Source organism: Rhinolophus ferrumequinum, chromosome 10 (assembly GCF_004115265.2).
Source record: "Rhinolophus ferrumequinum isolate MPI-CBG mRhiFer1 chromosome 10, mRhiFer1_v1.p, whole genome shotgun sequence".
NCBI classification, from domain to species: Eukaryota; Metazoa; Chordata; class Mammalia; order Chiroptera; family Rhinolophidae; genus Rhinolophus; species Rhinolophus ferrumequinum.
This window is the reverse complement of record NC_046293.1, coordinates 11004887-11293244: the sequence shown is the minus strand read 5'-3', so window position 1 is coordinate 11293244 and position 288358 is coordinate 11004887. Positions and strand designations below refer to the sequence as shown.

The following is a 288358-nucleotide window of genomic DNA, read 5'->3' as shown; positions in this document are numbered from 1 at the left end:
CCAGCCACGAAAGAAACGAGGTCAAGGAGAACACCAGAATGTGTCGTGAAACCTTTCTTACTCGTCTACTACGTATCAGGAGACATGCTAGAAAAGTTGGCATTTATTAATTCACTTAACTCTGTGAGGAAGAACTTACTAGCCAGTTTTGGGGGGTTTTTTAACCAACAAGAAAACAAGCTCAAAGCTGATGGTCAGGTCTGGCCATGTGGGCGCCGTCACAACGGGCCTGGGCTTGGTTTCGTGATCTGCTGCGGATGTTAGCAAATTCTTAACTTTTGAACAAGAACCCCGCACTTTCCCTTTTACACGGGGTCCTGCGAATTATGTATTGGGTCCTCCCAATGACCCCGGTGGCGTTTCCACAGGTCCACATCCTCCTCATGCATCTCCAGAGGCAAGAGAACCCATCCCTGCGGCTCCTACTCTGTCTCCTGTATCAGATACAGGCTTGCGGTGAGGATGAAGGGAGATGACGCATTGACATTGACCGCCTGGTGGTTTACAGTAGGGCGGGCACTCAGGAGGGGCTCTCGACCAAGGTTACAGCCCACATGCCAAATCGGGCTCGCTGCCTGAGGTTTACAACCCACAAGCTAAGAATGCGCTTTACCACTTTAAACAATCGAGGGCAAAAGAATTAACAATATTGTGTGGCACGTGAACACGATCTGCACTTCAAAACCCAGTGTCCATAAAGGAAGTTTATGGGACTTTCTTACCGAGACCCAGCCGTGCCTGCTTGTTTACATATTTTCTGCCTCCACTACGACAGGTTGAGTAGTTGCAACAGCGACCAAATGGCCCAAAGGCCTCCATATTTATTATCTTACCCTGTATAGAAAAAGTTTGTCAGCCCGTGCTCCAGATGTTTGATGAGTGAATGAATGAATGAATGAACAAATGGTTTTAGAATATGACTGTTCGTATCATAGAATGCCAGCACAACTTAATAAAAAATCCGTAAGTCAGTAATAGCACCCAATGCCTCAGAATTACCCGATTGTTTTAGAAAGCATAACATTTAAATTCCAGATCTCTTCACTTTCCCATCTATGGTTGATCGACTGCAGATAGAGCCTCCATTTTCTCTCTCTCCACATCTGTGCCCCTGGCCGTGTGACTTTGCAGCTCCTCCCACTAAGAGGTGGAGTCTATTTCCCTACCCTCTAAATCTGGGCTGGACTTCTGACTTCCTTTAACCGACAGAAGTGGCAGAAGGGATGGGGTTCCAGTCTTGAGCCTAAACTGCAAGAAGCCTCGTGGACTTCCACTTGCCCTCTTGGGACCCTGTTTGAAAAGGCTCCTTGAAGACCGGGCTGGGCTCGCCTGCTGTAGAATGAGAGGCCACATGGAACAGAGAAGAGGCAGCTCAGCTGTCCCTGTTGGGCCCCAGACAGTGAGAGCCCACCAACATCATCGGCCTGTGGTGGAGCACAGACATGGACGTGAGCCCCGCCCAGGTCTGCAGAAACTCCGAGTCAATCCATAGACCCATGAGCAAAAGTAAGTGTTTCCTGCAGAATGCTACTGTGGCTTCAGGACTGTGTGTTATGCAGCATTATTGTGGCAGGACGTGACTGATACACCATCCCTCTTCTGTCCACCTACATGCATTTCCCTTCTCCACTATCGTCTGCAGAAGACCAGTAGCAATCAACATTTATCAAACCATATTAATAATGGCAGTAAGAAGAACCGCCTGGGACCTATACTGTGCACCAGAAGTTTGTTCTGAATCTTCTCATTTAATCCCCACATCAGTCTTGGGAGTTCTGTATGGTAGGCAGCTCTAAGATGGCTCCCAGTGGTGTCTGCTTCATGCCTTTACGTAAACCCCACCTCTGGAGTGTCAGCCAGCCCCTGTGACTGCAAAGATAAGGGGATGTCACTTATGACATTAGGTTACAAAAAGACTAAGACTTCCATCTCACTTACCTTCTCCAGATCTCCCTAGCTCACTCTGATGGAAGCAGCTGCCATGTTTTGAGCTTCCCTATGGAGAATCCCACATGGGAAGGAAGTGAGGGAGGCCTCCAACCAACAGCCAGTGGGAAACTGAGGCTTTCCATCCAACAACTCATGAGAAACTGAATCCTACCGACACCAGTTGAGTGAGCGAATAAGTGGATCCTCCCTCGGTCCAGTCTTGAGATGGCTGCAACCTCTGCTGACACCTTAATTACAACCTTTTTTTTTTTCATGAGAAATTCTGAGACAAAGGACCCTTCAAAACCATGCCCAGATCCCTGACTCATAGAAACTGCAAAATAGGAAATGTTTGTTGTTTCAACTCTAAATTTGGGTATAAATTGGGTATAATTTGTTACACAGCCATAGATAACTAACCCATGACAAGAATGCCATTTTTACAGATGAGAAAGCTAAAGCTCAGAGAAATTAAGCAAACCTACCTACATTACACAGCTGACTCCAGCGGCCACATTCATGCCCACTATGGGCTGCCCGCTGCTTCCAGAGACCTGAATTCTATTTCCCCTTTCCTTCACCAGCCCTTACGCCACTCACCCTCACTTCCTGTTCTTCAGGCTGTTGGCCTCACTGCTCTTCCTGGTCTCATTCCTTCTCTGGCCCCTGTTTTCTTTTTTTTTGTTCATTTGCTTTTTGTCTTCAGTGGGGTCCTTGCCTCAGCCTTTTCCTTCTCTCATCCTTTCCTCCCTTGCCTTCCTTTTTCCAGACCCTTATAACCTAAAGCACGGTGTTTACAGAAAAGACAACCTCCACTAAGGCTTTCCATTGCTGATGCTCAAAAACCTCAACCTAGGATGACAACTAAATGGCAGCTTAGAAGTAACCTGGCCAAGCGCCCTCTTCTCCGCAGTTCACCTGGGGAAACACTCTTGCTACCTGATGTTATATCATTTTGTTATTTATTAACTTTTGCCCCCAATATCTGTAAGCTCCAAGAAGGTAAAGACCTTGACTTGCTCACCACTCCTTTCTCCAGGCCTAAAATAGATCTCCCCCCATATTAGGCAGGAAAAACGATTTTCTGAATGAATGAATATTAAATGAGAAAGAGGAGGAAAGATAAAGAGGGAGAAAAAATGGTTACAATTTAATGAATACCTTCTGTGTGCCCAGTATGTCACCAACACGACCTTATATAACATCATAACCACTTTATAATTTCCCATTTTGTAGGTGAGAAAAATGGAGGCTCAGAGAAGTAAATTAGTTTACCCAAAGTACCTCAGCTAATAAATGACAGAAGAAGGATTTGAACCCAGGTGTAACTGGCCTCAGAGCCTGTTCTCTTTGCTCCACATCCCACTGCTGTCGCCCGATGGCTTTGGAGATGGCACCTCAGACCCTCACCCTAGAATCTATATCTCCTATACCTGGGTTCTCAGCGAGTGGCCTGAGTGGCCAGAATTCGCACCTTGGTCCTTGCCCAACACCTTTGGTGGCATGGGTAAGAGATTGTAACCCTTGGCAGCACCTCTCGTTGATAACAAACAAGAAAATCTTATGGGGATATAGGAGAGAGATCAAGGAGTTCTAGGAACTGGCGTGGAATCCAGCTACTAAGTATATGAACTTGAACAAGTTACCTGACGTTTCCATGCCTCCATTTCTTCATGCGGAAAGTAGGGGTGATACACACACTTAAACTTACAGAGTTGCTGTGAGAATTAAAGGAGCTAATACCCATGAAATGCCCCAAAGAGGCTGACACATAGTAAGTGCTCAATAAAATTAAGCCACAAGAATTATTCTAGTTGATCTTTGAACACCAGCCTCACGATCCAGTTAAGTGTGTGCCCTTTTTAAGGATCTACAAGCTGTCTCAGAAAACGCAGGTGATTCACCCGGATTATACAACAAATCCAGAAGAAATGAAACACCACACCCCCCACCCCATTCTGTCCTGCTCATCCCAGACCCCGCATGGTTCCTCCAACAGCTCTTGCCACCCCCCTGAACTCGTCCCATGTCTCTGACCTAACAATGTAGTCTCACATTCCCAAGCTATACTGAGCCATCCTCAAGGTCACAGCCAAGAGTTTTTATGGGTTGCTCAGTCTTCACTTCAGAAATGAGGCTTTCTCTCAGAGAGGGGAGTGGCAACCAGAAGATGGACCCCCGATGAAGGGGGGGACCTGAGCAGGAGGCAAAAGAAAAACAATAAGAGGGCTTCACGCAGGGCCCCTGTCCGTCTCTGTGACGCTCCGCACACCCATTCCCCAGCAAGAGACTTATTAGCTGCAGAACGGAATGGGGAGCCCACAGTAACGAGTCTTTAATTACGAAACTCTTTTACCTTATTGCTTTTGTGTGGCCCCAATGAAAATGAGCAGTGGCAGTTTCTATTAGAAATGTTAATTACTTTCCTGGGTAATTAGACTCGCTGGGTACCGTGAGCACCTGACCTTACTTCATAACAGCAGAGATGGGAGGATGGGAAAAAAATTGGCTGGGGGTGAGGGGGTGGGTAGAAGAGAAAAGGAGAGCATTTATAAATGCTGAGAGAAACAAAATCATCCAAATTAGTTGAATGGAAAATGAAGCTACAGAGGCCCCCGAGGAAGGCTGGGGAAAGAGGGGAGGTGCTAGGAGGGGGCTTTCGAACACTGGGGACCTGTCAAGATGATGGAAACTGTAACAAACTCCTCTGGAAATGATGGGCCCCTGGAGGGATTCCCACTGGGCCTCCTCTTAATATCAGGCAACTGAGGCCCAGCTGCTCACAGACATTGCGAGGTCACACAGCAGGCAGAGGCCGGGCTGGGACCAGGACGGGAGAGCACTTCCTCCTTCGTTCTTTAAGGAAGCAGTCATTGACCACGTGCCCAGGGTTCCTTTGGCACCTGAACAACAGAACTGATATAGTTCCAGTTCTCAAGGAGTTTAGGGCCTGGGGTGTAGACAGATCATAGCGCTATTGCTGTGAGGGAAGCATGTGGGAAGCTTGATAAAGAATCATTGAACAAGAGGCCGTTGGTGTCGATGGAGTGATCAGGGAGGGCTTCTCTGGGGAGGTGGCTTATTCCCTGGGACCTGAAGTTTGGGAAGAGTCCTGCTATTTGGAGAGTTGGGGTGAAAGTGTGTATTGCCTGTTGTGGGTTGAATGGTGTGCCCCAAAATTCATGTCTACCCAGAACCTCAGAATGTGACCTTATTTGGAAATCAAGTTCTTTGCAGATGTAATTAGTTAAAATGAGGTCATCCTGAAGCAGGGTGGGCCCTGCATCCAATACAACTGGTGTCCTTATAAGAAGAGAGACACAGAGACGCAGATACACAGGGAAGAAGGCCATGTAACACAGAGGCAGAGATCGTGGCGATGCTGCCACAAGCCAAGGAAGACCAAGAATTGCCAGCGACCACCAGAAGCTGGAAGAGACAGAGGGAGTGTGGTCCTGCTGATTTTGAACTTCTTGATTTTGAACTGCTTGATTTTGAACTTCTAGAACTCAGAGGATAAACTTCTGTTGTTTAAGCCACCAAGTTTGTTATAGCAGTCCTAGGAAACGAACATACCTGGCTACTATAATCCCATATCTCTGGCACTAGAGACTAAATTTCCAACATAAGATAGGATGAGGTCATGGAAAAAGCATAGGACGAGGAGCCCGGCTGTGCTGCAAACCCACCTTGTGAATTTGGGGAAGTCACTCCCCACTTCGGCCTCATCTAAGTGAGAAAGAACTTGCGGTTCCCATACACATGGTCAGGGATAAGTTGAATTAGGATCACCGTGGGGAGGCCTATTTAACAGGCCTCTGTTAAGCCTGGACACCTCCCCCAGGCTTACAGAACCAGCATCTCTGGGTGGGGCTCCCCAGGAGAGGGATCCTGACGTGCCACCCAATTTTTACAATCTCTGGGTTTAAATATGCACCCTAAGGGCCCTTGGAGAGCAGTGTGTGTGTGTTACTCTAAGGACTGTCCACTCTGGCCTTGGCCGTGAGATACACCTACTCATCCTCACTGACCTAACGCACTGCGGATGTCTGTTAGAAAACCCAGATAGCCAAGATTCTGGGAGATGCTCGCGCCAAAGGGGCGAAGCAGGCTTGGTCCTCAGAGTCATTAAAGAAGCTGTTTACAGAACCCTGCTCCTCTTTTAATTTGTTTGTTTTTTCGATTGTGTAATTGAATCTCAGCCACCGGGCTCAGTGGAGCCTTGCCAGGGAAAGCAGAAAGCCATCAATAGCCAGGAGTGACGGACAGTCGTTTCCGAGGCGACAGGCTATGAGGGAGGTAGAAAGGCTTAAATCCTGACATGTTTCTGAGGTCAGGCAGTGCGGTGCAGGGGAAGGCGTCTGAATTTTGCCAATCAAACAAACCAGGGATAGGATCCCAGCTCTGCCATGAGCCAGCTGTGTAACCTGGACAAATTTCTAAACCCCTCTGTTCCTCAAATTCTGCAACTGTGAACCCAGGAGTAACACACCCACTTGGCAGGATTGCTGGGAGAACGACAAGAACAATGTCCATGGAGACCCCAGCACATTGTGGTGCCTAGTAAACTATAAATTATTATTATTACTATTGAGCTCTAGAAGGTTTGCACAGGAGAATGCTGGCCCATTTGGCAGGGGGCTGGTACACAACTGTAGCAGCGATAAAAGGCAAATGGAGGGGGCTGTCTAGTGACATGAAAAAAGCCAGAATATGGAATCAGCATTTCTAATTGTGAATCCCAGCTCTGCTACAGTCCCTCCACATGGCCTTGGGTGAGTCACTTAAACCTCTACGCACCGATGTCCCCATCTGCCAAGGGGAGCCCAGAATCCATATCCCACCCACCTCTCCTTGTAACGATCAAGTAAAACAACATATGTGAAATTGGGTAAACTCCCCATCTCTTTACAAACCCAAGAAAGAAATTGCTATCATCCAGCCCACTGCTCATAAGCCTGGCTGCACATTGGGATCCCCAGGGAGCTTCTAGAAACTACCAGTGCCCACACTTCTGCCCAAACCAAATGGATGGCATCTCTGGGGCTGGAGCTCAGGAAGCTGGCGGCAGCCACTAGAGAGCCACTGATCTAGTCCAACGCTCCCATTCCATTCCACAGGGGAGGAAACAAAGGCCCAGAGAGGGGAGGAGTCTTGTCCAAGTTCACAGAGCAGGTTATTTCCTTTCTAGGTGTCTCTCACCCCAAGCCTGCCTCCTCCCAGCATAACATCCCACGGGCAGCTTCTCAGGGGCCAATGAGAACGGCCCTTTGTGTTGGGTAGCCTGCTTGGGACACCAGGAGGCACACAGTAGGTGTTCGGCGGGAGGGCTCGGCCCGGAAGCTCCTCAATGGTGGGCACTGACCTAGCAGAGGTGCTTCTATTTCTGGGTGATCGAGAAAGCCTGGGACCTAAGAACTGCTGAGATTTCCAGTCAAGATGGTGGCGTAAATAACACTATGCTCACTTCCTCTCAGGACCACATCAATTACAACTCAACTACAGAACAACCATCATTGAGAATCACCTGAAATCTTGCTGAACTGAAGCCCTACAACTATGGACATACAGAAGAAACCACCTTGAGACTGGTAGGAGGGACAGGGATGCAGAACAGGCTGGTCCCACACCGGCATGTGACCATTAAAAATCAGTAGGGATATCTTGGCTGTAGAGGTCCTCCCTGGAAGAGTGAGGGATCTCAGCCCAGTGTTTCAGTGCCAGGGAGAGAGATCCCCATAACTTCTGGCTGTGAAAACCAGCAGAGATTGTGGCTGAGACAGAGGGCAGCTGAACTCCCAGGAGCACCTTTTAAAGGGATCATGCACGGACTTACTCACCCGTGGAATCACAGGCTCTGAGCTCCAGCACTGGAGCAGCAGCTCAAAATGCACCAGGGACATATGGGGAGGAACTGAATTGTCTAATTTCAGGGTGAGGGCTGAAGGGTTAGCTGTCTCCCAGATGGAGGAGCTGGTGGGAAGCATTGTTTCTTGTTGAGCCCTCCCCCTCCCTGCGTGCAGACGCAGGCAGATGCCACATCTGAGTCTCCATCAAACTAGCTATCACCTTTCCTTTTTTGTTTTTTAATTAAAGTTTACTGGGACCCTCCCAGGAGGCCCTGGGGCTGGCACACCTGGTGGCCAGCTTTGGACCCAGCCAGAGCATCCCCCACCCACTTCCAGCATTATTTACAATAGACAACACACCCAAAGGGCAGACGGGGCAGACACCAGAGCCCTGCTAAAGTGAATCCTGCTCCATAGGGTCAGGCCCTGCACAACAGCTCCTCTACTGTAGTCACAGCCAGTCCTCGCAACCAATCAGCCTGTGGGTCAATCCGTCCCATTGATGTACAAACAGCAACCAAGGCTCAACTACAACAGGAGGACACACACAACCCAAACAAGGGACATACCTAGAGCACCCAGCTCTGGTTACCAGGGAGACTTCACCACTGGGTCCCACTGGACCCTACAACATAAGGCCACTCTGCTAAGACAGAGAGGCATAACAGCTCTAGTTAATACATAGAAACAAACACAGGGAGGAAGCCAAAGTAGGGAGACAAAGAAACATTTCCCAAATAAAAGATCAGAACAAAACTCCAGAAAAATAACTAAAAAAAACGAAGACAGACAATCTACCAGACGCAGAGTTCCAACACTGGTTATAAGAATGCTCAATGATCTCAGGGAGAACTCTACCAAAGAGATATGAAACATAAAAATGGAGACAGAAAACATGAAAAAAAAGAACCAGTCAGAAGTAAAGAATATAATAACTGATATGAAGAATACATTGGAGGGAGTCAACAGTTAGATTAGATGAAACAGAGGATCGAAACAACAATTTAGAAGATAAAGTAGCTGAAAACACCCAATCAGAACAGCAAAAAGAAAAGACAATCCAAAAAAATGAGGATAGTCTAAGGGGACTCTGGGACATCAAGCATACCAAGAACATTCGCATCATAGGGGTACCAGAAAGAAAAGAGAGCAAGGAATTGAAAACCTATTTGAAGATATAATGACAGAAAACTTTTCTAACCTGGTGAAGGAAATAGATCTACAAGTTCAGAAAGCACAGGGAGTCCCAAATAAGATGAACCCAAACAGGCCCACACCAAGACACACCATAATTAAAGTGCCAAAGGTTAAAGACAGAGAGAGACTCCTAAAAGCAGCAAGAGAAAAGCAGTTGGTTACCTACAAGGGAGGTCCCATAAGACTGTCAGCTGATTTCTCAACAGAAACTTTGCAGGCCAGAAGGGATTGGCAGGAAATATTTAAAACCATGAAAAACAAGGCTCTACAATGAAGATTACTCTACCCAGCAAAACTATCAAGGGACAGATAAAGAGCTTCCCAGATAAAGGAGTTCATCACCACCAAACCAGTATTACAAGGAATCTTAGAGGGACTTTTTTAAGACAAAAAGGTGAAAAAAAGATTTAAAAATATGAACAATAAAATGGCAATAACTACATATCTATCAACAATTACTTTAAATGTAAATGGATTAAATCCCTCAATCAAAAGATAGGGTGGCTGAATGGATAAGAAAGCAAGACCTTTACATATGCTGCCTACAAGAGACTCACTTCAGATCAAAGGACACACAGAGACTGAAAGTAAAGGAATGGGGAAGGTATTTCATAAAAATGGAAACAATAAAAAAAGCTGAAGTAACAATACTTATACCAGACAAAATAGACTTTAAAACAAAGGCTATAACAAGAGACAAAGAAGGACCCAGCAATCACACTTCTGGGTATTTATCTGAAGAAATCCAAAATGCTACTTTGAGGGGACATGTGCATCCACATGTTCATTGCAGCACTGTTTACAATGGCCAAGACGTGGAGGCGGCCTGGGTGTCTGTCAATGGAACAATGGACAAAGAGGAGGTGGTACATATATATACAAGGGAATATTGCTCAGCTATGGAAGGGAATGAGTTCTTGCCGTTTGCAGCAGCACGGATGGACCTGGAGGGTGTTGTGCTGAGTGGTGTGTGTCAGACGGAGAAAGACAGATGTCATGTGATTGTGCTTATATGTGGAACTTAAAGAACAAAGTAAACAAACACAGAAAATAGAAACAAACTCATAGATGTAGCGAATACTTTGATGGCTGCCAGATGGGAGGGGTTGGGGGGATGAGTGAAAAAGAGGAAGGGATTAAGAAGTAAGAAATTGTTGTCTGAGGAATGTAAGCAGTCTTAGGAATGTAAGATACAGCATAAGGAATATAGCCAATAATATTGTAATGACTATGTATGGTGTCAGATGGGTATCAGGTTTATCAGGGTGATAGATGGACGGGGAGTTGGAGGGCAGGGTGAAAAAGGTGATGAAGAAGTACAAATTGGTAGTTAGCAAATAGTCATGGGGATGTAAAGTAAAGCACAGGGAACATAGTCAATAATATGGTAATAACTATGTATAGTGCCAGGCGGGTACTAGACTAGTCAGGGGGATCATTTCTTAAATTATATAAATGTCTAACCATATGCTGTACATCTGAAATTAATATAAAATAATATTGAATGTCAAAGTAAATTTTAAAAACTAAAATGGAAAAAAAAATAGAGATCCTGGGACCTTCCTACAAGGTGTCCTGGCAGGGGACAGGGGACCCAGACACGGAGGTGATCATTGCAGACCACTGTGGAGAGAAGTCTGTGGAAAGAAGCATGTAGAAGGAAAGGTGAATAAGCCTCAGCATCAAACCCACCTGATTCCAAGTTCTCCTCTGCCACTGACTAGCTGAGCACCATTAGGCAGACAGAATGAATGAGAGTTTTGCTATTAAACAGTGTTCCCCTGCCAGGCTGGCTCTGGCTCCTGCTTCTTAGAAATGCTCCTTCCAGCCCTGGTGTTCAACCCACTCCTTTGGATGAATCAGCCCTTGTGGGTAAGAGCAACGGCCGGCAGGCTCCTTCGTCTACAATGGCATGGCGGGGAAGTTGAAAGACTGCGGCTGGGTTGCAGAAGAGGACCAGGGAGCAGAGGCAGTGAAGCCTCAGTCTCTGCAAGGCTGCGATGAGAGGAAGCCCCAGGAGCAGATCTAGGACCCTAGGAGGAAGGCCCAGGGAGAGAGACTCAGCCCAACGGAAAGAACCTTACCAGTGTAAGTTGTGTAAGGTAGTGAGCTCCCCACCACAATGGAATTACACAGGTAGAAGCTGCATGGTCACTGGTAAGAATGGTATCAAGTTGACTCGGGTATTCAGCGGACACATGACCTGAGGGAGCTCCATGGGCCCCTCCCATGCTCAGATTCTATGTTTCGATGACACTGAGGTCCCAAAGATCAGATTTGCAAGGAGTCAGGTGGACTTTCAAGTCCTAACTTTATCACTTATTAGTTACAAGACTTTGAGCAACTTATGAAATCTCTCTGAGGTTGTTCCCTCGCCTGCAATACAAGAATAATCATATCCATTTCCAGGAACTGGGGTGAGAATTACACAATGTACCGTACGCAGAGAACCTGAACAGGCCGTGTACACACTCAAATCGGACACAGCAAAGCGTCCCAGCCGCCCTCCTAATCTCCTTCAGTAGCCTCCCAGTGGTCCCCAGGTTTTCCAGGAGATGTGCTCATTAAGCAGATTAGTGCACAAAACCAATCGTCGCTTGCATCCTTGGATGCCCAGGATTAAATGCTGGTCGCAGCATCTCTTCCCATTAGGCTCATGCCTCACGGAGCCCAGGCTATTTCACAGGGAGGGAGATCTTAATAGCCATACTGAAAGGGACGCTGCTATTGAGAGGAGGGAAAAAAAAACTAGACCTAAAGGACCGTGAAGAACGCAGGCATGGTGTTCAAACTGAAAATCCACTTCACCGAGTGCTGGTCTGCACTGCTAGGCAAATTCCTTCCTAGGTGCGGGTACAGAGGCCAAGCACACTCATTGCCAGGGCACAGAGCCCCTCTATGTGCACGGTGTAAGTAGGCGCCTGCTGGTGGGATTGGAGGGGTCCAAAGCATACCTGGACCTTGGATCCAAAAGCATCTCCCCTATTAAGTTACCACCCATGCTTAGAACTTGGGACTTTTCCATTTTTAAAGTGCCTTTAACTTCTGTTTCCTAAAACTGTGCATCCCCAACCCTCAGAAAATCAAAGCCAAAATGGCCCAAACTATTTCCTGCAACTAAGAATTCCTGGTTGGCTTGGAAATCACCTCTGGGTGAATCTAGCTATCCTGAGAAGCTGGGGAGGGGATAAACTTCATCCCTGAAAATTGAGAAGAAAATGCATGGTGTCCAGAAGCCCCATCTCTCTATCTCTCTCTCTCTCTCTCTCTCTCTCACACACACACACACACACACACACACACACACACACACACACACACAAGCACGTAAATCACCAGAATCCATCTGGGAATCATCAAATGTCCATTCATTCGAAATGATGGCAGCCAGTTCTCCCATTTCACACGTAAAGGAGGGGCAGTGGTCAAGTGGCCAGGTCCTCTACTACCTGACATATAAATACCCTGAATGTGCTTTAAACTTTAAAGATGTTTGTGATACACTTTCCAGCCAACATCCAAGAACAAGTGATTCCTCAAATGGATCAAACAAGGGAGGGTGAAGGTGAGGATTCATTAGGTCTCACCACACCCATTTTACAGATGAGGAGGTTGAGGTGGTAAGAAGTGACTTCCTCATTACCACAGCCAACAGGTGGCAGAGCTAGCTTCAAATTCACTTCTGCCAAGCACTGAAAGGTGCATGTTTTTCACTATGTCACATGCGTCCTTACCCAAAACAAAAGCCTAACTCTGCTCACTCCACAGTGTTGAGACAGTGGTCTGGGTCCTTTGGAAGCAAGGCTACTCCCTGAGGCCAGTCAGTGGCTGTCAAAATTTAACGAGCGTAAGAATCACCTGGGGGCTCATTAACCAAGCCTGACACAAGCTCCAGTGTGGTTTAGATCAGTTCTTCTCAAACTTTCATGTGCGAACATACTCATACCTTCTATGCACCTTGTTAAAATGCAGATTCCAGTGCAGTGGCCCTGGGGTGAGGGTTACTTTCTGCCTTCCTAACAAGCTCCCAGGTGACATTGACACTGCTGGTCCCTGGACCACACTCCAGAGGCGCAGGGGTCTAGAGTGAGTCTGCCAGGGACTGACTGTCAGCGTCACCACCTACTAGCTGTATAATACCTAGCAAGTTACTTAACCTCTCTGTGCCTCAGTTTCTTCAGGTGTAAAAAATGTGTATCAGAACAGTGCTGCCTCATGGAGTTGTTTTTAGGATTACAGCAAATGATCCACGTACATTACTTAGCACAATGCCCGGTGCATAGAAATATCTCAATAAATTATTATTATTATTAGTAGTAGTAGTAGTAAGTTTTGTGGCACCTTATCAGCTTTCAAAAATAAATGAAAATTGTTCGTGTTAAATTTTCCCACTGGCTTACATTGATTCAGCGTTCCCGAGTCTGTGGCTTCCTCTAGAAATGAATTTTAGAGCAAGCGATAGCACAGCAGTTTACATTTGTATAATGCATTGCCATGCATATTTCTGTTTCGGTTATCAGTGTTACTCAGGGATTAAAACAACTGTGATTTATTACTTCTACAACTCTGGGTGATTCGACTGGGCAGTCGTGTCCACGCGGCATAGCCGAGGGCTCTCCGCATTCACCTGGGAGGCTATCTGGGAGCAATGTGGAGGCTGGGCCAGCCAGGGCTCCTTCCAACGGCCTCTCATCGTCCAACAGCCTAACCCGAGCTTCTACAGCGCAACGGCTGGCTTCCCAGACAGGGGTTCCAAGAGGAGCCCCTATGCGTGAGTGTGTTATCAATCCTTTACTTGCACTGTGCTTGCTAATGCCCCAGTGTCCCAAGCACGTCATGTGGGCACAGACTACACAAGGCATGAACACCAGAAGTGTGGATCCCCAAGAACTTCACCGTGGTGGTTCCCCAAGAACCAAAGGGGAAGTCTACCGCTATTGACTTATTTGGTTATAAGCCCCTTGAAGACAGCTTGTTACGTCCCCAATCCTAGAAGATGCTTGAAGACATCGGATCCTGCAACCACCCTGAGGTTCGGTTAAAGGAAAGAGATTCTCTCCATTTGTGGACAGTTGTGAGAGCTGGTGGCATGCAGCTTGTTAAGGTCTGGTGCCGAGGAGAGCAGGCTCCAGGTTCGTCACTCTTTCCTCTGCACTGTCCTGCTAATCTTATAGCATAAACTTTTCCTGCCAGCCCCTCCTTACCCTGTATGTCTCCTTTCTCCAAGCTTCCTGGTGAATAGTTATTTATAAAAGAACATTAAATGCACCAGATAAGTGCTATTTAAAGGAATCCTGTGGTGACTCATCGAGTAATTAAAATAATCATTTATTCCGTAAGCATTTATCGGGTTCTCAGTTCGCACCAGGCACTTTGGGGGTGGAGGTGGGGAGACAAGGGAGGGGTTCAGAGTTAGAAGAAGTGGCTCTTGCCCTCAGGGAGCTAAATTACTTATTCTTTCACAACAGATACTTGTCAGGCACCTACCTACTATGTGTCCAACTAAAGGCCGGGTATCAGTGCTGGACCCAGTACCGTTTCTGCCCTCACGATGCTTGCAGACTGGCTGGGAGACCAACAGGCAAAGATTCATACCATGTGGTCCTCGCACAATACTTGAGCTTGGGAAGGGTCCTCTGTGAGCGAAAAAGGGCAGAACTCTGCTTGGTGCAGAGACAGGGGTCAAAAGAAGCTTCCCAGGTACAGGGACCCACAAACTAGACCAGGGGAGGGGCCTGCAGGCCAAGACAAGAAGGCACAAAGAACAACACAAGTTATTGGGTGGGGGACGGAGGGTCTCCTGCCTCCTATGTGCAGAACCGGTTTTCTAAGACCTAACGCCCAAGACTGCTCCAGCCACAGACACCAGATGCATCGCTTGGTCCCAAGGTGCTTGCTTCCCCTCCTCATCTTCAAGCCTCCCGTCAAGGTCATGTGCTTGCACCATCCTTCCCTGATGACCAGAGTGGGTCCCGCGTTTGCCATCGTGGCCAGGTTGATTACAAACATGGTGCTTATCATTGTCTTGGCCCACTTGCTTTTATCTGTTACCTCCATTCAAATAAAACTGCATGAGAGCAGGGACTTAGCAACTCTCTGCCTTCCCTATTAGAATGCAAGTTGTACAAGAACTTTGTTTGGGTCATGCTGTACCCCAAGCACCCAAAGGAGTCCCTTCATTCACAAAGAATGAATGAAGGTGAGGGTCCTGGCAGCAGGGGTGAGGGGTGTGGAGTGGGCAGCACCAGGAGTAAGTACCAGGAGTACTGTGACTTTAGAACAAGCCCCATCTGAGTTCCAGTCTCGCCTCTATCCCTTACTCATTCGAGGACTATGGCAAAGCAATCTACCCCCCACTTCCACCTCAGATCCCCAAATTCCCCATCTCCAGTGTCAAGCATTCTTCCCCAGATCAAGTTCCAGAACAGGTATGAGGGTTCTATTTTTGACCGGCCGTGGAATGGTGGAGGCACCCGTACGAGTCCGCCAGGGAGGTCAGGCCTGGCGGGAAGGCAGGCAACAGCCTATGATCCACATCGTGACAAAGTATGAAGTTCAAAGCGACCCTGGGTGTGGGTCTGACTCCGAGTCGTAGCATCCAGGTTTCAAAGGGGCCAGCAGGGTTCTGGGTGGGCTGACGGAGCATCGAGAACGGGCAGAGCTACCTGGGCCTCATCTAAGAGATAGAGACAGGGGCAAGAGAGACTTCTTCGTGGCCTGTTTTCAGACATGCCGATCCCTCTTCAGGAAAGACGTCCCTACCCTTCACACGATGAATTCTATCCACCCATCAAAACCCCTTTGAAATCCCCCTCACCTCCCAACACTGTTCTGCCTCTCCCGTCCAAAGTCAGCCCCCTCTTCTATACTCAAAGAAGCAAGAACTTGCTCCTACGAACACTTTATCTTCCCCATTAGACCGAGAACTTCCCAAGAGCAGAAAGTTGGCCTTATCTCCCTGTAGCGCCAATGCCCGGTACGGTTCCTCCTACTGACCCCTGATAATGACGACCATTTGTCAGGCACACACTCTGTTTTCAGACTCGTGCCAAAAGCTGGATGTACATTACTTAACTGAATCCTTCCCACAGCCCAGGATGTACATTCTGATAGGACCCCCAGGTTAGTTACTGACACAGAGCAAACTATGTGTGGCTGTAGGAGTCACTCCATGTCCAATGAGTGTGTGTTAAAGAAATGAGCAAATGAGGAAGTGATTGAGTGAAATAATTCAGAAGTAAATCATTTTTATATCTTTGGCTGCCCTTGTCTTCTAGAAAGGAGAGGGTTGCTGGGACCCATTAGACTGAGGTGCTCAAATCATGTCCTTAGTGTCCCTGGGTGCCTACCCCAGGAGGAAGGTTGAGTGAAGAGTATGGAATAAAAATCCCTGATTAAGGATATCATTTCCCAGCCCCCTAGGAGGAAAGACAGGCTTCGAAATCTCAACCTGTGGGCAGACCATTGCCTCTTGGGGGCTACTCATCCTGGAATTTGTTTCCTTCCATAGTGCACCCCCCAGCCTACCTGCTTGGTCCTCCACCCCAACCCCCCATGGATGGATTTGTCTGCAACTTGCATTTCTCCTGGCCTGAGTGATATGTACGTGTGTACGTCCTAATGCATACACATGTCTACTCTGACCTTGTTTGACAAGAGCCTTCCAGGAATACTGTGGCCTCTATCCTCACAGACTGAAATGGGTTTCCTTGCTCCCTGCTTCTCTCTGAAGCTTGGGCTGGGAAACGTCTGGTTCTTATGACTACAGCAGATTCGTGCGCTGGGCTGTGAGTATAAGAGCGTCTGGGCGTAAGCCCAGAACCCCCTCATGTGCTAGTTGTGAGCCAGAGGCACAGGTGTGAGTGGGAGAGCTCTGGGGGCTTGCAAAGCCCGAAACCCGAAGAGACAGCTCCTGCTCGGGTCCATCCTCCAAATGAACTAAACCTGCCTCTTTCCCAAAGCTGTGTGTTAACTACCCCAGGAGGGCAAAAGAAATGGCTCCTCACAGGTGCCAGCTGGAGCTATAGACATGAAAAAGGCAAGAATGTGGATGTGTAGTCCTGCCCATTAAATCATCCCTGATAATAACCTATGTTTCTTGGACACTCACTGGAGTTAGGCCCCATGCTAAATACTCTATAGGCATGACGGATCTCCTCTTTCAACAACCCAAAGAGGAGACAACTGTTAGTAGCACTCACATTTCATAGTTGAGGAAACCAAAGTTCAAATGGCTCGCATGTGGTTTCACAACTGTAGTGCAGGGCCTCAGCTCCCGCTCCCCGCACAAGAACGCAGGATATGGTGGGGCCGAAAAGCAACGACAACGGAACCATAGAGAGGGGGTTTGTACCATATATTCTCCATGGCAGCTGGTTGAGACACAAACGCAAACATCCGCCAGTACCCCAGTGAGGGGTCTTCCTGCACCCCATTCTCTCTGGCAGCCGGGAGAGACACAGGAAGTAGGATCAACACGACCGCAATCCACAATCCACTTGCTAACCACACTTGCTAGCAGCAATCCGCCATCTGCTTCCCTACCAACCAACCAACGCCCTTGCCAGCGTAGCCACGGCAGTTATATTAGTGGCTAATGGCTAACTGGTAACAGCTGACGGCCACCCGGCCACAGCGGATGGCCATCTGATTACAGCTGATGGCCATGTAATAACTGAGCCAGCACCTTTCCACGGGAGGCTGAGCACCTGGAAACTGCTCTCCTGGCTCTGTCCCCACAACATCCATTGGCTGTGGACCACAGACCGGACCCCAGGTCTGTGTGACTCCTGGGTATCCATGTCATTCTGCTGGAGTAAGAGTCAAGCCCAGGTTTGGTTGGCCAGGCCATCTAACTTGCAGAGCTTAAAAGCCAGGAATCTCAGAGTCGTGGAATTACACCAGGGCTTCTCAAAAGCTCTGAGAATGCAGGTGGCAGCTGCCCTAACGAGGGGAGCCACCCACAACCAGTAGTCTGAGCAAACCACCTGGCCCCCACCATCACCCAAGCAGATGTCTACCTCTCCCATCCCAATCTGTACCCATCTGATTCTACAAAAAGTCAACAGGCAGGACCTCTCTTCCCTTCTGGAAACACTCTGAGCGACTGGCCCCAGCAGCCAGTACATCTGCTGATTATTTAAGTCACTGACTGAGCAATTGCAGCACACTGGGTCCCAGCCAATTGTACTTCTCTGGGCCCCAGCTCCTTTCTCGGTGAAACTAAGAATCAGACAAGATGGATTCTGAGCACTCGGTCACCTTTGGCATTGCCAGATCCTCTGGAACATACTGTTCAACAGGACGCTCTGTGATGAAGTAAATGTTCTGAATCAGTGCTGTCCAACATGGCAGCCAACAGCCACACATAGTCTAGTGTGACTAAGGAATTGAATTATTAATTTTACAGGTTTGAATGATTTCCATTTAAATAGGCACATGTGCCTGTTAACTATCACCCCGGACACTGCAATTCGAGAATTAAGATAACCTCTGGGTCCCACAAGATATGGAAGCCTATGCTGTGTCACCAGTAATGTAACTATTATAACCAATAGGGCACCACGGGGAGGCTTGAGGGCCGATTAACTCCCCCACGACCTCCATCAGCCACCCCACAAAGCCACCACAAAAGAAAACAATGTAAATTCTATGCAAACAGCCAACAACTTCAAAAATACGAGGTTGGACAATTAAGTTCGCGAACTCATCCTAGAAAAAGTGCTACATACCTCATTGCTGAATATCACTACGGTCACCTTCCAAGTACTCCCCTTGGGAAGCTATGCACTGACTCCAGAGCCTAGTCCACTCTTCAAAGCAATTCTGAAACTCTTTTTCTGGAATAGCCATCAGAGCTGTCGTCGTATTACCCTTGATGTCCTGAATGTCATCAAAGTGGCTTCCTTTCAATATTTCCTTTATCTTCAGGGAAAGAAAGAAGTCACTGGGGGCCAGATCAGGTGAATAGGGAAGGTGTTCCAATACAGTTATTTGTTGACTGGCTAAAAACTCCCTCACAGACAGTGCTGTGTGAGCTGGTGCATTGTCGTGATGCAGGAGCCGTGAATTGTTGATGAAAAGTTCAGGTCGTCTAACTTTTCACACAGCCTTTTCAGCACTTCCAAATAGTAAACTTGGTTAAGTGTTTGTCCAGTTGGTACAAATTCATAATGAATAATTCCTCTGATATCAAAAAAGGTTAGAAACATTGTTGCAACACATTCGTAAATATATCAGACCTCCTATCTGCCTGTCTTCCCTGCATTAATACTGTCCCTAACTCCTCCTGTGTGCCATCCTCCTGCAGCCACAGCTTGTCCCACTGATTCACCCTTTAAGTTTTCAGTCTTTCCACATCCATTGTCTCTTTGATTCTCACAATAGCTCTCTGAAGCAAGTGCCATTATTCCCATTTTATAAACCAAGAAACTGAAGCTCAGGACATTTAAAGGACTTCTTCTGAACCAAAGAAAGATTCCATTTTATACAATGAGGCTCGAGGCAATTAGTCTGTCCTCGCACACGTGGAGGTCACTTAACCTCTCTGAACCTCCGTACGTCCGTTGTGCAGTAAGGACACTGCCGCCCACCTCAGAGGCGGTGAGGACAACACGCGTGATGAGACAACACACGCCCAGCGGTGCCTGTCAGTGACACTTGTGCCACGAGTGTCACTTTCTTCCCCTTCCCTTTGTCAGTCAACTGAGAGAGAAAACCCACCGTCTGCCAAGCAGCTCCCATCATTGGTCTGGATCCACTGCAGTTTCCTGCCCGCCCCACTCTCCATCTCTGACCTGTGCTTCCCAGACCTGCTGGAGACCCAAAACATAGCAAACCCGCCTGGTGAGGCAGGAGACAGACGCAAGAAGAGCTGCGCAGGTCACAATAAGAGGAATGAAGCCTCCCTCCCCAGGACGGAACCCTTAGCCAAATCCTCCCCCATCGTGGCCCAGACAGTCTGGAATGCTGCTCTCCTGAAGGTTCCACCCAAAGATGCCTCTCATTCATCCTCCTTCAAGCAGGAACAGCTCCCACAGCTACAAGGAAGAGACATCTGTGCCTGTCCTCACCATCAACAGGCAGAATGAGCCTCATTAGCTTGTGTCTTCTCTCAGCTGCCACGACGATCAGTGCCATGGAAATGCAGCCACAGAGTGGCTCCAGGCACAGGTACCTGGAAATGCCAGGCATTCGCTGACCCAGGGACCGAGCACCTGGACTGGTGTCACGAGCCCAGAGTCAAACCACAGAGGCCGGCAGAGAGCAAAATGAGATGTGGCCAGGATGGGAACTGTTTTTCTGGAAGGAAGTGAACATTTTCTCAAAATGGGCTCTGAGCCAAGCTAGCTTTTGAAATCTTATTCCTAAATCTTGGATCTCTAATGAAAAATTATATCAGTCAGGGTCTTGGCAGGCAACAGAAGCTCACTCAGCTGGTATGTTTGAAGATATTTTCAATAAAGGGACTCAGGTGGGCACACAGAGGTGGGCAGGATCCAGAGAACCACAGGGTATACCCAGGAACTGACAACAGCAGGAAGCTGGGACCACCCCTAGGTCTGAAGGACAAGGGGGGAAAGCTACTCTCAGCGTCCATTTGAGAGCTAGAGCCTGCGAAACGGGCTCCTACATGCCACCAAAACCACAGCAAAGCTGAGAGTTAGATGCATTCAGACCCCAACTTCTCCTCCCAGCCTGCAAACTGACTGAACCCAACCTGAAGTCAAAGGTCAAGAGCCCTGCAGGTGCAGTCCAGAGGCTCCTAGGGCACAGAGCAGGGCAGGGCAGGAGTGGAGATGGACCTGGGCAGATGAAGAGTGTCTGGTGCAGAGCAATACCGACCTGAGATCAGATCTCAACTCATGCATCCGAGGTCTGACAATCAAGTTCACGAACTCATCCTAGAAAAAGCGCTACATACCTCACTGCTGAATATCACTACGGTCACCTTCGATGTACACCCCTTGGGAAGCTATACACTGACGCCAGCACCTAGTCCATCCTTCAAAGCAATTTTGGAACTCTTTTTCTCCAATGGCCATCAGAGCTGTCATCGTATTACCTTTGATGTCCTGAATGTCATCAAAATGTCTTCCTTTCAACATTTCCTTTATCTTTGGGTAAAGAAAGAAGTCACTGGGGGCCAGATCAGGTGAGTAGGGAGGGTGTTCCAATACAGTTATTTGTTTACTGGCTAAAAACTCCCTCACAGACAGTGCCATGTGAGCTGGTGCATTGTTGTGATGCAAGAGCCATGAATTGTAGGTGAAAAGTTCAGGTCGTCTAACTTTTTCACGCAGCCTTTCAGCACTTCCAAATAGTAAACTTGGTTAAGTGTTTGTCCAGTTGGTACAAATTCATAGTGAATAATCCCTCTGATATCAAAAAGGTTAGCAAGATCGTTGCAACAAGTTCACAAATTTAATTGTCAGACCTCATATAAGCAAAGGAACACTAAGCAAATTCCTTACATTTTTGGAACCTCAGCATCCCTGTTTATCAATGGCATGTTGTCCAATTCAAAAAATTATAAATAATGATTGTAAAAGGCTCTTGGAATGGCTGGCACAGAAGAGGTAGACATAGAGGGGGCTGGAAAACCACAGGCTTTGGGATCAGATACCTGGGTTTCCTATCCTGGTTCCATCACTCCCCACTTGTGCGACTTTTGGCAAGCAACTTAATCTGTCTGGACCCAAGCATGTCACCTGCTAAAGAGATATTATAAGAACACCTGCTTCAGAGGGTGATGTTAGCTACACAATATATGGAAAGTGTTTAGCACAGTACCTAGCACAGAAAGTGTCAAATTGTCGCCATTATTATTCTCATTGCTGATAAAAATTGAGTAGAAACTACTTCTCAGGTATGCCTGGAAGTGTGTGCTTTCCACATTTTGATTTCTTTCTCTCAGCAGGGACTGTTTAACTTGAATTTCACTGGTCTCCACTCAGCAGTCTCTTCCATACTTGTAGTTCTCTCCAAGCTCAGACTCACAAGCCCAGGGACAGCCAGATCATCAATCTTGCCATAGACGTGGCTCCCACCCTCCACAATCCAGCTGTTCCTCCACCCAGAGAAGCAAGCAGGACTTCGGTGGTGGATCATGGGAAGAGGCCTGGCTGGATGCAAAGAAGCTTGGCCCCTCCATGTCATGATAAATGTGATGATTTCCCTAGATCATGATGAGCCTTGAGATATAGCCCAGAAAACCTGGGCATTGATGATCCTTTCCCAGTTGAAGAAATGGATGTGATCTGATGCAGACTCACATCTCAACCATGTGCAGCTGGAGGCCTGGGCTGTTCTCAGCACTTAGAACCTGCTGCCCCAGCACTTAGCACACGGCCTCAGTGACACACCTGAGCACCCACAATGTGCCAGGCCCTGGGTGAACAAAGCAGACACGTCGTGCCTTCCTGATGCTTACAGACTGGCAGAGGAGTCAGGAATTTTACCAGTAGTTACAAATGTTATAGCTATTATGAAAGGTAACATAGGAGACTCAGTGCTGTTTAGGAAGCACGAGATTGCAAAGGACCATCGTTCCCATCGTTAGCAGAATAAAGACCAGATAAACTCAATATCATACTTTTCTTTAAAGTCACCAATGAGTAGTAGATGAAAAGCAGTTTAAATGAGCCGAATTCCAGGGAGGAGCAATACATTCCTCAGTAAGGAAAGAATACCCACCATTCTCATACCTGAGGCCGATGACCTCATCTGGGTTTGTGTGGGCAGAGAAGTAGACCTGCCACATGCAGAGGAACTTTGAAGAAATAAGGATACACCAGAGAGCTTTTAGTGACAATATTGGCTGCCATGACAGATTATAATCCAGAAGAGTCCAAATGCAGTAATAAATCTCTTAGCCAAATAGTTCTTTTCAACAGGAGTTGTGTTAAGTGATCAGCTGTGGAGCTGAAAAGCGAGATGGATCTTGCAGTTTTGTGCAGTGTTTAGGTGGAATCTAGAGATGAACTGAAATGAAGTAAAACTGTAAGCCAAGACCCTCTAGCCCAAATTCTGATAAGATCAAAGAACCATTCTCTCAGTAGTGGCAGCATAAAATATTAGATATTGGGGTGGAGGACGAAGAGAGATCTATGTTAGCTCATATGAAGCCACAGGTCAACTAAATTAAATTAATTAAGTTCCACCTCAGTCAAGCTCAGCTTCATCATGGTGGAACCTGAATGATCAGCCTCTGACTCTAGCTTCCTGACAAGGAAAATTGTGAGGCTCTCTACAAAAGAAAAAAGAAAAAAATGGGTGTGTGTGTGTATATATATAATTTAGTTCAGTCCCTACTGTTCTTTTAATCAAAATGTCCAACACACAATTAAAAATTATGAGACATACAAAGAAGAAAAAGTGTGACCCATAGTCAAGAGAAAAGATAGCCAATATAGATAGACCCACAGATGACCCAGACATGAAAATGAGCAAACAAAGACGACTCTAAAATAATTATTATAAACATGTTAAAAATTTTTTAAAGAAAATACATGCAGAATGAGTAAACATATAGGGAATTTTAGAATATAAAGGAGAGGTGTATGAAAAGAACTAACTGGAAATTCTGGAACTTGAAAATACAATATCTGAAATGAAGAATTCAGTGAATGGACTTAACAACAAACAGGACTCAGCAGAAAATAGAATCAGTGAACTCAAAGAGCAGTCAATATAAAATACCCAAACTGAAGCACAGAGAAAATTAGATAGATAGATAGATAGATAGATAGAGAGAAACAGACAGAGAGAGAGAGCTGTAATATAACATTTAATGATCTAACATGTATAATTAAGAAGGTAAAATAGAATTCCACAGGAGTTTGTAACCCACCAGCATGTTCCCATCTCAGGTCTTTAAATGTGCTGTCCTCTGTGGCTGGGACGTAGAGAGTCATATGGATCATACCCTCACATCCTTCAGGGTTTAGCTCAGATGTCTTCATCACAGTGAGTTCTTTCCTGTCCACTCGATACAAAATTTACATTCACCTACTCGCCCACTCATAGCTGGAATTTCTTCTCCCGATATTTGCTTTATTTTTTCTTTAACCTTTATCACCATTAGCAAACTACATGTTTTATTTATTTATCTCGTTGGTTACCTCTTTACTCTGCTAGAATGTATGTTCCCTGAGGGCAGGAATTTTTACCTATTTTTTTAGTTCACTGTTAAATCTCCAGCACCTAGAACATAGTAGATACGCAATAAATATTACTGACCAAATAATAGTGAGAATTAAGCCTACTCAAAAGTAAAAGAAGGCATGAAGAAAGAGCTTTAGGCTGCAACTAGAAAGATGAGTGTATTAGGCAGATCCCTTTTGAATGCAAGTCACAGAGATCTAACGCAAAATGGCCTAAGCAAAATAGAAAATGCATTGATTCATATAACTGAAAAATGTAGGGTTTCATGCTTTAGACATAACTAGATCTAGGTGCTGAAATGATATTGCAAGAAATGGTCTCTCTTTGTCTCTAGGTTCTATTTTCCTCTGTGTGAGTTTCATTCTCAAGCAGGGTTTCTCCAAGGAGCAGTAAAGAAGGACACAGAAGCTCCAGCTTTGTGTGCTTTTAGCTTAACCACTCCAGGAGGAGAAACGTTCTTCCCGAATAGTTCCGGAAAAAATCCCAGTGCTACACTCATTGGCCAGGCTTGAGTCATTGTCAATTTCTGAGTGGGTTCACTGTAGCCAGGGACATATAGATCACCAATTGGTCAGGACTGGGTCATGTGATCACCCTTGGAATTGGGGTGTGGGCTCACTCCTACCAAACCACCTGCCCTCAGAGTGAGGGTTCCTCAAGGGAAAATCAAGGTGCAACATCGAGAAGAGGGAAGAAATGCTGGGCAGATAAAAATACACATCTACTTGTGTCACTGTCATCTTGAATACAGGGATAGAACAAGCAAGAGAGTACCAAGTGAATGCTTGAGGCCAGGGAGAGCATGAAGCATTTTAGGAAAAGAACGTTCCATTCATTTAGGAAGAGCAAGGAGGGAGTGATGAGAAATGGGAAGTAAATAAAGGTTTAACCTTGTGAAGCTTTATAAACCGTGTCTAGAAGTTTGGATGTAATACTAAAAGCAAAGGGAAGCCCTTGAAGCATTCAAGCAGGAAAATTTAAATAGTTCACTTGTTTTAAAGAGATCTCATTAACAACCCTACTTAGAATAGATCAGACAGGAATAAAACTGGAGCCAGCCACCCATTAGGTATTACAACTGTCCATAGGAGAGAAATGATGGAGATCTATGAAAGTGACAGTGGGAGTGGAGAAAGTAAAAAGATTTGAGAGACAATTTGGACATCTACTTCAAGCATTCTCTAAACAGGACAGGATTTATCAATAGCTTTCAAAGCCTTATCTGGAAGATCTCCAAGCTGTCTGCCACTTCTCTGCTCTTCCTTCCATGAGTTATAACAAGTCCTATTTCCTTCCCTTCCCCACTTCTTCTCCAACCTCATTCTGGGGCAGAACCAGCCAAGCCTCCCAGCAGTAGGCCTCTGCTGTGACATCCATATGTAGACAAGCTGTAGAAATTTGTGTGGGTAATAAAGGTAAGTGAAGAGAGCTCATGCTGGCACCACCTCAGGCAAGCACATTGCCCTAGAGTCAAACGGAGCCAAGTTTTATTCCTGCCTTTGCCACTTATTAGCTGTGTGCCCTTGAGCAAGTTACTTAACCTCTCTGAACTTTCTTCATTTGAAAAATGAATATATTACATTAGTTAACAGAGCGCTTATGAGATTTAAATGACTTAGTGCATCTGAAGGCTGGGAGCAGCGCCTGGCACACAGAGCGAGCTCGGTGGGGATGAGTTCCATTTTTCCTCCCAATCCTTCTTCCTTAGGTGCCTGAGGACCTATTTGCACCTATTTTCCTTTTTGACAGCAATCCTTCATCATGTCCCAGTTTTGTGGTACAATTTTGATAAATTATATGCAAATAGTCACGAGTCATCTAATTCATTATGTTCAGCTTCAATGACAATTACTAACTGCTCCAACCTCCTGGCAGGACACCGCAGCTGTTGGGTAGACTCAAGCTATTCGTTAGGCCTTACTGGACCGTGAGTTCATATGTTGGAGCCAATAAGGAGGAAGTAGCATTTGTAACATAGGAGGTTAGATATACCTCTTTAACTGCTGGAGCATTGTTTAGGGCCCCTAGATTTTAGGAAATTACTATCAAGCTCCCAAAACAAGCAGCTTTCCTCTACCCATTTTCACTCACACACAGGACTTACTCTGGCATAGTCATGCACACTCCGGCTGGCGATTACACAGTAGGGAATAAATAAGAAAAAAAATAACTCGAAACCCTTGAGTGTGAGTATAACTTGTGACTTGCCTGTAACCAATAGGATGCAGCAAAAATGATGGGACACCTATGATGTAATAGAAGTGGTTATGTGATGGTGATGCATTGCGATACAGTGATCATCTTGGTGGAATCTCTCGCCCTCTCCTGGTGTTGAGGAGGCAAACAGCCAAATTAGGGCACACATTATGTCAAGGAACTATAGGCAGACGCGGGGAGCTGAGGGCATCCTGCACTAATGGCCGTCAGGACACTGAAGCTCCCAGTTCCGTAACTCCAAACACTAAAATCTACCAAGAGATGGGTGACTTGGGAAGTGGATCCTTCCCCAATCCAGCATCCAGATGAGAACCCAGCCCTTGCCAGTAGCCTAATTACAATCTCTCAGAGGACCCACCTCAGCTATGTCCAGACTCCTAGCCCACAGAAACTGTGAGATAATGAACATGATTGTTTTTTAAGTTTATAGGAATATCGTTACACAGTAATGGATAGCTGGTATATATGGTTAAGCGCTAAATGAATGAGTGAAGGACTCAATGAATCAAAATTAGAAAAAAATTTCTAATCAGCACAGGGGCAGACCAAGACAGTTTGATTCAACACACATATATCTATTTTAAGCTCTGTTTGTACAGACAGCTAGCTAATTATGCTGAGAGCTGGTGAGGATGGTTCATTAATCAGGGTAGGCCGACCGCTGTAACAAACAACCACAAAACCTTAATGAGAACTAACACAATAAGGGTTTATTTTTCATTCTTATCAGAATCCACGTGGGTTGTAGAGGAATAAGAAGGGAACTGACCTCTGCTCCATGTAACCAATAGGGGACTCCGGCTCCTGCCCTCTGTGGTTTCCTCATCCCCTTCAGACTCTTCCATGGGGTCCTCTGTATCCAGCTGGGAAGAGAGAGGGCATGGAGAACCACAGGGTGGCTACCTAACTAGGAGCAAGGCCAGGAAGTGGACAAGTCACTTCTGTCCTCTTTCCTTGGCCAGAAGTCAGTCACATCAGCTCACTTGACAACCGGGACACTGACAATGAATGGGGTCTAGCTCATGCCCATAAGAAAGGGAAAGGGTTTGGTGAACCCATACTTGTCTCTGCTCCAGAAGGGCAATCTGTGAAGGTACAAGAATAATTAAGCACAAGCTTGACCTCAAGTAATTCCTAAAATACTGAGAAACACGGGCAAATAGCAATTAAGTATAACACAGGTACAATACAAAATATTCCTGAGAGATAGACAGACAGGAAGACAGAGACAGAGATGGAGGTAATTGGGTATAATGGCAGCTTGGCGCTAAGGCTCAGCTCTTCCTTTTGCTGACTTTATGACCCAGGTTTATTTACATACCTTCTCTGAGCTTCTGTTTTCTCACATTTAAATGTGAGAGAATGACTTCATCTCTCAGTGCCTCAGTTTCCTCACCTGTTAAATGGAAATACTATTGCCTCCCTCAAATGTTTGCTATGAAGGTGAGATAATCCAGGTGTATAAAATGCTAAGCATCATATCTGACATACAGCAGAGTCTGGATTAGCTATTATCGTTCATCATTATTCTATTATTATTATTATTATCATTGTTATAAATTGTTGGGGTCCAAAAGAATTTGGAAGTGCTTAAAACTATATGATGACTTTTTCTCTATGCAGAGACAGTGTTATACAGTCCAAGTGCTTTGGAAGCTCAGAATAAGAAGAGATTAATTCTTACCCTTGGAGGTTAGAATGGGCTTCCTGGAGGAGGTGGCATTTAATCCAAGCTTTGAAGGATCGCAGCTATTTCACTCCGTGGGCAGACAACCAGAACAACATTCCCTTCATCCCCTGGGGGGACAGATGAAATCCACAGAATTCAGGAGAGGCTGAGAGGTGACAGTGGGCACATTCATTACTTCTGATTAGAGGCAGGGGCCCGCCCCCATCCATCTTTTCTGTGGCTTGGATATTTTAAACAGAGCTTTAAAAAGAAGCACCAGATGATGTAGCAGGTAATAAACTTACAGAATCCATTTCCCCCAGGAAGCTGCTGAGGTGGAAATTTTAAATCATGTCCCATAAAGCGTAGTTAAATTCACAAGTGATTGATTCCTAATGGATTATCAAAGCCTGTTAGGAAGCAAATTATTAAACTTTAGGGTTGAAGTCCTGGAAAACAGGTGTGCTCTCATATGATACTTCTCTCTGCACCTCTGACATAGACAAAATATTAGGCTGCATGTATGTCTGGGTTGACCCACTGTGACAATTCCGTTAGAGAATCACTGCAAGGAGATATATGAAACAGCACTTTGGACCAGGAAGGGCCAGGTTCGTGGCAGACATCACTAATCCATCACAGCACCATTTCCCTCAGCGCCTCATTACAGCTCCAGACTGCTTCCTGGCATAGTCACTACAGGGCCATCCCCGATAGACGAAAACAAGGTCCAGGGAGTAGAAGCAATTAGTCCAAGATGTTTGTCCCAGGGCTATCCCTTCAAAATCTCTAGACAGGCCATCTAGTGTGGGACTCAGAAAAAATCCAGGTGTCCATGCCTCTATGCCAAGTGATTGAGAGACGCGATCCTGTAGCACCTTCCCTCCTTTGGTCTTCAGAAACCTGCTGTTCGCTTTATATCGCGGAAGTCTGGACTTAGAAGATAATAATACATGAGAGAGGGAGGAGGAAGAGGAAGAAGATGAGATGGAGAAAGGATGATGAGCAGGAGAAGGAGGTGGGAGAGGAGAAAATCTCTCCTGTATGCATTACACTTGACATTTTACAAACAGCTTTATGGTTACGACTGCTACGTTTAACTCACTACGAGTAGATCCCACCTTCATAAAAGAAGGAAAAATGGGGCCCGAGGAGGTGAAGTTACTGCCTAGGGCCACACAGCTCCTCAGCGGTAGAGCCAAGGCTCAAACCAGGCCTCCTGCACCCGTGAAGCTCATTTTCCACTCCCACAAATGAATTCATTTGGAAGCAAATCTCTCTCCTTGTCTAGACCTCAGACACCCAGTCCTCCACGTGGCTTGAGAGGGCCAATCCGCTAGACCAGACCCTGCCTCCTGCGGACATGACTTATTCCCTTGGCCCACGCTGTTTCATCCCTGGCCCTCCTGCTGCCCCGAGAATGAAGACATATTTGTTGATGCACTAGCTGAATGTCCTTCTGTGGCAGCTGATGATAGCACTCGGGTACCAGATGTCTGCCATCTCCCAGGCCAGATCTCTGTCCCTCTCTAAATCATGATATCGGTACCACTAGAAATAACCTAATTTACCAACTGCCTATTATGGATCCACCCAAGAAATATTTATTGAGTGTTTACTATGTTCTGGGCCCTGGGCCAGGCCCTGGGGACGTAGCAGTGTCAAAACAGTTTATGGAGCTTGTATGGTAGGGGGGGAGGATAAATAATGAACATGTTTGTAAATAAATGAAGAAAATAATTTCAGAAGTAAAAAATATGATAATCCGCGTCATATGATGGAGAGTAACTGGGCTATTAAGTAGGGCAAGTCTACTTTAGACAGGCCGCTCTGAGGAGGTGACTTAAGCCACGGCCTTCAGGATGAAGAGGACTCATGTAAAGACAAAGGTGCCAAGCAGGAGAGCTTCTATTCCAAGAGTGGAAGAAGGCAGGCAGGAAGCTGGGGCAAGAGTTGTTATCCCATTTGAAAGATGAGCAAACGGAGGCCTGGAGAGTTGGAGCAACTTGTCTAAGATCTCACAGGAATTTTAAGGGGCATAAATTAAATGGACACCCCCCCCTTCAAATGGATTGTGATGTTGTAAATGGTTTCCCCAGGGCTTTGTCAGAGAGCAGCCTCTCTGCAGCCCCATATTGACCTCTCCTCCCAACTCAGTCCCCTCCCGGGTCTTTAATCTTCCCAGAGTAACATCACAATCAGCTCCCAGGCGACTGACTGCAGTACCGCCCGCTGGAGATGATCATCTGAGCAGAGGCAGCCTACAAGAAAGGGGAGGAGACACTGTCTGAATAGGGGAGTTCCTTTCTGCCTGCAGACGTCCTTCTCCAGCAGGGACAAGAGCAGAGGAAGAAATGGCACATCGAATGACATGATCGACGAGGCAGGTGGCTGGTTTGTTTTTCCAAAAGCGTCAGCCCATCTCAGGAGCTGGGCTAGGATTCCAGTGTGCGAGGTCTGTTGGGAGAAAGTCTTCTGTGTGCTCTTCATCTTAGTTCAGTATACTATTTCCTGAGCAATTAGTTTATCCCTTCCTCTGGGTTCGTCCCTAACCTCGAGAACAGTGCCTGCAGCCAGGAGACACCTAGTAAGTATCGTGGGACGAATGAGCAGGGTATACACAGTAACAGAAGGATGCAGAGTATATAAGCCCGCTCATTCATTTGGTTGTTATTTATGAATAAACACCGCCTGCCTGGTATGTGTCTGGCACTCTGCTAGACATAAGGTGGGAGGAGATGTTATAAAAGATGGAAACGATGTGTCTGGTCGTGGATTCACTCACTCACCTATGCTGGGCACCTGGGTTAACATTTCACGGCCCTTTGTATTTACAAGGCTTCATTGTAGAACAGCTATTTAAAAGCAGTCTTTGGAGCCAACTCTGAGTTGAAACCAGGCCTGACCACCTGCACAACCTGGGGCAAGTTACTCAGCCTCTCTATCTCCATCAGAAAAGTGGGGATAATAATGCATTTCATTCTGTGTTGTTGTCTTTCTCCGTGGAATAATGTGTGAAAAGGGCTGAGCAGAGATCCTAGCACATGGTAAGTGCTCCATAAGTGATATCTATAATGTGTGTTGTTTTTTATCCTTCCACCAATACTTGGAAGGAGGTATTTTGTCCCCATTTTACAGTGCTGTAAGTCATGGAAAGTCACATGGCCAAATGTCTCGAGGAGACAGAACTAAGCTTGAGCCTTTCTTTGCCAGCCATGGCAATGATCCCGCCCCAAACTCATGCTGTTTGATTCCAGATATGGTCTTTGGGAGGCTTATTAGCCACCAGAAAAGAAATTTTCCCACTTGGTGCCCACTTTATAGATGGAGTCACTGAAGCCATAGAGGTGAAGCAAATTGCTTGAGCTCAGCAGTCTTGGTGGAACTGGTTTTCAAACCCAACTTTCTTGGGTTCTTGAGTTCTCACTATATGTCAGACAAAAATGTGAAGTTACATATGGCCCAGGTCATGGCCTTGAGGACACTCAGCCTAGGGAGGTACGGGTGGTTAGAAAGGAGATGTATCGCCTAAGAAGAAAGATTCACGGGGACCTTGACTGACATCTCTGCACATAGATGAAGGTCTGTCCTCTTAACAGGGGAGGCAGCAGCAGCAGGTAGCACGACACATGGGCTTTGGAGTCAGACAGACCCATGTTCAAATCCACCTCTGCCAATCTCAAGCCTTGTGACCTTCGGAAAGTAATTTAACGTCTCCAAGTCCATTTCCTCATCTCTAAAATGGACATTTTAGGGGCTGACCCGGTGGCTCAGGCGGTTGGAGCTCCATGCTCCTAACTCCAAAGGCTGCCGATTTGATTCCCACATGGGCCAGTGGGCTCTCAACCATAAGGTTGCCGGTTTGACTCCTCAACTCCCGGTTTGACTCCTAGATTCCCACAAGGGATGCTGGTCTCCGCCCCTGCAACTAAGATGGAACACGGCACCTTGAGCTGAGCTGCCGCTGAGCTCCCGGATGGCTCAGTTGGTTGGAGTGCAGACTCTCAACCTCAAGGTTGCCGGTTCGACTCTGGCAAGGGATGGTGGGCTGCGCTCCCTGCAACTAACAACGGCAACTGGACCTGAAGCTGAGCTGCGCCCTCCACAACTAAGACTGAAAGGACAACAACTTGACTTGGAAAAAAAAAAAAAAGGCCTAGAAGTACACACTGTTCCCCAATAAAGTCCTGTTCCCCTTCCCCAATAAAATCTTTAAAAACTAAAATAGAATGGACATTTTAACATTTACTGCCATAGGCTGCTCACAGCCAATAAGAAATGGGCTCTGTCCTTAGAACGACCCAAGTCAAAGGAGGGCTAAAAGTCACGTTCCATGAGGACAGTGATTCTAATGCCCTTGTTTGTTGCGTGTCCTTCAGGGCTGGCACATAGCATGGGCACCATGTAAACGGAGAGAGTGGGTTGTGCTCAAGCCTCCTGGACACAGGGAAAAACATGAGAGAAATCGTGGAGGTATGAAACAATGGGGTGCATTCAGAAAATTGGAAGTAAAACAACTAGAAGGTACGTCTTCACCTATGAAGGGACATGGGGTCAGGCAGAAGAGGCAGGGGCCCTGACAAGGACGGAGAGGCAGGAACCTGTGGACCACGCTAAGGACCTCCCCTTTCCCACCTGGTTCCTTACCTGGAGTTTTGTATCAAGTCTGTTCACAAGGGGTTTGAGGTAGACACTGCGAATTGTCTACCCAAAGGCTATGTATAGCCAATTTCTCCTTGTCTTCCTCTATTACAGAGGCTGAAAAGCTAAAACAACTTATTTGCCACCGGCCTGAAGAGCTATAGACACAGTTCTGGCCTGTGAGAGGTAGCAGATTCCCTGGAAATCTTTTCCTTTCTAGAAGTCATGCATGCATATGTGCATGTGTGTGTGTGTGCATGGTGTGCATGTGTGTGCACACATGTGGGTGCATGTGTGTGTGTGTACGTATGCACGTGTATGCATGAGTGTGCAGGTGTGTGCATGCACGTGTGCGTGTATGCGTGTGTGCATGTGTGGTGTGTGTGCACATGTGTGTGCATGCGTGCTTGTGTGTGTGTGTGTGTGTATGTGTGTTGCCCTTCCCCCCTTTTTTCCTACTGGAAGACCACAGGGGACGCAGCAGCCACCATGCACCTATGAGGTGACAGTGTGAGCGTGTAGGTCTATGCGAGAAGGAAGGTGGAGCTCTTGTGCTATTTCACCAAGAATCCTTTATTCATTTAAACCACTATGGAGGGTTTTGTAGCATTTGTAGACAAAGGCAATCCTAGCACATGCAAGGACTTGCTAGCCAACTTATCTAGGTAGCCAACCCACCCCACAGCTCCTTGTTGATTTCCCTGCCCCCTCTTTCCCTTTAGACCAACCTTCTAGACGTTTCTAGCTGGAGTCATCAAGATGCTCCCCTGCCTGTCCCCACAGGATTTAGACTTCTCTTCACAACCATGATCCTGGCCTCATGACCAAGATATTTCCTTTTGCCTTCTGACTGGAGCACAAGGAGTAATTTCCTTATCAGGATGAGACTCAAGTAGAAATGACATACACTTCATGTGGCCTCGATTTTGGGGTTTTGGCTAATGCCGTTTCAGGTCCCCCAACTTCCTGACTGCTCTGTCTGCCATGCTGAAAACATCACAATTCCTGGAATTTCAGGCTTTAGAGGGGACTTTCCGGGAATCGTGCTGTAGCAAGAGCAAATCACAGTATGTTTATGTTATGCCTTTTCTTTTCTGCATTGCCATGAGGATAATTAGGATTCTGATGGCATTTTTACTGTACTTTTTTACTTCCTCAATGAGCTCTTTCAAGCCAAAGGAACAGACCCAAGGGAAACTGTACACGGAACTTCTGCCATAACAACAGACCAGAAAAAGAACAGAGAGAACCAGCCCATCCTGTCACCAGGGAGACCAGAGGAAGACTCCCCTGTGTCAGGGAAATTTACAAAGACTTGGAAATGAGCAAAGTCAAGTACCTGGTGTCCTTTCAATGGAGTTCTGGGTATTAACCAGTAGACCTCGGGGGATTACCTACTCCAACCAGGGTGAGCACTTTTGACAGATTTTAATCAACTAAGCTATTTTAGAGTTATATAGAGGGGACAGTTGTAGGAAACTCAGAGTAATGCAAATGATTCTTGTCCGTGGCAATGAAAACAAATTTTACCCGGTAGAGAAATAACTGATTTCTACCCGGGAGGAAAAAAAAGAACTCCAGCCGTGACATTGTATTGCCCAACAGCAGTGGTGCCCAAGATGCTTTCAGGGAGTCTGTTACGTCAAAACTATTTTCATAATAATTTTAAGGCATTATTTGCCTAATGTTCACTTACTTTCTCACAAGCATATAGTAGAGCTTTCCAGAAACTACATGACTTGTGATGCTGCTTTCATTGCTCTAACAGGTAATGGAATATGTACTTGTATACTCTCATGTTTAAAATTTTCTCGGTTTTAATTTATATTATGGCAAATATTGGCCGATATAACCGACATAAACAAAAGCTCGCGAGGTCCTCAATAATTTTTAAGAGTGTAAAGGCGTCCTGAGACCACCAAGTTCAAGAATTACTACCCTGTAAGATATTAATTTTGGGTCTATTAGCAAATTTACTTCAGGTACCTGATTGGTGTTTTGTGTGTGTGTGTGTATGTGTGTGTGTGTGTGTGTGTGTGTGTGTGTGTGTGCTGGTTTTAATACCTTATTGTTCCCCTCATTCATTAATGAGTTGAATAAAATCTTTGATCTGTACGAGGGCCAAGTTTTTAACTTTTAAGAATTCTACTTTAACACTGGACTTGGAGTAGAAGAGGAGAGGTGAGACGCAGCCACGGAGAAGGTCAAAGGCCCTGGACTACACCGACGACTCCCAGGCCACCCTGAGATGGTGGCCGTGTGCTCCCTGTGCCCAGCAGCACAGAGTCGGGGGCGGGGGGCCAAGTGAGCAACCCAGATTAGCCCTCATCGTTCAAACAAGGACAGCACACGAATCCTGGACAGCAGCCACACGTCTCCATGGACTGTCCAGCAGCAGGACTCCAGCCCACGTCCAGAAGCTTAGCTGAGTCCACCCTGAGTTTCCTGCATGTTGGAAGCCCCTCCAAAACAAAAGTTCAGGTTCCTGACACACGGGGGGTTGGGGGGGGTATAAAAGTCCCACCCTCACTACTAAGGCAGAACTGGGCGATGTCTACTTTCATGGCCCAAACCCCCAGAAAAGCCAAGAGACCTGCCTAAGGTGGCAACGACTCCTAGAGGAGGAGACAGGAATAGAATGTGGGGACCCCACCTCCCAGCCTAGGACTCTTGCCATGGCTTTTTACTGCCTTGTTATGTTGAAAATTCCTAATAATTCCTGCACTCAACTCCCCTGGGAATAAACACATGTGTAAAGGCCTTCAGAGCTGCCATGGGGAGAATGCGTGTGGATTTTGTAAGCTGTACCCCTGGTCTGCTCTCTTCAACTGGCCGCTTATCATCACTGAGCCTCGGTTTCCTCACCTGACTGTAGACATAATAAGAGGAATAAAAGAAATGAGCCAGGCGTTGGGCCCACTGGGGGTGCCAAACAAATATTTTCTGACTCAACCCTTTTCTCTTTAATTCAATCCCTGCTTGTTGCTTTCCCACCTGAATGGAATCCAGTGCTGGCCAGTGGAGAGGCACTCAGCTGTGCAAGGAGGGGGTGCGGGGGGAGGGAAGAGAAAGAAGAGGGGGTGTGGTACCTCCCAAAGGTGGTTGTGTAGGAGATTCCGTAAGGTACTATCGTAAAGTGTGTGTGTGTGTGTGAGCAGATACAACGTTACAAATGGATGAGTATTCCCATGACAGTCTCCCCACCTCCCCGATGCTGAGAGGGGAGGATCCTTTCCTGCAATCTCAGCCTACATCTCTTCGTCACTGGGAACAATTTAGGATAATGGGTAAAGCAGAAAGAAAGCTAGCAACATCTGAGAAGCTAAATTAATCTCTATCAGAAGTTGCCAAACTACAGCCCATGGACCAAATACAGCCCTCCGCCTGTTTTTTGGTACAGTCCACGAGCTAAGAATGGTTTTTAAATGTTTAAACGATGGAAACAAAATCACAAAAGAATGCGATCGCCTGACCCATGACAATTATATGAAATTCAAATTGCAAGGTCCATACATAAAGGTATATTGGAACCTAGCCACGTGCACTAACTTGCTTCCTGTCCAGGCCATTCAGCCACAACGGCAGAGCCAAGTGGAGTGACAGGGGACGTGTGATATGCAAGCCCACAGTACTTCATTTCTAGCCCTTTACAGAAGCAGCTTGCTGATCCTGCTCTACGTAATAAGCCAAGGGAGGAAATACAGAATTCGGGCAAGTTGAGTGTCAGGAAGAAAGGGGAGGGGGAAATTAAAGGGGAGGCAAAGATGTAAGGGGTGACGGAAAGCAGCTGCCATCTCTATAAAGATATTGAGAGTATTCAGAGGATCTTCAGATGTCTTCGTGTTTTAAGAATATTCCTCATCAACGGTCGGTATTTTGTTATGGATACAAACGTGTATAGTAGAAACATAAAAATAATATACGAGAGTAATACCCACCTAATTGAAGACAATGCTTGCCTCTAGGAAGGCAAAGGAAGATGTGAGTGGGTGGGGAGCTGAAGCTCTAGCTGTAATATTGGTTCACTCAAATTTAAAAATATTATATATCTTAAGCAAAGCTGATAAGCAATAAGAGATGAAGAGATTATTTAGTGATAGAGATGAAACCATAAGAATTGATGGTTTATCTCTGGCATGCGGGACTAGAGATATGAAAGGCCAAGCAAGAGATTCCTGGTCATCAGATCTTTCATGCCTGTGTTTTGTTTTTTTCTTTGTTGCTATAATATGTACTACTATTTTGCCCTCAATCTAAGACGTGCATTTTTTTTCACATTTTAACAACTCCGAAATAAGGATGCAGTTTACAATTGACTGTAGAACATAGTTAAATTGGAAAAGTTATTTCTTTCTTGGTGCTACAAAAAAATAACAATTCATCTTATGACTTACATTCAACAGTATCTTAGATCCTCTTTCAAAAGGACAAATAAATAAAGTGGATTCTCTTCTTCAGCATTCCATTGAAAGACCAAGAGAGAAATGAAGTATTGTTCATTTCCTCTGGATTGTGTTAAAAGATAAACAGAGGCATATGAAAATTTTAAGAGTTTATTTGAGCAAAAAGTAATTCGAATCGGGCAGCGCCTAACAGGAAGAGACAGGAGCTAAGGGAGAGATTTTCAAAAGGCAGAAGCAAAGCAGGGAAATTTTTGATTGGCTGTAGCCAACATTTGTGATTGATTGTCCTTGGGTTTTGATTTTGTAAACTTGATTTACAGGCTTAGGTTTGATTGGCTTCCGTGGGTCGCCTTGGCATTAGAGCCACCTCAGTCTGGGGCTCTCCTTGTTCAATTCATTTAACAATTGACTGAGGGTGTCTCTGGGTGAGACGCTGCATTGAGCCTGAGCTACATGGAGCCTCGGGATTTATCTGTGTTATTTGCCTGATGGGAGGAGGAAAGCAGGAGAGCTTGGGACACCGACTTTGTTTATGATGATCTCTCTCTTCTTAGAAAAAAGAGAAAGTAAAACCCACATTGGGTCCTTCTGATTTAGAGGACGTGATGAATCAGAGAAAACTTTGTGCTGATCAGCAGAACCTGACCTGGAAAAAAAATTGTTCTAATTCCTACGTGTTATTAAACTTTGTCTCCCAAAGTAAAATATAGCACACAGCCAGGAGTAATTACACCCTCTTCCCTCTGAGGTGGTCTTAGAAGTAAGGAATTGTATAGGAATGAACCCCTACTCCCTGATAAAACCATCTCATGGGAGACAGCAGAAAGAGCAAATCGTGCTCCGTTGAATGGAGCCCGGGTTGAGGGTGGTGGGAGATGGTTACTGAAGGATCTGAGGTTCTGATCAGAGGCCAGGACTGCAGAAGGTTAGTATGCAAAATCCATCCTGTTCAGATGAAAGCCTGAGACTCAACCCAGCTCTTCCGTTGTCCTTCCCACCCTGCAAGAAAAGTGAGCAAACAGGAGGCTGGCAGCCCCTGGAGCCAGATAAGGAGAGGCCAACCCCTTTATTTAAGTGCTTAATTTAAGAATATTGAACTTAGTCAATCCACGTGGGTAATTTATAGATCCTTTCATTCAACAGACATTTTCTGAGCAGGTGCTTGGCACTTGTTCTATGCTCTGAGATACAACCCTCTCTCGTGGTCTACATAAATTATCTCCCTTAATTCTCTCAAAAACTCTATGAGATAGGCAGGCATTGGTTATCATCATCCTTATGTTACAGCTGATGAAAGTGAAGCTCAGAGAGATTAAGTAACTTGCCCAAGGTCACCCAGCTAGTAAATAACACAGCTGGGATTTGAACCCACAGAGCTAAGGCTCAGAGCCTGTGCTCTTAACCACCATGCTGTATCACTCTTCTCAGTGGAAATGAAAAATTGAATAGTATGCCTGAACATGGCTGCGCTCTCTTAGAAGTCATTCTGAAACAGGAAATAAAAGCCTGGGGCTTGGAAATCAGAGAGGAGTTAGAATTCCTTCCCAGCATCTCCATGAAGGCAGGACCATGTCTGACTTGGAACGGTTGGGTCTCCTAGCCTCAAGCCTAGCACATAGTAGGTATTCACTAAATATTTGCTGACTGAATGAATGAGTGAATTTATTTACCAGCCGAAGGATCTTGGAAGTATCCCCTAGTCTGCCTACCCTCTGGTTTCTCACATGTATCAATCCCTGCTCCAAAGCCACTATGAAGATTCAATGAGGTTAGATGTTTCAGACACGTAACACAATGCCTGGCACATAGTAAGCGCTCAGCAAATAAGTCTGAGGCCCCTGCCATGTGTCACATATTTGGGACACAAGCAAGTGCTCTCTAGGAACACGCAGCCTGGCTTTAGAAGACACATCAGCATACACAGGCGACGTGTTATTGGGGGGTAGGAACGGGGAAGTAATGAGGGTGGTCCAGAATTCATCTCGCCTTCATAATAGCACCCTCGTGCCCCTCTCCAGGCATGACCCCATGGCGGAGAGTGTTGGTGGGCGTCAGCCCCTGTGGAAGGCTGAAGGACCCATCCTCACCCTCCAAGCCCCCCAGTCTTTAGGAGGCCAAGACATGTGACTCAGGTTCAGCCAGTCAGGTGGTCTCTCAGGGGGGAGGGGCTAGCCAGGGACTGAGACCGCTACAGGGTGGGTGCTGCAAGCTTCCCAGTCTATTCCCTGGGTACACCTGGGGATGGGGGTCCCACTGATGCTGTGGGACTAGCCACCAATTGCTTATTGATACATCCCTGAATATCTTTCCAACAAGTCCCCTTCTGCTTGAAGCAGCTATTAGGGTCTTAACTGTGCCCCACCCCAAATTCTTATGTTGAAATCCCAGCTCCCATCCCTCAGAAAGTGACTGTATTTGGAGAAGTATTTAGTTAAAGTGAGGTCACAAGGGTGGGCCCTGGTCCAATATGACTGGTGTCCTCAAGAGAAGAGGAAGTTTGGACATAGACACACACAGAGGCAAGACCACGTGAGGACACAGGGAGAAGATGGCCGTCTACAAGCCAAGGAGAGAGACCCCGGCGAAAACCAAACTTTCTGACACCTTGATCTCAGACTTCTAGCTTCCAGAACTGCGAGAAAACAAGTTTCTGCTGTCTCCATTATGAAAACCGTACCGAACTAAGACGGCGCCCACGGTCAGTTTCCATTATCTGCAATCCTTAAATGATACAGGTCGTGACTCTCATTGGAGCGGGCGCGGGCTGCTATGGTGACTGACGCGCAGCATCGGCCGTAGGTGCAGATGCTCCCAGCCCTGCCACGTCTCCCTGCAGGACACTGGGCGATAAACTCACTTCACCTTCCTGTGAGCCACAGCTTCCTCTGTACAAAGGGGCTGATCGCTGCACTGCCCTCTGAGGCTTGCTGTGAGCAGAACGAATCTGTGAAAAACACTAGAACAGTGCTTGGTACAGAACAAGTGCTCTGGGACTGTTGTTTGTTATTTCTCTTGTCTTCTTGGTGGAGAGACACATGCTATAAGAGAACCCGAGAGGTCCCATCTTTGAGATGGACTTGGATCTGGCCTCTACCCAGCCTTCCATGGGTGGTCCCTGCCTCCTTCCCAATAAGTGAGGTGGGCCCTCCAGTTTACGAGCATCTGGGATGACAGGGTTGCTTCGATAGGACAGTAGAGCTGGAGGTGTGCCCTGGCTACCCACCATGTTTGAACTCATGGAACCATATGAAAGGAGCTGCAAGAACTCCGTCTTCCATGGAAACAACCAAAATGCCCATCGGCAGACGACTGGATTAAGAAACTGTGGTACATTTATACAATGGAGTATTACACAGCCATAAAGAAGAAAGAAATCTTACCATTTGCAACAACATGGATGGACCTAGAGAACATTATGTTAAGTGAAATAAGTCAGACAGAGAAAGATAAGTACCATGTGATCTCACTTATATGCGGAATCTAAAGAAAAGAATAAGTGAATGAACTAATCAGAAACAGTTTTGGAGACAAAGAGGAAAAACTTAGGGTTGCTAGATGGGTGGGAGGGGTGGGGGTGGGGGGGAGGGTGAGGGGATTGGAGGGCAGTCAGTGACCACAGGATGGTCACGGGTTTGAAAATTAATCTGGGGGACGTAATTTGGTGGTTACCAGAGGGTAAGGGGGTTGGGGGGTGGGGGATGAGGGTAAGGGGGATCAAATGTATGGTGATGGAAGGGGAGCTGACTCTGGGTGGTGAACACACAGTGTGATTTATGGATGATGTGATACAGAATTGCACACCTGAAATCTATGTAATTTTACTAACAATTGTCACCCCAATAAATTAAAAAAATAAAATTTAAAAAAAAAAAAAGAACTCCGTCTTCCCATGCTCCTCTCCCCTCCCCGCCCCCACAATGGCACACAGTAGGAGAACGACCATGGCTAGTCCAACCCACCCCTTTTACACGGGAGGGAACTGAAGCTCAGAGAGGAAATGTGCATTTCTCAAGATCCCACAGCCGACTCGTGGCGGGGCTGAGAGCAGGAGTCTGGCATCTGTTCTTGAGGCTTGGAACAAAAAAAAAAAGAGCCACCAAACAGCACTTAAGACCTCCATAAGCCAGGGAGGGAAAAGATGTGAAGAGAAGAGGAAATGGAATTTCCTGCCGCCTGGAGCAGCCCTGGGACATCGGTCCTTGGAGGAACCGGAACAAACAAGGGAGGAACTTGACAGCTGAGTTGCTGGTCCTCAAGTGGCCTCCTCCACCCTCCAGTTCCCAAAGGCAGCCTGGTCCTGCGGCTGCAGCTGTGGTCCAGCGCTGTGCCCTGGGGAGACGGCCGACCCTCCCTTGCCTTTCCAGCAAAGCCTCCATTATCTCTCCTTCCTTCTCATCATGATTTGGAATATTGTGGCTTCCTAAAAGGGACACTGACTAAAACAGAGGGAGCTGGGTCCAGGGGGACATTTAAACTCTTCGACAAGGGACTCATACTGGCCTGACCCATCAGCATGCGCATTGGAACAGGACTTTCTCCCTCTCGTTGCTGATCTTGAAGGGGTCTGGGGGGGAAGGTGAGGAGGGTCCTCGGGGATGGTCCAGGCTGGCCAGGCTGTGAGGGAGAGAAATGTGAGTGCTCAGAATACCATCAGCTACTTATTTACTACCAGTGTGAACGTGTCTCCGTATTTTAATAACAAGTACCAGCTGAAATTCAGCATTGGCTCAAACCAGAGACCGGACGACCAGCCAGTTCCCATTTGGACACCTCCAGGGCTCTCTGAGGGCTACAGAGGAAAGACGCACCTCCTGACCTGATGTTCAGCACCCTCCGAGATCTAGCTGACCTCTGCATCATGTTCTAGGTCCATCTCCCACATCCCTCTGTGTATGTCCATGCGGTCTCATGGAAAGAGCCATGAATGCAGAGTCAAAAAGATCTGGATTATAATTCTTGCTCTGCCACTTACAAGTGTACCAACAAGAGTCACTCAGGTATGTTCTCTGAGGCTGATTCATGGCAAAGGGAGACCAACCATCCGACGTCCAGCACGGTGCTAAGGATCTCAGGTACTCCTTTAATGCTCACAACCACCTTATAAAGCAGGTTTCCTACTTCACAAATGAGGAAACTGCGGTACTCAGGCAAGTTAAATAGCTCACCTGAGGTCATCAGCTTCCAACTCACAGGATTCGAAACCTGCTCAAGGTCAAGCCTATGAACTTGACCACATCACACTGGCCCCCGTGAAGTGGAGGTAGCTAAAGTAACCTGTGAATGTGCACGGAACACTCCAAAGCCTCAGTGCAGGCCAGCTCCCTTCCCTACACACACCCACCCCATAGGTACCCACTGTCCCTGCGGCCAACCCCAAGCACGCCAGACGCAACCCTACCTCTGTGCTTTCCCCCACCCGGTCTCACCTGACTTGCCTCAACCCAAGCCGTCTGGACAGCAACAAGAAGCTGGTAGAAAAAGTCAGATAGGTGGATGCAGGGTGGGGAGCAGATGAGGTGGGGGAGGGAATCCTTTCTCGCCACTCACTGACCAGCTGCGTGAGCTTCGATATGCACTGCACCTGTGGGTCTCTGTTTCTTTATCTATAAGATTAGGAGAGCAGCACCTAACTCAGGGGGTTGTAATAAAGAGTTCATGAGAAGCTTGCGTGCTGAGCGCCTAGCACAATGACCGCTCACAGTAGGAGCTCAGCAAACTGCTGTGCATGAGGCTGACCGATGAGCCAGAGAACTGGCCAGTGGCATCTCCAGTCAGCTTCAGTCTGAATCATTCCAAAGAGGTTTCACAACAGCATCCACTTAAACTGGGCACACCAGCCTGCTGGTACATCCCCGAAACTTTGCATGCTCCAGCTCCAGCTGGGACTCAGCCAGCCTGGGTTTCTCAGGGAAGGTCAAGGCCCCTCAGAGGTAGTGCTAGCAGCTCACCCTGCCATCCTCTCACCTCTCCCTAAAATTCCCACCTGCACTTCACCCTCACACAGCGTGGCCTTCCCCAGACTCTGTACAAAAAGCCACCACATATGACTGACAGCCCCCCTCCCCCTCCCCAGCCATTCCAGGACTTCCTCCAACACCCACTGACCCATGGTTTTTCATGACAGCCCCATTGAAAGTGACGGAATTGAACCTGGCAGCCTTGGGGCCTCTTGGAGGACTCTGCCACAGATATGGCAATGCCCAGAGGGTTTCAGTGCCTCCCCGGGTCTCAGTGACACCTCCCCCGAGATGGGCTCATCAACCACCTCATTAAAGGGAAGAGAGACCTTCGATTCTGGAGGCTAAACAAATGTTACCCTGTCCGTGTCTTTTATTCATCCTTTCCTTCCCCCAAGGCCAGGCCAACCAATGCTTTCCACAACCACGCCGCACAAAGCCCACTCTGAGCAGAGAGGGAAGGGTGGGCAGGATGGACCAGAAGGGAAACTTGGGGGAAACTGGGGGGATCCAGAGACTTTGGTGTCAGGATATTCACCCTGAGTCTTACATCCATGCAAGAGAGAACCCCGAGAATGTGGCACCATCATTTACCACCACCTTCCTATCTTTCAGGATGAAACAACTGGACCCCAAAGAGGAAAGGGACTTGGCAAAATGTTGAAATAAAATTCCTGAAGGAGCCCACCTGGCTCCTAGAGCAATGCCTCCCCCTGGACAGACCCATTCTCACCGTCAGCCCTCAAAGACACCAACATGCACAGAGCAGGCAGGCCAGGGTGCCAGCATGGCTGCCACGTGGACAGAGCCAGGACATGTACAAGACACTTTCACATCCAAGATCCCACTGGGTCTCGAGAGCAAGGCTCAGCATCCTCGAGAAATGTGGACAAATGCACGTGTTTCCCCAGGGCCTGAGTCTGTCCTTCGAGAAACATGAAGACAGGCTGACTCCCCCTGGCTGAGAAACCCAACCTCCCGCTGAGGCCACACGAAGTCTCCAAGCTCAGCACCGCTGAAGCCACAAGCACTGAGGGACACCTTGCTGGTTGGATGACAGAGAAACCATTTTCTTCCAACACGTCATCTGTGATTTTAAAAACGGGTTGAGTGGTCTCCAGGTGGGGCTGTTCTCTGCTTGGTGGGAGTACATACGCCTCTCCCTAGGGGCTCTTCCACTAGAGCCGAGTCAAAGGCCCTGAGCCACGTCAACGTCTGGACCTTCCGAACCATTTCATCAGCTTCTACAACCTGGTCACATTGGGGAAACACCAGTCTTGTTTGCTGAAGACCACAGGCTCTGGGACCAGACTGCCACATACTCTGCGTGACCTCAGGCAAGTTCTTTAACTGCTTAATGACTCAGTTCTCTGTTTCCTCCTCCTCTGGGAACAACAACAACAAACAAACAAGCAAACAAAAACACCTTTCAGAGGTTTTTCTGTGTGTGAGAGAGAACTAAATTAGTAAATAGAGTAGAGCACTTGATTCCAAGTAAACCTAAAAACCTGCGATCCTGGGCATCAGGAAGGGATGAGGTGCTGCCCTGTCCGTAGCTCAGGCTGCCGTTATGCAGTGTGGGCTGTGAGGGCTGCAGGGGGTGGGACAGGATGAACTGGGGAAGGGCTGTGAATAGGGTCGTGATACAAGAAGGGGTTGGAGCTCTGTAACTTTGAGTAAGATTCCCTACAGCAACAGCAAAATCATTGATTTGTTATTTAAGAACCCCTTGTGTTCCCTAAGGAGGTGAATCCTGGTGACCCCGAGGGTCTTCTGTCCCTGAGCAGGGCAGGGTGTACCTCGTGGGAGGAGCCCAGGCTGAACTTAACCGCTTTGACGAGGAAAAGGAGATGGTGAAGCCCCTCGAGGAAATCTGGGAGAGCAGCTTGATTAGAAACATGAATCTGGAGCCAGACTCCTTTGACACAGGGCAAGTCACTCAATCTCTCTGTGCCTCAGTTTCCTCCTCGGTAAATGGGGATGCTGATTGTTCCTTGACTCTTTGGGTTGTGGTGGAAACAAAATGGGTTCATACACACAGGGTATGTGGAACACTGCCTCGTCCATATCCAGGACCCCCAGCGGTCTGGAATTCCCAAGGGACATCGTCTCCATTGATGCCCCTTTCCCTCAGAGAACCCTGAAACCCTTTCAGATGCTTCTCAGTGTAACAGCACTCCACACTGCAGCTGCCCCAGCTCAGTAGCATTGCTCTCCGTGTTACTGTGCTGTCAGAGGTATGGAGAAAACATCCTCCAGAACTATGGGGTGCCAGGTGAGGAGAGCCATGTCCTGGAGAGAGGCACCCAGGAAGAAGGCAGCCCCCAACTTTCGCTGTCCATTCGCATGCCAGAGCCTCTTTACTATCCAGGGACAATAGGCCTGCACCAGAACCAGGAAAAAATTAAATGAAACAAAATGGTCCATAATTAGAATGGCAAGAAAAGCAGGAGGGAGGAGTACGGCAGTGAACTCTATTAATAGTGCTAATAAATGTTCCCGGATAATACCACTGTGTTCTGAACCTGCCCGTGGGAGGTGTTGCTTACACTCATTTGCATATTAATTTGGAAGGAAAATGCTGGGCTTTTTCTGCTGGGATAAATCAATTCCAGGGGAAGTTCTCAGATGGGAAGCTGCTAATTCTTCTTCCCTTTTCCTCCCAGCAGGAAGACAACCATTTGCTGCCAGGAAAATATTTTTAAGAGCCACCGTGGTGTGAAAAAAAAAAAAGTAGGCCAGAAAATCACAGGCAAAGTGCAGACCTTGCAGATGGCCAGAGCAGTGATGGGCTAGGAAAGGCCCAGTTTCGTGGGGGCTCAGGAGCCAGGGTGAGCCTAATAGGCTCTGGCTTCTCTGAGCCACGTCAACGTCTGGACCTTCCGAACCATTTCATCAGCTTCTACAACCTGGTCACATTGGGGAAACACCAGTCTTGTGACACCACTGGACGACACCACTGGAGCAAGGGTGGCAAGGAGGTCCACCTCAAATCCCAGTGTGTATCGACTGGTACTCGCTGTTAATGAAACATGGAGGTGAGAAAGATTCGAAATCCAGGACCAGACTCAGAAGACAGAGTGCAGTGATTGATTAGTGATGTCTGCTATGGGAGAGGACACGGTAGGATTGGTGATGTCTGCCATGCTGCCCTGAAGAGAGTCACGCCTCAGATTCTGGAGCAGGGCATTATAAACGGGCCGTCTGAGGCACATGGAGGCAGGCAAGGCCAAGAATGGGAGCAAAACTTCAGAGCAGCCAAGCAGATAAGAGACAGTCCAAAGAATGTGGTGAGCGAGGACATAATTGAAAACTAACACTTTTGAGCAGTAGGTTTTCAACACTGTGTCAGATCTGGGGGATGCAGAGACAGCTAAAATAATGCTTTCTTTCAAGAAATTAAATCTAACGCAGAAGACAGGCATGTAAGGACGTATGACATGAGATATCACTCCTCTGCTTCTTCTAATTACTGGGCTGCCCCTTCCCTCATCCTTCCCCAAGCCCTATTTCTCCACTTCCTCTCTTGTTTATCAATATTCCCCAGATTCCCTCCCCTCTTCACTGTTCATGCTCACAAGGGAATCTCTTTTGCTCCCCAAACTTGAACTTCCTCCTCTGCACCATGGCTCCCAAAAGTCTGTCTCAAGCCACAGTTTTCTCCCCAACACCATTGCCAGGTGCACATTAGCCACTTCCACAATTATCACCCCATTTTAAAGTTGGGGAAGCGGAGGTGCAGAGGGATTCAGTAATTTCCCCAAGGTCACACAGCTGGCACGGGGTAAAGTAAAGGTCAGATCTGTGTCACTCAAAACCTGAAACCTTCCTATATTCACTATCCTCTCCCAGGTCATCCTGTACCTTGACCCCCAGTCTGCTCTGCTGGCCAGCTGACACTGCCTATAAAAGCACCACAACGGACCCCAGGAGGAATCCTGCTCACAGGACAAGATGCCTGAAGACAAACGCAGGGCCCTTGTTCCTCCTGCCTGTATTGATCACAGCCTAGGTTACTTATTACAGGATGTGAGCTGTTATGGTTACTGGATGGGACAGGATGAACTGGGGGAGGCTTGTGAATATAGGAAGGGGTTAGGGCTCTGTGACTTTCAGAAAAGGCAGGTTTTTATGCGTTGCACATTCTTAAAATTCGACATTGCTTACTCTCATACATCATGAAGTCAGGGAAGTCACCAGATTTCTCAATCCTCACCTCACTTCAGAGGAGGAATTAAGGCTCAGAGAGGTCAACAACTTTCCCATGGACACACAGCCAGCCCAGCAGCAGCACAGGGATCCAGCTCAGGGCTTTCGGGCTTCTAGCAACTCAATACCAAAATTCTCCTGCTAGAACAGGCCAAAAGTAATTGGGGTGTGGCATTGACCTAGCATGGAAATAGAGAAAAAGAGATATTAGCAACAAAAACTTGCATTTAAAAAGATGAACTTTTTTTAAAGGATCTAGTTGTTAAAGAAAATCCTTGTTGCTTTGCGTTCAGTGTCCCCAGGTAGAAAAGGGCGTGTGGACACGGGGCATCCGGGGACATGGACCATTGTTCCTGTCCCACCATTCCAGGCTTGGAGGAGTGCACACCCCTGCATCATTTCACCCGAGAAGAGAGAGACTTGTCCAGTCTCATTACGTGCAGAGGTCTCCCCTGACCCCCACCCCACGGCAGTCCATAAGAGCAGTTCCCTCCCGCTGGGAGCCCACCTGCTCTCGCCATGGCAGGGAGAGGGGACGTGATGTCGGCGCCCAGGGCAGGGGTTCCAGGACCAGAGGACCCGTGTTCCAATCGCGGCTGATTTCTACGAGCAGGGTGGCCATGGGCTACTTCCCTCCCTCGTCCGAAACACGCTTAGAATTGCAGCACCTGCTCCCTCGTGTTGTCCTGAGGGTTACGTGGGTTAAACCGTGTGCAGAGTGGAACCTGGCACACAGAGTTGGTCCCCTTTAGATTCTTGTTTATGACTTCCTGTCCTCCCCAGCCACAGGGAAACCCCCACGGCTGGAGTTTGGTTTTGTGCCCCACGGAGCCCTCAGCATCTAGACTAGTTCCTGGCACTGATCGGAGGTGGGTTTGTAGAGGATTCGTTCAACACAAGCTCTGCCAGGCACCAAACATGGTGGCCGAGTGAGGCTGACAAGGAAGAGATGTGAACAGACTGTCCAAATGTGAAGTGCAGAGATCCGTGACTAGAAAGCGTAGGCCTTGGGGTCAAACAAACCTGGGCCTGAACCCTCATAGGACCGTTGTCTGGGGGTGGGCCACTGAGCTGGCCCTCACCTGAGAAATGGGGGTTCTCACCCCCGCCATGTGCGGGGTAGTGACGCAGAAGAGTCCACCTGCATGATGTGCCCGCAGGTGCTCAATGTCAGCCTCCTTCCCCTTCAGGGTCCCCACAGGGCCCTGTCCCACCTCCTGACCGGGCCTGGCCCAGCAGAGCCCCACATTCCACGGCCCGACCTTGTCTCGGCTGGGCGCTGGGCAGGAGGAGACACAGACTGTTTCAGTGACACTCTTAGCAGGAGGAGGGAGGGGGTTAAGCTCCTGTTTCTGTTTTTACAATGCAAAATTTGTCAACTTGGCGCAGTTGACAGACTGTTTCTGTGTCACCGCACTGGTTCCTTTAATTGCTTTCCCTGCGTGCGAGCATCTGTATGTGTGTGTGTGTGTGCGTGTGTGTGTGCGTGTGCGTGTGTGTGTTCCCTGAGAAAGGCTGACTGGCTTGGGCAGAAAAGGAGCTGATTCCAGAAGACGAGCCTGTCCCTCTGGAACGCTTGACATGACCCCAAAGTCTGAGAGACAGTGTAGAGTGGGGGGAGAAGAACCCCCCAGGAGTTAGGAAACGGGACTCTGGCCACAACAAAATCAGGAGTATGACAGACGCTAAAATGAGGCTCTTTCTAGCTCAATGTCAATTTCAGGTCCCAAGACATCCCACATTTCAAGGTAAGTGCTTGGGCGTAGGAGGTAACTGAACACCTGCTCTGCAATCCTTGGCTGACCCCCACTCCCGACCTAGTAAATGTTGAAGCAGCCCCAGGAGGGTTGAATATTGAGGGACTTTTATTTGGAGAGTTCTCAGGAATAGGGGTGAGGGTATTTCCTTCTCTCCTCAAGCCCAGTGAGATGGGCATCAAGGAGGCCAGTGGGAGACCTTCCCCTGGATTTGGGTGGTTTGCACAACCCGGACTTCTGTGTGACATGCCTGAAAAATCTAGGGGGTAAGAGGCTAAGGCTATCGGCCTGAGGCAGTGAGGCAGGAAGAGGGAGTTGTGCTACGTCAGGATCTAGCTACACAGCCACAGTGTGTCGGCATAGCTGGGCCAGATGCAGGCCACAGGGAAAGAGCCAGCGTGCAGCTGTCCCAAGGTGACCTCAAGAGCAGGATGGGCCACCAGATTGCCAGGTGCAGAGGAAGGAAATCTAAGTGGGCAGTGGGTCATCTTGTGATGCTGAGGGGAGCTGAGACGAGCGAAAGGTGGCAGAATGATGAGACAGAAAGAACCTGAATCCCTGACGAGCTCACCAAGCCACTGAAGGAACCAACCTTGGCCCCTCCAACCTCAGGACTTCTTTTTTTAAAGGAGAGCACAGCTCACAGTGGCCCATGCGGGGATCGAACTGGCAACCTTGGTGCTACCAGCACCGTGCTCTAACCAACTGAGCTAACCGGCCACCCCAGGACTTCTTCTTATGTAAGCTACCACATGTTCCTTAAACCTTTTGAGTTTTCTGTCTCTGGAATCCAAGCCAATATGAGTAATTTGCCAAAAAGTATGCAAGTAGCAATTGAAAGAGTTAAAACCTGCGATTCCAGGGCTTGTCACCAGTCACTATGCTGAGCTGTCTGGGCAAAAAGTGCTATATGAGCCCAAGTCATACCAGAGACACGAGCAGCATGAGAAACTGAGGGAATGAAACATTAAGAGGCTATAAGGCAGCAAATGTAGAAAAGCTCCAAGCACTCCTCAGGATATAGTAAGTACTCAATAAAAGTGTATTCCAAGGAACTGCCATAGCCCAGACGGGACTGGGGAGACACAACAACTAAATGCAACGGGGTGGCCTGACTTGGACTCCGGAACAGAAAGGACATTTGTAGAAAACTGATGAACTCCAAATAAAGTCTGGAGCGTGGTTAGTAGTAAGGTACCAACGTCAGTTTCTTGGTTTCGACAAATGTACTCATGGCAATGTGAGATGTCAGTGGGAGGAACTGGATGAAGCATTCAGGGGATACTCTGCACGATCTTGGCAACATTTCTGTACATTTAAAATGATTCTCGACGAGAAAGTTTCTTTTTCTAAAAGTCTAGTGACTGAATGATGAACATTGAAGAAGTCTAGGTCCAGGGAGGAACGTAACACCTCTTTCACCAGAGCTACTTACGTAACTACAACCAGCCCTTTGCACATTTCTAATAGTTCCTTCCACAGCCCTGTGAGGTGTGTATCACACAGTGGCTGCACGTAGTAGGTTCTCAGTAAATATTCACTGATGGTGAATCAATCCTCTTTGCACATGAGGAAGCTGAAGCTTAGAGACACCAAGTGCCTGCACTTGTCCTTATTTGACCTTGAGGCCCAAGCTGCTTGGACGCTACCACCCACCTAGCATTAGGGTTAGAGTCTCCTCAGAGCCTGGGAGGGCCCCCGGCTTCTCTCTGCCACCATTCCAGGATCCAGCTACTCCATTTCATCGTTTATGCTTGAAAAACCTAAAAACAAGGAGCTACAGCTTCTCCATGCCCCTGAAATCAGCACCATAAATCTCAATGCTAAAATTTAATAATATTTGCTTTTGCATTTATGGCATCATTATTATAGAGCAGTTTTCTCGGGCTCAAGGTTGCTGTAGGAAATGATTTCATTTGATGGACTCCCTTGGCCTACCTCACCACGCTGTGATCCGGCCTTCTGTGATGGAGGGACAGCAAAAGCCTGGGTGTGGGACACTGCAGAGGGAAGGGGCAGCTGGGTCCGAGGAGACCAACAATCCACCCCGTAGCAACAACTCAGCCGGCGGTTCAATTATCATGACATCACAGTCACAGCTGTTCCAGGTGTAGAGCAACGGCCCCTTCTTCACCCTGCTGCCCACCTGTCCCTCTCATCCTCCACCTTCCCACCCCCAGCTTCTTGCTCACAACCCACAATCCTCACCTCCTGGCTTCAAAAAGCAAGAGCAAGGTTAACCCAGGAAAATGGGGAGGGGAGAACTTGGGAGGTTTGCAAGACATCCAGGTTGCGTGTCAGGCTAACCTGGAGTTAGCTGAGATGGGCATGAGGGCAATCGTACCCCATCTTAAATCCCCCAGAACTAAGAGTCCAGAAGGTGTTTGTCTGATAAACCATGGTGACGACTCTCCTCGGCTTCTCCCCTTTGCGAGGACAGAGCCAGGAGTGCAGTTTCCAGGCTCTCAGCCTCATGTGGAAAGGTGCTGGCTCAGGTAGTAAATGGCCATCAACTGTGATTGGGTGGCCATCAGCTGTGGCTAGTTGGCCGTCAGCTGTAACCAGTGAGCCATTGGCCACTAATATAACTGCCATGGCTATGCTGGCAGAAAAAGGGGGGCTAGCAAGAAGATGGTGGCTGAGCTAGCAAGAGCGGATTGCAGTTAGCAGGGCAGATTGCAGTTAGCAAGTGAGGTTGGTTGGCAGAGAAGTGGACAGGAGGTTGCGGATCGTGTGGCTTCTGCTTCCTGTGTCTCCAACCCAACCGCCAGCGAGACTATAGTGGTATGACTCCCCTATCTATGGCTCCGTGGGTGTTCCTTTTTGGCCTCACCATCTCCTGCGTTCTTATTTGGCGAGCGGGACCAGAGACCCCACCTGACACCCCGCATGACACCTTCCTACTGTGCAAGCCCTGTTTCCTGCCCAAGGAGCTAAGGGCTTTCAATTTGGACCTTTTGGTCTCTGTTTCGGATCCAAACAGACTTTGACTGATAATTATTATGTCAACTTGGAATGGGCACTTCTTCTCTTGGCAGCAGGGGTGCCCTCTGGGTAGCAGTGGCCTTTTGGGGTCCTGGAAGAAGTGGAAATGAGAGAGCTGTCCTGGCTCAGAGGATCTTAGGAGATTTTCTAATATCTTAAGACACGTTGGCATGATGGGTTCAAGGCTATGGAAGTTTTTCAGTGAACCAACGTGGGCCAAGGTTTATATGGCACTTACGACTTTTTTTAAAACTTTCTCATTGCAACATTTCACAGTCCTCACCCAGTTCCAGCCCCTCCACCTGCCCCCACCCCAAAACAAGCTCCATCCCACAAGTGACAAAGTGTACCTCGGGTAGGAAGGACCTCCCCCCTTAGGCATCCTTCGGGGTTCTTATTCTATGGGGGAGCTCTCAGCCTATTATGCTGCCACTGTGCGCTCTGAAGAGTTTCCACGTGATCAAACATTCACTCAACTTGCTGACATAGAGGAGATTACTTAAGCCTCGGCAGGTGAAAGCCCAGTGAGTCAGATGGATCCCTGAATCACATGAGTTCTGAGTGTCAGCTGAGACAGTGTTTCTCCGTGGACGGTCTCCAGGTCAGCTGCAACAGGACCTTATTAAAAGTACTTGAACTTCTCTCAAGACCTACAGAATAGGGATCTAGAGTGGTGTTGGCCATGTGCGTTTTACATGTTCCCAGGTAAGTCCGAGAACCATGGAAAACCATGGGGAAAAAAAATTACACCCAAAGATAAATGGAAATGCATGTTCCCTCTGGAGAATACAGGGATGGAAATTCCAACCAAAGCCAATGTGGCCCTCAACACCCACCGCTTAAACGAGAGGCACGGAGTCTGGCCCCATCTCATCGTCAACTCTCCACCACCGTAGAGGAAGCCCCTTGAGCTCCTGCCTGCAGGGGCTACAGTAGCTGCAGTAGCCTCCTGACTGCTCCCCCTGCTTTGTCCCTCACCCCTACGACCTCCTGTCCACAGGAGGCCCATGTTGTAAAGTAAGTTATGTTGTGCACTCTACCTTCCAATGGCTTCTCAGCACATTTGTAACCCAACCCCACATCTCACCATGGTCCACCGGGCCCTACGCGACCTGGCCTGTACCTGCTCTCCAAAAGGGTCCACTCTCTCCTTATCTCTGTGCTCCAGGTACACTGGCCCCCTGCTGTTCCTTGAGTACCCCGGCCACATGCTGACCTTGGGCGCTTGGCATTTACTGGTCCCTCTGCCGAGAAAGCTCTTCCTTCTATTCTCCACTTGGTTCACTCCTTCACTTCCTTCGGCTCAAATGTCACCTCCTCCACGAGGCCTTCTCCATCCACCCCTACAATTGCACCCCATCGCATTCTATCCTTCTGTCTTACCTTATATTTTCCCCACAGTGCATGACATGTTACATGTTTCTTTATCATTTATTGTCTCTCTTCTAGAATAGAATCTTCACGAGAACAGTCAGGATAAGCAAGGTTCTGCTGCAGTAACAGACAACTCCAAAAGCTCCGTGGCTTAGAAGCACATGAGTTTATCTCTCACACCCTGTCCAACATGTTACCATCGTCCTTACTCTAAGATGTAGGCCAGTGGGGAGCCACTATCTTAGAACATTGCAGGTGACTTGCCAGATGGAAAAGAGAATGCAGCAAAGCATGAACTATCTGATACATAGAATTCCATTCAGATTTCATTGGCCACGCCTGAATTCAATGGGATGGGGAAGCATGACCCTTCTCCAGGAAGAGAAGTGGAGTTTGGTGAAACAGTAGCCAGTTTGCCAGAGGCTAGGAACTTTGTTTTGTTTGCTCATCTATCCCTAGTGTCTAAAACAGAGGCTAGCTTGATTAGGTGCTCAATTAATGTTTGTTGAATGGATAAAGGGTTAGATCCCAAGCTTGGGCAGCAGTTTGACTTAATTGTCAGGCTCTGTGTGCTGGGGCTGATGCTGTCCCGGATGAGATAGACTCAGTGGTATCCATAGATCCAGTTATGGGAGCTGGAAAAGATGGTGGCAGAGCTGACAGCAGCCTTAGGTGCCATAAGCTGGAAGGGAGTGCAGAGACCATTACTCCAGTCTCCCTCCCAGTGAGGCACCCTCCTGTCCTCCACAGAATCCCTCTGGAAAGTGGGAATGGGGTTCTGGGCTTTGATAGGGCAGACCTCAGGGTGCAACCAGCAGCATGTATACTCCATGATTGCTCTCTTCTCTCCTCTCAGCACCCCTTCCCAACTTCGGTGGAGACTTCGGGCCCCTCACGCTCTCTTCCCCATCCTCTGGCCACGGCTGGAGTGCCAGCACCCCTGCAAATCCCGCTGGCCTTGGTTCCCCAGATACCACCTCCCGGCACACAGGGCCTCAAAAGAGACATGCAGGCTGGCCACTGTCTTCTAAATACACACCTGATTTTTCACAGGACTAGTGCCAGTTTTCTGTTAGGTCAGGCAAATTAGGCTAGAGCTTATTTTCCCAACTCCTCCAAAAAAATGCCCCTGGGCATATGCTGTCTGGCTCTTTCCAGGCCTCATAAAATGTAATGTTTACACAGGTGCAAGGGAGGCGCTGCCCAGCTCAGCCTCTCCTCCCAGCTGGCAGGCGTCCAGGCTCCAGACCTGGTGCCGGCCCATCTGGGCCCGGCCTGGCTCCTGTGTCCCCATGGAGCTGTCCTGGTGGCAGTTATGCCCCCACAACTTCATCCCAAATCTCCCCAACTCTTTTCTTCAGAATCTTTGCCCTCAGACATCCCCAGGAAGGGAAAAAAACATAAGAAAACTTGGGTAAGACAAAGCGACACTGGTTTCCTTGCTGTCAAACTTCTCAGGGCCGTGTGTGTGTGTGTGTGTGTGTGTGTGTGTGTGTGTGTGTGTGTGTGTGTGTGTGTTATGTGGTGTTGGGTCAGCTGCAACTCCTGGCGACCCTATGAATGAGTGATGTCCACGATGGCCTGTCCTCAGCAGCCCTGCTCAGCTCCTGTGGACTCACGCCGATGGCTTCTTTTATGGAGGCAATCCATCTCATATTTGTTCTTCCTCTTTTCCTGCTGCCTTCTGTTTTTTCTGGTATTATTGTGTTTTCCAAAGAACCTTGGCTTCTCATGATGTGCTCGAACGAGGACAGCTTCAGTTTTGTCATTTTTTGCCTCCAGCAATATTTCAGGCTTAATTTGCTCTAGGACCCCCTTATTCATCTTCCTGGGGGTCCAGGGTATCTGTAGAGCTCTCCTCCAACATCACATTTCAAATGAATCATTTTTTTTTCCTATCAGGCTTCTTCACTTGAGTCCATTAGAAATCTACTTAGGGGGAATCATTTGATTCAATAAATATGTTCTGAGGATCTATTGTGTGCCAAGCGTTATTTAGGCATTAAGAATATACAAGCTAGGGTGGCCAGTTAGCTCAATTGGTTAGAGTGTGGTGCTAATAACACCAAGTTTGCCGGTTCGATCCCCACATGGGCCACTGTGAGCTGTGCCCTCCTTAAAAAAAGAAAAAAAGAGAAAAAAGAATACACCAGCTAAAGAGATAAACCAAAACCAAAAAAAAAAAAAAAACAAGAATGCCTATTGGAGACGGACAATAAACAAGAAACAAAGGAAATTAGTAACATACATAGGATGCTAGAAGGTTGTGTGTGCTATGGATTTATTTTGAGAAACAAAATAAAAGGAATTAGAAGGCCACGAAGGAAGGGCAGGGTTGCAGCTTTAAATAAGGTGTTCCAAATAGGTCTCATTGAGAAGGCAGCATTCAAGCAAAGATATAAAAGATGTGGAGTGAGTGGGCCAGGCAAATACCTGCAGGACCAAACAGCCACCGAGCGCCTCTGGGACGTTGGAGGAGCTGGGGAAACAGGCACTAGAAGCCTTGGCACGATTGGCATTTAGGGCAGGATAATTCTGTTCTGGGGTCTGCCCCACGCATCGTGGGGTGCTTAGCAGACTCCCTGGCCTCCTTAGATGCCAGGAGCACCCTCTCACCCAGTGGTGACAGCCAAAACATGTCCCCAGACATTGCCAAATGTCCCCTGGGACAAAGTCACACCCTCCCCCTTAGAACTGAGACACAGAGGGGTGAAGTCACGTGCCCAAGGTCCCTTTGCCTCATCCCAAACTCATCCCATGTTCGTCCGCAAGCAGCGGGCAGCTGGCCCGAGTGCAGAGACCCAAAGTCCTCCATGTGCGACCTGCCTGGACTGAGCTTGCTCCCTCCAGCAGGGCACACCCAGATACCATGTGTCCTCCTGGCGTCCCTGGTCCCACCACCCAGCCTGCGCCCCCGATAGTATCCTGAGCATGTGTCCCTCACCCACCCAACGAACTTCTATATCATGGGTCTCATTGCTCTCAAAGCAATCTCCCCAGAGACTCCAGGCCATGGAGCATGACGGCAGGGAGACTGCTGGGTGGCCAGCTGTGGATCCAGGCTGACCTGGGCTGGGAATTGGTTCTTGGTTCTGCCACTTCCTAGCTGTGTGACCCTGCAAAGCGGGGATGTTGATATTAGCCGGCTTTGCCTGCCTACGGTGGGACTCACATGGCAAAACATTTGTGAACACATCCAGGAGAGTGCCTGGCACACAGTAGGCTCTTCTTACATGCTCACATTCTGGTTTCTGTCTTAACACCTTGTATGGGTTTTCTGTGGCTGCCGCAACAAAGTACCACAAACCTGGTGGGCTTAAAACAGCAGGAATTCATTCCCTCACAGTTTTGGAAGCCAGACGTCTGAAATCAAGGCATTAGCAGCACCCTGCTCCCTCCAGGGGCTCTCGGGGAGAATCCTTCCCTGCCTCTTCCAGTTCCTGGTTGTTCCTGGTTTCTTGGCTTGCGGTGGCATCACTCCAGTGTCTGCCTCTGTCTTCACAGGGCGTTCTTCCACATGCATGTGAGTCTCTGCGTCCTCTCCTCTCATAGGGACGCCGGCCGTTGCCATTAGGGCCCACTCTAAATTCAGGATGATTGCATCTTGAGATCCTTGATAACTGCATCTGCAAATACCCTATTCCCAAATAAGATCACATCCTGAGGTTTCCAGTGGACATGAATTTTGGGGACACTATGCAAACCCAGTTCACATCTCTTTGCCCTGTACCTCTGCTCCTTCCCCCGCGGCAAGAAAGGCCAGGAGCGGGTCTTTGACTCACACAGTCTGAGCCTCCGTTTCCCCTCCTGCAAAAACGACCTTCCTGCTTTCTTGGCCCAACGCGTCCAGGTAATATCCTGGGGCTGACCTAAAGCAGAAGACAGGAAGTCGCTTCCCTATTATTCCCTATTCTAGATTAGCCCAGAGATCCTCGGGGGACTGCCAGAGCACGGTGGAAGCCCACGTGGAAGAAGGCAAGGTGGGTGGAAGGGAAGTGTGCCCATTTTCATCCTTTTCCTAGCGCAGGATTCAGCCGAAAGCCAAGGCCACCTGCCACGGTCAAACCTGAGACCACAGCGCCCCCTGGCGGCGGACCCGAGCCCGTATCGCGGCTCCCCGGTGCTCACGCAGCCATGCGCGACGGAGGTGGCTGTAAATGAATTTAGCATCAGCACAGTTATTTAAATTGTTTTAATTAATCACAGATTGAGCAGTAAATGAACCACTAAGTGGAGAGAGAGAGCGCGGAGTGAGCGAGAAAGAGGTAGGGGAGGAAGGTAGCACAGAGGTGATGGCTTAAAGAAGCACAAATAGCTTCTGAGGGGCCAGGGGGAGGCGGCTGGAGACTCAGATCGCTGAGCTTTTCCTCCCACTCCTGACACGTCCCGCTCAGCCCCTGGCGCCATGCGTGGGGCAGGAAGCGGCCCAGCACGTGTGGGGCCGAGACACAGCCTTGGGCAGGGGGTACCCCTCCCCTACAAAAAGGATGGGAGGTTGGCTAAAGGGGAACCTAGCGGGGGGGTGTAACGCTTAATATGAATTTCATACGTGCCTTGCACTGTGCTCAGCACTTATACACCCATTAATTATCGTGTCTGGAAAACGCAATGCAACACCAAGCATCCTGACCCAGCAATGCCAACTGTGAGAACTCAACTGTGAACAACGCGCCTGGATCTGGCTTGTCCATCTGTGGAGGCGAAGGGACCCATGGGACTGGTGCCCCAGACCTCCCAGATGTAGGAGTCTTTTCTCTTGAGCAAGACATTTCAATAACGCTCTGGGCCTGGCTTCCCCCTCTGTAAACCGGGTTTACTACCTTTTACATTTCATACAGGATTCAGCAAACTGCAGCCCTGCAGGCCTGTTTTTCTACAGCCCGTGAGCCAACAGTGGGTTTGTTTGTTTGTTTGTTTGTTTTTTACATTTTTATACGGCTGAAAAAATATCAAAAGAATAATATTTCATGACAAGTGAAAATTATATGAAATTTAAATTCCATCAATAAAGTTTTATTGGAACGCAGCCACACTTGCTCATTTTAAGGATCGCCTATGGCTGCTGGTGCAACGAAGACTCTGTAGCCTGGGAAACCTAAGATACTTACGACCTGACCATTTTGTCATTTACAAGATGCACAATTAAGTGCATCACAATTAGTGCTTCCTTTACAAGATGCACTAATAAGAAAAATGCTGCCCAGTTAAACAATACAACGCTTTCATATTACATAGATTTTTTTTATTATTTTACATTTACTGGAAGTTATTTTTAGACTAAACATCGCTTCATATCACACTTGGAATACATCAAAAGGAAAATGTATGCAAAATAAATTGGTTAAGGTACTCCTAAAACATCTTCATAATCCAGAGTCTAACTCTTCTGAATCACTTTTTGACTTATAATCACTTTTGTCCTGTGCACACAATGTCATCCTCAGTGCCTCTGTGTAATGCAGCATTTCTTAAAAGCACGCTTCGCCATCGTCTTGGGATTTTCTTCCCAGCTACTGACACCTGATGTGGAAGTTTCGATTTGAATATACAGGCTGTAACAACTATGTTGTGACTGTTCCCTGGCCAGTGGTGATTTTTAAGAAACATCCCGCTTTCAGAGATGTTGGAAAGTGAGGCAAAGGGAGAGTGATATGAATAATAAACTTTTCAAAATTGAAACCATTGTCTACTGGTGAGAAGCGGTCACAATTTGAACATATTTTGAAAGGATTGCTAATGACTAGGAAGTATTCGTAGGTATGAGGGGAAAAGGGACACCAAAGAAAGATTGTCAGGGTTTAGTCTGAGAACCTGGAGGACTAGCGTCGCCATTATCTGAGATGGGGATGTGTACAGAGGGATGGAAAAGTCAGGCATTGCATTTGGGACTTGCTGAGTTTGAAATGTCTATTAGATGGCCAAGTGGGGACCCACCAAGAAAGGCATATGGACAGCTTTGCATTTCAAAAGAGAGAGACCCTGGGAGAGAAGCCCTGGGAGACAGGAGGACATAGATGGCGACCAAACCCCAGAGCCTAGATAACATCACAAAGGGCGTGGGTTTCTGTGGGGCGGAGACTGCTCTGAGGGCTGGAGCCTGGGGCCCTCCCACATGAAGAGTCAGACAGATAGATGAGAAGGAACAGGAGGATCCAAAAAGACAGGAGGATCCACCACCAGTCAACAGATCAGCTCCATCATTCACAGGTACAGGTGCAAAAAGAAAATGCAGGACCCCTTGCTCCAAATTATTGAAAAGAATTTCAAGATGGCAGCAGCAGAGGCTTAAACAAAGCTTGGGGCCTTCTGAGTGTTAATCCCAGTGCAAATGCACAGGTCACACGTCCATGAAGCAGGACACCAGGGGAATATGGAGTCCCCGAGCCAAGAGAAAAAAACAACTATTTCAAGGAGAAGAAAAAGACTGATTAACTGGGTCAAGGAAATGAGGAGTGAGACTTATTGGTGGATGTGTCAAGGTGGAGGCCACTGCAGCTCCTGGGGTGGGGTGGGGACGAGAGCCTGATGGGGTGGGTTCAGGCAGAAAGGGAGAGAGGAAGTAGCGTTGGCAGGTAGACCATTTGGGAGGGGTTTGCTATAAAGAGGAACAGAACGACGGTGCAATATCCAGAAGCCACTATGGAATCAAGGCAGGTATGTTTTTATTATTACTGCCTGTTTTTAGGCTGATGAAACAATTCTAGAGAACCGACGGTTGAGGAGGCAGGAAAGAAAGGGGAGTATTTGCAGGAGGCGTGGCCTTGAGCAGCAAGAGGGTGGGAGGAGTTGGCTTTCTGTGGGAGGACAGTTCACCACGGCTGTTAGGAAACAAAGCCCCCCGTGTATGGGCGGAGACGTGGAAATCCTTGTCATGGCAATGACTTTCACAGTGAAATGGGAAGCAAGGGCATCCCTGAGAGGAGGGAGGAAGGGGGACTTTTTTGAGGTTGAAGAGAGAGGAGTCGGTATGAAACAATCATCTAGGAACGTGGGAGGGACGGAGTCCGGTTCTGTATGCAAACTCTTTTTGACCACTCTCCGCAGGAAGGAAGACATTTTTCATTAAGACCCAGTATGCAACACGTTTCACAAACCAGCATTTCACCTGATTACATGCGGTGGGCTCTGACCTTTTCTGTTCTATTTCATCTCATTTTCTTAACGCTTGTCGGACCCACTACATTGGTTTCGTGACCCAGAAATGAATCTCGACCTATAGGTTAGGGCTAAGGAAACACGGTTAGCTTGCAGACACACTGGGGGCTGACTGGGGGTGGTGGTCATCCATGTAAAGGAATATCCAAGTACAGGTGTGGAGTAGAAAGCAAGTTGGATTTAACCAAGACCAGGGTCCCACCCACGCAGGTGCCACCCAGCGAGAACTAATGGGTCATAGGAGCTAAGGAAGGAGGTGAGGGCATGGTGGTGCAGGCAGTGTAGGTGGAACGGAGGTCTAGTTGGGGCCAAAACACCATGGAGACAGAGAACTACAGGGAGCGAGAGGGGAAGACAGGAGGTATTGCTTAAAACAAAGAACCGGGTGGGCAATGGGGGAGAAGCCGTTCCCGCAGGCTGGTAAAGACAGGGTCCAGCGTATCAGCATGGGGGTGACTGGCTGAAGTAAGGAAGAGGACACGAGTCTAAGGAACCAAGAGGCTGGGTTGCTGGAGGGATCCTCTCTGCAAATACTAACATTTCCCCAAATTAGGACCCCAGAAGTCCATGTCGGAGACACGCAGGTGCTAATAGCTTGTCACTGAGACACAAACTCAGGGTCTAGAGATGACTGCAAGGAAGAAGGGGTGGCAGGAAGTATTCGTCACCATCTGTGGCTTACCCTGGGCAGCTGGGATGGGCAAGGAGTCCCCATGGAACACACAGTGTGGGAAAGGGGGGGCGACCTCCTTGAAAGGCTGCCAGGGACGTGTGTGCTCAGGGGAGCTCCAGGTGTCCCCGAGAGCAAGAGGGCAGAGGGACTGCACGTGGAGGTGGCTGTGTGCAGGCATTCTGCTGACGGGACAGCTCCGTTCGAGCGGGCATAGCAGAAGGCCTGGGCAGTGGCGTCCCTCGGGCAGGAGGAGGGCGACTGTCTGCCCCAGATGGGAGCACCATGTTATCACCAGTTGTCTAGAATCATGGGCTCTGGCGATAACGGAAAGCAGGCTGCCATTTATTGGTTTTATTCTTGTTGTTAAATTCTCTGCAGCCCTTCTTACTGGAACCGGGCAGACCACTGCCTCCGATTCCCTTGGGGGTGTGCTACTGGCTTGGGGAGGTCAGAGATGTGTGAAGTTGAGTCGGATTAGGGGTACGCTGAGAGCAGTAGGGGATGAGATTTGGGGGGGTGGAGGGTAGAGCAGCTAACCCCCCATGTGAGCAGCCGTCTGCTAAGCAAGGGCTTCACACATAATGACTCATTGAATCCTCACAACCACCCTGTGAGCTCGGTAATTAGCCCATATTACAGAAGAGGAAACTGAGGCACTGAGAGGTAAGTGATGTATTGGAAGGCCCATAGCTTCCACGTGGGAGGGCCAAGGCTCCCACTGAGGCCACTGCTACAGAGCCTGTGCAGGGGTCCCCTGGGTGGCCTTGCCTTGTTCTGGGTTTCGCTATGATGACAGGAGGTCCTGGCTTCTCGTGGCGGCTGCTGCACACAGGGCTGTGAGCGTGTTGGGTTCGTCCTGGGCATCTATTGGGCTGTGAGAGCCAGGACACGGGGTGTTCCCGGGCACCTGAATCGCATGTTCCCCTCCTCAGTCACTCCAATGCTGGGTCCTTGAGCAGACAGCCTCAGGGAGCAGCCTCAGCAGCTCCCCTGTCTGTCTAATGAGGATGAAGACAGTTAGGTTCCCGGACGCAGCAAGTGGCTGCTGGCGGCAGGGTGGACACAGGACTCCACACCTGTCACTGTAGATAAGAAAGTGCCTTATTTAAGGCAGGTTGAGTTGGGGTTTCCCTCACTTGCAGCCAAAAGCATCATAACTGAATTATAGGGAGGGTCTGCCTGGCACGAGGTCAAGGGTAGAACAGCCTGGAATCTAGGGAAAGCCAAGATTAGGAGAGTCGAGCATCAAAGAGGTCTGGCAGCCAGGCTGTAACCACCGGGAAGTCTTTCGTGATCCCTGAATGGGGTGGGGGTGGGGGGTTCATAAAGTCAGGTGGGACCCCGTGTGGGAGAACTGGGTAAAGAGCAAGGACTCAGGATGTACCGTCAGGCCATTTCCCGGTGTGCAAGGGACAGAAAAGGTAAGTATACCAGCCAGAGTGACACTGCCCAGGCAGCAGCCTGATCCCCACCAGGTATTAGCTGTGTTCCCTTAGACAAACAACTGAACCTCTCTGTTTCGGTTCTCTTCTCTGCCACAAGGCGATGGTAAAGCACCCGCCTCTAGGGTTGCCAGGTGGACCGATGAAATCATCCTTGCCAGGTGCTTAGTACAATGCCTGACGATGTCAGAAAAAATGCCATCTATGAATATAATACTCTATCCTCTGCCCCCCTAGGCTTCTGCCTGGGTCACTCCTTCCCACACTCCATTCCCCTCCATCCTGCCCGTCCGACTTGTGCACGTCCTTGAAGATGCAACCTTAGGCATCGCCTCCTCCAGGAAGCCCTCCCTGTGTCCCTCCCACTCCAGGTCTGGGTAGATGTCTTCTCTGTGCTTGTCCCTATGGAGCTTCTGCAGTCGGACTCTTTATCACTTATTGCATGGCACAGTATAGGTGCTCAATGACTGTTGAATAAATGGGGGAATGAAAGAACCCGCTGAGGAAGTAGGGACTGGGTTTCAAAACAGACAGTTTGCTTATCAAAACTGGGGGTCAAGGGAAAAATGAAATGATGAGAAGGGCTGCATGTCCTGACGCCACCTCCCACACACATGCCAGGTCCTATTGGTCCCAGAGCCGTTTTTCATCCATGCAAGGAAGCTTACTGAGCCCCTAACGTACTCCATACAGTGTTCCTGGCACTCAAGATACAGAAGTAAACAAGATATTCGTAATTCCTCTTCTCTTTGTGCCTGTTATGTTCTAGGAGCAGACACAGACACACAAGGAAACGCATAAACTACAAGATAATTATTTCAGATCCAGGTAAATATTAGGAGGAAAATGAAAATGCAAAGTGAGAGAGGGGCGAGACTGGGGCAGGGAGTTCCTTTAAACGGGGTAGTCAGGGAAGATACCTGAACAGAGATAGGAATGAATGGTGAGAGGGTGAAGCCAGGCCAAGACATGAGGAAGGACTTTTCACACAGAGGGAACAGGTGGCACGTGCAAGGGTCCTGAGGCAGGACCAGGCTTGACGTGCTGGAGGAACTGACAGACACAGGGAGGTGGTGCTTGGGGGCCAAGGGAAAAGGATGGCAGCGATGCCAGTCGTGAAGGAGTCCGTAGGTCAAGGTAATCCAAGTGCAACAAGAAGCCGTTAGAGATTTTAAGCAGGTTTTAAGCATGATCTGACGTGTGGTATTCAAAATCTGGTATTCAGCAATCTGGCTGCTGTGTGAAGAAATACTCGAGGAGGGGAGCAGGCAAAGGGAGCAGCAGGGAGGTGGGTGAGGAGACCTTCGTGGTTGTCCAGGTAAGAAGTAATGATGGCTCCACAAGAGCGGTGGCAGTGGAGGTGGAAGGAAGTATAGCCTGAGATCTATTTTGGAAGTGGAGACAACAGGACTTTGTGGGGCTTACAGGGTAATCAAGGGGTCCCAGCTATGAGGACTCAGGCCTAAGAAGCAGCTATTTGCCTTCCAGTTTTGTCCTGGGTTGGCCCTGCCTGAGCCGCCCACACTCTGAGCCCTGTTTCCGGTGTGTCTGCCACTTGTCCCACACACGGCCACTGACTTTGGGTGGATGCCTCCTGCCCTGGCACATTTTGCCTTCTCCTCCTTGCCTCCCCTCCCTGCCTCCCGTCGCTAACACCCAATGGAGTTGTTCGTTATTCCCATTCCAGCTCTTTCCTGAAGGTTTCTGCGGCTCCTGCCTCTGTTTGAGGCAACTCCTATTCATACAAATAAAGAAAACACCAATAGCCAACCGGTGTTTTATCATTTGCAAGAGACTGTGCACTTTGTCTCCTCTGAGCCTCAGAAGTCATAACAATGGTGAATATTTATTGAATAGTTATGAGGCTCCGGCACCAAGCTAACTGCTTTACTTACTGTGATGGGCTGAATTGTGTCTCCCACAAAAAATATGTATAAGTCCCAACGCCCAGTACCTGTGACTGTGACCTTATTTGGAAAGAGTCTTTGCAGCTATAATCAAGTTAAGATGGGTTCATTAGAACAGGCCCTAATCCAATCTGACCAGTGACCTGATAAGAACAGAGGAGACATGGAGACAGACACACACGGAAAAGTCCATGTGACAATGAAGGCAGAGAATGAAGCGATGCGTCTACAAACCAAGGAATGCCAAGATGTCAAATGCCTTAGGGATAAGGTCGCACCAGGACCAGGAGGAAGAGCCAGGACCAGTCCCTCCCAGACCTCCCAGAGGGATTTCTAACTCCCTCTGCTACACAAGCTTGCCCCGTTCACTTTTGAGCAGTAATCACAATTTATAAAGAGTCTTCAACTCTCTTCGCGGTTCACTGCTCCCAGAGTCTGAGGTGACCATGAAGACTGTCACAAATGATGAAACTTGAGTCTCGGAGAAGCCAAGGGCATTGGAGGGCCATGTGACTCCAGACTGTCCCTCTGACCCCTCTGAGCCCTCTCCAAGGCTGACCCCCCATTTGTGCCACCAGGATAGTGGATTCTTAAAGACATAAGGAACCCGTCCAGGCCTTAGAGCCAGCCAAGAAAAATTAGAAGGGGCGTCTGGGCTCACCGAGTCCAAACCGCTCATTTCGAGGGACGGAGGGAGGGAGGCCAGCGCCCTCTACCGCCAAGGCCTAACATTGCACCTGCTGCTACTCAAGGAGAAACTTTTCCAGGGCCCGGTTCCACTCTCACAAAGAAGGGCCAAGAAGGTGGCGTAGAGCTGAGAGACAGCTGATAACTGGTACACGCCCTGAGCAGAGGAAGCAAGAAATTTCTCCGCGTGATAGTCAAAGCCCTGCGAGGTCTAGCGCCCCTCACCTCTTCATTCTTACCTCTCACCACCCTTTCCTCTCATGGCATGCTCCGTGCACAACTTACATTTCCCCCACCACGCTCAGTGTCCCGATGCCTCCCTCTGCTCAAGCTGTACCCACTGCCTAGAACCTGATGCCCTCCTCCTAGTCAACCCCCACCTGTCTAAGCTGTCTTCCTACACAGTCTCATTTAATCTTTTATGGTAATCTCGTTAAGGAAGTACAAATAGCCCCATTTCACAGGCAAAGAAACTGAGGTTCAGAGGGGTAAGATACACAGCACAAGGTCACAAGGTGAGTAAAGAGCAGAGCTGGGATTCAAGGACTCTCCCCTCTGTCTTCCCTCCCCCAGAGCTTGGCAGCTCCCATTTCAGGGCTGTCAACTGTGGTTCTGCCCAGGTGTGCCGGCCTGCAGGGCTCCGCTCATTACCAGCCCAGTAACACTGGTTCCCACGTGTGTCTTTCCCCCAGACTGTGAGATGACTTCCCCAACTCTGCCTTCTGGCCCCAGAGCAGCCCGACACGGTGCTGGTGCTTGGGGACTGGCCACCAGTGATCGAAAGGTTCGGTGTTACGTCTTCCAGGATTTTAAAAAATACAAAATTTGAATCACTTAACATCTTAAGACATGCCCAGAGGGTCATATGCTGAATTAAAAAATTGAAATGAACCAAGATAACTGCCTCAGAAGCGTTCTGTCCACACCCCTCCCTTGTATAAAACACTTCCCAGGTATCCTGCTGTCCATTAAATTCCCACGTCCTGGGTTACTGATGAGACAGAGCCTTTTCTTTAGGCTAATAATTTAGTAACGTTAATAATCATTTCCATTTCCTCCGGAATCCATTTGAACTCCAAGACTATGTCCCAAAGTCCTAATGGAGTCATCTGAACACAGAGCAGGGCCTAGAGGGAGCCATGAAGGCAAACAGAAGGAAGTCAGAGCAAGGGATGAGGAAGAGAGCAGAGGAAGGCAGAGGGAAGCCCCGAGTCCAATGCCAGCCTCGGGAGCCCGACCACTTACGTTCCCGCAGAGCAGGTTCCCTCGGCTTCCCCCCTCCCACTCTCATCACCGGGACCCTGTCATTGCACAGGTTATGCCCTACACACGAGAAGGCCGCGAAAACCCAGCTCTCCCTGTTACCAGGCTCTGCACCCTCTCACACGGCCCCGAGGAAAACCTCTTCCTGACTGTCCCCGGGCCCTGTGGCTGGCAGCTGCTCTGGCACTACAGAGGAAAGGAGGGTGCAGGGGAACCCATCTTTCACTTCTTCAGCCAAGACCCTACACGAAGGATTTGGCCCAAAAGGATGATGTTGGAACACACACACACACACACACACACACCCATCAAGGAAAACTAAGGGAGAGAAGGAGGCCTCCTGGCCTAAGCAAACTGACTGGGAGATGTGTGTGGCCCCCTCTCCAATGATTCCTGGATGTGCCAAAGATATTATCCACTTCATCAGCCTCCAGGGGCCAGGCCAGGAGGTGGCAAGCAGGCCTGCGTGTGCTCGGCGAGGACAGATGCTCCTCTGGTTTATTTCCTATTAGCCCCGTAATGGAATACACTGTGTGTAATTGGTACATGAATCAAGAGACACACTCATTTTATGTTCCATGGGGCGCTGTGGAATCCTCCCTGTGTCCCTCTGCCTGGCTCTGGCACTGCTCCCGCTGGTCAATCTGGCATTTCTGGAGCTGGCAGAGAAGGTGTTTGTTGCAGCCCCTGAATTAGGGAGTAACATAGTCCCTGGCTTTTGTAAGTGGCAGCAATCAAATCATCGGAGGGCCACCCTCCCTGTTTGTTCCTAGAGAATAAGCTTTTTTCCCCAAATATGAGGAAATAGAGAAGCCAGGAGGCAGCCAATGGGAGCAGATGCTGGCCAACCGGCCCAGCCGTATTGACCCAGGGCTATCTCACTTCCTGCTGGCCCAGCTTCCCGCTTCCTGCCACCACCATCGCCCTAGTTGCCTCTCAGCCCAACTCTGCCAGTGGTCCCCAAGGTCCCCCTCAGCTAATCTTTCTATACCAGCAAGAAGGCAGTGCCACTGGCAACATCTGGGTTTGGGAGACACATAAATTCACATTTGATCGAGATGTGAGTACCTAAGCCAAGTGACTTCACCTCCCCATGCCCCAGTTACTTCATCTGTAAAATGGACAGGGCATACCTTTCTCACTGGTTTGTGGTAAAGACCAATTAAATGTCCCAGAAGGTCTGTCACAGAGTTGATGTACAACAAATGTCAGTTTGACAGCACCCCTCTTTATCCCCTGCTCTCGCCCTGGCCCCACCCCATCAGACTGCCCGTGGCTGGCCTTTCATGATGTCAAAGAAAGAATCCTGGAAATATCCTGAGGGGATGCCTAAGCTCTTCACTTTAAAGACACAGCTGTGAGTTTACTTGTCCCTAAAACCATTCTCATGCAATTCCACCCATGGCCAAAAACAACGACCTCCAGTGAAGTGACCCCCCCAAAGGTGTCCTTGCTTGAATGTCCTACCCCCTTTCACACCAGTCACAGTCTGTCACGACTCAACACACCATTGGGTCAGACATCAGTCAACCTCATGGACTACGGGACATTCGCATCCCATGATGCGTGAAATGCAGATTCATTTCATTTGAAACCGAAAATCTCACAAATGAAGCAGGATTTCCTGAGATGGAAGAAAGGGACGTTAGAGCCTGGCTCAAATCGCAGGCAGCGACTGTGACAAAATGAGTAGTTAACAAGCAGGCTATGCAGTTCAAGCTCCTCCTCCACTTACTAGTCGCACCACCGTGAGACAGTTACTTAACCTCTCCGTGCCTCAGTTTCCTTATGACACATGCACAGGATGTCCAGCCACGTAGAGCTACAGTAAAAATAAATCCATCGAGACACACAAAGAGCCTGGCACATGGTAAGCACTCAAAAAATGCTAGTTATTAGTACTATGTAAAGGGTTAGACCTGTTAATAATTAACAAAGAGGAAATCAATGAGGATAATGAAGAAGCACCTCAAAAGAGAATAATTTAAATATCAAAGTGCTAAGACAGGCCCTTAGGAAAACTTAGGAAGCCCTCAAGCATTTTTGCAAAAATGATGCTCTGTGTAGTTGTGCCATGAAAATCGAATAAGAAGTGAAGGTTGTCCTGACATACCGCTATATCATCTTGTCAGAAAAATTCCACCAAAAAGAGGAAAATGTGCTTCATTCTTTGTTCCTTCTAAAAAAAAAAAAAATAGTGCACTATTTTCATTGTAGTAAAATAGTGTCAAGCATAAGATACAATTGACTAACTTTCTTTATATTTAGCTTTATGTTTCAGTGACAGGTTGGTCTCACCCACACGGGGCTGACATTGGGCAGAGATGGAAATGCTGTCCAAGTGGGTGATTCGGAGCTTGCGTGGCTGGAGAGGGGGCCAGGCCAGGAGACACCGGAAGCAAGAGACTTTCTTTCTCTCTTTTGATCAATAAATACTTATTGTGCCAGATACTGTTCTAGATGCTTGGGGGACAGCCATGAACAAATGGACAAAATCGTCCAACCCTCCTAGGCTTACAGTCCAATTGGCAGGAGGGATAGATGATAAGCTCTAGCCACACACATACTAAATACTAATGATTTAAATAATTAAATCATATCGCACATAAGAAGGAGCTGGGTGCTATAGAAAAAGAAAAGGAGGGTCAGGATGTCAGAGCAGAGGTGAGCAGGGAGGGATAGTTGAGAAAGTGGTGCTTGAGCAGGCTAGAAGGCATGAAAGAGTGAGCCATGAGACTGTGTAAGGAAAAGCATTCCAGGCAGAGGGAACAGCAAATGCAAAGTGTGTTTAACAGAACTTCCAGGAGGTCTGTGTAGCTGGAGCACAGAGAAGCCATGGGGCCAGATTTCACAGGGCCTCACAGGCTATTGGTTCTCCTCTGGATTCACGAAAGGGCAGAGCAGGTGCTCGAGCAAGGAGACCAGACATGGTGGCTGTGTGGACATGGGCCAGATGGGAGGGAAGAAAGGCACAAACACCCATGTAGCGGTCCCAGGTGGGGATACACGGCTCATCCCAGGGGGCAGTCAAGGTCGGAGGAAATGGGGGGATTCCAGACCCAGCCAAAAGGTCTAACCTACAGGAATGCTGATGGGTTCGATGCGGGATGTGAGGAAAAGAATTAGATAATTCCTGGGTGTTTGGTTTTGACCAATCTGGGCCCAGCCCTGGAGCCAAGGTCCGTTCCCCAAACTGCAGTGCTGCCACCCAACACAGCAAGGGTGCAATGAGTGGTGGGGAGTCAGCCACAACATGCCACCCACCCTGTGCGGCCTTGGAAATGACAACAACAGCACCCATCAAGTGGGGGCTGACTGGGCACCCGGCACTATACGCTGCTCGTGTAGTCTCATTGAATACGTGCAACAAGCCTGGGACATAGGCGTCACTAGTTCCACTTAAGACATGAGGGACCCTGAGCCCAGAGACATCACTAGGTGAAGCTCACACAGCTAGTAAATGACACAATTAAGAAGTGAACCTGGGGTTGTCTGACTTGATAGCCTGTGTCCTTAGCTACTGTGTGGCACTGCCCCCCACCCCTTGCCAGACAAGTCATTTCTTCCAGTGCCACTCAAGTGCCACTGCCTTCAGAAGTCCTCCTTGATTTCTGGGGAGCAGCAGCGGCACCTTCCAATGAAACCACAGGCTATTTCACCTTCTTTTTTTATTTTATTTTTTAATAAAAATTGTATATATTTAAGGTATACAACATGATGATTTGATATATATATATATATATATGTAGTGAATTGATTATTACAGTCAAGCTAATTAACATGTCTCACATAGTTGCTGTGTGTGTGTGTGTGTGTGTGTGTGTGAGAGAGAGAGAGAGAGAGAGAGAGAGAGAGAGAGAGAGAGAGAGAGAGAGGAGAGGGAGAGGGAAAGATGAGAGCAGCTGAAATCTACTGTCCTGGCAAATTTCCAGCATTCATTATGGTATAAAACTATCATCACCATGCTGTACAGTAGATCTTCAGACTTATTTATACGCATAACTGCAACTTTGTACCCTTGGACCAACATTTCCCCATTTCCCCCTCCTCCCTGCCCCTGGTAACCACCAGTCCACTCTCTGCTTCTATGTGTTCGACTTTAGATTCCACATGTTAAGTGAGATCGTGCATTGGTATTCTTCCTGTTGTCTGCCAATAGTCACTTTCAGCTTTGGGTTTTAGGATGAGAGCTGGAAGGCAAAGTGGTTTCTAACAGTGACGCTAGAGCAAGAGGGAAATGGATTCAAATCTCACCCCTGCCGTTTCTTCACTGGGTGGTCTTGGGCAAGAGACCCTTCTCCTTTTCCTCACGAGGCTTTTAGGAGATTTCAACTAAAGGGTCAATCTCACGTATAGGGCTGATAGCAGCAGCTACTGCATCCTGAGTATTTGCCATGAGCCAGGCACCATTGGAAGTCCTTTATGTTCAGTTCTCACAGCAGCCCTGTGACACGGGTTCTTTCAATAAACCCATTTTTTGTAGAAGAAGAGACTGAAGCACAGAGTGTTGAAGTAACTTGCCCAAAGTTCCCTGGCTCCTCTCCTTTGCTATATGTCTTTGGGCAAGTCAACTAACCTCTCTGATCATGGAAAAGTTATGTTACTATTTGTGTGCCCCAGTCTCCTTCTCTGGAAAATCTGGCATGTATTAATACTCAAAAATAGGAAGGGTTTTTTTTTTAATCATCATACTTCATCATCACTACTGATACCATTACAGACTTACCCAAAGAAATAAGAGGTTCTCAGTACGCAGTCAACAAAGGATGGAGGGAAGGCAGGCAAGAAGGAAGGCAGGAGTGAATGGATGGGTGAATGAATGAATGAATGAGAAAGCTCTAGAGTGCAGAAGGTGAGCGAGAGGGCCTGCAGCGTATTTAAGGGATACACTGGAGAATAGATGGAGCCTGCAGGGGCAGGACAATCAATGGCCCACATCACCATAGCTACATAGCCCTCCACTCCTCAGCACCTTCAATACCCTGGAAACAAGGACAAGAGCTATTTGCACCCTGATGGATGGTGACACAGACAGAAATATCAACTAATCATAATTGGTCCATAAATGGACTCCATAACACAATTACCAGTTGAAGACCCAGGGAAATGTTGTTAGTATTTCTAATTTATGGGCTCATTTGAGAAGTCATCAGGGATGACAAACCAAATAAATTGTGGGTTAAAGGGACTCCAGACAGCAGTGCAGGGGGCCTTCCACACGATGGGTGGTAGCTGTTGAACTTTTGAGACAATCATAGCAACCGTCACCAGGGCGAGGGACTGCAAAATGGAATCTGGAGTTGGTGTCAGTGACAGCTGGAAACAGATTATCAAAAAAGGACAGCATTTCCTGGTCCAGAGAGCATAGTGGGGAAGAAAGGGCTATCGATTGTGCAGCGGCTTTGCGCAGGCACTTTATTTGCACTGCCTCATTCAAGCCACCTTGAGACATGCCTTTCCTCATGCCCATTTTATAGACGAGGCAACCAAGGCTCAGGGAGATTAAGTCACTTACTCAATGCAATAGTTGAGCTGGGATGCAAAGGCGAGAGGTAACCACTCAATGCTCCATGCTCTTCTTCACTGCACTCTTCTGGACACCAGTCCAATGCCCCCATTCCACAGAAGTGGAAACTGAGTCCCAGTGATGTTGCCACACAGAAGCAAGTCAACGGCAGAGCTGGGGTAAGGATGCCAGCATCCTGATGTCTACTCATATGCTCTCATTCTTCCTAAGACGCTTTCTGACTCTCTGGCAGCTTCCCTCCACTCTCATCACCTCACTCTGCTTTGTTGTCCCTTCATAGCATTGAGCACCTGCCATGTTATGTATTGATTTGTTTGAATGCCAGCATGCTCACTTTTGTGAGCTGAGGGTTTGAGCTGTTTAATTTTATACCAGCTTGTACCCCAAGATGGTGACCTAGACTTGGACTCCAATGCAGTTGGTTACACACACGTCTCCAGGGTGTGGTCTTCCCAGCAGTATCAAAATAACTGAAATTCTCTTACTAACTTCTCCCCTTGGCCCACTCCCGGACCCCAATGGGCAGGAAGCAGCACTCCCAACATTTGCGCCTGTGAGGGCCTTCTCTGGGCCCTAAGAGCTGACCAACCTTTCACACTGATACATTTTTGGCAGGCTACAGGTTTTGCATCTCATTAAGTTGCCTTCAGCGTGTTATGTGTTCATTACGTTTGTCAGCAAAAAGGCCATCTCACTTCCTTTCTCCAGGTTTTTAGGGGACTTGCTCATGATAACTCCCAACTACGAGCTGTCATACAGGCTACACTACCAGTGTATCCCATATTTATGATTCCCTTCTTGTTACCAATAGAACCCCAACTTATTCAGGGTGACAATGTTCCCAGGGTAAAGACTACATTTCTTAGCCCTACTTTCAGCTAAGAGGGAAGGTTCAGTGACACAAAAGAGCAAGTCATTAGGTGAGATTCCCTCCAGAAAAGCTCTTGAGAAAGGGGCTGACTGAGCTGAGAGATTGGTCCTGTTTCTCTTCCACCTGGAATTCAAACCTGAAAGCTGAAGCCCCAGCAGCCAGCGTGGAATGAGAGGCAACTGTGAGGACGGAGGTGGCACTACAGTAGGTGTGCCCTGATGATAAGGCATCTGCCAACGTGGCTTTGGCCTTAAGACCCGAGGTCTCCATTTACATGACAGCAAAAAATACATTGATATTTTTAAGACTTTTATTTCCATATTCTGTGACATGCCGTCAAACAAAACGCTAACTAACGTGCTAACACACTGCTTTCGTTCAGCAGACCCTCACTGAGTACCTGCTGTGTGCAAGCCACTGTGTCAGGTGTGTGGTATGAGGACGAAGAAGCCACGGCCCTTGCTTTCGAGGGCCTCGCAGTGCGGGGGATTCCACAAGGAAACTGTAAGAGTCACGTCCAAAGGAAAATTCAGAGAGCTTTACCTGTTATATTTCACTGAGTGAGAAACACACTCTTCGCGAGCACAGAGACTTCAAACCCAAAAGTGGGATGAAGCTCAGAGGCGTGACGTTACAGGGTGGCTTATAAAGTGAAAATGAGGAAGTCGTCTGACCTTTACAGGGATTGGTTATTACAAGGGGGGTTTCCAGCTGGCAGGGGATTGATTAAAAGTGATTATCTTATATAAGTTTAGGAAGGTGACTTAAATATTTTTTATGGTTATCGGAGGTATTTACAAGACATAATCTAAGTCAAGTTTCGCTCGTGTTCATGAAATAAGCTAGATTTCGTTTTGCTTCCATGGCTTACATGGTTTTGTCTCTCCCTGGGGAATTTTCAAGCCTGGTCTCCATTTTATTTCAACAGGGGGAAATTTCGAGAGCTGAGGAACACCGAGGAGGGGACCTGATCCAGCCAGGGAGGGCAGAGAAAGACACCCAAAGGACACGCTGCATGCTTAAGAACAAGGATTCACTCGGCGGGATTTGGGGCAGAGATAGAAGCAGAGATGGAAGGCAGATAAAGAAGAGTTTGTTGGCCAGGCCGAGAGGTTTGGACCTGGCATCTGTTACCCGAGTGTACGTCGGCACATGCACACCACACACGTACACACAAGTACATGTGTAAACACACATGCACACGCATGCATACGTGTGCACACACCTGGATGCACACAGACTGCAGCCATCCTGAAACTCTTGCCCTTCTCCAAGCCTTCCAGGCTCCCTCCTGCCTCCAGGCATTTGCCCAGGCTGTTCCCTCTGCCGAGGACACTCTCCGGCCCCTCCCCTTGACCAGCTTCCTGTTGAGCAAGATTGGAAGTACCCCTTCTCCTCTGGGCGGAGGCTGCCCCCTATCTCTCAGCATCCGTCTCCACGTGGTTTGCAGGTTTTCGCTAAGAGCTCACCTTCAGCTGAGTTTTATGCCCCAGAGTAGTGGAAATGCCCCACGAGCAATTTCTTCTTTGCCTCTGCTGAGGTCCCTCTGGTTTCAGCAGCCTGAGTGTGAAGTTCACCAGAGTATCCAAAAATCTACGGTTACCTTTTATCCAAGATTTCTGTCTGTTTGGAGCACGAATGTGTGGCCTCCACAACAGCTAAACTCTTCTTGTGAAAATCATGTGCCTAGTTCATGTGCTGATAGCAAAGCACCAGCTCGGCAGTCGGGAAACCTGGGTTCTGGTTCTTCGCAATACTCATTCGTTGTGGTAGGCTAATAGATAGTCCATTCTTCATACTCGTATTTATTTACATGTCTGCCTCACGCCCGAAAAGCCTTGAGGAGGCTTATTTGAATACAGATAACCCGGCACATACTTTAGAGGAACAAACAGATCGAGAAACCGGGGTAAGGGAAAGGAAGCCCAGCACAGTCTAAGATCCAAGAGGCCAAACAAGTTTTTTACACGGAGCTTCCTAGGAGCCATGGAGAAAACAGAAACACAATCACCTACAAGTGGTCAGAATGACAGGGATCCTAAAACTTGGAAGACTGTCCAGGTGCCCAAGAGAAGTGGGCCTTTCCTGGCTTGGCTGTTCTACTAACAGAAACATTATGTGAGCCTCGGCAAGATCCAGCTCCCTTCGTCAGGGGAATTCTGGGGACTATATTTCTCTCCGTCTCCTGAGAGATGTCATGTGGAGAGCAGACAGTTTGAAGTTACAGTCGCTAATGAGAACCAGCCTACCGCACAGATATTCTATGTTACCAGCTGGGGGAAGATCTGTGAGTATTAACAGACAATCAAGGAGTCCAACTTCTCTATAAAGAGGAGCTAAAGGAAAACCTCTGGGAACACATGTGGGCATGTCTGTGGGAATACCTGAGGAAATGCCCATGGGACTACCTATGGGAAAGCCTGTGGGAGTGCCTTTAAGAATACCTGTGGGTGGGGCGGCCAGATGGCTCAGTTGGTTAGAGCGCGAGCGCTGAACAACAGGGTCGCTGGTTCGATTCCCACATGGGCCAGTGAGCTGCGTCCTCCACAACTAGATTGAACAACGACTAGGAGCTGATGGGCCCTGGAGACACATGCTATTCCCCAATATTCCCCAATTAAAAAAAAAAAAAAAGAATACCTGTGGGAATCCCTATGAGAACATCTGTGGGAACACCTGTGAGACTACCTCTAAGAATACCTGTGGGACTCCTTGTGGAGAGCTGTGTTCTTTAAAAGAACAGCTCCTTATCTGCTCCCACACCAAGAAATAATGTCCTAGTCTACCATGCCCAGCCATAAATTTAGCTTAAAATTTTTTTCCAAGTACATTTTACAAATCTCCCAAGAAGGCCTTGGAAAATCCTAATACAGACTCCTAATGTTAAGTAAATATCACCTCCTGGTGAGTCCCCCAAATGTCTCAGTAGGAAAATGTAGCCCTAAGTGACTAAAGGAATGAATGCAATTCATAGGTTGTTGAATAAAAGCCAACTCCATGTTGGAGGACATCTGCCAAACATGACAATTGGAGGGTTGGAGCAGTTCACCCTGGACCATTTCTTTCTGACACTAATGAGGCCATTCTAGGTTGGTGACAATAAAACCATATCATCCGCCTAGAAAAAAACTTTTAACTTTCTGTTCCTCATAACAAAGGGTAATTCATGCAATTCATCCAAAATTTTCTTTCAAGTCATAAAATTCCTGTTAAAGGAAGCAGGGACCAAAGCCCGTGGTTCTTACGCTCTGCTTGAAATTGTGGTCTGGTTTCTCAGGACACAATTCCTTCTGACGCTGGCGCTCACGCTGTGCTGAGGTGCAGGTTCTGTCAGTGCCTGTGGCAGGGTGGGGATTAATACTGAGCCCCTGTAGTTTAGCCCAGAATTGGTTTCTCTCCACATAATTAGTTTCCCTCCACTGAGTCAAAGGCCAAAGTCAGTCATTGCTATTGCAATTCTTATATTGTTCCTGACAAATTTTTGCACAAGTGGCATAAAAAGGTCAAAAGTATAAAACAAACGTGTTGAAAACCCAAGGGCTTCCTCATACAAAATATTAGCCTGACAAACTCAGCCTTGCCATTTATAAAAGAAAAGTGACAGATGGTTTAGTTAGAATATCAATTAAACCAATGGGTCCATCATTTGGGGGGAAATAGAGAATGAGCCTTTACAAAGTGGGGTAATCTACCCTTTGGGTCCATTCAGACAAGATCACGTGTAGAATTAACGTGGCTGTTGAACACTTGAAATGTGGCAAATCCAAATTAAGATGAGCTGTAAATACACACCACGTGTCAGATTAACACTTAGCCCCCCCAAAAATGCAAAATATTTCATAAATAATTTTATATAGATTACATGTTGAAATAATATTTGGGTGTGTTGGGTAAATAAAATATATTACTAAAATTAATGCCACCTTTTTTTTTCTTTTTTAAATGTGGTTACTAAAAAATTTTAAATTACTTGCACATGCAGTGTGGTGGCCATCTCCAAGATGACTCCCAGTGATTTTCCCCCCACCTGATATTCACACTCTTCTGTAGTTCCCTCCGATATTGTGTCAGGATTGGTCTGTGTGACCAATGCAATATGTCAGAAGTAATGGTGTGTCACTCAAAATTAAGTTATAAAAGACCCTGCGGCTTCTGCCTTGGTCTCTTTCCTAATCCCAATCTCAATCCTCTCTCTCGCTCTGTGTCTCTCCCTCCTTCTCTCTTTCTCCTCATTTACTTCAAGGGAATTTAGCTTCTATGTTGTGAGCAGCCCTACACAGAGGACTACATTATGAGGAGCTAAGGCCTCTAGCCAACACCCATGTAGCTACACCGTCTTGGAAGCAGACCCTCTGGCCACAGTCCAACCTTCAGATAACTGCCACCCAACCTAAATCTTGACTACAACTTCATGAGAGACCCTGAGTCAGTACCACCCAACTAAGCCGCACCCAGATTCCTGAACCTCAGAAACCCTGTGACATATTTTTTTTTTTTTTGCTTTCTGACAGGCTTTATCAAACCAAGAACTACAATGACAAAATCCACATTTACCCAAATCAAAATGAGCCAACAAAGCCCGTTTTGATTTGCCAACAGCCCCACTGATAATGGGTGAGGAGGTAAACACAAGGCATCTTGTGGCATTTCAAGCGATGCTCAAAAAAAGCAATTTCCACCAGTGTGACATTTCCATTCCTCTGTTGGCGATACCCCCATCCTCTGAGGTGCAGCCCTGAATTGTAAGAGCTTTAGGCAAGGCCACACCTATGACTGAAATTGCCTTCTTAAACACAGTAATAAGACAGGCTAACTGTAATACAATGTACAGCACTAGCTCCTTCAAACTGTTTACCATCATTTGTGATTATTTTACCTACTTGTCTGCTTGTTTCTTGTGCCTCCTCGCTAATCTATAACTCCACCAGGGCAGGAGCCATGTTGGTCTTACTCAATACTTAGCCTAGTGTCTCTCATGTGGTACACACCTAACGAATGTTTGCTGAATAAAGGATTGAATGGAAAATTTCCCCAGATCCTTGCCATGCAATAACACCCAGATGTACTAGACTCTATAAACCCATGGGTAAGGAACTGTCCCCTCAGCTTGATATAGCTGTCCCTAAAGAGATGTGATCTCTATATGGGAAACCATCATAGATGATATAGATATAGATATAGATATAGATGTCAGTTCTGTAACTCCAGAGCATTTCAGGCAGGACCCTGCAAGCCCTACACCAACCCTGACATCCTGGTCTTCAGAGGTTATTCCAAGTGCTTTTAAATATGTGATGTAAATGGAGGATTGTAACCATCACACAAGCAGACTGCACGTATCTGACAGAGAGATGTGAATCAACTTTACGCCAGGTCCAGCCTCTCTGGTTATCAAACACAGAAAGGAAAGAGCTCTGTGTTTTGTCCTGTGTGCTAGGTATTGCCACTCTCCATTTTGGGTGCCTCTAGGATCTGCCCAGCCTGTTTAGAAGGTCAAGTTCTCATTCCCAAGTAAGGGGCATACGAACCTGGCAGACGAGGGGATGGCTGTGATGCTCTCAACAGAATCTGGGGTGAAAAAGAATCAAGAGCTCAGAACGGCAGTTCTAGGCATCTCGATTCCCCCAGGGGGCCATGTCAAAAGCAAGTCTCAAGGGCAAACAGTGAGAACTCCTGATCTCCTCACCAGGCCATCCCATGACAGGCCATTTTCATGCCATTGTCCCTGATTCCTCAGCCCATATAACCTAGAACCAGGGTCCTCTTCTGCATGGGAAGCCATTATCGCAGAATCCCAAATACACAGAGGGACCCTGAAAAGTTGTTCTGGACAGAAATAATGGAGTGGGAGCCCCACAGATCTCAAATTTCTCAACCACCAACCCACCCGGAATTTTAAAACAACTCTTAGCGACAATGTGGAGCGGTGGGTAGAGGTGAAGATTAGGTGAGATAGAAAGTCAGGCCCCAGCTGTGATTCTGCCTCTTTCTAGCAAATAACAGAGAGACCTTGAGTGAGTTATTTCCGGCACCAGGCTTCAATCCCTTCAAACGTCCAACAGGGTTGATAACTCCGGCTTCCCGTGAGCGTCGAAGCCAGTAAGAGGGTTTGGGAAATGGTCCAGCTGGAAGCAATGTGAAGCGAGTCCAAAAACAACCAACGAGGAGAGGCTCTCAAGGAGTGTGTTTCCTCCCTGCTCTCCTTCCTCTCTTCTCTCGCCACTTTCCAGGACTGCCCCCACACACGTGGTCACACGCCTTTCCTGACGTAATGTTCCAAAGCAAAACCCACTTGATCTTCATGAGCCATGGCTCACAAAAACACCTGTGGCTCTGTGTTGCCTGTGGGATGACATTCAAAGCTGAAGAAAATTAAAGGACCTTTCCTCACCTGGCCACTGGCTAGCTCACCATCCTGTTTTGTTTTCTTCGTAACATTAACAAGAATGGAAATTATATTGGGAACTTATTTGTTGTCTGTTTTCAACGTAAGCTCCATAAGAAGAGGGTGCCTGTCTATTTTTATCACAACTGTCTTTCCCGCACTGCACTTGCGGTCTGGCACATCATGCTGGGTGCTTAAAAAAATATCTGACGGATGCGTAAGTGGACAGATGGCTCCAACCTATCTTTCCAGAATATTCTCCCTAAATACCGCTTCAGAAAATGAAATCCCTCTCCCATCTCTGAAACTAGTAACAGGACACCATGCAGGTGTCTTTGTGCTTGTGGGTTTTAGAGCTGATTAAATTCGGGACCTTGTGTGTGATGACTCCCCTTTCTTTTTCTTCCCTCCACGTCAACTCTTTCTTTGAGCCAAATGGCCATCGAAACTCTTACTCCTATGCACTCCCACAAGATCCCATCGCTGACCGGTGACCACTCTCTACCTTGTCTCACTGGCACGTCTGCAGCCATCTTCTCCCCTGCCCCCACCCCAGCATGTGGGTCCCTCAAGGCAGGGCCTGTGTCTTATTCGTCTACATCTCTCTAGTGGCTGGCACAGAGGAGGTGCTCGAGAAACATTTGTGGAGTGAAAATACATGTGAAAGCCAGGGCTGTGGTTAACCATGGGGGTGATGGTTTGGAAAGAGAGTGAGCGTCCAGGTCTACACCACGAGACTGTTTTCTGAACTTGCCTGGGCTCAAGGCTCCCCCTGGAGAGAGAGGGAAAAAAGGGAAATCAAACGAGGTGTTCAAAATGACAGGTGTGACTCTAGTTGACTCAGTTCTCTCTCTGACTCCATTTTTCATCTGCACCATGAGAAGGTAGACCAGATGGTCTCTAGGGATGATGGAAAAGGAAGCAGAGTGTAGGTTTTAGAGCTGGCGTCACCTGGGATTGAACACTGCTTCTTCTATAGCTAGCTGTGTAGCCTTATACCTGCCACCCCACCTCCCTGGGCACATCTCCTAACTGTAAGACGGCGTGAATGACACCCAGGTGACGGGGCTGCTGGGTGGATAAAGTGAAGCAGTGAATGCAGCCACCCCTGGCTCCACCGCCTCTCCTCCCCTCCTTTTCTGCTTCCGCTACTTCAGCCCCTGAAGTCTTTGTCCTAACGCTTGACCAGCCACCGCAAATATCCATCACAATTGTCTCTGCCCCAAATGGAAGGAAACCTGCCTCCCAATGTGACAACTCCTTTAGCCAACCAACAGTGGGCCTGACTTCTGCGGGACTCTGGCCTCCTGACATTGAAGCATTTCACTGTGCATCCACCAGTCTCGGTCATTTTCCTCCTGCCCAGAGGAGAACCCTATTTCCCAGCCCCTTGCATGTAGGCAAGGTCCTATGACTCATCCTGCACACAGAATAGGAGCAGAAGTTACATGAACCACGTCCACTTCTGACTTAGAAAATTCCCTCCTCCACTCTCTCCTTTTCCCTGGAAAACTTGGAGCCCACAATAGGACGGAAGCATCCCAATGTGGAAGGAGCCTGGCTCCCTGAATGGATGCCCAACGACACTCACTAAGACATGGGTGAGCAATGATGCTTCCAAGATTGTAGGGTTTACTTGGTCCTGCGTCCAGAGTGCAGAGTCCCCTGGCCGGATCCGATAGCCTGACGCTTCCATGGGGCGCAGCTCCTAAAACAGACCATGTGATCTTTCCCTCTTCCCCATCTCAGGGTGTGACTCACTCTCCTGACTCACCCTCCTCAAGGAGGGGGGGATCAGCCTCCTCACCGGCCACCCACCACCCCCGCCTCTAAGAGAAGGCTATGTTGTAATGTCCCCATTCATGTTCCCGGTCTCTCCCGGGGTACCTGTCACTCTCATGCAAACTGGCTCCCGTGGCCAGCATGGCGTCCTAGAGCTCCCCAGTAGGGTACTTCAGACAGACTGTGCCACGATACCCACTACATCCCCGCGGCCTGGGGCTCAGTGTCCCCACATAGGCCGTGAGGCGTCACCAGGCCTCTCCAAGCACATCAGAGAGGGACAGCCTGCGGCCAACACCCAGCAGACTGTGCCCTGGCCCAGCCTCCAGCACATATGAGCCCCATTACACGCTCCTGGCTGAGTAAACACATTTTATTGGGCCTGGGACACTTCCTGCCATCCTGCTTCCACCTCCCCTTGTCCTGCGCCAGCCTGGCCAGTTCCCAGCACAGCCCCTCCCCAAGCCCCCCAAACTCATCCTTTCGCTCCCCTCTGCCCCTGCCCCTTTTCCCTGACACCTGCGTCCCCAGCCTTAAGGAGGGTGGAGAGTTTCTTATCAGCCGTTTTACTGCCCCCTCCTCCCTGGTTACACAGTCATTGGGAGCAGAGCTCCTGGCAAGTACAGGTCAGCCTGTCAGCTCCCAGCCAATGGTTTATGGGCAGAGAGACAGGCTCCTTTCAGTGCTATCTCGGGAGGCAGGTAAGGGGTGTGCAAGCACGAGAGAAGCAGGAAGCATCCCCAAAAGCAAGGAGAGGCACCGCACACAGGCCAGGAGCCGGTGCAGGGACTTGTGAAGGGAGGTCGGGGACAGGAGAATGGATGTCAGCCCAGAGACCCCGGGAGGCTGAGACCGGAGCACTAAGCCCGGCCCCATCACAGAGGCGGCCTGACAGTGACCCAGTGACCCCTCCCCGAGCCTCCACCTGCAGGACAGCAGAAGCACGAGCACTCCAGAGGGCGGATTCTGGAGTCTGGACACAGCAGAACTGAGAGAAGTCCAGAAGGGTTTCTGGGAACACCCTCAAGCTGCACTGGGACCCCAGGGTGGCACTCCAGCCTTCCAGAGGCCTGGCTGGAGCCAGCAAGAAAAGACCACACACAAGAGCTCCTCTGGGGGCAGGCTTTCTCCTCCTTCCAGCTCGATGCCCTGTTACCCACTGGCAGTGACCTCGGGACCCCTGGCCTAGGCTGGAGACTGAGGCCGACCACCCAGAGAAGACTCTTTGCAGTAAAACTGAACCCAATTTGGCAATGGTAACTCCCTTGACATCGCCCCGGCGAGGTCTCTGAGCCTGTGGGCACAGGGCACAGCCCATTCCAGCTCTCCCCATGTGACCTGCCTCCTTGATCCCAGGGGTCATTTGAAGTGGCCCATGGAAGTCCCCGGGAAGACAGAATCGTGCTTGGATAACCCGACGTGAGGCTCCCGGTTCTCCACCTCCGCTTGCCCTCCTGATTCCAGGAGTCTCGGGGAAGGAAGTACGCCACCCTCCACCCTCATCACCCTGGGCGCACACGAAGCCCCCTCCTGCCCCTCCTCGCCACCCTCGGAGAGTGCTGGGGGGGCCCTGCTCTCTGCAGGGCTATGGAGAGGAAGGACTCAGAGTGCTGCGAGGCCCCAAAGAAGCGGGGCCTGTCCTTCTCCATCGAAGAGATCTTAAAGAGGCCCGCCGAGAGCAGCGACGGAGTCAGGCCGGAAAGGGCAGGTGGGCAGGGCACCAGCCAAGCAGCAACTACAGCCTCCGGACTAGGCAGGCCCCCACAAGACCAGTCCCAGGGTAAGTGTCTTCTGGTCATTTCTTATCCATTCCTGCGTCTCTAAGACCGAGCTGGGCTCAGGCAGAGAGAAGGCTGCTACATACCAACAGAACAGAGGGCTCTAAAATTCAGAGATGCAAGGCGCTGGGCTGGTTGGTGCTTTACTATCGAGCCCAGAACTGTGGTGGTTCAGGGGCGACACCAAGGCTCAGTTAGTTGCAGAATGCAGGGACCCAGGGCTTGTTCCTGTAACCCAGCTACCCCGAGAATGCTAGTTCCCATTTATTTATTCAGCATTTACAATGTGGTCGGTGGGCCCTGACCTGGAGGCTGTACAAGCCTCCTCTCCAACTTTAGTGAAAAAGCATAATCGTCATAACTGGACAGATGCAGAAACTAATCTATGAAGGGGAAGAGGTGGACGGTGACCCCAAGTTCCACAGCTAGTAAGCAGAAGCCCCGAGAACAGGGCCTGGTTCTGGCTGCCCGCAGACACCTGCTCAGCCGGGTATATTCTCCTTCTTAAGCAGAGTTCAGCCTGCTCAGATCCTAGTGGCTGAAGCTTTGCCTGGGATCTGCCCACCCTGAGCACCACCAGCACCACCACCCCACAGGCCAGTGGCCCACCCCAGGACCTGTCCCCAAATAACAATGAGCAGGTCCCAGGCCCCTCCCTAACAGTCAGTTTGAGGAAGGACTCTGAGGTGGACACGTACACCCTGCCAAGAGTCAGGAATCCATGACATCAGTCTCTACCCAGGCCTGTGTGACCGCAGGGAAGTCCCTTTCCAGCTGACCTCAGCTTTTTCCTCAGAGAAACAGTTGAGTGAAGGAGGAGGAAGCCGAGGTAGTTTCAAGCCTCCACTGGAGTCTGACAGTCAACGAGTCTGGAGGATCCCACGTGAGGCTCCCAGTTCTCTCCCCTTTTCCACCCCTTTACTACAAGGAAAGGTTGGAAAGGAAGCTCAGAGGAGCCCGTGATGTCCTCTCTTCCCACACAGACAGCCCCACTCCCTCCTCCCAGTAGAGTCTCCCAAGAGGGGGGCTGTCCCAAGCTGAAAGCAAAGGGGAAAGCCCTGAAGGCGACTTGTCCCCAGGGAGCGGGTGGGTTTCCCTGTAGCTGACTCTATCAATGGGAAAGGTTAATTTTCAGAAGTTCTTTAGTATCTTCCAGTGAATTAAATGAGCATTCACAGAAACAATTCTTCTGGGAGTCTAACCTCAGTCTCTCCTGCTGCCGCTACATAAAATCCATAACTGCCCTCTCTGTCCTAATGAGAGGGAAAGAGGCAGGTGGGCGAGAGGATAGGGGAGGAGAGGTCTGATTCCACCCCCCCACCCCAGAGGCTTCCCTTTCCCTAGCCTGAAGGCAAAAAGGCGGCCACTCATCCTAAACCTCCCCTGAGACGCTGGTATGTTCCATGTCAGCTACCCTGCTGCACCCAGAGTGGACCCCCAGGAAGTGCTTGCCAAAATTGCAGCCGTAACACTAGACAGTGCCCCACGGCTCTCATGCACTCTCATGACCACTCTTCCATTGAATTGTCACAGTTGTCACCTTATAGATGATAAACCAAGAAGAAAAGACAAGTCATCTGCAGAAACTACATGAGTGGTTAGCACTAGAATGGCCCCCTGGAGAGCTGAGAGCATCCCCTCTAGATTATTCCCGAAGGTGGTGTAAATCCATCTATCTCCCACTCTGCTGGAATTCCGAATTTCCAAGACTAGTGCAGGTCCCACTGGTGGTTTTCCAGATAACTCTGAGGGCCACAGAGAAAGATGATTTATGTCCACAGTTTTAATTATTTCTACACTAAACTTCTGCTTAGGATGTTACCCATTCATGGTCATGACCTAAGGTTTTGTTTTAAAAATAAACCTATTGAGGTAAACAAAAAGCCTATTTGGGAAAATGCTGAGCAAATAATAATACAGATGGGATGCCCGCATGTCAGAAACTAGAGGTAACTGGCAGAAACTGCAAATGAGCTGGAGTGTGTGAGACGCTGGGCGAGGAGAGCTGGGAGCTGGAATTCCAGAACCGTGGCCTCTACGCCCCAGGCTGGCACCAACTCACAGGAGGACCTCAGGCAAGCCGCCTCCATCTCTGGGCCTCTGTTTCCCCATCTGGAACACGAAAGAGCAGAGCTGGAACATTCCTGAGGTCCCTCCCAGCTCCGACAGGCCATGACCAATTCCACAACAAACTGGTTGCTGAAAAGCCTTGCAGGTTTCACTCATGGTCATTTTCAAAGACAGAAGCTTCCTCTGGGAAGAGGGGGGTCTCCATACCATGCAGGGCCCAGCAGAGTGACGGGGAGGCGCAGGCCAGAGGGCAAACCGTCTCGCCAGCCTCTTCCTCCCCCTGTCCTCACAGGAGCCCCCACTAGCCCAGGGCTGTTGGCTGCAGCTAAGGCCTCTCCACATCTCTGTCCCATTTTCCTGCTGGCGTGCAGGACCCCTCGGGGAATGGAAGGCAGTGGGACCAGAAATGGTGTGTCCAGCGCCCTCTGCCACCCCAATAATAACAGTAGAGGAATAAACTCTTTGTCTCCACTGACCACTGAAAGGGCTTTGTGGAGCAGCTTTGGAGGTTGACTGGCGAGCATTACCTGTAGGGAGCTTGTGAAATTGCAACATTCCAGACATGGCATCCAAGACTCTCGGTCTAGGCTGGGGCCCAGGAACTCACATTCTAACAAGCTTCCCCAAAAGATTCGGATGTAGGTGGTCCAAGGACCGCTCTTGGTGGAGGCTGGTCCCGAGCTACGGAGCAGATACCTCCAAGACTGGGGCCAGGCCAGAGCTCTGCCTCCCTGGAATGTCATGGCAGGGACCAGGGACACCATTCTCCGCATCTTCCCATTCTCACAGGGGCCCTCGTAATCTAAGGCTTGGACCCTCCCGGGTCTCCAGCCAATGGAAAAATCCAAGAGGGTCTCCCAACTTGAAAGGATGCTGAGCCCAGCCGACTGCTCGCTCCACCTGAGAGAGGCAAGGCCCCTGAAGCCAGGGGACCCTTCAAAGTCAAGGGATACTCAATCAGGAAAAAGCCCCTATGTACGGGAGGCTCAGGCCCTGGGAAGAGAGGGACCACCTCTGCACCTTTCCCACCGACAACCCTCTGCCAGGAAACTGTGACACCCGGGGGAAAGGGGACAGGAATGTGGGCAAGGAAGAGACCACCTCAGTGGGTAAACCGGTGTGGTCTCTGGCCTGTGGGAAGCCCAGATATAGTCCTTTGTACGTGAGCCATTCGGTCACCAGTGAATTATTGCAGAGGGCTTCTCTGGGCCAGACTGGGGGCTGACACGATGAAGGTGAACAGAACCAGACACACTGACCGCCCACCTGCAGCAGGGTGGGGTCAGCAGCAATCAGAGCCTGGGGACACCACCTCGGGGCAGTGCTGACTTCTGCCCATCGTGTCTAGTGGAGATGACATGGTGGCATTCTTGGGATTTGAGGAATATCCTATAGCAATGGTCAGCAAAATTTTTCTACAAAAGGCCACTTTACGCTTTAGGGCTAGATGGTCTCCGTTGCAATGCCTCAACTCTGCTGTCATAGCTGAAAAGGAGACAGTGTGTAAATGAGTGGGTATGTGTATGTTCTAATAAAACTTTATTGACAATAATAAGCAGAGGGCCGGATCTGTCCTCGGGTTGTAGTTTATCAACCCCTAACTTGTTGGTGTGACATTCAAAGTCCTTCCCAGACTGTTCCTGCTGGTCCCCAGATTCATCTCCCATTACATCCTTCCTACCCCCTACTCTACTCTCCAGGCACATAGAGCTCTCTATCTTCCAACCTTTCCTGTCCTCTGAATGCCTCCAAACCTTCGCCCTTTAGAAGCCTCTGCTCCCTCTCCTTCCTTCTTTTCTTCTTTCCCTTTTCTTCCCCTCTGTGTTAGTTTCTTGTGGCTATTGGGACAAATTACCACAAACTGAGTGGTACCAGGGGTTAGGATTTGGAGGCACACGATTCAACCCATCTTCCCTCACCTCTTCATTTTCCTCTGTCTCCTCTCTTTTCCCTGTCACCCTCCTCTTTCTCCACTCCCGCCCCCCCCTCCACCCCCCTCAGCGCCTACTGCCCAGAACCAAAGGCTCTGCTCTGCTCCAGGCACAGGAGAGGGAGCCTAGGCTGAGGCTGTGGCCAAAACCTACAGCGGGTCTCGTGGTTCATCATTCTGGCTCTGGGCCTCAGACCCGTAGAGCCAGAGAACAGACAGGGCCGGAGGACACAGCCAAAACCTTCTACTTCTCCCAGGAGAAGTGTGGTTTGGTCTCTCTCCACCGGACAGGATACCCTCTCAGTTTCTGCCACCAGAGCCACAACCTAAGGTGGCCATGGGGTCATTCCCGCAGGGCTGGGGGCACCTGGAGGCTAGTTCTAGAAATGAGAACCTGACTCCGGCCCTGTGGGAATACAAGGAAGTGCAAGGTTTGACTCCTGCTTGCAAGTAAACTACCTGAGCACAGGTAGTTTATTTGGGGCGTGCAAAGAACACCAGCAGGGAAAGAACAAAATAAGACAAAGAAAGAAAGACAGTGAAGAGAGGGCATATGATGAAGCCAGTGACCATTGCGAGAAACTGAGACTTAAATCCTTTAGGAAACGGAGCAAATATACTCCTCGGAATTATCGGGGCTTTTTAGCCCAGAAATACACATCCTGGCAGGAGGAAGTTGACAGGGAGCATAGATCTGAGGTATGCAAGCAGGGCGGTGACAACATTACCATAGTAACAGGACCCCAGAGTGTCAGGAGAAATCCAAGTGGACGAGTGGACAGAGGAGGCTCAGAGCCTTGGCTGTAACTGAAATTCGCTTCCTCCGTGTACGTACGTACGTACGCTGCATCTAGGCATGCAGTGTGAGCTGCTGGATGCCACCTGAGTGGCAGGCATATCTATTGCTGCACAGCGAATTATCCCAAAACTTAGTGGCTTAAGATAACCATAAGCACGTATCATCTCATTCAGACTCTGTGGATCAGGAATCTGGGAGTGACTTGTCAGGGGGTTCTGTCTCAGGGTCCCTCATGAGGTCGCAGTAAAGATGTTGTTTGGGGCTCCAGTCACCTGAAGTCTGGGCTGGAATAAAAGGGATTTATTCCCATGGCCGGTGAGTTGGCACCAGCTGCTGGAGGAGGCCTCAGTTTCTCCCCAGGTGACGTTCTCCTCATGCCACTTGAGTGTCCTCCCAAAATGGCAGTGTCTCTCTGGGCAAATGATCTGAGAGAGAAGGAGCCAAGTCGAAGCTGCCTCCTCTTGTGACCCAGCCTGAGAACGTTCATGGCAGCACCGCCACTGTTCTCCATTGGCTGTGGGCGACACCGAGGTGGCCCCACATTAGAGGAGGAAAGAATTCAAAGGGTTCTATCTTAAAGCCACCACAGGTATTAGTTGGGAGTGGAGACGACACAGCGAGCAGAACACCCAAGTACAACCCTGCCCTCATCTAGTTCTAGTCTCGCAGGGACAACAAACAACCATCTACTAATCACCGATGAAAGCACAAGGACAGCTGGGATAAGTGCTGGGGAGCGGGCGACACGGGACTCGGACAGCCTGTTCTAAGGGAGGTTTGGCCTGTCAGGGAGGCCAGCGATGGCTTCCCGGAGGTCACGGCCGGTGCTGTGGGCACGAGGGAGCTGCAGAATCAGGCTGCAGAGAAGAGGCACGTCTGCCCGGACACTCCTGCCCTGCATCCCACCTGTCATGTCCAGGAGGTGTCCCCAGCCTGCAGGAGGGCTCCCAAGGGTGCCCTGGATCTCCTCCAGGACCAACCCCCTGACTTAGGAAGCCAAGGACACTGCATTTCAGAGACTTCTCCCAGTGACAAAGCCCCGGGACCTTTAGCTGAGCAGCCAGGGCCCATTAGCAGACCGCAGAGAAGGCACAATCAGGGAAGGGAACCGAGCACGGAGAAACATAGGTTTATAATTAGGTGGCCTAATCACCTGTGTAAATTGTGTATTTCTTATGATCGATGTGCTAAACGGCTCAGGTTTAATTAAGTTCTGCTGACTCGTTCTCTTTGAAGACCCACTGAAGTGAGATCACAGCTTGCACAGTGAATAAGGGGGACAGGAGCAAGTTGAAAGGGGGGCAGCTTCCCATCGCCTTCCTCACTGTCTCCCTGCCACCCCACGTGGCCTCCCTGGGTGCCCTTGGTCAGCACTGTGGTTGGGCTGTGCTGTGGGCAGCAGCTCTGGGCTTCTCTGCCTGGTCCGGAGATGCCGGCCTGGACAGGAACTCAGGGATCTTCTCACTCCCAATCCAGTGCTCCCTCCAGGGCTCCGATGACCAAGTCCTCTCTGAATTGGGGCCCGGAAGACCCCAGCCTTTCCTGATGATTAAGAATCTTATCTCGTGTGTGGGGTGCCCCATCTATGACCTGGTACTTCCAGCGTCCTGTTTAATGAGGTCCAAATAGCTACAGGCTGAGTTCTGTGTTCTGTGGGCAGGGTTCCATATTCCGGTCTGTTGGTCTGCCTTCTCTCCCACGATTCCTCTCTCTTATACCCCCTGTGGTCTGTACCCCAAGCGTCAGCCCTGCTGACCCTCTTACCCTATCCCTAGCGCTGCCTCCTCCTGCATATGGTGGGAAAACCAAAGTGCGGACCCTCATACTTCCTGAGCCGACCGTTCAGACACTGCCCTTCCCCACCCCTCCCTGCCCTGTGCATCACGGGCAGGTCCACTCTGCTCTGAGTCACCAGCCAGGGCTCCTCAGCACCATCCTCTCCGTCGGACGTCCTCCTCCTCCTCAGGCACCAGCACAGACATGGCATGGGCCGTCTACCCTTCCTCTTCCTTGCACTGTACTTCCAGTTTCCCTGATGCCAAAAAAGTCGGCTCTGTGACTAACAGATACTCACTCTCCTAGAGATACATGGCGATTAGAGGAAATTGCAACACAGGGAGAAGGTTACTGGGAGTTTACATGATGTTGTCATGTGCGTTTTCTTTAAATCCCCTGGACCACAGGTATATCCCCTCTCCAGCTAGCAACTGTACTTCTTCCTCCACATTCCCAGCAAGGCTCCTTGAAGGGCTGTCTACAGCGGCCACCTCCTCTGCTTCACCCCCCCTCCTGTCCTCCTGAGCCCTCTGCCACCTGGGCCCTCACTGCCTCTGCTCTGTGAGAACGGCCATCGTTAAGGTCCTCGGCAGAGCCAGGTTCCACGACCACTCTTCTGTCCTCGTTGTAATGAATCTGTTCACAGCCTGGACACAGCTGAGCCTTCCTTCTTCCTGAAAGAGTCTCTTCCCCGGGTGTCCGCATCACTCACCTTCGTCACTTTCCTTCTACCTCACAGACTGCCTTCTTGGTCTCCATCATCGGCTTCTCTTGGCTCCCACATTGGCGGCTGCACCTGAGTGGTGGAGGGGCCCCAGGCTTACTCTTAGAGCCCACACACACACACACACACACACGCTTCTCCACCTACACTTCCTGCTAAATGATCTCACCTAGTCCCCTCACTGCAAAGGTCAAAGATAGGCTGATTCCCAGACACGACCCTCAGCCTGAGCTCCCCTTTGCCCTCCAAATATATATGCATCTGCCTGGTCAATAGTTTCCTTTGAACAACCAATAGGCATCTGAGATTTGACGTGCCCAAATCAAATACCCGATCTCCCTATCTCACACACACACTCACACACACACACATGCCTGGCTTCAGGGCATGTGTGTGACTAGTGTAATTGCACAAGGTGCACTCAGAAGGGATTTCATGGTTTAATGCTTATGATCACTATCTTGAAATTCTTTCTAATTTTTATGTTTGAATCTGTGTGTTGTAAGTGAAGTCCAATGAGACCATTAGACTTCACCCACCAGGGGCCTAGATCCTCGATTCGTGCTCATCCCCTTCCCTGGGATGGGCTCATAGCCACCACTTTTCCTACCTGGGACCAGTGACTACTGCCTCCTCCATCCTGGGGTGGACGAAGGGGCCAGGCGTGTGTGTGAGGACGGTCAAGGTCAGGCATACACCCCCAGGCACCAAGTGGAAGGGTGGTCCTTGGGTCCCTGTAAGGGTGCACACTGTCCGTTAGTATCCCTATGCCCGAGGGAACACGGCCTTAACTAACACATACACACCCTGACAGGTCAGAAAGAAGACTGAGGAAGAAAGGAAAAAATCTTCCTTCCTGCTTTTTGAACAAGGGTCCCACATTTTCATTTGGCACTAGGCCCCACACATGATGTAGGATGTAGTTGGCCCTGAGTGGACATGAGGCTGGACCAGTGGTTGGAAAAAGGTTGCCAGGGGCTGACTGTTGTGGGGTTCAGTCTTTACTTTGCAGACCAAGGTTGGGAAACTTTTGCTGTAAAGAGCCACATGGTAATTATTTTAGGTTTTGTGGGCCTTATGGTCTCTGCTGCTATAGCATAAAAGCAGCTACAGATGGCACATAAACCAATGAGTGGGGCTGTGTCCCAATAAGACTTAACTGACAAAAACAGACAATGGGCTGGATTGGGCCCGCAGGCTATAGCTTGCCATCCCCTGTTGTAGACAAAGGGGAGCCATGGAAGGCATCTGAGCAGGGAAGGACAATCAAAGGAGTTTCTAGAAGGTTTCCTTGGCCTCACTGTCTAGGATGGATGGGAAGAGGGTCAGCCTAGGGGCAGGGTTTCTAGGAAAAAGAATACTGCAGAACAGCAAGCACGAGGGGCCAAGACCCGGTAGTGGCCGCAGAGGTTGAAAGGGTGGAACAAGGCCACACAAATCCAACACCAAGGTCACTAACACAACTTGGCCCCTCTTCCAATCAGAAGAGAGGAAGAGCAAGAGGAGAGTCCGAACCACCTTCACCACGGAGCAGCTGCATGAGCTGGAGAAGACCTTTCACTTCACACATTACCCAGACGTGCACATCCGCAACCAGCTGGCAGCCAGGCTCAACCTCCCGGAAGCTCGGGTACAGGTACAGCCACCCCCACCCTCAGCCCCCACCTCAAGGCCCCTGGGGCCATGGGTGAGACACTATGGACCCGACACCCTCCGGGATACCCCATCCGAAACTCTCCATTGGCTTTGTCCTATGAGCGTAGTCACATGTGCCAAACATATTCCAGGAAGGGAGGTTACCATAGTTATAAGACGGTTTCTCTCCTTGGGGAGTGGAAATGGCACCGGTGATGGTCCCCGACATCTGCTTCCACACCCTTCCTTTCCACCTGACCACAGTTCTAGAACATATTCACCATGCAGCCTCATTCGCAAAATAGGTCTTGACAATCTAGACCAGGGGTCAACACACTTTCCCTGTAAGGGGCCAGATGGCAATTATGTTAGGCTTTGGAGGCCATATGGTCACTGTCACAACTATTCAACTCGGCCATTGTAGCATAAAAGCAGCCATAGACAATACGTCAAGAAATGAGCATGGCGGTGTTCCAATAAAACTTTATCGATGAACACTAAAATGTCAATTTTGTATAATTTACATGTGTCACAAAATGTTCTTCTTTTGATTTTTTTCCCAGCCATTTAAAATGTAAAAAGCATTCTTAGCTCATGAGCCATACATACAAAAACAGGTGGAAGGCCAGATTTAGCCCACAGGCCTTAGTTTGCCAACCCCTGAACTGGGCCACCTGGGCATCCCTTCGGAGGCGGACCAGAGAGGTGGAAAGGCTTCTGGGTCCATGGTCTGAGACTTGGTTAAAGCACCAACTGCCTAATTTGTCCTCTCATTTCTTCACACCTGAGTATCTATAGCTTCATCCGTGGTTCGAGATACAATAGCCCCTGTCACTAACCAGGGGTATAGGTCCTGCCCTCTTTGCACTTCTCCAGTTTTGCAATCACCATGCTAGCAAACCCAAACCCAATGGTTGCACGGTTGGCACTCTCTCTAACACAGTTTTTTAAGTCATTCATTTTTGTTTTTTAAAAATTTGATGGGCTCATTTAAATGCAAAATCAGAGCCAGGGCCCAGGTCAACATTCCACTCTTCACTTTAACCCAACCTGCTTTTCTTCTGGCTATGAAGCACCCCGGTCTAGACTTCCCCCTTTTTTCTTCCCATTTGGAATCAGTCACCAGCTATGTGGGTGGCACCTGCCGCTCAGAATTCAGCAGCTGCCTCAGCAAAATGACCAAGTCCAAATGGCCATGTGTCCAAGACCCTCAGGGCCCTCAGGAATACAGGGAACTGTCAGTGTTCCCGTAGATGCCAAGGGGCTCGTGGGGATTGCAAACCGGTGGCCCACCAGGAGGAAACAGCCCACAGGTGGTTTCTATTTGATCTGCACAGTATTTTAAAACTCAGAGCTTTCACATAAAAATCAAGATTTCTGCCTTAGAAATTGGTTGAGCCTGCAAGGCTGGGCACACATTTCCACATGGACGCTGTTGGCTGCAGCCGAGAGGCTGGCCCCTTTATGTTCTGTTCACCGCCGACCCCACCACCACAAATCCTGCACCACCCAGCTGCTTCACTCCCGGATGGGTCCCCAGCCCTGCAGGCTCTGAGAGTTGTGATCCCCAATCCGCTCTCAGAAGGTTGACCTGCAGAGCCAAAGAAACTCTGGATGCCATGGAGCCTTCTAACCTGTAAAGTGCCGGTCCCTTGGAAGATGTCATTATATACACATTTGGGGGGGTACACGATGGAGAAAACACATGTTGCCTATCTCCATCCTCTCTCTTCCTCTCCCAGATCTGGTTCCAGAATCAGAGAGCCAAGTGGCGGAAGCAGGAGAAGATAGGCAGCCTTGGGGCTTCGCAGCAGCTGAGTGACGCCAACTCAGCCCTGGCCACAAATCCGGACATGGGTGTGAGTGGCTGAGGCACCGAGGAGTTTGGCGGGGGGTCCACTGTCTGGGAAGATCCCACGCAGACTCAGATGAGAGGAAACACCTCGGGGCTCTGTCTATAGTCAAAGGTGCAAGGGGAATTCTTTTAGAAAGAGCATGGGCAAGGATGTTCTAGAAGTCCGTGGGACCTGGGACAAGTCACTGTCGCATTCTGTCCCCACGTTCTCACCCACAGAGTGACAATCACAGTGCCTCTTCCTCCTCTGGGGACTGGCTTGTATTACTTGTGCACAACTTCACAGTTTACAGAATAGAGTCACGGAGTAAAGGGTGGTACACAGAAGTCACACACTTTGGCTCCAGAGTCAGACTGCCCGGGTTCGAATCCCAGCTCTGCGCTGAGCAGCAGGGTGGCCTGGAAGAGTCCCTGTGCCCTTCAGAGGACAGTAATAGTTTTGATGAGGATGAAATGACTGAGTTGTGAAGTGAACATGCTTGGTACATAGGAAGTGCTCCTTCAGTATTAGCTGAAGGCAACACATACTTGGGGTGTGTACCAGCTGCCCCATTCTGGGGAGACAGCACTACACAAAATAGTCCTATGGCTAAAGGTTTGTGCAGACCTGCAGTAATGCTATGAGGCAGGATTTTTTTTATCTTTTTTTTTTTTTGGCTAATGCGGAAACTAGGCTCGGAGAAGCAAAGTGACTTTTCCACATCAAGCAATTGCTGTAAATGGTGGGATGAGGACCAGGGTTTCTGGCCCCCAGGGCACACACTTCTCCCCAGGTTGGTCCCCCTACCCAGTCCAAGCTGCCTGAGTCATGGGGGGAAAAGTTGGGAAGCTGTAGGACAGCCCAGGGTGAAGCTTAGTACTCACTTCTCTCCTGACCTCTCCTTGTGACAGGGTCCCCTGCTGCTGCCCCCTGCACTGCCCAGGCTGGCTCCTCCCCCGGGCTGTTATCCACCGGCTCAGGGTCAGCTGGCCTCTGCCTGGTTCCCTGCCTGGATCACCCTCCTCCCACGCCACCCATGGGAGACACAGCCGCTCCCAGGCCCTCTCATCCAGCAGACCTGCGCTCCGACACTCTGCTGCCTCCCCCCTCTGCACACCAAATGGGGCAGCATCTGTGCCACTTCCACATAGGGACCAGATGGACATTCTCTCCCCGGTGGAGCCGCTCTCCTCTCCAGGGGAAGGTACGTGGCAGGAAGGCACCCAGGCCTCGGAGGAAATCAATTTCATGATCCAAGGATGGCCCACAGCCCAGGAAGCCCCCCCAAGTATACCCCATGGAAGGCTGCATCAGACTCAGCAGCAAGGTGGCCAGTGAAGGTGGCCCTCCTGGCTCAACGACAGAGGCTGTGTCAGATCTCAGGATGAACTCTGGGACGAGGAGGTCATCCTCTTGCACCTATACTTCCTCTAACTTGCTGTGTGACCTCCAGCCAGTCACTCACCCTCTCTGGACCTCATTTATACTATGAGACAGTTGGGCAAGATGACTTTTGAGGTCCCTTCTGGCCTGTACTTTGTGAAGTGAACCATGGTGAGAGCAGAGGCATAAAAAACCCAAGGAGATGATGTTTGTTCTTTCATTCATGACACATTTCTTGAGCACCTACTGTGCGCTCCATAAATGGAACTGGATATTGCCATGAACAGCCGAGGCTCTGCCCCTACGAGCTCAGTCCAGGTTGGTCAAAAGGATAGTGCTGACCTTCCCCTGTGAGCAGAACATTCGTCAGTGACCTTGCAATGGGCCCATGTCTACTCCTTCTGGGCTCTGATAGGAATGTCTTAAAGAGAGAGAGAGAAATATAGGAACATTTTTTTAAACTTCTAAATGGCATTTGGTGTCTTTGGTTATTCCGTTGAATGGGGGAGGAATGTTGTCATTTCTGATCCGAATGAAGAGAAGGACAGCAAGTTCTTTTCAGAGTTAATTTCCTGGGACTCGTGTGAGGGGCCCAGCGGCAAGGCCAGCCTCACTCTATCCTGAAAAGCCTAGGGTTTCGCTTGACTCTGCTGTTTCCTTGCAGTGAGGCCTTGGGCAAACCACACGCCCTGTCTGATCCTCAGTTTTGATGTCTGTAAAATGTCCTGTCTACCCGGCCTGCCTCACACTCTGAAAAGAAGCAAAAGTGCTTTGCCAGGTGTGAGGGCCAGGCCCATTGTGGAGTGATGTTGTCCCCATTCCACCAGAAAATGGCTGTTCTGAGTCCCAGGCTGGGACCACTCACTCCTGCTTAGAGGGCGGCGTCTATTGACCTTCCCTTCAGCATGAGTGTTGCTGAGAAGTGCCCTGCTGGGGGAGAACAGGGCCTGCTACCCTGAGCCGGGCAGACTGGAATGACCTCTGTGTGCAGTCCTGGAACTCCTAGGAATCTGCCCCACTTCCCAGAACCCCCGCAATCTGAGAAGCAGAGCGACTTTTCTACATCAAGCAATTGCTGTAAATGGTGGGATGAGGACCAGGCTTTCTGGCCCCCAGGAGTCAGATGGGGAACAGGGAAGCCTGGGTCGTACTCCTGCACTCTCTCTCATTTGCTGCATAACCTTGCCATTTGATCTCTGGGCCTCAGCTTTCTCATCTGTAATCGGAGACAGCAATGCTATTAATACCGTGTTTCCCCGAAAATAAGACCTAGCCGGACAATCGGCTTTAATGAGTCTTTTGTAGCAAATATTAATATAAGACCTGGCATTATATTATATTATATTATATTATATTATATTATATTATATTATACCCGGTCTTATAGTAAAATAAGACTGGATCTTATATTAATTTTTGCTCCAAAAGGCGCATTAGAGCTGATTGTCCAGCTAGGTCTTATTTTTGGGGAAACACGGTAGCTCTGTCTTCAGGCAAGCAATATGCGGGAACCACAGCCTACAGCGCAGATGTGAATGTGCTTTGCAAACTTAGAAGTGCCAAATCGTCCCGAGCCCTGAATGGTATTACTGACACCTAGTCTCCAGCAAACTCTGGATGAAAAGAGAAGGCTAGGGATTCAGGAAGCAAAAGAGTCAGTTAAGAAACAAAGGCTCCTAACAAACAATATAGCTCCTAACTTACTGACTCCAGTAGCAGGTACCTCTTTTGCGGCCCTGAACTCAAATGTGCAAAATGTAATTTTTTATCATTTTGCTACTGGATTTCTATGTTGTTGGCAGAAATTTGATTCTGGTGGCTTCTGTATTATGATTCCTCCAACACTCAGGTTTAAACTCGGGCACATTTGAGATCACTGTTTCCCTTCTTCCTACCGGGTCTTCACCAGGTGGAGGGTGGGATTAGGAAAGTGTTTATACAAATGGTACTGTAGTCTCTTGAGGGAGGGGGTGTCCACTTCTGAGTCTCTGTCTTTCCCAGCCCCTGCTGGCGTCCACTTCGTGTGCCTCAGCTGGTCTGGCCTGGGTGTGACCCCTCCACCCACCTCATTCAGTACCCTATTGGGGGCTCACTGTACATCCTCTGCTGCAGCCTGCCCACCGCAGTTGTGAAGGCCCCTACTTCCTGTCTCTATCTTCCAGGTCATCTCTCACGGACAGGAGGAAAAGCTGACTGCTCCCCAACAGCCACTGAGGCTGTGGAAGCCCTCAGCCAGGCAGCAGGCTCTCTTTCAAGACGTCTCGCAGCCACTTCCAGACTTGCCACCTCCAGACTTCCAAGTGGAATGGAGAGGCAGGGATGGATCCACTCAGCTCAGGGTCCCTGCATAAGTCTGGGTTCTCCAGAGAAACAGAACCAACAGGAGAGGAGCTATTTGATTGATAGATACATAGATACACAGATAGATACAAAGACATAGAGATAAATAGATATAGAGATAGATATTTTTATAAGGAATTGGCTCTTGGGTTTATAGATGCTGAGAATTCCCGTGACCTGCAGTCGTCAAACTGGAGACCCAGGAGAGAATACGCTCCCGTCTGAGTCCAAAGGCAGGAGACCGATGTCCCAATTCAAACAGCAAATTCTTCCTTCCTCCACTTTTTTCAGGCCTCACGTTCACCCACACTGGGGAGGGCCATCTGCTTCACCCAACCTACCAATTCAAATGTTAATCTTATCTAGAAACACTGTAGAACACACATCCATATGAATATTTAACCAGTTTTCTGGGCACCGTGTGGCCCAGTCAAGTTGATGTGTAAAATTAACCATCACCATCCCCAGTCATATACCCTCCTTCCTCCAGAATCCTCTAGAAACAGAGTTTGACCAGCAGTAAGAAGTTCCTATAGCCAGAATGTTACATCTGCTTCAGCACAGATATAAAAGGTGATTCTGAGGGGCCACCTCTTCCTCTCCAGGAATTTATTTTCCCCCCAAGAACTATTTTATTCCCTTTACCTTGTATCAATGGGGCAAAGGAATCAGTTTAGAAATTCTTGTCAGCTGTGTGACCTTGGGCAAGTGACATGCCGCCCCTGTGTACACGTGCCCTGCAGAACAACAGTGTCTTGTGTCTTAGGGTTTCCATGACAATGAAATAAGTGAGTACATTTTGGCACATGGTAAGCACTCAACACGTGTTAAGATAAAAGTCATTTTCCAACTCTCCCTTCTACTTCTTTTTATTTTTGAATTTGAGCAGCTATTCTGATCCTAGACTCTAGCCCAGGAATTCTTCAACCAGACTTCAGGAGGTCAAGGAACTCTGCAAAGAGTATATGCAAAATTGTGTGTGTCTGTTTGTGTGTTTATTTTTCTCAAAGAAAGGATTCATTGTTTTCATCAGTTTTTCAAAGAGCTCTGGGGCTAAAAATAATAATAATTCCTGTCAAACACCCCTGCATCAGATCCTGACAGGCTCGTATTGAGAGAAGCAAGAGGTCATTTTTTGAAAGATAAAAATGTAAAATGAACAAGAGCCAAAGTTTTATTTAACTCACTAATTAATAAGAGAACTAGTAAGGCATCATAAGAGTTCCAAGGAGAATTCAAAGAACAGACACATATCTAGGCAATCAAGAATGCTGAAATGAATTACAAATAGAGACAAAAAGAGTCCATGGCCACAGGCAAAGAATCAACTGCATCTCCACCAGACACAATCATTTGCATTTCTACAGACAAGAATCATTTGCATTATTACCAGTTTTCTGTACTTTGAAGAGTTGAAAAATAGCTCAAAGACAATACAAGGTGCAGAAATCCTAGAAGAGTGGGCTAGACAGAACACCCAGCAATCTTTTTATGCCTATTTCAAAGTCTTTCACAATTTTTCCTGACCTAAAGTTACTAATCTCTCTGAATCTCACTTTTGTCATCCATTAAATGGGAGTAACAGATCTGCTTCAGAAGTTAGCTGTGAGATTATGTTAGATGATTCAGGTAAAGTGTTTTTGTATTTGTCAAACACTATGAATTTAGGAAATTATTATTTACTGCCTTTCAAACTCCTCTAGAACTCAAGTTTAAAAGTCTGTATCTAGAAAGTGTTTAGAAATTCAGTAACATTTCTTCAATATCTATTGACCTTTGGTAGTTCAATTTTTTTTAATTAAAGTTTATTGGGGTAACAATGGTTAGTAAAGTTATATAGGTTTCAGTTGTACAATTCTGTAATATATCATCTATATGAGATTATTATGCTGAGCGAAATAAGTTAGACAGAAAAAGTCAAGAACCATATGATTTCACTGATATGTGGGATATAAAACCGAAAACAACAAAGGAACAAGACAAATAAAGAAAGAAACCAAAACTCATAGACACAGACGATAGTTTAGTGGTAACCAGAGGGTAAGGGATAAAGGAGGTAGTAGATGAGGGTAGTTCAATTTTTAAAAAGACTACACAAGCCGTAGAACATGGGCAAAGAGCAGAAATAAAAGATTCACAAGAGAAGCATATAAATGGATACTAAACATGAAAATATGCTCAACCTCATCCATAATTTTACAACGTAAATAAAACAGTAATGAAATACATTTTTTTAACCTTTCAGATTGGCAAATATTTTAGTGTTGGTGAGGGGTTGATGAAATAGTCACCCTCGTATATACGGAAGTATGAATTAGTAAATTATTTTGGGAGATAACTCAACAACTAATAATATTCTAAATGCAAATCTCTTTAACCCAGCCGTTGTATTTGCAGGAACTCATCTGATAAATATGCATGCCTAGAAATACTATATATAAGAATGTTCACCGAGGCTTTGTAATAACAAAAACGGGAAACCCCCTAAATAGGACACTGGTTGAGCCAATTACATTCATCCAGCTGTTAAGAATAATGAAAGAGATTGAAATGTACCTCATGGGAAACTATAATTAGACATGTCATTAAGTGGAAAAAGTAAGTGGTAGAACAGTATCGTGATGTCATTTGAGTAAGAAAAGGATGAAGATATCCTTATATATAAAAACATCATCTATATGTTGATGGTTTCTACATACATTAGCTTTTGTCTCTATAACAAATTCCTCCAAAAAACTTCGTTGTTTGCAACAACAGTTTCTTGGCTCAGGACTCTGCTTGACTTGGTTCTTCATCTGGTCTGGCTGACGTGGCTTATCTCAGCTGGGCTTCCACATGGGTCTGTTGTCAGCTGCTCAGTTAAGGCCGCTGTGTGATCTATCAGGTTGTGCAAAAGTAACTGCGGTTTTTGTAATGATTTTTAACCTTCTAAACCGCAATTACTTTTGCACCAACCTAATAGGATGGCCTCACTCACACACAGGTGTGGGTTTGGCAGGCTGTTAGCTGACGTGACAGGGTAACTGGGTCACGTGTCTCTCACGAGGCTCCTTCATATAGCGGTCACAGGAGTCCCAAAGCACAAAGCAGAAAGCACAAGGGCACTCCCAGAGTGAGGGTTCCAAAAAGACAAACACCAGGATCTAGATGCGTATGAAGCCTCTGCCAACATTACTTGCTAATGTCTCATTGGCCAAAGAAAGTCATATGGCCACCCATGGGACCCGTGTGGGAGGGGACAACGTAAGCAAGGGAAGACCAGGAAGTGTGTCTTCAGTGTAACCATCTACCCCCTGGTGCGTGACCCTGAGCAACTTAATTCAAAAAAAAAGGAATTTCCCTGTACTTCACTTTCATCCCCTATAAAGTAACAGAACTAAAATCAATGCTCTTGGCAGGCACTTCTCCTCTCAGTCTTCCTGTGATAACAAAATCACAACGGAAATGAACCTTGAAGATGTCGGCTGAAACAAGATGAAGCTTTACTTTGAATAATATAAAGGTAATATATATTATGGAAAATAATTATATATAAATGTTATGTATATTACATACATTATGTTATATATAATGTATATGTGAATATAATATAAATGTAAGGTTCACTTAGGATCAGAAAACCAAACCAACCAGGAAATTTCATGAAGAGAGGTAGCTTAGCACAGTCCAGGAGAAAAAAGCTTAGGGGATTTATTCAAAGGTGAGCTCAGTGGGAGGTAGTGTGCTGCAACCCCCAAAGGAATCAATGGAGCCTTGAGCTGCATCAATAGAAGCATTAGGTATGAGTGCCTCCGATAAGGGGCTAATATCCAAAATATACAAGGAACTCATACAACTCCACAACAAAAAAACAAACAACCCAATTGAAAAATGGGCAGAGGACCTGAGGAGACATTTCACCAAAGAGGACATACAAATGGCAAATAGACATGAAAAAATGCTCGACATCACTAATCATCAGAGAAATGCAAATAAAAACCACAATGAGATATCACCTCACCCCAGTCAGAATGGCTATCATCAACAAGACAAATAGTAACAGGTGTTGGAGAGGCTGTGGAGAAAAAGGAACCCTCATACACTGTTGGTGGGAATGCAGACTGGTGCAGCCGTTATGGAAGGCAGTGTGGAGCTTCCTCAAAAAATTAAGAATAGAATTACCATATGACCCAGCAATCCCTCTCCTGGGTATCTACCCAAAAAATCTGAAAACATCTACACATAAAGACACATGTGCTCCAATGTTCATTGCAGCTTTGTTTACAGTGGCCAATACATGGAAACAGCCAAAATGTCCTTCTATAGATGAATGGATAAAGAAGTTGTGGTATATATACACAATGGAATACTATTCAGCGGTAAGAAAAGATGATATAGGAACATTTGTGACAACATGGATGGATCTGGAGAGTATAATGCTAAGCGAAATAAGTCAGACAGAAAAAGCAGAGAACCATATGATTTCACTGATATGTGGTATATAAACCAAAAACAACAAAAGAACAAGACAAACAAATGAGAAACAAGAACTCATAGACACAGACAATAGTTTAGTGGTTACCAGAGGGTAAGGGGGGTGGGGGGTGGGAGATGAGGGTAAGGGGGATCAAATGTATGGTGACGGAAGGAGAACTGACTCTGGGTGGTGAACATACAATGGGACCTATAGATGATGTATTACAGAATTGTACACCTGAAATCTATGTAATTTCACTAACAATTGTCACCCCAATAAATTTTAAGAAGAAAAAAGAAAAGAGGAGGTAAAAAGAAGGAAGTGTTGCTTCTTACTTACCCAAATGTTGCTTCTACTTTTTATCCAAATGTGACAAATATATTTATCAATATGCACAAAGCAATTAAAATGCGGGAAGAAACATTTGGGATACAATACAAAGAATTATTAGTCTATTCATCTGCTTTATATTGAGTTAATATACTCTAAAAACGTCTAGGATTGGTCTTGGAATTTGACAGGGTAAAAAGACAGTTAACATAGAAGTTACATATCTGAATTTTTACAGTCTTTGCTTTTTACTGATTTTCTGGAGATCTGGAAGCAGCAAGTGCACTGGATGAAGAATCTGAAGCTCAGAGGTTGGAATCCTGACTGTGTCATTTATCAAGTGTGTGACTCTGGTCAGTTTACTAAACGACTTTGAGGATTAGATTTCTCCTATCTGTGACACAGGACGAGACTGCCCATGTCCTAGGTTTTATGTGGTATGAATTAAATAAATAAGTACAGTGGCCGAGTCACAGCAGCTACTTCGTAACTACCTCCTTAAAAAAAAAAAAAAAAAAAAAATTTCTTTGGTGAAAACAAATGTGAATATGCTACCTTAGTGGTTCTTTTGCTTTTAAATATACTGAAGTTTAAAGGTAGTTTCTATGACAGCCTGGATGCTCATGCATCAGAGCAGTGTTTCTCAAAGTCTGGCTCCGGAAACCCTACGTCCAAATCACCGTGGTGACTGCTTAGCTGTGCACATTCCTGCCCCTCTTCCCAAGTTTCTGACTCCAAATTGTTGGGGAGCTGGGCATGGCACCCTGCATTTTAACAAGTGCTCAGGTCCTTTTCTGGCATGCTAACATTTAAGAATCATATTGCAGAATCATATTTACCTTTGCCTAATAAAATAAAAACCACCTTTTATTGTCCTCTCCGACGGAAGGTTCAGATGGTTGATTCAAAAAAAAAAAGCAGCAGCAGCATTAGGTATAAACTGAGGGAGGTGTTACTCCTCTCTAGTCCAACCCCAGCTGGAATGCTGCGTTTCCTTCTTGGTCCTTCCTCTTGAGTGTAGACCAACTGGACCCTGTTCAGAATGATGACCTGTGGAGTCATCAGGCTGACACCACCTGAACCGCCATCAGCCGTCATCTCACTAAAAGTAGAACACCTGCCATTGTATGAATGCTGAGGTAGGCAGTGGGGAGCACACAGCAAGCACCATCTGTGAATTGTTCTCGCCTAAACAATTGAACTTGACTCCAGTCATGCTCTAGAGTTAACTACCTGTTTACAGGAAGTCTAGAGGATAAAAGAACAAATTAAATACCCTGTTTCCCCAAAAATAAGACCTCGCCAGACAATCAGCTCTAATGCATCTTTTGGAGCAAAAATTAATATAAGACCCAGTATATATTATATTATATTATATTATATTATATTATATTATATTATATTATATTATATTATATTATATTATATAAGACCCGGTCTTATAGTAAAATAAGACCGGGTCTTATATTAATTTTTGCTCCAAAAGACGCATTAGAGCTGATTGTCTGGCTAGGTCTTATTTTCGGGGAGACACGGAACCATGAAGAAGCCGTCAGCCATATTCAGCACAAGAGATAGTTGACAGAACAAATGATCCAGTTTCTCCCACAAATCTATGACATGGAAAAAAATGGGGGAGGAACTGTTACAGAATAAAAGAAACTTAGGAGATAGAACAAGCAACAGCAATATATGAATATTGTTGGACTCAATCTCTTAAAAATAACCATAAAAAAGTCCTTAGAGGCACAGTCAGATGGCTCAGTTGGTTAGAGAGTGAGCTCTTAACAATAAGGCTGCTGGTTCGATTCCCACATGGGCCAGTGAACTGCGCCCTCCACAACTAGATGGAAAACAATGACTTGACATGGAGCTGATGGGTCCTGGGAAAACACACTGTTCCCCAACATTCCTCAATTTAAAAAAAAAAAAAAGGCCTTAGATACAATCAAGGAACTCTGACAATGAACTGAGTAATAGAGGATATTGAAACTTTCTGTTAATTGTGTTCATTGTCAAAATCACGTGGCCTGGTTTTATAATGTCCCTTTTCGTTAGAGATGCATAGTAAAATCCTGTGGATGAAAGGATGTAATGTTTGGGATTTGCTTTAAAATACTCCCGTAAAGAAACAGACGAACATAGAAAGGGAAGAGGGGCTAGAGAAGTGTTACTATTTGTTGAGCTGTATTGCTGGGCCTGTGGGAGTTCATAAGTTATCCTCTCTCGTTTGTACATGCTTGAAAATTTCCATAGTGAAGAAATTTTAATCCAGAAGCCACTTATTTAAAAAAATAATAAGGAAGAACAGAACAGGAAAAAAAACGATCTGGAAGGCATGGGTTCTCAAAACCAGGTCTGCCAAGGATGAAAGAACCAGCAGTGTTTGGGATGCAGATGAGGGATTCCTGGAGATCTAACCCTGTGTTCAAATGTCTGAAGGGCTTTCCTGAAGTAAGAGGGAAGACTTGCTCTCTGCAGCCTCAGAGGACAACATTGGGACCAATACAGAAATTATAGGAAGACAAGCAAAGACCTAGCAGGCAAGGTTTCGCAAAGCTCCCTTCTCCCCCACCGCTCTAAGCTCTCTCCTGTAGCCCTCTAAACCATTTGAGGCTCCTGGAACACACAGGTATTCTCCTAGGTCATGTGCTTTGCCCTGCGCTCTCCTTGGCTACGAATGCCCCCACCGCCTCCCCAGCTATTGGAATTCCACTCACAGTTCAAGGCCTAACTCAAAGGTGGCCCCCTACTTCCCACTGCCCGCCATCTCCCCTTTGAAATAATAACATCTACAATTGCTTAGAATACGCTGGTGGCTGTTACAGGCAGATGACTTGGTGGTTTAGAAGGAGCTTATATTATCTTTACAGATAGACCCCAAAGATAAATTATATATTATCTTCTGTAATGATTCCTCCTTTTCACTCCCACAATACTGTGCACCTTCGTTCCCATCATAGTGGACCCCGTCTATTGAGGGCCTACTATGTGCTACATGCTTTAATCTCACACTAGTCATATGACACAGACATCACAAGTGTCAGAGGGGGATCAACTTACTCAGTGTCACACAGCAGAGATCTAATTTGAACTCAGATTTCCCTGATGCCAAAGCTTTTAACCACTATATACATAATTTATAACATGAACGTACAAATGGTGTATGTGTGGGTGTGCGTGGGTGTGTGTGTGTGTGTATTCCTCTCCTTCTTCTTTGTGGCTATTTTCCTTTCTAGCACACTGTCTAGCTATGATAAATGCTCAATAAATATTTGAGAATGGATGGATGGATGAATGAATGAGTCCTGCTTTCTGACTAGTTATGTACATGTTCCCCCCGCCACAGTAAACTTCTGAACAGCTGGAATAAACAGGACTAGGCTCCGGCATTCCATATAGGATAGGAAACTGGTCCTTGCAGATAAGTGCGAAGACTCAGAGAGTAGCAGGGACTTGCCAAGTCCCCAGGAAGTCAATGGAGTGACAGAGGGAGAAGAGGAGCCCACAAGGTCCCATATAGTCTCCTCCACCAGCACAGGCTGCTCCAGGCGCTGTCAGAGTGTGGGGGCTTGGGAGAAGAAGGCCTCTCTCCTGTGCCCCAGCTGCCAGGTCCCTGACCGCTGCATGACCCCTGGAGGTGGGGACCTGTACTCCCCAGGGGAGGAAGGTTACAGCCCTGTTATCGCCAGGAGGCAATAAACTCATTTCGTGGTAATTAGACTCCTAACCAATTTAAGTCATTTACAGCTCCCAAACAATTACCTGGTGATGCTTATCACCCCCAGAATCCTAAGATGTTATGTGAAGAGAGTCATAAACTAGGAACCTGGTTGGTGGGTGGGGGAATGACGAGAGGGAAGACGAGGAAGAAAGATGGCTGCCCGTGGCGATGGGAAAGAGAAAAATGTTAAGCTCCATCAGTGTGCCCGCTCCCTTCATCAGATGTGGGCAAAGCAGGCCTATCCTTGTGCATTTAGTAGGAGAAAAACATTCTATCCCTAGAAGGTTCCTCTCCAGAATGATGGCATTTTAGAGCTAGAAAGTCTAAAGAAACATCTAGTAAAGTATTTCCCAAATTAGAAACTCTGGACATCTGTGGTTCTGAGATGTTCGTAAGTGTTTAATAAAAAGTATTCCTAGGGTGAATGGATTTGGAAAATTCGAAAACGCTGGCACCCTCCTAGAGAATCACCGAGCCCACTGCATCCTGTAGAAGACCTACAGGAAAGAAACCGGATCCACAGGAACATTTAACTTAATGAAACCTAGTGTGTCTTCAGACTTTGACCAAGAAATCTTTTCACCCCCACAGGAAATCTATTAATAGCACAATAAACCTCTAGAAATATGGACTTATTTATCCAAGTTTCCTTCTCATTCTTAGGCTAAAAGACTGAGTGGACTTCTGTTCCATGACACCACGTGCCCCTGGTTAAGACAGGTATTTGCACTTGACAGAGGGCCCTCAACCATGTGTGGATACCTTTGGAAGATGGGAGGATGGGACAATCTCCATTTTTATGTCTTGCCTGAGAGGCCACGTGAAGTGGGAAAAGGACAAAGATAATCTTTTGACAAACAAAAAATGGAGCCACCGACTAAAACTCTCCTCTAAAGGTGATAGGAAGAGACTTATTCTGTGGGTACTAAACGGGCAGAATCGATCCAGTTAAAGAAGGAACTTTCTTACTGTCCAAGCCACAGACAGCAGAACAGATGGCCTCAGGAAGGAATGAGATTCCTGACAGCACGTGTGTGTGAGCCGAAGCTGAACAGCTCCTTAGGAGTGTAGCATTCAGTCAATTGGTAAATATTTGAGCATCTATATCATGCAAAGCACTATTTGAAGGTAGAAACATAATGGTGGGCAAGTTAGATAAATTTCCTTCTGTATTGGAGCTTGTACCCTGATGGGGAGAGAAGAGAAACAGATAAGAACCAAGGAAACAACAATAAACATAATAATTTCAGAGAACTATACGGATCTTCAGTGGGTGATAGGACCATAATGGGCTAATTAAGTTCGGGTGACCAAACAAAACCTCTATGGGATTGAAATACTTGAGCTGAGACCTAAGCAACAGGAGGATGCCAGGCCTGAGATCGAGGGGCAACGTCCCAGGTATACCGTTGAGCAAGTCCAACGGCGATCTAGTGGGAATAATGTGGGCATGTCAGAAGAATGGAAGGAAGGCCAGACTGGTGGAGCACGGTGGGTAGGAGGAGGACACTATGGATGGGGGATAAAGGCACAGCATATTCTAGCATCCCGGGGCCTAGAAAACCCCACGTACCCTTCCAGTTCTGGGAATCCATGATGGCTCCCTTGACTGAGCAGAATGAGATTGCAGAGTCCCTCTCCCTTGAAAAATGATGTCAACAACCTTAAGGTCAGGCCTCGGTTTCCTCATCCGACAACTGGAAGCCACGAGCCTAGTTTGTGAGATAAGTGACAACGTACTTATTTAGCAAGGCCAGATGCAGTCCTGCGTGCTATCCTACACATGTTATATAATAAATATCACTCACTGTACCCTCCTAACAGCCCTAGGAGGTAGGTAGTATTAGCATTCTTATTTTATCAATGGGAAACAGAGGCACAGGGAGTCTCCTCGTGTGTCTAATACACAGTAGGTGCTAAGTACATCAGAGCTATTGTATACTTAGATTAAAAGATGTAAACAAAGTATTCTCTGTGGTCTGCTCCCTCACCCCCACTTTGGGAGCATCTATATATCCTTGTAAATTCTCAGTAGGAAATTATTCAATTGAATCATGTGGTACTGATAGACAAAACCCACCTCCAGAAGTGAGGATAATCAAGAGTCTTGCAGTCATTCCTATCAAAATTCCAATGGCATGTCTTCACAGAAATTGAAAAAAACAATCCCAGAATTTGTATAGAACCACAAAAGACACCAAATAATCAAAGCAATCTTGAGGAAGAACAAACCTGGAGGCATCACACTTCCGGATTTCAAACTATAATACAAACCTAGAGTAATCAAAACAGTGTGGTACTGGCATAAAAACAGACACATAGACCAATGGAACAGAACTGAGAGCCCAGAAATAAACCCACACATATATGGTCAACTAATCTATGACAAGGGTGCCAAGAGTACACGACGGGAAAAGGATAGTCCCTTCAATAAATGGTGTTGGGAAAATTGAATATCCAATGCAAAAGAATGAAATTGAACCTTTCTCTTACACCACTCACAAAAATCAATTCAAAATGGTTTAAAGACATAACTGTAAAACATGAAACCACAAAAACTCCTGGAAGAAAACATAGGGGGAAAGCTTCTTGACATTGGGCTTGGCAATAGTTTTTGGGATATAACACCAAAAGCACAGGCAACAAAAGCAAAAATAAACTAATAGGATTATATCAAGCTAAAAAGCTTCAGCACAGCAAAGAAAACCACTGACAAAGTGAAAAGGCAACCTACAGAATGGAAGAAAATATTTGACCATAATATATCCAATAAGGGGTTATATATTTGAGCATAATATATCCAATATATCCAAAATATATAAGGAACTACTACAATGCAATAGCAAAAATAATAATAACCTGAATTTTAAAATGGGCATAGGACTTCAATAGACATTTTTCCAAAGAATTAGCCAGGCAGAGAAAAACAAATACTGTCTGATCTCACTTATATGTAGAATCTTAAGAAGTTGAACTTGGAAGTTTCAGTCAAGGTGGCAGAGCAGGTAAATGCTATGCTTACCTTCTCTCATAACCACATCAAAATTACAACTAAACTACGAAACAACCATCATTGAGACTCGCCCGAAATCTTGCTGAACCAAAGCCCTACAACTAAGGACATACAGAAAAAGCCACCTCCAGACTGGTAAGAGAAACAGAGACGCGGAACAGGCTGGTCCCACACCTGTGTGTGACCATCAAAAATCGGGAGGGATATATCGGCCACAAAGGTCCCCCCTGAAGGGGGAAGGAGTCTCAGCACCACACCAGGCTCCCCAGCCCAGGGTTCCAGTGCCAGGGAGTGAAGTCCCCATAATTTCTGGTTGTGAAAACCAGCAGAGATTGTGTCTGAATGGGACGGAGGGCAGCTGGAGTCCCAGGCACTCCTCTTAAAGGGACTGCACAAGGACTTACTCACTGACGAAATCACTGGTTCTGAGCTCCAGTGCTGGGGCAGCAGTTGGAGAGGCAACAGTGACATATGGGAGGGAACTGAGTTGTTTGGCTTCAGGATGAGGGCTGGAGAGGCAGCTTTCTTCCAGATGGAGGAGCTGACAGAAGCATTGTTTCTTTGTTGAGCCCTCCCCCTCCCTGCATGCAGATGCAGGCAGATGCCACATCTGAGTCTCCATCAAACTAGCTATCACCTTTCATCTGCCCTGTCCTAGTGATTCCCTGAGACCCTGCCCCACCAAGCCACTTCCAGTGGCTTTTTCATACAAACCGCCTCCATGGCTCATACTTCAGACTTTCCTAGGGTCTCTCAAAGATTCACAGGACCCAGACAAGTAGCATCTGGCTGAAGCATGTCACGTTACCCTGGCTGGGCAGTCCTAAGTCCAGCACTAGTGGCAACTGACCTTGGTTTGCAGCTTGGCCTCTTGAGGTATTTCCAAGCACTGCACAGGCAGTGGCTATTTGTGGATTGCATTGTGGTTCCTATCAGGTGGCCCCAGGTGGGGTATGGACTACAGCTGAACTTGACCTGTAGCAGGTCCCCTCCCAAGTGGCCCTGGGGTTGGCGCCCCCAGTGGCCAGCTTCCAAACGAGCTGGAGTATCACCCAGCCGCCTCCAAGGATGACACACCCAAGGGGCAGATTGGCAGGCCTCAGAGCCCTGCTGAGGCAGATCGTGCTCTGTAGGGTCAGCCCCTGCACCACAACTCTTCCACTGTACTCACGACCAGTCCTCACAACAAGTGAACCCAAGGGTCAGTCCCTCCCAATGATGTGCAAACAGCAACAAATGCTCAACTACAAGAGGAAGGCACAAACAACCCACACAAGGGACATACCTGGAATGCATGGCTCAGGTGAATAGGAAGACTGTGACACTGAGCCCCACAGCACACCTACTGCACAAGGCCACTTTATTAAGACCAAGAGACATAGCAGCCCTATCTAATACATAGAAACAAACACAGGGAGGCAGCTAAAATGGGGAGACAAAGAAACATGTCCCAAATAAAAGAACAGAACAAAGTTTCAGAAAAAGAACTAAACAAAATGGAAATAAGCAATCTACCAAACACAGTTCCAAACACTGGTTATAAGGATGCTCAGTGATCTCAGGGAGAACTTCAACAAAGAGATAGGAAACATAAAAATGAAGATAGAAAACATAAGAAAGAACCAGTCAAAAAATAAAGAAAACAATAACAGAAATGAAGATTACATTACAAGATCTAAAGAACAGAATAAACAAGCAAACAAAACAGAAATAGACACAGAGATTTAAAAAAAAAATAAAAACTGAAGGAGAACTGACTCTGGGTGGTGAACACACAATGGGATTTATAGATGATGTAATACAGAATTGTACACCTGAAATCTATGTAATTTTACTAACAATTGTCACCCCAATAAATTTAAATAAATAAATAAATAAAAACTGATGGTTGCTAAATAGGAGGGGAAGGTTGGAGGATGGGGGAGAAGGTAAAGGGATTAGAAAGTACAAATTGGTAGTCACAAAATAGTCATGGAGATGCGGAACACAGTATGGGGAACATAATCAATAATATTATAAAGATTATGTAGGGTATCAGATGGGTACTGGACTTATCAGGGGGATCACTTTATAGATTGTGTAGATGCCTGACCACTGCACTGCACACCTGAAACTAATATAAAATAATACTGAATGTCAAGTATGATAAAATTTATATTTATATAGCATGGGATGTAAAGTGCAGCATAGCGATTACAATCAATGGTATTGAAATAGCTAAGTACAATATCAGAGGGGGAGTAGACTTGGGGGGGTGAAGGGTGTAAATGTCTAATCATTATATTGTTTTGTACACCTGCAACTAATTTTTTAAAAAGGAGTACATTGCAGGGAATCAACAGTAGATTAGATGAAGCAGAGGATCGAATCCATGATTTAGAAGATAAGGTAGCATAAAACACCCCATCAGAACAGCAAAAAGAAGAAAGAATCCAAATAAATTAGGAAAGTTTAAGGGGCCTCTGGGACAACATCAAGGGTACCAACATTCACATTAAAGGGGTACCAGAAGGAGAAGAGAGAGAGCAAGGAATTGAAAACCTATCTGAAGAAATAATGACAGAAAACTTCCCTAACCTGGCAAAGGAACTAGATATACAAGCCCAGGAAGTGCAGAGAGTCCCAAACAGGATGAACCCAAGATACACCAAGACACATCATAATTAAAATGCCAAAGGTTAAAGACAGAGAGAGCAGCAAGAGAAAAAGCAGTTAGTTACCTACAAGGGAGGTCCCATAAGGCTATCAGCTGATTTCTCAACAAAACTTTGCAGGCCAGAAGGGATTGGCAGGAAATATTCAAAGTGATGAAAAGCAAGGACCTACAACGAAGATTACTGTACTCAGCAAAGCTATCATTTAGAATGAAAGGACAGATAAAGAGCTTCCCAGATAAACAAACAAACAAACAAATAAATAAAGCTAAAGGATAAAGGAGTAGTTCATCACCACCAAACCAGTATTACAAGGAATGTTAGAGGGACTTCTTTAGGATTAAAAAAAAAAAAATCAAAAATATGAATAATAAAATGGCAATAACTACATATCTATCAACAACTGCTTTCAATGTAAGTGGATTAAACGCTCCAATCAAAAGATAGGGGAGATGAATAGATAAGAAAAGAAGACACTTACATGCTGCCGACAAGAGACTCACTTCAGAGAGAAAGACACACACACAGACTGAAAGTAGAGATGGAAAAAGATACTTCATGAAAATGGAAACAAACAACAAAAAGCTGGGGTAGCAATACTTATACCAGACAAAATGGACTTTAAAACAAAGACTATAACAAGAGACAAAGAAAGACCCAGTAATCCCACTTCCGGGTATTTATGCAAACAAACCCAAAATGCTACTTCGAGGAGACGTGCTCATCCATATGTTCATTGCACCATTATTTATTGTACAGTAGCCAAGATCTGAAGGCAGCCGGGGTGTCCCTGAATGGATAAAGAAGAAGTGGTACATATATACAATGGAATATTACTCAGCCATAAAAAAGAATGGAATCCTGTCATCTGTGACAACATGGATGGACCTAGAGGGTATTGTGCTGAGTGGAGTAAGTCAGACAGAGAAAGACAAATGTCACATAATTGCACTTACAAGTGGAATCTAAAGAGCAAAATAAACGAACGGAAACAAATTCATAGATACAGAGAACATTTTGATGGTTGTCAGATGGGAGTGGAGTTGGAGATGAGTGAAAAAGGGGAAGGGATTGAGATGTACAAATTGGTGTTTACACAGTAATCATGAGGATGTAGCATAAGGAACATAGTCAATAATATTGTAATAACTATGTATGGGGTCAGATGGGTACCAGGTCTATCGGGGTGATAGCTGGGAGGGGGATTGGGTGCAGGGTGAAAAGGTGAAGGGATAAGAAATACAAATCGGTAGTTATAAAATAGTCATGGGGATGCAGAGTAAAGCATAGGAAACAATACAGTAATAATATGGTAATACAGTAATAATATGGTAATACAGTAATAATATGGTAATGTGGTAATAACTGGTGGGTACTAGTCAGGGGGTTCACTCTGTAAATCATATAAACTTCTAACCACTATGCTGTACACCTGAAACTAATATAAAATGATACTAAATGTCATAAAATAAGTAGTAGAGCTTCATTCCCCAAAGGGCTTTCCTCTGACTACACCAAGTAGCCTCTTGGGGGATCCAGGGGAAAGGGAACCTAATGTTCCAGAGATCATTTCTTTGTGGGGACGGGCGGGTGGGTCTTGGACCTGGAATATAATACATCCAGGTCATGAGAACCAAACAGTACACTTACACCTTAACGGTGGCTTAAGAGAAGGTGAAATAAGTTTATGTTCCCTCCTACATTGAAAAAAAAAAAAAAAACGGTGATCTTCATTATACAATGGATATTTAACACATTTTACCAAGTTTTAAAAGGATCCAGGAGAAAAGATCTTGTAAAGCACAGGACGATAGTATTAATATCGTTCCCTTTAACCTTAACTGCTATCAATTTATTCCAAACACTAAACTTTTTTTGAGCTCAGACTATTTCCTCATTATATCCCCACACCCTGTCGGCATGTGCCTCTATCTGTATTGTCACAATCTCTAAGATGCAGCATGACACTACACAGTGGTGTATTCACAGTAGCTATCTATGACTTTGTTCCCCCAGACATTTCCCTCTCTTTATGGTTAGTGCAGAGCTCTCAAAACATTACATGTATTAATGAAGAAGCACATGTATGTACCACAGTATCACAAATGCTTTACTAATTGCTAGCTGAATTTCAGTATAATTGCTTTCCTTTACAATCTTGTATTTTATTTCATCAATTTACAAAGCATTATTCAGAGAAAGGGCCCATAGCTTACCCAGGCTGTCAAAAGAGTCCATGGTTTGAAAAAGGTAAGAACCCCACCTCACAGGCTGCCTTCCTTTTGTAATGCTTCAGGCTTCTTCACCCCTTCAGAGGGAGAAGTTCTGTAGCTCAAGTGCTGTGAAACTGGAATTTTACACCCAAAGCAAAGATCAGGCTACACCTGCAGAATCCCTGGGCAGCAGTGAGCACAGCTCACAATTCTGCAGATGCAAACTGTGCTCTGTAGACGGGTTCATAGTCCTTTCCATGGCAGCAGAAAATGCCACCCAAGTACACTTCTGATGAGTTTAAAACCAGAATTAAAAGTTGTTCCTTCACATGCGATGAAGGCTTCCCTCCTTAAATCACTGACCCAGATCTTTGAGTGCACTGCCCTCGGGGAAGTTTGGTGTGATGTTTTATGACCCTGAGGCTCACAAGTGGCTGGAGAGTCATGCGTTTCAGGTCATATGTGGGGTCAACCACTTAACACGTATGACGGTCCCACAGCTCATTCTCCAGGGTGTTTCAAAGCCCTCTGGGAAGATGCAGCCCAAGGCAAAGGAGACGGGTCCTGGGCTAGCAATGGAAGATTCTAGATTCTGGTTGAGCTTTCCTCGCCTGCTGGATGCACCTGGACAGTGACTCGCACATCCCTGGGCCTCAGTGTTCCCATCTGTACAATGGGAAGAGAAGATTAGATAATCCCTCTCTTGAGGCCTTGGGTACCACATCAAAACCACTCAGCTAGTGACTCTGGAGAGGTGCTGCCCACAGCCAGCGCTGGCTGGTCTCCTTTCTGCCTTTGCTCCATCAGACAGGTAGCCCCATTTCGGCTCCAGAGCCCACAGTCTCCTGCCATGGAAAGGCGTCCCTACATGAAGGCAGGATGTCCAGGGGTCCTCAGCCAACAGGACCAGGAAGGGCAGGGGGCCCAAGGCTACACTCAGTGACAGGTCCTGCCTCTCACTGGACCTTAACCTTCTCTGGGATGAATGCTCAGAAGGGCAGTGGCCGTTTTTGTTTTCTTTCTCTTATTTTTGGGTGAGGGGGTGGTCACTTGACCATATGTTAAAATTCCATTTTGACTTTACTGTAGTATTTCTTAGGATACCTCGGTATACCTTTTTTATTGTTTGCTCTATTTATCTCATCACTAATATCAGTTTCTTCCACATTGACTAATTAGCATGAAAATAGGAGTAACTAGTATTATCAAAAAGTATACACCAAGCACTAAGCAAATTACTTTATCCTCATTACCGCCTGTAATTCTTAAAATAATTCAAGGAATGCTAAGTGAAATAAGTCAGACAGAGAAAGACAAACACTGTACGGTCTCACTTGTATGTGGACTATTTAAAAGGCAAACTCAGAGAAACAGAAAGTAGAACGGTGGTTGCCAGGGGCTGGGAGGTGCGGGAAACAGGGAGATGGTGGTCAGAGGGTACAAACTTCCTGTAATAAGGTCAATACTTTCTGGGGATCTAATGCACAGCACGGGGACTATAGTGAATGACAGTGTATCGTGTCCTTGAAAGTTACTAAGAGAGTAGATCTTAAATGTCCTCACCAAAAAACAGTGGTAACCCTGTGAAGTGATGGAGGTGGTAATGAACTTTTCTGTGGTAATCGTTTTGCAATACATATGCGTATGTGTATCAAATCATCACCTCAAGCTTACACAATGTTACATGCCAACTATAAAGCTGAGGAGCTGATGAAATGACCTCTATGACCTCCAGGGCACATTTAAGGGCCGGAGGCTCCGTGAGTTGATGAACTGCCAGTGGTCGCAGAGTCAGTGTGAGGTAGACGTGGGGTAGGAGTCGAACCTGGATCTTTCTGCCTCCACTGTCCCATGTTTAGGGGAAATTCCACATGTCTCCTGAACATAACTTGCATCAATTCATAAACCACTGTGGGACACTTATCATATGCTAGGAGTCGGAGACTTGTTTAAAACCCAAAATTAACAGACATCACAATCAAAATCAGATCAAGATTTGACAGGTGCTTAAAGCATTGAAAGGGAGGGGGCGGGAAGGGGACGAACGCGTGTCAGATGTTCCCGGGGAGCCAGGCTCTCTCTCTGCTCCGCCTCATACATCCCATCTCCCCCACTCCTCTCCATGGCCCTGTGGGGTTGCTATTGTTGTTTTCACTCGACAGAAGAGGAGCCATATTCTCAGAGAGGCAACACAGCCGCCTGGGATCAAAGGGCAGTGCATGGTGAAGCCAGGTCTGGAACCCAGGACCCCCTGCTCCAAAGCCCTGGTTCTTTCCAATATAGTATACATTTTCCTCCTGTGAAAGTGGCCTTAGTCCAAGAAATGAAGAAAGGAGAGGACAGTCCCCAATTGGGTGGTCCCTGTGGGCTTGAACCCACTGAATGTGATAAGTGCCCAGACTCGGGAAGTCTCAGGCTTATGTCCCAGATCGACCACCCCTTCCCAGCTGTGCGAGCTGCTACAGCCTCAGTGTCCTCATCTATAAAATGGGGACAGTGAGGGAACTGCTGGCTTGATAAGGTGTGGATAAGGCAACTTGGCATCGTCCTGGGCACACAGCAAGCGTTCAGTTAATGGTACCGAGAGGCATCATGCTCAGCTCCCATGTGCCCGGTACTGGGCCACACTCCGAGATTAGAAGGTGTTATACATGGCCTTCGCACTGGGGAAACAAGCAATGCAACAGTTAAATCCCAAGGTAAGGGCCTACAAGTATGGCCAAATTAATAGTGCCAAAGTTGTTCAGGGAAGGATGAGAGCTGAGTGCATCTGAAAAGGTTTCACAGAAATGGGGTAGATTCCTAAGGAGGGAGAGGGAAGGGAGGAGCCGGGGAGGGAGAGGAGGGGAGGGAGGCAGGGAGGGAGGAGGGAAAGGGGAGGGGCAGGGGTGGAGCCCTAAGCCCCAGAGCTGGAGCAGAGTGAAGCCTGGGCCACTTGAGGGGCTGTTTCAAGAATGATGAGGAGTTGGAAGAGGATGAGGAGCTGGAGAAGAAAGAAGAAAAGAAGGAGGAAGAGATAAGCCACTTATTGCTGAGGCTGGAGGGGGGCTGGCGGGAATCAGAGGACTAGGAACCACCCCTGATTGATCCCTCGGAGCTGACCCCATATATCTGCGTTCCATTTGCAAAGGTTACTTAATAGAGGCAACTACCATTACAGAATGCCTTCATATATTTTGTAAAAGCTGCACTGTAAGACATTTTTATTGTAGCAACAGATGTCAAAAATGCAACAGAGTAGTACACCAGACACAACCTCTTTACAACATAAGGTTGGAAGAGCAGTTCCAAGACATAGTGTACAAATTAGTGATCAATCTAGAGTAAAGAGGAAAAAAAGCAAATGCATGATTTCTAGAAACAAAGAGGTCTAGAAGTGCCTACACCTGCTGTTCCACAGCCAGTCCCTCCAAGCAAAGGAAGATCTAAGCCAGTCGTGGAATCGGTGTCTTGGATTCCACCTGAACTTGATACGTTTTTTTATCACTAGAGTTCATTGGTACTAATGAAGGCGCGGGCCATTGTAAGCCACTGGAAAAGAAGCTTGTCCGCGTTTCAGAAAAAGCAACTATGGGGCATGTAGAAAAATTCCCCAGAAGGAAAACGGGTCATGATCCAGCTTGTCAGCTGGCTATCATGTGAGGCCGTGACCCGTTAAAGCAGCATCAAGCTCTAAGGGAAATTCAACATGCCACAGGTGAGGCAGCAATGCAGGATGGTCTGCTGGTCCCTCACTGTGGTCTTGTGGTTTCTCCTCTGAAAATTACTCGAAGATTCTAGGGGTATTAGGAGCAGGGAAACAAAATAAGGAGTCTTCTACAGGATTTCATCTCACCAAACCTGACCGTGAAACGTAATTGCTACCGCTTTGTGCTGTGCGAGACGTAACTTATCTGTTTTCAGCACCAAGCAGCATAACATTTCCACGTACAATTTGGTATGACAGAATGCGTCTGTTTTACTAGAGACTGCGTATGAAAAGCACCCATGAAAAGCTCAGGGGGAAATTTTCAAACCATTGAATTTTTAGATTCCTTGTGATTTCAGACATTTTGACCTTGATGTTGCTTCCTAATCTTTGACGTAAATCGGTTACTATTTTCTTCTTCATTAAGCCATATCCCTTTCAAGTTGGTGGTTCAGATGCTGCTCTCTGGTATCGGTTGGACAGGCATCCTTTTGGGAAAGAAGTATGCTTTTGAACTGAAGAGTCAAAGCCAGTCTTTGTTAAACTACAGACTGTATGTACCTCTCAGACAAAGACCAAAACTATCAGCCACTTTTGTGTGTTGTCATCATATCTTGAACTTGCATCTTTTTTTTTTTACCAGCAACACTACTAAAGAGATGTTATTGACTTTTAAAACAGATAAATTATCATTATTCTGTGTGAAGAAACTGTCTCCTGTAAGGTCTATGGCCCATACCATAAGCCTTTGGTGTAATAAAAACTTTTTTTCATATGTCTTACAAGGGGTGTCTCTTTGCAACAATATTTGTATTTCTTGAATGTTAATTTTATTAACATTCATTTTATTTAAGTACATAATGTGGTTGTCCATACTTTGTAATGACAATGCTGCTGCTGAAAGTTATAAAAAATTTGAGAAGTTTATAGATACTTATTGTTTCCTCAGTAAGTCAGTTTAACGTTCATTTTCCCATGACTTTGTCACTGGGATAGAGAACGGGTGTTTGAGACCTCACTCACTTGCATACAGAGATTTCAGTTTTAAACATTATTTTGCCTAAATTAGCATCATGATAGCTTTCTGAAAGAAATATTTTGTAGACCCTATTTCACTGCAAAATTTCTAAGTCTGCATAGAAACAATTATTAATTGGGTAAGGATTGGCGATAGTTTTGTAAAGAATTTGTGAGTTGTATATAAATCTCTTCTAACATTAAATTTAAAAAAAATAGTAAAAATTTAATTTAACCTAAGAAAAACCCCGAGGCAGAAAGAGAAGGCTGGTGGGAAAACAGCAGCTGACCTTCATGGGACAGAGTCGGGAAGCAGTTGGGTATGAAATCCCAGGCACCCTGATTCTCCAGGCTTGGGTCCTGCCTTGAAAATTTCACAACGATGCAATCAAGCCCAGGACAAAGTTGTATTCTTATCCAGCATGTGATCTCTGAAACTGCATGTAAGGCCCTAAAGCAAAGTTCAGTTTCAACTTTCAGATGACCCTCAGGAATGAGACATTCATTCCAGCACTCACTGAGCACCTACTGTGTGCCAGAAGCCACCGCAGTGCTTGGGATTTGGCAGCAAATGACATGGACATGGCCGCTGTGTGTCTAAACTCACTTTCTAGGAGGGGAGTCAGATCGTAAACAACTTCCTCCGCAGTTCCGTGAATTCCTAAACTGTCCCTGTGCTATGAGCACGAAGGTGAAAGTGTGACGCAGAAAGCAATCTGCCCTGGCTGCTCAGGGCACAAGCAGGGCAGACGTCACAGAGGGAGCCAACCTCCACCCCCAAGGAGCTGAGTGTCTTTATAAGGGGAATGGAGGCCTGGAGGACACTGCTCCTACCTCCCTGGGTCACCATCTCTCACAGGAACCAGTACCAGAAGCCACCTCAGGTAACAAACACAGACAGACCCTCTTGGAGGATGTTGGAGAGGAGAGCTCAGGAGCCCAGGAGCTTCTGAGAGGGTCCAGGTTTCAGTGTGAGCTGGGGCCGCCAACTTGGGCAACTCATCTAACCACAACTCATCCCCCCAGAGGTGGGAAGTCTCCTGGATCCATGTTTCTAGAGTATGTTATGTTGGACACAGTGGCTTCGCAATAGCTGAATAGAGGCTCAATTTAAAAACAAAATAAAAGTCCTTGGGTTACTTTTTTATTATTTGCAACACTTCTCAGAGCCTTGAACTCGCTGATATGCACATGACTTGCTAGGATGGACCATAGAATACAGCACTTTCCAAGCTTATTTGACTAAGAACATTTTTTCTAGAGACTCATGTTAATATTTTCCCCCACAGTTAGGTAAACACCCCTCCACCCCCCCCACCCCCCCAAGAGTTAACCTCTCTGGCTGGGCAACCGAATAAGCCTTGGTAAAGAGCCTCCTTATTTTCTAGCTGGAAGGTACATTGGGTGTGATCTAGTCAGCTTCCTCTCACTAATGGATTTCTTCCATTCCATTCCTGACAAGTGATCCCTCAGCCCCTGCTTGAATGCCTCTGTTCACAAGGCATTCATTACCTGCAGGGCAGCCCAGCCCCACTGTTGGAGGTGAGATTCCATCCAGAGCCCTTCTTTAGGCTGAGCTGAAATCCATCTCCCTGGCCCATTCATCTATTAATAAAAGTCATAATGATAGCAACCATATATTGATCACCTACTGTGTGCCAGCCTCTCTGCTAAGTATTTCCCATATATGATCTCAATGAAACGTCTCAAGTATATGGTCAGCATTGCCTCTTCTATAGCCGAGGAAGCTGATTTGGGAGAAATCGCATTGTTTTTCTATGCTCACCCAGCTGGCAAGGAGCAGATGGCGAATTCACACCCTCAATCTGATGGTCTGACCCAAAGGCCAAGGGCTGCGATGGATCTAACCACTGCACCGCCTGCCCTCCTCACAAAGCTCCCCCCTGGGGCCCCTAGAATAACACCCACATCTATGGATCCTTCCCACACGCCAAACTCCATTCTGATGGACACATGCGTCTAATCCTGAAGGGTCTAGATTATCGCCAGTGCAAAGGTGAGACACTGAGCAATCACCTGCCCAGAGCTGCACAGATACCATGCGGCAGATGGGAGCTTGGAACCCTGGCCACCTGGCTCCAGAGCCCACGTGCTGGCTGCCACTCTGCGCGCCCCCATGTCTCCACCCTTTCCCACACCCCCTCTTGCGTACCAGCAGAAGGGACTGTGTCTCCAGCAGCCTCGTCTTCCCCAGCTCAGCAGCCCTGGTCCCTCTGTGTTTCCTCCCACCCCAGGGTCTCCAGACTCCTTGCTCTACTTGCCATCCTCCCACAGGCCCATCCGGGGAGTCTGTGCCAACAGCCCGGCCATTTTTATGGCCCCAGAGAAAGGAAAGATCAGGAAGCAAGGACAAGATAAGAACAAGAACAAGAAGACAAACAGCTGTCAAATGGCACTTGCTGGGCCCAGGCCCTTAGGGGAAATTATGGCCTTGATCCCCACAGCAGTTGCTGGCATCGGGAAGGAACTCCAGGATACATAAATTGGACCAATGGGAGAATCCTCACTGACGCCATTTACAGATGAAGAAAGGAATATCTTTCCTCAAAATCACACAACTAGTGACAAGGTCAGAATCCCAGCCCAGGTCCGCCTGGCCCTGTGGCGTTTGCCATCTTCCGCCCCACACTGCAAACCCCAAAGCAACAGCTCCTCACTCCAGCTGTGTCTTGGAGCCCTTGGCTGGCCTCGAGCCAGGCTCTCCGTCAAAGGCAGCCAGGTGCTCTCCAAGGGCCATCTGGGACGAGGAGCCTCCAGAGTTTGGTGGGTGTGGAAGGAAAGAGTGAGAGAATCCACCGGCCAGAGCTTCAGATTCATGCAGCCAGCACTGGCACGCCACCAACACTCCTTTTACGACAGGAAAACACTCTCAAATGACTCACTCAAGGAGGTGTCTAAAAGAGTTCTGTAAAACTCTGCATTTCGGGGTGTGACGAGTGGATAAAGCCAATGTGGGCCCCATTGGCCTACAACCCAAACAAAGGAGACTCTCGGGCAGAGTTTGGGATGAGGGATTAGATTACAGGCTGGCAGCCAGAGCACCACCCCACACCATGCACCCAGCTGGCCCTGGCCTGCCTGTCCAGTGCAGAGGGGCACTGAGGGCTCTAGCCTGATGGAGAAGCCGGGAGGCAACAGGCCAGGATCTGCGTTCCAATGTGCCAAGGCTGCCCAAGGGAAATTCAGCGATCCCTCTGAAATAGACAAGGGCGATTCCCTTCTGTGTTCATTCATTCGGCATCCGTGACACGAATACTTGCCTACGAGAGTTGCTGTGAGGACTGAGGAAACAAATAGGGGATTGGAACCTGCTACGCCACCTGCAGAGTGTTTCACACATGGTGGGGCGGCTGCTGGGACTGGCAGAGCCCTTCCACTATTGCCACCACGTCCCCTCTCTGGTGTGACCCCTGGGTGAGAACAGCACTGTGCTAACCACCTTGTACCCGAACTCTGAGAAGCCATCTCGCTGTTGTTTGGTGATGGGCAAGACACTGACCCTCAGCTTCCTCACCTGTCCAATGAAGGAGGCACAGTGGATTTGAACACAGATCCCAGCCTCAGAGCCCCCAGCCACCAGGACAGGGATTGCAAATATTTTTTATAAAGGGCCAGGTAGTAAATATTTAGGTTTTACAGGCCTATGGTCTCTGTAGCAACTATTTAACTGCCGTTGGAGCTCAAAAGGAGCCAGAGACACTATGTAAATGAATGGGCGTGGCTGTTCCTCTAAGACTTTAGGTACAAAAACAGGCTGTGGTCCAGATTTCTCCCACACGCCATCTTTCGCTAAACCCTGCCCCAAAGGGTCCCAGAACTACTGCCGGACTCTTGTGATAAGAAACAAGATTTGAACACTAAGGTTTCTGTGACTGGCCACTTCGTCTGACCACTCCGCCTAATCTGTCTCGCCACCGACACTCGATTCTGGCTTTTAAAACTCGAGTCAGCCTAGTTTGGACATGCAACAAGCACCTTCCTTCTTCAGAGGCTGGGACAGTCCCCCCACCTCTTCAGGCCTCATTCTCCCACCTATAAATGTACTTGTGGAAAGCTTCCTCTAGGACAGGAGCAGCAGCCGGTGGGATGCCCAGGTTAACAGCCTCAGAACACATACCAAAATCTGCCTCCTCTGAAGGTAAAAACTAGAACTCAGGGAGGTTAAGAAACTTGCCTGAGGTCACAGAGCTGGGAAGTATCCAGGCTGGCACTAGAACCCAGTTCTTTGGGTCCGTGCCTCTACCACTCACACACGCGCGCGTGCACACACACACACACACACACACACACACACACACTCCAGGAATGATTCCAGTGCCCCGTGAGATCTACTTCTCTGAGTCCTGGGAAGGTGGAGGGCCCCGCAAGAAAGAAGAGAAGGATGGCAAAGGGAAGACCAGGGAATTTCCTTTATTATCCAACTGCATGCCAAGCTGGGATCTCAGTTACAGGAGATGTTGTCCTCCCCATGAACAGATGCGGAATCAGGCCCAGAGAGGTAGAGGAACTTGCTCAAGGTCACACAGCCAGTAAGTGGGAATCAGGACACGAACCTAGGCCCACGGGACCCCACGTGGCAGGGTTTGGTTGACTTCTCTGGCTGTGTTCTGCCCTCCTTTTATGTATTCAAAGTACAGCAGGAGCCAGAGAAGACATCATACCATGATGGCATACCCCTGATCCCAGAAGGTGGTACCCCACCCCCAGTGCCTGCCTTGGGGCACCACCCGAGCCCACAGGTGTTCATCAGTCTGAGCTGAGAACCGTCAACAATGACCCCCCTTGTTCAGACCTCGAGAAGCCTCTGTGGCTGGCATACCAGCTGGTTTCAGCGCCCAGGGAGGATTATCAGCTGCCAGGAAATGCCTGGAGGTCTTGAACTTCTGAACTCCTCGCTCACCTCCACCTGAACCCAACGAAACAGCCTCTTTGCTGTTATTACTTTATAGCCTTGATTGTAAATTCTTCCCTCATCCCACTTTATGGCTGCAGGATAAAAACATGTGCCCGGGGTGTAGCTCTGGTGGAAAGCGCCCGCAGGGCTTATAAAGTGGTGCTGTCACAGCCTGGAGGAGGGGTGAGCTCAGCAGGCCCATGGCAGAGCATCCAGGGCTCGCTCAGGCAGGGGCCAAGCCACCTGGGCCCTGCCCCAGCTCCCAGAGAGGCACTGCAGAGCCCCGAGCCCAGCAGCTCCCAAACCCGTATTGAGGATTACAGCCTCCACAGGCACCTTTTAGGCCATTTGTCCACTGCATCCTTGGGACAACATTTTATGATGCTCTTCCTTTTTCAGATGAGATGGCTGAGGCCCAGAGAGGTGGCATATCCAAGGCCGCACACACAGCCCACCCCCAGGACCAGAACTCAGGCCCAGAGCTCTGTCACCACATACTCTCCTAATAAACCATGTGTCTGTGGGGCAGCGTATTTCAGCTGAATTCATCCAGCCTCATGGGGTCCTCAGACATCCTGGGAGAATGAGGGTCACCCTCCCCACTTTGTACACACGCTCTTTTATCCACAGATGTTTATGAAGCACCACTCCGCACCCCATTAATGGAGGGCATATAAGCCTCCCTCCTGCCGTGGTCTTCCCCGTGCAGGGACTTGGATCAGCACCCACTCCCAGCCCCACTGCCCCGCACCCCTGTGGACTGAGTTTGGAAGGAAAAGCAGGGCCTGCAGCCCTGCTCCTTCCTCTTCCCAGTCTCTTGAGAGCCACGTGCTCACAGACAGCAGGAGCCCCTTGCTCCTCCATGGGGGGCCCTGTCTAGGGAGGGATGTGGGGCAGGGTGCCCTGGGTGGGCTGCCAGGACCTGGCCTCGGATTGAAGCCATGTTCTCCATGCTCAGGGATAAAGATGCTTTTTGGCCCCATCTGCCTTCCTCCTTTGTCTTACTTTAAGGTCCAGGCGACAACTGGGAGGTGACAAGTGTAAGTGTGCTTAGGGGACAGGAGGGCCCAACAGGATTGGAGAGACCCTCCCTCATAATGACAGTTGTCCCTTCCTGTGCCTCTTTCTGCCATAATGTCCACATTTCCTCAGTGATGGAGTCTTTGGAGACCCCGACTTGCAACATAACCAAGACCGACTAGAAGGAAGTGACCCAGGGGAGAACAAAGCCACAAGAGTGGGGGCTGATGAGCTGCTGGAGAAACCCAGAGAGAGAACAGTGAGGCCCACATTCAAGGCTGTGGCTGTGGAGGTGGGAGCAGCAAGGAAAGAGCCCTGCTCTAGATTCAGAAGATCTACTTCTAGCCTCCCCCGCAAGCCTGATTGGCTGGACCCCCTCATCACATCCCCTCTGCTGTCTGGACCTCAGTTTCTGCACTCATCTGTGAAATGGGTGGAGATAGGACACTGAACCAGAGGGTCTTGGGAGATTTTCCAGTGCTAAGATTGAGATTCTGGGCCTTTTCCTTCGGCCCACAGTTCTCAACCTGGGCTGCACATTAGAACTTCCTGGGGGAGCTTTTGTAAACACTGACGCCCAGGTCTTTTGACTGCTGTGCTCTAATGATGCCCAACTTCAAACTGAGAAACTTGACTTTGAAGCCAGAAACAGCACGACAGAACCTGGATGGCTATGGAGAGGTAACCAGGAGACTTCCACATATAAGAAACAAAGATAAAATAAATGTCAGCACAGTGGGTCAGAGTTGGGTTTTGGAGGCAGACAGACCTAAGTCCCAAATCCTGCTCCCAAGCTCACCAGGAAAGCTAGACACCTCCCAATCTTGAACGCTATGTTTGTGAAATGGGCACAGTAACATCTCTTGCATAAGATTACTGTAGGGATTACATAAAAAAGCCCTGCGTGGCATATAATGAGCACTCAGAAATGTTAGCTTTTATTATTAAGGGTAAACTGTGCACATCCATTTCCAGGGCAGGTGGGAGAGAGCCTCAGGTAAGCATGTGGGCTCAGGAGCAGGTATGCCTGAGTCCAAAGCCTGCTTCACTCACCAGCGAGCTGTATGTCCTTGAGTGAGTCAGTTCCCTCCTCTACACTTTGGTAACTGATGGTAATGTCATCCTGGGGTGTTGTGAGGGTTGAATTAAGTAGTAACACAGTATGAAATGACAGTAGATTTTCAGCACATTTATTTTCCGTCTCCTGTTCTCTGGCAGTGGGTTCTAGGGTGCTGTCTCTGTAAACTTGGGTTTCATCCCACCCGGGCCATGGAGGGGCATCAGATGCGTAAGCTCAGCAGTGGGTCTGCCTGGTAGCTGGGCCTGAATACTTGTTTTCTTGCCCTCACTACTATGAGGGTTGAGGAAAGGGAGTTGAAAACACTTTTCAGACTGGGGATTACTTTTCTGGGGCACAAACCAAGGCAAAGGAAGACACCAGAACAACTAGACCCACAGGGGAATCCAATCTGTGGTTTTGGCCTCAGGATGAGGAAGTGTATTGAGCCAAGGTCACAAATCCTCCACGCTAGAGTCAACATCAAAAACTTCCTCTTCAATGGAAAATTATAAGACAGTGATGAAAGAAATTGAAGAGGCAAATAAACGGAAGCATACACCATGCTCATGGATAGAAAGAATTAACATCATTACAATGTCCACTCTACTCAAAGCAATCTATAGATTCAATGCAATCCCTATAAAAATACCATGGCATTTTTCACAGAACTGGAACAAATAATCCTAAAATTTATATGGAATCACAAAAATCCCTGAATAGCCACAGCAATCTTGAGAAAGAAGAAAAAAGTTGGAGGGTATCACGCTACCTGATATCAAAATATATTACAAGGCAACAGTAATCAAAACAGCATGGTATTGGCATAAAAACAGACAGATAGATCAATGGAACAGAATAGAGAGCCCAGAAATAAACTGACACCTATATGGTCATTTAATCTATGACAAAGGAGGCAAGAATATAGCATGGGGTAGACAGTCTCTTCAATAAGTGGTGATGGGAAAACTGGACTGATACAAGCAAAAAAAAAAAAATGAAATTAGACCACCTTCTTATACCATATACAACAGTGAATTCAAAATGGATTAAAGACTTAAATGTAAGATCCCCAAACCATAAAACCCTAGAAGAAAACATAGGAAGTAAACTCTCTGACATTGCTCTTAATAATTATATATATATTCATCTATCCTCAGGCAAGGAAAACAAAAGAAAAAATAAACAAATGGGACTATATCAAACTAAAATGTTTTTGCACAGCAAAGGAAACCATCAACAAAACAAAAAGACTTGCTGGGTAGAAGAATATATTCACCAATAATACATCCAATAAGGGGTTAATATACAAAATTTATACAATAAATAATTCATGCAATTTAACACCTGAAAAACAAACAATCCAATTAAAAAATGGGAAGATGGCCTGAACAGACATTTCTCCAAAGAGGACACACAGATGGCCAATAGACATATGAAAAGATGCTCAATGTCACTAATCATCAGAGAAATGCAAATTAAAACCACAATGAGATATCACCTCACACCTGTCAGAATGGCTATCAATAAATCAACAAACAAGTGTTGGCAACGATGTGGAGATAAGGGAACACTCATGCACTGTTGGTGGAATTGTAAATTGGTGCAGCCACTATGGAAAACAGTTTGGAGTTCCTCAAAAACTTAAAAATATAACTACCTTATGACTCAGCAATTCCACTTCTGGGTATTTATCCAAAGACATCCAAAACACTAATTCAAAAAGATATATGCATCCCTATGTTCATTGCAGCATTATTTGTAATAGCTAAAATATGGAAGCAACCTAAACATCCATCAATAGACAATTGGGTAAAAAAGAGGTGGTATAGATATACAATGAATATTACTCAGTGATAAAAAAAAAAAGAATGGAATCTTGAGAAAAGATCCAAGATGGTGGCGTAGATAAATGCTGTGCTTGCCTCCTCCCATGAATACATCTAAATTATAGAACAATCAACCTGGAGAAACCATCTGAAGTCTAGTTGAACAGAAGCTTTATAAGGATATAAGCAGCCATGTCAAGACCGGTAGGAGCGGCAAAGACGAGAAACAGGCTGGTCCCACACCCACATGTGGCGGCTGAAAAATCAAGAGAGCTATCTCAGTCACAGAGGTTCCCGACAAAGGGGTCAGGGACCCCAGCTCCCCAGACCAGGCTCCCCAGCCCAGAGTACTAGTGCCAGGCAGGAAAGCCCCCACAACTTCTGCCTTGAAAAACAGTGGGAATTCCAACCGTCCAGGTGGAACAGAAGGCTGCAGGGAACCCAGACATCCTCTTAAAGGACCGATGCAGGCACTCACCTCAGGCTCCAGCAGAGGGACGGTGACTCTGGCGACATCGGAGACATATGAGGAGAGTTTGAGGTGCGTAACTTCAGGGCCAGGACTGGAGGAACAGTCCCTATTTTCCCCGTGTGGAATCCTTCTCCCGTGCAGCCAGCAGGCTGGCGCCATCTTTCCTGTGTTGAGTCCTCCCCCAAAGGCAAAATCTGAATCTGATTGGCCAGATGAGCTCCATTGCTCCACCCTGCTAACTCAATGAGACCTTGCCTCACCCAACTTGTGTACCGCAGGTTTTATCAGAGGCTGAACCTTATGGGAGCTGGCAGGTGGCAGCAGACCTCGGAGTGTCCCAGCTTTTTACAGAGCTACCCCAGACCCGGTACTGGTGGCAGCCGTCCTCAGTTCACAGTGTGCCTTCTCCCATGTACCTCCAGGAACAGCAGAGGCAGCGACCAATCATTTTGTAGCTCCTACCAGGTACTTCCAGGCCAGTCACAGGCAGTGGTTGACCTGGGCCTGCACCAGAGCCCCTCCCAACAGGCCCCAGAACCAACATACTTGAAGGTTGGCTTCAGACCACAGCAGAGCACCACCCAATTAGCCCCACAAGTGGCACACACACAAAGGGTGGTCTCAACAGGCACCAGAGCCCACGGGGGCAAATCCCATTCCATGGGGTAAGCCCCCCACACAGCAGCCCATAAGTTATGGACATGGTCAAACCCCACAGCCAGTCAGCCTGAGGGTCAATACAACCCACTGACATGCCAACAGCAATCAAGGCTCAACAGGAAAGCACACACAACTCACACAAGGGACACTCCTGGAGCACCCGGAGCAGGTGACCAGGGAGACTGTGCCACTGGGCCCCACACGACCAAGAATGGGAGACATAGCAGATCTACCTCATACATAGAAACAACACAGAGAGGCAGCCAAAATGAGGAAACAAAGAAATGCATCCCAAATGAAAGAACAGGAGAAAACTCCAGAAAAAGAACTAAACAAAATGGAGACAAACAGCCTACCAGATACAGAGTTCAAAACAATGGTTATAAGGATGCTCAAGGAACTTAGTGAGAACTTTAACAAAGAGATAGCAAGCATTAAAAAAGGATATAGAAACCATTAAAAAGAACCAGTTAGAAGTGAAGAATATAATAACTGAAATGAAGAATGCACTAGAAGGAATCACCAGCAGACTAGATGAAGCAGAGGATCGAATCAGCAATTTGGAAGACAAGGTAATAGAAAACACCCAATTGTAACAGCAAAAAAAAAAAAAAAAAAAAATGAAGATAGTTTAATAGACTTTTGGGACAACATCAACTGTAACAACATTCACATCATAGGGGAACCAGAAGAAGAAAGCAAGGGATTGAGAACCTATTTGAAGAAATAATGACTGAGAGAACCTATTTGAAAAAATGAACTTTACTAACCTGGTAAAGGAAATAGACATAGAGGCTCAGGCAGCATAGAGTCTCAAACAAGAGGAACCCAAACAGGCCCACACCTAGACACATTATAATTAAAACAGCAAAGGTTAAGACAAAGAGAGAATCCTAAAAGCAGCAAGAGAAAGGCAGTTAGTAACTTGTAAGGGAGCTCCCATGAGACTGTCAGTGGATTTCTCAACAGAAACTTTGCAGGCCAGAAAGGACTGGCACGAAATATTCAAAGAGACCAAAAAAAAAACAAAAAAAAAAAAACCAAGGACCTACAACCAAGATTACTCTACCCAGCAAAGCTAGCATTTAAAATCAAAGGACAGATAAAGAGCTTCCCAGACAAGAAAAAGCTAAAGGAGTTCATCACCACCAAACCAGTATTACAAGGAATGTTAAAGGGACTTCTTTAAGATGGACAAAAAAAAAAAAAGATCAAAAATATAAATAATAAAACGGCAATAACTACATATCTGTCAACAATCACTTTCAATGTAAGTGGATTAAATGCTCCAATCAAAAACATAGGATACCTGAATGGATAAAAAAGCAAGACCCTTATATATGCTGCCTACAAGTGGCTCATTTCAGATTGAAAGACACACACAAAATGAAAGTAAAGGGATAGAAAACTTATTTCATGAAAATGGAAAAAAAAAAAAAAAAAAGCTGGGGTAGCAATACTTACACGTATACCAGACAAAATAGACTTTAAAACAAAGGCTATAAGAAAAGACAAAGAAAGACCCAGTACTCCCACTTCCTGGTATTTACCTGAAGAAACCCAAAACGCTACTTTGAGGGGACATGTGCATCCATATGTTCATTGCAGCATTGTTTACAATGGCCGAGATGTGGCGGCAACCTGGGTATTTGTCAATCGAACAATGGATAAAGAGGAGGTGGTACATATATACAGTGGAATATTGCTCGGCCATGGGAGGGAATGGGTTCTTGCCGTCTGCAGCTGCATGGATGGACCTGGAGGGTGTTGTGCTGAGTGGAGTGTGTCAGACAGAGAAAGGCAGATGCAATGTGGTTTTGCGTATATGTGGAATTTAAAGAATAAAATAAACAAACAGAAACAGACTCACAGATACAGAGAACATTTTGATGTTTGCCAGATGGAAGGGAGATTGGGGAGGTGGGTGAAAAAGGGGAAGGGATTAAGAAATACAAACTGGTTGTTACAAAGTAGTTATGAGGATGTAGAGTATAGCATTAGGAATATAGTCAATAATATTGTAATAACTACTATGGTGTCAGATGGGGACTAGATTTATCGGAGTGATAGATGGGAGGGGGTTGGGGGGCAGGGTGAAAAATGTGAAGGGATTACGAAGTACAAATTGGTCGTTACAAAATAATCCTGCAGATGTAAAGTAAAGCATAGGGAATATAGTCAATAATATGGTAACAACTATGTATAGTGCCAGGTGGGTACTAGACTAGTCAGGGGGACCACTTCTTAAATAATATAAATGTCTAACCATATGCTGAAATTAATATAAATTACACCTGAAAATTAATATAAAATAATATTGAATGTCAACTGTAAAATTAAAAAGGGGGCAGGTGAAGGGCAATAAGAGGTCCAAATTTCCAGGTATAAAACAAATAAGTTATGGGGATGTAATGTACAGCATAGGGAATATATTAATGATATTGTGATAGCAGGTACAGTGTCAGATGGGTGCTGGACTTATCATGGTGATCACTTCTTTAGATACATATAAATATTGAATAACTATTATGCATACCTGAAACTAATATAATAGTTATAAACTCCTATAGTTATAATATAACTATTTTAACTATATTTTTAATAAAAATGTTTTGTGTTTTTTATTGGGCAAGGGGAACAAGACTTTATTGGGGAACAGTATGTACTTCCAGGATTTTTTCCAAGTCAAGTTGTTGCTCTTTCAATCTTAGTTGTGGAGGACGCAGCTCAGCTCCAGGTCCAGATGCCATTGTTAGTTGCAGGGGGCGCAGCCCACCATCCCTCGTGGGAGTTGAACTGGCAACCTTGTGGTTGAGAGCCCACTGGCCTATGTGGGAATCGAACTGGTAGCCCTTGGCGTTAGGAGCACAGAGTTCCAACCGCCTGAGCCACCAGGCCAACCCCAATAAAAGTGTTTCTAAAAAGGAATGAAATCTTATCATTTGCAACAATATGGATGGACCTAGGGGACATTATGCTAAGTGAAATAAGTCAGACAGAGAAAGACAAATACCATATGATTTCACTTACACGTGAATTCTAAAAACAAAATAAATGAATAAACCAAACAGAAACAGACTCATAGATACAAGGAACAAACTGATGGTTGCCAGATGGGAGGTGGGTTGGGGGCCTAGGTGAAAAAGGAGAAGGAATTAAGAAGTATACGTTGGTAGTTACAAGTCACAGGGATGTAAAGTACAGCATAGGGAATATACTCAATGATATTGTAATAAAACTATGTATGGTGCCAGGTGGGTTCTAGACCTATTGGGGGGATCACTTCATAAGTTATAGAAATGTCTAACCACTATGCTGTACACCTGAAACTAATATAATGTTAAATGTCAACTGTAATTGAAAAAGAATAAAAATTAAAGAAAAAACTTCCTCTTCAAGATGCGGTACATATATACAATGGAATACTACTCAGCCATAAGAAAAGATGAAATACTGCCATTTGTGACAACATGGATGGATCTTGAGAATATCATGCTAAACAAAATAACTCAGATGGAAAAAGTCAAGAACCGTGTGATTTCATTCATATGTGGGATATAAAACTGAAAGCAAGAAATGAATAAGACAAACAAACAAAAACTCATAGACAATAGTATGGTGGTTAACAGAGGGAAAGAGCAGGGGAGCAGGGGAAGAGGTAGGAGAGCGTAAAGGGGTCAAATATATGGTGACAGAAGGACACTTGACCTGGAGTGGTAAACACACACTGCAATATGATGTATTATAGAATTGTGCACTTGAAACCTATATAATTGTATTAACCAATGTCACCCCAATAAATGTAATAGGTTTTAAAAAAATTAATTAAAGAAAAAAACTTCCTCTTCAAGGTAGAGCTCTTCTTTCTGTCTGCCTCAGGATCCAGGAGGAGAAAGACAATGGCTTGGACTCAGACCCGCACAGTGTCCTGGCCCCACCACATATAAATGAAGCCCTTCTCCTCACGGGCCTCAGTTTCCCCATCTATGAGAAGAGAACAAGTCCCTAGTGCAGAGGTTTGTTTTAAGGATCAAATGAGAGCATGTCTGTGCAAAACCTTCCAGAAATCCTGAGATAAGCGTCTCCCCTTACTAGCTATAGGACGTTGGGGAAATTACTGCATCTCTCACAATGTCAGTTTCTCAATCTGTAAAGTGGGTATAATGATATTGACCACATGGGTATTGTTAAAATGAAATGAAATGATGTGAGTAAACATTTACTTCACTGCCGGACACATAGTGAGTGCTCGATTCACAGTAGGTAGTGTTTTGGTCACTGTGGTTTCTTCCAGGGCTCCTTCTTTTCTCTCCTCCTCCCCTGGAGGGCAAGGTTGGCATCTCCTCTCTGCAGTAGAAGACAACTTTTTATGCAGAGGATCCAAGGCCTCAAGAAGGTTTAGCCTTCCAGAAGCCATCAGGGCAGAGCCCCCAAACACCTGGGAATAGAGCCATTATAAGACGAAGGAACTTGTGGCTTCACCTAACGCGTTGTCCAGCCTGGCTGGACATAAGTGCCTGCACAAGGCATTCTTTCCATCTTTCCTCACAAATCAATAACCGCTTACCTTGGAGGAGTTTTAATTAGTTAATGCCTGCTGAGTGCTCTGCTGATAAACTAGCCTGCTATTAATGCTAAGTGTCTGCCTTGTGGTTGCTATTTTTATTATAATTGCCATTGCTATGAAGTCCTCATTTCCTGAGCTACACAGCCAGCTTTATAAAAAAGACCTGGGACTTGAGGCCCCTTCCCAGAAACCCAGGGAAAGGGCCCTTGTGGATGGTCCAGCTGACCTCTCTGTGTTTCAAATCCTCAGCACAATGCTGTTGAAGGAAGCTTCCTTCAGTACCGGAAAACCACCACCATATCTGGTCTCTGGCTTCTGAAGCAATAGTCAGAGGATTCTGTGACCCTGGCAGTGAAGACTGCCCTTCTTAAACCAGCCAGTAGCAGGGACAGTAGGAGAGAACATTTATTAAATGCCGACTGTGTACCAACAATGGTGCAAGGTGCTGGGACCTCATCTGGGCTTCAGAGCGCCCCCAGTTTTCCCAGTGAAGTAACTGGGACCCAGAGAGGTTAGGACAGCAGCTCAGGGTCACAGCGTTACCAAGTAGGGACACACAGATCTAAACGCTGGTCTGCGTCTCTGGCTCACACTGCCCCAGGGGCACCTCTCCTGGCCTTGGCCAACTTCTCTCGCTCTTTGCATCGTTTGTCATAGGCTCCAGGACCCCAGTCCTGCCCTCTTTCAGATTGCCCCGCCTACCCCACCTGTGGGTTTCTGGCCAGCTGGTGGGGCAGGCTGGGGACATGGAGTATGGTCTCGTTATGCCAAGGCCAACTCCATGGACTTTTGTGAGCATTACTCCAGTGAAGGGAAGATGAAAACAAATATCAAAAATAACTCCTTCCTGGAGGAAAAATCAACATCTGGGCTAGGTGGCAAAGAGGTTCAGAATCTGGGCAGAAGGAGCAGGGAGGCCAGGGTTCAAATGCCACATGTGCATCTTACTAGCTGTGTGAGCTTGAGCCACTTGTTGAAGCTCCCGTCTTCTCGTCTGTTAAATGGCCCTCCTGGTTGCCTCTACCTCCCAGGGTAGAAAACCTATGGTAAGGGCTAACGTGCTACCGTGTTACCGGGTGCAAAGTGGTCCTGTTTACTATTGGGAGGAACCATTGCGAACATGTAACCAGCAATCCCCACATGTCAGGTGCTGTTCTAGGAAATGGTCTTGCTTTATTGCACCACCCTGTGTGTTTCCAGTTTACGTTTGGGGATCCTCGTATCGCCCCCATTTCACAGACAGGAAAACCTGAGGTTGAGAGAAGTGAGTAACCTGCCCAAGGTCATGCATTTGTCATTAAAGTTTTTATTTTGAGACCATTAGAGTTACACATGCACCTCTGAGAAATAAGAGAGGCCCTGTGTACCTTTCATTCTGTCTCTCCCAGTGGTCATATCACCTTGCAAAACTCTAGTACAATATATACAAAATATTCAATCGGGACATTGACAACGACACAGGATCCAGAGCATTTCCCTCCCTACAAGGATCCCTCTTGTTGCCCTTCTAAGCCACAGCCACTTCCTTCCAATCCCTAAACCCTCCTGAAACACTGTTTAGAGAACTTCCTCCAGCCATTCTTTGGGGAAGGTCTGTGGTGACAAATTCTCGTTTGCCTTTACCTGAGACTGTCCTGATTTCCCCTTCATTCCTGAGGGACCTTCACACTGGGCACAGGAACCTGGATTGGCGTTTCCCAGGGAGCTGCCCACCTTCTTCCCCCACCTTCCAGAGTCTTCTTATGTTTGTTTTCTATTTGATGCCCAGGGTTTTCGGTTATGCTTAGTAGGAGGAATAGGGAAAAGTCTGTCTGTTTGATCTTCCTGGAAGCAGACATCCCACACACACATTTTAATAAGTGATAGAATCTGGGTTCAAACCAGGGCAGGGGAGGCTTAGAGCCCATGGATATAATCCGTAGGCTTGCTGGCCCAGGCCACCTGAGTTTGTTCTGGGGTGGTCCTCTGGGGTCTGTCCTCCCACTTTGATGTCCCCACCGCTGTGAAGTTCTCAGAGGCCATAGGCCATAAGCTCTTCTCAAGAAAACAGTTTGAAGTCCTGTTGGCCCAGCACAGACGTCTTTGTAGAACGTGGGCGGCGACCCCAGAGGTCCCCTGCTCACATTCCATCGGCCTGCGAGCCGAGCCACTGAAATATGCATGAGGCCCACTTACTAAAGGCCAGATATTTGTTCTTTCCTTTCATTCATCTATTATTTAGTGAATGCAAGTTACCAGGGATACAAAAATCATAACTGCCTTTTAAATTGTGCTCTAACTTTGTACCAGGCACTTTGCAAAGCACTTTACTTACTAGCTGCTCACACCATTGCCAGTCTTCTCGACCTCCTCTCTTCTTCCAGCCACTGCTGAGAGGAGCAGGGCCTCGCAGATGTCCGCTGGTTCCCTGAATGTGCACCCCACTATCCATTTCTCCCTTCCTGTCCCAGGTGCCCAAGGCCACCCCCTCAGCCCTCACTCACATTGGAACTCTCGTGCAGGGCAGCTAACACACCATGGGACGATTCGTGGCCAGTGGGGGACAGGAGATGGTGACAGATGCTTCTCCTTCTTTCCTTGGGCAGATGGTTCTAAAACCTAATCCAGGAGCTCTTAGCAGGTACATTGGGATTGATCAACTAGTCCTTCTCAGAGGGGACCAAACTCTTATCAAAAAGATAACAGGTCTTTACACTGGCTTCCCTTCTTTCCTGTTTTTCTATCCCTTGATCCTCCCTCCTTCCTGGATCACATTCCCAAATACACTGTCCACACATAAAGCTGTGGGGGAACCCAGGCGAAGACACTGGGTACTGGACATGGCCCTGGAAGGCAACCTCAGGATGACATGTGGGAACTGTCAATCACCTGTGATATTAGGCAGCACCACGTCCCTCGGGCCCTCCCCTGTGGCTGACCAGGTGCAGAAGGACAGAACTGAGCTGTGCGCTGGCTGTGGCCATCAGCCGGCCTGGGGGTGGGAGTGATTATAAAGATGATGGGGTGGGCCGGCTTCTCTTAACAGCCTAAGAAACGTTAAAACTGGCCACTGACCAGCCCAGATCAGCCAACTGTCAACGGAAGGCAGAGTGACGTCAGAGGACAGGTTTGTCTCCGGCGGCCGCCAGGCAACGTCCCAGAAGCCAGGCCTGGGCTCTCATTCAAGGGTGAAGGACTACACAGGAAACTGCATGCATTGGCTCAGCAGGCCTCCTGTGGTCATTGGGGGCCTGAAGGGAAAGGACTGTCCCCAGAATTGGGACAGTCAGGTGAAGCGGCATGACAACACTGAGCCAGGGTTCCTCTGAACCCACCAGGCTGGTAGGCACATCCCCCTCCCTCCGGTGGAGGAGAGGCACCCGCCTCCTCTTGCCTAGAGACCCTGCTAAGCCCTTTCCTGAGGCTGGCGAGTCACAAATGGATGCCTCCATGCTCCTGGTTGTCCTCAGGACAATAAACAGCAGGAGACCTTGCAGCCCCAGCAGGAAGGTCTGAGTGGAAGCAATTGTCACCCTGAAGCTGATGCAAGACTGAGCAGAAAAGTAGAGCCTTGGGGGGTTTCACCAGTGAAACGCAAAGACGGACAGGGAAGAATTTCGGGACATGGGGGCACCTGACATTCACTGTTCTGACATTCACTGTCCTGGGAAGGACGCTCGGAGCCAGGCTGACACTGCTGGGACGGCTCCCTGAAGCTCAAACACAGTGATGTCCTAGAGTCTATCTCAGGCTCCACTCTGGGGGGCCCCAGACGTAGGTGTGAGCATTACCTAATTTCAGGGACGCCCGCAGAGGTAAGACAGCCCTGCCCCTTTTACATGTGAAGGGACAGAAGCTCAGAGAAGTCACGTGAGGGAGGAGAGAAAACAAGCCTCTGGCCACTCTGCCCTTTCTCACCTCAGGGTCTTGCAGGACAAGGTCAGGGGCCTCGTGGTGTCCTCTGTCCTACCCTACCTACGTCACTCCTTTGTGATTTTAAATTCCCCTGCTCACTGACAGACTTGTCACCTGTCATAAGTGCAGAATCCATTATTATTATCAATAGCGGTAATGGATAATTAAACAAGAAATGCACTAATCTCATTAAGCCATTTATTTAATTAATTTATTTTAATTCATGTAATTAGTTAATATGATAATACTTTCTTTCATCCAAAGACAGCCTGCAGGCTCTCCAAGCTCTGTGTATTATTATTAATGGATTTTCACACATTGAGAGGGAAGAAGTTTGGGGGAGTTGCTCAAAGTCACAGAGTTGCCTGGTGGGGGTCACTCAGCCTGTGGGGCAGCCTGCCGGCCTTCAGCTGTTGGCGCTGTGCGCCCAAGGGGAGGCTGTGCTCTCACGGGCTTTCTTGCCTTTGCACTTGCTATTCTCACTGCCTGGAAATCCCTCTTTCCTTTTCTCCCCGAGTGTCAATGCCAATCACCCTTTGTGACTCAGCTTAGGGGTCACCTCCAGCAGGAAGCCTCCTGACCTCCCCGGGCAGGGGTAGACGGCTCTCCAAAGGTACCCTGCAGAGCACATGTCACTCTTGTGGGGTGTCTCCTGGATCAGATTGCAAAGCCTGTGAGAAAAAGGGCTGCGTTGTGACAATGTCAACAACCGCACCCACAGCCATGACTGCCAGTCACTGAGCATCTCCTCAGGGCCAAGCATCTTCCAATGCACACCTTGGAGACAGTCATCATTGGTCCTTACACCAACTTTACATGGTGGGAATGGTTTCCTTTTGGAGGGAGGGGCGGAATAAGGGAACAGAAAATTCAAACAGTCAGGAAACTTGCCCAGGACGACATTCCAAAAGTGGGATTCAAACTCATGTTCAGATGTCAAAGCCAGCTCCCTTAACGACCACGCTAGGCTGGCTTCTTTGTCCTTGATGTCTCCACGCCTAGCACTGGCCGACTCACTAAATGCTTGTAGGATGAATGAAGCCAGAAGTGCTCCCTTAAATTTGGATCCCATAGTGAGAGAAACAACAAGACCCCGTAGCTGAAGGAGGAGTGGCAATGACAGGTTTGGAGGAATTCTGTTACTATATTGATCATGCATGATTAGGGCATTAAACATTTCACTCCTGTTGATGGGATTATACTGTACTCCAAGGCTTAAAACCACAAACAGAAATAATAATTCCCTTAGTTGTTGAAAATGGTGATAATCCTGGTGAGTATGAGTTTTATTGTTATGGTAACACTAAAGCCCAGACATAATAAATAAGAAGTTCCTACGTGTTGTGAGGAGTACATTTTGTTACTGATACTACATCAAGCATCATAATTCCATTAGTAGTTAAAAATTGTAATAATACCCCTGACAATAATTTTTATTGCTATACCTGTAAAAACGCAAAGATAAAAAATAATTTTGTCACCTGGAAAGTGGTGATAATAATTCAGCTGTATTAGTGAGAGCCCTGTGGTTTGGTTTCAGTGTGACTAGCATCTTGATTTGGGGGGTAACACCTGAAACAGGGACTCAAAAGCCGTTTGGATTTTAAGCCATTTCTCTCTTCCATTTCTAGTGTCATCATGGCAAAGAAAGAGTGCACCCAAAAGAGGTAGAGGGTAGCTTTGACACTATCTTGTGAGCTACTCGGGGACTCAGTCTTCCAATCTGTTAAATGGGATGATAAGGATTCTATATCAGTTTAGACTAATATCTGGGGAGACAATCACACATGACAGAGATGGTGCCTGTGACCACATGGCGCTTATGGTTTGGGGCGAAGATAGACATTAATACTATTCACATACATGATTCGTTTACCGGTGAGGAATCGATCATGAAACCAGCGGCCACTCTGTGTGTTCCAAGTACGAAGGGATTGAACACAAGAACTCTGAGGCTTGCCCGACTGTTGGAAGGCAGGGGAGGGAAGGGCACGGAAGCCACCCCTGCTGAGCTGGTTTCCAAGGGCTCACGCAGAGGCCACGGGAAAGCCCCGATGAATCACATCAGCCTGCAACCCTGACGTCCGTGCCTCTCAAGAAGCTCCCCTGGAAGCTGCTTCCAGGGTCACCTCTGCCTGCAGTGCCTCCAGAGAACAATGGCTGTCTTTCTCTTCCATGGATCATATCTCCTGTGAGCAGGTGATTCTGAGAAACGGCAGCTCCCAGCCTCCACGCTGAAAGGGCAGGAGATGCTGAGCTGGCCCCACACAACCCCGCATCATCAGTAGGTCAACATTTTTGGTTTTTGCCATTCCCATCCTCCCACCCCCTTCCCTTTGGCAACCGCCAGCTTATTCTCTATGTCTATGGGTTTGTTTCTGCTTTGCTTTGTTCGTTCGTTTTCGTTTGGTTTTTTTTTTTAGATTCCACTTATAAGTGAAATCATAGGGTATTTGTCTTTCTCTGTCTGACTTATTTCACTTGGCATAATATCCTTGAGGTCCATCCATGTTGCGAATGGCAAGATTTCACTCTTTTTATGGCTGAATAATATTCCATCATGTATACCACACCTTCTTTATCCATCCATCAATGGACACTTAGGTTGCTTCCATATATTGGCTATTGTAAATAGAGCTGCAATGAACATGGGGGTGCACATATCTTCTCAAATTAGTGTTTTTGTTTCCTTCAGATAAATACTCAGAAGTGGAATTGCTGGGTCATAAGGTAGTTCTGTTTTTAATTTTTTGAGGAACCTCCACACTGTTTTCCATAGTGGCTGCACTCATTTGCAATTCTACCAACAGTGCACAAGGGTTCCTTCTCTCCACACCCTCGCCAACACTTGTTTATTGATTTTTTGATGACAGCCATTCCGACAGAAGTGAGGGGGTATCTCATGGGGGTTTTTATTTGCATTTCCCTGATGATTAGTGATGTTGAGCATCTTTTCATATGCCTGTTGGCCATCAGTGTGTCCTCTTTGGAGAAATGTCTATGCAGGTCCTCTTCCCATTTTTTAATTCGATGGTTTGGTTTTTTGGTGTTAAGTTGTATGAGTTCCTTACATAGTTTGGATATTAACCCTTTATCGGCTGTATCAATGGCGAATATCTTCTCTCACTCAGCAGGTTGTCTTTTCATTTTGTTGATACTTAGTAAGTTCCCATTTGATTGAAGCCCTGGAGGGCAAGTGCAAGGGCCAGGAGAGATGTATTGGGGGGACCTGAGGAACTTTAGGGATTCCAGGAAGGCTTCCTGAAGGCAATGACATTTACCTTGAGAACCAGAGAATGAGTAAGACTTAGTCAAGTGAAGGAATGATGAGGACCTGAGGCGGGAAGAGGAATAGGGAAAAGAATTCTAGGCAGTGGGAACAGCATATGCAAAGTAGAGCTTTGCTTTCATTGGCCACCTCTTGGGAGCTTCTCTTGCAGCTCAGTGGTAGAACCTCCCAATGGGCTGGGAGTGGGGTAGGGGGATGGCTTCTTGAGTGCCATGATGGAGTTTGCTCTTGTCACTAAGTGTTGTCATCCATAGACTTCACGATGGCGCTTACACTTTTTTTTTGACGAAAAGTTTGCCGTGAATATAGCATCTCAGAGTGAACGGAATGGTGACTCATGTTTCACAACTTATGTTCCTCATTTAAATTATTTTTGACAGTCCTGTCATATTTTCGACAAATAATTCCTTCTCCCTCCTTAGGACTGAAGGTCATGCATGACTCCTCTCACCTATGTCACACCAACATTCTTCCACAGCATCTAGCTCTTGCAGAAAAATATCTAGAAGACAAAAATAAAGAGGACCGGGCATGGGGGTGTGGAGAGGGAGGCATGGAGATCACAAGTTCCGTTTTGAACGAGTGGATTTCATGGTACGCTGGGGACATCCAAATCGGGATGACAAGTGACAATTTCTGTATTAGTCTGTAACCCATTGGGGGTTAGGGGGCTGGGCTGCAGAGGCAGACGGTGCAGACACGGGGTACAGGTGGTAACTGAAGGCAGGACCGTGGGGCGTGGGAACGTGTCTGGGGAAGGGCAGAGGAGTTAGGATGGAGCTTTGAGAAGCACTGGCATTTAATGCCAGGGAAAGGACAGAGGACAAGTGCCCAGAGAAGTAGGAAGAGGGCCAGGACACTGCTCCATCAAATAAGCCAATGGAGCCCGATTTTCAGGAAAAGAGAGAGGTCTGGTTCACAGCATGGAGAATGCTGGCCACCGCAGTGAGAGCTGTGTGCTGGGGAGAATGAGGAGGGATCCCAGGGGGCGTGGACTAAGGAGCGGACAGACAGGCAGCCCTTCAGAGGGGACGAGAAAGGCCAAGGGGGGGGGCGGCAGCGAGAGGGGAGAGTGGGCTCAAGATTGTGCTGCTGCTGCTGGTGGTGGCTGTTTCAGAGCATGCGTGGTAGTTGAGCGTGTCTAAAAGATCCAAGAGAGTAAAATGCAAGAGGGAAAAAAGAGCAACTTAAGCAGGAGCTGGAACTAAGCTCAGGCAAGCAAGGTGCCCAGGGTGCAAACTTCAGGAGGCACCCGCTCCTTACAGAGCAGAGGCGTTTGCCCAGCCCTGAGCACACACATGCCTCCCTGACTCTGCACCCAAGGAGCGGCTGGCTTCACCCTGCACTGAAGGCGCTTGGGGTCTCTGATGTGACAGGCTGCAGAGCACGGGGGTGACACTCTGAATACCATTCGCTCCCAAAGAATAATGCGAAAAGAAAAGTTGCTCAAAACTTTTAGGACTTGAAAGATCTGTAGAGTCCATGTACTTCTGTGGTCTTTCCCACTATCCTGAGTTGGAAAACCCTGCCTTCAATCTCAATGCAGAAGCCCGATAAGTACACAGGAAAAGCAGAAAGCTCAGGTAGAAGCTGGGAGCCAGGGACCTCGAGCTCCGGCCCCAGCAGCACCTTGGGGCACCGAAGCCTCAGGCTCCCCTATCAATCTGCAAACCTCTGGCGTGCTTCGAGGTTCCCTTTTCCCCATCTGTAAGTTCACTGCATCTTTCAGTCCAGCCTCCAAGGGTACGAGGGAACCGAGGAACGGCAAGCCATGCATGGGAAGCCACGATCTGTGGAATCCTCTCTCAGTTGCACAGGTGGACTTTGCTTTCAACTAACCTGACACATTTAAATTAAATGTATTTATCTCTGCCCTGCCTTGTTCCCAAAGGATTCAAGTAGTGTGCAAAGATATATGCAAAACAACAAGATAAAATACCTAACGATGGACACAAGTAGATCATAAAATAGCAGAGAGGAGTTAAGGGAAGAAAGGTTTAGACCTGAGGCTTGCTCAAAGTCCCAGCCACAAAGGGTCACGAATTTGACTTTGAGCTTTCTTTCTAGCATTTGAAGCAAAGTCTGCATCTATCACAAGACGACCGGAGAATTGAGGATGCAACTGCCCATTTATCGACACCACCAACAGACTGGAGTTAGAGCTGCTAAAATAGAATTTGACTTTGCACAATTTTAATTTACTCCTGATAGTCTATGAATGCTCCCATGCTGTAAAGTAAGTCATAGGGGAGGTCTTACCTGCTCCTGAACGTGAGAAGCTACCGGGTGTTAAAAGAGCCAGTAGTGACTACTCAATCCTCTCTTCCAGAAGGTTCTGGGTCCTTGAAATACAAACGTGGAGGCCATCACAAGAACAGAAAGTGCAGCCCAGGAGAGTCGTCTCCGGGGTGCTGAGTGGCTCGGGTGTGTCAGGGACTCCTTGCTGCTCTAATGGCTCAGCCCACCCCAGCAATTCACCCAGGATCCTTGGGTCTTGATTTGATCTCCTAGGTGTACTTCCTCCTGTGAAGGCAAATCTCCCACTATAGATTATTTAGCCATAAATGACTTTATTCATCAAACATTTATTTAATACCAACCATATGCCAGTCAGTTTTGCTTCCATTATCTCACTCAATCCTCAGACAGCCTGTGGGGAAGGTAGACATGATTGTTCCCATTTTATAGATGTGAAAGCTGAGGCTCACGGGACTTAAAGCAACTAGCCAAGGGTTGCGCAGCAAGTAAGTGGCGGAGCTTAGATTTGAGCCAGGTCTCCTGACCACCCTTCATCGGATGCCCTTTGCATTGCACTATGGGAACCAGGTGACCTGAATGCACCAAGACTAAGAATCGGAGATTATCAGTGCGTCCCAAACCAGGCAGAGATTAGGGAACCAGAAAGATCAGCCCGGGGACCAAGAGGCTTGAGGAGCGGAAAGAGCAGTCTACTGTCTTAAGATCATGGCCTCAGAATTAGTGCCCTCATGTGCAAAATTCAAGCAATAATCCCTCCCTTGCACGCTTGTTGTTTAGACCCACCATGGACATTGGTGCAGGTTGTGCACTGCGCAAATCTAAAGGGCACTGTTCCCAGCACCTGCACAAAGTTGTATGTTAATTATTTTTCATTTGTATATGTATTAGTTTTCCAGCAGGTAGCAGGAAAGTGTCAAAGAAAGGGCACTGTTTCCTAATTTGCACAAAGGTGCCCGATGGGCCAGCAGGAGTGCTGGTGTGCGCCTTACAGGCGATGGATGGCGTGTGTTTACTGATAAGCACAGAGGAGCCTTTGATAACTGCTACTTTCCATCCATTCTTCTGTGACATGAGAACCATCAAACCTGCTCCACCTGCCTCACCATGCAGTTTGGAAGCTCAAATAAGATAATGGGTATCAAAGTGTTTCTGTAGGCACACTGGGCCACCATCAAGTGTAGGAAATTCGTAAGTTGGTGAAGGAAGTTGAGAGGAGGCACTGGCAGGGAGGCTAGGCCCCGATCCACCCAGGGACCACGCTACGTGCTTCCTTTCTCAGCCAGGCCCCAGGCGGGCTTTGGGCGGACAGATTCCAAAGTTAGGTGGGCAAGGCCCCTGTGCTGAGCAGGCGTCTGACACTGTCAGAGAACACAGGGAGGGGCAGCCCAGCAGTGGTGTCCCTCAGACACTCAGGGTAAAAGCAGTTCACAGAACTTCCGTGGTGACTTTTGCAAGGAGGAAAGAAGGCAGAATGCAATGTCCACAACTGAGGAGGCAGGGAGAAGAGAGGGGCAGAGTGGGAGACCCAGGAAGTAGACAGATGCTGGAAGAGACATGGGGGGAAAGAGGTGGGGACAGGAAGTGAGGGGAAGACTGAGGGAGGTGGAGCAGAGCGGCCAAACACCGGAAATAGAGGACAGAGTGAGAGGACAGAGAAGCAAACGTGAGACAAAGGATCATGAGAAAGACCAGAGAGCAATGCTTCTGTGTGTGTGTGTGTGTGTGTGTGTGTGTGTGTGTGTGTGTGTGTGTGACAGAGAGAGACAGAAAGAGAGAGAGAGAGACAGACAGAGACAGAGAGAGAAAGAGAAAGAGACAGAAACTGACACAGAGAAAGAGAGAGGAGGGAAGGGAAGGAAAGGGGGAGGGTGGGGAGGGGAGCGTGAAAGAGCGGGACTGACATTCAGACAGGGCTCACACAGGATGCAAACGGTCCTTTTGGATCTCAGCCCTGCTGCGTGGCAGGTCCCCTCACATCCCTCGTCTCAGTTTCCTCATCCGTGAGGTGTGGATAATAGTCCTGGCTTCTCCCTGCTCCCACCCCTCCCGGTCCCACCCACTCCTTGGACTGTTGCAGGCCTCAGGAGATGACAGGTGTCACTTTGGGAGTTTGGCTAATAGGAGGGATGCTATGAAGCTGGTAAGGACAGTGGCAGGCTTTACGCAGCTCCCTGGTTTGGCTGAGCTCAGGCGGGTCCCGTGCCTGTCACAGGGCCAGGCAGGACTAGGAAGATGCAGGGCTGCGTCTGGCTCCGGGGCAGCCATCTGCCTCCTCTAACCAAACAGAAAGGCCAGTTCGGAATGTTTTCTCTCAAGCACCCTGAAGCTCTGACCGCCCACAGGTGCCCTCCTTATGCCAGCCCCATCCTGGCTTTTAGGGACTCGGGAGGGTTTGACAGGGAGGCAGCTGTGGATAGAAGCCCCAGAAACCAGACCCATGGAGCTGCATTTCTCCCTTCTTCTCTGAGTGTGAAGAACCCATAAAACAATTAGAGCCCATGCTGCCCTCCTGCCAGAGCAGGGGGGGGGTGTTTGTGCTTTGTCAAGTGTAATCAGTGCAGAGATAAGGGCTCCCTTTGCAGCTGCGGGAGGAGATAGGCAGCCCCATAAACCTGGGTCACCAGCAGGGTAAGGGGTGAAAAGGTAAAGGGAGGAACAGGTAGCACCCCGCCCTGCGGCAGAGACAACCTCCAGCTGGAATTCTGACCTGGAGGCTTGCGAGCAGCGTGGTCTGTGGGCACCTTCTCTGGTTCCACTGTGAGGCTTGGCCGGACTTGGGGAAGGTGGCAGGGGTGGGAATCAGAGGTTAATCCACTTTGTCAACAACCACGGTTGACAGTAAGCCTGGCAGCACAGGTAAAGGCAGACCATTTGTCAAATATGGAATCATTTCTGTCCCCTGGCTCGTCCCCCAGGAGGGGCAGCCATCCAGCCTAAGGGAGCCACAGGGGTTTCCAGGACCCTGTCCAGAGGTAGCCTGCGTCAGCCCTGAGTAGACAGGGCTAAGGTCCCTCCAGTGGTTAAGTACTCTGAATCGCTCCCCTGCCAACACCCTCCTTCCCTAAGCATGAATATCTTAGAAGAGAATGGCCCTACCTAGGTTTGAAAGCAGAGGGCCAGGGAGAGGACAGAGGGAAGGGAACCGCCTGTTACTGCCCCCCTGGGGACTGTGCCTTTCATGAAATGCTGTCTTCCATTGAATCCAAACCACAGAGTAACAAGACGGAAAAAAGTCAGTCACCAAATTTCCTCCAGTTTGTCTTCAACAGAGACACGGTGGCAAACTGCTGAGGGTGCAAGGTGAAAGCTCACCCTGAGAAGGAAAGGAAATCGAGCAGCGCCAGGTGTCAGGGCCTGGCAGTGGTCTGGATGTTCTTGCTGTTTGGGATCAAATTCCCAGGAACTAAGGACCGTCCATCGGAAGCCAAGCCCCTTCCAGACACATGAGCTCAGCGGAGCGGCCAGTAAGCTAACGTGACTCAAGATGTGTCCTCAGCCATCACTTCACCTCCTGGCTGTTAGTTTCCTCATCTCTCAACTGAGGGGCTTGGATCTGTTGGCCCCAGTTCTACTCCTCTGATTCTATGATTCTCTTCCAACCACTGATCCACTGGAGGGAAAGAATATCTGTAGAGGAGGCAATCCCACCCAGCCGAGAAGCGGCACGACATTATTTTGAAGAGCACGGGGTGAGGAGACAGACCTGAGGCAGGGCTGCTATGTATGGTTGTTCAGGTTGTGCACTGCACAAAGGTGCCGGTTGAGGGTTGCTGCTGGAATACTGCCTGGGTTCAGTTTGCTAAGCTGTGCTACTTGGTACAGAGTTTCATTGACCTGGAGGATGCACCTTCTTCTAAGGTGCACAGATGTGCCATAGGAGCTAGTAACAGCCTTGAGTTTGAGTTCTAATCCCAGTTTTGATACTTTCTAGCTCTATGACCTCCGTCGTAACAGGAATTGGGCTTGTTTCCTGGCAGAAACGATGTGAGGCTGAACTGAGAATACGCGTACTCTATCTCTGTTACCCAGCACAGCACCGGACCCATAGCAGGTGGTCAGCTGAGAGTGTCCTTCCCACCTCTTCCCACCTGGGTTTCTCTTGGAGAAATAGCTGGTGTTGGAAATAACTGCCCTTTGCTGGTAATTCCGCCTCAGAGACTGTGTGAGGTTGGGAGCCCCCCTTGGGGCCCCCTCACACCGCAGTGGTATTGTCCTAGCATTCCACTTTCATGTTAGAATGCTCAACCGGGTGGGACATGCAGTCTCCACATACAGGGAAGCTGAGACCAGACGGGGTCAGCATGACGGTCTCTCACGGTAATTGTACAAATGGATGTTCATGTTTGCATGCGAACCCCAGTACTTTCAACAGGTAGTACTCTCTCTCCAATGGCTCCTACATCTTCTCTCTGCTCTTGGTTCTCCCATTTTCCACTTGAGGAACAAAGAGAATAAAGGATGGGCATGGATCCCAAACAGTCAAGCTGGAAGGCCCCGGAGAGGGCATCTGGTTCCATTTATTCACCCAGGATACGGGCAAGGCATCATCAGCCATTATTCAATTATCATCCTCTCTTGAACTCACTTGCTGCCTGTTTCCATAGTGCTGAGCACGAGGCGCTAACGGTTTTCTCGGTGGGCATACTCACCCCGTTTTAGAGCTGGAGAGACACCAAAAGGTGCCCTCTGGGACGCACTTAGTGGCACTCTACCTGCCCGAGCTCTTCTCGTGTGTTCTGAGTTATTCGTTCGTGATCAAGTCTTGCCTTCAAGGCTTCGCCATCACAGGACTTTTGTCTCTTAGAATTTGGAGAATGTGAATACTTGTAGAAAAATCTGAAACGTTGCCTTGTAGACACTGGGCTCTATGCCCAAGCCTTCAACGGCTCTTTACTGCCTCCAGGATTAATTTAATTCATTTAACTGGCCCTTGGCTATACCTTCTGGGGGAAAAGACATGAATGACATTGTTTATCCCCTTAAGGAGCTCACAGTCTGATTGGGAGCGATGGAGATGGGTACATAGGCCAATAAGGAAGTCAGAAATGAGTAAAACGGCAGCCACCGGAAATGCTGCAGTGGCCATGAAGCACACAGGAATGGCCTGTGCAATAGGGACTCAGGTCTTTGACCATAGAAAGCGTTTATTCCTAACTGTCATTTTACAGATCGAATTTGAGACCCAGAGAGGGAAAATGGATTATCCACGGTTGCCCAGACATGTAGATGCACACCCACAACTTGAACCCAGGACCCCTAAGTCTGCACTTGGGTTCCCTTGGCTCTATGTTCCAATGTCTCTCTTATATGGTTCTTAATTTTTGAGTCCCCTCCTTTCTAGAGCACTGGCACTAGATCCATAGCCTGGCACTGTGAAAAGAACACTAGGATATTGGAAGAGAGGGCCGGAGACTTGAATGCGAATCTTGGTTCTCTGCTGTGTGCCCTTGAGCAAGACACTTAACCTCTCTGAGTCTTCTTTTTCTCACCTGTTATTCATCTACCAGCATTCAGTTCCATAAGGACAACAACATCTCATTTGTCCTCCCATGATTGACTTGCGGGGGGGGGGGGGGGGTTTGAGAAGGATGATAACTAAGAGGTCCCAAGCAGAAATGTTCTGCAGTCTGGTGCTCAGGAGACAAAACTGGGCAGGAAATAAAGGTTCAGAAGGCATCAGCATATTGAAGACTGGGGAATGGATGAATGGCAGACAGGGAGAGCAGAATGCGAGTAGGGCCTCACACATCACTGACTCCCCCAATCTAACACTTAGTAAATGCGGAGAAAATGGCTGCTAAAAGGTGATGGTAGGCAAAAGGTTTGGCCAGCTGACTGCTCCGGTCTCTCCTGATCTCAAAAGTAGAGAGTTGATGGGTTCTGCCTCCCAGCACATGAGAAGGGAAAGCACAGGGAGATTCCAGCCAGTCCCTGCCTTCATTGTCACCTGCACGACCATGAGCAAGCCACCTCCCCTCTATAAGCCTCAGTTTCCTCATCTGTAAAGTGGGGTTATGCTGACTCAGAGTTTACAGGAAGGGTTCAAAGAGGTGAAGTGCAGTCTGGAACAGCATGTGGTAGAAGGCATCACCTGAGCATAGTTCAATGATCAAACATCTCTGTCCAGAACCCCCAAGTCACATCGGATGAGCTGTGGAGATCAGCAGGTGGGAGCCTTCTGTAATGAATCACGGTTGCTCAGGTAATTGGGCCTTTTAAAGGCACGTGCCTCATTTTCTCCCCATCTCCCAACAGATGGCAAGGCTGAAGCCAGTGCATTCAGGATGTGCTGAAAACCCACAATGAGATTGTCCAGGAGACGGGCTGGGCTAGCTTATTCGAACAGGTGCATCTGGAGACAGGGATATGTCTGTCCGGAGAGCCCAGGAATTCTGGGGATCAACACTCAACCATCAGCAAACACTCTCTATACTAGACACTGGGGCTGGAGGAAAAAGAGTCAAAATCCTGCCTCCTGAGGCTGGAGAAGCCCCAGGAGGCCTTCTGTCTAGTGTGAAAACAGCTGCAGATAAACGGAGCATCACAGCCCACAGCTAGGGTTTCCAGGTGGAAATTCCTGCCCGTTCTCAGGAATTTTTTTTCGCTCTCCCCTTCCCGAATCCTGAGATATAAACTGTTTCCTGTTCTCCACAATGAATCATTTCCACAAAGTGACGGCCGATACTACCAACCACCTGGGTTCAAGGAGCCGATTTCCCCAATTTCCCGACCAACTTTTCTCGGGATTCAGGAACAGAAAAGTGAAAAAATTCCCGAGAAATGGGTGAGAATTCCCACCCGGAAACCCTAGCGATAAATAGGAAAAATGTCTAAGAGATACATTGTGAGTAGTATGTTTATTTCCCATTGTGTGTATGACTGGGTACAAGGAGCCAATTTTCCCGATTTCCCGACACACTTTTCTCAGAATTCGGGAACGGGAAAGCGAAAGAAATTCCTGAGAACGGGCGGGAATTCCCGCCTGGAAACCCTACCCATAGCAAGAGGTGTCCCAAGAGCGGGACAGCCAGGGTCTGTGCAGTGCAGAGACACAGACGAGGGCCAGCTGGGCCTGGTGCTGAAGTGAGAGCAAGAAGGCATCAGGAGGCGGACAGGCACCCAAGCAGAGGAGAGCCTGAATCAGCTCGGACAGAGGGGGGCTGGCAGAGAAAATGAGCCCCTCAGTTCTCCCACAAGGAGAGCCCCACAGCCAGGGCATCACAGGATGGCCAGCCCGGAGCCAACTCAAGACCCCTTGCCTGGGAGACCAGCCCAATGGTCACCTGACCATCCAGGTGGCTCCAGACATTTTATACTAGACCTCAGGTATGGCCCAGCCCAACCCCCTCACATTGGAGATGTGTGCTCCCCCATCTGCCAGTCACCCTACCCCTCCTTCCAGGTGAGTGCAAGGGACACCTCCTCGGTGAGGCCTTCCCTGACTTCACGGGCAGACATGCTCAGGCTTCTCTTATGGAACTTACGGGGTGTATTGGGATTACCAGGCCGCTTCTGCGCTCAGCTGTCAGCTCTCTGAGGGCGGGGACTGTGCTTCCCGTGTTTCATCACAGCAGAGGGCAGAACCTCCAGAAAGTACACAATTAATCACAGCCACGATGGCGGTAATGACTAACAGTTACTGAGCATTTCCTAGTGCCAGACGTGATGCTTAGGGCCAGGCTCTGCCTGCCGTCACCATCCACAGAGGCTCACTGTTCACTGAAACTTCTGAGGTAGTGCTGCTACTATCCCCATTTTACAGATGAAGGAACTGAGGCTCAGAAAGAGGGCGTGGCTTACTCCAGGTTAGACAGCAGTACTTCAGGCCAGAATTCAAACTGTGGTTCAGACGCTTGTCCCTGGCCAGGTCAACGTTCCTGGATTTTAGCAGCAGCTCCCCTGACCGCTGACACCACTTCCCCCAGCTATTCTGGAAGTTACATAAGCCCCTGCTTCTGTAGTAATCCTTCCTGCCTGGAACGCAGAGAAGCTTCTGTGTTCCTGCCCAAACTCTGACGAATATAAAAGTTTATGCCGAAAGAGAACATTGACTTTTGACTGGACTATGGATTTATGACAAATGTTGAAATTTTAGAAAGAGATGTCTTTATGTTCCATTGAGTTCCCAGAAGGGCTATGATCCAGAAATGAGCTGAATTCGTAATCCATGTCAAAGAGGACGCTGAGCTCTGGGGACAGACCTGCCGGTGGCCCTGACTGAGAACCCAGTGGTGGCCCACGAATGCTGCCTCCAACCAGGACTGTCTCCTGACCATTTTGGTTTGGAATCCCATTTGGGGGAAATGGAGAGAAGTGCAACATGGCTGCTCTTCGGGGAAGGCAGGAGATGAGAGGGGAGGGATAAAGGCAGGCAAAGAGGACAAGACTCGCAGTAAGCAGACCGCTGACTTCCACCACTGCCTCTCACGCTGGCTTTGCCTGCGAGGCCCCGCTAGGCAAATAGGCTGGGCCTCGTACAGATAGCCTGTCTCCTAAGAACCACTCCTACCATCCCAAGTAGGCATGACAGCCAAAAAATTGTCCCCAAAAGACATTCGCCTGTGAATGCTACCTTCTTTGGAAAAAGGTTCTTTGTAGATGAGAAGTCAGAGATATTGAGAAAAGGAGCCGATCCCGGAATTTCCTGGTGGGTCCTAAGTACAATGACAAGTGTCCTTATAAGAAAGAGGCAGAGGGAGATGTGAGACAGACGCACAGAAGAGAAGACAATGGGAAGATGGAGGCAGAAGGGACTCCCGGCTGCCACCACACTCTAGGAGAGAGGCATGGACGGGATTCTCCCTCAGCATCTCTGGGGAGAGTGTGCCCTGCCCAACACCTCAATTCCAGACTTCGGACCTCCACAATTAGGAGAGAATAAATGTCTATTGTTTTAAGCCACCAAGGTTCAGGTCATTTGTTACAGCTGCCCTAGGAAACTAAGGCAGTCGCACGCGCTTGAGACCCCCCCCCCCCCGAGAGCCTCCGTGAATCCTCTGCAAACCCTGCTCCCGGGAGGGATTGTGGGGGCAGCTTCAGGCAGGGGTGGGCTGTGGGAAGTGGACCAGGCTCCAGGCCTGCTGACCCACATGGACCAGCACAACTGCCCAGCTAGCCACACGCTGTGCGACTGGGTGAGATTAAGAGGTAGTGGGGTGGGGGTGGGGAGAAGTTCTCCAACCACACCTCTAATCCAGTCCCTTTATTTTTCAGTTTTCTTGCAAGTGGCTTGCTCCTGGTCACACGTCAGTAACAGAGCTGCAGTGAGAGCCTGAGTCTCTGGGCTTTCCACGACGGCACCCAGCTCCACGCTGCACCATTTCATTACACCAGGACCGAGAAATGGGAAGCACCGCAAGAGGCTACATCGTCTGATTAGATGGTTAAAAGGCTGTAACTTGCATGAGACACCTGCAGCATCGACCGATCAGCTGCCACGACCGCTTCCCGGCAAGCACGGTGTCGCCTCCTGACGGACTCTGCATCCAGCTGGTCAGCTTCTCTCAAGGGCCTGTGAACAAGAAGGGTGGGAACTGAGGTGACCCAGGTCACTGACACGCATGGACGAGCTCTGGGCTCACGCTTCTTAGCTTGGGTTCACTGGAAACTGACTCTGAGATGGAGATGTGCTCTTTCCTGAGGACAGCACCTGGAAGAAAGTGCAGGTTGCAGGGCTAGGCAGAGGGAAAAGTTGAGCTGAGAAGCAATTATTAGAGAAGCTCATCTGGTCCCACGAATTGCTAGATAGCTGGGACAGCCTTTTAAAGATGTCCCAAATTGTATACCTGGACTGGTCACCGGATACAGGTGGCCCCCACAAAGGGGGGGGCATGATCTAGGACAAAGTCACTCCCTTCGACCAAGTACAATGTCGCAGAAAAGGATTCAGCTGGGAGTCATCAGCAGACTCCAATCTGGGCAGCTGGAGGAAAGAAACGGGTGCCTTGAGCATGACGGGCACAGCTGGGTAGCCCCCTGCAGGTCCACTATCTATACAGTCCTCACCATTTGACAGAAAATGATGTCTGAAGGACGTGTAAGAAGCCACGGTCAGAAGACTATTATGATGCTTTGATCATAGGATGACTATCCCTAGGATTTAATAAGATGTCAGAGTTGGGATGAGCCCTCGAGTTCATTTAGTCCAGAGGTGACACATAAGTGGCCTTGATACTGCCAGTCTCCCACTCCAGGCCATGGCAGACATCACTAATCAATCATAGCATTCTTTCTTTGAAGAACCCAACGTGGCCTCCAAGTGCTTCTCAATGTGACCGCAGGCGCCAGTACCAATCAAACAACATTGACCTGCAAGGTCAAATCTACTCCATCATTTTCCAGAGGACGCCTGCTTACAGGAGTGGCTCACTCTCCAGCGCACAGGAAGTTAGAGCAGAGCTGGGGTGGGAGTGCCAGGGCCTAACCGACTGCCAGTGCCTAACAGGGCACTTTGAGAGAGCAGCGGCTCTGCTCCCTCCCCTTGCTGAATCCCGGTCATCACGGCAGCAGGGCCTGCGTACCCATGCCTGCCCCAGGACAAGGCCTCCCACACCTGCCTCCTGCAGCCCCGTCAGGAGAAGGTGGGGTTTTGCACCAGGACTGATTTCTATCATCCTCTCAGCGGGTTAGCAAGGGCTTAAAGTAATCCGCAGCCCAGGCGCCAGGAGGCCTTCCTTAAGCATGAGGGGGACAATACTGATCGTATCCAGGAGTCTTTCCCTAACCTGGGAGAAAAATTCACAGGCTCAAAAAGTGGGGGAGAGCACACCCAAACAAGTTGTCATCCTCCTGCTGCTATTTTTAATCCTCCATGACAGTCGGAGACGGCAGCCAGATGTGGCGGCTCAGCACCCCCTCGCAGAACGGCAGAGCTGGAAGGTTAGAGAAGGGGGAGAACAGCCCCTCAGTGCTGCAAATGAGGTGACCCAGAGCGGATTAGTGACAAGCCCAGACACCCACCAAGCCCCCACCCAACCCAGGACTCCTGACTTAAGGGCCAGGACTTCTGCTACCACACTCTGCTGCCTCCCAAAAGGGTCCTGGCCGTGGCGTGGCACGTGACCAGGTGATGTCTCCAGCTAGTTTGCCCCAACAGGTCTGGCTTCCCGCAGTGGAGCTGGCGCTAAGAGCTCTGTCTCCCCCTTGTGGCAAGACCAGGGATGTGCCCAGAATAACGCTGTCCAATGTCAGAGACAGAAGGGGAGGAAGCAAGGAAAAGCGAAAAGGTGAAAGGAAGCCAACTGCCCTCCAAACACCACGCAACCAACCTAAACGTCACTGTGCCGGGAGTTCCTCTTCTAGAATCTCTGTCAAGTTTTCACCCCCAAAATAGTAACAGGAGGGACCTGCAACCCCATTGTGGAATGAATTGTGTCCCTACAAACATTCATATGTTGAACTCCAAACCCCCAGTGACTCAGAATGTGAATGGTTTGGGAGATAGGGTCTTTTAAAAGTTTATTGCCCTATTGCACTATGACTGGTGTCCTTATAAGAAAAGGAGATTAGGACACAGACCACAGAGGAAAGACCACGTGAGACACTGGGAGAAGACGGCCATCTACAAGCCCAGGAGAGGTCTCCGGGGAAACCAACCCTCTGACACCTCAGTGTGGGACTTCCAGCCTCCAGGGCTGTGAGAACATAAATTTCCGCTGGTTAAGCCGCCCAGTCTGTGGTGCTTTCTGACAGCAGCCCTAGCTGCCTCCGACAGATCTCCAGTCCTTTTTCCTTCTGGCTTCGCTTTCTGCTTCTCTCCTCCCTCTCCCCATACCCGGCTCTTTCTTCCTCCTTCTCTGAAGATAAGCCCGTGGTCGTTCATTCTACAAATGTTTACTGCTCGTGGCAATGGACTAGTTCCTGGACACAGAGAAATGAAAAAGAACTTTTATTCATTCAACAAATATTCATTGAGCACCTATTAAGTATCAGCCTCTGTTCTAGGCTTTGGCTTATGATCATACACAAGACAGGAGGGATCCTGCACTCAAGGTGCAGCCAGTCTGGTGAGGGAGACGGACATGCAAACGTCTTCCACCACATGCTAGATGCAAATTCTATGTGGAGTTTTCACTAGGTGCCTGGCTGCTCAGAGGAGGAAGTAACGCACTCCCACCAGAGTGGAGAGGAACGGGCTTGGGAAACCAGTAGGAAGAGGCAAAGCTTGTACTAAACCTTGAAGGATGAGGAGGAATTCTCTCTCCCTCCCAGTCTCCAGAAAAGCATCCATCACTGAGCAGAGCTCAGTGGTATTTGTTGACCACGTGAGCAAAGAAATTAAGGGATGCAGGTCTAGATGGATGGAGGGAAGGGGGGACAGAGGAAGGGATGGGCAGGCAGGGGCAGAAAAAGGAAAAAGAAATTTGCACTCCCCAGAGAGGGTGGCCCTCCCCCAGCTGTCATCTGTTCTGATCCGAAAGTTAATTATGGTATTTGGATGTTTTATTTTCCATCCTGCTTAATAATTACAACAGGACCCAAAGTGTGGGATAACTGAATCATAAAATGAGATTTAATTATTCTCCCAACACGCAGGAATTCACGGGCTTCGGAGAAAACACATGCTTTAACGTAACCATTTGGCAAAGCAGGTGTCTCCCTCCTAATTCCTCCAGTCCCTCGGAGTCAGTGTGCAAAAAAGCCTAGATGGCAGCTTCTCCCCCACACGCTTGAGGGTGTGCACGTGGGCGCACAACTACACGTGGCTACCGTGCCCGGGAAAGCAGCCTGGCTCTTCCTCAGGGGTTGGAGTGGTCCCTGTAGTAGGGACTGTAGACTTACTCAGTGTTCCTTCAGTCAACAGAAATTTAGGAGTGCCTACTATGTGCTGGGCATCGCTCGTCCTAGGTCTTGAGCGAGGCAGGGGAAATCCCTCCTCAAACACTGTCTGTGTTCCATACGGCAGACTAGACTAATAAACAATCGAAATAGAAGATCATGAGAAGCGCTGTGCAGAGAATTTAAGTAGGGCTTTGGGCTAGATGGCTGGATGGCTACTTTAGACCAGGTGGCCCTACACAGACCTGAGAGGAGGTCTGAATGGAGCCGCACACAAAGTGGTGAGGGCAAAGATCCCCAGGTGGGAATGAGGGAGAGGAGCGTGCAAGGAGGTGGGAAAACACAGCGGATGAGTCTTGTAGTTCAGGGTAAGGAACTGGGATTCATTTAAGGGCAAAGGGAAACCATGGAAGGGTTTTAAGGGGTGGAGGGGGGTAATCTCATTTTATACAGACCTCTGTACATTAGCAGCTGAGAAGGTATTTTAGTTTTATTATGACATTTAATTTTGATCCTCATAACAAATGCAAGAGACAGGTACTGTCATCCCTGCCTCACAGATGAGGAAACTGGGGCTCAGAGAGGTTGAGTGACTTAACCAAGGTCACACAGCTGGTTAGTAGCACAGCATGGGACTGGAAGTATATCACCACCTGATGAGAAACAGTTTGGAGAAAGAATGAGGTCTAGTTTTTTTGGAGAAAACTGAAACTTGCCCAGAGGCAAGTTTTTTGGAGAAAAAGCCAGGATTTTTACAGCCTAATGGCCTTCATGCCCACACCCTCCAAAGAAATGCCCACTGTGAGTGGACACTCGTTCTAACAAGACGCTTGGTTGTCAGGACATTTCTGGAGCCAGGGCAGAGGGGCAGATGGGTGTGTACTTTGGAGCCAAATGAACTCAAACGAGATTCCAGGTCAGCCACTTCCTGCTGGGCCACTTGGACCCTCTGTCTCCTCAACTACACGTGAAATTAACGCTTTCAGAACGGCTGCAAGGCCTGGAGCATCTTCTTTGAATCTTCTCTGTGGGGGGAAATCTTTATCGTTAGGGTTAGTTTGAATTTTTTGAAACATCCCACAGGTGTTGGGAGTCGGGGATACGTGGGTGTGGATGGCAGGGACACGGAAGCCCAAAGCATTTGTTCCGCGTGCAGCTAGCTCAAGGCCTGGCAGGCTGAGGCGCGTCCCCTCCGCTTGGGGGATTCTCCATTTCCATTTTGGACTCGACTCAGGCAACACCGCCACCTCGTGGCTCCTTTCTCCTCTCTCCAGGATGGATGAAGAATCAGGTAGACAAAGGGGCTTTCGGCCCCATTCGGCAGGAATCGCCTAGGCATCCAGTAAAAATGCAGATTCTGACTCAGCAGGTCAGGGATGGGGTCTGAAGCTCTGCATTTCTAAGGCCCTCCCAGGAGAGGCTGGTACTGGCAAAAAAACTGACATTCCTGAGCCACGCTGGCCAGCCGCAAACCGGCGGCGGCTCATCCACAAGGCTTCCAGTGAGCCCAGTCTCCCGACCAAAGAAGTAGAGTTGGACTGGACATGAGAAAACGCTTCCCGGTGTTACAGAAAAACGTGTATATGGAGAGTGCCCACAAGTACAGGACACAGGCAAGCGCTGGGGATGGAAAGAAAAGGAGCTCACAGCTACAGGAGTCCAGGAGTGGTGGGGGGGTTGGTAAAAGCGGATTTCTTCACCCTCTCAAGAACGCTGACTATTTCCAGAAAGCCCAGCAGGAGGCAGGAGAGGGCTGGTATAGCAGAAAGGGTCCCGGATTCAGTGTTTAAAGACCCACGTTTAATCCTGGTTGTGCTTTTACTGGGTTGCACGACCACAGGCAAATAAATCCTCCGCTTCAATTTTTGGGGAAAAAAAACGGGGACGGGGGGTGTTGGTCGCTAGTTGACAACATCTCTAAGAAATTGTCCACTAGTAAGATTTCAAGATTCACAAGAAAACTGTGTACATAGCAGTTAGCACACAGACAACTGTACTGCCTGGCTTTGTAGCCTGCCTCTGCCTCTCCTAGCTCTGTGACGTGGGGAGAGTTACTGAACCTTTCTGTGCTTCAGTTTCCTCATCTGTAAAGAAAACCTATTTCTACTTCATAAAGTTCTCAGAAAGAATAAGTGAATTGATTAAAAAACACTACCTGGCCCTTGGTAACTGCCACCTGAGTATTTACTATTATAACATGAAGTGCTCTTAATCCCTTATCAGGCCTTTAAAAACCTCATTAAGCCCGGCAGAGTGAGAGAAATTCTGAAATGGTGAAGGTTCTAAATTATGGAATACTTTAAAACCAAGGCAGTTTTAAAGTGTTGGGCATAGGAGTACTTTCCCTGCCCCTTTGTTTCTGGTCCCAAAGCAGCTTTGCAGGGGAGATCCCATCCTCAACTGGCCTCAAAAATCACACACACACACACTTTTCAAGCCATCTCCTTATGACCAAGGTTTGGCCAATCAGAGCTCTCAGAGGCTCAGAGGCTCAGCGATTGATTCTGAGGGGGATGGACACATGACCCAAGCTAGGCCAATCAAAGAAATCTCTAGAGCTAACTATTGGGAAAGAGACACCTCTTTTCTCTGGGATCAATAATTTCGAAGAACTGGAACTCTGGCATTACCTGTGTCTTCTTAGCTATCACAGAGAGAGCCTGCCTGAGAATGGGGCCAAAACAGAAGAAACCTGAGCCCAAAGATGGAAAGAGAGTTCTGAGGGTATCATTTGAATTCCTGACCCAAACAGTCCTGACTTCTGAGTTACACCCAAACTTCTGAGTTACATAGGCCAATCATTTCTTTTTATTTCTTAACCTGGATTGAGGTTTCACCTGAAACTTTACTAGAGAGTCCTATGATGGGTATTATGGAATGTCTCTTTTCTGTCCTGTGAGGTTCTAATCTAAAGTCTCTTTCCTTGTGGAGGAAAAGGAAACACCTGTCACCACAATGCATGATGAGGGTAAGTGTGCCCACTGTACAGATGGGGAAAGTGAAGGCATAGCACATCAAGGCCACACAGGTGGCAGAACTCTATTAAACCTGGTCTATCCAGCTCCAAAGGCCATGCTTTCCACATTAATCCATACTGCCTTCCTTGAACCCACCCACTCCCCACCGCCTAAAGGAAACAATGATGCTAAATGTAGATTGGTGGTTCTTACAAGGTGGTTCCTAGATCAGCAGCAGCAGTGTTGCCTGGGAACTTGTTAGAAATGCAAATTCTAGGCCCCTCCAGACCTACTGGATCAGAAAACTCTGGGGGGGAGGGGGGCATGAATCTTTTAACAAGGCCTCCAGGAGATTCTAGTGCACATGAAAGTACAAGCACTTCTGCCAAAAGTGAACAAATCAGCTTCATTTGCGTTTAATTAGGTATTTGCTGAGCACTGTTTGCCAGAGCTGGCAGTGTAGAAGTAAGCCAGACAGGGCCCTTGACCTTGAAGAGCTCCGAGCCTAGTGGTTAACAGCCAAGTCCGCACTCCACAAATACCCAACCAGCATCTCTGTTTTAGGGGCATCTGCCACCAGCATCGCCGTTTTCTTGGCCATGACAAACACCTTCAAAGCTCCAGACCTTCGTGTACTCACCCCATCTGCTTCCATCCTCTCCGCCTTGGAAGACTGCAGCTCTTGCCTCAGTATCACCTCCCTGAGGCCTCCCAGCAGAATTCATCAGCCCTCCCCTGGGGGCCAGGGGAGGAGGGTCCCACAGCAGGGCCTTCAGCCCTCTCTCGGCACTACTCACTGCATTCATTAGCAGTGCTTATTGAAAAGGGATGTCTCCCACCCAACTGTAAGTAATGTGAGGGCAGGCACTGCGGTCCGTTTCCCTTCTATCCCCAGAGCCCAGTGCACGGCCTGGCTCACAGTCGAAGCTAATAAATATTTGATGAATGGCTTATTAAGGGACTTAAAGGCAGTCTTGAAGGACAGGAACGGCTCAAAAGTACAGTCGGGGGTAGGGCTGGGGGGCTGTCTACACCTCGCTCTTCCTGTGCGGTCCGGAGCCAGCAGCATCCCCTGGGAACCTGTAAGCACTGCACCATCTCAGGACCACCTGGACCCACTGAGTCAGAGTCTGCATTTTAACACATTGACCAGGTGACGCGTGCATTTTAAAGCTTGAGAAACTGCACGGGGCTGTCTCACCCCTCTGCTTTCACGCTTTCAGGAACCATCATCAGGGTGGATTTTATGCCTACAGAACTCATATATAGACACAGTCGGCTAAAGCTTCTTTCTTCTCCTCCTGGGAAAACTCCCAAACTTGACACCTTCCAGAAAACGGAGAGGCCCAGGGACAGACAGCCTCTTCTGTTCCCACACCCAAGACGTAGCCACTGGGCAGCATTCTGAGAAGAAAACAGAAATACGGCTTTCGCTCTCGGCTGAACCCGTGGCGCGGCAAAGACTTCCAAGAAAGATACACAGAGCTTAGTTCTGGTCGGAAAATCTCCACTCATCTAAGAATGCAATCAATAACGGCAAGGGGAAATCGATGGCCCAGGAGATCGATCTCTGTATTTATGGAGTGCAGATCCCAAGCTGAAGGGAGGTTTCGGCGGACGGGACAGCCTGTGCCTGCTTCCCAGAGATCCCGATTCCCTTCCCAGGAATTATGGGGTGTCCTTTGTCTCTGCTCGATAACACCCTGGAGTTACACAGCCATTTAGAAACGAATTGGCTCGTTTTTCTCTCTCCTCCTTGCTCACGGTGACAGGTCGTCCAAGCCTAGGAGTTATTAAAGGAGCAGATAGGACACTTTGCCCATTCCATCTGGCCCATGTCTGGCTTCACCAGCTCCCTCTGTCACCAGCAGGCCTTGAAGCTTTAACTCCTCGTCAGACATATAACATTCCAGAAAAAAGAAAAAGTTGCAAAATTGAGGAGTAGGCATTTTATTTTATTCCAAGTATTTTTTTTTTTCTCGGAGGGAGAACATAGCATTTTTTTTCCTGAAAGATTTCCCATTTTCCCCACCTCTTTATATGCCTTACCTAATAATCCTATGAACAGATGGAGTGATGATACAGGGTTTATTTTTCCCAAAATTAGCAAAGCCATCTCCTCAAATTAAATTGACTGCAAGAGTAGGATCGAGACAAGGCATGTTAGCTCTCTGAGCCTCAGTTTCCCCATCCATGAGGCTGACAATCCCAACTGCTAAGGTCACTTCAAGGAAAGTGCTTCATACAGTGCCTGGATATTCCAACAGTGATTAATTCATATCCATCTCTGATGTGTCATTGTGAGACTATTAACTGCCATTTACTGAGCTCAGGCTCTCTCTGAAGTTGGCGTCACTTCTCACAGGGAGGGAGTGCCCTGTGCAGGGGTTAAGGCTTTGGCCCTGCTGGTCACTGGCTGGGGCTGGGGCACTGGGTTGGTCATCTAACCCGAGCACCCTCATCTGTGAAATAAGGATGATATTAAGGAATCACACAGGGATGGAGGGAGAGCTAACCGAGAGTGAGAATATTTAGTAACTCGTCGGGAAAAGGGCTTGGAATGGGCTAACCCATCACATTGAATCTTCACAGGAACCTTGGTGCTTCACAGGTGCTTCACAGGAACCATTGTCACTGCCCACATTATACCAAGGACCCTGAGACTCACTCAAGTAAACTGCTCAAGGTCACACAGTCAGCAAGTGGCAGAGCCAGGAATTAAACTCCAGGGTCTGATTGCACCGGGTCTCACTGATTTCTGAGTAAAACCAGCTCAGCTTCAGAGAAACCAGTTAGAGCTGCCCCCACGCTTGTCCTTGAGGGTGGTAAGCCACCTGTGCCTCCAGGCTTGGAACAGAAGCAGGGTGACCTTGACCCAGAGACTCTCTGGTCCTCCTGCTTCCTGTGGGGTTCAAACAGTGGGAGGCAGCAGAAGGGGACTGAAGCAGGAGGAAGGAGAGGGTGGAGCGTTTATTCCTGGCTCCCTCCATGCTGGGCCATGGTTGGCCCTGGGCGGCTTCCTCAACCCCACGCCAACTCCTGTCAGCCTCTTAGGGATACAGCGCTCTTCATTTCCTGAAAAGCTCCCTCCCTTGCAATTTCAGGCCCAGGGCGGATAGTGCCTCCAGATATTTTGGGGCCAAGAGATCTTGACCATCCCCCCAAAGTTTCCTTCGCTCCACCTACACCTTGGATAATAGTCCCTTGGGTAAACTCTCTCTCCGCAGTTACCGGGAATGAGTGAGCCCTTTGTCTCCTGCTGGGCTGCCTGCATGGAGGAGGGAGTTGGACTGACTTTCCTCTGAGGTGTCTTTGAGCTCTGGAGATAGGTCCAGGTGGGCAGGTACCGTAAAACACACCACCTGGCCTGGGTGACATTTCCTCGTGCCCTCTGAGGCCCCTCTGGTCTTTTTTTTTTTTTTTTTTAAGATTTTATTGGGGAAGGGGAACAGGACTCTATTGGGGAACAGTGTGTACTTCCAGTACTTTTGTCCAAGTCAAGTTGTTGTCCTTTCAGTCTTAGTTGTGGAGGGCGCAGCTCAGCTCCAGGTCCAGTTGACATTGCTAGTTGCAGGGGGCGCAGCCCACCATCCCTTGCAGGAGTCGAGGAATCAAACTGGCAACCTTGTGGTTGAGAGGATGTGCTCCAACCAACTGAGCCCCTTTGGTCTTTGATACAGTTAACTGTACAGCTCTCAGACCAAAAGCAGGAGGGTGGGCCCATGGCCTCTCCCCGGGTGGCATGGTGGAGGGCTGTTTGGATCACCTCACACACCCAAGGTACTCCCAACGCAACTGTAGTAACCACAGCTCTGACTGGTTCCTGCAGCCTGTCCCCTATCTCCTTCCTCACCCCTCCCTGGACAGGAAATCCTAAAGCAGAAGGGCTATGAATGGGACTCAGAAAAGAGCAAACCCAACCCCCCCAGGTAAATCCTGGTCCCTAGGGAGAACCCTGGAGAAATCTCCCAGCACACACAGCAAAAGCCCCCTGCCTGGGAAAATGCAACAGAATGAACTGCTAGGTCCCTCTATCTTAATTCTAGCCTGCATTTTCCCCATGGCCTTCAGGCAAATAGCTCCTGTGAACAGATGCGCTAATCATTAGAAGAATTCTGCTGGAGGCTTGAGTTTTTGGAAGAAAAGCCCCTTGCCAGGGGGTGCCTCTCCCAAGGAGGTGGGGAAACATGCAAAATAATGACTGTTTATCAAAGATTTACAGGAGCCTCAAGACCAGGCTCCAATCAGCAAGTGTGAACAGACTGGGAACAGAAATTTCAAGATTTCCACTCTTCCCGCATCCCTGTTGGTGCCCAGAGGTCTGCGGTTGTCCATCACCGTTTGCCCCTCCCATCCTCCCTTCCCTTGACTTAAAAGAAGCCTGAATTCTGGTCTCTCTTAAAGTGGATTTGAGGAACCTCTAAGGTCCCCATCTTCTCGAGCTGGCACCTTCTCTCGCTCAATACTCCTTTCCTTACTCCAAACTCTGACATTTTGAATACTGGCCTTTTGAAGCATCAGGCCCAAGGACTTCAGACGGGTAACAAAAGGAGTCCCTTTGGCAAACCTAACGGCTTTCGGCTAATGCTTCAATGGACTGCTGTGTTTGAGGCATGTCTGTCAAGTTGTGACTGTAGGCAGAAAGAACAGGGCCACGGGGAGATGGGGATGAACGGAAGGAAGACATGTGGGAAAACAAGAGCAGCTGAGATCATTCCCAAGAAACGGTGCAGCTACAGCTAATTGTAATAGATTGTAACAGTACTGGCATGACAGGCAGTGAAAAATCGCTGCCGGGTCGCCAGGACAGTTCCTACAAGGGAAGGAATCCCACCTCCTAATGGGAAGGAGTGGTCGGCAACAGCAAGGACCGGTGGGGCCCTGGGAAGGCCTGCGACACCACCCCTGAATATTTTGCACCCTCACTCAAATATAATCCTAAATTTCTTTGTTCTTTAGGGCAGTTGCCCGCTCTCAGTAAGTCTTCGGCTTGCTTGGCTTTGTTTGCATGTATTAATATTTTGGTGCGTCCAGGAATTCCTTCCCGTGATGTTTATTAAGGATCCTCTCAGTCTCCCAGTAACAAAGTAACCTCTGGGGTAAACAACAGAATGGGTGAGAGTGAGCGGACTCTGAAGCCAGAGGTCTCCGAGTTTGAATCCTGGTTCTGCCTTTTACTAGTTAGTTTGAATAAGTTAATTTCCCTGTGCCTCAATTCCCTCATCTATTTGAAATGGAAGTAAAAATAGGACCTCACTCATAGGCTGTCTGTGAAGATGAAATAAAAATACATGGAAGCCTCTGGCACGTATTAAGTACTCAGTAAATATCAGCTATGATCCTGACATCCATCTCCTGCTCACAGAGCAGGCCCTTTTATGTTTCTGAATCTTTGCACATGCTGTTCCCATTATTCAAAATGCTGTTTCTCTTTCTCTGCCTGGTAAACTTCTATTCATCCATCAAGACCCAGCTTACAAATCACCTCCTATGGGAAGCCGGTTAACTCAGTTGGTTAGAGCGCGGTGCTCTTAACAACAAGGTTGCTGGTTCGATCCCCGCATGCGTCCCTGTGAGCTGCGCCCTCCACAACTAGATTGAGACAACCACTTGACTTGGAGCTGATGGGTCCTGGAAAAACACACTTAAAATAAATAAAAGTTTAAAAAGAAAACAAGTCTTAAAAAAATCACCTCCTAATGGAAGCCACCACCAAGGATCACTGCCCCCTCCTGCCTGCCCTATAGCAGCAGTTGTCAACTTGGGGACATCAGATCGTAGGAGAAGTAGAGGGAGTGCAAGTGTCCATGATTCACACATACACCTGTCACCCTCTGAAGGCTAAATAAGGAAAACGCCCCACAATGTATGAACAACTGTTCTGTAAATGGCTGCTGCTGCTATGATCAATAAGATACGAAATAATTAGGATGTTGCTACATTCATAATATCATGTCATGCAATTCTATTACTGTAGACCAACAGTGCAAGGACTGCCATCTGAGAAACCTTAACACTGTATTTTTGTCGTGTATCTTGTGTCTGTGTGTGTGCGCTTTTATGCTCATAGGAAAAGGTCTGCACCACCAGCCAACAGTGCTCACGCTGCAGAGATGACACTAGAGGGATCTCCATATACTCTCGGGGAAGACTTCCCCTCTCCTGGGGCCTCAGGGGGCGCTGGGAAGAGCCAGGACACCTGCCTCCAGTCTGACTGCCCCCTTGGCCCTCCGAGCAGCCTTCACCCAAGCCCCTCCTGCAGACCTGCTCCCACCACTCCCCAAACTGCCTTGTGCTTGACTCAGCTCTTGAACTACCCGCCTCCTACCCTCAGCTACCCAGACACCTGGAGAAACAGAGAGTGAGGGAGTGAGTGAGTGAGTGAATGAATGAATGAATGCATGAAAGCCAAAGGAACCACCCTGTACCCGTAAGAACCCATGCAAACCTCAGAAAGCCCAGGTTTTTTCCAGGAAAGACTACTAAAACAGAGAAAGATGTTTTAAATCCCTCATAAAAAATAAATAAACTAGGACTATTCTGCAGAAGGCTTGCTAAGGGTCTCAGGGAAGGACCAGCACAGGGTCAGGGCCAGGATGGTCAGTAGGCTGTGAGTCTTGCCCCTGGGTGGCACTGGCAAGGGGTGCAGTCAGCAAGCAGGCCAGGGCCACTTGTCTAAAGGGAACAATGAAGAGTTTGGGCGTTCCGAGTGCTGAGGCCTACGGGTCAACACCACAGGAGATGTCAGGATCTGTGGTCATCAAGAGGGGCCTCCATGGCCCAGGAGGCCCACCAGGCTGAAGAGGTCCCAACCAGTGAGTAAGGATGAGAGTCTAGACTCTGGAACCCCAAAATACAGGCTGCAGGGTCAGGAATGCAGTGCCGTACACATACAAAGTCAGACCCGAGCCAAGGACAGGGCAACCGTGGCAGAGGTGAGGAGAAAGTTTGCCATGCGGCCGCCATCAAGATGCCCAGGACTCAGCCCATGTGCCCCAATGACCGGGCTTACGACAGCAAGACTGGCCTAGGCCTCACTTGCTGGTGGGCCTGTGGACCCCTCTGAATCCTGTCAAGTTTGGTTCATACTAGTAATTGACAGAGCCAGGACTTGAACCAAATGGGTCCAACTCTAAAGCCAATGATGCTAGTACACACACTTCTGCACTGGATGGATGACTACAGAACAGCAAACCCAGAAGGAACCCCCCACACTAGTAGGTCCCCTCAGTTTATAGAGGGGGTTGTAGAGACCCAGAGAGGGGAAGGGTCCTGCTTTGGGAGAGCCGGGACTACAACACGCCTACCTGTTAAGAACATGCTTCTCCAGGGGGTTTCCGTGTGTGGTATCCCCTTAGCCCACTGCCTCTCCGAGGGAGGCTGTCTCAGTCTGTTTGGGTTTCTGAGACAAAAATAATACAGACTGAGTGGCTTATAAACAACAGAAATTATTCCTCAATGTTCCGGAGGCTGAGGAAGTCCAAGGTCAAAGCACCAGCAGATTCAGGGTCTGGTGAGAGCCCACGGCCAGGTTCACAGATCACCATCTTCTCTGTGTAACCTCACATGGCAGAAGAGGTGAGGGAGTCTCTGGAGCCTCTTTAATAAGGGCACAAATCCCATATCTGAGGGCCCCACCCTCGTGACCTAATCACTCCCAAAGGTCCATCCCCTAATACCATCTCATTGGGGGTTAAGTTTCAATATATGAAGTGGGGGAGGAACACAAACATTCCGTCCACAGCAGAGGGACTGTCTTTCTTTCAGTTGTCACTTAGAGGAGCATAGTTTCATCATCAAGTGTCTGTGTGACCCCAAGTGACTCCCATCCCGTCTCTGGGCCTTGGCTGTCTCATACTGGAAGGACTGGGTCTACACCAGATGATGGACGCTGTCCAGGAGCCATTCCCCTTCTAAGCGTTGTCATTCTGTTAGAAGGATTGCTACAGCCCAGAATTTCCAAAGGGAATAGGAAAAGGAAGAAAAGATTCTCCTTTCTCTGATGAACCAGTAAAGGACCATTAAGCACTCAAAAGCATAAAGGGACACAAAAATGCTTAATAACTGCCAGGGATTATTTGTGAGAAATGGCAGAGAGAAAAGAAATGGGAGAAATGAACGATTTCAAGCCTGCAAAGTGGTTTTGCTCGCAGAGGACCTAAGAAAGATGCTTAGAGTTCAACTTCATTTCAGGACAAAATGAAAGATGCAGAAGCCAGGGCCGTGAACACAGCAAAGGGAGAGCAAACATTTACCAGAAATATTACAGAACAGGGATTAATCGCATTACATTCAAACATATCATACAAATAGATAAGAAGAAACATGAATCCCTAGTGGAAAAGTGAGCAAAGAATATCTCATAAAATAGAAATGGTTAATAAACAAAAAAATACAAAACCTCACTAACATAGACTGTATATTAAAATAACAATTAGACACATTTTTTCTACCCATGAAAGAAGCACAGTTGTTTCCTATTAAGAAATGTCCATTTGAACATATCAAAAGTTGAGATGATAGGTGTAAATTTATCCAATCTTCCTTGAAAAACGTATAACACTAATCATTAAAAATCCATATCCTTTGGCCATTGAATTATATTCCTAGGAATTTAACCCAAGGAAATAATCAAAGATATGAACAAAGATTCATATATAAGGGTCATCATCACAGGATTAAGTATAATAAAGAAGTATCGGAAACTACCCAGATGTTGAACAACAAAAAAATGGCTTAAGTACATGCCTATAATGTACATACAATGAACATATGATAGAACATTCATATGATGAAACACAAGCATGCTTGAGAAGTCAGATTTCCCAAAAACATTTAATGGCATGAAGAATTGCTCCCAAATGATGTTAAATAAAAATATAAGACACAAAACTGAGTATGTAATATTAGGTGAAAATAGGTAATATTTGGAATACATAAAACACAGCACAGAAAAGAACACAGACGAATATGCACCAGAATGTTCACAGTGAGAGTTTAATCAAGAAAAAAAGTTTACCACCTGAAAATAATAATAATAATAATAAAGAAAATAACAGGCCTTCAGATAAAACTTGGGATCCTACAGAAACGATAGGCTGAAATTAGATTTCCGCCAGGTTGCGGGGGCAGGGAATATACACTAATGATCACGGTGGAATACAGAGGGCCCATTAGAAACAGGAGCAGGGAAGGACTGAGTCCCAGCACCCAAGAAGTTCAGGTAAACTTTCTTGGAGAGGAGGGGTCCAGGATATTTGAACAAGTCTTTGAACAAGTCTATAGAAGCTAGCCAGGTAGACTAAGAGAAGGCAGGAAATTCCAGGCAGAGGGAAGTGTTTGAGAGGCAAAACAATGGCCCCCTAAGGATGTCCATCTCCTAGTCTCTGAACCTGTGACTATGTCACCTTACAGGGCAAAAGGGACTTCGTAGATATGATAAAAGCTTAAGGACCTTGAGTTGGAGAGATAAGCCTAGTTTATCTACTTGGACCCCCATCTAATCACACGGGTCCTTAAAATCAGAGGATCTTTCTTGACTCGTCAGAGGGAGATGTAACTACACAACAAGCGTCGGAAAGATCCAACATTGCTGGCTTTGAAGATGGAGGAAAGGATGCCACAGGCTCCAGAAGCTGGCAAAGGTAAGGAAACGGACTCTTATTTCCCTGGGGCCCCCCCAAAAAGGAAAGCAGCCCCGCCCACGCTGATTCTCGGCTCAGCGAGCATGTTTCAGACTTCTAACCTACAGAAACGTAGCATGATAAATTTATGTTGTTGCAAGCCACCAGGTTTGCGGTAATTTGTTACAGCAGCAATAGAAAACTAATACATTGTGCAGAAGCATGGAAATGGGAGGCGGAAATGCATGTGGAAGGAACAACAGTGAGCTCCGTGGCGTAGTATATAATATTTATTGATCACCTGCCAAACATCAGTTCTTCTCTTCTGCTTTGTGCAAAACCTTTCAGAGCTCACAGGCCAGCGCGAGAAAAGTGACAGAGAGCTCTGGGAGGCTCCAAGGAGGGCAAGACCCGAGTGCCTGGAGGACAGGGTCATGGCTCCATTGAGAAGGGGACGGCTGGACTAGCCCTGGAAGAGTGAGTAGCCCCTGACCTGGGTGAAGGGTCTTCCAGGGTGAGGAACAGCAGAGCTGCAGCTCTGGGGGAGGAAGGCCACGGACAGGGACCAGGCAGGTCAGGGCCCTGCTGTCCCCTCCCACCAGAGGCCGGGCTGCGGCTTCCTGCGTCCCCAGAGAGCAGGCAGCGTCAGTGGCTGTCACCACTTCCTGGACACCCCCTGGGATGCCCCTGAGCACTGTGGCAAAAGGTGACTCCTTTTCCTTCCTTTTGAGCCCCGTGGGGCTTATCATAAAATACTGTCTGCTTCCAAGTCTATAGGAGAAAATGCCTTCTAAATCCATTAAGTTGCTAATGCGTGCATTCGCAGACCAGAGAGAAAGGTGCGGGATTGATGGATGGACTTGTCATATTTATGGTTTGTAGCCATGTGATTAATGGGCTTTGTGGTTTATAATGCAATGCTCATTTCACTCTCCTCTTTAAGCTCCGGGTGATTTATAGGGCCCTGCGTCGCGGTGCATTTCAATGGGATGACAGTGATAACATTTTATCACCCTGGATTATCAATTAGTCTCCTGTGAGAAAAGGATGTCCTCCATTCGGGATGGGAACAGGACGGGGAGAGGGGGATGCTTCGTGAGAGCACCTGGGCCCAGCCGCCTGGAGATCACGGCCTGAGAGCTGTGTCCCTTAGAGCCGCGTCCCAATTCAAGTCTAAGATGAGAGGCTGCAGGCATTCAGAGACAGGACAGGAGCTGGGACCTTCCCGACGCAGCGCCTCCTCTCACCCTCCCAAGGCCAGGCTTCGCAGAGGCGCTCACAGGTCTCCTTAGCCCTCCCCGCCCGCGCTACCCCAGCTTCCACATACAGCCTGCAGAGGGATTCCTATGGGCTGACATGTGCCCCCCACCCTCGCCAACTTTATCTATTGCAGCCCTAACCCCCAGGACCTCAAAATGTGACGGCATTTGGGGGCGGGGTCATTAAAGAGGTGAGTAAGGTAAAGTAAGGCCATTAGTGTGGGCCCTAATCCAGGATGACTGGTGTCCTTGCGGGAGGAGATTAGGACACAGACACCACAGAGGAAAGACCACATGAGACACAGGGAGAAGACGGCCATCTACAAGCCCAGGAGAGAGGCCTCCGGAGAAACCAACCCTACTGACACCTCGACTTTGGAACTCTAGCCTCCAGGACTATGAGAACAGAAATTTCTGCTGTCGAGCCCCCAAGCCTGTGGTCTTTGTCATGGCAGCCCCAGCGAACCAATACAAAGACCCCCTTTGTACATTCTCATCCTTTCTTAAAAACTCCATTCTCCACGACTTTCTCACTGTGGGACCTTGGCCATACCAGTTAGCCTGTCTGAGCCTCAGCTTCCTCATCTGTAAAATGGAAATAATAACGATTGCATGGCAGAGGAGCTGAACGCATCATATTGCTTAGCACAGTGCCAGAGACACAGCCTGGGCTGCTCTCTGAGGAGCCAGCTGCTCCCTGAGGCCAGAATGCCCGGCCCCACTTCTCCCCCCACCGGGAAATCACATCCCTATTTCAAGTCCCAACCCAAGTGCCGTCCCATCTCTGAAACCTCTCTGGTTCTCCAACAGGACACTGCTCCCAGGAGGCTTCTCTGTACCTGCCCTTGGGTCTGTGCCTGCCTCTCTTTGCTCCACTAGCCTTGTCTCATGGTGAGACTGTGGGTTCCTGTCGGGTGGGATTGGGTCCAAGCCTCCTCTATCAGCCACACCTAGGGCAGCGCCTGGCACACAGTAGGTGTTCAATACAAGGACCTGGGATGGCCAAGGGCAGGGTGAGTAGGAGGCTGGGGCATGGGTAGGAGACCAGGCGTATCTTGGCGAGATCTTAGGAACCAGACAGGACACAGCTGATTAAGAAAGCCGAATGTGGGTCTAACCGACACACGCAGTCACCTGCCCACTTTCATCCCAGCCTCTCCCTTTCTCCCCATCCTTGTTCTGCTTCTGCCCTTGGTCAGTCATCCAACAGATATGAATCAATGCCCACAAGGTGCGGGGTGCAGATACACAGGGGAGCCAGACAGAGACGGCCCGTCCCTCGGGAGCTTGCAGCCTGGTGGGGAGTCCAGTAATAAACGAGTCAGCACATAAATGCACAATTACAAATTTGACATGAACTCTGACCACGCAAGAGAGAAGAGAGAACCAAAAGAGCAGAGGAGACCTACTCCAAATGGGGCATTGAGGGATCCTCTCCAAGGAACTTGTTCAAGATCAAGGGTAAAAGAGCAAGGCTGGCAGTCAGGATTGCAGCTGGTCCATGTGGTGCCTTTGTGTGAATCAGACACAGCCCTGAGCAAGCACTCAGGGAGGAGAGGACAGGCTGGATTTCAGTCCCTACTTGCCCCCCATGGTAGGGACTGTTCACAACCTGCACCACTGAACACAGCATCCAAGGGTCCCATTTCTGGACTCGATGCCCCAGTTGGACTTGCAGATTCTGACCTTTTGTGCTTCCAAGAGCCTAAGTTCACGTTCATCACTTGTCCCCTCCCACACCTGGCTGCCCTGATCACACTCTTAGGATCCAGCTTGACTCTGGAAAGCAGATGTTGGTTTGAGCTCCTGGCTGGTGTTTCTGGGAGCTCGTGTCCGCCTCCAAACAAGAGGACAGAGACACCAAAGCAGAGAACGAGTCAGTGAGTTAGAAGTAGGTACCCAGAAAGCAAAGAGGGACACGGACGAGGAGCCCCACAAGGGCAGGGACCATATAGTGCCATCACCGCTGGGTCCCCAGCAGCCAATCAGTGCCACATACAGAACAGGCATGCAGCAACATTGATGGAAGGGATCAAGAGGGAAGGAGAGATGGAGGGCGGGGGAGGGGCGGGATAGGGAAGCATAGAGGGAAGGGAGAGGGAAGAAGGGAGAACTTGGGGACAAGAACCCAGACAGGAGTTCAAGCAGCAGATCCAGGGGGCAAGGGTGGAAGAGGGACAGCAATTAATGCCACTGGTGCCATCCAGCTGGGTGACGACAGAGGACATAACAGCAGACCTAGAGAGAGTGGACATAATTGAGATATATTTGGGGAGTTATGAGGGAGAAGGAGGAATTAAGGATGATTTCTGAGTCTCCGCCTTGAAAAAATAAAGAGTGGACATGAAACAATTACTGAGATGGAGAAGACAGGGAGAAAAGTAGGTTGGGGGCAGGGGTGAGAGGCCGCAGAATCAGGAGTTATTTTTGGAGTTGTAAATTTGAAATGTTTGTGAAATATCCAAGTAGAAATAGACACCTGTCAAGTAGACAGTTGGATATACACATCCAAAGTTCAAATACACATGGGCAGAAGATATAAATTAGAGAGGAGTGAAAGTGTGGAAGGGGGCCAGGAGCAGGTCAGCCTTTGGAAGACGAAAAGTCAGACAAGAAGCGTGAGTGACAGTGAGCAGGGCGACAGGAAGAAAACCAGGGAAAGTGTGGTTTCATGAAGCCCCAACAGGGGAGTGCTTCTGGAAGGAAGGAATGACCAGCAGGATGAAAAGTTACTGCGAGGTCAGTTAAGACGAGCACACAAACAGCAGATGTGGCCATTTGGGGTTCAGATTTGTGGGAGATGCACGAGCAGACGCCCGATTGGAGTCAACAGTGAGTGAGAGGAGAGGAATTCATTCAAGGGTGAATGACGGGAGTATAATAAACCCTTTCAAAGAGTTTTGCTGTAAAAGGAAGCAAAGAAAAGAGGGAGGGGTGAGCAGGAGGGAAATGTGGGGTCAAAGAAGGGTTTTGTTTAAGATGGAAAATATTGCAGCATGTGTATGCTGACGGGAATGATCCAGAGCTGAGAAGGAAATACTGATCCCACAGGAGAGAGGAGAGAGCTGCTGTAGTAACGTCCTCAGGAAGACAGAGCACGTCTAGTGCACAGGTGGGGGTGGGGGGTGGCCTGAGATAGCACAGCTCATCAATTGTACCAGGAAAGTAGCAGATCTGGACACAGACACGAGCCTCACACACACAAGATGCTCAGTGTACGTAAAAATTACTCTCTAAGGCGGCCGGTTGCTTCAGTTGGTTAGAGCGCAGCGCTCATAACACCAAGGTTGCTGGTTCGATTCCCACATGGGCCAGTGAGCTGTGCCCTCCACAACTAGATTGAAAACAACAGCTTGACTTGGAGCTGATGGGTCCTAGAAAAACATACTGTTCCCCAATATTCCCCAATAAAAAAAAAAAAAAACACACACACACACTCTACCACCCACCTGATCCCACAGTGGTTCAGCTGCTTCTCATCTGTCTTCTTGGCCTAGACCCACTGCCTGCCCTCTGCTTATTCCCCCAGACCCGTGGCTGCCCGTGTGTGAATCCTCTGCCTTCCCCCATGGTCCCCCACCTGGCCTTTCCTCCATTCTCAGAACTCGCATCCCTGAGACATCAACAAGCAGTGCCCGGAACAGGCAGCGATGGGCAGGTGAACGTGGCCATGCCCTTGGGGACCACGGGGAAGCTTCGAGAAGCTGGCAGCCGAGGAACTGAGCCATCTGCACAGCCGCACAAAGTCAGCGACCTCTTGCCAAATGTTAATGTCTTCACGGAAAATTAAAATGCTATGAGTCCCCACTCTCTGTTTCCTCTCTTCTCTGAAGCAAGCCCCTTCCACCGCCATGTCCCCCAAAAGCTAAAGGAGCGAGGCTAAGCCAGGCATGTCTGCCAAAGCCAGGGGCAGCCTTGATTGAAAAGGGGAATTGGAGAGCACTGAACATCACAGAAGCATGCGAGGAAGGCAAGGGAGACGCAGCCAGTGTTCTCTGCGGGTTCTCTGGGCTGGAGCGTCCATTCAAGCACATCCAAGTGTGTGGCACTGCACAGCGGTCAGATGGCTGGCAGGGGAGTAGGCACAGTAGGGACGCTCCAGCTGATTCCACATGGTCAGGGTTAACCTCCCAGTCTTCTTCTTAGGGAGTTGCCACAAACAGAGCTCAACCGGCAGGGAGCTAGAGCCAGGACGAAGCCTCAGCCCAGCTCTGCAGCTCCTGGCCCATCCGGGACTGTTCTGACCTGCTGGAGGCCGAAGGACCATCTTCCGGCTAGACACCAACAGTCAGCGCTGTTAGCTGGAAAGGGGTCGTTCACTGGTTGGTAAATACTTCAAAATGGTGGGAGATAGAGCGACGTCTCTGCCTTCAATGCATCAGAAAGAACGTGGCTCCCGAGTGCTCATCAAAACCTTGATGGATCTGTCTGTCTCCCTGACTCTGTGCCCCTTCTCCTGCTCATCCCCTTGGCGGTTTTCTTTTTCTCTCCTCCTCAGCCTGCCTCTCTTTTCTGCCTCATCAGTCCTCTTCCTTTCACTAGTTCTCTTTCTTCACGGCCAGGCTTTCTCTCCTCACCCCCCATCCTTCTTCTAAAATAATTAAGAGAGTGTAGATATTAATATTTGCTATTTGCTAACTAGCCACTATTCCCTGGCTATTAACATCAAGCCCTGAGCTAAAATCATTAGCTAATTACACACACACGCACACATATGTATATATGTATATCTACATCTATATATTCCACACAATAGCCCCAAAACATAAAAATAAAATAATAATATATATTTACTGTAGGCCAGATGCTTTTCCAAGTAATTTCACAAGTATTAAACCACATTTAATCCTCACAATAACCCTAAAGCCAGGTACCACAATTATCCCTTTGTGACAGATGGAAAACAAAAAAAACAGACGCACAAGTAACTTGCCCAAAGTCACACCATTTTGTACTTTGCAGAGTCAGAGTTCACATCCAAGTAGTCTGGATTCAAAGCCTGGGCCACTGAGACGCAAAGAGTCTAAAGTCACGGAGCCGAGAACTTGAAGGCCCCCGACGCAAGCTCAGGAATGTCTGATCCCAAAGCCCAATTCCCACCTCCCGTCACAGGGGACTGCCATTGGTCCCTGCTCCTAATTTGGAAAGCAACAGAGATGGACATTCTACACTTTATTCTGTAATTCCTTGTCAGCTTTTATTTCTTTTATAGGGAACCCTTAACGAATTTTTTTCTCCCGAGAGATCCCAGGCTGTCACTAGGATTAAAAAATTCTCCACCCCTTAACGTACCTGAATTATCTCTCTTCAGAGGATACATACAATTAAGTACACTCCCAACTAAAATTGCCATGATCAGGTACTAATCGTTTATTTTTCCTTTGAAGATTCATAAGTGCCAGTGATTCACATGTATTAGATCATTGAACCAACATATTTTGAGTGTCCACTGTGTGTCAGAGATAAAGTGTTTCACAGCCTTCAAAAAGCATGCAGTCTGGAAGGGCAGATAAGACAGAGCCATTAACTCAGTCAAGGTTAAAAAATCGGTGATAGGAGCTTAAAATTGGAACAGGTAAACATGACACTGGGAGCTTGGGGGCTAGAAAGGTCCTGGAAGGCTTCCTGGAGGAGGCACTAGAGCTGGGATCCTAGACACGCTGGATTTGGATATTTCCTTTCCTGTAGAGCGTCAGCACCACCCGCAGGTATAAGGATGAAGACGGTGGGGAGACTGGATAGACTCTATGTCAGTCATGTATGGATGTTGGATTGTTTTTCCTGTTAACCCCTCTATTCTCACCTGATGCATATCACTGTATATAGGATAACTGGTCTCTTTCTCCTAAAAAGAGGAGAAAAACGTTTTTCATAGTTTTCTGGTTTGTTTGTTTGTTTGTTTGTTCACTTCCTAGTTGCCTCAATACCAGAAAACCAAGGCTAGTCTTCTTAAAACACCATCTCACCTTGGCTTAAAACTCAATGCCTCCCCATCCCGCATGCCTGCAGGATTCCATCCAAACACATCAGCTGGGCACTGAGGTCTTCCATGATCTGGTTCCAAATGATGGTTCTGGCCTTACCGCCGACATTTGCATTCACTCTAGGTATACTATGGGAGTGACCCGTATGTTGAAAAACAACACAGAATGCTCTGAGAAGAAGGTCAAAGAAGCACCCAGGTAGCAAGGTGGCACTATGTAAACAATAGGACGTTCCCCACTGAGCTTGTCCTTCCCCGCTGAGTATTCCCAACTAATTCTTGCTTAAAAAGCAGGCTCAAAACACCACCCAAGCACTGACACAGAGTGTGGACCAGACAGGCATCCAGGGGGTAAATCAGTGCAACTCTGGTTGGCCCAAAACATCATTCAACCATGTGGTTCAATCATTATGGGACATCTAGTAAGTAAGGGATACAACATAACATAATACAATCAGTAGACTTGTGGGACTTGCTTGATAGAACAGGCAAGGTGGGTTGGGGAGATCCTAGGTGAAGCACATGAAATCCCAATAATAATAATAATAATAGTCACCACTGCAGATAGAACCACCATCTCCAAAAGCTCAAGGATGCAAGAAATTAAACTTATTTTGCCATCACTGAATTTAACTTCTCTCTTAAGATTCATTTTGGTTGGTGGAAAAAACTAAACCGGGTTTCTGGTCTTTATTCTCACTGGGTAGTACTCATATTCTCAGGAGTTTCATGTCAACGCACAGGCATAAAGAACAGAATGTGGTCCTCAGACAGCTAACCATTTGGCATCTTCAGAGAGGCTGCATTGCTGTGTGCTTGTCCCAGCAACAAAGCCTCCAGGCTCTCTCACGGCTAAGTTCTACTCAAGGCCTTCCAAAAACCCACTGGGGATGGCTAAGGCTTCTCCTAACCTCTGTGATACAGCTGGGGTCCAGAGAAGTCCTTCTTTGCTCTCCAGGACACTTATGAGATTCACCCGGTAATCTCTACCTGACAGACACTTGGAACCATTTCTACTCAATTCCTCAGCCACGTGGGACACAGGAGTACCATGGAGCATTGCCATCTTCCCAGGGCGTAGGCAGGAAAAGGGACACATATTCCCTCTGCTATCAGTACCAAAATTAATAGTCTTCACTGACCGTTCTCTCTCTCTCTTTCTCAATTCCAGAGGATTGGTGTCTTCTCTGTGGTGGGAAATATTTTAAATCATAAGGCATTCTCACCCTTATGTTGAGTAAAGTATAGACTTTATGCAGGGAGTTAATCAAAGCTTACATTTTTGTTTGAAAAAACTTTGTTTTAAATTTCATTTCTAAATTTTTGAAACTCAAAAGTTTATTTTAAACCCACAAATCCAATAAGAACAGTGGACTCCAAGCAGGATGAATACAAATAAACCCACACCTAATCCCATCATAATCAAAGTACTGAAACGATAAAGAGTATATTAAAAGTGTCAAGAGAAAAATGCCATGTCATATATAAAAGGGACAGTAATAAGAATGACAGCTTATGTCTCAGTGGAAACAAAGGTGGCCAGAAACAGTGGAATAGCATCTTTGAAGTGTTGGAAGAAGAAAAAAAATCTGTCAACCAAGATATCTATATCCAATGAAAATATCCTTCAAAAATGAAAGTGAAAGAAAAACATTTTCAGACAGATAAAAAAGCTAAGAGAATCTGTCTCCATTAGACTTTCACTATAAGTGCTAAGCCAAGTTCTTCAAGCTAAAAGGGAATAAAATCAAATGGATGCCTAGATCTGTGGGAAGAGATAGAGAAATAAGAATGGTAACATGAGGGTAAATATTTATGTCATTTGAGTTACCTTTGTTTTATATATTATATATTTTAAAAAGACTGTTTAAAGCAAAAGCAATACAATTCATTGTGGGGTTTAGAACGTATAAAGAAAATATGTAACAAGTGTACAAAAGGCAAGAAGGGGGTAAAAGGAAAAATATTGTTTCAAAATCCTTACATTGTGAAGGAGTATGACATTATTTGAAGGTACACTGATGAGTTAAAGATACATGTTGTAATTTCTAGAACAATCACTAAAAAGCAAACAAAGAAGTACAGCTAAAAATAATGAAAGAGATTAAATTGAATACTAAAAATTATTCAACTCACCTAAGAAAACTCAAAAAAGGAAGAACAGAGAAACAAAGAATAGATGAGGCAAATAAAAAACTCACCAAGATGGAAGATCAATACAGTGGTACCTCGGTTTTCAAACGTAATCCATTTCAGAAGACTGTTCGAGTTCTGAAATGTTCAAAAACCGAGGCACAGTTTCCCCATTGAAAGTAATGCAAAATGGATGAATCCATTCAGACCTTTAAATCAACCCCTAAAACTGCAAATTTAGCATGAATTTTACTATCTAATGATACCATAGATCCATAAAATGTACAGCATTCATAAACCAAAATGTTTGTCAATGGAGACATTTGAAAACCAACGTACTATTGTACTTTCATTAAACATAAATGGACTAAGCATTCCAATTCTACACCGGAGAGTTTTGATTTAAAAAAAAAAAAAAAAAAAAAAAGACCTAACATGTTATTTGTAACAAAAACACTTTAAATATGAAAACTGACAGATTAAAAGTAAAAGTGTAAAAAAAAAAACAAAAACAATGATATACAATGTGAACACTAAGCATAAGAAAGCTGGTATGCACATATCAATACTAGGCAAAGTAGACAACAGAAAAGTGGACAAATTTCTTGAAAAACACAACTTACCAAAACCAACACAAGAAGACATAGAAAATCCAAATAGCCTTGTATTTGTTGAAGAAATTGAATTCTTCATCAAAAACCTTTCCACAATGATTCCAGGACAAGATGGTTTAACGAATGAATTGTAACTAATGAATTGTAATACTTAAGAAATAAATACAACCAATTTTAGATGAACTCTGTCATGGGTTGGGTTTCCCAAGAAATAGACTTTGAGATGGAGTTTTAGTGAAGTGGTTCATTGGGGGATGCTCTTGAAAACAACACCTAGAATGGAGAAATTGAACAATAACAGAGTTGCCACAGAGGTTTCAGCCTCTTTAAAGTTGTCCCAATCAGAGGAGGGGTCCAGACCCTTCGTAGTCCTACATCATGCTAGTCACTGGGTGCAGATGAGGTGAGAGGGCTCCATTTGTCCGAGGGAAATTCCTGGGGAGGGGTCAACAGGCACCATTCCTGGGAGCTGGACAAAGTGGTATCTGGAGTGGATGGGGGTGCCATAGGATCTATTACAAACTTTCTCAGAAATTAGAAAAAGAAGAAACATTTTGCAACTCAATCTGTGAGGCCAGCAAAAATTCAATAACAAAAACTGAAAAAGATATGACAAGAAAGAAAATTACAGGCCAATACTCCCCTTGAGCATAAATGCAAACTTTCTTAATAAAATATTAGCAACTTGAATTTGCAATATAGTAAAAGTATAATACATCATGACCTACTGGTGTTTATTCCAGGAATTGGAGGTTGGTTTAATGTAAAAAAGAAAGCCATGTAATTCACCACACTAAAAGAACAAAGGATTAAAATCACATAATCACCACAAAAGATGCAGAAAAGACATTTGACAAAACTCAATTCACATTCGCGATTTTTTAAATTCTCAGAAACCTAGAAATAGAAAGGAGCTTCTTCAATCTGATAAAGGGCATTTGTGAAAAATCTACAGCTAACATCCCACTTAATAGTGAAACATTGAATGCTTTCTCCCTACAATTAGGAACAAGTCAAGAATGTCTGCTCTCCAGAGAAAGACAAATACCATATGATCTCACTTATATGTGGAATCTAAAGAAAAGAATAAGTGAATGAACTAATCAGAAACAGTTTTGGAGATATAGAGGAAAAACTGAGGGTTGCTAGATGGGGGGGGTGGGGATAAGGGGGAAGGTGAGGGGATTAGAAAACAGTCGGTAACCACAAGATGGCCGTGGGGTTTTGAAAATTAATTTGGGTAATATAATCAATAATGTTGTAAAGATTTTGTAGGGTATCCGATGGACATGTGTCCCATTTGGGAGACCACCTCAAGGATGATGTAGATGCCTGTTCACTGCACTGTACACCTGAAGCTGAAGCTGAACAATAATGAATGCCAACTATAATTTTATATGTATATATATGTATGTATATACTTACAAGAAGCGGAGTACAGCATTAGGAATAGAGACAGTGGAAATGTAATGGCTCTGTGCGATGTCAGAGGGATAGTGGATGGGGGGAAAGGGGTTCACACAGTGTGAGGGATATAAATGATAAACATCTAAGTATTACTTTGTCTTGTGCATCTGAAATTAATAAAAAAATAAAAATAATTAAAATAAAAATTAAAAAAATTAAAAAGGAATGTCTGCTCTCACTACTTCTCTTCAGCATTGTACCAGAAGTCCTATCCAGGGCAATAAAGTAACAAAATGAAATAACCATAAAAATATCTCATTTAAGGCAAAATAGGAAAGAAAAATACTAGAAAAAATGAGATGCACAGAAAGTCAAAATTAGATGGCAGAAATAAATCTAAATATACATACGAGTATATATCACAATCAACATAAATGAGCTAAACTCTCTAGTTAAAAGACAGAGACTGTAACACTGGAATAAAAACCCAATTATGTGGGTTAGGGAATGGGTTCTGCCTGGCAGCCTCTAGGGCTTTTCTGTTCTGATGCAATCTCTGGGTCAGTATAGGATGGGACAAGGAGATGGATGAATATTTATTTGCTGATACCCTATTTAATATCCGAAAGGAATCAAAATGGCTTACAGAGATGTGTAGAGCAAAACAATTATAATGAAATCAAAGCCAAAGGAAAATAGGGTGAAAATATAAGATGAAGGCATAGCAGCACACAATACATTCATAAAGCCTTGCTGGAGGTTGGCTGGGGAGTTAACTCTGAGACTCTGAGTAGCAAAAGCAGAGAGGAAAACATGGACATTATTATAACATTCCCAATGTCCAAAGCATTAAATATAAACCAGTCAAGAGAATGGCAGCTTTTCCTGGTACGGACCTCAGAGAAATTAGTCCCAATAAAGAGGAAAGGCTGCAAGGTCATGGAGACCACTTTCAATGTACCCCTGTAACCAATCCAAGGACCTGGTTTGTTACAATGTATCCCTATAACCAATCCAAGGACCTAGTTTGTTACAATGTATCCCTATAACCAATCCAAGGACCTAGTTTGTTACACTGTATCCCTATAACCAATCCAAAGACCTAGTAAAGGCCAACATGAAAGCAATTCTACAAGAGCCAAGACAGTCAAGTCCAGATACACAGTTCTCTGCTGTCTCACTTGATCCAAGGACAAAATTGATAAGAACTGAGATAATGGTCCTTGATTGTTTGGGGTCGTAAGCCACTCTGAGAATACAATTAAAGCACAGAGGTGTCAGGAACATTTCCGGAAAGAAGTTGCACATTTGCTGAGTCTCAATTCCAGTGCCCATGAGACTTGCTACATGAGTTGCTACCCTTGGGTTCTATTAGAACTGAATAATAACAACAACAATGATAAGCAATAACAATAACAGCAGCAGCAACAAATGCTTACATAGTACCAGGTACCATGCACTTTCTTAAGCATTTGGACAAATTTTGTAAACCCATCCTCCATGCACACACACGTGTTTCTTGAGCAAGCTTGTACACATATTCTTTCCTCAAACAAAGATTAGGCATTAAAAGGCCACAGTAGGTTCTTTTAAGAAGTGGAGTAAGACCAAGACCCCCTGTTTCCTCTCTTAGGAAGCTAAGCAACCTGACATGAAAGAAACAAGAAGCAGGAAGACCGGTAGGGAGAGGCTGCAGCAATCTTGGCATGAGGTAGTAGAGAAAGGATTAAATACATACGTATTAACGGAAGAGTCAACAATGTCGGATCAATTTGATGCAAAGGGCCGTGGAGAGGGAAGAGTCAAGTCTAGGTGGCCGTGCACAAGTTGCTCTCTTCTTCTGTCCTCGGTCTCCCCAGCTGTCACACAAGGCAATCAGGCAGCTCTGACACTCTGATCACGTGAGCTGGCCTAGCAGCAGCAGGGCAACGCTGGGTGATGCTTATTATGTGTGTTGTCTGATTTAAATCGATGGCCTGGAAATGCTCCTGAGCCTTGTGAACACTGAGGAAAGATTAAATTACAGCCACTGGAGCTTTGTTGTTGGGAGTTTTTTCTTTATTCATCAAGAAGCTTGAGAAAGGCTACCAGGTGCCATAAACTGAGCTGGGGACCCTGAGATAAAAAGAGACAGCTCCTAGCCTGGAAGAGCGCCCAGTTTGCAGGCCCCGACCTGGGGGAAGAAGGATCTCCTCCAGATGCTCAAAGCCTGGGAGACACACATAGAGACCCAGGGAAGGCCTGACGAGGGAGTGCTGCCCGAGCTCGCACACGGGAGGAATCTGGGGTCTGACAGGAGGGCATGATGGAGTCTGATGCTGTGCCTAGAAACAGGTAACTGACCACTGGAAATCAGGAAACCCCGTGAAGATAATTTTGTTCTCTCCAAAACGAGTTAAATCTTGAAACCTTATTAAGTGGGGAGAAAAATGGCAGAGGGCTTTGAATGCCATTAAAATATAACCAGGGCTCTTAAACACATTGGTGTTTGCCATTGCCTACGAAAACACACACTTTCACCAAAAAATATATAGAGCTAAATGGCGGTCTCAACCCTGAGAGGTGGCCTGGTGGGGCAGGAAGAACAATGGACAAGGAGTCTGTCTCGTCTGCCCGATGTAAGTCGTGCCATATCCGTGCATGTTAATTTCCCCGTGTGCAAAAGAGCTAGAACAGTTTCTGCCCTGCTTCTCTCAGGAACTTCACAGTTACCACTTCTTGAACACCTACAATATGCCAGGCACCCCACGAGGAAGTTTACGTGCATTTACCATGTCGATTCACAGGGGCAGGTCGTTATTATTTCACTGTGACCGAGGCCACGCACGGGGAGCTGACATAACTTCATGAGTTCAGAGGGCTGCATGGGGTCGGGGGAGCTACGTGCTCTACCCAGAGCTGTCTCGCTTTATAGCCTGTGCAACCCAAGTTGTTTTGGGGAGTATGGAATTCTGAGGAGATAAATTTGGTAGAATACGCCGGATTGGAAAGCACCATGAACACCAGGCTGAGGGACAAGGTGACACCGTCCCCTCTTTTGAACCACGTCCTCTCCTGACCTAGGCAACCCCGCAGCCAAAATTAAGGATCCAGCTGTCCAAAGAAAGACATAAGTTCTTAGCACTCACCACTCAGTTGGCAGGTGCTCGTGAAGAAAGAGTCACAAGTAGAGGGAGTCGCGTGAAACTTTCCCTCCCGCCTCTTACCCTCTCTCTTGCCTCAGACCCCTCCAAGTGCTTTCCACCCCAACCCCCATCTCCACAGAGCCAAGCATGCATGCAGACCCACAGGAATCCCGAATTAGCTCAACCTGCCTCCCAGCTGCTGGATGAGCCTAATTAGACCAAATTAATAATTTATTCAAGCAAAATGAGACATGCCAAGAATCTCCGGGGAGGCTGTAAAATGATAATGCCATCTTATTAGAGAAATGTGTCAACACCCCATGCAAACTCTGGTTCTGGGAGAGAAGCGGGAGGCCGGCAAGACCGATGTAATTCACCTTCGGAGGCCAGCCCCTGGGCCCTCCTGCCTACATCTCTCCACGAGTGACGTATCCTGTCCCACTGCACACGCCTCCTGTCTGTCCGTCCTCTTCCTCTCCCTCCCTCCCCTGCGGCTCCTCCCCCTCTTCCCTCCCCTCCTCTTCCTTCACCCTGATGCATCATTAGCCTAAACTCTCAGGATCATCCTCCCCCACCAGAAAGGAAAGCCGATGACAAGCTAATATTTCCATGTCACACACTGAGTGATTCTTACGTAAAAATTAACAGGCACTTGACAAAGTCATAATTACTAACTAATGATGCATTATGCAATTTCCATAATTAGTCATGTTATTGATATTTCCTCCCGACCACAGAGCCGATGGGGCCACCTTTATTTAGAGCGAGAGAAATGGCTGGTCTGTGTGTGGGCTGCTAAGAGAGGACTTTGGGGATACACTTTTCTTCCAGCACCCACCCAGACCCAGCTCACAGCCTCCTGTGGGCCAGTCCCCTCTGACCTGGTTTCTCTTCTCAGAGCAACAGGAACAAACCAATCAATGTGCACAAGTGTCAATCTGAGGACAGTGAGGGTTGGCAAAGGGCCAGTTTCCCACGATCCCAGCCATTTGAGGCATGTCGTGCAGGGTCTCTGGTCCCACTGCCCACACGAGAATGCAGGATGTGGTGAGGCCAAAAAGGAACACCAATGGAGCCAGAGAGGGGAGTCATACCACTATATTCTTGCTGGAGACACAGAAAGGAGCCACACGCTCCGCAGCCTGCCGTCCGCTTCTCAGCCAACCAACTCCACTTGCTAGCCGCAATCCGCACTTGCTAGCTTAGCCACAGCAGTTAGATTAGTGGCTAATGGCTAACTGGTTACAGCTGATGGCCACCCAATCACAGCTGATGGCCATCTACTACCCGGGCCAGCACCTTTCCATGTGAGGTCGAGAGCCTCGAAACTATTCTCCTGGCTCTGTCCCCACAAGGCATGTCAAGAAAGCAGACGTGGAAGCTGAAGACTTTTAAAAACTTTGCAAATAGCCTTCACTCACCATGCTCATAGCAATCTTCCTAGAGGTTGTGTCTATTAACCCATTTTATAGGTGAGAGGACTGAGGCTCAGAGAGATGAAATCATGTGCCCAGTACACAGGGAGCATGCAAAGCTGGGATGCACTGAGCTGAACAAAGCACCTTGGTAAGGTGCTCAAAGCTGTGAGCTGCTCTTTCTAGCACCACTTGTACTGTAATTACTCTTCCTGAGTGTTAAGCACACCCAGCTCTGTGCCAGGTGCAGTGAGCAACACAGCTAACACATTCAGAGCTGGAGCCTAAGAGCTTTACACATATTACTTCACTTAAGCTTCACAAAGACCCGGCGGTAAGCATTATTACTATCCCCAGTTTACAGGTAAGGAAACTGAGGCATAGAGAGGTCAATTAATTTGCCCAAGGTCACTAAGTGACAGAGCCAGGATAAGAAGCCTGGAAGACTGGCACCAGCATCCATCACTTTGGTCACTAAACAGCCTCTGCCTTGTGAAGATAAGTAAGGCAGCGTCTCTGCTCCCGGCCAGGGGACCAGGTACCCAAAATAGAGTAACTGCCCCGCCTTTAATTGTTTACTTCATCAATTAATTACAACGCATTGCATTTGGGGGGGAGGGGCCACTCTGGGCCACAGAAACCACACTGACTCTGTTTCCTCGCTGCAGTCAGCGTGGATTTGCCCTCATTTACGCTGAGAGGTCACTTAAGTCATAATTTCAGCTTCCTGCAACTCTGGATAAATCAATCAAGCGCAATCCTACCTAAGATCTTTTCCTTTGAAGATTGGTGGGGAAAGGGGAGGGAGGCAGAGGGGGCCTGTGGATTATATTCAAGCTTGTATTTGAAATAATTTATAAGGTGTCACATGGAAAATGGGCCTCTAAATGGAGCCCGATGCTCCTTCGTGCTGCCATTTCTCTTCTCTCCACCCCTGGGAGGTGTTCTCGCTTCACTCTCCTCCTTCGCCCACCTCTGAGCAGCGTACAGGCACATTTCGGAGGGGCCAAGAATTAAATCAAAATTACACTTCTCCGGCTGTCTCGGCGGTCTCTCGGACGAGTGAAATGGTTCACTCTCATTGGCTCCTGGAGGCTCGGGAGGGGGTCTCTGGTCCCACTGCCCACACAAGAGTGTGGAGGATTAATAACAATAATACTATGTATTCATAGACCTCTGTGCAGCAAGGAGCGCCTGCAAACATTACCTTGCAGCAGCCTGTGTTATTAACCGGTAACCGAGCTTTCAGCCCTAAGTCACACGCTGGCATGAGGCCCCCGAGGCTAGTGAGAACTGAAAGCTGATTGTAACAATGGCTCGATCAAAGGGTTAGTGCTCTGTGTAAGCAGCCAGTGCTTCCTTGGCACCCACCCTCCTACACAGGCCCACCCTCCTGTCTGACGGTCTCAGTGCCTTCACCTATAAGATGGAGCTTCACAAGGGGGAGGCAGAAGGCCTCTGTCAATTAGGGATATTTTCTGCTGCCCGTAACAGAACAGCAGACTAGCACAAACAAACCAGGGGCTGCCAGAATCGATTCAGTATCTCAGTGATGTCAGGGCTGCGGCCCTGCAATTCTCTAGTCCTTTCCCTCATGGTGATAAAACAGCTGCTACAGCTCCGGGCATCGTGCCCACACTCCAGGCAGGATGAAAAGCAGAGGAAAGTAAAGACAAGTCTAGCTATCCCATTTCCCAGTAAAGCACAAACTTTCTCAGAAGCTCTGCCCCCGCACCCAGCTGATGTCCACTTAACATTTCATTGGCTAAAATGGAATCACATTGGGGCCGGCCCGGTGGCTCAGGCAGTTGGAGCTCCGTGCTCCTAACGCCGAAGGCTGCCAGTTCGATTCCCACATGGGCCAGTGGGCTCTCAACCACAAGGTTGCCAGTTCGACTCCTTGACTCCCGCAAGGGATGGTGGACTCCGCACCCTAAAACTAAGATTGAACACGGCACCTTGAGCTGAGCTGCCGCTGAGCTCCTGGATGGCTCAGTTGGTTGGAGTGCGTCCTCTCAGCCACAAGGTTGCCGGTTTAACTCCCGCAAGTGTCGGTGGGCTGCACCCCCTGCAACTAACAACGGCAACTGGAGCTGAACTGCGCCCTCCACAACTATGATTGAAAGGACAACAACTTGACTTGGAAAAAATCCTGGAAGTAAACACTGTTCCCCCAATAAAGTCCTGTTCCCCTTCCCCAATAAAATCTTTTAAAAATAATAATAATAAAAATAAATAAAATGGGATCACATTAACACAAATACACCCAGCTGTACTCTAGATTAACCATCAAGGGAGCAAATGTTGGGAGAGGGTGCTGGGTTAACCAGCTAACAGTGCAGGGCAGTGAAAAGAGCACTGACCTGGGAGTCAGACCTTCGGGCTCTTCTACCACCTGGGTCTATGGTCTCAGTTTCCTCACCTGTAAAATGGGGAGCATTGAACCAGATGATCAATAGCTCTGACACTGAGTTAGTTTATGACTTTCCTGGGGCTGACACAGAAAGAGGCCATAAGCTGTAATGCCCGGCTCCTTGCTCCACTCTGCAATTGTTAGCCCCAAGCACTGGAGGCCTCGCGAATGTAGTGTGAGAGGGAAAGAATTCAGGCCATGGGGAAATGAGAGAGACTAGGGGGGTGGGGGGTTGTTGTCAAGATGCCTAGGTTCCCTTTCCTTATTCATATTGCTCATTCCCCAAGGGTTTGGGTGTGTCCAGAATACTCTGCCAAACAAACGTCACGTAACCTGAAATAATAGTAATAGCAAAAATATCAAACGTCAAATGAAACGGCACTATTCACCAGACACTATGACAAGAGTTTCACCTGTGTTATCTTATTAAATCCTAACAAATCCCATAATGTAGGTGTTATTAATACACTCATTCAATAGATGAGTAAACTGAGGCTCCATGTCATGCCCTTGCCCAACTTCACACAGTTAGGAGCTGGGGTCCAAACCCAAAGAGAATCTTACCAAAAGCTCAGGTTCTTAACACAAGCTCTGGCCTCTACCCATCCGTTATCCTGCTTGTCCTCATTGCCATGGCAACCCTATAGGGTATACACTAGGCTCGTCTTTTACAGATGAGACAAGCGAAGCTCTGAGACATTACATGATTCACCCTAAAGTGACCAGCTGTGGAGGCCGAATTGGCATGGGGTGCGCGCTCGAGCTGTGCTCTTGCCACAATGCCACGCTGTGTGGGAGAGTGCCCTGGGAAGGGTGTCGGGGAGGCGCCTCACCTGTGGAGTGGCCCTGTGTCAGCCCTGCCAGCATGGAAGGTTCCAGAAAGCCAGTCAATGCTGACCCTGCTTGGCCTTTCCTGCTAACTCTGGAATCTGCAGTCAGAGGCAGTCTGGGGAGGGGGATCCTGAGCCAGCTGTGCTCCCCTGTGGGATCCTGTGGAAGGCAGGGGGTATTGGGAGACCAGTGCTATGACTGGGGGCTGACTAACACCACGGAACAATCCTTACCTCAGCCAGCTGTTCTGAGGCTCCGGGTGCGTGGTGATGGGGTACAGGAAGGGAAACTGAGCCCCACTGCCTCCCTATGTGACACTCAGTTCCTACAGGAGTAGAAGGCAAATCTGACGATGGCTGTGGCTTCCTGGAAGATAAAACTCCAGCACGCTGATCTGAGGAATTCTGGCAACCTGACCCTTCGGGGCCACCATTTAAAACTATGTGGTGTGTAAATTCCCGCCAAATGTGGCAGCCCTTGGAGCCCCCCCTTAAGTCTCACAGCAGACCCACGCCCAGCCGGACTCAGCTCCAAGACGGAGCGAGGGCACTTCCTGTGAGGATGCAGTATCATTCGGGATGTCTTCCGGAGTCCCGAGGAAGCTCAGGAGAGCTCATGTTCCAAGTCAGCACCCCCACGTCCTTCCATCTACACATCCCCACAGGCAAGTGAAGAGGGAGCCCCAGAACAAGGTGGGCTCCCGGCCAGACCCTTACCTGCCTCTCCCCGGCCCAGTTCTCACCACCTCACAACTGCCAACTGTCTGGAGACTCCCAGGGCTATTCCTGTTGTGCCTTGTCCTTCTGTGTCAGTCCCCATGGGCAGCCCAGGACCCCCAGGACACCCTCCTTCTCTGGACTCCTCCCTCATTTGGCTCAGCGGCTGGAGAGGTCACCCTACCCCAGGAGCACCCTTTCCTCCTTTATTTTTCCCATGGCTCTCAGCCCCATATGAAATTCTCTATGTTTTACTCATTGATTTGTCCATTGGCTGCCTCCCACAACAGGAGGACAGGGCTGTCACTGCCTAATCCCCGGTACCTTGAGGGAGACTGAGACATGGTGGGACCTCCACAGACAGTTTTCCAACAAATTAACCCGTGAATGCATGATGGATGAGTGCAGTAATGGATGCCGAACTAAAAGTGGGGCCTTTCTTATCTTATTCACAAGAAGTGCAGAGGCAAAGTGCTTCCAGGATGGGTAGATCGGCAGCTCCATGACACGAGGGATCCAGCTGGCTTCTCTGTGGTCCATCATGCTTGCAAGATGCTGCCCCAGCCCACAGCATCACATCTTCATGTGACAATGTCCCAAGACAGGAAAGAGCAAGTCCCCGCCCTCTGCCCCTTCGGAAGGACAAGGAAAATTTTCCCAGAAGCCCCCTGCAGCCTCGCTGGGCAGGAGAAGGTGGGTAGTGTGTTCAGCCACCACCAATCAGCACTCATTGCCCCTCCCCCAGCTGGGGAGGGGCCCATGGGCTACCTGGGCACCCATTACCTGAATAAAGCCTGGATGCTATAAAAAGAGAGGAGGTAGAGAAGAAACGCCTATCGGGGAGGCTGTGCTCAGAGTCGGTCACGGATGCCTACATTTTACATGCAGTCTCCTCCTTAATTATGCTTCTCACACGGGCAGTACATTGACTTGTTCCCCAGTGATTTACTGCTTCCTATTCTGCATCCCTCGCAGTGCCCTCATGAAGAAGGCATGGCAGATAATGTCGCCCATTCACAAAGTAGGAAACAAGAACTGAAGAAGCTAACATCACTAGGCAGTGACAACACCAGCACTGAGTTCCGTGAGTGTCAGAAACCCAAGTCGAGGCTCTTTCCATGTCATATGTCTCCCTGGTGAGGGTCACTTTATGGAGGACTCTTTCCTTAGGAGAACCTGAAATCTCTCAATCTCTCTCTCTCTCTCTCTCTCCGCCACCCCTCTCCCTCTCCCTCTCCCTCTTCCTCCCTCCCGCCTTCTCTCCCTCTCATATATATCTTAGTTCTTTGCCACATCATTACTTTTATTCCATGTAACCCCTATAAAACCAAGCTGCCTCGGGGTCCTGACTAACTAAACACAGTTTTGCATTTGAAGAAGTACTGTCTTCTAAACTCTACCCTATGGTTTTTTTCTTTTGTGAAGCACCACCAATCCTCACTTGACGTCTCTCACGAAACTTCTAAAGAAGGACATTCTATTTGTAACATGCAACTAACATCTCACTATCCTCTTTCCTCAATTCTCTCAGCATCTCCCATGAACACCTCCCCCCAAAACTCCTCTCCTCCCTTTCTCCAAACTTCCCCAATCACAGTCCACTTTGACTCGTGTCTTTCTTCACCTTCTCTCACCTTTCAGATGCATTCATTTCGCTTGGCATTGTGTCTCTCTGCACATCCTCCTGTTCCCAACATAAATCAATCCAGCCAGCCTGAGTAACCGCAGCTGCCCCAGTTCATTATCTCAGCCCTGCACAAGGGCCTAGGAATCAACGGGACAAAGACAGACCCCCTCGGCAGCCTGGGGGTGGGAGGGCGCGCCATGTCAGGCGGCAATACCTTTTCCCCTCCCAATCACTCGTCAGAAGTTCGAAGAGTTTCTCACACCAGTGCTGCCTCTAGGAGCAGCTGGTAAGGAAAAACACCATGAAAGAGAAAACATACATAACCTGGCCCCACATCCACATGCCTTTTCAGGGTCTAAAGACTATTCCCTTTACATTGTCTGGTCTAATCCTTACAACGAGCCTGAGAAGTGACTGTCATGCTCACGCCCATTTTACAGGTGAGGAAATTAAGAATCACAGGTATAGTGTGGTTTCCCCAAGGACAGAGCCAGGAGACCTAGAACAATTCTGGCACATAGCTGTTGCAGAAATGAGTGCCCGCTGGGATGAACGCATGGATGGATGGATGGATGGATGGATGGATGGATGGATGGATGGATGGATAGATGGATGGACGCATGGATGGATGGACGCATGGATGGATGGATGGATGGATGGATGGATGGATGGGTGGGTGGGTGGGTGGATGGATGGATGGATGGATGGATGGATGGATGGATGGGTGGATGGATGATGGATGGATGGATGGATGGATGGATGAACGCATGGATGGATGAACGCATGGATGGATGGATGGATGGATGAACGCATGGATGGATGGATGGATGGATGGATGGATGGATGGATGGATGGATGGATGGATGAGTGGGTGGATGGATGGATGGATGGATGGATGGATGGATGGATGGATGGATGAACGCATGGATGGATGGATGGATGGATGGATGGATGGATGGATGGATGGATGGATGAACGCATGGATGGATAGATGGATGGATGGATGGATGGATGGATGGATGGATGGATGGATGGATGGATGACTCCAAAACCCATACATGTTTCACCACATCCCCAAGACAAACGCTACTTCTGAAAACTTCCTCAAAGATCTCTTCTCTGAATCTCCTCCTATGTCGCTGCTCCCCTGGCTGAGATGGGGGGACTGGATGAAAGGTGATTCCCTGGCAGGAATTCCAGAATCCATTTTGACAGTAGCACTAGATTTACTCTGTAGCCCCACAATCAGGTCCTGCCTGGGCCCCGATCCCCTGAGTTTTCCTCTGGCTACAACCAAGGCTATTCAGCAACCCTCCCCCTGCTGTGGGTTCAGCCCCACTCAGCCAGACATTAAAGGAGGATAGAGCCTCCTCTGGATGGATTTAAGCACTTGACCTTCAAAGTGCGGCCCCCAGACCCACAGTATCGGCACCCACTGGGGGAGCTAGTTAGGAATGCAGAATCAGCACCCCTGACCTAATGAATCAGAATGTACATTTCAATAAGATGCCCAGCAGATGCCCAGGCGACAGCGGCCCCAGTCAAGCCTCCTTTTAGGATGCAGCCCCTGCTCGTGCCTGACTCCTCCCTGTGCCTCACTTCTGCAACTAAAGTTTTGCCTTATTTCCAAGAGAGGGTCCTACTTCCATTCCACTTAGGATAGCTATATTCCAGCATTGTTCCCTGTAACTAAGTGCTTTTGGGGGCCCTGCCTACTGGCCCAGGCTCGCTAGGGCTGGGAGCCCCCATTTAAAATCCTGCAGTCTTATTAGAAGAGAAAGCATGTTCCTGTGTGTCTATATAGATCATAGACAGACTTTGGAATTAGAAACACCTGGGCTTGAATCCTGACTCCACTATTTTACTTGAAGTAAACTGCAAACGCTCCAAGCCCTACCTGTAAAATGAAGGCAATAAACCTCTGCTGCTGGATTTTTATGAGGATTACAGGGATCACAGAAGAAAAAGCCGTTGGCCCAAGGTAGGTGTTCCACAAATGCGTGATGCCCTGCCCCACCCATAGGTGGCTGTGTCACACCTGCAGACAAACCTCTATGGTTCTGACATCGTGAGTCAGTGATTAGTCCCCCAGATCTGACAGGGTGCTCTGGGCTACGGGTAACAGAAGATCTGACTAAAACTGGTTTAGAGGATAAGGAATTGATTATCTCACATAACAAGAACCCCAAAGAAGCCCAGGTTGGCCAATTTAGTGGCTCAACACTACCTTCAAGGTCCCAGGGGCTCGCTTGCCTGCTGCTCTGTGATCTGCAGCAGGCCTGATGGGCCTAAGAAGGCTGCAGCACTTCCAGCATCACACATGCCATCCAGCAAAAAGGACGCCATTTCCTATCATGCATATATTTTTTTCCTAAGCTTCCAGATCAACAGATTTCCTCTCAGTTCCATACACTCATGTCTTAACTATTCACTGGTCTGGCCAATAATGATTTGCTCCCTGGAGCTGAGAAAGGGCCCAGCATCTAACGAAGTGCACAGTTTCTCTCAGCCCCTCCATCAACACCTGCTTGCCAGGGTAGAGCTTCCCAACACCGCCTGCTACACAAAAGCACCACCCAGAGCCCGGGGCCACACTGTCAATATCCCCATTCTGCCCAAAGCGCTTGTTCTCAAACTTGCCTGGGAATTGCTCGGAGAATTTTTCATTCTTTTTTTTTTTTAAATACTGATGCCTGGTCCCCATCCCAGATATTGTGATTTTAATTGGTCCCGAGTGAGGCCTGAGCCTGGGGATTATTTAAATCTTGTGGGAGGAGCACGTCTATGCCAGGCGTGCTCAACCTTTAAAATACATTAGAATCGTTCCCTGAATTTCTGATTCAGCAGATCTGAGGTGGGGCCTGAGGGTCTGCATTTCTAACAAGTTACCTTGGACTGATGATGCTAGCCCAAGGACCACACCTTGAGAACCACTGGTCTAGGTTAGTGCTTTTTAAACTTCCATTTGCATATGAGTCACTTGGACAATCTTGTTAAAATGTTGATGATGAGAGATAAAGGCTGTGCCTGCGTCCTTCCGTGAACATATTAAAATTACAACTAAATTATAGAACAATGAACCTGGAGAACCATCTGAAGTGTAGCTGAACAGAAGTTTTATAACTAAGACTATAAAAAAGAAGCCACGTCAAGACTGGTAGGAGGAGCAGAGACGCGAAACAGGCTCCAAACCTCTGTGTGGCAGTTGAGAAACAGGAGAAATATTTCAGCTGCAGAGATTCCCTGCGGGTGGAGCGAGGGACCCTAGCCCCCCACACCAGGCTCCCCAGCCCAGAGTACTGGTGATGGGAAGAGGAGCCCCCACATCTAGCTGTGAAAAACAGTGGGGATTCCAACCATCCGAGTGGGATGGAAGGCTGCGGGAAACCCAGACACCAGACATCCTGTTAAAGAGCCTGACTACAGACTCACTCATTCGCAGACACTCACCCTGGGCTCTGGTGGAGTGATGGTGACTCATGGGGTGTTGGAGGCATATGGGGGACAGACTGAAGTGTGTGGCTGTGGGACAAGGGCAGAAGGATAGTTGCCATTTTCCCTGTGTGGGGTCCTCCTTCCTTGCAGCCAGCAGGCGGGCGCCATTTTTCCTATGTTGAGCCCTCCCCCACAGGCAAAATCTGAATCTGATTGGCCTGGTGAGCTCAGCTGGGACCCCACCCCACTCAACACCCCCAACGCCAGAAGCACTTTCTCTTGAGTAGCCAGCCCCACACGCATTGTACTTTCTTGGCAAACTATCAAAGTCCAGCAGGCCCTAGGTAGGCTGTGACTGGCCTCAGTGTGTTCTGAGACTTTTGTTGAGTAGCTCCAGGCTCAGCACTGGCACCAAACCAGAATTTACATTAACCTGGTGACCATAACTCTTCCAACTCTGGTGACTCCCCAAGACACTGCCTCACCTAACTTGTGTACCACACAAGGCTCTATCAGAGGCTGAACCTTAAGAGAGCCACCAGGTGGCAGCAAGCCTCGGAGTGTTCTGACTTTTGATGAAGTTTCCCCAGATGCAGTACTGGTGGCAGACATCCTTCGTTCACAGAGTGGCCTCTCCCACCTGCCTCCAGGTTTAGCACAAGCAGCAAACAACTGCGGATCACTTTGTAGCTCCTACCAGCTAGCCCCCAGCAGGTCACAGGAGGTGGGTGACCTGGGCCTGCACTGGAGCCCCTCCCAAGAGGCCCCAGAACCCACATACTTGGAAGTCGGCTTCAGACCATAGCAGAGCACCACCCAATTAGCCCCTCAAGTGGCACACACAAAGGGAAGACTCAACAGGCACCAGAGCCCAGCGGCGTGGATCCCACTCAGTGGGGTAAGCCCCCCGCACAGCAGCCCATAAGCTATCGATGTGGCCAAACCCCACAGCCAGTGAGCCTGAGGGCCAATGCCAACCACTCACGTGACAATAGCAATCAAGGCTCAACTATCACAGGAGGGCACACACAAGGGACACTCCTGGAGCACCCAGAGCAGGTGACCAGGGCTCCACAGGACACCTACCGTATTTCTCCGAAAATAAGTCATAACCAGAAAATAAGCCCTGGCATGATTGTTCAGGATGCTTGTAATATAAGCCCTACCCCAAAAATAAGCCCCAGTTAAGATCGTCAGCCAGACGGACACATTTAGTACGTCCGTTGCAACACACAAAAGACGTATTGAATTATAAAATAATAATGTTAATATATAATTAAATATAAATAAATAATATTATTGACATTAATACTTAAAATAAATTATAATTAAGTATTTGTAAATACCCAAGCAGGTACCTTTGGACAACAGGTAAACGCCTATGTAAACAGATGAACTCCAGACTTATTGCCGAATGACCAATCGGAGTACAGACACAACACACGAATAACGTGTGCACTTGATAACGAACGAATGGACGTTGTTGTGTCTAATATGAATTTTCATAATTCAATATGTCGTGTGTTGTAACGGACATACTTACTGCACTCGTGTGAAATAAAGAAACGTTTTCTGAATTTTGGTGCCTACAATTTTTCGTCATTTTTGTGTGGACCATCATTCTTAACTGTCATCATTGTTGCCACTCCTGTCTCGTAAGTCTTCAATTAACACTTGATTTAATGGTAGATTTAAAGGGAATCATATTTTGACCCCCAGACAAGATGGGTGCAAATAGAAAGAGCTATTCCGTTGAGTACAAGAAAGGAATCGTGGAGGATTCCCAGGGCAAGAATCTTATGGCTTTCTGCAGAGAGAAGAAGTTGGATCTCCGAATGGTCCGAAAATGGTGAGCAGAGTACAATAACCTCAGTCAACAGGTGGATGAGGGAAATGCTGCGAAGCGTAAGTGTGGATCAGGTCAGCAACCATTATTTCCTGAGCTGGAAGACATCATCTGTGAACGGATTGCTGACAGGAGAGCAAAGGCTTTGGTTGTGTCCAGGGCTGATATTCAAGCATTTGTCCTTGAAATGGCATCACAGTTAGAAATACCCCCAGAAGAATTCAAAGCATCCTAACACTAGCTGGATGGCTTCCTTCAGCGATATGAACTGTATCTAAGTTCGAGAACACTGTTCAAGCTGGAAGATACTGAAGTTATTAAATGTACACTTGCATTTGTTGATGGCATCAACTTTCCTAAATACCAACTCTCCAACATGATTGCTATGGATGAAACTGCAGTGTTGATGGGCCAAGGATCTCAAACGACAGTTGATCAGAGGGGTGCCTCGTCAATCTACATTCCCTCCGCTGGTTATGAAAGTGCATGTGTTACCTGTATTTTGGCAATTCGTCTGGATGGATGGAAAGAAAGCCTCATGTCTAATCATCACTAAGGGCAAGAAAGATAAGGTTGAATGTGTTTCAGGCATTTATGTTCTTGAAACTGAAAAAGCCTGGTGCACACAAGCAATTACAAGGAAGTGGGTCGATTTCATGCTGCCACTTGTTTTGCGAGGTGGCCAAAGAGGTCTGCTAGTCTGGGGATTCAGCCAGCACTCACTGCGCTAAAGACATAAACTTCCTTGTAGAGAGAAGAATAGATCAAATAATGATTCTCCACCCGCAGGAATGACTGCCTATCTCCAGACTCTTGATATTACAATAAACAAGGCATTCAAGGACCAGTTGCACATGAAAATCAATGACTACAATGAAAATAGAATGGAGAGAAATCAGCGTGGAAACTTTGTGAAGCCTAGCCTGCAAGAGGTCATGACTTGGGTGAAGAATTCATGGGATAAAATCACTGAAAGCTGTGTTGCCAATGCACCATGAGCAGGCTACATGGACAAGAAGTGCTCATTTAAGGAGGGCTCCATTGCTGGACATGAGAATTGGGGCCAATGGTTCTACAAGAAATGGAGTCACAAGAAATTCAAGCTGGAATTCGAGGTTTGGAGAGCTATGACAATGTTCCAGAAGAAGATGACATGACTGTATTTGAATAAATGTAGATTTTTGTACATGAATAAATGAATAGATGTAGATTGTTGTACATGAAAAAATAAGACATCCCCTGAAAATAATGAGTCTTTTGGAACAAAACTTAATGTAAGATCTGGTCTTATTTTCAGGGAAATGCAGTACTACATAAGGCCACCCGGCCAAGACTGGGAGACATAGCAGATCTCCCTAATACATAGAAACAAACACAGAGAGGCAGCCAAAATGAGGAAACAAAGAAATACAGCCCAAATGAAAGAACAGGAGAAAACTCCAGAAAAATAACTAAACAAAATGGAGGCAAACAACCTACCAGATACAGAGTTCAAAACACTGGTTATAAGGATGCTCAAGGAACTTAGTGAGAACTTCCAAAAAGCAATAGCAAGCATAAAAAAGGACATAGAAACCATAAAAAAGAACCAGTCAGAAATGAAGAATACAATAACTAAAATGAAGAATGCACTAGAAGAAATCAACAGCTGACTAGATGAAGCAGAGAATCAAGTCAGCTATTTGGAAGACAAGGTAGCATAAAACACCCAATCAGAACAGCAAAAAGAAAAAAAGAATCCAAACAAATGAGGACAGTTTAAGAGAACTCTGAGACAACATCAAGCATAACAACATTCATATCATATGGGTACCGGAAGAAGAGAGCAAGAGATTGAGAATCTATTTGAAAAAATAATGACTGAAAACTTTCCTAACCTGGCAAAGGAAACAGACATACAAGTCCAGGAAGTGCAGAGTCCCAAACAGGATGAACCCAAAAAGGCCCACACCAATACACATTATAATTAGAACAGCAAAGGTTAAAAGACAAAGAGAGAATCCTAAAAGCAGCAAGAGAAAGGCAACTAGTAACTTATAAGGGAGCCCCCATAAGATTGTCAGCTGATTTCTCAACAGAAACTGCAGACCCGAAGAGAATGGCAGGAAATATTCAACGTTATGAAAAGCAAGGTCCTACAACCAAGATCACTCTACCCAGCAAAGCTATCATTTAAAATGGAAGGACAGATAAAGAGCTTCTCAGACAAGAAAAAGCTAAAGGAGTTCATCACCACCAAACCACTATTACAACGAATGTTAGAGTGGCTTCTTTAAGATGGAAAAAAAAAAAATCAAAATTGGAATAATAAAATGGCAATAACTACGTATCTATCAACAGTTACTTTTTTTTTTAACTTTCATTTATTTTAAGTATATTTTTCCAGGACCCATCAGCTCCAAGTCAAGTAGTTGCTCCAATCTAGCTGTGGAAAGTGCAGCTCACAGTGGCCCATGCGGGGATCGAACCAGCAACCCTGGTGTTACGAGCATCGAGCATCGTGCTCTAACCAACTGAGCTAACCGGCCACCCCCAACAATTACTTTCAATGTAAGTGGATTAAATGCTCCAATCAAAAGATATAGGAGGGCTGTATGGATAAAAAAGCAAGACCCTTATACATGCTGCCTACAAGTGGCTCATTTCAGATTGAAAGACACACACAGAGAGAAAGTAAAGGGATGGAAAAGGGTATTTCATGAAAATGAAAACAGACAAAGAAACAAAAGCTGGGGTAGCAATACTTATACCAGACAAAATAAACTTAAAAGGCTATAACAAGAGACAATGAAGGCCCCAGTACTCCCACTTCCTGGTATTTATCTGAAGAAACCCGAAACATTACTTTTGAAGGGACCATGTGCATCCGTATGTTCATTGCAGCATTGTTTACAATGGCCAAGATGTGGCGGCAGCCTGGGTATCTGTCGACGGATGAGGTGTCAATAAAGAGGAGGTGGTGCATATATACCATGGAATATCGTTCAGCCAGGGAAGGGAATGAGTTCTTGCCATCTGAGGCGGAATGGGTGGACCTGGAGGGTGTTGTGCTGAGTGCAGTATGTTAAACAGAGACAGATGCAATGTGATTTCACTTATATGTGGAATCTAAAGAACAAAATAAACAAACAAAACAGAAACAGACTCATAGATACAGAGAACATATTGATGGTTGCCAGATGGGAGGGGGTTGGGAGTGTGGATGAAAAAAGAGGAAGGGATTAAGAAGTACAAATTGGTTGTTACAAAGTAGTTATGGGGATGTAGGGTACAGCATAAGGAATATAGTCAATAGAATTTGCTAGGACGTCCATTCTGCCCCCATCGCTCTGAGACACACATCTCTGTCTGGACTGAGCCATGGCATGAAGCCACACCCCCAATGTGCTCCTGAAAAAAAGCGCGAACTGTCCTCCCTGGAAAGAAGGCAAAGAAAGACAATTACTGGCAACAGGAGGTGGCTTTTCAGGCCTCCGTGTCCAAACGCAATGGACAGGCCCTTGGCAATGGGCTCCAGTTGAAGTCCCCCAGAATCCCCTGATTAAAACACTGGCATAGTCCTTTAGAACACCTCAAACCCCAGCTTGAGAAGGAAAAATGTTGTTTTAAAAAATCAAATGGGCACTGCTGTCGAGTCAAACAACAAAAGCAGTCCTGCCATGTTCTCCAAAGTCATACAATGTACACCAAGAATGAACCCCAACGTAAACTACGGACTCTGGGTGGCTATGATGTGTCAGTGTAGGTTCATCTATTGTCCCAATGTACCACTCTGGTGCGGATGTCTATAACGGGGGAGATTGTTGGGGGCGGGGGGAGGGAGGCAGGGGATACATGGGAAATCTCTGTACCTTCCCTTCAATTTTTCTGTGAATCTAAAACTGCTCTAATATAATAAATAAACAGTTCTGCCACTTCAAGACACACTCTTGAACTTGGGGGCATCAAGAGGTTGTAGGTGGGTATGTATTATGTAGCCTCCAGAGCGCTTCTGCCCTTATTCTGGAATCGCAGCTCCCCTCTAGAAGACGCTTCCACTCCGCCCAACCAAGACAGCCGCCACCTTCCTCAGCCTCTGTGCTCCTGGCCAGAGGGCATCGGCTCTGGAAGAAGCCCTGACTCGACTTGGGACGGTCAAAAGATCCCAGCACCCTGGCCTCAGGGGACTGGCCTAGAGCTGGGCTTCTTCCTCACAATGGGCCAATCAGAGCCCTTCCCTGCAGTATTAGGGCAGAAAAAATGAATCTCCATCCCTCTCTGGTCAGGAAGTTGAGGTCTGTGAGGAAAGAAGTGTCAGCAACCACGTTTCCCAGCATGGGGACAAAGCCAGCCTGAAAGACTGAAGCCAACAGACAAATAAAGCTAAGATTTGGTGGCGAGAGAGAGAGAGAGAGAGGAAGAGAGAGAGAGAGAGAGAGAGAGAGAGAGAGAGTTCTTGCAGCGTTCAAGACCCCATTGAATGCTGGGCCCCTCCCCTCGCCATCGTCATTTGAGCCGAAACATCCCCTTTTTTGCTCAGACTAGTTTTAGTTTGATCTGTGTGGCATGCAGCTGCCAAACGACACGTCTGAGAGAGGCTACTGTGCGCCAGGGCTCCCTCAGGGGACCCGAGATGCAGCACCACGTGGGTGGGGCTCCGAGGAAAGAAAATAAAGGGTATGTTTTCTGCTTCGATACTACGGGAAGGAGGACAGGACATGTATTCATTGTGTTTCTGCAGCAATAAAGCTGCACGATGAACTCCAAAACTCAGTCTTAAAACGAGCACCTATCTTTTGTACACCAGGTGTGACGCCCTCATTCTACTGAGGTGGATTGGATTATCGTTCCCAATCCTTCACTCCCTTTTCTGTAATAGAAACGCATGTCCTTTGCCATGTGACCCTCCCGTACCTCGAGAGATAGCCTATTTCCCCCAACCAGTGACCTTGGATTCGATCATATGACTTGCCTCGCCCTGTGGAATGTGAGCGAACATGAAGTGGACAGAGACCCTAAATGTGCTTGTGTGGTATGGTGCTTGTGTTGTCACTGCCCTGAGAGGAGCATGCCCTGCGTAGATGCCGGTCCCATAATATAGACATGTGGAGCAGACCTCTACCTGCAGACAAGCCCACCCAAGCCCAGAAGAACCACAGCTGACCCACAGGCACATGCCAGAAAAGCAAATGCTTGTTGCTGTATGCCGGGAACTGTGGGGTTGTTTGTTACTCAGCATTATTTCAGCAGACACCTGACTGATACAGGAAGTAAGCGACGTAGGAAGTACTCACTACCCAACAGGCAGCGGGCTAGATGCTGAGCACGTGTTTTCTTATTTAAGCCTCGCAATAACCCTATGAGGTAGACCTTATTATCCCCAGTTCACAGATAAGGCAACTGAAGCTTATGGAGCTTTTTCCCCTCAGTTTAACATCACTGATAATGACAGGATCTGATTTTGACACCTACAGACCCATTACATTGTGACACAGTCCTCTTCTAATGCATGTACATTTTTTTGAGTTAGGGAAAAAAAATGTTTCAAAGGGTCCCTGCCCTGATGGTTGGACATCTGTTATCACAGAGCCATTATGGTACAAATACAGTGGAGCGCAGTGGGGGCTGCAGCTGTCAGCCAGAGGGAGAGAAAGTTCCTTCTAGCCCTTGCCGGGCTGAGGCAAGAGGCCTGATGTGCAGGTTCAAGGTGTGGAAAGGGTCGTGTGTACCCCCCTGCTGACACTCAGTGATGTTCTGGCAGATACCAACGATGGCCTGTCGAGGTGCCATCTTCCCCCTCCCGCTTAATAACACACCAGTTTCATGCAGGTGACAAAGTGCCCAGCTCAGGAGATGAACCATGATCGATCGATTGGTCCAAACTCGTCATGCACTCTTAGTTCCCTTTGCCAGGTACTGGGGCCAGGTATGGACACTTGACCCCATTCTGGAAAATATGTTGCTCCAGGTACCTCTGGAAAAGCTATTTCTCCCCAAACAAGAGAGAGACACCCTCTCCCTTACTGCTGGCGAGGACGCGATGCTCGAAGCTGAGGCAACAATACTTCAATCATGATAGGAGACATCCCCTCACACACTGAGAATGACAGAGCAGAAGGAAAGAGCGGGGTCCAAGACAGTATCACTGAGTTATTGAAACAGCCCTGTAACTACCTCATTTCCTGTTACGCAAACAATTCATCTTTTTACGCGCTAAGCCGCTGGTAGCTGTGTTTTCTATTCCTAGCAGCCATACACATCTGGTTTAGTTACCTATGGCTGCATAAAATTACCACAGACTTAACCATTTCAAACGATAAACATTTGTTATCTCACTGTTGCTGGAAGCCAGGAATCTGGGCACCACAGAGCCGAGTTTACGCTGCAGGATGTGTCGAGAGACAGCAGTCAAGAGGTCTGCTGGGCCTGGGGCCTCACCGGAAAGGGCTCTGGTTGTGACAGGATTTGGTTCCTTGCTGGCTGATGGCTGGAAGCCCCCCTCAGTTCCCTGCCGTGTGGGCCTCTCTCTAGGGCAGCTCGCAGCACAGCAGCCAGCTTCATCAGAGCCAGCAAGAGACAGAAGCCACGAGTATCACAGAGGTCAGAACGTCCGTAATCTAGTCACATAATCTAGTCACAGACAACCCTTCACCTTTGTCACAGCCCATTGCTTAGAAGCAAGTCACAGTTCCCGCCCACTCACAGGGACGGAATTAGACACCGGGCCTGACTCCCAGGACGTGGCAATTACTGGTGCCATCCTACCGCCTGCCCCTCACCCATCCTACTGGTACATCCGTCCATCAAATTCAGAGGAAAATCCTCCCCACCCACCTTGCCTGGATCCTGAGTCAAACAACATTTGACTCAGTCAAACAACACATGACTGGATCCTGAGTCATATCTCATTTCCCAGTTAATTTCATGTAAGACTAGTGCCTCCTAGGGATCTCCTGGAGAGACTGGAGATGATACTAGAAATCCAGTACCAAACTCCTAAAAGATACCCTTGAGGCACGTGGGAAAATTGGAGTATAAACTACATAGTAGATGATATGAAGAAAATCGTGTTATTTTGTTGTTGTTGTTAGGTGTGCTCATAGCATTGTGATTAGGTAAGAAAATGACCATTTTTTTGGAAATACATAATAAAGTATGTTGGGATGAAGTGCCATGATATATGAGATTTGCTTTCAAGTATTCCAGCTGGGAAAAAGTAAAAACAGAGAAGACAGAACAAATGTGGCCAAAAGCACGGTAATTGTTCAATCTGAGTAATGAATGTATGAGTATTCATTAGACTATCTCAACTTTTGAGTATGTTCAAATTTTTTATAATGATGTTTTGTAAATCTGGCTAGCCTTTTATGACCTCCATAAAGCCAAGCACTCCAAATGAAACATAGGGGAGGGAGCGGACGTGTGTTGAGAACACAAGGGTGGCTCTGAGCTGACGACAGACTTGTCCTGGAACGAGACAGTGGTCCCTGCCTCCCTGTCCATCCTGCTGCTCTCCTACACATATGCTCTACCTCTGCCATCCCAAACCACACCTGGGTCCCCAAACAGACCTCGCGCCTCATGGCCCCACCCCAAGCTTTTGCATTTTCTGAACCTTTGCCTGGGGATTTTGTCCGACACCTTCCTCAATGCCATCTATCTGGTCTACCTCCAAAATGCAATTTAAGGACCAAATCTTCAGTGAAGATGTCCCCGGCCCGCTACGTAGAATGGACCCTCCGTCTCTAGAGCCCCCACTGTGCCTTACGCAGTTGATTAGCGTCCTATGTGTCACAATGTATTACAATGATTTATCTTCACGTCTGATCCCCTCACCAGGATAAGAGATTCTTGAGGGGAAAAAAGAAAAAGGTTTCTCATTCATTTCAGGATCCACAGCCATTCACACAGAGCTTGGCACATGGTAAGTGCTAAATAAATGTTTGTTGAATAAATAGATGAATAATTAAGTGAATGAAAAAAAAATAGCACCTTGCAACAATATCTATACACTCAGTTTCAATCTATCGATGGGATGCAGATGAGTTTTGGAAGAGCTTCAGCTTACTAAGTCATGCCCTCTGCCACCAGCTGAGTCTCCCTTGGTCTAACAAAGGGATCACTGCAAATCCCAATACAGAAGAGACTCCAGGACACAGAAAGTAAGACAAAGCACCAAGTGTAATTCCATCATATGGCTCAGAAATAACCTCCAAAAACAACGCCTAAAGAGAAGCTTCAGAAATTGTCTTAGAATTCGTCTTAGAATGGATAGCTCTGTTGGCAGCTGCCATTGTATGCAGGAGGCGCTCAGAACAACAGGGCTATGTGATAGGAAGGCAGATTTGGGCTCAATACCAAGAATTTTCTTTAAAAGTTTGCGTTGTACAATAGTGGAACAGGCTACCTCATAGAATCAGGAGTTCCCCATTCATCCAAAAGTTAGCAGTTGTTAATATTTACTGAGTACCCACTGGTCCACGTGTTGGATTACGACAGGATGCAACATAGAAAGGTAACTACCCCTTGGAGATGATATCCTATATATGCCAAGGCAAAGTCTGGGTGATTCCAAGAACGCTGCAGAGGGGGTCTCCTCAATCTAGACTCCCAAACATTGGACCAGACGACTTCCAAATACAAGATCTGTTTCTCATATCCTGATTTCTCATATCTCATTTCCCAGTTAATTTCATGTAAGACTAGTGCCTTCTAGGGATCTCCTGGAGAGACTGGAGATGATACTAGAAATCCAGTACCAAAGAACAGTGGAGAACTTAAGTTAACTTACATCTCAACAAAACTGGGGAAGCGGAAGAATGCAAATCTGAACCTTTGTTCGTCCTACTTCCTCTGCACTTAGGTCCCTTTCCTGGCTTAGGTGCACCAGCCCCACGTAATTCCCCAAACAAGCATCACCCCCCTATCAAAACATTCCTGACCCTCCTTACATTTAACCTGTACAGAGGTCAGTAATAATGATAGCAACAACAATGAACATTTGAGCACTTTCTATAATCAGGCACTCTGCTATGCATTTGTCATGTAAGCCTCCCATCCACTCTTGGCTAGACACTACTATCCCCATTTTACAGATCAGGAAACTGAGGCTAAGCATCTTGCCCAAAGGGCAGGGCCCACATTCAAACCTAGAGCCCACAACCTTGCCCACTCTCTGCATATTAACACGTCATCACCTGACTTGTTTGTTGCTTTGTACCCCCCCCCCCAGCCTCCACCAGACTGAGCTCCCCAGGGCTGGGACCTTGTCTGATCTGTTGATCCATCTCTGCATGTTTGTGCTTCCAATGCCTGGCTCAACGCCTGGCGCATGTTGGGCCTCACAAAGGATTGGGGAATGAATGAACAAATGAATGAATGAATGAATGAATGCCTCAACCTCACACTGGTAGCCACCTGTCACAGTGATCAGAAAATCTGCAGTCCCTTTGACAGTGGTTATTAACAAAGAATCTCAGTGTGGGATAATGAAAGTGACAGTGTGTGCCGTCTGGCCACACAGCCTCCCTCTGTCTCCGTGCCTGCACGTCTGAGTGAACAGATAACTCACGCTGAGATTTACTTAAAAGGCATTTAACTCAACTCACACGTCTGCCGACCAAGCCTATTTACTTGCAGTAATCTATTCCATGCATTACCATTTTGATTTTCAGCACGGAGACAGGGTGGTGGCTTGGTAGGATTTTTTTTTTTTTTCCCTCTCGCAGTTGAGTTACTGTCTGCTTTTGTGGAATAAATTGCTATAAATTGACTTACCAGCACTCTAAAAATGGGGAAATATATTCTCGATGCTATATGGGCAGCTGACAACTTTGTGGAAATACACAAACTGTGTGTCCAAGTTGATGCGGATGGTGATGAACTGTGATGGATGATGGGAGAATGGGGGCCATGGTGGTGGAGACACACACTGCACACTCTTCCTCCGACTCCTAGAAGGGAGGCCTAGAGGTGGAAGGCTAGGAAGACCACACAGCTATGAGGACAAACAAGGGGGCTGAAAAACTAGCTTGGGAAATACAATAAAACCGGTCCAGTAAAGAGGGTTCTGGGGACACCGTCGGTGCCCCACCTTTATCCCCTCACACGGCTCTTCCTGGTCCTGTGTGCCCACCTGCCAGCTTCTAGGCACTTTGCTTGTAAAGGCTGCATCTGCAAACTCTCTTTGGAAGCCTGCCTTGGGCTACTGGAGTGGCTTTGCAGCTCTGCAGCCCCCGTGGGGCAGCTCTTAGCCAAAGACCGTCTGATGTGAGAATATGAAAGCCCAGGCACTCTGGCTAGGCACTACTATCCCCATTTTACAGATCAGGAAACTGAGGCTAAGCATCTTGCCCAAAGGGCAGGGCCCAGATTCAAACCCAGAGCCCACAACCTTGCCCACTCTCTGCATATTAACACTTCATCACCTGAGCTGTTTGTTGCTTTGTACCCCCCCAGCCCCCACCAGACTCTGAGCTCCCCAGGGCTGGGACCTTGTCTGATCTGTTGATCCGTCTCTGCATGTTTGTGCTTCCAATGCCTGGCTCAACGCCTGGCGCATGTTGGGCCTCACAAAGGCTTGGGGAATGGGCCCAGTGGAGACGAGTGGGCACAAGCTCTGAAGTCTGATAGACACTCCAGAGCTTCCCACGGAATCAGACGGATGCGGGGGCTTCACCTAAAGTCACACGTTTGCTTGGCTTCTTTCCCTTCTCTGTCCCCCTTTCCCAATGTGCTGACGGCAGTAAGAGATGATGTAACAGACGCTGGCTACCCAAAGCCATTTGCACCCCGCTGTCCCCTGCCTCCCGCTATATAGAGTGTGGAAAGTGAAGCAGTCACCTATCCAGATTCCCCTGCAGCCGGGGAGTCATACGACACAGCTCTGGCCAAGAAGATGTAGATGGAAGACCCTAGAGAGTGGCTCCCTTCCCAAATAAAAAGACGAAGGCTCTCGGTCAGAAGGAGCTAGGGCCTGGGATGTGGAAGTGACGCTTGGAGAAGCAGCAGCTATCTTGTGACCACAAGAATCAATGCCAAGACTGAGGATGGTAGAACAGAAAAAGCAGGAGAAGCCAAGGTCCCCATGACATCCTTGGGCTCCTCGTCCAGTCCTGAGCTGCCTGCACATGATAAATGTACCCTTTACCTTTTTAAGCCTCTGTAGCAGAGTGTTCTTGTACTCAATCCTAGCTGATAGGAATGAGGGCTTGCCCCAGAGGGACAGAGGGGACAATGTGGGTGATAAGACTTGACGCCTGATTAGACACGAGAGGAGGAGGGCATCAGGATGAAAAGAGTATCTTTCCCGAGATAAGGACTAGAGGCATACAAACACATTTGAGTGGACAGAGGCAAGTAAGCACCATTTTAATAAGTTGCTATGGACTGAATTGCGTCCCCTGCCAAATTCATTTGTTGAACCCCAGTGTGATGGGATTTGGAGATGGGGCGTTTGGGAGATAAGTAGGATTAGATGAGGTCCTGAGGGTGTGGCCCTGATGACGGGATAAATGACCTTCTAAGAAGAGGAAGGGACACCAGAGCTCTCTTCCTGCCATCTGAGGACACCGCAAGAAGGCAGCCGTCTGCAAGCCAGGAAGAGCGTTCTCAGCAGCAACTGAATCCGCCAGCGCCTTGATCTGGGATCAGCCTTGATCTGGGATCAGCCTTGATCTGGGACTTCCAGATCACTGGCAAATGAGTACCTGTTCTTTGAGCCACGCAGACTACGGCATTTTGTGTGGCAGCCAAGCAAAGTAACACATAAGTACTGCGTGTTGTGCTCATGAATGGGTTTTTTCTATTGTCCCCCCGTTGTGCATAAACCCCCAAACTGAGGACAATGGGCCCTCCATACTCTCCCGTCTAAGGGGAGCTGTGACACAGCCACGAAGGAGGAGCTGGGAGAGGACAGAAGCACCTCTGCTCCCCGGTCATTAGCCCTTCCCCCCGAGTCCCTCCAGGCTCCGTGAATGCAGAAGAGCTAGACGCGTGCAAAGGGACTGGGGAGAGAAGGCGAGAAGGAAGCCCTTGCACTGGGGGAGAGGACTGTCACTTTTGCTTTCCTGCTACACACACATACACACACACACACACACACCAGCCAACTGTAAGAAAACCACCTACAAAGCTGCGGGCTCTGTCTCAGTTTGGGTTCCCCCAGAAGGAGACCTTGCGACAAGGACTCCAGGATGAGTGGTTTACTTGAGAGGTGACCCCAGGAAGCAGCAGAAGGGGAGAGAGACCAGGAGCTACCGAAGGGAAGGCAGTGGAGAGGGCATGGTTGTCGAGTGATTCCTCTGACCACCAGGAGATCAATCCTCCTGGGGAATGCCGGGGGCCAGTGAGGAACAGGAGAGCCCCGGCCCGTGCCCCTGGAGGGTAAGGGAACTGGGTACTTATCTGCCAACACGCATCAGTCATTGGTCCGGGGCTGCGGCTGGGTGTGGACTCTGCCCTTCTGGCTGTCACTCCTGCTGAAGGAATCGTAGAAGCTGTGGGGCAAAGAGACGCAGTGGCTGTCCCCGAAGTCAGCCCGTGAGCATCAGGGCCAAGGACGGGGCGGGGCACCCAGCACCTGCTCCCGGCTGCCGGAGACAAAGGGACCTGGGTCTATGTGAACGCCACAGACTTTCTGACCTTGCGGCTAGGGCTCACTGAACAGGGCAGTTTGGAGGGGCTCCTGGAGAAGCAGGAAGCTGTGCGCTCCACTGCCGGCGACGCGGCTCGGCGGTCAGAGGGCCCCCTTGGCACCACGGCCCATGGCAGAAGGCTGGACAGTGGGGACGTCTCCACGGGGCCCTCTGAGGAGTCCACACGGGATAACCTGTACCCTTGGCCTTCCCTATGCCCCTGCCAGTACAGGTTCCTGGGACCACAGGTCAAGCCTGACCTGGAGAGAGGGAGACCGGCACCAAGTGGAACATGGAGTTGAGGTTCTCAGCTGCAAACCAACGAGCTACAGGACCTGCCTGCCATGTTGTTGGAGGGATACGGTAGCACATACTGTGCCCCATCTGGTTGAGAAGGTCCATACATCCACAGGTCAAGCAGCTACTGAGTACCAGACACAGAGCCAGGCGCTGGTCATGGCTGAGGTCATTTTGTCCTCTCAACAGTACGAGGGAGGTATCAGTGGTCCTGCCGTGCCGCTGAGACACGTGAGGCTCAGAGAAGTCCCCTGCTAACTCAGGACACACAGGCAATATGTAGCAGAATCTGCATTCCAACCCAGGCAGGTCTGCCTGGCTTTCAGACTAATTTTGGATGCCTTCTTCACCGGTGGGTAGGCGGATAAACGAATCATGGCATAGCCACACACCAGAATCCTACTCAGTGATAAAAAGGAAAGAACTACTGATACCTGACAGGACATGGGTGAATCTCACAAACATTATGCTCAGTGAAAGGAGCCAGACACAAAACACCACATGCTATAGGATTCCATTTATATGAAATTCTAGAAAAGGCAAAACACAGTGGCAGGAAGCAGATCAGTAGTTGCCAAGGACCAGAGATGGGGGAGGCAAGGGGATGCAAAGAACCTTGGGTGGGAGAGGGTGACAGAAATGTTCCATATCATGATTGTGGTAATGGCTATACCTCTGCATGCATTCGTCAAAACTCAGAATTGGCCACGTGGAATGGTCGATCACACTGTATATAAATCAAACCTCAATGAAGCTGGTAAAAATCATGGGCGCCTTGAGTTTGCGGTGCCAGTGGAAAAATGGTAGAGACGAGTCTGGAGCTCAGAGGAAGTAAATGGGCTGCAGAGAGATTTGGGGGGGTCATCAGGAGATCCACAGTAGACCCTGGCGCGTGGACGAGGTTCCCGAGGGAGAGTGTGCAGAGCAAGAGGAGGGTGCAACCCCGAAATTGATGGGACGCTGCAAGAGAACCATCGGAGCAATGAAGGGGAAATCAGAAATGGTGTCCCAGAAGTGACCAGAGGGCTATTCTCTCAGTCCTTAACGTTTCCCTGGTTGGGGTGGCCCTGGGAACCACGGTGACAAAGTGGGAGGACGAGTGACGGTTAACGGAGGCAGCAGAGGTGGATCAGGCAGAAAGGGCCGCAGAGTCATTCCCGGCACCTGAGCGACTGCGCGCAGGTTGGCTGACCCTCCCTCTCCCCCTGCCCACTGTATTCACCCAGGTTATCCTCGGTTTCAGACACAGAAACCCAGAAAAACACACTCCACTGAGGACTCAAAACCTCCCCTTAAGGGTGTTATCAGAACCAAGGGCGCTCTGGCCACATTAAGGCGTGCGCTGGACGGAGGGAGGACAGAGCTAGAGAAATAAAAAGAAATTACATGCAAGGTGGCGGAGTGGGAAAAAGGGAGCGGAGCTAGAGTAAGTATCTAGCTGGAGGGAGCCTTCGAGGTGAATTCTAGACCAACGTCCCCTACATTTGAAGTTGAGAAGCTGAGACCCAAGGGGATAAAGAGGAAAAGATAAAAGCTGTGGCACTGGTGGGTGCTCACCCTTATTCGTTTCCTCAACTACCACTTACAGACCTCATACTGTGGTCTACATACCGGGAGGGCAAGGTCAAACAGGGCAGAGTCCAGCTCTGTGGGAGGCCACAGCCCAAAGCAGGGGACGGCCTTGTCCGGTGGAAATTTCCTCTCCATGCAGCTGAAGAGTAACAGCGTCCTAACTCCCAACCCAGAGTTATTCAAGTATTTGCATGAGACGGGTGAATACAGATGTTGAGGACCTCAAGCCTATTCAGAGCCCTATATAGAAAAATAATGCAAAATTGGGTTTAAGAAAAAGTACAAGGGGTCTGTACAGGTGAAAGACCCTGAACTTAAGGTTTTTTTGGCTTTTAAGCAATTCCTCCCCTGACCACACCAAGTTCAAGAGGGGAAGTACTTCTAAATTGGGCCAGCAGCACCCTCTAGTGGACACATGGAGGAACGCCTCAAGGAGCCCGGAGCCTCTCAGACACACCCACCGCACATCCTACAGCCAGCCAGGCGGGTCTCCTTTTGCACCATCACCTTTCAGGAAATTTCTCGACGGCCTATAGCCCCACCCTCCCAACGCCAGAGTTGTAGAATCATGATTAGCGGCTCAGAGATCAGCATCTGGATCCAGTTACTTGTAGTTTGATTTGAGGCAAGTAACTACCCTTTTGAGCTTCAATTTCCTTTCCTGTAAATAAGGTGTATCTAAATAAAATTAAGTGTCTATTTCAGAGGGTGGTTCTAAGGATTTAAGAAAATGACTCAATGGCAGTGCTTTATACAAAGGGCTTTGATATGTCAGTTATTTTTCAAGGAAAATTTATTGACGTTGACATATTTTTCTGTTCCTACATCAACCATTCTGAAGAAATCACGGTTACTATGCACTCAAGAAGGCGCCATTTAAACTGTGCAGGGTAGAGAGAGGTGTGTGTGTGTGTGTGTGTGTGTGTGTGTGTGTGTGTGTGGAGAGGGGTGTGTGTGTGTGTGTGTGTACACACCTCATGCACTGCTCTGCAAACCCCCAAAGAGTGATGTGGGAGTTTATTCACCTCCAGAGTCCCCCCAGCATGTTCCTGTCTCACAGGCATCGTAGGCTTTCGAAAAAATCAGGGTGAATGGATGACTAGAGAGGACCCGCTACACAGATGCATGATGGGTGGAGCTAAATGAGCATTTTCTTTCTTTTTTACTTCTAGTTATATTTGGACATAATTTCAGATTTAGAAAACAGTTGCAAGAATAATGCAGACTTCTCGGGTACCCTTCACCCAAATTCCCCACACGTGCACATGTACCTTAGCCTTCTCTCTGTCCTCTCTCCATAGAGACGAGAGCCTGTGTGGCGTCTTCAGAACCATCTGGAGTAAAGTGCAGACATGACGCTCCTTTGCCCCCAAATCTTCAGTGTGTATTTCCTAAAGACAAAGACATTCTTTTACATAACCACAGTCCAATTACCCAAATCAGGCAATTCACGTAAATACAATACTATTGTCTACTGCATGAATTTCATTTAGATTTACCAGTTGTCCCAAAGTCATCTGCACAAAAGAAAATCCAGGCTCATGCATTGCATTTAGTTTTTCTGTCTTTTTAGTCTCCATTAATCTCGTCTCCACTAATCGCGCACACACGCACACACACACACACACACACACACACACACCTGCACACACCTCCACGCATGCTTCATGACATTTTTCAAGACTTCTGTAGAGAAGTTTTAGGTTTACAATAAAATTGAGAGGGAGGTACAGAGATTTCCATTGATATTTTCAAGAGTACAGGCCAGTCATATTGTAGGATGGCCTTCATTTGGGGTTTGTCTGGTGTTTCCTCATAACTGGATTCAGGTTATGCATCTTTGGTAAGAATACCAAACATGTATAGTGCCATCCATGTAGTGTGTGACCTTGGAAATCTCACTTGACCTTTCTGAATGTCATGCTCCTCCTGTGAAAACAACAGGATGAGACCAACCAGGTACCAAAAGGAGAATAACAGGTGTATCTCAAACCACAAAGCACAAGAGCTGTGTGGGGACACGTGGGCTGGGAAGTACAGAAAAGTGCCAAGTGCGTCCACCATGTCGATTTCTCTCACACTGGACTTGACCAGGAGATTGCAGCTTTGAGAGTATTTCAAAAGAATAAACTTCAACAGGTTATTCATATTATTTCAGGAGGTCTGGGTGAAAGGGGCAGTGTTGTTCCATCATCCGGGATCAACCTTAGTCATCTTGTAAATACTAGGAGGTACGGAGAGGGCGGGAGAGAGATGGAAGTCCCCAAGTCAGACACAGAACAGAACTCAGGAAGCCAGAGGTAGGAAAAATACACAAGTCCATTCAACCACTCTGGAAAGCCACTTGGCAATATCTGGTAAAACATGCCTGAGACACAGCATTACCACTCAAGGAAATTCTCACACAATTGCCCTGGGGACTTGAACGAGACTGTGTGCTACTTACTTAGAGTACTTTTGTAAATGGATACAATTTAAATGCCCACAGTGATGAAAATGCATAAATAAAATGTGGTCCATTGCCACAATAGACTACTACACTGCTGTGAAACAAAATTACCTGAGTGCACAGGTGTCAACATAGATACATAGCAAAGACATAGTAATTCTCCTGTGTTGGTATTTTACGCCTTCTCCTTTTTTTTCCTGATCAGTCCAACTAGAGACTTATCAACATTATTGATCTTCTCCAAGTATGACTTTTTAAAAATAACCTGTTTGGAATGATTTCAGACTACAAAATAGTACAGCAAGTTCTCATGTACCCTTCATAGTTGCAATTCCCCCTAATGTTTGTTATCTCACATTGCTGTTGCTCATTTGTTGAATCTGAGACACCAACACTGGTACACTAAACTCTCGACTTTGCATCTTACTCTGCAGACACCAATGAATAATAAGGGAATACGAAGAACAACTCTATACACATCTGTAGGATTGTGACTCTAAGTTTTGTTTTGTATTTGACAAAAAATTTTATATATTTAAGGTGTTCAGCATGTTTTGATATATGCATACGTTAGGAAATGATCAATCAAACTCATTTATACATGTATCACCTCCCATAGTTACCCTTTGATTGTTATTCCTTTTCCTTCACTCCCCCAGCCTCCGATAACTACCCATTCTACTCTCTGTTACTATAAATTTGAGGATTTTATTTTTTGTTTTTGTGGGCTTCTTTAGATTCCGCATGAGATCATGCGACGTCTGTCTTTCTGTGTGTGGCTTATTTCACTTAGCATCACGTCCTTTTTTACGGCTGAATGATATTCCATTATAGTATAGATACACCACGTCTACTTTATCCATTCATTGGTCAACAGACACTCAGGCGGTTTCCATGTTTTGACTATTGTGAACAATGCTGCAATGAGCAAGGGCATGCAGGTATCTCTTCAAGATACTAATTCCATTTCCTTTGTATAAATACCCACGAGTGGAATTGCTGGATTATATGTTTGCTCTACTTTTCACTTTTTGAGGAACCTCCATACTGCTTTCCATAGCAGCTGCACCAATTTCCATTCCCACCAGCAGTGTATGAGTGTTCCTTTTCTCCACACTCCACCATTTATCTTTTGACTTTTTGATAATAGCTGTTCTAACATGTGTGAGGTGGTATCATTGTGGTTTGATTTGCATTTCCCTGATGATTAGTGATTTTGACCACCTTTTCACATACCTGTTCACTATTTGTATGTCTTTTTTGGAAAACTGCCTATTGAGGGAGGTCCTTCACGCATGGTTTTAATCAGAGTGTTTTCTGCTACTGAGTTGTATGAGTTCTTTATATATTTTGGATTTTAATCCCTTACCAGACATGTGGTGTGCAAATATTTTATCCAATTTGGTAGATTGCTTTTTCATTTTGTTGAGTGCTTCCTTTGCTGTGCTGAAGTTTTTTAATTTTGTGTAATGCCACTTTTTTTGTTGTTTGTTTGTCTTTACTTTTGTTGCCTGAGCTTTTGGTGTCATGTCTAAAAAAATAAATAAATAAAAATAAATAAATAAATCCTTCCCAAGACAAATGTCAAGGAGCTTTCCCCTGTTTTCTTCTAGGAGTTTTATGGTTACGAGTCTTACAGTTGAGGCTTTAATGTATTTGAGTTCATTTTTCTGTGTGATGTAAGAGAAAGGACACATTCTTTGGGTTCCAAGGTCCTACTTGGTCTGCTTTGTTCTCCCCAACTCTCGATGTCTTCTTACATTTGTTTGTATTGGATGTCCAGAATTTTTTAGTTGTACTTAGCAGGAGGAATAGGGGAAAGTATATCTACTCCACCTTCCCAGAACCAGAAGTCTTCTTGAGTTTCTTTTATGTTATATCTTTCACATCTCTGTTTAGCATCCTTCATCTTCTCTGTACCTTCTTCAACATATGGAATATAATTCTGTTTTTAATATCCATCATCTCTGTCTTTTCTGGGTCTGTTTATAGTGAGTGATTTTTCTCCTCGTTATGGGTCATATTTTCTGGCTTCTTTCTAGGTATGTCTGGTAATTTTTATTGAATGCCAGACATTGTGAGATTACCATGTCGGGCACTGGATAGTTTGTATTCCTATAGATAGTCTCCCACTTTGTTCTAGGGTACAATTAAGTTACTTGGAAACAATTTGATCCTTTCAAAGCTTATGTTTAAGCTTTGTTAGGTGGGATCAGAGCAGCCTTCTGGGGCTAATGTTCCCCCAATAATGAGTGCTCTAGTAACTATCCCATGAATTACAAGATTTTTCCATTCTGGCTAACGGCAACCCGAACTGTTCCCATCCCTGCAAGAGCTGCAGAGAACATTCTCTCTAATCCTTTGAGCAGTTCTTTGCCTGGCTTTCGGTAGTTCCTTTGCACACATGAGCTGATCAGTCCTCAGCTGAAGACTTGAGGGGACGCTGTAGAGCCCCCCGAGCTCACTCTCTGAGCAGTGCTCTCCTCTTCTGTACTTGGCCTGAGAATTCCAGCCACCTTGACCTCCCAAAGTCCCAGCTCCATCTCCTCAACTCAAGGAGACCACCAAGTTCCACCTGGGTTGCCCTTCCTTACACTGCAGTCTGAAAACTTCAGGCAGGAAGCGGAAATAATCCTACGGCTCACATTGTTGATCTCCCATATCTCGGAGATCACTGCCCTGGGCTGCCTGATGTCCGGTGTCTACAATCCCTTGTTTCATATATTTTTCCTAGATTTTTTTAATTGTTAAAGGCAGCAGAACAAATCTGGTCCCTGTTATTTCAACTCGACTAGAAGCGAAGTCTCTCAAAGATGTAATTTTGAATGAAAAACACCAGTTGTTACCAACGGGTACATCTGGTTCTATACCACTTAGGTAGCTTTGTAAAACAGTGCTAGTACAGTGCAATATAACATAACACCCTATACTATTAACGGATAATAATAGATAACACACATAGCATCTTCCAGGTATTGGGCACTGCTGTGTAAGTGCTTTGCTTACCTTATTTTTATTTTGAGAAGACAAAGTCTGGGGCTCAGAGATGTCTAGTAACTTGCTCAAGGTCACACAGCTAGACAGGAACAGCGTTAGACTTTAACATAGGAAGTATGGCTCCTGAGTTAATGCCCTTAACCATTCAGTGGCTCTGCCTGTCATGCATATCTGTGATCAGAACAAGGACAGGAAGGACACAGGCCAATTTCAATTCCTCTGAGAAGAGGGGCAGGAGCTATGGATGCGGGGTGTAGGGAGGGGGCTTAAGCTGTGTTCACGTTTTCTCTCCTAAAATAATAATAATAATAATAATAATAATAATAATAATAATAATAAAAAAAATGTAAAAACTGAAGCCATTATAAGTAGAATAATGTTCACATTCATTCAGTCCTGGAGGTGGGTACATGGATATTTGTACTTTGAGATATAATTTTAAAATATTTTCCTGTGGGGGAAAAAAAGGAAAGACAAAATAAAGGGTCACTACCACAGGCTAGAAATGCGCAGTGGGAAGAGAAAGGCAGGCAGGTCAGGAGGAAAAGGCAGGGGCTGGCCCTGGCCCTTCCAGACTAAGTACTAATTCTCCAAGTGGCCCGACCTCCCCCAGCACTCCCAGAAACTGGCCCCACAGACACACCACTGCTTGTCATTCTGAGGTTATGATGCAGCCTGAGCCTCCTTTCACCTGGCTGTCCCCACCAGGAATGGCATCTCATCCTACCCCATAGGCAAGGATCAGCTCAAAGGCTTCCTCTTCCCTGCAGCCTGGGGACCAGAGAGCGCCTCGGGGTCCAAACAGCAGGGGAGAAACCCGCCAGGTTACACAAAAGGGGAAGGGGGGATTCTGGGCTCACGTGATAAAGCATGCCAGGGGCGGGGGATGGCTTGGTCCACACACTGAGCATCCTCGAGCCTCCCTGTGTCTTTCCCATTTTCTCAGATAAGCTCCTCCCCACAGTGGGAGGCATGGCTGTCAGCAGCCGCCGGTTCAGATCCTCACGGTTAGGATGAGAGACACAAGGACCCCTTGCCTTCATCTGAAGTTTTAAAACAGCCCCAGGAAAGCTCCGGCAGAGGTGTTATGATTACCACCGCTGGAGTTCTGTGCCCACTCCTGAAGTCCGGGCAGGGGTGTCAGCACAGAAGATGAGGCAGCCCGAGCGAACCTAACCCATCACCACCACGCCCTCTATAACTCTCCCAAGCAGTTTCCATCTCTGTCTCCTAAGTCCCAAGAAAAACGGTTTGTCCCATTTTTCATTCAACATCATCTAACCCAAAGGATTCGCTGAATACCTACCACGTGCCCAGAAGGACAAAGATCCCAACCTCGTGGAATAGGGAAATGAGGTGTGTAAAAGGGTTGTTGCAATGCAAGGTGGGACGTCAGTAATAGAAGCATGTTACCAAGTGTGTGGGAACCCCAGAGGACAACTTAGAGAGGGAGGATTCGAGCTACATCTTGAAGAGTAAATAGGAGCTTTCTGGGTGCAGAGTGGGCAAAAGTGGTGGAGTGTGGGGGACACACTACAGACAAGGAAATGTGTGTCCAATGGCGTGGATGCACGATGGGGCAAGCTTAGGGGACAGAGAGAAGGTCACTGGCTGGGGCCAGTTTCAAGGGATGTGGAGAATCAAGGCTGGAGAGGAATTCGAGGCAGATGAAGAAAGTTTTTGACTTTCCATGGTAAAGTGTTCACTCTTTATGGTGTAGGCAACATGGAGCTGTTAGAATTTCATAATCTCATCTCAGCTGTGCTTTATCCTAGTAGCTATGGGGGTATAGACTTGGAAGTGGAGAGGGGGCCCTGGAGGACAAGAATCAGCTATGAAGCTGCTGCAATAGCCCAATGAGGTGACGTCATCTCTTGGGGGACATCTTTCCTTTCAATTTTTATCATGGTTTTTACAGACTTCACATTTCCCACAGAACACACACACACACACACACACACATACACACACGCACACAGAGGATAGTAAGCTCCTCAAAAGCAGGAACGCAGAGTATCACTGCCTCACTACAGAGGATTTATTATTTGTCTTTCCAGAATAGAATCCTCCGTTCTTTTGTGGAACGACACCTGTCCCACTCCAACTTATGGTTCTGCCAGAAACAATCCATCACAAGACTGACTGAGCATATGACCCCAAACCAGCCAATCAGAGTTCTTCCCTAGAATTTTTTTCCCATGGAGCTGGTGTGGGAAAGCTCTCTTTCCTCTCTGGTCTGGAGGCTTGCAAGGATGTAAGCCTGGGCTAACTGTAGCCATGGGCACTGCCAGCCTGAGAGAACAGAGCTAACAGGGAGGGATTTAAGTCCCTGCACCTGGTTGTCTAGAGGGCCAGCTTCTCTCTGGCTCTCTCTGCTTTTTTACATGGGGCATAATTTTATTCTTGTCTCTTAAGGTAGTTTTAATTAGGTCCCATCACGCCCAGTCAAAAGGGCCCTGACTCATGTTTGTACCCATCACTGCATCACCAGTCCGGCCTGACACAAAGAAGCTGCTCAAAACATTGCTGGAAGGAGCAATGCATGGAAAAACTGGTCTGAAAAGGAAAATGTCCAAATCAAACCCAACTGGACGGGCCACCACCTGCTACTGCCATGCACCGGGCAGTGTTCCTCGGGTCAGGTGGACCACAGAACCACCCCAGCCCATGGGACAGCCAGTCTTCACATATCTCCGATGGCATCCTCATCAGAGGACAAGGCGTCCTACTCACAAACCCACTGTGACCAAGTTCCTCTCCGTATCAGGTGACCAAGCGAGCCTCCTTTTCCTCTGTCCAAGTTTCGGAAACAAAAGCATCACGACAGGATATTCACTAGAGAATATTTCTCCATCGAGGCTCAGAGGAAGACCTTACAACCATTCGAGGAGCCATGACGTCCCCGTCCCCACCACCCACCCACTTCTCGCTGAGCTACCACCGTCCAGGGGACGTCTCATCCGAGAAGCCTCCACTCCCTCCCGACATTTTTCTCCACCTTTGATCATCACCTAAGACGGCATCTATTTATTTATTTTCTGCCTCGCAGGCCAACTAGAATGTAAGCTCCAAGGGAGTCAAAGACTCGATTTTGTTCACTGTCCCAGTCTCAAGACCTAGGACAGTGCCAGACGCATGTTTTCAGTAAATATTTGTTAAATGAATGAATGTATATGCAGTGATACAAGATTGGGAGCAAGTTAACAAAGAGCAGACAGAGGAGCGATCTGGCCTGAGGTCTACAGGAGGTTAAGATGAGCAATGACTTGATATGTCCATCCTCAGCGGCATAAAGAAAGAATGGGACAAATGGGACTTAGGAGGCTTTTGGGTCCAAACTAGTGGTACAGTTGGGTGGGCAGCTATTGTTTCCACCTACCTAGCCGTTCACCCTTCTGACAATAACCCCTGATTTTCCTTGAGTCTACTTTGGAGGATGAACATGTGACCTGATTTAGCCAATCGGCATATCCCATGCTTTTTGTCGAGACTGCTTTCTGCTTGGATACATGATCCAATTCAGCAAGAAGAATAACACCATGACCTCTGCCTAAAGGAATGGGAAAAAGAAACTTCTTCTCCAGGGACACTGTTAGTAGTAAAGATGATAAAACCTGGAGCCGTTGGAGTCACCACCTGGAGCCTGAGAATAAAGCCAATTCGGAGGAAAGCACCCTAGAGAGATGTCAAGAGACCTAGTCCCTCCCTGGATCCAGCCATGCCTGAAGCTACTGGACATTTCAATAACGTCAGCCAATAAATTCTCCTTTTCTGGAGAACCTCTTTGAATTGGGTTTCTGTCATTTAAACTGAAAACTTCCTGACTAATACTAAAGAACAAGAGGGAACTACATTCTTAAGCCTTGTAAATAGCTCACAGGGAAGCCTAAAATCAAGCCAGGTATCCCAGAAGCACAACTCCACACCTTTCAGTGAAATTCATTGCCTGTCTTTTTGTTGAGGAGGATGGGGGTCGATAAAAGAAGGCAACGATGCTAGTTTTATTTATTATTTGCATTTACATTTGGGGAATAAATTCAACAACTTTGTCTCAAGTGTTTGAACATCTCAGTGTCTCACAGTTGTAAGAGCAGTGATTAAACAGAATCTGATATGCTTCTCAGTGCAGAGGGAGAGAGTCTGATATGGTGAAAAGAGCACTGAACCAAGAGTCCAATAATCTGGCTCCCTGCTAATCCTTATCTGATCACTAATTGGCAGTGTGATCCAAGACAAATCATCTTGCTTCTCTTGGTCTCAGTTTCTAAGTCTATAAGATAATCAGCATGACTCTATCACTTTCAGGCACCTGTTCAATTCTAGAATGGCAAGACCACTAGGACAGGGGTTCCTAACCTTTGATGGGATCTAAAGCCCACAAAAACAACCATGTGCACAAACACATAATTTTGCATAGTCTCATGGGGCTCACAACTCTAGAAGCCAATCTATATCTCTAACCGCTCTGCTGTAAACTAACTAGAACACTCCTGCCTGCATCCCTCTAGTGACAGGGAGCTCACTACCTCACGAGGTAGTCAAATAGACTTGAACTGCTCTAGAAAAATAAGTTCTTCTTCCTATTGAACTAAGATCTGTACACTGTAGTTTCTACCCATTCGTTCAAACTCTCCAGGCAAATCAGAAAAACCCGTCTCTCTCCTGTGTGCGAAATGTCTTCATTTCTCTGGAGACGGTTTCTAACTTTTAAATGCAAATAATTTACGAGGAGAAATGCAGATGATTTGCCATGCAAATTATTTGACAGTGCACTGTTCTAAAGATATGTTCTTCCACCTCAGCTCAAATATGCCAAACATCCAAAGGCTGATGCTAATGCTTCCAAATAGGCACCCCTGCTATTGATGTGCTTGTTATCTAGGTTTTGCAAAGAGGAGAAACACTGTATAAAAATATCTTGACGGAAACAGTAGTCTTTTGGAAAGAGCGCTGCAGTAACAATCAGAAGACCTGGAGTAGCACCTGCCTCCCACTCCAACTAGCTGTGTATCCTTGGGCAGGTCACTTACTCTGAGGCTGTTTCTCATCTGTAAAATGTGACGAAACCTACCTCGGTGAGATGTAGGATGCAGTGAGGATTCAATGACAGAACGTTCGGAAAGCTTCTAGCCCAAGCTAGGCACAGAGCAAATTCTAGAAATACCAGCGCCAGCGCTCAGCAAGCTCCGCGGTTCATTCGATGCGCTCGGCACTCCTGCACTAGCGGGATTCCCCTTCGCCAGCCCGAGCCTGCGCTCTGGGCTCGACTGAGGCTCCCTGGCCGCTCGCGCTTTTCTCTCCTTCTCCAAGATGGCGGCGATCGGCGGCGCGGAGGCGGGATCCGGGCGAGCCGAGTGAAGGTAGCGGCAAGCGGAGCCCCCACAAGGCCGGGCTGGGCCCCCACCCCGAGGCGGCAGCGGCCCCGCCCCGCCGCCACCCGCCGCCTGGGCCCCGCGACACCGCCGCGGGGGCGCCCCAGGCCCGTCGCGGCCTAGCCCAGGGGCCGAGCCGGGGACTGGAGTAGCGGCTGCAGTCCGCCCCCGGGAAGGGGCTGGAGCGGGCCGAAGGAGGAAGCCAGGCGAGAGCTATTCAAATGGGGAAGGCGGGAAAGCTGCGGGGCCGGGAGGGGGCGTGCGGCCGCCCCGGGGGCCTGCGGGCCGGGGCCGCCCCTCCCCCTGCCCGGGCCGTCTCCGCCCTCGGGGGCGCGGGGAGGCCGCCGGGGACGCGAGAACCCGGGTCCCGGCTGCGGTGCGGACGGGGACCCGGGATGCGGGGTCCCTGGGGCTGTCAAGGCGAAAGGGCCCTGGGGCCGGAGCGACGAGAGGGCTGGGTCCTCGGCTGGCAGCAGAGGATGCGAGTAGCTTTCTTTTTTTCACAGAGCTTTGTTGAACTAGCTGTTGCTGCAAAACTGCCGGGAGAATCCCATTGGTTTGCCGTGGGGAACCACACAAGTGGTGGTCCTGGGGGCTCTTTGTGTAAATAACCCGGTGTTGTGTGTACTCTTTGCGTGTGACCCAGTTTGAACGTGCCCTCGTAGTGGGGTCTTCTCCTTAAGGGCCCATTTTCCCCCACCGCTGTTACTTGTAGATTCACTTTATTTGATACGCAAAAGGAGAGAAACATCTGATTCTCTTCTTTCTGATGGTTAAGCTGGTGGCTGATTCTATATCCTCATACCGTAGCAGAATAAATAAAAAACTGAATCCAAAGTCAAGCCTGTTGATTGGAGGAAGCTTGTCAAAATTTGTGCTGCTGGTTTTTTGGAAATGTGTGTTGTCAGCGGATCTGTGCGGTGGTCGTGGTTCCGCTTAATTGCACTGCAGTGAGAGGATTCAATCCCCATCCCGGGCTCCCGGCAGTTTCCAGAGCTGGCAGGGGCTGTGAGTGCTGCATAGGTAGGTTCTTGGAGAAGGGAGTGGCAAGAATTCGGAGTCGCTCAGTTTTGAGATTGGAGGAAATCTCGACGAAAAGGAGAAGATGTCACCGCCTCGTATCCTAGAAGTAACAACAGTAACAAAAATTCAGACACTGGCTACCGCAGCTGGATGTGCATCTTCCTTTTTCTGCACTGACGGGCAATTTGAGTTCCTGAAAGGAGTTCTGGAAGAAGAGAACCCGGAATCTTGAACAAGGCTCTCATCCCGGACTAGACCTGGATTTAGGATTTCCCTCACTGCCCGGTGCCCGGGTTTACTTGGTTCGCTCTTTCAATACTCATTCACATTCTGGGATGAAGAAACTTGTTAGTGATTGCTAGGGCTCAGATTACATCTAAAACTCACCTTCTGAAACTTTTTTTTCAGTATTTATAATTTGGACTTTGAAAATAGCAGAGTACTTTATTGAGGATTTGGGGTATTTTCCTAATGACTTTGGTAATCCGGAAAGCTGTGCCTGAACATGACGTATACATTTATCTACAAGAAGAGCAACTCTGCCACCCCTTTTTCACGTCCTGAAGAAAAATCCCAAAAGAGCCATTTAACAGTTTGCACATTTCACAAGTACACAGTTTTAGGACTACGTTTTTTACTTCCATAAACAATATTGAATAATGAACTTTTACTTAATGTTGTCATTTCTTAGCACACTGATGAGAGGAGCAGAATTGTAAAATTATCCCTGCCTCTTGAAGTTGACAACATTGAATTCTATAAACCAAAATTATAGAATTCAGGAGAATGGGTTTTAACACCTGTTTTTATTTGCCAACAGTTTATGTAATTATAGCCTCTGTTTTCTAATGTGAAAAATCAAACCTAACATTTTTCATTTTCACTAACCCTCACAACCTGCTGCCTAACCCTGAACTCCGAATTTGCCATGGATAATATTCGAGACCCAGAAGGAATATCGGGAATCATCTGTTCTTATATAAATGTTGCCCTAACTCTGCCTTTCTTCCATACTGTTGCTTAAGACTTCTTTATCTGGTTTCATCTTCTGTGAGTCAGCAACCAAAACTAACCCCTAGGCTGCAGTAATATCCTGATTTTAAAGAACCTAGAAATTCAGGGTCGGTCAGTAGTTACCCAGCTGTGAGGGACGTAGTCCACTGTGTTTTTAATTTTAGTTGTTGAAGCTCGTGGCTGTCCCAGTTTTTTAGTGACTAGGACTTGCCTTCAGGCCACGGTCATTTTTTTCTTACAGGTTATTTAATCCTGTAACTTATGAAATGCTCTTCAGTGTTTTTTACGAAAATTTCAGTAAGTAGCAGGCCTAATTCTAATACACGATGCTAACACCAGCACGTGTTTTCTGTGTTGGCCTGTGCCTGAGGATCAGCTCCTACTTTTCTGTTCCCTTGCACAACTTTTTAAATTCACTGGTTGTTTTTCAAAGCAGTCAGTTTTGACACCATGAGCACTTTTTCATAGTCCAGTAAGAGACCATTGTTTTCTTTCTCATACTGTCTTTAAAGGTACTTATTCCTGTTTTAACAGTTAGTTGTTCAACTCTGTTTTATGTTTTGGTGTTACAAAGGGAAGCCCTGGTTATAAGTCTCAGGACCTGCCTCCACTTCTTATAGAAGTGCATATTGTTGTCGACAACGGATGGTGGCCATATTGATGATGTTGAATATTTTAGTTTTTTTCCCCATTATTTCTCAAGCATTGTTTGCCAGAATTCATTTGGCCTGGGAAACATTTAACTTCAGGTCTCGAGCTGCAGTATTTCTTGGCATTATCAGCCTATGAAAACTAATGGGATCTGTATATTTTTCTAATAAACTTGATATTTCAGTGTCAATGAGATGATATACTATTTTCAAATGAATGGATGTCATTCCGTGTGACATTCTCCCTCCCCTTACCCCTTTTGGAGTTAGTGCCAATTGGGTGGAAAGGGGAAGAGACAGTAATTTCTGTTTGAGAAAGTTTAATGCTTAGTACCAAACGTGAGAAACTGGCTACGTTGTGTGTGCCTTGCTTCCTTATATTTCTGCGTGAGACCTGACCTTATATCCCATTCGTTTCCTACGAAAAGGCCTTTGAGCAAGCAGTTTTCCAGTTTATCTTTAAAATAATTCAGGTGATTTTGTTTCTTTTCTTTACTCTAGCTTCTCTTACCAAGTCCATTCTTCATTCCACTTCTTAGAGAAGTGAAGAAATGCTTTTTTGTGTTTCTTTCCTTGATCTTACTTCTAAGTCATTCTAGGTAATACTTCTTTTTTCTGTTTTCAACTTAGACATACCCATGCGTTATGCTTTATCTGACTTACACGGTTAAGCCTTTTCATTTCTTGTAACTATAACTCTTGTGAAAGTTTTCCTTGTGAATTAAATTTGTCTTTTGTTTCACAAAAGTTACACACTTCAGTATTATCCACACCTATGTGAAGGGATTGGCAATGTCTCAGCGAAGTGTTCTTCAGCATTTCTAAATCCCATTATAGTAATGAAGGTAAAATAAGATTTAAATAAATGACCAATCAGATCAACTTTTAAGCATCTCACGAAGTGGATGAGAACATTTGCAGTATATTTAGTATGTAATTTTTAAATTTAACAACTTTTCATGCAGAAATTGTGACGTTGCCTGTCCCTGATATATTTGAAGAATTTTACCTTAGAGTACAGTTTATGGCTTCTCATCTGCAAAGTCAAAATGGACATAGAAACTTGAAAGCCAAAAAAAATAATTTTAACAAATTCAAGGCAATCCTTAGGGCATTTAAGTCATAGTAATTTTTCAAATTACTTAATAATCACAATTTTATCACCAGTGGACAAATGACAATCCTTCCCTGGTTTTACCTGGCCTTTAAGAAAGGCTTGATAGTATTGAAAGCTGCCGTATGGCCAACTAACATAAGTGTACCTACTTTTACACTTCTGTGATTTTGAGCAATTTCACATAGCTCAACAAAATGCATACAAAAAAATATGTTCTAAAGATCTTTAATCTCCCTATAATGTGACCATTTCTGTCTAAATTGCAATACAGTAGATTTTAGCCTGTCACCAAATGGTAGGAGTTTATGGTCTCAAATGTGTGGTGTAATCTCTCTTCCTCTGCATCCTGCTTATCTGTGCATTTTATAACCATGATTGAACCTCTCCCTCTGACTTAATGTCACTTTTTGCCCTGTCTCAGTGTTATCAGTCCTGTTGGCATTTCAGAAATTCTCATTAATTTGGAAGTATTCTTTACGTGGGAGGTATTTCATATACTTCCCCAAACAACGACTTTAATTCATGAATCAAATCAAATTAAGCCAAGTGCACTTCCTACAGTTTCAAGCCCAATATACTTACAAACAGAATGAGGAGGTGACAAGAAAGACACTCCTTTATTTCTTGCCGCCCTTCCAGTCTGCCCTTGGATCACTCTGCATTTCCACCTGGAAGGTTGCTTCTCCACAGTGATTTCGCATTACAGGAGGGTTTTCCTTCTTTGTTCCTCAGGCCTGGTCCTGTAGCCGGGAAGGAGCCTGGACACAGTGACACATTCTCAAAGGCCCTGCAGGACCGCCATGGCTTATGATGACTCCGTGAAGAAAGAAGGTATGATCCCTTACTCTGAGAAGCATTCCAAAGGGTGTGTCCTCTTCCGTCCCTGCAGCCCATGGACATAGAGACCAGGACTGGCCATCACAGCCTGGACTCCCAGGTGATGATCCAGAGCACTGTTAAGCCTCCACGTCATCCCCAGACTGGGCCCATGGAAACGAAAACCAAGACAGGGTTCCAACACAAGAGTCTGAAATAGTCCATTGGGGTGATCCCTTGCAGCACTCGTGGTCCTTGCCAGCTCCAGTGTGCAGGAGTCTGGAGATAGGAGTCACATATTGGACTCCCACAGCACAGCACCTGAATCCTTATTCTTTTCAGCCTTACCTCTGCAAGTCTATGTCCACCTGCCAGATCACAGCTAAGAAACCATTCCTGAGGACGCACATTGGGCCTTTGCATAGCGTAGAACCGTTGCTTCTTCAGATTCGATTCTTGTATTTGCAGCCAAGTCATCAAGAAATACTCTTGTCCCCTTGGATCTAGACTTGTATTCCAGTGGATTTAAGGAAACATTTTAATTTGGAAATGGAGGGGCTGTGGCGTTACGTATGTGGTGATTTGGTTATTACTTACTTGCCTGTCTCATTTCCTTTCCCAAATGAACCTGTGCTCAGATTGCTTTGATGGTGATCACAGCTTTGAAGACATAGGACTAGCAGCTGGCCGAAGCCAACGAGAAAAGAAACGTTCTTACAAAGATTTTTTAAGGGAAGAGGAAGAAATTGCTGCTCAGGTCAGGAATTCTTCCAAGAAGAAATTAAAGGTAAATTCTAAACGTGTGAATTAGGAAAATTTTAAACCAATACACATTTATTGAAATATTAGGAATATGTTTACTTTTAAAAACTTTTAAAAAGAAAAGGAAACATCATTCCCATCTATATTTATTATTGTCTGTGTTTTACTTTGTTTTATGAAGTCAGAAATCATCAAAAAGCAACATTAGTTCCGCGCTGCTTTTGCCTCATCATCTTGTTCATTGGTCAATTCTTCTTCCTCTTTAATTCTAGGATAGTGAACTTTACTTCTTGGGGACGGACACACATAAGAAGAAGAGGAAGCACTCCTCTGATGAGTACTACTATGGAGGTAAGGGTGGGGAAGGGCAGCAGGTGGGACAAACACATCACTGGTTCTTGGAGTCGGGGTAGGGGCAAGGGATCCAGATGTTGCTGACTCAGTGGCCTATTTAACAGGACAGTGGTTCTTGTTCTGAGTGCCGATAAACCATTGTGAAGGAGGAGAGAGGTGGAGGGCTGGTATTTTGGAGGATTCAGCATAGAAGAACAGTCTTCATTTGTGATACACCAGGTACCAGGTTCCTTCTCTCCCCAATCATCCACTTATCTTGTGCCCATTGTTACCCAGCATCCCTTTTGCCATCTGTAGTCCTGGGCCCTCTGGCCTGCCCCTCTGGGTTACTTCTCAGTCCAGTGCATATCCACTCACAGACCAGCTTCTTTGAGCTATATTATGCACATAGCTGACGAGACTCTTTACTAGAATGGGTTTGTGCTGAACACAAACAAACAATACTCTGTCTGCAGTGTAATCTAGATTGTAACTGCAATTGACCCTTGAACAACATGGAGGTTAGGGGCGCCGACCCCTGTGCGATCGAAAATCTGCACATAACTGTGACTCCCCAAAAACGTAACTGCTAGTAGCCTATTACTGATCAGAAGCCTTACCGATAACGTAAACACAATTAACATATTTTGTATGTTATATGTATTATGAACTTTATTCTTACAGTAAAGTAAGCTAGATACAAGACAGTGTTATTAAGAAAATCAGTACATTTAGAGCATTTATTGAAAAAAATCTGCATGTAAGTGGGCCCGCGCAGTTCGAGCCCGTGTTGTTCAGGGTCAGCTGTACTTATAACCCACAGCTGTAGCCATTCTTCTGGGGATGCTCTCTTTGGTTGCTTGTGAAGACTCGGTGAAGAAACACAACTCTAGTGGCGAGAACTGTCTCCAGGGTCAGAGGCAGAATCCACCAAGCCAAGAAGCTCAGGGGCATCGTCTCTGAATGTTAAGAATTGGTTGAAGGGCCTCCCCTTGAGTTATTCCTCGTGTTAGTTGGGGGTTTTGGGTGAGAGAGAAAACTTGTTGGAAGTTGCTTCGTCATATGGACACTTCTTCTCTTGATTATTTCTAGATATTTCGTCTTTGGAATCGTCACAGAAGAAAAAGAAAAAGTCCAGCCCACAGTCTGCTGATACAGCTATGGACCTGTTAAAAGCTATCACTTCCCCACTGGCGACAAGCTCCAAGCCCTCCAAAAAGACGGGGGAAAAATCCTCTAGTTCTTCAAGCCATTCAGAGAGTAAAAGGGAACACCACAGGAAGAAAGTTAGTGGAAGCAGTGGGGAACTCTCCCTGGAGGATGGTGCTTCCCACAAATCCAAAAAAATGAAACCGCTCTATGTGAACACTGAGACACTGACCCTTCGTGAGCCTGACGGTTTAAAGATGAAACTTATTCTCTCACCAAAGGAAAAGGGAAGCAGCTCAGTTGATGAGGAGTCTTTTCAGTATCCCTCCCAGCAAGCAACTGCGAAAAAATCCTCTAGGAAATCGGCTCGGGATGAGCAAGGTGCTTTACTCCTAGGACATGAGTTACAGAGCTTTCTGAAAACGGCCCGGAAGAAGCACAAATCATCCTCAGACCCACATTCATCTCCTGGCCCCGAAGGCTGTGGGTCTGATGCTTCCCAGTTCCCAGAATCCCACAGTGCTAACCTGGACCTTTCAGGGCTTGAACCTATCCTAGTAGAATCAGACTCATCCTCTGGTGGGGAGCTAGAGGCTGGCGAGTTAGTGATAGATGATTCTTACCGGGAAATCAAGAAAAAAAAGAAATCAAAAAAGAGCAAAAAGAAGAAGGACAAGGAGAAGCATAAAGAGAAACGCCACTCCAAGTCCAAGAGAAGTTTAGGACTTTCTGCTGCCACAATGGGAGAGGTCACAATGACACCTGGCACTCCTCCCAGCATCCCCTACTCGGGAGCAGCTGCCCCTCCCCCACCGCTTCCTGGCCTCCACACAGATGGGCATAGTGAGAAAAAAAAGAAAAAAGAGGAGAAGGACAGAGAGAGAGAAAGGGGAGAAAAGGTAAAACTTTTTTTTTTAAGTGGTGGTGATAAAAGATGAAGCAGGTTTCTCCTTGATGGTAGTAAATGGACTTGGAATTAAGCAGCTCAGGTGAACCACTGGAAATATAGCAAGGTAAATCTCTTGGTATGATACAAAGTATAAAGTACTGGGGGTGTCAAAAAAATGTATACAAGTGGACACTTTGGTCAACGTTGCTCAAGCAGGAGTTCGCTGTAATCAGAAGTGTCTGGACACTCACGGTAATAACCACTTTGAGTACTTCTTGTAATTGCAGAAGTCAAATGTGACTTGTGTTCCTCTTTTATTATCAGTGTATATTGAGTATTAAAATTTTAATACAGTTTTCCTTAAAATGTGTATACATTTTTTTGGCACCTTCTGTATTACCAGTGGCCGAGTCTGGTACAAAAATAGGAGCAATCTTAATTATTTATAGGTTTTCTTAATACAGTTGTTGTCCTGTTGTGCCCGGCATAGATTTAGGTCTACCAAGGCTTATTCTGACTGGTACTTAGCATTCACAGAAGGAGCCAACCCCCGTTTCTTGCACTCAGCAGCACTGTCTGCCTGGGGCGGTTGAGAGCTATGAAAAGGTATTGTGTGAGTTCATTTTGAAAAATAGGTTTTCAAAATTCGGAGAATCATAACCAAGTTAACAGAATAAGCTACTGGTTTTCCACTACCTGGTGTTGGCTGCTTTCTGGTAGTTTTGGTGACCAGTGGGTGTTCTTTCACCTTTCGAATGCTTACCGTTTGCCAAGCCCAGTGACACAGTAAGTGCCAGGAGGTGCAGAGGAGCAGGGCCTGCTTGCAGACCTTAGGGAGCGCCCTGTTGAGGCAGGAGGAGCAGTCAGCCACCTGGCTTGATTTCTTTCTTCACAACTTGAGAAGTTTTCTAGCAGTTGTACTTCAGGGGCTCATGACAATATCACTAAAGACTCCCTTTTAAAGAGAAACAGTTTTTCCTCTGTTATCAAGGGAATATATTTTTGTAGAAATTTAGGAATTCAGAATCACAGAAAGAAAAAAATCAATCATAGTTTTGCCACCTAAGGACATCCATTTTTCTTCCTTTGTTTATAGTTCTACAAAATGAAATGTCAGATAAAATATGAAAGAAAAGCTACCAAGAAAGAGAAAATCAAATATACGAGGTGTGATCAAACAGTATGGTGAATGTTTAAATTTAAAAAAAGTTATTACAGGGCGGCCGGTTGGCTCAGTTAGTTAGAGCGCAGCGCTCATAACACCAATGTCACCAGTTCAATTCCTACGTGGGCCAGTGAGCTGCGCCCTCCACAACTAGATTGATAACAACGACTTGACTTGGAGCTGATGAGTCCTGGAAAAACACACTGTTCCCCAGTATTCCCCACTAAAAACATTTAAAAAAAACAAAAATTTTTTTTAAAAAAGTTATTACAGTAAAAGACATATTGCCATTAATCCCCCTCAAAATACTCCCCGTTGCATCGAACACACTTATCCCATCCTTCTTGCCACCTTCTGAAGCAGTTCGGGTAGTCCTCTTTCATGAGTATCTTTAGTTGCACTGTCATGGCTGCCTCAATGTCCTGAAGCAGTTGAAAATATTTACCTTTCATGGTCATTTTGACTTTGGAGAAGAGCCAGAAGTCACACTGTGCCAGAGCCAGTGAATAAGGTGGATGAGGACACCCCGTAATGTTTTTATTTGACAGAAACTGCCATATGCCAGAAGCGATGTGTGATACAGAGCGTTGTGATGATGGAGGAAGATTTACGGCACACTTTAAAACACACCTTCTCCCAGCCGTAGCTCACACCCGACTGACTGCACCAAACAAGTTGAAACTTGTCACACAATGTTACTAAGGTTCGACGCGCCGCTTCCCGTGTTGAAGATCCCTGCCTTTCCGTTGGATGGCACTCGGCAGCAGCATTCACCGTATTGTGTAATCACAACGAAAGTCTCCATGTCACATATCGCTTCTGGTGTGGCAATTTTGTCAAATAAAAACAGTGTGTCCTCATCCACCTTATTCACTGGATCTGGCACCATGCAACTTCTGGCTCTTCCCCAAAGTCAAAATGACGGTGAAAGGTAAATGTTTTGAATCGATTCAGGACATCAGGGCAGTCATGACAGGGCAACTAAAGACACTCATGAAAGAGGACTTCCAGAACTGCTTCAGAAAGTGGCAGGAACAATGGGATAAGTGTGTTTGAAGTGAGGGGGAATATTTTGAGAGGGATTAATGCAATGTGTCTTTTACTATAATAAATTTTTTCAAACACTCACCATATATTTTGACCACATCGTATTATTAAGAATTTGGGAATTGCAATTTCATTTCAGTCTATACTTGAGGTGCAAGTTATTTTCCCCACTGCGAAGAGTGCAGAAAACATGTCTTAGAAAGAAAAACAAAACTATACCTTTTGAGCCAAGAATCAATGTGAGCGTAAAGAACTGGATAGTCAAATGCTAGGTCAGGTTTTATTCATTTGTTTGAAAATTGCTTCATGAAATAGTATATATTCGGTGTAAGATTCTATTTATCTTAAGAATTTCCATTCTAAAGATAAAATGTCATAAACGGCCTTACAGAGCTGAATGGGGGAGGGCAGGATGGTTGGAGAAGGCTTAAAGAAGAGAAAGGATTTCCGTGGAAGGGAATGCATGGGGGCAGAGAGATATTTAGGAAGTAGCACTGCAAAACAACTGAACTCTATGTGCCACGTTTCCCCAAAAATAAGACCTAACTGGAAAATAAGCCCTAGCATGATTCTTCTGGAGGACATCCCCTGAACATAAGCCCTAATATGTCTTTTCGAGCAAAACTTAATTCCATGTTTCCCCGAATATAAGACCTAACCAGACAATCAGCTTTAATGTATCTCTTGGAGCAAAAATTAATATAAGATCCGGTCTTATTTCATTTCTTTTTAAGATTTTATTGGGGAAGGGGAACAGGATTTCACTGTGGAACAGTGTGCACTTCCAGGCCTTTTTTCTTTAAGTCAAGTTGTTGTCCTTTCAGTCTTAGTTGTGGAGGGCGCAGCTCAGCTCCAGGTCCAGCCTCTGCTGCTAGTTGCAGGGGGCACAGCCCACCATCCCTTGCGGGAGTCGAACCGGCAACCCTGTGGTTGAGAGGACGAGCTCCAACCAACTGAGCCATCCGGGGGCTCAGCAGCAGCACAGCTCAAGGTGCTGTGTTCAATCCTAGCTGCAGGGGGCGGAGCCCACCATCCCCTACGGAAGTGGAGGAATCGAACCGGCAACCTTGTGGTTGAGATCCCACTGGCCCATGTGGGAATCGAACCGGCAGCCTTCAGCATTAGAAACACAGAGCTCCAACTGTCTGAGCCACCGGGCTGGCCCCGGTCTTATTTTACTATAAGACCGGGTCTATAATACAATATAGCATAATATTATATTATAATATAATATATAATGAATATAATATACTAATACCTGGTCTTATTTTACTATAAGACCGGGTCTTATATTAATTTTTGCTCCAAAAGACCCAGTAGAGCTGATTGTCTGGGTAGGTCTTATTTTCGGGGAAACGTAATCCTGCATTTCTCATTGCGTGATAAATCTTTCTACCTGCTTGCCTTGGGTACCTCAGACTCCTAAACCTGCATCTCCTCCTCCATCTCCTATATTCCTCATGTCCTACCAGTCAACCCATACACAACACTTTATTATGAAATTTTTGAAACAAAAAGAATTGAAAGAATTGTACAGTACATATGCCACTCACTGAAATTCTAGTTACTACTTTGCTCTTTGCTTTATCATACAACTATCCACCCATCAGTCCATCCTATCTTTGTTAATGTATTTGAAAGTTGTAGATATACATACTTCACTCCTAAATACTTGCATATCATTAACTTAAGCTCATTTGTTTTCCGAGCTTTTTTACATAAAATTTACATAAAATACACAAACGTTAAGATTTGATGAGTTATGATAAATGCACACACCTGTGGGACCAAGCCTCTGTCAAGATAGCTCCATTCCTACCATCCCACAGACCTCTCTCCTACCCCTTCCCAGCCTCAGAGACAACCACGGTTCTGATTGTTTTCGAACCATCCTTGTGGTTCACTTTTTTATGGGTCATGTTTACATTTCCCTCTTTCCTGCCCCCCTCTATTTCCACTCAAGTGTTAAGCCTGATAGTTTTCCTCCTTAACAGCTTTCACACCACTACCTTGGACCTCATCCCTCCCTGTACTCAATGTAATAAATGGCCTCCTTTCCATTTCTTCCCCCACGCACTTAATCTTACGCATTCGTACAAAAGTTCTCTGTTCTACATCTTCAGTGGGTCCTTCCTGCCTGTGCATTAGAGTGGAAGCTCCAGAAGGACCAGGATCAAGTTTGTCTTAGTCTTCACTCTACCCCTAGTGCTTCCTGACGGGTAGATAGTAAATACTTGTTGAGTCAATACATACTGAAGTCCAGACCCGTGGCCCAGCTTTCATAATTATCTGTGATTTAGCCCTAAACCTCCCTTTTCAAGTTTGTCTCATATTAGTCTGCTTCACATATACCGTGTGGGAGCTCAGCTTGTTTCCCATACATTCTCCTCTCCATTCCTTGGCTCATTCTTCTCAGTGCCTTCTTCCCCTTCTCGCATACATTGAAGCTGTGCCTTCCCTCCAAGACCTAACCAAGTGCCACCTTGTCTAAGACGTCTGACCCTCCAATCAGAATTAACTTATGTGCTCCCATGACACCTTGCTATCTCTCTCTTACTGCATTTTTTTTTTCCCTTATAGAAGTTACCTTTGTACAGGTTCCATTTCCCCTGTTAAAGACTGTAAGCTCCTTACAGGTGTTTTAGCTCCTTAAGGACTCTCTTAGTCACCTTAATAGTGCCTTCAACTCCTCAGTATCCGTGGGAGCAATTTGTGACATATGTCAAATGAATGACTATATGGATGAAAACATGTGAAAAAGCAGATTCTAGAAAGCAAACTGTAGAGAATTTAAATGCCAACATGAAGGACTTGGCATGGGCACTTGGGGGTTGTGGGCAGGGTTTAGATGTGCTCTAAATGATAATTTGAGAATAAATACAAAAGAACTGTACCAGCTGATTTAGACTAAGAGAGACTTGAGACAAACCACCCGGGGGTTATTATAGTCCAAGGTCAGTAATGAAAGCCTGATAGAGATAAAGCTGAAGAGATAGAGTCAAGAGATACTCTGAGAAAATCTGACAACTGGGCTTTGATCTTGCAAGCCAGAAACATAAATGAGTATAAGGATGTCCCTTAAGCTTTTGAACCTGGGTACCTGGGAAAATAAAATTACAGTCTCCTCAAGGATAGGGACTTATTTATAATTTCCCCATGTGGCTGGCAGTTGCTAGTGAAAAATGAATTAGAGTTTATGGCAAAAACCTTATTACGAATCAGTATTTGATCATGACGATCCAAACCTGAATTCGTCATATTCTGAATGTAGCCATTTATTTATCCAACAATCATTAATGGACATACACCGGGTTTTTCAAACCTGACCTGTGCATAAAAATTTCCTGTGGAGCTTTAAAAAAAATATCCTTTCCTAGGTTTTGTTTCCGTATGAAAAAGAACTACCTAAAAGGCCACCTAGGGGCTGAAAGGAACGTGTCAGGACTGGTGTTCCCTCAGCCTGCAGTGAGCAGACTGGAGAGCTAGCTGGTAGGGATGCTAAAGCCTTCGGCACGCCCTCCCTGCCTTACTTAGGTGCCGTGGCCAAGACTGTCTACAACTAGAGAAGCAAAAAGAATGGCTGGTTTGGGAGAAGAGCATAAGTTAGGTTTCGATTTTGAGGTATAAGCATCGAGAGATTCAACATCCCTAAGTGGTTAAGAGAGTGAGCAGATAGGTAACACTTCAAAGGTGCCTTACTTTGGGTTTTACTAAATCAATAAAAGCCCATCCACTCCCACTCAAAATGGTATCTCTGATGTCGCCACTTCCGAGGCATGCCCTTCAGTTACCTGTATGTTCCAGAATGTTCACATTCCTCTAAGCAAACCAAGGCTGGCCTGGTCCCTTGTACACTCGGGTGTTGCTCCAAAATTCTGAGCTGCAACTAGACTCATGGTGGTACTTAGTGCATAAATTCTGTCTCTGGTAAGCCTGAGGTTGAATAACACCAGCACTAAGTGGTAAACACTAGTAACTACTACCTGTTGAGCGCCTGCTGCATGCCAGGCTCTCCGAGGCACTTTACATATACGGCAGTCGTGACTGGTAGGTATTGTTAGCCCCCTAGGACAGAGGAAGAAACTAAAAAAACATGGAGACGGTTTTCATACAGGTTTCTTTAACTCCAAGCCTGTACTCTTTCTGCTCTACCACATGTCTTTCTAAAACTTTTATTGATGGCTACGCAGTGGCATAATACATCTTTGATGAGGCTAAAAGGAGGTTCTGGGTCAGAGGAAATCAACATAGTGTGCTGCTGTCTGAAATTAGCCCTATGAAGACATACAGATGTTTTTAAATTGAAGAGGCAGAGTGTAATGAAGTGGCCGAAAGCTGGGGCTGGAATTCAGCAGACTTGGATCCTCGTTCTAGTCCGCTACTTACTAGCTTTGTTCTCTCCAGGTTGCCTCCTCACTTCTCCGCCCATTTGTAAAATAGGATTATTTAGATTAAATTAGGTGAAACATGTAACGTTTAGCACAGGGCATGATTCAGTAAATAGCTGTTGTTACAATTACAGTTGCTTTCATTCTGAATTCTTCAGAAGCATAAGATACAGTTGAAAACATATTTTTAAAACTTTTTTTCAACCACTCACATTTCACATTTGACTAAGCAAAGGAAACTACACTTTAATGGTTTTGTTTTTGCTTTGCTTTTTAATAGAAAACCCACCTTTTAGGAAGCAAACTACAATTATCTCACTTTTTGCAAAAGTTAAGAACCAAAAAGAAAACAGGATCTCGTAAGGAGCCAAAGCGGATGTTGTAAAGCGAGTTTCTTACAGCTCATTGGAGCAGCTTCGTGGGTGCTGGGGAAAGGAGCGCATGCTGGAGACGTGTCACGTGACCTCGCTCGGAGCCTGTTCTGTGCAGGACCGCGAACTGGCTCTCAGCCTCCTTCACCTACAAGGGTGCTGTGAAGATCAGACGAGGTCATACAGATGAACGCGCGCTCTGGCCTTTTCACACACAATTCTGAGACTTTCTTACTCGTTCAGTACATATTTATTCTGCGCTTCCATCGCTCCAGGCACTTGCCAGGTAAAAATGAATAAGGTAGTATCTGCTCTCCAAGAGCTTTGGCTGTAGTAAGAAGTGGGCAAGTATTCAGCGGTGAGCCCCAGCAGAGCGATGCCAAGGAAGTACAAGCAGAGCATGGGAATGGCAGGCAAGGTTTCCTGGGGCGGCGGCATCAGAACTGAATCTTGAGGCCAAGTGGGAGAGCTGAGTAAGAATTAGTAAATTTCGATAATAGCTATATGTATATTTAAGCACTGCACTAAGTTTTTTGTCTGGTATATCAGTGGATTTTCACAAGAACCCAATGAGGTGTAGATATTATCTCCATTTCACGGAAATAAGCTTAAAGAAGTGAAACTATCTGCTTCAGGGCGTACCTGTTACAGTGGCAGAACAGGAACTTGAACCCAGGTTTTTCTGATTGCAGGATCCATGCTCTTTCCACCATACAGGAAGAGTGTTTATATTCAGTGGTGTATTACTAGAGAGAACAGAGGTATAAAGTAAAGTTTAGAAAGATTTCCATTCAGAATGATTAAAATGAAAGCTTTAGTGTGGAAACCTCACTTCTCTGGCACCCTCTTCATTAGCCAGATCAGATTTAGGGATCGCAGTCAAGTTCATTCAGAAGAGCGTCAGATGGTGTAATGGTTGAAAGTACAGGCTGCAAAGCCAGACTGACTGCGTTCAGAGGCTGGTGCCCCCACTCCCTAGATATATGACTGTGGGTCTCAGTTTTCTCATCTGTAAAATGACAGTAATGACGGACGCCACTTATCCTCGGAGGGTTGTTAGGGGGATTATGTGAATTTCTACAGGTAAAGCTTTTATAACGTGTCTCCTGCACAGTGTTAATATCCGTGAAATCGGGTTCCTGTCATCGGCAGAAGAAAGCCAAATTTCCTTTTTAAGATTCACAAGTAGTGTTTTGCCTTAACCCCCAGAAGTTTTATCCTTTAAAACAGGTGCTTAAACTCAGTCACGGATGGGCTTGAAGAGGGCTTTTCATCAGATTCTCAAAGAGCTCTATGACCCAAAAGATTAAGCAGGACTGCTTTTTATAAAGAGCAGTAAGAAGTTGCTCTTTGAAAGGTCTTGATATTTTGACAAATGTCATGAAACATTTAAAAGAATGTTCTGGCTCCAGTCTTACAACATTGTGAGTTACACTTAGTAAATGGACTTGTTGCAAGTCATTTCTACTAATAATCAAGTATCCAAGTTTTCAAAATATTAACATTTTATTCAATTAAAGGGGAGTGCGTGGTATTCCAGATGCAACCACTGTGATTCACTTGCAGTACTGTGTGTTTTCTTGCATGAGAGAATCTAGAGTAGAAATACTGGCCTTGCATTTAGAATCACGTGGAAATGTTTTGTAGGTATAGAGACCATCCATTACTTGTATATTTCAACTACTGATTTAGAAAAAATGAGCCCTGGAAAGGTTTTAACCCTTAAGTTTGAATTCTGAATTTTAGGTCCACAGACTCGAGTTGCATTTTACACACTGGTTAGGTTCGAAGGTCAGCACATAAGGTGAAAACTGTCAGTTTCCCTTGAAAATCCCTTAGGAAGGCTCCACAATGAAGGCCAGCAGATTCTGAGTCCAACCGAATGTCATCAGTCTAATGCAGCTAGATTTTTCTCTCTTCAGCACCAGAGCAAGTCATTGGCATATGTTTCCCCAGAACTATCGGGGGAAAGCAGATCTATGCTCTGTGTCGTACTCACTCCGTGGAATAGATCCCTGTGGAATCACCCAGAGTAATCGACCCAGAGCATAAGCGCACTGTCCCCCCCATAAGCACTCCCATCCCCCCCAATGACCAAATATAGAATTTAGGTAAACGTGTGTGTGCGTGCGTGTGTGTGTGGTGTCTCTGCATTGTATCTTGGGCCCAGTAAAGGGGGATGTCAAAGGAGGGAGCCTTAGTTAGACTACTTAGAGCATTTTGGGGCATAAAGCTGCTAGTAAATCAGTACAGGAGATACAGTGGTCATAACTCTGTAATATCTCTGAACGGGACTGGCTCCACCCAATGAACAGTACAAATGGGACCTTTGCTATTTAAATGAAATGTTTAAAGTAAAGGCCTTCTTTGTCTGATTTAGGTCATATGATTTCACTCAATGCTCCTTCACCAAAATTTTCTGTTTAAAAAAACTTACATTGGCTTTTTGGATGCCACAACTTATATTTTGAAAAATACAGAGGGGATAGAAAAGAACTCATCGTTGTTTTCTCTTGTAGCATAACAAATTATCACAAACTCAGCAGTATAAAACCACCTTTATTTGTTATCTCACAATTCTGGGCATCAGAAGTCCAGCGGGGCTCAGCTGGGCACTCTGCTCAGTCTCTCACCAGACTGACCGAGGTGTGAGCCACGTTTTCCAGGTTCTCATCGGAGCCTACAGGTCCTCTTCCAGGTTGGTGCCAGCTCATTCAGGTTGGTGGCAGTATTCAGTTTTCTGCCGCTGGAGAACTCATGGCAACTTGTTTTCTTCAAGGTCAAGGCCAGTCAGAGCGGGCCGGCTGTTGCATCTTGTCTCTTTTACGGGCTCGCTAATAAGGTCAGGTCCACGCGAGATAATCTCCTTTATGATTAACTCAGATTTAACTCACTGGGGACCTTCAGTCCACCTGCAAAATCCCCTTTGCCATGTAACGTAAAATAGTCATGATCATTGGAGTCCCAGCGTATTCATCAGTCCTGCCCACGCTCCAGGGGAGGAAATCAGACAGGGCATGTAAACCTGCGGGCGGAAATCTGGGGAGCCGTCTTGGAAGTCGGCCTGCCACAGTGATAATTGATAATATTACTGAGTGCCTACTGAAGTGCCCTGCCCCGTCTGATTAATTCGTAACTTTGAGTGAAATGATGTTTCCAAGTTTGACTCACAGGGAAACTAAAGCTCAGGGAAATGAAGTAATTTGTGTGACTAGCAAGGAGTGTGGTCGGGATGCTAGCCTAGACCTGCTGGCCTCCAAAGCCCAGGCTCCGTTTTGTCACACTCTCTCTTCCCCTCCTTTCCGATGCATTACCTTTTCTCCAACCCCACTGTTGTGGCTGTTGTCAGCTGTCCTCCATCCCAGGCACTGCTGCAGCAGCATCCTGAGTGGTCCTCCTACCTGTGCTCTCGCTCTTCTCCATTCTGTTCACCACCATCCTAAAGTGCAGCCTGGCTGTGTAACTTCCTACTTAAAAGACCTGAATCGCTTCTTTCGGGTGGAGTCCATACTCTTAATACAGGTGACACAGAGTCGCTCTGTGGGCTCTTCCTGCTCCTCCCCTCTGTTTAATGGAAGTACCACATGTTTCCTCTGCCTGGAACACTCCTGACTGCTCTTCATCAGGCTAATTGTACCAGCTTTTAGGTCTGGATTAAATGTCACTTCCCCCATGGGCTTTGTCTGACTCCCTCATTAAGTGAGGTGCTCCCACAGCATGTTCCTGTAGCATCCACGACTTTCCCTATCATATCATTACATTTCATACATTTATTACATTTACATTTCATTACATTTATAACTACATGTTTATGTGTCTTATCTATTAGACTATGGGTCTGAGTCTTGGCTATATTCCCAATGTCTGGCACATAGTGGTCCTCTAATAAATATTTATTAATAGATGAATGACGGAGTACTTTGATAGGTTACTTTTTTATGTTGCCTTTGAAATCTTTTCTTTTTACTCTCTGCTTTTCCTCCTTTGTCATTGAAATATTTTTAACATCACATATCAGAAGAACCATCCATCCACTTTATGTGTTTTACTCAGGATCAAATTGTATACGGTGAAGCTGGGAAAAGATGGTGGGCCTTTAAACTTTAAATTTCCACTATTTTGTGCTGCTTAACTACCTTGTATAAGATCTGGGCTTTGAGCTTATCCTCCTAACTATTCACTGTACCCAGTACAGGTCTTCAGTAAATAGTAGTTTATTTTCTACATAATTGAATAAAGTCCTTTATAAAAAGGAACCCTTTCTTCAGTATGTGTATTTGAACCATATATATTGGCCAAGAGTTGTGATTAATTTTGTAAAGTTAGTTTTAATTTTATGTTGCAACTATAGATAGCCTTGTGGAATAGGGAGCAGTAACCTTTTGCAGTATTACATCATGTTTAAGAAAACATTGTTAAAACTCCTTGCGACCAGATGAGCTGTGAGCTCTCTACAGTTGAGAAAGATTTGGCATTGTATAGACTTCCACGAATTATTCTTTCATCGTGTACTCTTGTAAATGTCAGGCCTATGGATATGCTGTTTTAAAAGATTAGTTTAAAATTGTTGAAGCTAAATTTGTAACAAACATGCCACAATTTTTATATCCAAAGACTTGCCCTCTCATGCCAAGCGTTTACTGTGGAAGGTGTTACAGAAATGTTTCCATTCCTCAAAATGGCTTCAGAATTCCTTTTAGAATTAAAGTCAGCCAACACTCAAGGTTTTTTATTGTCATGAGTCCCGGCCAGTCTTTGGCTTTTGAGGGCAGTGACAGCAGCATTAAATACTAAGTCAGGTAGCAAAGCATGTGACCAGGCTTAGTTTAAAACGAGATGCAATTCTCAGGTCATGAGACAGGACTGTGTTGTTTGTTGGTTTGTTTTTAGTCATAAAATCGGACTCTTAAGGCAAACAAAACTTCCCAGTAATTTTTAAAGCCTCAAACGTTCATATCATTTTAATAACTGCAAGTCCAGAAAGGACCATCTTAGGAGGAGATGGAGGACAATCGTCATATTTTGATGCTTATAGATGAAATTTTAAAGGAAAGCCATACTGAAAACATCTCAGTTTATTAAATAAAGATTATAAAGGGATAATTCTTTTCTTTTTAAATAGTAGCATTTTTTTGTAAAGAAGCAACATGTTTTCTTTCTTTGGCACATAATGTATAGCCTGGAAGTCAAGCTACCTCTGTGGTAGTCCTTCTGGTGTTAAAACTGGCTTAGCTGTGGGACCCAGGCAACTCACTGTTTTCTGAGTTTCCTTTTTCTCATCCTCAAAATGAGAGGTATGGACAGATGCTATCTAATGTGTCTTTACAGGTAGGAAAACTTTTTTCCCTCAGTTTATGGACAGTTGTAAAATGGATAATACATCGATAACATAATCTTTTGTTTTAAATATCCCTCACTGAACTGGTTATTTCTCAAAGATCACACTTTGCTCTTGGAGTTGTCCTAATACAATGAAGACTAAACATGCTTCAGGTAGTACAAAGCAGTTTGTTTAAGTAAAAGTGGTTCATCTTACATTGACTACAAAAGAATTGTCTTTGTTATTTACTTACCTTTCACCTTGGACCACAAAAATGTGAACAATAAAATAATGATAAACGACCAGTGACTAAAAGCAGGATCAGGGAAATTATGAGATTAGAAATCAAAACCAGAACAAAAAGAACATGGGTTTGCTCTTGGCTTTCAAAGTTTAAAGAGAAATTACGTGGTGGTTATTTCCTGAAGATGAGAAAATCCCAGAAGAGGTAAAGAATTTTCTTAGCACTTAATTCTGAAAGTATATGTAACATGGGATTATACATAGGAAGAATGAAGGGCTTTACAAGTAATTATCACGCAGCTGCGACAATCTGAAATATCTAAAAATTAGTTAGCATGTGTTTTTTGGGTTTTTTTTACCTTCTAAGAGTAAAACTGATAGTCATCTCTGAGTGATAAGTAACATGGATTAAAAATTAATTTTCCTATTTAGGAAAGCTCGTCAGTAGTTTAGAACTCTTTCCTTGATAAAGAAGTATCTTTTCCATTTTGTGACCATAGATTCAGGCTTACTCAAATTGTGTTCTAATTAAATCTCACTCTGTTCCATTTTTCTGTGGCACTAGCCAAAAAAGAAGAACATGTCGGCCTACCAGGTGTTCTGTAAAGAGTATCGTGTAACCATTGTGGCTGACCATCCAGGTATAGGTAAGAATATTTCTGAGCTTGCGTTTTTCACTTTCCGTTTGTATCTTTGAAGCGGTGCCGTTAATTCAGTCAGTCAGCAGACAGCCTCTTCCCACAGTGTTAAAAGAACACAAATCTCATTTTTTCCCCTCAGTTCTGTACTTTAGATTTTGTCTGGGTTCACTGCAACCATAAAAGAGATAAGCTTTTTATTTCTCTCTCTTAAATTGATAAAATAGGAAACCGTAAAATTAAATGTTACGAAGCACAGTACGTAAGCATGCAGTTGTTTATTTCCAAGATTCTACAGTTGCCCTTTTCCTTAAACTGCCCTTGGGTGTGGAGCCGTAGTGAGATGACTTATATCGTTGATATTTGTCTCTATATTAGAAGTTAGTGAGGTGAGAATAACACTACACTACAGACCTTGAACAGGGTACTTAACCTCTATAAATCTCACTTGTCTAAGGTGTAAAAAGGCTTCCTGAACTTCTCATCAAGGTTGTTGTGAGGCATACGTCAAGTACCATAAAAGATGTGAATGCACTTTATAAAGACTGACCTTGCTCTACAAATGGAAGAGCAGCGTTCACATCTGGGGGGTTGCTTCTGAGCTGCTCTAGGGAAATTTTTCTTTGGTTCTGAGCTCTCAGCAATTCAGTAAAATTCTAACATCTTTTATAAATTCTACATATTTTCTTCAACCTAAATTGAAAAGCCCTGCATCGTGCGATCAAATTAAATTAAAAGACACTAGAAAGAATAAACCCCTGGAGAGTAGATGTGTGGGGATTTGAACCTGTCTCATGACCACCAAAACAGCCCCTTCCCTATAGAAAAGAATTGGGAAAACTGATGGGGTTTGGTTTGGTTTTCTGAAAGAATCTTGTGCTGTTGAAATCTCATTTTCAAAACCTTTTTCCAATTTTTGCTCTCATCAATCTTCTGTTTTGTTCATAACCTTTTACTTTATTGGGTTTTTTACTCTTTTTGCCAGATTTTGGGGAACTTAGTAAAAAACTGGCAGAGGTGTGGAAGCAGTTGCCAGAAAAGGACAAACTGGTAAGTACACTTTCTTACAAGCATGAGTTTGAATCGCTTTATGCCTTCCAAAATGTGCGATTCTCCTGTAGACCTCTCAGCCAAATAGTGCTGAAAACAGTGAAAATATGACAAATCAATGGGAAATGGTTTAGTAGAAGCGGACATTTTAACACTGGTTGGTATACGTTTATTCTAGATGAGGATTTAGCTGCAGGGACACTGTCTTTTCTAACCTCTTCTAATTTTTTGCAACAACCTTACATTTGAGCCAAAAGATGACCTAACTTGGGCAGTGATTAAAGTGTCAAAAAACAAACTCTAAAGTCCCATTACACGAACACCTACTACTCACCTGTGATCTGAGAACTGAGGAAAGTCATCCACTTAATAGTCACCGCAAATAATAAAAACATGGGACTATGTTTACTAGGTAACCAGGTTCCTGGTCCGGTCATCATCCTCGCCAGCCACTACCAAATAATGTCCCCTACTGTCAAGAAGCTGGTAGGACAGTGATAAATGGTCATGTCTCAATTGTTCATAGTGGTTTTCCAGTTAGATGATATCGAGGTGGTCTTCAAATTAGAATTATCATCTTGCTTTAAGGTGCAGTTCATCTAGGTGAAACAACTAAAATATTTTTCACCCAGGTGGATTATCTTTAGTTGCGGTTTTTGTGTCAGTGTTACCCTGCTATTGCTATTAGACGAAACATTTAAACCTCATGGACATCATACTGAGCCAGATGTTTACTCCATGACTTTACATTTGGACTTTAGAGTGATCGAAAGATCAGGCTGAAATCCGACCATTAGCACTGAGGGATGTTTGTAGGCCTCTTCCAAGCTATGCCTGTAATTACTGCCTGTAGCCTGTTCCGTGGCCTTCAGCTTAAAAGTGAGCATTAACCCTCTGTCTGCTCTGCCCTCCACTCTTCTCTTTCTTGTTTCATTCCATGACTGCTTTCCCTTTTAGTTTTTGGTCCTTTTTAATTTATTTTGTTTTGCCCTGATCTGACTGCAGATTTGGAAGCAAAAAGCTCAGTATCTGCAACACAAACAGAACAAAGCAGAAGCTACGACTGTGAAAAGAAAAGCCTCCAGCTCAGAGGGTTCCCTGAAAGTAAAAGGTAGTTACCACATCCCTCTCCTGCTGTGAATTCTTTTCTGTAGAGCACTGTAAACTTTCTTCCTTACTGAGAGATTGGGAGAGCAGCCTATGTTAGAAGCCGATGTTGATACCCAGGTATTACTGAAACCGGGGCCAACCGAGTCCGGGAGCTTGTGCAGCCTGCGCCGCTCAGCCAATAGACCGACACAGGAGCTGGGTCATAGAATAAGCGTTTATTCCCAGAGCACCGGGGGTCTGAGAGGGCAGTGGGTTAACACCTCCAAAACCTGCCTTCACATTCTCAGACCGGCTAGGGGTGTTGAAGGGCAGATGTGGGCGTTCCTCCAGAAGCTACTTGAGGGTTCTGGGGGTCTACATGGAGGCTTCCCTCTGGCAATGTGGTTTTCTGGTGGAGTCAGCATCCCAGGAACAATGATGGGAATAGCCTGATAGACCACTGAGATTGTGATCAATAAGCCTAAGGCTATTGTTAATCATACGTTTCAGGGTAATTTTCTAAAATGGAACTGGGTGGGAACAGGGGACATTCCGAGCTCAAGTGGCAAGGGGATGATCTGTCCTTAAGCTATAGATCAAGAAAAGGTGAGACTGGGGAAGTTGCAAGGCTTCTATTACGGGGGTTCCAACCGGGCCCTGCTTCATTACTGAACATTAGAGGTTGCAAAAAATAATTTTAAAAATGTAAATCAGCAAACATTTTCTGTAAAGGGCCAGAGAGTGAATATTTTAGGTCTTGCATGCCATGTGCATTTTCTGTCATATGTTCTTTGTTTTTTCTATAACCATTTAAAAATGTAAGATTATTCTTACCTCACAGGCCATACAAAAATAGGTCATAGCCAGACGTGGCCCACAGTCCATAGTTTTGCTAATGCCTGGTGGAGCTCATGACAAGGGAAAATCAGGAGGGACATTTTGTGGTGTTCAAGGCCATAACAAAGCTTGATCTCTTTATTTCATCTCTGTTCTCAGCTTCCTCTGCAGTGTTGTCACCCCAAAAGAAATCCCCGCCCACCACCATGCTGTTACCAGCCTCACCGGCCAAAGCCCCCGAGACAGAGCCCATCGATGTGGCTGCTCATCTGCAGCTGTTGGGAGAGTCCCTGAGCCTCATCGGACACCGCCTGCAGGAAACGGAGGTGAGCACTGCTGTCAGCGCATGGCGCCAGTCCTGCCATCCTCTGCGTCCATTCGCTCATTCCATATACACGCATTGAGCAAGTGCTTTATGCTAGATTATGGCAGGTGTTCAGGAGACAGTGATAGAGAAGACATCTGGTGATAGAAACATCTAGAGATTTGGAGTCAAAGTTTACACTAATACCATCCTACTGAAACAAGAGCACAAAAGAAGTCAGAATACCCTACAACTTTTTTTGCAGTTTTATGGAGATACAATTGACATATAACCCTGTAACTTATTTTTATTTTTTAAAAATGCAATGGGAAGACTGAGTACAAATTCCATGCAAGTTTTGATCACTTATACTTCTAAGACAGTTTGAATTTTTCTGTGCATTTCCAGCAAGGTTGTGAATAGACAAATTAGATTGTATATAGGATTGAGAGTTCCCTCTACTTTTTTGAAAATAGGTAGCAAATAGGGAAATTGCGGTTCTCAAGCTCCTCATTCCTCTGTCCTGTACTTGAATTGTACAGTGCAGCATGCACTAGGGAGATCTTTTAAGCTTCAATTTCAAAATCATTTAAACCTGCAAAGCTGTCATGTTCCATTTCTAGTACCATATTCAGTTTCTATCATATTGCCCCTTTGGCTAACCTCACTACTGATTCTAACTCAGTAGTATAGTATTTTAGTTTTCTACTGGGTTCTAACAGGGAACGTCAGCAAAGAAAGCGGTCTAAGCTGCCAGCGCCATTTTTAACCTGAAAAATCAGTGTAGGAATATAAAATTATTCACTTGCTTCTATGTGGAAGTTGAATTATTATTCAACGAATAAAATGCCAAAGGCCAGTAGGGATAAAGCTGTATCTGAGTTCTTTGGCTATTTTCAAAAATTTAGCAGGTATCAAAACAGCTATTTGAATGGACATAGATATTTCCAGAATAAAATATCCTAGAATCCTTATTTATTTTTCACATTTAGATATTCTTATGTTTCCGAAAAAGTTAGAATTAAACATAATTTGTTTTATGCACCATCCATATTCCAGGTTTTTCCTCGTTTCCATTTAGTTTGGCTAATGTTTGTTGAGTACCAAGGAATTATTCCAAAAATTTGGGGGAGTAGAAAATCTGAATAGCTTCCTGATTATTTCTATCATTAGGAAGCTTACAGTATAATTGGAAAGAGAGAATAGATATATAATTAGCAAATTAAAAGAAGCCAGTTTCTGTGAGCGGTTGTTCCGAGTTACATATATATATATGGTGACCAGAAAAGGGAAAGAATTTTGCAGAATCTCTAGTTCACTTTTTTTCATATAACAGTCTTATTGAGATATAATTCACATACCATAAAGTTCATGTTTTCGAAATGTACAATTGAGTGAGTTTTAGTGTATTCACAGACTCGTGGCCGCATTACTAATTGCAGAACATCTTCATTCCCCCAAAGAAACCCAGGCCCATTAGCAGTCATTTCCATTTCCCCCTCTACTTCACTTTTTCCCACACTTTAGTTGTTTGCATATATCCTCACAATTTTGCAATTTTCATGTATCACTTAGCTAATATTTACATTTTTACTTAAATAAACCTGTCCATGCTTTCACAGTGATATCCTTGATATCATAAGTATGATATTCTGTTATTTTTCTAATATGGAAATCATATAAATGGATGTATAGCAAATTCATTAATGTTCACCTATGTGCCACCTGAAATTACCTACTGCACTTTAAGGAACATTGATTTTCTACAGTTTGCCCATTTAAAGATTAAGTGACGATTACTAGTTTACACGACAATTTTTGTAGCAGAGCCCAGCTTGCCTCACGTCTACCCCTGTCCTCATCCTGATGTTATGCGCTCACTGAGGCAGTCAGAGTAATGTTAGAGAACAGAGAGAGTGAGAGGGCGTTGGGAGAGGCTCTCTGAGTGGGAGATAGTATTCCCACTGGACCTGAAAGGATAGAGAAGCAGGAATGTGTCTCGTGGAGATGTTGAAGAGAGACATTCCAAACCAAGAAAGCCATGTACTTCTCTCTTTCCCAGCCTCGAGGTCTTCTGCAGAGATGGGTGAACGAAGCCTCCATAAGACCCGCACTCACACTTGAACCAGATCATTTACCTCTTTGATATGTTGGGGTTCTGCATAAGTTTATTTGAAAAAGGGTTTTACTGCTAAAATGATGAAAAACCGGAATATCCAATACCTAAGGTAGAGGAATGTTGACTATTAAGGCTCCAGCCCGAATTACAGAGGGTCTTCATGGGCATTCTAAGGGTCTATACTTTGCTGTCTGGAAACTGCTGCGAGTTTTTGAGTAGAGGGTAATGTGATCAGAGCTCTCATTAGGTTTTCTCTGAGAATAGCTTCTATTTAGATTATGAGTGAAAAGAGACGAGAATTGAAGAGAAGTTATAATAAGTCTAGTCTAGATATCACAAAAGATTTGAATTAATCCAACAAATGTTTTCCGAGAGCTTACTATATGCAGAACACCAGCAGTTATTGGGAAGATATAAAAAGAAACAGAACATGGTTCCTGCCCTCAAGTTGCTTATAATCCATTAGGAGAGTCAGACATAAAATATTAGCTATTATTAGACATAAAATATTAACAATAGGGTAAAAGTAATGGAATAATATTACTGATAGCTAACTTGAGTTGAATGCTTACTCAGCCAGCTTTGTTTCAGAGTGTTTTATATGCGTTTTTTCATTTAATGCACATGGTACCTTTGAGGGGCAGAATTTGTATTTCTCCTGTTTTGCAAAAGAAACAGACTTAGAGAGGTTAAGCAACTAACTCTGGAGTTCAGCCCCTAAGTGCTGAAACAGACTTGAATTTGGTGGCTCGAGGTCCATGCTCTTAAACCCTTGCTGTACTGCCACCCCTGGAATGGGGAGCTCCTGCTGTACATTGCATGGGAGGATGAAGGGAGGGAAGAATCAGTGACAGCAAGGCCTTGAGACTGGGCAGTTGTATGAATGGTGGTGACTTAGACAAAGGGATGCTGGGAGGAGGGGTAGGGTATTTCACATCACAGCACACAGACCTAGCAGGCAGCCAGAAATGCAGTTTTGGCAATGCGGATGTTGGTAACAATACTTACTGAGGCTTGTGAGCATTTGCCATGTACCAAGCGCCATCCCCACGACTTTATTATCTCACTTATACCCTGTGCTACAGATGCTGTTAGCACAGCATAGTAAGCTCTGGTGCAGAAACAGTGTGTGGCACAGCCACGTCCTGGCCCCAGCCTTCCTGACCCAGAGCTCAGTCTGTGAAGGACACTGCTCTGTGGCCTGCCTGGGTGACACAGCCTCACAGTACTTCTAATTGAAGCAGATTATCAAGAGCTGAGCAGCGGTGTTTGCAGCAAGCAGTCTTATTTCTTATCACTCTGAATCACAGAGAGGTAGACAATATGAATTGTACAAGATGTTAAAATTTGAAATGAATCAAGTTTACTTCTTTTTGAGCATGAACAACTCAACCCAGAAAAATGATACCAGCTATGAAAAGCTGCAAAATGAAGAATGTGCAAGTTTGTATTTTTAATGTTAATGTGTAGGGCTATAGAATTCTCTTAGTTCTCCTGTTTGAGCTGTTTGTGGCGTTCATCAGAAACATAATTTTTGCATACGTGATCTCCACAAACCTTTCCAGCAGTTCTCCAGCGTAGGTAAGGCATTTTTTACTATTCCTAAGTGTAAGCTTTTTTTTTTTTTTTTTAACTATTCATAAGTGACTAACCCAAGGTTGCATAGAGGGTAAGAGGGGTAAAGGACGTAGAAAAGAAACCTGGGGATGCATCGTAAAAGTTTTCGCTTTTCCCCCCACTTCTTCTGCATTCTCCCCACCCCCTCCAGTTCAAGCCGTTGATTCTCAGTCTAGTTGTGTAGGACACAGCTCCCGGGCCCAGGCTGGTGTTATGGGCCTTGCACTCCCCACACACCCCCCCCGCCATGTCGTCAGTCGCCTGTCATCGGAGCTGCCGACTGCTCACGATAGCTGCCACTGCTCACGATAGCTGCCGGCTAGCCGCTCATGGAGGCACAAGGTGGCCCATGGCAGCACACAGCAGCCCACGACAGCTCACACCAACCTCCAGGGAGAGCCGTTGTTCACAATCTTAGTTGTGGAGGGTGCAGCTCACTGGCCCATCTGGAAATCGAACCGGCAGCCTTCGCAGCACAGCGCTCCAACCACCTGAGCCACCGGGAAGGCCCAAAAGTTTTCTTTTTAAACAATTAGAGTTGTCAAGGCGGATACTTCCATTTCTGCTGCCAGTTTCATAGAACTGCCTAAGACCTAAGAAGCATGTGAGGAAACGAGCCCCAACATGGAGGGAGTGTTGGGGGTGTGATTTGCCTTACCACCTCTCCTTTAATGCTCTCCCTTTCAGGGTATGGTGGCTGTGTCGGGCAGTCTGTCAGTGCTTCTGGACTCCATTATCTGTGCGCTTGGCCCCTTGGCGTGTCTGACCACACAACTACCTGAGTTGAATGGCTGTCCCAAACAGGTCCTGGTGAGTTTTTCTTGGATTTTGTGGGCCAGACCCCTTAGGAGCCAGAGAAGTGCTGCCTTAATGAGCTCTATCAGGCCTCCTGGCATATAGCACTCCCTTCATATGTCGGCCCAGGCACATGACACTGTATTGTTGAATGCATGCCATGCTTTCAGTGAAACTAGAAAACATGCCATTTCCTAAAACAGTCCTTTGGAGAGAGGCGTTCTAGCCCTTGAGATACTGCAACTCCTGTGTTTCCTGTTTGCTCTTCTACACACCAAGAAAGTGCAGGAGTCTTCTGGCTGTTTTTTACAGGGATTAATGGGAGAAGTCAGCAGAAAAGTTCCTAGCATAACAGACAACAGGGTGCTATCTTCATTCTCCCATTTTCTCTAACTCTGGTTTTTTTCTCTCATCTCTGTCCCCTGAGCAAAGAAATATGTGTCAGGGAACTAAGGTATAGTACGCCTCAACTGAACCTTTTCCCTGTTTTGTTTTGCAGTCAAACACGCTAGACAACATTGCTTACATCATGCCTGGACTGTGACAGCAGAGAATCCTGGGACAGAAACCTTATCTTCCCCCATTGCTGGTTTGTGTATATATGACTGTTCCAGATCCCTTCACTGGCGTCTGGGTGTAGGTTTTAAATTTTTATATACATACATATATATATACATATATATATAATGTACAATATATACATAGGACTGTAACTACTTTGCTTTTAATAATTTTATGAAATGGCAAAGGTTTAGCCAAGAGGAAACCTTGGCATGAATGTGGGCTTGGAATTCTTTTTTCTCCTGTGGTGGATAAATCTGCCTTAAAAATCAATGTAACTTGGGGACTGGGGGCTTGTTCTGGGTGCCAAGTGCATCTCTTTATAGACAGCTAAAATGTGATTTTTTTTCCAAACTCGGTTGTACCTCCAGACCCATCACTGACCATTTGCCTTACCTGTCTTATAGTCTGAAATGTAATAGGAAAGATTATGGGAAGATGCCAGTTGACTGAAGTGCAAACCTTTCAACTTGAAGTGACCCAGGTGGGAGGTGATAAAACCGTTCCCATCTTAGAATTATTGTGATGGCTTAGGTGAACTTAGTACAGGGTTCATGCCAATTCCTGCTATACAGGTGTCCATGTCTCAAAAATTATTGTAATCATTGGTACCATTGGCAGCCTCAGCAGGGGCCGAGGAGTTTTGTGAGCCCTGGCAACATAAAACACCTTGGAGACGGCAAAGCTGTCAGTGCCACCAGTTGAACTGCATATATTGTGAGTTGACCCAGAATCTTTGGTCTGCAGAACGAAGAGCTGGTATCTTCCATTGGCAGCATTCGCTTAGCCGCCAAGTCTTCACAGGTCCCGCTGCTAGTTGCTTGGTGGCTGTGGATGATGAACTTCGCCCGGCGGGATTCTTGGGTCCATCTCATTGGCTCCCCTGGGGGGCAGATACACCGTGTTCTACATACCACACATGAGTGAATTGCAAAAAATAGTACTCGATTCTCACGTAGGTTTATTTATGCGCGTGTGTGAATGTGTGTTTTAATTATGTGTATTTAACTCTTTAAAATCTTAGATTTTAATTTATCCTGTAAATTTCTGTACATATAATTTAATAACAAAAGCCTCCACCAGCAACAGCATGTGGAAGATACAGACTTGTTAATTTCTTCCCCCCTTCCTTCCTCTGGCCTCCTCTGAAAACTCCCATCTGCATTTTAAGGTATCATGCCTCAACAAGGTATCATTATGTAAGGATTCTAATTCCTTATAATTCAATAATGTCAAGAAAGTAAAATAAAATGGAATGTTTCCCTTCCCAGCTGCCCGTATTTCCAAAGAACCAGACTTTTGCTTCCTAGTCCCAAAGAAGACAGTTGAGCGCTTCAGGGTTGTTTTTAAATGTGGTGTGAGATTCCCTGCCAACACCCAGCTCTGAGGTAACTGTGCTTCCTTCCTGGGGCCTGGATGGAGCTCCACAGCATCGAGGTGGATCATTGCGGACAGGGCAGCTACGCTGCATCTTACTTAACTCCTTCCCTTCTCCCGACCGGTGGGGTCACCGGGCTGTTTCCTAAAGGTATTCTTGCTGCTAAATGCCTTTCTCAGCTCAGAGCAGTTCTGAGTTTTAATGGGGGAAACAGAAGGAAACAAGAATGTCTGGGAACCAAAATCAAGAAAAACAGAAATCTTGTTTTGATTTCGTGTGTTAGAACTTGTACCACGCCTCATCTGTACCCCTGGAAGTTTCCTGTTTGACACAGGGTGTGAAGGAGGGGCCTTGGAGACATGGATTAATACGGAAAGAAGGCCAGTCCTACCATTGTCATTTGAACACATTAATGAAATCCTGATGAGGACCTGTTTTTTGTTTGTTTTCCTTTAAAATCCAATCCTATTGTATTTGTATTTAAAATTTGTACACATTTGTATAATAATCTGTATCTTGTGGTATTTGGTACTATTAGAGGAAAAACTTTGGATTCAGACCTTGCAGTTTTTATATCATTGTTTTATTTTGTTTTTTAAATAAATTCTAGCGGTTTGATCCAAACTCCATTACAGTTGTATAAAGAAATAAAATTTTGTACTTATATTATTAAAAATCACATTTTTAATATTTGTAGTCCAGTCTCAGCTATCTTTTCCCTGCTGCCAACCAAAGTTGCTCCAAAATTGTAAAACCTGTTTTCCACACTATATCCTACCATAATTATCTTAAAAAGAAAAAACCCATCTAGAATAGAGGTCAAGTTTCTGATCTTAGCCATTTTCCTAACATACACCTTCCTCTGTTTCTATTAATATTAACTCTGACGTTGTGGAATCTCTCATGTTCTCTCTTTCGCAGATTGCAAGCCCAGTGACTCTGATAAAGTGTAGTTCTGTTCACTGGCAAATAAAATAGTATGTACATTACAGTGTTCGCCTAGCTCAAGAAAATATTCATCTGTAAGGTTCACATCTGAATCATGTACTTAATGTGATATATTTCACACAGTTTCAGCACTGTCCTAACTTGGTGGTATTGGATAAGTCACGTAATCTTTATAGGTGTCCTAAGTCACATCTGTAAAAGAGTGTTCATGTCACTTCCTTGTCTCCAAGCCAGCAGCCAGCCAACCTGACATGAATGTTTAGAACTATTGTGAACATTTAATATATGGAAATTTGACCTTTTTCAAGGTAAAAATTTCAATGCAAACAAGGTGTTACTAGTCATAAAGTGAAATATTATGATTGAAAGGCTAACGTACAGAGAGGCAGCAAGAAAGACATCACCATATTGCTGAATACTATTATAGAGAATGACTTGCATATTTTCTCTCACTTAATCCTCCCAAAAGCCTTTTGAGTATTATCCCCCTTTACAAATAAAGATGCAGAAAAGTACTTTCCCTAAGGTTATACAGCTAGTAGTAGACGGTAGCGCCAGAATAAGCACACTGTTCAAACTGACCCCAAAGCCTAGGCTCTCTTCTACCCAAAGCCACTTATGTAATCCATCAGAATCCTCCGTTATCTACAGTACTGAGTGATTGTAGGAAAACTATCTGAGACTGTTTCTTTGTTCAAATGCCCTTTTGTCCTAGGTGGATTTTACGATAGAGGCCTCACTTTCTTGTCATACTATTGTCTTTAAACTTTATTGGCAAAGTATCTTGATTTTTGTCTAGTAGCACTTACTGGATATGATAGATGACATTGCATTTAAGCAATATGTCAGTCTTAAGGGACGTAAGCATTTTTCCCTTTGAAGGTAAAAGGAAGGCATTTGATATTCATAAAACACTTAAAAGGTAAAATTAAAATGGATTTTTTACTAAATGACTGTTCCTTGCAAAAAATTTTTAAACATACTTTTAATCAGTTTTGTACTAAATATTTTCCATTTATATTCCTATCGTTTGTGTTGACAAAATCCACACACTTCCATTTCTAACTGAATAGATACACAGTATTCTGTTTGCATGGAGTTAAGATGATTTTACTCCGCTTGGGGGGTATGTGGGTTGTTTCTGCTTTTTTACTATGAAGGATAAAACTTACAGTGGTTTTATTCTTGGCAGTAAAGCCAAGATCTTTTGCCCATAATCACTTTAAACCAGAGTGATGCAGGAAAGCAGGAACTTCTGGTAAATCACCACCCAAAATAATGGAAGAAGCCAAAGGAAGTTCATGCTAAATATACGCCATACAACCAAGCAATATTCTTAAAGGAAGAAAAATATGTATGTTACCTGACATGACGTTCATCTTAAAGGTACGTGCCCCCCTCCCATAGTCCAAATACCATTATTGAAAGGTAGATGATTTAAATTTTCTTGTTAGTCATTGTGCTAGACAATAGTGGTGAGGAAAGGAGACATAGTATCCCAGCCCTCATGGAGCATCTAGACTAGTGGGGGGGAGGGCATTTATTAAAAGGATGGGCATTATTAAAACACTTCAAAGCACAGGAGTACGTGACTCCCATAAAGTTTTTATATTGTGCATTAAAGATGTCAGCCCTCAAACAGGTTGACATCTGTTAAACACGTTAACACACAGAAGTGATTAAGTTCTAATTTAGGTTTTCCATCCTAAATTTGTGCACAATTTAATAGGCTTTCAAATTTAAGAATCACAAACATCGTGGTCAGTAAATACTAAAGCCACTAACTACCAAAGCAGTGGTTATTGTATCTTCTGGTGTGCGTGTCAGAAGAAAAAAAACAACCAATAGGTCAGATCTAATGTGCAGGCAACATCTGAAACATGGCAGGACAGGAAGGTTTAAGGAGATACTAGAATCACAAAGCTGGGGAAGGCCTTTGGAATCTTAATTCTTGAGGTCCACAGCTGTACTTCGGCGACCCCAGAAACTCCCTGAAGTTAAATTGTGTCTCTGCCTTTTCTCTTCAGAAAGGCTCATGGCTTCAAATTCTCAAAGGAGCCTGTGACCTAAAAAAATCAGAGTCCTCGATCTAATTCCAGCATCCAGAGAAAAATGGAAACTCACTGCTTGAATCACACAGTAAATGGCAGAGACGTGCCCTGCTCGTGGCTACATCTGTGTGCTTTCTACCACCCTGGGCTCTAGCCCGTCCCAAGTTGGAATTCATTGAGTTGTCTCTCTGTCAAAGGATCTCAAACCCCTGGACCTCGACCTCAGATAGGAAGAGTTCTACCAAGGCAAGGAGACAACCGGCCAAAGAGGCGTCAACCCCAGCGGAAGGTGAGGTCCCAAGAGCTAAAACACGTAAGAGTGAGAACTGTAGTCTGGGCTTGCTCTGCAACCTTCCCCAAGTCATTTCTCTGGTCTGGGACCCGGTTTTCCCGGTGTGTTAAGAGATCACTAGGCCACGCCCCTAAACCTTAGAAAACGTCGAGGGCGTGGCTTAAAGGTCCAAGCTCTTTACCGCGCTACGCTGTGCGTGACGTCCGCCGACACCGAGTAAGCCGCAGTGAGGTCACCGCCCTCCTTCTCAGTGATCCCGACCCTCCTTCTCAGGGGCGGGGCCTGTGGCCACGCTCCAGACTCCCTCCGCCCTGCCCCCACCGGCGCCACCTCGCGGACCATCCGGCGCGTCACGTGACGGGTCGAAGGCGCTGGCGGTTGCTGTCAGCTGATTCCACGGGTTGGTGGCAGCGGCAGCCGCAACGATGGACTTTCTCCTGGGGAACCCATTCAGCTCTCCGGTGGGACAGCGCATCGGTGAGTCCCTGGAGTCTCGGCCAACCCCGACGCAGGGCTTCGCGCCCGGCCTCGGTCCCCGCGGGGCTCACCCACGTCCCCAGTCACACACCGGAGGGAGGCAGGGAAGGGGAACGCGCCTGGCGCGTCTCTCCGAGACTTGGCCCCGCCCAGTCTCCCGCCCATCTTGATTGACAAAAGCCTTGGTCCATTAGGGAGCCTCGGATTGTGATGGATACCTGTCACAGCCAATAGACAAAGAGAGAGGGCGGGTCCGCCCGCGGCTCAGCCAATGCGCGGCTGCTGGGGTCGCGAATACAGGGAGAAAGTTTAGACGGTTAAAGGGACTGCCAGCTTTCGCAGTCCTTGGGGTGTTCCATTTTTTACCTCTGCGCGTTCCCAGCTGGGGTCGCGCAGCCTGGGCTCTTGCCGTCTCCTTCCTGAGTTGCCAGGCTTTCCGGATACGGATACCTGAGAAGGGCTAGAAGTTCATTCTCCCAGGATCAGAGCTGGGCGTCTGGGCAGCTCTTCTCTGGCAGTCCTCAGCCACCAGCGTCAGCTCTCCCGCATAGAGTTGCCGGCGCTCCGAGCTGCAGTGATCTTAGAAACCACCTGATGGGGCCTCCTTTATTTCTCAGTAGCTCGGACAGCCCAGCACTCTGGCCAGAGACACAGGCTTACTCAGAGCCCAGGTCTCCTGACTCTCTTACCCCCTGTTGACGGGACACGTACTAGTTCAGTGACGCTGCCTCTCTGTGCCGATGTTTCCTTCCCTGTAATTAGCGGATAATAAAGGTCCCTACCTCCGTGGGGTTGTTGTGAAGATTAAACTCATTAATAAATGTAAAGTACTTAGAACAGTGCCTGCCAATGTTCTATAAAAGACAGTGGTAATATTTATTGTCAGTGTTACTGAGATGCCACCAAGGGAGGCTCGGGAGTCCCTGCAAACGGCGAGGTCGTAGCTCTCATAGGTACTCAGTCCTGCCTGCACCACGGGAGGACCCACGGGCCCTCCCAAACAGCTCACACTTCTCCAGGGAGTCTGGCTTTGTCTCCGTCTTTCATGAGGAAACCGCAGGCAGTACTGTGAAATCCTCTCTTCATCTTTTTTGATAGTTTAAAGCCTGAAACCCAGGTTGGGAAAATTGGATCTTTTAAATAAGACATTCTTTCCATTCTTAAATGTCTTGGAAGCCAAGCCTAACTTAAGTCTGTCAGCCCAGCTCTGTGTTGTAATTGTCACCGTGGCTGTTTGTGGCTCTTCTGAGGTTTTGTAATCAAATCTCTCCAACAGGGGTGTGGCCGTAGAGGATTTACAAATCACCAGGAAGCTCCTGGACCCAAGAGGGGAAGCTGTCCTCTCAGGACCACCAACACCCACCCCCTGCGGCTCCCCCACACCACACACACACACACACACACACACACACACACCCGGGTCATTGTTTTAGAGCTGAAAAGAAGGTAGCTCTCCTTTCATCTTTCTTTCTTCAGCTACAGATACCACTGCTTTCATCACATGCCAAGTTTGAGACTTAACTACTTAAAACAAAACTCTGCCCTTCTAAGTCAGCCTATAAATACCTGAGGCTTTCTTGAAAAGCTCACCTGAACTCTGGGCCTCAGATGGTCAAAGAAAACAGCTTCTCTTTTTACCCTGAAAGGGTTGCCTGCCTTGGGTAAGAAATACTCTGTCCAAAGAGAATGCTACTAAATCATAATACATTAGAGCACAAACCAAGTTTCACTGCTGGAAGGGTCCTTACCCCGGGGCTCTTCTAACCTAAAGTTCTCCTCTGAATCCCCTGGAGATCTTATTAAAGCACCGCAGGCTGGGCCCCACCCCCAGAGCTTCTGACTCTACAGGTGTGGGGTGGAGGCCTAGAATTGGTATTGTTAACAAGTTCCCAGGGGATTCTAATGCCACTGGATTGGAAACTGCATATTGAAAACCTGTTTCAGTCCATCGTCTTCATTTTACGAAGGAAAATGAGGCCCAGAGAGGGGAAGCTAGAGACTGTGACTCACCCAGGACCCCGGTGAAATGATAGGAAAGATGAGATGAACTCCCCAGAGCCACTGAACTTTAGAGCAGAAGAAGCTCTAAAAGTAGAATTAAATGAAGAATATCTGCCCTCGGTATTCCATATTTTTCTTTTAGATAAAGAGGCGGAAGTACCACCGATTGGCTGTGATTATTGATGACCTAATATTAGCGGCTCGTATTTCTATAAACTACCCGAGTACAATAATCTCAAGCCTGCCAACTCCATCCCTTAGTGAGGGTAGAGCCCTGTAGACTTGATGTCCCTGAACTCAGTGGATTCTGACGCTGTGTTGGGAGGTTGTTGTGTTGTGTTATGAAACATGTGCCCTGGTACCTGCCAGACAGTAAGTGTCCATAATCGTTAGCCATTGTGATTTTTCACTGGTGTGATCATCATTGCTGGGGCACACTCTAAGTTAGTGGCAGAGCCAAGGTGCCAACCAGGGCCCTGATTGCAGTGCAGCCTCTGTGTTGGTCGCGGCATCATTGGGAACGAGCAGTGACTGGCCGGCTGGCAGCCATATTCACAGACAGGTCAGGTTTCAGGCTGTGGGGTGGAACCGGTTCTCACTGGGGAATTAGAGCCTTTGACTGGCCCTACAGCTAGAACTGGTAAATAGGTTTTGTGAATAGGTTTTGTTCCCTCACTGAGTCAAAGAAATAAGAGTCAAGTCCCGGATTTCCGCCCTTTTGGATTTAGAAAATAAAAACCGTTAGTGTCTTCTACTTAGCCTAGGGCCATCACGCCATGAGAAGCAAGGGGATTCAGGACAAGTTAACTCTTCACCTCCCTACCCAGGAGGTCTCCATCTAGGCCAGTGCTCTCCAGACTTCTGTCCTTCACACACCACCTTTATGCTTTGTATCTGCCCCTGTGCCACCCTTAGTTTTATTTTCACAGTATTTTCCTTTTGTTGTCTCTTTAAAGTTTGACCTCATCCTGTGTAATTATATCCATGAAATCATTACTTTGACGAGCTAGCGCATGTTTCAGTTTTTCTTCCTATTCCGTGTTAAATTAAATACGTAACTCCAAACACATCTTTAAGTTTGCCCAGGAGCCCACCTTACGTGATCCTGAGTAGCACATTTTGGTCATTCAGATGTAAACAGTCTGAATAGGCTCAGAGCTTGGATCCTGCATCAGAAAATCTGTGTTCAGATGCCAGCTCCACCCCTCCCCAGCTATGTCCCCCAGACAAGTGACAAACCTCCAGGGGACTTATGGCTTGATAGACGTGGGAAACTTGGCAATTGATAGAGCACTGAGAAGCGCCATGGAGAGCCAAACTGCTGTGCAAGACCCCAGGACAGGAACTAGGCTTTGATCCCAGTGGGGAAGGTAAAACAGGGAAGGAAGGAATCCCGGGAGAAGGAGCAGGGAGAGGAGCCAGCCAGACCACAGGAAGCTGAGACAGGGAGAGTTTAAAGACATACAAGTTGTCCCCTGTTGGATTGGAACTTGTTTGCATTGGTTAATATAAACCTCTGGGGTGGTTAACTTGATGTGTCAACTTGGCTGGGTCATGGGACCCAGATATTTGGTCAAACATTATTCTAGATATTTCTCGAAGGTATTTTTTAGATGAGATTAACATCGAGTAAATCAGATTATTCGATATAGTGTAGCTGGGCCTCGGCCCATCAGCGGAAGGCCTTAACAGAAGAAAGCCTGGCCTCCCAGATGAGGGAATTCTGCCAGCAGACGACCTTTGGACCCGAGCCGCATCTCTTCCCGGGGTCTGCAGCCTGCCGGCCTCCTTGTAGATTTTTGGACGTGCCAAACCTCCATGATCCCACGAGCCAATCCCTTAAACTAATCTCCCTCGATAGAGAAAGGGGGAGAGAGAGAGTTCTCGGTGACACCTTTCACACTCACGAGTTGGAGCAGGAAGAAAGAAGGACCTTGTACACCTTGGCCAGCCACTGGAAGCCTCTGCTTTCACAGCCTTGCTCACTCTTACCTGGGTAGGTTTCTAAAATCCTCCTCCATCTACTGAAATAGTCTTCGGTCAGCTACTATAGTTAGTTACATCAACTTTAGAATTACGGGTTGTCTTCTGTAAAGTATTTTAGAGTTCCTCTTGTGGTCTGTGGTTAGCAAATGGCAGGGGAGAGGCAGCCAGGGTTTTGAAGAAGGACTGCTCAGCAACTTAGGAAACTGGTGGAACTTTCCAAGCTAGGTCTGGAAAGAGTTGTTCATTTGAAAAGTAGGCTTCGAGACAGTTTGCTGGCTGGGGAAGAAAAAAAAAAGTGGATTCTGCATGTATGTGACTTTAAAATCTGTTTTACGAGAGTGCTTAAAATTCTCGAACAATTTTTGCTTGGTCCTTTTACGGTCGGTAATGTTTGTTTGGGTGCTTGCCTTGTGCTAGGTAGGATGCAGAGCGCTTACAGTGCCTTCTCTCATTCCCTCCTCACACAGCGCTGCAAGGTGGGCGCTTTAGTTGTCCCCATTCTGCAGAGGAGGAAGTGAGGCACAGAGAACTCATCCTGGTCGCACCCCTGGGAGGACCTGAGCTGGGACCTGTCTGTCCTAACTTTTCTGCCTCGTTGCTTCCCCTTAGAATTGAAAGGGACCTGCTGGGTTTCCTTTTGATGAAAATGCCTGCGTTCATGTGGAATGAATCTGCTCTGTATGTCGTCTTCCCCCCTGCCCCTTAGCACGTTGGTCTCATCCTGGTGCTCGTCCTCATATAGCAGGAAGCTACCACTGCCCCTGTTATGGGGAGAGCCAAATCTCCCCCAGGAGCAGGACAATTCCACTTATATCTCTGTGGCCAGATCGGGGCCACAGGGCCACTTGGAGACAGAGAAGCTAAATCCTGTGGGCCAGGGGAAAGTGTCTTTCACCATGACAAACTGAGTCAGCTCCATGCGGTGGGGCTAACAAACATCTAGTGTCGTCCCAGGTGCATTAATACCAATGCCAGACCCAGTGAGGGCAGGTGAGTGCGTTCCCATACTGCATGTCCAGATGGATAGCCCAGCCGCCCTGCGTCCCGATGGGATCCATCAGAACGGTGAAGGCTCTAGAGATCATGTCCTGAGCGGAGTGGTCCCAGGAACTGAGGACGTTAGATTGGAAGACAGATTAAAGAGGGACGTGATGCATTCTCAAAATAGTCAAAGGACTGCCAATTGGAAGAAAGGTTAGGAGTTCTACACATCAGCTACTCAGGGATCAGTGGGGCCCAAAGGGTGAGAGTCTGTCATTTACAGTGTTATAAAGGTTTATTGTCCTGGTGAATGTGATGTCATCCTTCCTTCAGTCATGTGGCAAACAGGTCTAGTGGAGAGAATTTGGCGACTCATGGACATAATTGCCACCCTTGTGTTCACAGCCAAATGGGAGACACAGACAGAAACAAAGAAATGAATACTATAGAGTTCTGTTAACATCTCCACGAAACAGACCTCACAGCCGTCTGTGCATAATGCTGCTGGCCCAGTGAATGAAGCGGCAGGCCCTTTGGGGGGCCAGGGCAGACTCCACAGGGAGGCCTGACCTTGAGCTGGGCTTAGGAGCCTGAGTTTAGGTACAGAGGGAGGAGCACATCCCTGGAAGGAGGACGGCCTGCTCACAAGCACAGACACCTGAAGGACTAGAACTGGGGGTGCCAGCAGAGGCCTGGGCTGGTGGGAAGGGGCCTGGGGAGAATGGCTAGGCTGGGTCTCCACCCAGAGTCCTGCCGACCAAACGTCCGTGAAGTCCAGGGTAGCTCGGTTCCATAGCGCAGCAATCCCTGGGGAAGCCAAGGCAGCAGCACGGAGAACACGATGAGGAATATCAGTCGGGTACCATGGCTGCAGGTGACGGGAGACCCAACCACCACGGGCCGGGCCCGCCACCAGGTGCTTTCTTACCTAACAAGAAGTCTGAAGGTCGGTGGTTTCAGGGTTGGTGTGACAGCTCAGGCTCTTTTGTTCTCTGTCCTTAGCATGTCGGTACTTTGTCCTGAGCTTGTCACCTCCTCGGCTCCAGGCCAGGGCACGCTGTTCCCATCCTAGCCTCCCAAAAGAGAGCAAGGAAGGAGAAGGGGAAGAAAAGGCTTCCCCTCCCTGGGCTGTGCCCCTGCGTCCCAGAAGGGATGCCTCCCGCCACTGCTGCCCAGCAGACACCCCCTTTCTCCCCAGGATCAGAACTGGGTCACTTGCCTACGTCTGGACTAGGCGCTACAAAAGCAATGGGATTGCTGCTTTGGGAGGGTGAGAAGGAAGGGATGGCTATTGGATAGACCAGGCAGGCGTCTGCCATCCTGGGCCTTGCTGTGGTTCAGTGCCTGATTCCATCTTTCCACCATAAGGTTGGTCTGTCCTGAACCACTGGCATATTTCCTTCTGCCTCAGCAGCCAGTCCTTTTTCCTCTGGGTGCCTCACTCCCTCCTGGAACCTTCAGCCTCCCGCTGGTCGCTTTTCTCCCCAGTCCCTGAGACTGACCCTCAAGCCCCTCTTCTCTTCTTCCCTTCCTCCTCGGTGATTCATCATCAGTTCATTCATTCGGCAAATGCCACTCCTCTTCCAGACTGTCCCTCCTCCACCTTCCCCAACCTGGTGACTCAGGCTCTGTGCTCAGCTCAGGTGGCACCTCCTTGCTGGACCTTCCCGGTTCCTTCTGCAGGTGTTCACCCCTTCTCACAGCTGCTACAGCACCCTGGACTGACATCCGTCTGTTCACTTAGTCCATTTTGCACTCAGAATGTTTGTCCAGCTGTTACCCTGACCACTTTGGGACCACCTCAAGGGCAGGGATTCTGTTTTTCTTCATCTTTGCTTCTCTACCACCTGGCACAGGGCTGGGCAAACAGCAGCTCCCACTACTGTGGGAGGGCAGAGAGGTGGGTGGAAGGGGACTAGGCCGGCCAGAAGAAGGCATTTAGAAGGGAGGGTGGATGGGATAAGGGGGCACCAAGGGATGGAGGCGGATGGTGGGTGGGGAGGTGAACAGAGCTGTGGGTATTGCTTCCAGCAAATTCCAACCATCATATCGTTTTATGCATAAATATTTCACTGTCTCTAAAAGGAATGGAATGGGGTTATTATTTAACAACGAACAAACCATAACCACAATACCATTACAGACTTTAAAAAATTGTACAGATGTGTTTTTTTAAAACCTGACAACAGTCAAGACTAGAAGGAAATCTTCACAAAGGTTTACTGTGGCTCCTTTGAGTGATATGAGTAGGTGACTTTTACGATGTACAGATGGCATTCAATAAACGTGGTCCAGAAAGGAAATGGCTGTGCCCTTGCTGTGGTGCCAGTCGTGGGAGGAGCTCTCAGAAGAAGGCCTGCGGGAGTCACCGAGAGCTGATGCAACCTGTCACTGTTTTCTTTATCATGCTCACATAGCTCCTATGTGTCCCTCTCCCCTGGGTCAGTGAACCCTGCCCTAGACTTGGTCATAGTCTCGGCTGGGACTAGGTGTGCTGTTAGCATTGCCTTTAAGACAGTCCCTTACTATTTACAAACCGTATTTCATTGAATCTAAGATACTGTGGAGTGTAAAAAGAAACAGCTGCCAACGGAGCTCTGACAGGTCATCATGTGTGAGAAACCCCGTATCAGAGGGTTTCATGAGTGGAAAGGGGAGCTTAGTCGTGACACACCGTGAATGCTCTCCGGGGGGGTGGGGTGTGGAGGGGACTCAGTGCTGAACTGGAGCAGCGAGGCCGTCTGGAGGCGGCCAGCCCTTCGCACACAGTGAACAAACCTCTGCTGTGCAGCCCAGCAGGCGGCGGGCCCAGTGGGAGAGGCGCCTCCAGGAGCTCCGAGTCCAACCGAGGCAGGTGGAGACGTCCTCCAAGGGGGCAGAGCAGAGTGAAGGCTCACGGCTTAGGGCCACACAGGCCCTGCTTCTTCCGCCTCCAGTCCTGGGCTTTGGGCATCAGCTGCTCCCACATATTGTGGGTCGGGGCTGTGGGGAGGTGACACAGGAGGTACACCGAGCATCCTGCACAGCCTGACATTCCGTGAATGCTGGTACTTTTGTCACTGTTACTCAGGATGTTCCTGGCACAGTGCAGGATGACAGGTGACACAGTCCGCCCAGTGGGCGGCGGTGCTGAGGGCCTGGCTCTGGGGTAGGGCCTCAAACAATGAGCGGAGAATGGCCAGCACATCCAAAGGTCACAGCCCTTGAGCCGTCTCAGCGCCTGGTCCTTCCTGTCACGGCAGTTCTCCTTTTGCAGTGTCAGCTTTCCTCTGGATTGTAAACCTCCTGAGGGCAGGACCTGGTCAGTTTTGCTCACCGATGTCTCCTGGGCCCTGGACAAGTGTTGAGTGTGTTTAAGAGGCACACACAGTGGTTAAGAGTCTGGATTGGGGAACCAGGCCTCTTTGGGTTCAAACCTCTGCTCTGCAACTTACGAGTTGCGTGACCAGGGGCAAGTCACGGACATCTCTGCGCCCCTCAGTTTATTCATCCTCCGTCTAAGAGCAGTGGGGAGGGCTAACGGACTTGGTGAAGTGCCGAGTCCCAGGCCTCACAGCCGTCATTGTCACCTGTGAGCCGATGCCTGACTGAAAGGAGGAGAGGCATTCCAGGCTGAGGCGTGACAGAACAAGTGGCCACGGTCAGTCCCGAATGTCCCTCGGCCCTGAGGAGTTCCGGTTTTTGCCCTCAGGCAATGAGGGGAAGGGGGCCCGGGACAAATTTTAGACGGAAAAGTACTGGTTGGATTTATGTTTGAGGAGTGTGGAGGTGATGGTCCAGGCCTGGAGGAGGTGACGGGGCCGAAAGCAGAGCTGTCACAGTGTCGATGGATTTGGGGGGCAACTCTGAGCAGCTGGAATCTACAGGACTTGGAGACTGAATGTGCAGGGTGGGGAGAAGGTTCTCGGCTGCTCCCCTCCTGGCCGACTTGGGGAGTAGGCGGTCAGTGAGCCCCACGTCCATGACGCTGACCGCGGTTTCAGTGAGGACCGCAGAAGTGGCCTCTTCCAAAGCAGTGGAAGGAGCAGGGTTTCCCCTGTGGCTGGGAGGGCCTGCTGCCCCCCAGATACTCGGGGTCCCCCGGGGGCGAATAGGCTGGGACCACGGGCCTGGAACAGCCGTGTTTTTGGTAGCTGCTCTTTCCTGCACTTGGGCCAAGTCACAATTTTGGCACTTAGCAGATACTGGTCACTGCTCTTGCTGACGTGGTACATACCTTATCTGGCTGAAAAGTCTTAATGTCCGTGAAGCCGTCAGTCTTATCTGGGTTTGACAAATGAGAAACGGACACTCAGAGGGCTTGGATCCTTGTCCTTGGTCTCTGAGTAAAGAGGTGAGGCCAGACTGCTCTCACCTCTGTGCCTGTGTCCGACCTGACTGTGCTTTTGCCACCGTACTGAGCAGGGTCTCTGGAGCTCTCGGTGGGTGGTGTCTGCACCAGGCCCAACGTGGAGGGACAGGCTCCTGAGCACACAGACAGGCAGGCGCCCAGTGATCCAGACCCACAGGCCGGCCAGCCCGAAACAGCAGTGTGGCTGGTGGAGGTTTGCAGGGCCTGGCTTCCTCAGGAGCTGGGACAAGAGCAGAACTGCTCCTGGGGGCTTTGAACGTTACCGCCAACAGCTCAGAGGCGAGGAAGTCAGCTGTCATTCTCTTGGAACTGGTAACCACTGTCAGAGTTTTCACTCCCCCTTCTCAAAATAGCAAACTGAGCTACTTTTGTGGTTAAACAGGAAAGCAAAACAAATATCCCCAGATTCCTGTGGGTTTAAATTTCTGCCCGTAATAGAACACACCTCCCCCGTAGAAATCTTTATTAAGGAAGTCATACCTCTCTCCCAATCCTGCGGTCTACTGCCAGACCTGAAGGGAGTTGGCAAGTCGTGGATGGGTAGCTTGGGCCCGTCCGGGTCGGCACACCTTTCTTCTGCTAAAATTGTCACCTGGGTCTTGTCTCTCTTTTGCCTCCTCCTCTCCCCTTTCCTATTTAGGCTGACTGAAGCCCCCTTCCCCCCCACCCCTGCCCCGGAAAACACTCCATGCTCTGAATGGCTCTGCCCACTGCTGGCACTCAGGCCTAAGGAAGTGCCAGCTGTACTCAGGTTGACAGCAGACGGTTCCAGGTCCTTCGGCACCCACCTTGGTTCTTTGGGATGGCTTTCTTGACTTCTGAATATCCCAGCTGCTCCTTTCCAGCCTACCTGATCACAATCCCTTCTAAAACCTCATGTTCTCTCCCTCAGGAGAAGAGAGGTGTGCATTGTTTTCAGGGGTCACTGGGGAGTCATAAGGGGATCTAACTGAGGAACCACTGTGAGGCCTGCTGGTGGAGCCAGGGGTCCAGGAGGAGGGGCAAAGGGCCTGAGTGTTCCAGAGGACCCTTCTGGGAAAGCAGAGCTCCCTGACCCCTGAGGAGAGATGGGGCCAGTGGCATCAATGGCCGCTCCGCCCTTACCACAGTGTGACACGTCAGTTTCCTCATTAGTTGGCAATAATGTACACGTTGTAGGGCTGTGAGGATAAATCACATTCTTTATGGAAACAGCTAACGGTATTTGGTGCTGCGCAGAATATAACTCGGGAAGTTAAAGCGTTACTATCATGGAAGGGTCTAGAGGCTTGGCTGAGGGTGAGGGGACCTTTGAAGATTTGGGGTACAGATGGAGACCGTCCCCTTCAAGCTTCAGGAAGTTCACTCTGGGCTGCAGGGAGAATGGATGAGGAGGAGCGAGGCAAGAGGAGCTGGGGCGTCCGTCCGAGAGGGAGAGGGTGCTGGCCAGCGGGGCAGCACAGAGAGCAGGACGACGGGGTAGGATGGAGAGTCAGGCCAGTTAGAGGTAGTCCAGGAGTCAGGGGTGACAATCCTTCTGGCCCGAGTGACGGGGGGTCACTGAGAAGTGGCTTCTGAAGAAGGGGAAGGTTCTGCATGGCTGATTAGCCACTACTCCCCAAACTCTCCAGAATAGGGTCCAACCCCTCTGCTCAGAGGGGCCGTTGTCCAGCTCTCTTTGTTTCTTCCCATTTGGTTCAGTAAGTGTGTGAGTCCCCAAGGCTGGGGAGTGTGACACAAAGAAGCCACACTCAGAACCTACTTGTAAAGTGAATGAGTCTGTCTTTCCGCCCTTTTAAAGGGACCCTTTTCTCATCCCCTCCCCCAGCCATAACCTGGGGAATAGAGCAACCCACCCTGCTGCTGGGTCTCTACCTGATGCCTCAGCTGCAGGCATGTGTCCTGGGCCACACTGGCATCCATCTGGCCACAGGACCCAAGGTAGGACCCAGGGTGGAATGACGTCAGGCTAATTTCAAAACCAAGGTCACCGAAGCCACAGTTACCAGAAGCTGACCGTGCTGGCCCTGCCCGGTCACATGGCGATGGACCCCTCTGCCCGGACAGGCCCAGGTTCAGAGCCTCGGCCTCTTGGGCGCCATATGGTGGGGACCGCGTCCATGGGGTCTGTTTTTGCATCGCCAGTGCCTGGTGCAGGCCTGACACATCCGTTTGGTACTCTGAGCCACAGCTTCCGCAGTCGTCAAAAGACAGTGGTTCTCCCAAGTCCCATGTGGCTGCTAATAAGAATTAAGTGACACGATGGGACAATGTAGAGAACACAGTGCCAGGCTTATCTCGGGGGCCCAGAAAGCATCCATCGTCCTCTCTCTCCTTCTCTTCCCACCCGACCCCCTCCCCACGCATCCCCACCCCACCATGTGAGTTTGTCATCGGGGACACCACACACCTTTGTGACTTGTGGTTTCTTCTCCTCAGAGAAAGCTACAGATGGCTCCCTGCACAGCGAGGATTGGGCCCTCAACATGGAGATCTGTGACATCATCAACGAGACGGAGGAAGGGTAAGCGGCGCAAGGCGGGGACGGCCATCTGCAGCGCGGCGTTGACCGCTGTGCCCTGCCTCCTGCCAGGGGCCCCCGACCCCGGTCCCACTACTTCTGTACAAAAACCAGGCCCTGCTTGTGGTCTTCAGGGTCAGGAGGGTCTGCAGAGGTTGTCTGAGCCCCACCCCACGCAGCAATGTGGCATTTTAGACATTTTGGAACCGAGATCCTGCCTTACCCTCTCACTAGATGCATGAGAAGCCCAGTGATGCCAGGTGTGCAGCTGGCCCGCGGCCCTGGGTGCTGCCAGCCCACACAGCCTTGCAGCAGCAGTCCCACCAGCCGAGCTTCCTAGAACATCAGCGAGGCAGCCTCTTCCTAGGACAAGGCCAGCCTGCGACCTTTAGGATGAGGAAGTGGCCCTAAGCACCCTCCTGCGTCCCGTAGGCTGGAATGTGTGTTAGGCACTCCCAGCTTTCTCAGTGAGCAAGAACAGACTTTCATTTCCTTAAGATTTGAAATCAGCAGGGAGGGTTGGGGGTCACGGGGCGGGCAGGGAAAGTGAAGCAGAACTGAGAGGCTAATCACTTGGCCTTTGCCGAGAGCTTCAGGTGCACGGTGCACGGTGTCCTGCTCATGCCGAGGAGTCCTGCCAAGGCACTTACGTGACGTGGGGGCGGCGTCACCGCCCTGGCTCCTGATCTCTGGCTAGCCCTCACTGACCAGCTAGCTGAGTGACCTTGAGCAAGTCACTACCTCTCTAAGTCTTTCTCCTCAAAGGCCAAGCTCCTTTCCGGCCTTCCAGCCATGTGCCCAGGGCCCTGCAGTGAGCAGACTGGGGATGCTGCTCCACTGGACATCTCAGGAAAAATCCAGGAGGGGTGGGGAGGGTTGTGGTGACCACAGCCAGCGGGACATGCAGCCCGATGACGCCTCTGTTCTGGAAAGTCAGGATCGGCGGTTGGAGCGGGATCTCATTGCCCTCTCCTTTTTCACAGAGATGATCCCGTTGACCTGCGAGGGGTCCTCTCAGCCAGGCAGTGCTTTGCATGTGGAGGGGCAGGCGGGAAGCAGGTAGCAGGCAGGGGGCACCTGGCCCAGAGCCCCAGGGAGGCTGTGGGTTTCGGCGTCACACAGCCAAGGCCAAGCTGGGGACACAGTGGCTGCTAGCGCCTCCCAGTGTCCCTCAATCAGACCTCTAGACCCATGTGCTTGCCCAGGCGCTAGGAGGGACGCTATACCTATGTCTGGACTCATAAGCATGAGGGTGAGAGTGATGGGCAGATGGGAGGGCCACCCAGAGAAAAGGCAGGAGGCAGGAAACGTCGTGGAACCTGTGACAAGGCCTGGGTCTTCATGAACGTTGAGGCTGAAAGTCACTGCTGGGTCCTTGGAGAGGCTAGGCCCGATCGTCTCCCTTGCAGACTTCGGCAGAACTGGGACTCAGACTCACTGAGGTGCGCGCTGTTGCTTTGAGCACCTCCTGTGCTTCAGGCACTTCACAAGGCTCTAGGGAACCAGCAGTGAGCAGAGCAGACGTGACCCGGGCCTCTCTAAGCTTGTTGTCGAAACTTGAGTCCGTTGTCCACTGCCCCTTGGGTTGTGGCCTTCCTGGCATCCATGTTGTGCCCCTTCCTGGCAGAGTACGAGGCTCACAGGAGGCCCACAGCAGTGGCACACAAGCCAGAATTCCTGGTTTCCTATGCTGTGGCCTTTCTCTGGGCCACTCTCTAAGAGGTGGACACAAGTCCCTTTGAAGCTGAAGTGGCCCCAACTGAGCAGCCCGGCCAGGAGTGGAAACAGCTTCCCCCAGAACAAGCCCCGAGGGTGAGGAGCTGTCCCAGGGTCCTGGGTTGAAAATAGCTCCCACACTTCTAGGACTGGGTCCCTCCCCCTGCGTGTCCTCTCCATCGCAGCCCCGACGTGGGGTCTGTCCCCAGCACGGCTTTGCTGCCACCTCCTCTTGTGTTGGGGGACCCATGTCAGGGTTCCCGAGTCTCCTGACTTGGTGGTCAGCACTGACAGGCAGACAGACGCCTGGTCAGATAGCAGGACAGGCCTCAGCAGCCACCTGCTGGCCTAGGATGTTGGCCCTGGCAGAGCAAGGTGTCCAATAGGATGCCACCCCTGCCCTCCAGAAGGCGCCAGTTAGTGCCCTGTGGCAGCACATGCAGGGAGATGGAGGACTAGGAAAGCGTCGTGGGCGAGGACATGGAAGTTGGGGGGGCCACAAAGGCCTTAAAGCAGAAGCAGTCGGTCGAGGCAACATGGATTTCACCTGTACAGGGCTGGGCGCAGGGGCAGGCGTGAGGCGTGGGAATGGCAGTGGAGTAACGACGGGACAGGGAGAGCAGGCTGTCACCAAGGCCTTCGGACTCCCTGTGCACTTAGGTGCGTCCACCCTCCCTGCCACGTTTCAGGCCCTCGCTCCACCGCCCCCACACTCAGCGTGGGCATGTCTCAGTTCCTCCTCACCCAGGGCCCTGCCCCGGGCTCTTCCCTCCACCTTAACCACTTCCCCTACTCTGCCAGCTGGTGCCATCTCCACCTTCATGCGCAGCTGTCATGCCACCTCCTCAGAGAAGATTTCCCTGGCCCGCGGCCCCCTTCCCCTGCCCGCTCACTCTTACCGTAGGACCCGCTTATTTCCCTCCTTTATGCCCATCTCGCTGGAGCACGTGATCTTTGAAAGCAGGGCTGTGTGGTCTTATTCTCCAGTGTGTCCCCAGCAGCCCGCGTGGTGCCAGCACATGGGGGGACTTAAAAGACTTGAGTGGAAGAACGGATGGGGAGAGGAACCTGGCCAGGATGGGGCAGTAGGGCTCTGTGCCCACCTGTTACTGGTTCATATTAAACTTCAGTCTGTATAAGAAGCCCGGGAGGCCTGGTAAGCACGCAGATCCCCTGAGAGTTTGGTTCAGAGGGCCAAGTCAGGGCGTGGGGTTCTGCATTTGTAACAAACACTCACATAAGGTATTTGGTGCACACACATTGGGAATCCCTGCCAAGTATTCATGATCTACTAGGAGGACTTTGGTGGGGCAGGTGGTGTGATGTGATTAGAACCTGATACACAGAAAACAGGGCACCCAGGGAGGACGGTTCATAGGAGCCATTCCCTTTTCCCAGAGCCCCCTGATCTTAGACAAGCAGCACCCCCATGTCAGAGAAGGGGGCCCCATGCCTCAGCCAATCCTTCCTTTTGTCCTTCTGCCCAGTCCCAAAGATGCCTTTCGAGCAATAAAGAAGAGAATCGTGGGGAATAAGAACTTCCACGAGGTGATGCTGGCTCTCACGGTGAGTGTCCTGTCTGTCCATCTGTCCATGGACGGTCTCCATGGACAGGCACCGTGGGGCTTCTCTTGCAAGGGCTGGGAAGGAAAGGTCCGTGGGCAAAGCGCCGTCCTGTCTATACTGCTGGCAGACACGGAGTGGCAAGAAGGGCCATTTGGAAAGATGTTCTCTCCAACCTGCTGGCATGGGGAGCTGGCACACTGAGGCCCCCATCCCTCCAGAACCAGTCGTGGAGAACTCGGGCCAGAGGGGCTGCCGGGTAATGTAGACACTCAGTGAACCCAAGCTTCTCAGGGGCCAGAGCGCCTGGCAGGCCAAGTTGGGTTCTGATTGGCACTTGACGCCCTGAAAAATGAACACAAAACAAATGCCAGTTTTTGGCATGAGGCTGAGGACAGTCTTTGCCCACAAGGGGACAGGCCAGGTGTGAGTGGGCATCCTGGCTGTCAGGGTGGGTTTGCTGGGGAGTGGGGACGAGAGCATTCTGTGCCAGCGTCCCCCACAGCACATTATATCCAGGAAAATGCGGCTGCACTGAAAAGCGAGTTCTGCCGGGAACGGGAATAAGGAGTGGAGAGGGGAGGAGAGCGCCTTTTCCTTCAGCTGCAGGGTCATTTGATTGAAAGTTCTCTTTGGTTTCTACCCAGAGAGCCACCTCCCCTCCAGACTGTATTCAGCTCAGAAACAGCATCAGGACAGGGTTCTATGGGCACTGAGGCCATCAGCGAGGGACCTCTCGCCAGCACACCGCCCTCTGCCCCCTCCAACCCCCTCCCCAGTAACAGGGCCCCACGCCCCAGCGTCGTCCCTGCTTGTCCATGTTCCAGGGTCTCATCTCAGGCGCCCTCTGGGACATAAGTGGAGAGTGAGCGTGGGGGGCCTGGGCGCTCCCCCTCCTCTCACTGGTGCTCACGGGCGCCTCACGGCCTCCAGGTCTTGGAAACCTGCGTCAAAAACTGCGGGCACCGCTTCCACGTGCTGGTGGCCAGCCAGGACTTCGTGGAGGGCGTGCTGGTGAGGACCATCCTGCCCAAAAACAACCCGCCCACCATCGTGCATGACAAGGTGCTCAACCTCATCCAGGTGAGCGGACAGGCAGGGCGGGCAGGGGAGCTCAGTGCCAGCTTCCTTCCCTGGCAGAGAGCTCTGGGCCTGGCCAGGGAGAAAAATGCCCGTACCACTGCTGCTCTTTCTCTGTTGGCTTCGATCTGCTGCTCGTTTGGGGCCACCTCGGCTGTCTGCTGACTGGACGCTCTGAGTGGGGGCCTTGCAATGGGGTGGGCTGTCTGCGTGAGTGTGGGCTGTCACGCTGTCTGCGTGATGTAGTCAAAGGACCCGAAAGTCGGGGACGGATCTCTGCTCTCGGGGGGCGGGACGGGCGTTTCCAAGAGCATCCATGAGCTGTGGTTACTGGCCGTGTCCCCTTGTTCCCTCTCAGTCCTGGGCTGACGCGTTCCGAAGCTCGCCCGACTTGACGGGTGTGGTCGCCGTCTACGAGGACCTGCGCAGGAAGGGCCTGGACTTCCCGATGACCGACCTCGATATGCTGTCTCCCATCCACACACCCCAGAGGGTGAGGAGACGCACCGGGACAGTGGGTGGGGGAGGCAGGAGTGGTCACCAGAGGGGTTTCTGCAGCTATTTCCCGTCACCCCTGACTTCCAGTTGTTTGCCCTCTAGACTGTTTTCAGCTCGGAGGCACCATCAGGACAGAATTCGGTGGGCACTGATGCCAGCCACCAAGCGGACTCGAGCGTGCACACGGCCCCTCTGCCCACCCCCGCCGCTCTCTCCAGCGACACACCCATAGCACCAACCCCCGAGCAGGTAAACAAGCATGGGTCAGAGCCACGAGGGGCAGGACGGTGGGTCTGGCCCCTCCCTCACGGGGCCCCTCCCTCACGGAGGGGCTCCTGTCATTCGTGGGGACTCCATTCAGTCCTCACAGCAGCCCCACAGGTGTGTGTTGTTCTTCCTGTTTGGGAGATGAGGCTGAAAGGGAGAAATTCACTTGTCCAGAACCACACAGCTCATCAGAGACAGAGCTGGGATTCAAGCTCAAATCAGTCTTGCTCCAAGCGGGCGGTGTCCTGTGCCTCGGCTGTTCTCCAAACCGTGTGCTCTGTGGAGCCCTTTGAGCAGCACCAGGAAAGGGAAGTGCCCAGAGGGCAGCCCGGCACCATAGCAGCTCCACCTTCTCCGGGTGGCGCATACGATTTCATCGGAACAGAGGTTCTGGCTAAAAACAGTTTCAAGACATCCACACAAACAGTAATTTTGCAAACCCCTTGCACTGCATCCTGATGCTTCATGCGAAGCCCCAAGAAGATGTGAGGCGCCGTGTAAGCTTCTGAGGGGCAGGCCCGGGCCAAGTGCTCCCAGGGCCCTGGGAGTGGCTGTGAACGATTGCCTTTCTCCTGGGCAGCTCCCTGGCTTAGCCCCTGTCCTTCAGCTGCTTCCTCCTAAAGCTGGAGGTGAGCTGACCCACCTGTTGGCCCTGAGCAGTGTGTGGCATGTAGAAGCTGATCCCCCTACAAGGGACGTCCGCAGCCAGGGTGCTCCATCATTTTAGACTTGGCTCCTGGGGTCTAGGTCAAAGCCTTGCACTGTTCGGGTGCCCACTTTTGAGGTGTTTTACACACTTCAGACCCATCACATCAGCTAAGTATAACCAGCTTAGCTGCTAAAAGTGCTGGTGAGAGAGACACAGGTACATGATGGAAACAGAAGTGAAACTTGACTTTCCAGCGTGTACCCACTGATCCTCTCATGCGGTATCGTTTGGATGTTTATAAATAAATCAACTTACCAACAGCCTTTAACACTCTAACCTATTTGAAGAGAAACTCCTGTACTTTGATATCTTCCAGCAAGTCATAAAATCACCTCCCAGAGTTACAGATATTCTTAGAAACATTTTCCTAACTGGACAAGTAATTAAAGGTACATAAAAATTGTAAAATCACCCTGTGATCCAAAATATATCTAACTTGGTTGTAATTTTAACCACTCTGCCTGAAGTCTAGCATGTCCATGGATTGAGACTCTTGAGTGTATCTAGCGCAAGAAGGTTCTTACTAAACAAAACTGAGTAGTCTTTGTTTAATTTCAGAGTCCCCTTTTGTCTCCTGGGACATGTTAAGATTTTCAAACATGCAGTGATCTAACTCCCAGACTCTGTTGTAATTGGGTCCCATCTGACCTGGACATGCTGGGTTTGTGATCAGTAATTTTTCCACTCACTTATACCAAGAGTGTTCGTTAAATAGGCCAAATGTATCAAACGTTTTTCGAGTTTTGGAAGGTGTCAGTGGACCATCGTGGATGTACTGCCTGTGTCTGCGCTCCCACATCTCCTGTAAAGGCTGGGAGTAATGACAGGTGCCTCGTAAGGCTGTGGTCAGGTTTAGTTAGCAATATACGTAAAACTCTGGGTACTTAGTAGCTGCTGTCACAGGCAACATGAATTTATATAGCAACACTCATTCTGAAATCAGCGAAGTCACACAATTGAGACTGAGCCTTTCCCAAGATGTGAGCCACTTACTACTAGACCCATGATATTCCCGATCACAGGCTTCGTCAGCCAGATGAATTTGGGGGGCTCCGATGCTTATCCCTTCCTGGATCCCGTGTACACAAGGAGACGAAATGCCCCGCAGAGCCCCACAGCGGGAGACCCTGGCCTTCTACCACCTCACCTGTGCAACTGCGATTCCCCAGGCCAAGGCTTGGACCCTTTGATCACTGAAAGCCTGCTAACGTCCCTTGAACAATTACTGAATCTGAGTTGCATACTCCAGTGGGGGGCACTGGGACTCATCCTTGGAAGAGCTTGGGACACCAAAACAGACTAGGGGGCACAGACCAGGAACAAGACAAAATCCTAGGAGAAGAGAGGGTGAAGTGCTGTCGTCCTAGGGAACGGGTGAAATCCCATCCCCCGAGGAGGGAATCGGGCCTGCTGCCTCCCTCCCTTCCCCTTGGGGGACTGAGCCTCCGGGACCTCGTTAGCGGCCCTTGGACCGAGGAGATGCTGGAGCCTTCTGGCCGTGCTCTGTGGTGCACTCACCCTCTGCTGCTTTCCCTTTGGCCTCTCGCTCCACCAGGCTTCCCAGTTCGGACATGGTAACGGTTAGTAATGCCTCTGTGAGGGGGCCTGTGGGAGTCGGGGCAAGCCCACTACAGGCCTCTTAGTGCAGGGCTGTGCCCGGGAGCCGAGAGAGGGTGCTAGAAGGTCAGCGCCTCCCGGCACCACACACACAGCCGGCGGCACCAGGCTCTGCCCTGCAGGCGGCAACGGCTCCCACCTGTGGCCTCTCTCACCACGCCCAACCGTGTGTTTCAGATTGGGAAGCTGCGCAGCGAGCTGGAGATGGTGAGTGGGAACGTGAGGGTGATGTCAGAGATGCTGACGGAGCTGGTACCCACCCAGGCAGAGCCTGCAGACCTGGAGCTGCTACAGGTGAGCACGCAGCCTCCCCCCAGGTGACTTCTTGCTCATTTGCCTACGCATGTTTCTTCCCCACCCACACTACAATTTTCATGCTTACTCGGAACTCCTTGGTCACCGTGGGAGATGTTAAACCAGGGACCTTGCACTCCATCAGATTGGAATTCGGGGCTCTACAGCTTTCTGGTTTGAACAGAGTAGCCCCTCTGCCTCAGTTTCCTCATCTGTAAGATTGCTCTAATAATCACCTTCATGGTCAAGTTTGACATGAGAATTAAGTAAGGTTTTGCCCACCTTGTGCCTGGTTCAGAGTACGCTCCCAATAAACAGTATTGAGAAGAAGCTGGAAGGTGAGACTTCCTTCCACCTTTCAGAATACGGAGCTTAGCAGGCAGGCGTGGCAGGCGTGAGAGCAGTGCTGGCTTAGAAATGACAGTGGCTGAGCTCAGGAGTTGAGGCAAGTGGGAGCTGTGAATTTCACTCCTGTGTGTCACGTGATATTCCCACAGTCCCATCCCTAACTTGGGGGGGCAGACACTGGAACAGAGGTGCTAAGTTTGGGGAAAGGCACCTACTCCCCCACACACTCCCACCATGGAGATCATAGAGGTTCCGAGAAAGCTGGGGGACCCCAAGGCCCAGGAGTCAGCGGTCCCCTGAAGGGATGGAGTGCTTGGTGTGGTCGTCTCATTTTGTGTCGGTCTCCCGCAGGCCTCAAACTTCTTCAGAACAGGGCTGTGTTGTCCCCATCCCTGTGTCCCTGTGCCTAACAGCTGACGGTGTACTTGTTCAGGGGTCTTTACCTTTGGATGGGAGTGAAGCCAGAGTCTCGGAGTTGAAGGAACACATGAATATGAGGATTACAGGAGGGTTTATGAGAGGAGCTTGGGTGAGAGAGGAGGCAGCAGGATGGCTGTAGTGCAGTTAATCTGGTATGTCCCGAGCCAGGGCCATGCGGGTGTGATTGCTGGAGCCAGCAGGCGAGGGTGACACAGGGATAGCTCACGTGCTTTCAGCACTTCCCATGTGCTAGGCTCTGATATGGATGCTTGTTAAACGTTCACTCACTTAATCCTCACCTTCTCCCATGAGGTAGATAACTCTTATCCCCATTTTCCAGGTCAGCAAACTGAGGCAAGGAGAGGTCATGTAGTGAACCCAGGGTCATATGGCTGGTAAGCCACAGAGCTGGCATTTGAACCCAGGGGCCTGGTTCCCACTGCTGCTCTTCTGCTCTTGAGAAGGCAAGCAAGTGGGAACAAAGCCGTACGTGTGTTTGGTCGTGGGAAGAAGAGAAGGAAGGTCCACTTGCTGTTGAAAGTCACTCAGGCCCACCGTGCCCCTCACGAAAGGCTCATAAGGACATCTCAGGAGAAGAAGACCTCCTTTAGGAGGGGGTAGGTAACAAAACATGTCCAGAAAAGAACCAGAATCACTCCTGGGGCAGGGCCTAGTCTTAAGGATGCCTCCAGGAGAAAAGAGTTGGTGTTAGCCAGTCATCAGTGCCTGGCAACTGTCTGGACCTCAAGACCATGACCCAGGCGGGCACCTGTCTACCTGGTGGTGGAGACCCGAAAAAAGAAATACTCAGTCTTCCCAATGAAAAACTTACAATGCTGTGGCTTTAAATTGTTTTCTTTTCCCGAAACAAATTTAATTATACAACACTTACTAATTAAAAGTCAGTCAGTGACATGGCGACTAAATGCAGTATGGGATCCTGGAAGAGAAAAAGGGCATTTGTGGTAAAACTGGTGAAACCTGAATAAAGTCTGTAGTTTAGTTAATCGCATGTCTTAATTTGAGAAGTGCCAGCCTAAGGAGAGCTGGGTGAAGGGTTTACAGGAACTCTCTGTAGTCTTGGCAGCTTTTCTATAAATTCAAAATTATTCCAAAATAAAAAGTTTTGAAAAAGAAATAAGTTGGTGAAAATTTTTGAGGCAAAAATTCAGAATTGGGGTTTGTGGATAATAGTTGGAGTCATCCTGTTTATTTTTTACTATTTTGGTTACAAAATAACCCAATATACCCGGAGAAGTTGCCGTTCATTTAGCCAGCCACCTGGAAGTTTCGGGTGGCAGCAGGAACGTTCTTCTGAAGTCTGCACAAAGCCAAGTTCCGCCAGCAGCACTGTGTAACTTGCTGGGTGTCTCCTGTATGGTGAAAGTTAGTGTGTAACTCTTAGGAGAAAAATTTAGAGGCTTGCTTGCAGAACCCCCAAAGCTCTTCTGTGTAGCTTGAGGTCCAGCCTGGAAACCTCTCCGTCCTCCCAGGCACACCCAGAGGCCAGAGCCCGTCCGTTAGAGGCAACCTCACTCTGGGTCCAGTGGCCACAGTCGTCTCCCTTCCTTCCTTGGCAGGAGCTCAACCGGACGTGCCGAGCCATGCAGCAGCGGGTCCTGGAACTCATCCCCCGAATCGCCAATGAGCAGCTGACAGAGGAACTGCTCATCGTCAACGACAATCTCAACAACGTGTTCCTGCGTCATGAACGGTAGCCCACCTCTTCCCCCGGCATGTGGCCAACTGCCCTCCCCTTCTCCCTTCCTTCCCCCGTTCTAATCGCCTCTCACCAGCTGACCTTCTCGCGTCTCCCTTTCAAACACCAGGCCGGCCGGCCAGTGCCTGTGTCCCCACCTGTCTCGCTCCAGGGTGGGCATGCATGCCCCGCCTTCTACCGCTCTCATCTCCTTGCCAGTTAGCCCTGCACCTGTGTCCCTGTAGCCAGCCCCCAGAGATGGCAGCGGTGGTGGCTGAGAGTGTGGGCCCACAGCCAGACAGGCCTGGTCTGTCCTTGCTCGCTTCACAACTGGTTGGCTCTGGGGCCTTGGACCGCTTACTTGACTTAATTAGGGCTCATTGACGGCAGACTACACAAAACGTTTCTGGCTGACTTCAGCAGAAAAAGATTAGAATAGCCTCTATTAAATGGATAGCTCTTAGAATCCAAAGAAGAGTGAAACCGTGAGGCCTCCCAACAGAGCAAGAAGGACAGACCCCATGGCGGCTCTGAGGCCTTAGGGACAGAAACCGCTGGCCCACATCCCCAGGGTGTTGCCATCAATAAATGGTCCAAACGCTGGCTCACCTTGTATCGTCCTGTTCAGGAGTCAGCTGTGCAACAGAAACTCTGATTGACTAAGCTTTGTTGCGCCTGGCAGTTGGGAGAGAGAGGGGGACACCTTGGTGGCAGCCCCACCAGGATCACAGGAAATGGGGCAAGAGCAGTTCCCCAGAGGAGCGCTTAGGTGCTCTTACAATCAAAGAGAGAAAGGGGTGCTGGGCCTGCAGGAATGACACTTCCCCCACACTCTCTCATATCTGGAAAAAGGGGCTCGTGGTGGTACCTGCCGTATAGGGTCACTGGGGGTCTACATAGTAATGCCTGTAAAACACTGAGCACTCGGTGTCCAGGACACCAGCTGTTCCAGCCTCCTCTGCCCCATGTTCATTTCGTATCTTTATCCATCAACAGACATTCTCTGAGTGATTCTAACTCAGTTGAGAGCGTGGTGGGGCTGCTGCAGGCCACCTCCGCCCCACCTCTCCTGCTCAGTGTCCAGTGGAACAAGAGTCCCCTCCTTGCCATTTCAGGGTGTGGGCTGTGAGGTGACTGGAACCCCTATGATATCCACTGTCATCAGGCCTGGCATTTGCCTGGGGCTTTCCCGTCCACAGTTACTCAGTGTATTCACTTGATCTTCACATCTGGGAGGCAGGTCCCACTGTCACCCCCTTTTTAATAGCCAGGAGACTGAAGTTCAGAAGTGATCTAATTTACCCACAGTCACAGTTAACAAGTGGCAGGGCCAAGACTCGAACAGACCCCAGACGAGGTCTTGATCCCCTCCCCGCCTCCTGGCCTGTCTGAGGGAGGTCCCGTGGCTCCGTGCAGAGTAAGGATGTATGTCTTTTGTAGGCACTTCGGGGAGCCATTGGTGCACATACTGATACACGGGCATTTGCTGACCGAGTTTCATAAAACAGCACTTGTCTTTACTGTGTGCTGCGCATTCCCATTTTCTCTCCTAGTCTATTCTTACTCATTTGCCTACTGCTAGTCACAACTAGAGTGGCCAGGTCATTGAAAATCCAAACTGGGATACTTTTGCAAGTGAAAGAGAGGTACTGTTAATTTTCCCCTGGGGACCTATCCAGGACAAACAAGATGTGTTGTCACCCTAACTGACCCACTGCCTTGAATTTGAGCCCTGCAGTGTGAAAAGTCCTGCCTGGAGGGCCCTCTCTCAGTCTGTCTTCTTGACGCCATTCTTTTTTGTCCTGCAGGTTTGAGCGGTTCAGAACCGGCCAGACTGCCAAGGTAAACGGCTTCTTTCCTGTGACCAGATCATGCAGTGCTAGCAGGGAGAAGGAGAGCTGTCCTCACCTTCCTCCCCACCCCTACACATCCTGAACAGGATGCGCCTTCTGGTCTCGGCTCCTGGAGAAGCCCCCTTCTCACTCTTGTCGCTGTTCCTTTAAGGCTCTGCTACCAGCTAATGTGCAGAGGTCTTCCCACCCTCCCAGAGGGAGCAGAGCCAGAGGCCAAGGGGAGGAAAACAAACTCCTAAGTTGTAGCTGCCAGGGCCCTGGTGACAGCTTCTTGGGCAGAGAATGCAGGTGCCAGAGCTTCGGGCAGCAGGGAATGAGGCTGCAGGCAGAGAGGATGATGGTGACGTCCCCCTTCTCCCCTCCCCAGGCCCCGAGTGAGGCGGACGCGGCCGCGGACCTGATCGACATGGGCCCTGAGTCGGCAGCCACTGGCGGCCTTTCGTCCCAGCTGGCAGGAATGAGTAAGTGTGGGGCACCCCTGCAGTTCTGTGGGTGCCCTCCTGTTACACGGTTGGAGCTGGGGCACCACCAGCAGAACCTCAGCCCGACCCCACCTCACCCCAGTGTGCCAAGCTGACTCTTGGTACAAGATAGAGCGCCCAGGACAAAACACATGCCCCACAACTGCTGGGCCCTCTCCAACCTCAGAAACCCCACTGTTCTGAGATTGGCCCTCGACACTGAATTCTCCATGGCCTGACTCATCTGGGTGAGCTTGGGCAAGTCACTTGAACATCCTGTGTCCCTGTTTCCTCCTCTGTAATGGGCAAGAATGGGCTTTTTCACAGGACTGAGTCAGCTCATGCATGAACCTGGCTTAGACTAGTGCCAGGCCCAGAGTCTACTCCTAATATGTGTTAGCAAATGCAGTCATATCACCGTCCTTGGTTTTAATATTATTGACTGCCTGCTTCATGCGAAGCCCTAGGAAATAATTCCGAGAGGAAGTGACTGCCCACAGTCCCTCTGCCAGCAAGTGGCCTGCCCCAGCCATGCGTCCCATCCTGTCTCCACCCCACCCGTGCTGCTTATCCAGAAGCAGCCCTGGGTCTGGCAGGGAGCAGCTCGGCCAGGGCATGTACAAGGATGGCCAAGTGGACTCTTATGTGGCCTTTCTGTCCCTGCAGACCTGGGCTCCAGCAGTGTGAGGGCTGGCCTGCAGTCTCTGGAGACTTCTGGCAGACTGGAAGACGAGTTTGACATGTTTGCGCTGACGCGGGGCAGCTCACTGGCTGACCAACGAAAAGAGTGAGTGGTCTGGCCCCTGCAGTTTGGGTCGCTCCCTGTCAGAAGACAGCGTCTCTCCAGGTCCCTGAACCTGGCTTGTTGGTGGGCACACCGTGTGGAAAAGCACACAGCCCCCTGTCCACACCCGCTCCTGATGGCCGAATTCCTCCCCCAAAGTCAATCCCGCATGGCCTGGAGAGCCGTGTGGCCAGGTGGCAGACTGCTGCCCCGCAGGCAGGGCTGGATGCGGGAGGATCGCCTGTAGGATGATGGCCAGCTGTGTGCCAGAATCTTACATAGTCTGATCAGAGGAGGAAACAGGCATGGAGAGGCTGGGTCATTTGCCCAGGTCAGGCAGCTAAGTGACTCGCTAGGTTGGGAGGCCAGGGCTTTCTGGTTCCAAAACAGTGTCTCCGGTCCAACCCAGGTCCCCACTGCACTGTACACGGTGCACCAAGCCCTCTGGGAGGCAGGGAGGTCCCTGATAAGTCCTCAGGGGCTTGTCCAGGTGTTTCTGTTGTTCCATAGCCATCCTGAATCTCCAGAGAACTCCCTGTTGCCGCACTCGGTCTGCCCACTCCGCACCAGAGCCAGGGTTCTGTCCTTCCTTAGGGACTGCCCTTCTTCATGGAGATACTATCAGCAGTCTGGGTACATGGCCAAGTGTCCACCAGGGCCAGTCCCTTGCGTCAGCTGCCCGTGACGGGCTCCGGTCAGGTGTGTCAGGGAAGCAGCCCCTTGCTTATTACCCCAAGGTTGAGCCGGGAGCAGCCAGGATGGATAGCCAAGGAAAGCTCTGGATTAAGGGACCTTTCCAGTAGACACCGCCCCAACCCCAACCCCCCCTCCCCCCCGCCGGCTCCCTAGTGTCATTTTGGTGTCTGTGGGAACTGTCCATACACCTCCAAAAGGCCAGAGATACCCTCTCCACACCAGCAAATCTAGGTGTCGCCCACCCAGGTCCGTGCCCCTGCCATAGCCAGGTCTGAGCTGTGACCGGCATCAGTCGTCTGAGGCAGTGTGTGGTCCCATGCCCAGGTGCTCAGGGACAGCGCTCACGGTCGCCATGGAGTCAGGGGTTCTTCTGTGAGGCTGCTGTGCAGGCGGAAGCTAATGAGTCCGGTGGGACCTGCAGCCAGCAGGGTGGCCCGCCCGTGCAGGCCCCAGCAGGCAGCACACTGGCCACACCGGACAGCCCCTGGCACCTGGCTCAGCTCAGCTCGCCAGCCTGGCTGAGGTTTGCTGTTGCAAAAAGGAGTTGTCACTCCTCTGAGGAGCAAGGCCCTGAGGGACAGAGAAAAGCACACTTAAGAGCGTGCTCTCCAGGGCCTGCGCCTGGGGGAGAGGGATGTGCATGCAGACCCCTGCCGTGCAGCACTGAGCGCTGTCCTCCAGGCGCCTGGACAGTGCGTGGAGGTGGTCAAGATGGCCGTTTCGGGCCATGGGAACAGCACTTACACAGGCTGGGAGGCGGGGGGAGCGTGAGACACCAGGGCGACGCAGCTGTGCTGAGACATACCCCGTACCGTCCGGGTCAGGGGTTCTCCTGCAGGCACACACCTCCACACACACCGCCCCCCTGGGGTTGGTTTCCACCACAGCAGAAAGCACCCTGCGTGGCCAGGAATGTGCCCCAGCTTGAAGTTCCTCTTTCCTTTGTTCTCCCGCCTGGCTGCCCCTCCCTCATGCTTCAGCTGCAGTGTCTAGCCCTGGTCACCTGACTCCTCACCTTGCCCTGTGCGCTGGGACTCTGGAATCCTCCCAGACCTTTTCTGTCTGCCTGGTACCTGGGCCCCGCCTCCCTCCCACCTGTGCCGGCTCTACCTGCGCTCGCAGGGAAGCCGGCTCCTTGTCCATCGAGCCGCTGAGACCGGGAGGCGGGGAGGTGTCCGTGGGTGAGCCGCGCAAACTGGCGCCTGACCCGGCAGTCTGCCCATTTTCTGCAGCGGGTTGGAATTTCCCATTCAAGTGCAACCTGACACAGAACCACAATTTGTAAAGTTACCAAATGGGAGCTGCTCAAGAAAGGGTCTATAGATAGGAATTCTCCATGAGCATGGAGTCATTGGTGCCGTTTCTCATCCCAGGAGTTTAGCCAAATCTGGTGATCCCCTATCTGCTGGTGATCTTGTCCTTTGGCCATCGACACCCTCCCTCACTCCTCCAGCCTTGCAGCTGCCTGTCATGCAGTCACACCCGATTGCAATTCCCAGAGGCAGGAAGGGAGACCTTTCTGGCACCCCAGGCAGGCCTGAGGGCTCAGAGTTGGAGCCTTCTGGGGACCTGAGCCAGCCCCACCCAGGCACAACTTAGGTTCATGTGGGATGTGAGGCCAGCTTGTCCCCAACCACGGCCTCTATCCTCACGTCAGCTGGCACGCCTGGTACGGCAAGGGCAGCATCTAACAGCCATGGTGGCCTCTGCATTTCAGGGTAAAATATGAAGCCCCACAAGCTACAGATGGCCTGGCTGGAGCCCTGGATGCCCGACAGCAGAGCACCGGAGCGGTAAGCAGAGGGCCCTGCTGCCACCCAGGGACCCGTCCAGAAGGAAGGCCAGGGAATGCGTGCTGCCCTGTTCCCCCATGTGCCAGGCACTGGCTTGGCACGTCCACCGCCCTTTCCTCGTTTTGTTCTCTAATTTCCCCTTTGTGGCTCATGTGATTGTTCCCATTTCCCAGCTGCGGAAACAGAGAGGTTAACTCATCTGCCCAAGTTCCCACGGGAGAGGGTTAAAGCAAGGAGTCAGCCTGAGGGTGCTACGGGACGGAGCCTGGCAGCCGGGCTCCCAGACAGCTCCACTTACCCGCTATGTGTCCTTAAGCACATAACCCGCCTGCCCAGCCCTCAGTTTCTTCATCTGTATACTGGGGCTTATAGTAGTGCCTACATGTTTATAATAGGATGCGTGAGAGGGTGTATTTAAGGTGCTTGGCACAATGAGAGCTCAGTCAATATTCTACCTCGTGGCCTCTTTTAGAGACCTGTTATTTGCAGGCGTATGGACAGAAGGGACAAGAGAACAGAGAACAAGAGCTGCAGTATCAGCCCCTGCCCGCCCCCCGCAGTCCATCAGCCTTGCGTTTCCTCCCAGCTTCTGGCCTGCCTTCCCACCTCTGACCCTACAACCACAGGGAGGCGGCACCCTGGGCATCATTTTAGTGCCATTTCGTTGCTGACTGTGTATTGAGTGACAGTCACATGTCAGCACTGAGCACGCTCTGTGGGTGACCCCTCCCCCTTGGCAAGAACGCCAGCCACAATGCTCATACCTTTGAATGTGTTTCTAGATGCCTTTCAAGCGGTGAGAATTTTTGTGCCAGGAAGTGCCCAGAGTACCTCCTTGGGAGGTGGTTAGAAACAGCAGGACCCGGGGGTTGGAGAGGCAGGGGCAAGGAAGTGGCTGGCAGAGGAGAAGGTTGGTGACAGCACAGGCTTCTGAGGCCAGGGTGTGACTGGCCAGTGGGAAACGAAGCCTGAGGGGCAGCAGCGACCAAAGGGCCTGAGGGCAGCTGGGAGGACTATGGATTTGATTTTGTGTGAAGTAGAAGCAGTGGACAGTTTTGAGCAGAGGGGGACATTTATCTGACTTTTCATTGTAGAAGTATCCAGCGTAGAAGACGGGAGAGCAGTTAGGAGGCTGTGGAAGCCACCCCGTCTACGGGGGTTGGGGGGAGGCAGGGGGTGTCCCAGCCAACCCCCAGTGACGTCCCCAGCACCTCAGGGGTCATTCCCAAGTCAGAACAGGGCAAGGCCTGGAACACTGGGGCATCACAGGGAGGGGATCAGGCGTCCCTTGTGTGCGCTGTGTGACCTGCCACCCGCAGAGCGCACTGACATGTGTCTCCGAGCCTCCCCTCATTTTTCTCTGTAAGCGGTCGTTCGTCACACCTGCGCTCTGTGCCGAGCGCTCTACCTGCCCCCTTACCGAGTCGTCACACAGACCTTAAGGCATGTTACTGCCACCTTCACAGAGAAGCAGACAGTCCCAGGGAGAGGTTAAGTGAGACAACAGAGGAACCTCCTGAGCATGGCACCTGGCACGTGGTGAAGTATTTCACCTTCACAGCACTGCTGTGTGGTTGTCCCATGTACAGAGGAGGACACCAGGCTTAGAATTGTAAGGTAATCTGCCCAGGTCTGTCAGGCTCTGAAGCCAGTGCTGGTAACAAGGTCACCAGGTGGCCTGCAAAGCTCAAAGGAGCAGACATGAACGCTCCCTTCCTCCGCTGGCCGCAGACGCTCTGTAAGCCTGCGGAAAGCATTTCCCTCTCGGGCCCCTGGCCTCTGGTGGGCAGCAGTCCCAGCCAACCCCTTCCTGTTGCAGACGAGGGAGCCGTAGCCCAGAGATGGGTGTCACTTGCCCAGGGGTACACAGCAACTCAGGGGCATGACAAGAACTAGATGCCCGGTCTCCTGGCTCCCACACTGCCGTGCAGCTAGCCACAGGGAGGAAACACACACCTCTACTTGCAGGAAAGCAGAAACTGATAAATTCTGGCTCCTTCCTCTAATAACTTGAGCGATGTCAGGCACTTCCAGCAGATCAGGGTCTGACTGGCTTAAAACTGTCGGTAATCACCTGCCCCCAAGGTGCGTACGTCTGGCTGGTGGTAAGACGCTCCCACTGAACCTTCAGAATGTGATTCCAACCAGCCAAGTACACAATGGAATCAAGTGGCAGCCAGTGTTTACCCCCTGGTTCACAAGTCCTGTGACGTGTGGATGTGTGTGCCAGGCCCCTTGTGGGGTCTGTCCAAGGTGGGGAGGCAGTCACAGGTGAGGGGTCAGGAGACAGGACTCTGGTGTCCCCCTCCCACCAATCTGCTCTGGGGTCCTAGGGAACCTCCAGTTTGCCCCTCGATAAAACATGAGGGGACTGGGTAAGCCAGTGTTTCCAGGCCTGAGATGCCCATCAGAATCCCCTGAGAGCCAGCGGGCTGGCTAAGGGCTGCCTGCTCTGCTCTCCCGGGATTGCTCACATCCATTCTCCAGGATCTTTTCGGAAAGGAATTAGTAGATTCGCCCAAGCCACTCAGGGCTCTGGGGCCCAGGGCTGTTGTCCACCCCACAGTGTGACACCCTCTGCTGCTTTTTGTCCCCTTTCACCTGCGCTTACACACACACACACACACACACACACACACACCACCCCCCCCCCCAAGTAGGAACGGGCCAGCAGACCCGCTACTTCTCCCTGACAGAGAAGGCTGCCAGCGCACCAGTGGCCCTGCCCTTCCCGCCTCCCTCAGCGTGACCCTTTCTCACCCAGATGGGAGGCGGCAGTGAGAAGAGCCTCGGTGACTGGATGGTGAGACAAGGCATGGTGAGGAGGGGCTTCCTGGAGAGCTGCTGCTGCCGCTGGCAGGGGTCCCACCCCAGGGGTGCTGTCAGAGAGACCCAGAGGAGAACAAGGGCCGCTGTGAGCGCCTGGGCAGCCAAGGGCCTCCTGGGCCCAACCCAGCACTCAGTGGGTCCCGCTCCCTCCACTCCTGATTCCAGGGCCCCTGCGTGCGCATTTCCAGTTCCTAACTCGGAAGCAAGGCTCAGGCAGCCCCTCTGGCAGCTGAGAGGTGACGGGGTTTCACCTGGTTCTGGGCTGAGTGCTGGCAGAGCTGAGTGCGAGAGGGAGCTCGTGGGGCAGCCCAGAGCACTGGGTGCTGCTGCTGCTGCTGCCGCTGGTGCTGCTGGGAAGTCAGCTCCTGCCTCTTTTCTGGGCTTCCTGCTGCCCACCGGGGGCCGCAGGCACTGGGGACAGAGCTCGGGGACTGCAATGGCTTGGTTGGAGAAAGACCCACTCTCCACTCTTTCCCAAAGTAGCTAACCGGTAACTACTGTGCCCTCTGTGCCAGGCCTGGTGCTAGGCTCTCTATCCATCATGTCGTTTAATCCTCACAGCAACTTGGATGGTAGGTACTGTCATTATCCTCTCTAAAGATGGCCAAAGTGAGGTTCAGAGAAGTTAAGTAACCTGCCCAGAGTCACAGTGCACTAAGGGGCTGACTCCGAAGCCTGTGCCCAGAACCTCTACTCGCCTTCTCCCCTGAGGAAGCGTTCAGAGAAGGCAGCCCCCAGCCCCTGTGCAGGAGCCTTTGTGGCAGAGCCCGTGGCTTTGTGGCCCAGAGCGAAATGTCCCCGTGCATAACCACAGCCTGAGTCATCAGCCCGGCCTTTTCAGGTCAGCCCGGCACCTCCTTCCACTCGGCCCTTCCACCATGAAGTATGAGTCTGCAGACATGCAGGGAGACAGAACCTGGCAGCCCCTGGCCCATAGCTGTGACCCCACCCCAACCTTGGCAGCTGGCCCTCCCTGGGCTCCGTGCCCCTGAGCACCTGTGCTCAGCCCTGCCTAGGCCTGGAGCCCCACTCCCACTCTCAGTATGTGGGAGCCGGATGTCCATTCTCCTCGTGACTCTGCTCCAGCTGTTAGGAGACCCTTCCCCATCCCCTGCTTAGCCCACTGGCCCTGGATCCCCCTTGCCTACAGCCTGGCACTGTGGGCAGAATTATGGACCCCGGGAAGCTGGGCAAGAGCCATCTTGGAGGAGATGCCAGGGTCTCCACCCCCAGGCAGGTCCGACTGGCCCCATTTCATAAGTGAGGAGGCTCAGGGGTGGGTGACTGCCCCAGGCCACCCGGCCGGTAGACCCCCAGCTGGTGGGGCCCTGGCCTTGTCGCCCAGTGTGCTGCCCCTCCCTGCCTCACCCCTTCCCTTCCTTCCAGATTCCCGTCACCCAGGCCTGCCTCATGGAGGACATCGAGCAGTGGCTGTCCACTGACGTGGTAAGTGGGGGCCATCCAGCCCAGAAGGAAAGGCTCAGGCCCACTCCTCACCCGCCTGACGGGGCCCCTGTTCCTCTCAAGAGGAAGTGGCTGGTCATGGGGCAGGGTGACAAGCTGGTGGTGACAAGGAGAGCATTACTGTGGGACACCTTAGTAGCTGGAAGTGTCCCATCTGCCAGCCACCCGCCTCGTCCTTGGCACTTCCTTTAGAGAAGGGCCTGTGCGCCGCGCCCCGTGCAGCTGCTGGAGCTTTCTCTTCCCCAAGCGTGCTGCCAGTGTGAGGTCCCACTGGGGGTTGGGCTCTCCAGAGCCCTGCTGCACACCACTGAGCTCCCTGCCCCCCGGGTGCCAAGAACCAAATACCTGGGCACTTCCAGGCCCAGAGGCTGCCCTCTGCAAGCCACTGTCAAGACCATGTTTCTGCCCACGGTCTCGCGAGTGTCCGTGTGTTTCTTTCTGGTGGCAGAGGCTTACGCCCTCCCAAGCCCCCAACTTGAGCATGCCCGGCCTCAGTCTGTGGGTGTCAGCCTTTCCACCATAGAGGTGAGTCCTTCCACCCCTCTAGACACTGGAAGGAAAAGAAGCAGCGTTCATTGAGGACCCACTGGCACCACACCCCGTGCTTGGCACTCTGCCTATACTAGCCCATCATATCTTCCCGTCAACCCTGTGAGTTTTACCAAGCAGAAAACCAAGGCTCCGAGAAGCCAGGTGATGACACCCAAGACCCTATGGCTCAGGAGTGGGTGGGGCCAAGACTCAGGTCCTCGGCCCACGGAGCCTGCGTCTGGATCACTGTGGTTCAGCAGCCTGAGCCCTGCCCCGCCGTGTGCCCCGCCGTGCCCAGCTAATGTTTCCCTCCTTCTGCTTTCCCAGGGGAATGATGCGGAAGAGCCCAAGGGCGTCACCAGTGAAGGTAGTAAGGCCCTGGCCCTGCCCACCCACCCTCATCCCCCGCTCGGGCCCCAGAGCCCACCCCCAACCTCTTTCTGTTCTTCTAGAGTTTGACAAGTTCCTGGAAGAACGGGCCAAAGTGGCTGATCGGTTGCCCAACCTCTCTAGCCCCTCAGCTGAGGGGCCCCCGGGCCCCCCTCCTGGCACTGCCCCTCGAAAGAAGACCCAGGAGAAAGATGACGACATGCTGTTTGCCTTATGAGTGGGGTCTGGCACCCTGTAGCCCGAACCCCGACTGTCCCCACATCCCTTGGCTGGGGCCTCTCTCCCTGTTCAGTGTTAAAGCTGCTTTAGGGGTGACTTGTTACCCACTTCTCTCCTCCTTGAGGCTGGGCCATACTGTTTAGGGTTGTGGGGAGGCAACCAGATAACTTGGGGGAGCAGGTCAGTTCTATGCTGGGATCCTGGCCAGTCCTGCCTCCTTCTCCACCCTGATCGACCACTACGACTTTGCTGAGACCCAGAAGGCCTGGAACAGACAGGCTGGCTGCTTGGTTGCCCCAGGGCGAGTGTCCTTGCCCTGGGTGATCCTGTCCCTGGACCCCTTCTCAGAGCCCACACTGCCAGTCAAGGAGAGGCTGGAGATAGAAGCTTCTGTTGCAGCCTCTGATCCCTTTCCTGGCCCCTGTCTCGTGGAGCCTGAAGGCTCTGGCCAGCTGTTGAGGGCAGGTCATGTGGCCCTCTGCTGAGCCGCACGCACCCTGTGCAGGTACGGAGCTGCACGTGGGGGTGGGGGACGAAAGCTCCCCAGCCCCAGGCTGTAGGGGAGGCTTCGGGGGGTGCCTGGAGCACCTGTGGCCCCCACAATCTCCTCCACTGCCTTTTTCTCCATCCTTCCTCTTCCTACTGGGCATGGGCCCACCTACCTGTTGGTCGATCCTACTGTACTGGGAGAGGTGCCTTTTGTATCCCTAATTAAAAGTAGAAAACCACCCTGCTAGCAGTGTTCAGTCTCCAGGTAGGAAATGGCTGCTTGGTCTTAGCAGTGGCAGAGACTGCTTTGGGATGGGCATCTGTAGGTGGTACAGGCAGGGGCAGCAGGGCTAGTCACCCAGCAACACCTCACCAGGCGCAGGCAGGTGCCGCCCCCTTGCACCTCACGCCCAGGCTCCAGCCATGACTTGCTCTGCCAGGAGGCCCCATTGCTCTCCCTCTGAGTGACGCCCCTACGTGCTCAGGGCTCCTTCACACTGCGGTCACCCCTCACGCCACTCCTGCCCTGCAGCGGCAGCACCG

General features: G+C 47.9%; 3 protein-coding genes, 1 long non-coding RNA gene and 1 pseudogene across 9 annotated transcripts; 4 read left to right on the top strand and 1 right to left on the bottom strand.

The window, feature by feature from the left end:
• The first annotated feature begins 81865 nt into the window (after nucleotides 1–81865).
• Nucleotides 81866–96249, top strand: ISX (intestine specific homeobox). Its single transcript, XM_033116730.1, has 5 exons — nucleotides 81866–81946; nucleotides 82509–82824; nucleotides 91606–91757; nucleotides 93499–93615; nucleotides 94503–96249. Exons 1-5 carry the CDS (start codon nucleotides 81866–81868, stop codon nucleotides 94740–94742), a joined length of 906 nt encoding a protein of 301 aa, XP_032972621.1. The 3' UTR covers nucleotides 94743–96249.
• On the top strand, nucleotides 94750–117484 carry LOC117028326 (polycomb group RING finger protein 6-like; annotated as a pseudogene).
• A 22374-nt stretch (nucleotides 117485–139858) lies between these two features.
• On the bottom strand, nucleotides 139859–219670 carry LOC117028094 (uncharacterized). The gene is made up of 4 exons (XR_004424066.1): nucleotides 219533–219670; nucleotides 210287–210406; nucleotides 151558–151882; nucleotides 139859–140614 (listed from the first exon to the last, which is right to left on the bottom strand). It is a non-coding gene; the product is annotated as an uncharacterized LOC117028094 (long non-coding RNA).
• Nucleotides 219671–219705: 35 nt separating this feature from the next.
• Nucleotides 219706–252408, top strand: HMGXB4 (HMG-box containing 4). 4 transcript variants are annotated; one of them, XM_033116247.1, is made up of 12 exons: nucleotides 219756–219821; nucleotides 224370–224468; nucleotides 225092–225240; nucleotides 225488–225566; nucleotides 225674–225788; nucleotides 226641–227596; nucleotides 240686–240767; nucleotides 241744–241808; nucleotides 242814–242919; nucleotides 243894–244060; nucleotides 248462–248584; nucleotides 249069–252408. In XM_033116247.1, exons 6-12 carry the CDS (start codon nucleotides 226709–226711, stop codon nucleotides 249111–249113), a joined length of 1476 nt encoding a protein of 491 aa, XP_032972138.1. In that variant the 5' UTR covers nucleotides 219756–219821; nucleotides 224370–224468; nucleotides 225092–225240; nucleotides 225488–225566; nucleotides 225674–225788; nucleotides 226641–226708; the 3' UTR covers nucleotides 249114–252408. The 4 variants fall into 4 exon arrangements, with proteins under 4 accessions (XP_032972139.1, XP_032972140.1, XP_032972137.1 ...); XM_033116248.1 differs by lacking the exon at nucleotides 224370–224468 and having other exon boundaries at nucleotides 219706–219821; XM_033116246.1 differs by lacking the exon at nucleotides 225674–225788 and having other exon boundaries at nucleotides 219746–219821.
• Nucleotides 252409–254003: 1595 nt separating this feature from the next.
• TOM1 (target of myb1 membrane trafficking protein) lies at nucleotides 254004–288054 on the top strand. 3 transcript variants are annotated; one of them, XM_033116252.1, is made up of 16 exons: nucleotides 254004–254276; nucleotides 266014–266098; nucleotides 269299–269377; nucleotides 270308–270457; nucleotides 270813–270947; nucleotides 271055–271201; nucleotides 273723–273839; nucleotides 276188–276321; nucleotides 278115–278148; nucleotides 278527–278620; nucleotides 279287–279407; nucleotides 281818–281893; nucleotides 284658–284696; nucleotides 286109–286168; nucleotides 287045–287084; nucleotides 287170–288054. In XM_033116252.1, the coding sequence occupies exons 1-16, from the start codon at nucleotides 254225–254227 to the stop codon at nucleotides 287322–287324; spliced, it is 1518 nt and encodes a 505-aa protein (XP_032972143.1). In that variant the 5' UTR covers nucleotides 254004–254224; the 3' UTR covers nucleotides 287325–288054. The 3 variants fall into 3 exon arrangements, with proteins under 3 accessions (XP_032972143.1, XP_032972141.1, XP_032972144.1); XM_033116250.1 differs by having other exon boundaries at nucleotides 284658–284711; XM_033116253.1 differs by lacking the exon at nucleotides 284658–284696 and having other exon boundaries at nucleotides 254009–254276.
• Nucleotides 288055–288358: the final 304 nt, after the last annotated feature.

What these genes read in the sequence shown, in the direction of transcription:
- ISX (XM_033116730.1), top strand. Translation starts at nt 81,866, where the DNA reads ATGTCAGCCCAGAGACCCCGGGAGGCTGAGACCGGAGCACTAAGCCCG. An exon ending in TCCCGGAAGCTCGGGTACAG is followed by an intron (nt 91,758 to 93,498) that starts GTACAGCCACCC and finishes TTCCTCTCCCAG; the next exon opens with ATCTGGTTCCAGAATCAGAG. An exon ending in CCACAAATCCGGACATGGGT is followed by an intron (nt 93,616 to 94,502) that starts GTGAGTGGCTGA and finishes TCCTTGTGACAG; the next exon opens with GGTCCCCTGCTGCTGCCCCC.
- HMGXB4 (XM_033116246.1), top strand. Translation starts at nt 224,438, where the DNA reads ATGGCTTATGATGACTCCGTGAAGAAAGAAG. An exon ending in CTTCCAAGAAGAAATTAAAG is followed by an intron (nt 225,241 to 225,487) that starts GTAAATTCTAAA and finishes CTTTAATTCTAG; the next exon opens with GATAGTGAACTTTACTTCTT. An exon ending in GCTGTCCCAAACAGGTCCTG is followed by an intron (nt 248,585 to 249,068) that starts GTGAGTTTTTCT and finishes TTTGTTTTGCAG; the next exon opens with TCAAACACGCTAGACAACAT.
- TOM1 (XM_033116250.1), top strand. Translation starts at nt 254,225, where the DNA reads ATGGACTTTCTCCTGGGGAACCCATTCAGCTCTCCGGTGGGACAGCGC. An exon ending in ATCAACGAGACGGAGGAAGG is followed by an intron (nt 266,099 to 269,298) that starts GTAAGCGGCGCA and finishes CCTTCTGCCCAG; the next exon opens with TCCCAAAGATGCCTTTCGAG. An exon ending in GAACCGGCCAGACTGCCAAG is followed by an intron (nt 278,149 to 278,526) that starts GTAAACGGCTTC and finishes TCCCCTCCCCAG; the next exon opens with GCCCCGAGTGAGGCGGACGC.